The 288,358-nt window shown below is 43.9% G+C and overlaps 1 protein-coding gene and 1 non-coding gene across 6 annotated transcripts; both read left to right on the forward strand.

The window, feature by feature from the left end:
• The first annotated feature begins 20,741 nt into the window (after nucleotides 1–20,741).
• Nucleotides 20,742–229,030, forward strand: IMPDH1 (inosine monophosphate dehydrogenase 1). 5 transcript variants are annotated; one of them, XM_040413533.1, is made up of 16 exons: nucleotides 20,845–20,913; nucleotides 150,380–150,478; nucleotides 175,658–175,778; nucleotides 191,824–191,872; nucleotides 197,807–197,908; nucleotides 198,654–198,728; nucleotides 204,650–204,856; nucleotides 206,764–206,851; nucleotides 209,069–209,268; nucleotides 209,487–209,577; nucleotides 209,809–209,904; nucleotides 210,404–210,547; nucleotides 213,499–213,643; nucleotides 214,628–214,771; nucleotides 216,735–216,818; nucleotides 227,830–229,030. In XM_040413533.1, exons 3-16 carry the CDS (start codon nucleotides 175,702–175,704, stop codon nucleotides 227,849–227,851), a joined length of 1,524 nt encoding a protein of 507 aa, XP_040269467.1. In that variant the 5' UTR covers nucleotides 20,845–20,913; nucleotides 150,380–150,478; nucleotides 175,658–175,701; the 3' UTR covers nucleotides 227,852–229,030. The 5 variants fall into 5 exon arrangements, with proteins under 5 accessions (XP_040269463.1, XP_040269467.1, XP_040269466.1 ...); XM_040413532.1 differs by lacking the exon at nucleotides 20,845–20,913 and adding an exon at nucleotides 141,572–141,737; XM_040413529.1 differs by lacking the exon at nucleotides 175,658–175,778 and having other exon boundaries at nucleotides 20,742–20,913.
• Nucleotides 229,031–280,725: 51,695 nt separating this feature from the next.
• Nucleotides 280,726–280,797, forward strand: TRNAP-AGG. Its single transcript has one exon. It is a non-coding gene; the product is annotated as a tRNA-Pro (tRNA).
• Nucleotides 280,798–288,358: the final 7,561 nt, after the last annotated feature.

Below are 288,358 nucleotides of genomic sequence, written 5' to 3' on the forward strand. Positions count from 1 at the left end.
TCCACTCTGTCTTTTACCATTTTTGGTGCCATAATTGCCTCCATTAAATCCAGGGAATGCAGGTACCAACATTCATGCCAAGCCTATTCTATACCTCTCCTGGGGCCAGATGGCTTCCAATGAATGCAGGGAGAGCAGGCTACTTACACTAATTAAAATCACCCTATGGTGCAGACAGGCTGGTCAGGGGTGCAAGACTAATGGTACTTTCACACTAGCATTTTTCTTTTCCGTTATTGAGTTCCGTCACAGGGGCTCAATACCAGAAAAAAACTGATCAGTTTTATCCTAATGCTTTCTGAATGGAGAGCATTTCGTTCAGGATGCATCAGGATGCATCAGTTCAGTCCCTCTTACATTTTTTGGCCGGAAAAAATCCTGAACACTTGCCGGAATGCCGTTATCGGGCATTAATTTCCATTGAAATAATGCCGGAACCGTTACTAAGTGTCCTAGAAAACCGAATCCGATTTCCCAATCTGTGCATGCGCAGACCTTTAAAAATGAGAAAAAAATAAATACCAGATCCGTTTTTCTGGATGACAACCGGAAAGACGGATCTGGTATTGCAATGCCTTTGTCAGACGGATCCACATCCGGATCCGTCTCACAAATGCATCCGTTTGCGTCCGGATTGCCGGATCCTGCGGGCAGTTCCTGTGACGAAACTGCTTGCCGGAATCCTCTGCGGCAAGTGTGAAAGTACCCTAACAGGAGTCAGCCACACCTCCAGCCTAGTACAACTGCAGAAAAAAACACAATGCAACAGCACTCTGCAAACCAAACGCCATAGTTATAGAAAATATTCTGGCGCTATAGGATATGTCATCACTTTCTGATCAGTGAATGTCTGACTACAGGGATCCCCAGCGCTTTAGATCTATGTCCATTCAAAGTTTCCCCTGCACAGTGACACCCATGACCTCCAGATGTGCAGACACCTGCAGGACATTCAATCACTTTCTGATCAGTGGTGGTACGACTGATGGGTCCCCTGAGATTCCGGGATTGTAGAGGTCACAGTGCGGTTTTAGCTTTATGTCCCCTTCAAACTTTTTGCTGCCCATTGATGCTCCCGGCCGCACGCTGCACATAGAACTGCAGCACAAATCCAAGCAACTATCAGCATCAGGTTGTGTTCACAGAGTGCAGCTTCTCATGCATTTGTCTTTAGCCAAAACCAATAATAGGAGTTGTTTAATTCCTGTCTTCATGCAGTTCCTCTCTCTAGTTTCCACACCTAGCTTTCCAAAATGTCATATTATTTTCTGTTATAATAGAAACATCTGTCGTCACTTCAATAAAGATCACTATGAGTGATTTCACACAGCGGTAAGGCAGTTGGAATAAACCACTGTGTAACCCCACCCTTTATCAGATCCTTAGTTTACACATCCAAGATATTTCAGCCCAATATTGACACGCCCCAGTGATACACTGTATCATACTATCAGGATTCATAAAATATACTGTATATGAATTGACTTCTTTTAATATTAAGCAATTCAAATTTATTTTATTGATATATCAATTAAAAGTAAACATAGTTTTGTAATAAATATATATAAACAAGCAGGGATTTAACACAGTCATACATCACCCTGCTGTCAGCCCTATCACAGTAATATTAATCAATATGCCCCCAATTGATCAGTAAAAAATGGAATCAATGTCCTAATCAATGTGGTCGATCAGGGAATATAAGGTGTATATACAAATATATGCATGCCCTACATGAATCAAGGCAACACTACCAGGGCTCAGAACAAACAAGTCTAACAGTCGAGAGGTGCACAAAAAGGTAGGGCAACATACCAGAATGGCTGGGGCTGACACCAGGGCAATGGCGCTCCTCGACGCGCGTTTCGCGTGTAGTTCGCTTCCTTAGGAGGAGTTAAAAACCAGGGGAAAAGGGCAAGTTTAAAATCGTGCCGCTTACCAATCATATGTCTGGATGTAAATCATGTGGTGTATCACATGACTATGTGTCACTGGGGCGGCGCATGGCCAATCCGCGCCCTTCCGCCCTTCCCCTGAGGCCAGCGGCGGAGAGGGCGGTCACACAGCGATGATGCTGATCGCCATCGCCACCGCCAGACCTACACTAGAGAGAAAGGGCGGAAGTGGACGCACGGGCCGAGCGGTCATGCGCACAAGTGACACAGGTAAATCGCGGCTATGATCATGTCAGATTTAACCTATGCCATTTCGTTGAGTCTCTATGTATCCTATTTACACAATATACATGTCCAATGCCGAGGCTCAATATATGGTCGACAATTTTTTTATCAACATCAAATAAAAGTAGCATACCTATTTTTTATCAAAGTACAGTAAAAAAGTGCAAATACAATTGTGTCATGAATAAATAATACATGATAGATAATCAATAATTAATACAGTGACTGAGCATTGTTATTCATAATTCATAAATGGTGAATACAGTGATAATTTATATTAATAGTAAAATAACCGAATTAATCAGGATCAGTGATAAACATATATCCCTAAAAATGCCAATTACATATATAACCAATTCAATACATGATTAAAAAGTGTATGATATAATAACGGCCCAAATACAATTAAAGTGTATAATAATAAATGCTATCACATAAAAAGTATATATATTATTCATATGCTACTGGCAAATAAAAGTATGTTTAAGAAAAGCCCCAACATGTGGATCGAACAGCTGATCAAAAGGATAATATGTTGGACTTCTAATGACAAAAAATCATGGAAGATGTCAAAATTCTTGGTAAGTCGGCAAACTAGAAAATGAAGAAAAATATATTAGCATGCACGTATATACGACAATCACAACCCATAAGTAATAATAAATGCTAAAAAGGGCTATTACCCCAAACTACCCCTAAAATAATGCCACTGCTCAAAGAAAGGAGCCAAAACCAAAACTTTCATTTAATCCTTTGGGGGTCAGGGTCTTGAGTCTAAATATCCATCTAGTCTCAATCTGGGCCAAGATTTTACTATAATTGCCACCCCTGATCCCCAAATGTATTTTGTCAATGCCTCTGAACCGTAATCCACTTGGATTACATTGATGATGAATTTTGAAGTGTTTCGGGATGGTTTTTAAATCATTAAGGTCCAAGATGTCTTTGGCTTTCTCAATATCCCTCACATGTTCCCGTACCCTTTTACGGAACTCCCTTGTGGTCAGGCCGATGTAAATTTTATCACACGGACAAACTGCGTAATATATGAGTCCAGTCGACATACAGGAAATATATTCTCTAATATCATAGAGTCTGATTTTGTCAGAGTCTGTAAACTGGGTGGATCTATCAATGTTGGCGCATGCCTTGCATGCGCCACAAGGATAAGATCCTTTCACAACTGTTTGCCGGCCCGTTTTAGCCCCAGGTATGTAGTGGCTGCAAACTAATAAATCTTTCAGATTTTTAGAACGCCTTGCAGTTAATTGTGGTTTTTCTGGGATACATTTGCTTAATTTAAAATCAGTCTTGAGAATGCTCCAATGCCTATTTAGGATTTCATGTAGGTTTTTCCACTGATTATTATAATTTGTGATGAACCTGATGTCCTGGTTAGTAGAGGATGTAGGTTTTTCAATTTTATAAAAAGTATGGTGGCTCACTATCGCCTGTAACTATGGGTGGGTGCTGCTAAGCCTAATGACTCACCCAGTCAAAAAGTTTAATATTGTATACAGAGAGGCTGAGCACTCTCCCAATGGACCACACAAAGACTATTCAAAAATTATTAGATTTATTACACCAATATATAGATCTAAAAACAAAATCACAATGAAACAAATTCCACAATAAAATTACACATTAAGAATAATATTAAAATTGTTGTTCAGATAAAAAGCATAAAATTTTATGATTGCGGTGGTATACAAAAGGGTAACATATACAACTTGAATAAAAAGGATGTGTCCTAATTAGAAAAAACAAGAGGATCGATAATGGATTATTCGACACTATGAGAATAAATTTTCGACTATAAGAAGATATATATTCGAATAAATATGAAAATTTTCGGATGATTGTCCAAACTGAAATTTTCGATTATGTGAAGATAAATATTCGAATGAATAGGAAAAATTTTTTTCAAATGAATGTCCAGACTGAAATTCGATATGGACTTATAGTTATTCTATCGATAATAATCAGTCGATATTCCCTGTATGGCAAAACGAAATAACACTAATACCGTCTGACTATAGCACACGGTGGCGTCCCACGTGGCTGATAGAGTCAGAGTCGGCGGTACCTGTTTGTAGCAGTTCAGCAGGTGCAGTGTGAATATTGTAGCCCTCCGTGTAGAGATTCTTTGATAAAGAGATTGATTTCAGCTCTGTCACTTCAAGGGTTTAAATGGTTTGAATGTTCGCTATGTGCCATAAGTGGAAAGGAAGGGGCTAGGAAAAGACCCCGAAACGCGTCTGGTTTCAAAAGACCCGCACATCAGCTGATGGACGTCCTGATTCTAACGATTTGAATCGACCCCTTTTTACCCTGATGGACTCTTATGGCACATAGCGAACATTCAAACCATTTAAACCCTTGAAGTGACAGAGCTGAAATCAATCTCTTTATCAAAGAATCTCTACACGGAGGGCTACAATATTCACACTGCACCTGCTGAACTGCTACAAACAGGTACCGCCGACTCTGACTCTATCAGCCACGTGGGACGCCACCGTGTGCTATAGTCAGACGGTATTAGTGTTATTTCGTTTTGCCATACAGGGAATATCGACTGATTATTATCGATAGAATAACTATAAGTCTATATCGAATTTCAGTCTGGACATTCATTCGAAAATTTATTTTCCTATTCATTCGAATATTTATCTTCACATAATCGAAAATTTCAGTTTGGACAATCATCCGAAAATTTTCATATTTATTTGAATATATATCTTCTTATAGTCGAAAATTTATTCTCATAGTGTGGAATAATCCATTATCGATCCTCTTGTTTTTTCTAATTAGGACACATCCTTTTTATTCAAGTTGTATATGTTACCCTTTTGTATACCACCGCAATCATAAAATTTTATGCTTTTTATCTGAACAACAATTTTAATATTATTCTTAATGTGTAATTTTATTGTGGAATTTGTTTCATTGTGATTTTGTTTTTAGATCTATATATTGGTGTAATAAATCTAATAATTTTTGAATAGTCTTTGTGTGGTCCATTGGGAGAGTGCTCAGCCTCTCTGTATACAGTTTTTTAAATTTTATTCCCCTGATTTGGGCATAGCAGTTTTTCCCTTTTGCGTGTTTTCGCTATTTGGATACTCCTTTTTACCTGCCTGTTGCCATACCCTCTTTCCTTAAACCGATTTTTCAATTTTTCGGATTCCTCAAGGAAGTTCGTTTCATTAGAACATATTCTTTTTAGTCGCATAAACTGACCTTTTGGAATTCCGTCAATTGTTGACCTTGGATGCGCGGAACTGGCATGTAGAAGAGAGTTTACGATTCCATTTTTTACTGATCAATTGGGGGTATATTGATTAATATTACTGTGATAGGGCTGACAGCAGGGTGATGTATGACTGTGTTAAATCCCTGCTTGTTTATATATATTTATTACAAAACTATGTTTACTTTTAATTGATATATCAATAAAATTCATTTTAATTGCTTAATATCGGTGTGTTATGCACTCCTTATTTTGCTGTGTTATCTAATATACTGTGGGAGTGTAACCTTTTCATTGAGACCACAGGTGATTTCTTTTAATATTAGTGCCACCAGAGGTCGCAAGAAGGCTTGTACTAGGGCCATAGCCTGAGGCTGGATCTCCTGGGCTCCCGTAGAAGGCAGGTCCCGAAGCCGTGCAAGGCATTGGGCAGCCTCTGCACGGCATCGGGCTGCCTTCTCACCCGCCGCAAATCCTTTCTATGTCGCGGTCAGCGCTGATCGCGGCATAGAAGGGGCTAATCCGCCGGCATCGGCTTGTACAGCGATGTCAGCGGATACAGCAGGGGCCCGGCTACCAGGGACTGCCAGGCCCCTGCAGTAATCGGGCGCGCACCACTCCGGTGCCCGCCCAATCACCATGACGTAATAGTACGTCAAAATGCGGGAACGCACCTGCCACCATGACGTACTATTACATCATATGTCAATAAGGGGTTAAAGTGCAAAGAAACAATAGCTGGACAACTTTTCTTCCATTACCACCCCAAAATGTGCCACTAAGGCTACTTTCACACCTGCGTTAGGTGCGGATACGTCTGGTATCTGCACAGACGGATCCGCACCTATAATGCAAACGCTTGTATCCGTTCAGAACGGATCCGTTTGCATTACCAGTGAAAAAAATAAATATTCGTATTTTTTTTTTGTTCATGATAATGCAAACGGATCAGTTTTGACTTACGCTGAAAGTCAATGGGAGGCGGATACGTTTTCAATTGCACCATATTGTGTCACTGAAAACGGATCCGTCCCCATTGACTTACATTGTAAGTCAGGACGGATCCGTTTGGCTTAGTTTTGTCAGACGGACATCAAAACGCTGCGAGCTGCGTTTTGGTATCCGCCTCCAGAGCGGAATGGAGACTGAACGGAGGCAAACTGATGCATTCTGAACGGATCCTTATCCATTCAGAATGCATTGGGGCTAAACTGATCTGTTTTGGGCCGCTTGTGAGAGCCCTGAAACGGATCTCACAAGCAGACCCAGAAACGGCAGTGTGAAAGTAGCCTTAAATACAATTAGCCCTGCAAAAAACAAGCTCTCATACTGCTACATAGAGAGAAAAAAAAAAGGTTTGGCCCGCAAAAAAAAAAAATGCCGCTCGGCATCTTATTTCGTATTCTTTCTTGGCTGCAAATACTCCTCAAAGAAGTTAAGAGGAGTAATTTTACTTTTCGGGAAAAATGTAGCGTGACCTGTGAGGGCCTCTCAGATGAGAATATGTGTTGAAATGAACCATGAAAACAAAGTAGGAATCTGATTTTAAATCCAGTGACCAGTTTTAAAGCAGATGGGAGGGCTAGTGTATGATGCCAAATAAATTACTGATGAAAGAGCTCATAATCCAGTAATCATTTTTCTGCCACAGCTGTCATAAGAAGATATAACACAGTTTACATGTGAGAGTAGAATTTCTGTATGAAGACAACCTCTGTCCACATGGGCATAACTACCAGGGTAGCAGGTATAGCATCTGCCCTGGGGCCTATGTCTTCACTCACACATATGTGCGGTTAGTGCAGTATGTGGACAGTGGAAGAGTGGGTTACTTTTTGCATTATTTTTTGCTGTGACATCACTGATTTATATCTGTACATAATCTTGCATGTTATCACGCTATTGTGATATCACTGTACTGTGACATCATGGTGCACATGCGCCGATGTAACCTCACTGTGCATAGTATTGCGCTATTGTCGCGTCAATGTGTGCAGTATTCCTATGCATTAGGAAAACCAACATAATCATAAGCTTCTCATGTTCTGATCTTACTACTGACATGGGCTTGGTGGAGTGGGGCCCATTACATGTTTTGCTATGGGGCCCCATGGGTTATTGTTACTAGCCTCTATGTTTTTAAGGGAAAACGCCACATGGAGATTGTTTTTAGATAGTGCTAGTGTTACTATTGCATCACGTATGGTGAAAGAACAATCCTAAACTTGAAATTGGGAGACTATAAAATAAATTGTAAAAAAAAGAGAAAATCTGAAGAACACAGTTCTTATAACAACTGCAATCTAACATTATAGTGAACATTCACATACAGTATATAAGACTTTACATGACAACATGTATTCTTGTAGCAGAAATTTGGATTATTGTTTTTCTTGGACTATTATTGTAACATTTAAAGGGAATCTGTCACCAGTTTTCTGCTGCCCTCACTTATAAGGGTGGGTTCACGTCACGTTTTATGCCTCTGTTTGACGTATACATTACAAAAAAAAGGATACCAAAACGCAGCACACCACATTCTTGTATCCTGCACAGTCCTGTAAAAAAAAGAATATTTTTTTTTTACAATGGTACTCTATGGTGAACGGATGCCACTGTATGGCATCAGTCCAAGGCACCCGTTTAAAGTATACGTTTTTTTGTATACGTTAAACGGATGGGAAAAACGTGATGTGAACCCACCCTAAATCCTACCATCTCCAGCGCATGCCAATCAGTGCGGATACGACTATCCCCGCCCACCTGCCTCTGATTGACAGTTTTTTTCCATCTGAGTCAGAAGCAGGTGGCCGTGGAGAGCCAGGAGCTCATAAATATTCAAAAAACTAAAGTTTTTTTAACACATAATTGATCCAATACAATAACAAAAATGGCTGTAGCCCAGGAAGATCATAGCAGCAGCGCTGCACTGGAGCATGCGTTCAGGAAAGGAAGTTCTTTTTTAGTATTTTACCAGGGCCTGATCTAAAAGCTGCCACTCACTACGGGCTCATGCACACGACCGTACGTCGGCAAAAAACAAATCCGCAAAAAATACGGATGACGTATTTTGCAAAACAGAATAGCTGGCCCCTAATAGAACAGAACTATCCTTGTCCGTAATGCGGACAATAATAGGACATGTTCTATGTTTTTGCGGAACGGAAATACAGACATACGGAAATGGTTCCGCATACAGTCCGCAAAAAAAAATACAGACACGGAAAGAAAATACGTTCGTGTGCATGAGCCAGGGCAAAGATTAGCGGCTGCCTAAGTGCTAAAATGTAGAATGTAGCACACACCAAACTATACCGGCGGGAAGGGGTGACAGCACTGGTAGTGTGTCATATGAAGTGCGCCATGACGTGCTGCGGGCATGCACAGAATCATGCTGCTCACACACACTGGACTGTGCACCATAGTACAGATGCCCATTTTTTAGGGGGACAATGAATACAAAATGGTATTTGGGATATCCCCTAGTGGTATAGAAATGGACTCATGACTGGTCACTAAGCCTGGAGATCTGCCACCAGTGACAGCTGACCTCTTTGTCCTCACCTCAAGCTATTAGGCCTCTTTCACACAAGCGTGACAGATTAGGTCCGGATGCGTTCAGGGTGCGTTCAGTTAAACTCGCACTATTTTGCAAGCAAGTTCAGTCAGTTTTGTCTGCGATTGCATTGAGTTGTTCAGTTTTTTCTGCGCAGGTGCAATACATTTTTCACGTCACGCATTGCACCCTCGCGGAAAACTCGCCCGTGTGAAAGGGGCCTTATACTACCAAATCCCAGACCAGACCTTATTACACTTGCCAGTCTTCTCATTCTGTCTGCTTTACAAGCCGAAAGGCATATGTCCCCCACCCCCCAAAGAAAAAATATATTGCAGAAAATATAGATACAGGACAACTTTTAGAACAGATAATAGGCTTAGCTACAGTGTCTCAGCAGTAGGCTGTCCCTGGATATAACCTGTATCTATAAATGCATCAGCCCTTCCAAAAATAATTTTCCCCATCATAAACATTAAGATATATATGATAGTATACCTGTGAATAATACAGACATATACTTAACACCACTTTACAAAGACCAATTAATATCTCCATAACATGACCATTTATAACTACCACAAATACCAATACAACCAATAATGTCACTATACAGTATAAGGCCTAGTTCACACGAACGTTTTTTTTGAGAGTGTACGGGCCGTTTTTCTGTGTTCCGTATACGGTCCGTATACGGAACTATTCATTTCAATGGTTCCGCATTAAAAACGGAATGTGTTCCGTAAACATTCCGTTTCCGTATTTCCGTTCCGTTCAAAGATAGAACATGTCCTATATTTGGCCACAAATCACGTTCTGTGGCTCCATTCAAGTCAATGGGTCCGCAAAAAAAATGGAACACATATGGAAATGCATCCGTATGCCTTCCGTATCCATTCCGTTTTTGCTGAACCATCTATTGAAAATGTTATGCCCAGCCCAATTTTTTCGATGTAATTACTGTATACTGTACATGGCATACAGAAAAATGGAATGTAAAAACGGAAAGGAAACGGAAACACAACGGAACTCAAAAACAGAACAACGGATCCGTGAAAAACGGACCGCAAAAAACTATAAAAGCCATACGTTCGTGTGAACTAGGCCTAACACAATTAAATCAATGTAGTTCTTTTTCCCTCCATCTGACCCAAACCAACATGATGACTTCTCCAGGTCATGACTTGTCTCAGCAGAGTTTGCTGCTCAGAAGTCTTTTGCTCTTTGCTTTACCAGCACCTACACTACCTGCTACACAAACTTCCCCATCCTAATGCCTCTAATGTCCTACTACTGCAAAAATACTGACATATACAGTACAGACCAAAAGTTTGGACACACCTTCTCATTCAAAGAGTTTTCTTTATTTTCATGACTATGAAGGCATCAAAACTATGGATTAACACATGTGGAATTATATACATAACAAACAAGTGTGAAACAACTGAAAATATGTCATATTCTAGGTTCTTCAAAGTAGACACCTTTTGCTTTGATTACTGCTTTGCACACTCTTGGCATTCTCTTGATGAGCTTCAAGAAGTAGTCCCCTGAAATGGTCTTCCAACAGTCTTGAAAGAGTTCCCAGAGATGCTTAGCACTTGTTGGCCCTTTTGCCTTCACTCTGCGGTCCAGCTCACCCCAAACCATCTCGATTGGGTTCAGGTCCGGTGACTGTGGTGGAGGCCAGGTCATCTGGCGTAGCACCCCATCACTCTCCTTCATGGTCAAATAGCCCTTACTTTCAAAGTTTTCCCAATTTTTTGGCTGACTGACTGACCTTCATTTCTTAAAGTAATGATGGCCACTCGTTTTTCTTTACTTAGCTGCTTTTTTCTTGCCATAATACAAATTCTAACAGTCTATTCAGTAGGACTGTCAGCTGTGTATCCACCTGACTTCTCCTCAACGCAACTGATGGTCCCAACCCCATTTATAAGGCAAGAAATCCCACTTATTAAACCTGACAGGGCACACCTATGAAGTGAAAACCATTTCAGGGGACTACCTCTTGAAGCTCATCAAGAGAATGCCAAGAGTGTGCAAAGCAGTAATCAAAGCAAAAGGTGGCTACTTTGAAGAACCTAGAATATGACATATTTTCTGTTTTTTCACACTTGTTTGTTATGTATATAATTCCACATGTGTTAATTCATAGTTTTGATGCCTTCAGTGTGAATCTACAATTTTCATAGTCATGAAAATAAAGAAAACTCTTTGAATGAGAAGGTGTGTCCAAACTTTTGGTCTGTACTGTACCTAGTTTCCCCCAAAATAAAAGTGGCAAATAGATAGTACCCACACATTAATAGTGCCCTCCTTTGTGCAGCACACAGCAATAGCACCCACTTAGTGCACCCAAAGAGTAATATTGCCTACCTTTATCCCCAAACAGCCCCATTAGCACAGGCAGGAGATCCATAGGAACTAACATGCGACAGCTTCTGCTCATTCAGGAGAACAGAAGCTGCCAGACAATGCATCTGGTTCCTCTGATCCTTGCCGGGGGGAGCACGTTTGACCATGGCATCTGAAGGGTTAAAAGTCAGCCGATTGAAGACATTAGTCCCGGGTGCCTGCTGTTTAAAACAACAGGTCCCCAGCAGCTATGGTGGCAGTTTGCAAGCAGGCGCCATCTTTAAAGTCTCGGCCAATGCCGTACATATACAGCACTGTTTGGGAAGGGGTTAAAGGACATGTGACATCAAAAAATGACCTAATGTCATATTTAATGTTTCTGTATTTAAAAAAAACTATATTTAAAAAATAATCCTGAAATCTTGAAGTTTTCACTCTGACTGCTGAGCCTCATAATAGGAAATCGTATTCTGTAGGGATCACTTCTCAGTTATCATTTCATTATCGTCACAGACAAGATTACAATGAAAGGTAACACCTCTCTATAGATAACACAGAATCCACCATCCACCTCTGCACAAGTCACAAAGCATGCGTAGAAAACTCTCCCATAGAAGTCAATGAGACATCAGTCTACAGGGTCCTATGGTCCATGTGGCTGCTGCAAAATATCTCTGAATGGAGCTGAGGCAAGATGGCTGCCTCTATTATCATGTAGAGAGAACAGAATAAAAAATCTACAATCAGAAAATAAGAACAGATTAGATAAAAGAATATCAGTATCCGTTTTTAATTAGTAGAACAAATCTAAGTAAATATCCTATAAAATAAGCTGGTGATATAGATCATTGATTCTCAACAGCTGGGGTACACGCTGCAGGTTGAGGGGGTGCGCAGGACTGCTCTAACAGCCAGCAATGTTTCATTGCTGGTCGGTAGGACTTCTTGATAGTCAACTGTCTCCCTGCCTTGCCGTTTACTCCAGCACAGGTGGCATGATGACATCATCATCATTGTACTGCCTGAACTGGGATGCAAGCAGCTTAGGACGCAGGCCAGAAGAGGATGCGTTCTCCACCACATTGCTGACAGCGGCATGGAGGTTAGTTGGGTTAGTTAGCTGTTGGACCAACTAAGCAGGATACATTATTATAACTGGGGGAACACTATGGGGACATTGGTACTACTGGGAGCACTATAGGAGGGCATTGTTTTGCTGGCATACATTATAAGGGGGCAATAGTGCTACTGGGGTAAATTGGAGCATTTTTTCCAAGGGCACACATTATAAGGGGGCACTATAAGGAAGCATTTATTTCTACTGGCACACATTAGAGACTTTATTACTATTGAGGGCACTCTAGATAGGCATTATTACCTCTGAGGTATACTATGGGGGCTTTATTACTACTGGGGGCACTATGGTGGTGCCATTTTATGGGGTATTAGTACTACAGGAGGCACTATAAGGGGATATCTTTATTACTGGAGCACACTGTGGGGGCCTTAAGAGAGGCATTATGGTGGGCTTTATAACTACTGAAGGGCACTGTAGGGCACTATAGGTGACATTAGTACTACTAGGATTGCTATATGGGGGAATTATTACTACTTGGGGGAATTCTGGTGGGCTTTATTACTATTGGGGAACATTATTACTTCTGGGGCACAATGAGGGACATTATAACTATTGGGTGCACTGTAGGGGCACTATTACTACTACGGGCACTCTAGGAGAGAATTAGTATTTTTGGTGGGACTTTTGGGAGCACTGTTACTGTGGGAGGGGCCCTAACACAATTATTTTTGAGGGATATTATGTTTATAGCACTATTTGCTGGGCACAATTATTTTTGAAGGCACTGTGCGTCAATAATTATTGAAGGGGCACTATCTGCCTGGGACTAGTATTTTCAGGAGGACTGTTTCAGTTTCTACAGTATAGATTTGGGGAGTACAGCGGGCACAGTATTAGGGGTGGCAGGAATGGGGTGTATGATGGAAAAGAAGGTACCTAAGATTTTTGTGTGGCAAACTCTGCAGAGAAAAGACATGGCTGAATGAAGGTCTGCTCCAAATAGAGAAGATGTGGAAAGAGAACATCTATATCAGAGGAGACACCACTGGATGTAAGAGGTATGTAGTGCTGTGTTCTTCTGTATGTAGCACAAAAAGTAATTTACAAAGTAATAGGCATTGATTATGAGTCCTGATGTGGTGTCTGTCATTATGACAGGAAGATTAGTTCTGCATGCTATGCTGATCTTTCTATCAAATCTGAAGGAACTGCTTGGAACACAGCCTATGACAGAGGTGTGACAATGGCCCTATTTTGTTAACATGTATCACTGTTTGCTTCCTTGGGGGTACTTGGTTCAAACTTCTGCTCACCAGGGAGAACTTGGCGTGAAAAGTTTGAGAACCACTGATATAGATGATATAAGAGACAGATGAGATATTATCCATCTGTCAGTCAGTGTCCTGTGTGATACAAAGGTGGAGAACCCAAACCTCTGCCTGTAGAAGTGACTCCATAGTAAAGTCACCAATAACCCTTTCCTTCATTCATGTCCCTTTACATCACATTATTCAACTTGATACCCTTATGATTTTTTAAAATCCTTGTAATATACAGAGCCACTGCTGTAAAATCTAATTCTGTCTGCGGTTGCCATATAACATTTCATTTATATGTGAGCCATATAAAGACTGCTCTATAGCATATATACAGAGTTACATCTAGCCTCTTACAATTGTCACGGTTTAACTCTCTCATCCTTTCTAGTAAAGAGAGTTAATCACAACCCAGTCTGTCTGATTCGGTCCCCACCAAGGCCAGGATATCCTCAGGATAAATCTTCCATATGAGATTAGCAGGGGTCAGACTGTTTGAGAAGGCCGCAGTACTCCCATGAGGCCTGCAGCCTACTCACAGCTTAGGCCTCTTTCACACTTGCGTTGTTGGGATCCGGCATGCACTTCCGTTGCCGGAGGTGCCTGCCGGATCCGGAAAAACGCAAGTGTACTGAAAGCATTTGAAGACGGAACCGTCTTCCAAATGCGTTCAGCGTTACTATGGCACCCAGGACGCTATTAAAGTCCTGGTTGCCATAGTAGGAGCGGGAAGCGGGGGAGCGGTATACTTACAGTCCGTGCGGCTCCCGGGGCGCTCCAGAATGACGTCAGAGCGCCCCATGCGCATGGATGACGTGATCCATGTGATCACGTGATCCATGCGCTTGGGGCGCCCTGACGTCACTCTGGAGCGCCCGGGGAGCTGCACGGACGGTAAGTATACTGCTCCCCCGCTCCCCACTACACTTACCATGGCTGTCAGGACTTTAGCGTCCCGGCAGCCATGGTAACCACTCTGAAAAAGCTAAATGTCGGCTCCGGCAATGCGCCGAAACGACGTTTAGCTTAAGGCCGGATCCGGATCAATGCCTTCCAATGGGCATTAATTCCGGATCCGGCCTTGCGGCAAGTGTTCCAGATTTTTGGCCGGAGCAAAAAGCGCAGCATGCTGCGGTATTTTCTCCGGCCAACAAACGTTCCGTACCGGAACTGAAGACATCCTGATGCATCCTGAACGGATTACTCTCCATTCAGAATGCATTAGGATAATCCTGATCAGGATTCTTCCGGCATAGAGCCCCGACGACGGATCTCTATGCCGGAAGACAATAACGCAGGTGTGAAAGAGCCCTTACCAAGCACTTGCGCCGTACATTGTATAGTGGCTGTGCTTGGCATTGAGCCGCATCTAGGCCAGGTGACCAATGAATGGGACATCACACGGCCTAGGAAGAGGCCTAAGCACTCATGGAGAGCGGCGGCCTATTTGTACAGCTGATCGGCTGGAGTCAGACCCCAGCCAATCTCATATTAATGACCTATCTTGAGGATAGGGCATCAATATGTAAATCCTGGAGAAACCCTTTAATACTAGATGGAAATGGAAAATAACAAGGAAAATATAAGAATCAATCAATAATTTGTAGAATTAAAGAGTTTTTCATAGAAATGAAATCTACATCCTATCCACAGGACAGGTGATAAATGTGCAATCACTAGGGACCCCAATGATCACTAGAACATCATACCTTTACTCCTACTTAGGCCTCCTGCACATGACCGTATGGCTTTTTCAGTGTTTTGCGGTCCGTTTTTCACTGATCCGTTGTTCCGTTTTTTGTTTCTGTTGTGTTTCCATTTCTGTTCCGTTTTTCCGTATGGCATATACAGTATACAGTAATTACATAGATAAAATTGGGCTGGGCATAACATTTTCAATAGATGGTTCTGCAAAAAACGGAACGGAAACGGAAGACATATGGATGCATTTCCGTATGTGTTCCGTTTTTTTGCGGACCCATTGACTTGAATGGAGCCACGGAACGTGATTTGCGGGCAAATATAGGACATGTTCTATCTTTAAACGGAACGGAAAAACTGAAATACGGAAACGGAATGCATACGGAGTACATTCCTTTTTTTTGCGGAACCATTGAAATGAATGGTTCCGTATACGGACCGCAAAAAACGGCCAGTAAGGCTACATTCACACGTCCGTGGTGTGTTGCGGACCCGCAAATTGCGGGTCCGCAACACACCAGCCCGTCACCCCATAGAAATGCCTATTCTTGTCCGCAAGCTGCAGACAAGAATAGGACATGCTCTATCTTTTTGCGGAGCTGCGGACCCAAAATCGGGGCCGCGCTCCGCAATTGCGGCTGCAGACAGCACACTGAGTGCTGTCCGCATCCATTCCGTCCCCATAGAGAATGAATGGGTCCGCACCCATTCCTCAAAATTGCGGAAAGGATGCGGACCCATTTTGCAGACGTGTGAATGGAGCCTAAACGGGAAAAAAAAACGGTCGTGTGCAGGAGGCCTAACTGCACGACCACAGTCAAAGTTTATAGAACTGATGGAGACACTTGGCTTTAATAAAGCAACACAGCGCATAACTGACTGCCACTCCATTTAAACTCTACAACAACGTTGGTACTCTGTCCATTGGAGGACAGTGGAGGAGAAGTTTCTGAGACTTCATAATAATGCTCTGCAGGGGCTGAGTGGCTATAGACCCTACAGGGAATTTCTCTGGTGGGCTGATGCCCATAGGGCCACCCTAGCCCTCCTCACTGCCGATGGCTGGGTATATACTATTAGGGGAATAACAGAGGTCATTATTAGAGGAAGTCCAGATAGCATGCTGAAGGTAGGGCTGAGCTGGTGTTGTGGCCCACATGTCACCTCCCAAACACCCTGCTCAATATCCATATTAAAGACAATTGGAGAAGGAGGACCGAACGTGGCAGCTATTGATGGCCACCACAGATGGACAGTTTCTGGAGAGGTATTTTGTGGAACACTGGGGTATTTGGTTCTGTGGGATGGTATTCTGAGAACCACCTTCTATCAATTTGGACCCACCTACAACATTGGGGGCACTTTTTGTTTTTACCCAGGGCCACTTTAAGTTCCCAATCTGCTCAGTGTAGAGAAGTCTGACACTGTAGCAGCCATTTCTTCAAAATGCAGGACTAGAATGCACCAACGGCAGCAGGACTGCTCATAAGGAAGGCACTAGCTATGAATATGATCATTTTAAGTCTGCTCCTTGAATCCTTTTATTAGTTATGGACTCAGCAAGGGGCGTAACACTAACTGGGAGACCCCATGGTACAACTTAGCGTCTTATTACACCTGCAGATGAAGCAGGCGGTTGTCGGGAAAGTTCTTTCCCGGCAATCAACTGCTCATTAGCGGAGGAAACCACTGCTATTACATGCAAGGATCTCCTCCACAGTATGGGGAGGGGTAATCTCTAAGACCATCGCTTTTCCCCATACAGAATCACTGTTTACCGGCATCAGATCATGATTACAATGCACAATCTGCCACCGACAAACGAGGATTTGTAAACCTGCTAAAAGATTCCAATTACCCGAGGTACGAGCATTTGCTCGTTCATCAGGTAATTGGCGGCAGTATTATACGATATCATATATCGATTATATATGATCTTTACGATTATCTTTACATGTAATAGGGCCTTAAGAATGAGGCTCGTTCTAGCATGACCATCTTCAGCAGTGAGTTCAGAAAAGGAAAAGCTATGAATATTTTGGCCTCCCAAATGTACAAGTATTATACACACATTGATGTACCAATAGAGGCATAATGCACACAGCGATAGCACAGGAATAGTGCAAACACTAATCTCACAGCACAGGAATCATGCAAACACTGATGTGACAGTACAGGAAAAAGGCATACATTGATGTCACTGTACAATGATAATCCACGTCGTGGTATCACTGTACAGGGGTAATTCACACAGTGATGTCACTGTGGTGGGATAATCTACTCAGTGAACTCACAGCACAGGGATTATACAAAAGTAGTGATGTCACAATGCAATAAGAGTGAAGACAGTGATCTCACAGTACAGGAAAAATGTACACCCTGATATCATAACAATAATCTACACTTTGACATCACAACATGTTGTCACATGCGGGTATAATGCAGGCAGTGATGTCACAGCACAGGGAAGATGCATAAATCAATCTCGCAGAAATGGTATAATGCACACAGCAGGGTAACCGTGTGCCTCCATAGTAATGCATAGAATGGGACCTCTAATTGCATGTTAATTGTAAAGTTGGGCCCCCTTAGGCCTCTTTCATACGCCTTTATCTGTGATGACATGCGTGACAAGCTGGTCACTGGTTCATCCTTGAAGATGTCTGTGAAGAATCCATGTTTGGTCCATGAGTCCATTTCTTGCTCTCCGCGTGTTGTACGTGTTCCACAGACACTGCTTGGCATCCGTGTTGTGTCTGTGGTTTTCATGGACCCATAGACTATAATGTGCATGAGGGATGGTAATCAATGACAAAAATAGAGCATGCTTCCATAGACCAGCAGTCCTTAGAAAACCACTGATGTGCGAATCTATACATGACAAAGGTTGAAAACTGAGCATTTGTGAGTTTTGAACACCACTTGGAATACATTTGGTCACAAGTGCCGTTTCTGCGCCACCCGTGCTACTTTCTGCAAAGAGGGCTTGGTGAAGGTGGGGTTGGGTTTGCCACATCTGTCTTCATTTTCACCTGTTTACAGGGGCAAATGAAGACAGAAATCACAGCTGCCATAGATTTCACTATGGCGCACGGACAGCTGGAGGTGTGCCTGCACTTCGTCATAGAGCAGGAGCAGCACAGGAGATTTCAAAGACCGCCACCAATCTATGATAAATCTTCCCCTGTGTGCAGGCTCGGACTGGCCCACAGGGTACAGGTGAATCCCCGGTGGGCCCCTGAGCAAGGTGGGCCCCTAGTCTCCCACCCCCTGCACAAGTGGCACATAACACAGTAGACTTACTGCACTATATACAGTCAGGTCCATAAATATTGTGACATCGATGCAATTGTAACATTTTTGGCTCTATACACCACCACAATGGGTTTGAAATGAAACAAACAAGATGTGCTTTACTGCAGACTGTCAGCTTTAATTTGAGGGTAATTACATCCAAATCAGGTGAACGGTGTAGGAATGGGAGGCACATATGCAAACTGTTGTAATTCCTACACCGTTCACCTGATTTGTATGTAAATACCCTCAAATTAAAGCTGACAGTCTGCAGTAAAGCACATCTTGTTTGTTTCATTTCAAACCCATTGTGGTGGTGTATAGAGCCAAAAATTTTAGAATTGTGTCCATGTCCCAATATTTATGGACCTGACTGTACATACATTGTACAGCACCTCAACCAGCCTATGTTCATATAAAAACTTGATGGATTATTAAAGAAACTCCCCAGTTTATTATTATAGACATGATCAGAGCTGAGATGACTTCTAGATATAGAGGAAAGATAGCCAGTGTCCTCTTCTCCCCAGGAACTACCTTCTCAAAGTTACTGCAGGGCCCCCCATATTCAATCATCAGGTAATATTTGAATGTATCTTTAAGGTGGGCCCCCAAAATAAATTTTATCGGTGGGCTCTAGGCACCTCAGTGCGACACTGCCTGTGTATGATTTTTATGGTCTTTTACCCTCTAAGCCCCCTTTCACACGAGAAAGTATTCCGCGCGAGTGCAATGCGTGATGCGAACGCATTGCGCCCTCACGGAATTCGGACCCATTCATTTCAATGGGTCTGTGTACATGAGCGGTGGTTTTCACGCATCACTTGTGCGTGAATATCGCAGCATCTTCTATATTCTGCAATTTACATGCAACGCTAGCCCCATAGAAGTCAATGGGGCTGCGTGAAAATCGCATCGCATCCGCAAGCAGTTTTTTATCACGTGCGCGTAAAATGCATTAAATCGTATTGCACCCGAGCGATAAAAACTGAACAACTGAACGCGATCGCAAACAAAACTTAATGGACTTGCTTGCGAAATTGCGCAGTTTTTCGCTGAACGCATCCGCACCGAATTCGCTCATGCACATGGCTGTTGCCCATCCATGCATTGGGGACCGTAAGTTCCCAATGCACGACAAGATCCGTGCGGATTCCGCAGACGGATGCAGACCCATTCAACTTGAATGGGTCCCTGATCTGTCTGCGCCTCAAAGAAATAGAACATGTATTTTTTTTGCGGACAGAAACCCCACGGAAGCACTCCATAGTTCCATGCCTCCTGGACCTTCTGGATTGCAGACCCATGTATTGCGGACCCGCTGTATGAGGGCTGCAATACGGGCACGGTCGGGCAAGGTCCGTGTGCATGAGCCCTAAATCAGGGATCAGTCACCTCCATCTGTTGTGGAACTACAACTCCCAGAATCCTCCTTTCAATTGAATGGGGGGGTTTACAAGAACAGCTGCGCATGCTGGGAGTTGTAGTTTGACAGCAGTTGGAGTGCAGGAGGTTGCTGGTCCCTTACATCGCAGTATTATCTATCTGTACCAGGGGCAGTATCTATGGAGCAGAACCTGAAATCCTGAGACTTTGCCCAGTCACTGTCCTAGCCCCTGGGTTCCTGCAGACTTATCTGTCCTGGGAGGTCTGGGACCTGAGATAAAGGTGCCCTGAAGAAGGCAGAAGCCGGTGAGACACTAATAACAATGCGTCCTCTGGGTGGAGACATCTCCTGGAGACAGAAGCTGAGGGAGAAAGGGGGCAGGGATTCTGCAAGTCTGCAAATTCCCCGGCTATCAGCAGGTTAAACACTCCGATCCTCTTTGACTGCAGATAGTGCTCAGCTCAGCAACCGAGGGCACAAGCTGCCTGGTACTTAGCCCCTGCACAGCTTCCTGTGTGAGCCGCTGCCCCACAGCATGTCTCTGTGAGTACCTGGCAGAACTGCTGGCCATGGACGGCTACAGGTATGAGGGGGATGCCCAGCAAGGACTCTATGACTTCAGGCTCATTGTGGGGGATGTGAGAGAGCCCCCAATGCCCCCTTCTCAGACTTCACAAAGAAGACCTTTGCTAAATGGTTTCTCCCCTGTACCCAGTGGGCACCTTCATGGGCATGAGACAGCGGCTCAGCGGTACAGTGCCACTCGACTTCAGGCCGGGTATGAACCTGAAAGGTAAGGGCATCACCTCTTTCTGGTTGCAGTTATTCTTTCTCTGGACTTGATGCTTCAGAGTTTTCCTGCAGGAACTGGATTAGGTTCACTAGGACTGGCACTGAAGGGTTAAGTTGGCTCTGATAAAAGTTTTTCTTTTTTACTTTATACCTTTTTTATTCACACATCCAGATGCCCCATGTACAACTCTATCACAGTGATGGAAAGGAAGCACTGGGAGATTACTGTTAAATCTGGCTACATCGTTTCCATATGGAGACATCCCAATATTGCCCTGTGATCTAACGTGGTCACATTAGTGGAAATATCAAATTCATGTAGACAGCTCCTAGCGGCTCTCATCCTCCAAACTGCCGGCCACAAGGACAGGATTCAGCATACAGTTTTGGAAGCCAAAATCAGGAGTGGGTCAAAAAAAGGAGAGAAAGTATAAAGGCAGATAAAACCCTATTTTCTAATTTTTCTCCTGATTTTGGCAAAAACCTGACCCTGTGGCCGTACCCTAAAAAAAGGAGCAACCAGTGTAAGGGCTCATGCACACGACCGATATGTATTTTGCGGTTCGCAAAAAATACTGATGACATCCGTGTGAATTCCATATTTTGCGGAACGGAACAGCTGGCCCCTAATAGAACAGTCCTATCCTTGTGCGTAATACAGACAATAATAGGACATGTTCTATTTTTTTTGCGGAACGGAAATACGGGCATACAGAAACAGAATGCACATGGAGTAACTTCCGTTTTTTTTGCGGACCCATTGAAATGAATGTTTCAGCATACGGTCCACAAAAAAACAAAACGGACACGGAAAGAAAATACGTTCGCGTGCATGAGCCCTAAGGCTAAGTTCACACATTAGTCATTTGATCAGTTATTTCCAAGTGCAGATCTTTCCCTTATACTCCTGGTTTTGGCTCACCATCACTGATGGAAATAACTGATCAATAACTAGAGTGTGAACTGCGTCTTACTGGTGTATATATGGAGATTGGAAGCCAAAAGCTATACATTATGTCTCAGGCTTAGTACTGCTAAGAGGGCATCATACACTTATTAGTTCTTCAAATTGTTGATAGAATTTAAAAGGATACTGATTTACAATCTCTGCGTAAATAAAATCTAAGCAAATGGGTCAGAGGTCTACAACCTGTTGTCAAACTACCATAATGTGGTGAGATTTATCAATCATGCCAAGAATCGGCGCGGTTTTCTTCTGGCCGATTCTCTCTGCATGTTTGCCGGGTTGCAGCCAGATCTCTGCCGGTCCCCACTATAGTAAATGTGGTCGAAAAGACTTCCCGCAGCGCCTGGCAGGCTAGAACAGCCTGGCGGATCTGCGTAACGCAGATGTGAAGCAGGCTTTAGTTGCCCATAGCAGCTAATCAGATTGAGCCTTTTATCTTCCAAAGAAACTCTGAAAAATGAAAGATGGAATCTGATTGGTTGCTATGAGCATCTAAGCCAGCTTTCCTCTGCACCAGTTTTGATAAATCTTGCCCCTTGTGCCTTCAGGTTGGAAGTTGTAATTACAGAAGATCTGGCATGACACAAACTGATGACCACAGGCAAATGTTTAATAGCTACATTAGGCCATGCCTAAATTTTGCAACAAAGTACCGTACAACACAAGTGAATGTGGTCTTGACAACTCCTATTTAGTAACATTTAAAATAATCTGCAGTGGATTCGAGGCATGCTCTGGCTTTTCAGATCCCCTATTTGTTGTGCTGTTCTTGCTCCACAGAAATTACCCCGTGCAAGGCAATAGGTGAAATGCTCAGCCATGTCTCCATTGAAATCTGCATAAGGGTACTTTCACACTGATCAGTTTTATCCTAATGCATTCTGAATGGAGAGCATTCCATTCAGTATGCATCAGGATGCATCAGTTCAGTCCCTCTTACGTTTTTTTGGCCGCAGAAAATACCGCAGCATTCTGCATTTTTGCTCTTTGGCCAAAAATCCTGAACACTTGCAATAAAATGCATTAATGCCGGATCCGGCCCCAAGTGTTGCAGAAAAACGGATCCGGTTTTGCGGTCTGCGCATGCGCAGACCTTTAAAAGTGATATAAAAATAAATACCGGATCCGTTTTCCCGGTTGACAAGAAGACGGATCCGGTATTGCAATGCATTTGTGAGACGGATTTGCATCCGGATCCGTCTCACAAATGCATCCGTTTGCGTCCGGATTGCGACGGAACTGCCTGCCGGAATCCTCTGCCGCAAGTGTGAAAGTAGCCTAAAAATCCACATGTAACACATACACATTTTATTGCGGCTTTCCCACGTTCAGGACTTGGAATCTGCTAACATTCCTTATGCACTGCAAGTGAGCAGGGTGTTTTCTACCCACTCACATGCTCCACCCTGAGGTCTTCTTCTGCCCTGAGCATGGTCATTCTTCTGGCAGATTTGCCCCACATAGATTAGCCCCATTGAATGGAGCTACGGTAATCCTCCTGCAGATTTGCTGGTACGTCCGCAGCAGGAATCTGAGTCTGATCCTGGGATTTCTGCAATGGGTGCTCTAGGAAATACACTTTGGAATTGCCACAGACAAATCTGAGATGTATGAATTTACCCTGAGGCTAGTACCCTATAATATTTTATATGCTATGTGTGAAAACAGCTTAACAGCCATGAATTTGTACGCTGCCTTTCCAATATTCGATAAGGCCTACAAAATATATTGCTAGGATCAGATTGGTTGCTATGATCAACTTCTCCTCTTGCTCGCACATGTTTCGATATCGTTTCCCCAATATACTTTGCCTTTGAAAAGTATCATTATGAGTTGTATAACATCTGGCAAGAAACTGCTCGCACTTCATAGCATTATTCATTGGTATTTCCTGTATCAGCCCATGGTTACACTGTCCAAGAAAAAAACGTTATGTAGTATTTTGATGCCACCTTATAGCTGATCATGCATTTATGTTGTATTCAGGCACTTTAGAAGAAGTTCATGGTGAGCGTAGTAAATTCATGAGTTAGAAATAGTGGCTTATGGCACTACGTATTGTACAGTAGGGCAGTTTTACTAATCAAAAGCTAGAATTCTGGTCAAATTGAACAAGAATTCTAGCAGTCTTTTTCATGCACCACATGCATCTGTCATCATGATCAACCCCATTAAATCAGGATTACTGCAAGGTAGGGTTGATCTTGGTGCACTCAACGCTACCTCGCCTTCTTCAATCAGACGTTCCATTACAGAGAAAACCCAACTTGTATTAATATGCTAATGAGGAGTACAGATCATCAAGAGGCAGGCCTAGTACCTTGGAGCACTTCACCTCCTCCTCTTACCTAGTACCTTGGAGCACTTCACCTCCTCCTCTTACCTAGTACCTTGGAGCACTTCACCTCCTCCTCTTACCTAGTACCTTGGAGCACTTCACATCCTCCTCTTACCTAGTACCTTGGAGCACTTCACCTCCTCTTCCCCTCCACCACGCTCCCTCGCACAGTGATTAACAAGGACAGGGATTCTTAGGCTACTTTCGTAGATTTATTCCGGCCGCCTCTCGGCATGTTTGCTGTGCTGCCGCCCAGCGGCAGCACAGATTCGGCAGCCTGTTCACCCGCCAGAACAGCCAGCCGGAGAAGGCTGCCGCTAGTGTGAAAATAGCCTTACCGGTGAGATTACAATAAATTGTTATTGTAATCTTGCCAAGACATGTGCAAGATTTCAGGGCCAGGTATCTGAATAGTTAGAATGCCTGGCACTGTTAATCACTGTGGGAGGGGGCATGGTGAGGAGGAGTTGAAGGAGTGTTTAGTGCTGCTAGACCTGTCCCTCGGTGCTTTGAGCACCTCATTAGCATATTAATACAAGTTAGAATTCCTCTGCAATGGAACACCCGATTGCGGAAAGCAATGTAGCATTGAGCTCACCATGATCAACCCTACCAGACAGTATACATGGTTTAATAGGGTGATCATGGTGACAGATGCTCTATGTTTTATAAACTTCTTCTCTACTTTATCTATATGGATGAGTTCTAAGTGCAATAGCGCAATGGCCAATATGAATCAGCACAAACTTTTTAAAATAATGTTTTATATATATATATTCATTTAAAGGGGTTGTCTCGCCTCATCGTGTCCTCTTTATTATGTGTATAACTTTATGTCAAGTGATTTACTAATGTATATCTATTTACCATTATGCCTCTGTGATCCATTAGTTGACATTTTCAAACCTTTTAGACCCTGCTCGTTTCTAGGGGTTACGACCACCGCTGCAATGCAGTAGTAGTGGTCGCAGTAGCTTGCGTACTGTAAGTGAAGCAGCCAGCCTTTCTGGTGACCGGGAATCGCATTACAGCCCAGCCCCGGCCACCTCGTATCTATAATTGCCTAAGCTCCTATTCCCGGTAGCAGCTCGTTACTCCTAAAAAAGAGCTCCAGGGCACACGCAACGCCTTGGAGCTGTTCTATACAACTATTACAACAGAGAAAAAAAATTATCTGCTGAAGGTCTGCTATGCCGAGGCTGCTAATGATTCTAATACACTAGCAGCCTCGGGAGCACGCATGCCCTGCTTGCCTGTGCTGTCACTCAAAGGAAGTGGCCACACCCACCAACTAAGAAACGGTACTCACAGACCGGCAGGGAAGAGAGCAAAGCAGGAGTGAGACATCCCCTTTAATTGAATATACTGGTTAGGCTACTTTCACACTTGCGTCAGAGCATTCCGTCGCTGGAACTGCCTGCCGGATCCAGCAATCCAGACGCAAATGGATGCATTTGTCAGACGGATCCAGATGCGGATCAGTCTGACAAATGCATTAAAATACCGGATCCGTCTCTCCGGTGTCATCCGGAAAAAGCGGATCCGGTACTTATTTTTTTCACTGATTTAAAGGTCCCAATGCAGCAATTTTGCGGCACTAATACATTTAAATGGAAATTAATGCCGGATCCGGCATTCCGGCAAGTGTTCAGGGTTTTTGGGCGGAGAGAGAACTGCAGCATGCTGCGTTATTTTCTCCGGCCAACAAACGTAAGAGGGACTGAACTGATGCATCCTGATGCATCCTGAATGGATTGATCTCCATTCAGAATGCATTAGGATAAAAAAATATTTTTTTTCGGTATTGAGCCCCTGTGACGGAACTCAACACCGGAAAAGAAAAACGCTTGTGTGAAAGTACCCTTAATGCAATATTGTGTTTTTTATAGCAAGGACCCTGCTAATTTATACATATTGTATTACTGCTGCTAATATATTTTTACTTTGTATTATTTTTAATAAATAATTGATTCAATATACGGTAGTTTGGTGTCCGGTCACTGCAGGTGGGGGTATGCCTATTATATTATGATTATACCATTTTATATATCTGGAGGTTGGTTTGTCAGATAGTAGAACCCCTCTTCCTGATCTGAAAGAGGAGAACTGCTGAACCGCTTTTTTCTATACTTTTCCAGGATAACCCTTTTAATGGTGCTGTCCCGGATTTTGACATTGATGGTGATGGTCAGACATCTCGTACCCCTGTAGATCAGCTGTTACCTTGTGGCTCCGGCACCTGAAGTCTGTGTAGTTTTGGCATCAACTTCTGGTGCCGGAGTTACAAAGTGGCAGAGGTGCGTGGTGTCAAACTCGAGCCAATCTGATATTGACTGCCTATCTTTAGGATAGGCCATCAGAATCAAAATCCTGGACAGCTCCCCCATCAGCTGATCAAAGCGGTATGTACAGAAAAAGATTACTCTCTCATTAGTGCCACCTGTTGGAAGTGACTCCCTATTCATCTGCATCTCAATTAGAATATCATTGAAATGTATTTCAGTCATTTAATCAAAAAGTGAAACCAAGCCAAGAAATTCGATTTGTTACGAATTAATTTGTCACAAATCGCTATGAATCAGGTATATCCTGCCTTGGGGTATGGCCACATGGAGCAGATGCCTTTCATGTAATAATGAAAACCACACTGTATAGTCGGTCTTCATTGTTAATGGAGATGCGGCTGTTGCTGGCATGGGTTTGGCTGGTTAGGTGGGAGCACAATATGCATATTATTGCTGTTCTGTCCTGCAATCTACTGCAGGTGATTTGTCAGTAAACACTGGATATTAATCAGCTCTGGAAAACCCACTTCTTCAACCCCAGCGCTCTGCTGCCCTACAGGTGGGATCCCTTCTTCTGCCTTCTGCTTTTCCTCCTTTTCCACATCATCTAATATCGATAAGAATATGTCATCAGAAAATCCAGCTCCCCCTCTCTGCATCTTGCTGACTTTTCTAGGACATGGAGACTTTGAAGGATGATGTGGAAGAAGTAAGGCAGGCAAAAGATGTGTGTGGTCATCATTAAAGACCTGGCCCCCCTAAGGGGGTGCAGACTGGATGGTATTGGCACTTGAATAAATAAAGGCTTCCATCTTCTATTAATCATTTTCAGCAACACTGTCCCTAGTGCATGAACGCTTGCCAAATCTCTCCCTATGCTCAGCTCACAGGACAGTGGTGGAGAGCACGCGGGATGAGGGTTTTATCAGGCTTCGTTTAACACTAGTCATCAATATAAAAAAGCAGGGAACCCCTATAGGTAGATTGTCTATGCATTTTACTTTGTGGGTTTTTACCCCAGTTTATGTACTGCAGAATTGTTTTCAGTGCACATTTTACTTCTTTAATAAGGTGCTTTGTGTATTTTGAGACCTGTTGGTAGCAGACGATTATACTTATTCAGACCTTTAACCAGCAGGAAAGGAGTTTCATATTTAATGGGTTATGAGACCAGCAGGTGTCTTGGATCTGTTCCCCTGTGTTTCCTTTGGCTGACTGGTTTAATTCTATTACATGACTGCTGGTAAGAGTCATTGAGAGCAGCAGTGGGGATGTTGGCTGTTGAAAGAATGATGGCTACTTTGCACTGTTTTGGGCTAAGCCTTAATAAGAAAGTGAACATTATTAAGTGTTTCTGATAAATTCAACTAATATTTTCATTTACAGTACACCCAAAACTAAATTGCTGTTAATGATAAGTGAGACATATAAGGTTAAAAAATTTGCAAAATTGGACCATTTCATTGTTTCACTTCGTAATATCTACCATAAAAAAACTTTGACCCAGATTTACAAAAGTGCCTGCACCTACAGTGTCGCAATTTTGGCACTATTTGGGGCAACTAGGGATTCTCCAATTTTTTTGAAAAGGGTGCATGGCTGAGTGGGAAGGAGACATGGCTTAGTGGGAAAGGGCATTGACTAAGATGCGACACTTGCATAATTTTAGTATAAGACAAAAGTGTCTATCACTGCACCAGATTTGGTGACCCAATTCTGGCAACAAATTTTGTCTCAAAATAAGCCAACCAGTAGTAGATATAGAGTGAGTGAGAAGTGACTATTCCTGCACCACATTTATCATCCAGCCTGAGCCCCTGTGATAAATCCGGTGCAGGTCAAGACAGCCTGTCTAAGGTTACACTGTCTACAGGTTTAGTAAATCTGCCCCTTTGAACCTTTGTGAGTATACGGACTACATTGCCAGTCAGAAATTAAAGTTTACCGCAAGTCATAGAAAACTTCAAGTTGTAGAGACATTTCTGAAGTTCGCATCTGTGGGAGGCTGAGTATAGGGACCCCCATTTTTAGCTATAATGAAGGGGTTGTAGTAGGCTTTCTTGTATGGAAGGACTACGGAAACTGCCTGGATGAATATGAGTGCCTTGCAAGTACCTGCTCGTCTCTCCCAGTTCATAGAATAGAGGCCCAATGTACAGTTTCCGATTAGTGTTTCTTGGGCCCACCAGAGGAAATTATTCTCGGGGCTCAAGCCCTATATCATCAGTAAAGTCTAATAGGTTTTGAATCAAAAAGAACCAAGTGGCAGGAGATTATCTCCAAAGTCAGCTTCAAATGTTTTTTTTTTCTCCTGGACCTCTAGGACCCACTATTCCATCAGAGCCTGGGCCTACCTGAAGATCCTCTGGTACTCTGGTGGATGAATCCGAGCCTGCAGATGTAAATGGCATCTGTGGTCTGCTAAGACAAAAAATTAATTCCCTCCTGCTTCACCCAAATTGTTTTCCTAAATTCAGAGATTCAGATAGATATTTAATAGGAAATTGCTTACATTATTTCTAATATACTAGGTGAGTGAACCCAAAGATGGTCCTACACTTTTCTTGTTTCCATATTAATAAATGAACATAATGATGATCGATTCCAACTATTTGCACAATCGTTCCAGTTTATATATTGTCAAACTACTTTTTTTGCCAACTTTCTAATGAAACTAGCAAGTCTTGTAATGCTGTATTCTTGTATATACGTATTATAATTCTGTATGAGAGTTGGATGATATGAGCTGTGATCCTGAGAAAGAACAAATCTCCAGAGGAAAATTGTAATTTTGGACCCCAGAATGCACATAGCCCATTGTAAGCCTTCTCTATCACTGTACTTTTCTGCTTTTCCTAGAGAGCTCTGTGCTAATGCTAAACGCTAGTCTGGAAGGGGCATTCACTTACATGGACTATATGTTACTCCTTCCAGGGTGAAAGCAAATGACAGCTCACTCTTTATATATGAAAGACACTGTAGAGTGACTTAAATGATTATTTTTGTACTTGCAGTTTATAATTTAAAGCGGAGCAAAGGCTGGTTTTCAATGGTGGTTTTGGTCACAGAGGGCAGAAATGATAACTATTCATCCATCTATTTAAAGCCACAGCATAGTTATTACTGTATAGTTTGTATTTAAAAAGATCTATATCTAAAATTACATTGGTTTGAGGGCAGACTTGTGCTCAGTGTTCGGAAGCGGGGCAAAAATGTTGCACTCATTGCTTGTGCTCCTGGGCTTAACTAAGCATATGCTTTTCTTGCAGGACCAGTGCTCAGCATGTAGCAAATGACTTTGTACAATCATTTATGGTAGCATAATAGCAGGACCGAACAAATCCAGGGTGGACTGCAAAAAACAGAACCCTGCCTCCCTTCTGTGGTTTGCACAAGATAATGCTTGTCAGTCCACGTTCATTAAAACTGTCTTACAGTCCATTGCAACCAATAAGAGTTCATTTTGCAGCATCTCCTGTAATGTATAAGTAAGTCATTCTTCATTATCTGTTTTTCAGTGTACGATCATTAAACCCTTAAATGGAGTTGTCTCACTTCACCAAGTGGCATTTATCATGTAGAGAAATTTAATACAAGGCAGTTACTAATGTATTGTGATTGCCCATATTGCTTCCTTTGCCGGCAGGATACATTTTTCCATCCCATATAGACTGCTCGTTTTTCATGGTTACGACCACCCTGCAATCCAGCATTGGTGGTCGTGCTTGCACACTATAGGAAAAAGCACTTGCCTATGTTTGCTCCTTCAGTTCAGGCCACCAAATAGGCCGGCAACCTTTTCCTATAGTGTACAAGCACGGACACCATTGATGGATTGTAGGGTGGTCGTCACCATGGAAACAATGTGATGGAAAAATGAATCTTGCCAGCAAAGGAAGCAATATGGACAATCACAATACATTAGTAAGTGCCTTGTATTAACTTCCTCTACATGATAAATGCTATTTGTTGAAGTGAGACAACCCCTTTAATGATGATGGTGGTGCATGTCAGTGTTGGTAGTTAACTTGTAGCACCGAACATATATGTGTCATTGGGATGGTGCAGGCTCAGCAGATGAGCTTGCACCATCCACAGTGAGAGACAACTGTAATACAGTCAAGCTCCTGCTGCAATGATCGAAATTGGAGCTAACTCTGATCACAGCATTTACTGGGCATTTGAACATTGAGGCAGGTGTGGGGGAAAAATGCTGCAAAGGAAGAATGCTTTAAAAAAAATAGAAGTGTTATGGTGGGTTCATATCACGTTCATGCCTCCATTCTTATATCCTACAGAGTCTGGTAAAAAAAAAAGTATACTTTTTTTATAATGGTAAAAAAGTATGCTTTTTTTTTATAACGGACCTTTATGGTGATCGGATGCCACAGTATGGCATCAGTCTGAGCCATCTGTTTAACGTATACGTTTTTGTATACGTTAAACGGATGGGAAAAACACAATATGAACCCAGCCTTAATAGTTTCTTTTTATTAATTAAGAAATGATATAAAGAAAAGACAAATCTAAATCAAATCAATTTTTGGTGTGGCCACCCTTTTTGCCTTCAAAACAGCACCAGTTCTTCTAGGCATACTTGCGCAGTTTTTGAAGAAACTCGGCAGGAGGTTGTTCCAAACATCTTGGAGAACTAACCACAGATCTTCTGTGGATGTAGGCTTGCTAAAATCCTTCTGTCTCTTCATGTAATTCCAGACAGACTCAATTATGTAGAGATCAGGGCTCTGTGGGGGCCGTATCATCTCTTTCAGGACTCATGCTGAAGATAGGTTTTAATGACATTGGTTGTGTGATTGGGGTCGTTGTCCTGCTGCAGAATGAATTTGGATCCAATCAGAAAGCCCCCTGATGGAACTGCATGATGGATAAGTATCTGCCTGTATTTCTCAGCATTTGGGACACTATTACTCTTGACCAAATCTCCAACTTCTTTTGCTTAAAGGGCTTCTGTCACCCCACTAAACAGTTTTTTTTTTTTTTGGGTTACTTATAATCCCTATACTGCGATTTATCCATACATAATGTGATTAATCATTTTGGTTCAGTAGATTCTGCTAAAAACGTACTTTTATAATATGTAAATTACCTTGCTACCAGCAAGTAGGGCGGTTACTTGCTGGTAGCAGCCGCATCCTCCTCTCATAAAGACGCCCCCTCCTCATGTTGATTGACAGGGCCAGCGAACGGGATCTTTCTCTGCTGGCCCTGTTTGCATTCAAAATCTAGCGCCTGAGCCGTACCTGTCTTCAGTCGGCGCAGGCGCACTGAGAGGAGGACGCTCGCTCGGCCGCTCCATCCTCAATGCGCCTGCGCCGGGTGACGTCATCGGCGCAGGCGCATTGAGGATGGAGCGGCCGAGCGAGCGTCCGCCTCTCAGTGCGCCTGCGCCGATTGAATACCGTTACGGTGCAGGCGCGAGATCTTGATAGCAGACAGGGCCAGCCAGAGAAAGATCCCGTCTGCTGGCCCTGTCAATCAACATGCGGATGGGGGGGTCATTATGATAGGAGGATGCGGCTGCTACCAGCAAGTAACCGCCCTACTTGCTGGTAGCAAGGTAATTTACATATTACAAAAAAATGCGTTTTTTAGCAGAATCTACTGAACCAAAATGATTAATCACATTATGTATGGATAAATTTCAGTATAGGGATAAGTACACAAAAAAAAAAAAAACTGTTTAGTGGGGTGACAGAAGCCCTTTAAATGCAGCCCTAAACTTGCAAGGACCCTCTACCATGATTCAATTTTGCCTGAAGACACTATTTATGAAGACTTCTGGTACAGCCAGTTATCAAATTCATAGTTTCCAACTGTCCCAAATTGTCTGGGATAGTCCCCAGATTTCAGAGTCAGTCAAATTCAGGCTGTCCTGGGACAAAAATGGGGGGAGCTATAGTAAAACCCACCCACGTGTGAGTATTCCAATATGGGTCCGGGTGTTACCAGTGGTGGGACTTAGATCCCCCGATTTTACCAACTTAAACGTTGGTATGTAAGTAATCCAGAGCACCTGCTGCCATTTTGCTGCACCCCAGTTCCTATGTTTTCATGTATAGTTGAGTGGAAACAAGGCCAAGCAACTCAAAACTTTTGCACAGTGTTGTACATACAGTACGAGCAAGGTGGATGAGATTTTTTTTAAATCTCATTCACATGCTGCAGAGAAGACCAGCAAAAAAATTTTGCTGCAAGTTTTGACCGCGGCTTTCTATCCCTGCAATGCAAAGTTCGAAAGCAGGGGAAGAGCTGCTGAAATCCAGTCAGCTATACAGCTAAAACCATCCCGTTTCATATTTTCTTTTTTCAGGGGTAGTTTTTGGCATGGTGCACTGTACATTTTCTGCAGCGGACTCGTACCATGTGAATGTACCATAAAACAGATTATTAATTTTGTGTATCTCTTATCAAGACGAATCCCTTTCTGTATTCCATCACAGACCACTGTGGTATTGGGGCGCTCCAGTATCTTGTTATCTACTGCATTTGTATTTGTACCGTATCTTCTCTATAAGATTGATACCAATTATCCCCTGACAAACCCTATTCATCATAGGGGGAAACGCGTTGGGACTACTATAGTGTATTAGATGAGGAGTGTGTATACCTTGTCTTTGGGTAGATATTGACCCTTGGTTTAGGGACTTTACTCAATGCATCAGATTATGTATAGGGCTGTACAGGGATAGGTAAGCTGAAGCACGTGGACAGAGTACTCCTACCATCAAGGGGTATCTCTGGGCTGAGCAGTTGATTGAGGGGCAATTGTAGGGGCAGGCATAGGTATCTTTGACGTGCTGTTTCTTTTGTACCCCCTATTTATTTCAATAACTGACCTTCCCTGTGCAAATAGCTCTGGAATTGCCGTATTACAGCTATTTAGGTCCATTGGGGACCGGTTTTATATGATATTTATTAAAAGTTAAGTTTTATGGTTGCCCTCAGTGATATATATTCAGTTTTAGTGCATCTGCAGAACATTTCTTTCTGTTTTAAATGGAATGAGGGAGCTGCTCTGATGGCTCAGTGTGTAGCTCTTATATCAGAACTCAAGGGGTTGTCCCATTTTGCTGTTTCCACTACGAGATTGGGACCAAGCAGTGGCCCTCAGTGGCTGGGCTTATGAAAACAGCTGAGCAGGCCAACTCCCATTGTTGTGAATGGAACTATACAAACAACGTAGCAGAAGAAGCCGCGGATAGCTTACGTAACTCCTTGGAAACTGCGAGATAGGACAGCTCCTTCAAGCCTTATTCTCATCAGTTTGATAAGAATTTAGCTATAACGAGTGTTTTTGAGCTGTCAGGAGTTCAGACATAAGGCAATAGTCTGTGGATACACTGAAAGTAAAGACAGTACAGCAAAAACTGTTAAAAACTTTTTAATAATTTTTTTTTTTGCCTAAAATGGGTAAAAAGCCTTCAAAGGGTTGTACCATTATGACAACTTATGCACAAGATAAGGTATAAGTGATCAGCGAGGATCCAACCACCATCGGGTGCCTATGCCCCCCATTTGAGTGGAGTGGCAGACACATGCATTGCCGCAGCTCCTTTCATCTCTATGAGACTGCCGGAGATAGCCGAGTAAAAGCACTCAGCTATTCCCGCCAGCCCCGTAGTGCTGAATGACGCTGCAGCAAATATGCTCATTAACTTGAGTGGAAACTAGGTACTGCTTCTTTACCTGTGCTGACACTGCAGGGGAATCAAACAATTGTGGCCACGTTCCCCAATGGACTACAGCTGATCAGACAATTGGTGGGGATGCAGGAGTCGGACCTTAGGATGGGTAATCAATAAGTAAGTCCCGGAGAGTCCTTTTAAAATATTATTATTGTACATCCCACAACTGTACATGAATGAAAAAATTTATATAACAGCCCTTTATATATTTCTTTAGAGACTACATAGTTGTTTACATCTTGATGGAAACTAAATGACAAAGAGTGGAAACAGATTTATATAGTGAAACCTCTCACAAAGGCCACCTCTTTGAGAAGACATATCCCTTATGTAGTATATAGATTTAATTTAACAAATGGTCAGTTCCATCACGCACTTTGCATAGAAGCCATTTTACTTGTCAAGGCCACCTCTCTAGACTACCATTTTTAATCTAATTTTGGGTGGTCGTCTTAAGGAGGTTTCTCTGTATGTTGCTGATGTTATACTAAGGACAATTCATTATTTCTTGGTAGAGTCTGTTTCATCTCATCCTTATTCATAAAACAAGTTGACCTTTAAGATCACATACTTATACTGGTACATGTGAAACAGCTTATCAACATTTTACTACTTTTTGCCATTTAATCGATCATTTGTGCTGACTACTTATCAGTACTGCTCTCAGACGTCCTCACAGTCTTTCTTGATTCCAAGAAAATACAGCAACTATGCTTTTATTGCATACTTAAATCAAAGACACTAAAGCAGAGAATCACTTTTGCTGAATCCTCTACAGATGGACACTAGGGAACTGCATATTCCTTAATACATTTCTGATATTAATGGTTAAAGGGGTTGTCTAGGTTCAGAGTTGAACCCGGACATACCCATAATTTCACCCAGGCAGCCCCCCTGACATGAGGATCTCGCAGAGCAAGGGCTCTTTTATTTACTATAACACACTGCCAGGTGGAAGCCCCCGCCCAGCAGTGTGTTCGGTGACGTAACCGGCTCTGATGGGCGGGATTTAGCGCTGCCTTAGTCATTTTACAGGCTAGGGCAGCGCTGAAGCCCACCAATCAGTACTGGTGACATCATGAACTGCTCCTATGCTCTTGTCAGGGGGGCTGCCTGGGTGAAATTCTGGGTATGTCAGGGTTTAGCTCTGAACCTGGACAACCCCTTTAAGAATCACTAAAAGAGTAAGACAGCGGTGGGTCCCCATTGGTCCCCTGTGAACTGTCCGCAGTATACTGGACACCAGGTCAAGTATTCTGTGTACGGCACAGCCAGCAGGCGCAGACTGATTTGAGTTAATCGACTACTATATCATACAACATGGAATACATGCAAACTATACTATGTCATTTATTTACAATTAAAACTAGAACAACCAGTGGTGTTTCAGTGAACTAGATAGATGATATGGTAGAACATTGCACTTGTCATTACATGCTTGACAGTAGTCTTGATTTTGCCAGAACAGTATGCAAAAAGAGGGGGGTTTATGCAAGCCCACCCCTAAGTAGGCATATTTTGGGCTTTTCAGATGTTTTGAAGGCATTCCCAGGCAGGTCAAGGGGTGGGGCAACTTTCATTAATGAATAATTACTATCAGGTCCACCAGGCATAAGCTAATGAGCACTGAACAAAAGTCTGTCCCTTGCCCCAAGTGTGGTTTTATTCACTTGGATCGAAAATAAAGTTAAAAGGGTTTTCCGAGAGTTTATATGACCTATCCTCTGGATTCCGCGTGTCAGACCCTGCCGATCAGCTGTTTGAGAAGGTAGCCGTGTTTGCAGTAGCTCCGTGGCCTTCTCTTGACCACATATTCATCGGTCACGTGGCCTAGGCACATAGAAGTGAATGGGGCTGAGCTGCGATACTAAGCACAGCCGCTGTACAATGTACGGTGATGTGCTTGGTAAGCTGCAAGAAGGTAGTGGCGCTCACTGGAGTGCCTGTGCCTTCCCAAACAGCTGAATCGTGGGGGTCCCGGGTGTTGAACCTCCACAAATCAGATACTGGATAGGTCATCAGTTCTAAATTATTGGAAAACCCTTTTAAATTGTCTTTTTTCCCTGATGCCGGACACAGATTTTCTTTGTTGCTACACATTGACCAAAGCCAAAGTGATTGAGCTGGGTGTCTTTCTTATTACTTATCTCTGTAAGATAATTAGCACTACCAACTACTACCAAGATATGGCAACGCCTGATGAAGGAGCCTCTCTGCTCTGAAAGTTTGCAAACACAATTTTTATGGTTAGTCAGTATATGTATCACTGTTAGGGCTCATGCACATGACCGTATTTATTTTGCGGTCCGCAAAACACAGATCCGCAAAAAATACAGATGACGTCCATGTGCATTTTGTATTTTGCATTATGGCATCTAATAGAACAGTCCTATCTTGTCTATTATGCAGACAATAATAGGACTAGGGATCGACCGATATTGATTTTTTAGGGCCGATACCGATACCGATAATTTGTGAACTTTCAGGCCGATAGCCGATAATTTATACCGATATTCTGGGAATTTTCATTTTTGAGAAAAAAAAAAAATTCCTACACAAATCTGCTGAAAATTAATATGTTTATTGTTAATGTGTATTTTTTTTGTTTATTGTTAATGTGTATTTTTTTTTTATAAATCTTTTTCATTTATACTTAATATTTTTGTGTTTTTTTTTTTTACTAACTTTTAACCCCCTTAGGGACTAGAACCCTTGTCCTATTCCCCCTGATAGATCTCTATCAGGGTGAATAGGATCTCACACTGTCCCTGCTGCTCTGTGCATAGTGCACACAGCAGCATGGAGCTGAACATGGCAGCCAGGGCTTCAATAGCGTCCTGGCTGCCATGGCAACCGATCGGAGCCCCAGGCTTACACAGCTGGGGCTCCGATCGGAGGAGCAGGGGAGAGGGGATCCTGTGGCCACTGCCACCAATGATTAATACTAAATGGGTGGGGGGGGGCGCACTGCGCCACCAATGTTTTTACTATTGGCCGGGATGGGGGTGGGGGGCGCACTGCGCCACCAATGATTAATACTGGGGGGCTTGGGGGGGGGCGCACTGTGCCACCAATGAAGATAAGTCTATCGATCATTCATATACAGGAGGCGGGAGCTGGCTGCAGAATCACATAGCCGGCTCCCGACCTCTATCAGCGGTAGCTGCGATCCGCGGCACCTGAGGAGTTAACTACCGCGGACCGCAGCTATTGCTCATAGAGGCCGGGAGCCGGCTATGTGATTCTGCAGCTCCCGCCTCCTGTATATGAATGAATGAAAGGCTTATCTTCATTGGTGGCGCAGCGGCCACAGCCCCTCCCCTCCTCTTATGTTCTATCCCCTCATTGGCGGCAGCGGCAGCAGCAGCACAGGGGGAGGAGACACTGCTTCCTTCTCCCCTGTGCTGCGGAGGGAACACAGAACGCGCTGAGAGCAGCGCGTTCTGTGTTCCCCATACGTTATCGGTATATCGGCAAAATAGATGCCGATACCGATAACGTTCAAAATCCTCAATATCGGCCGATAATATCGGCCAAACCGATAATCGGTCGATCCCTAAATAGGACATGTTCTGTTTTTTTTGCAGACATACGGAAACTGAATGCATGCGGAGTAACTGCCGTTGTTTTTTTTTTTGCGGACCTATTGAAATGAATGGTTCCGCATACGGTGCGCAAAAAACCCCCAGAAGGGACATGGAAAGAAAATAAGTTCGTGTGCATGAGCCTTTATAATACTTTTTTTAATTTTTAAAGCAAAAGTATCTAACATCACAGAGCTAGATACAAAAATGGCAGTCAAATATACTTAAAGGTGCATTTAGTAACATAGTAACATAGTACATAAGGCCGAAAAAAGACATCTGTCCATCCAGTTCGGCCTGTTATCCTGCAAGTTGATCCAGAGGAAGGCAAAAAAAAACCTGTGAGGTAGAAGCCAATAAAAAATTCCTTCCTGACTCCAATCAGGCAATCAGAATAACTCCCTGGATCAACGACCCCTCTCTAGTAGCTATATCCTGTAATATTATTACACTCCAGAAATACATCCAGGCCCCTCTTGATTTACTCTGCGGTGACGAGCAGTTATAGGAAAGGAAACATTCCATACTGATAACTGCCTGCTCACTTTACACCCACTGATCACCTCCACTGCATGGGGACAAACAATGGCTACTGCTATAACTCGGCAGCACTAGGCAGCAGATCGCTGTTTACCCAGCACGACCATCTACTCAGAAATGATGATAGACGTGTCCACACCAAATATCATATCACCCGATCTGCGGCACCTTTATACAGGCCGACTTTCGGGAGGGAGCATTCGTACTAACGTTTGTTCCCAAAAATCGAGTGTAAATCAGCCATAAGGCTACCTCCACATCCGCAGCAGGCATTCTGGTATTCTGTTCTGACAGAGGAAACAGAATACCAAAATTGCTGTATCTGGCATAGCCGACATCGCAGGGCCCAATGGACCCCATTCACTATAATGGGGTAAGCCTGGTTTCCGGCATAAATACAGGCATTTTGCTGGAGAAAATTACTGCTGCATGCATGGAAACCCGGAGTACCCCATTATAGTGAATGGGACCAGCAGTATCCAGCAATGCCAGAACAGAATACCAGAATACCTGCAGCAGATTTGAATGTAGCCTAGTTAGTATTGCTATTCAATATCTTTATTTGCCATTGGCAAACCTTAATTCCTACCACTTACATGTGATGATGACCTAACTGGATGCACAGTCTGATGCTTGACTACTGGATTATAGTTTAGAATTTGTATACCACGGTCCTGCAAGTGTCATGGTATTGTTTGGTTATTGTTTGCATAGTTATTATGCAGCTTGTAGAGACATGCAAACTTAAAAAGCAGAGGCATGTCATGCCTTTTGGTGCAAAACTAGTGTATCACAACATATTGTTAACAATAGTAGTTTCACAGAAATAGCCATTGGTGAACATAATACACTGCTCAAAAAAATAAAGGGAACACTTAAATAACACAATGTAACTCCAAGTCAATCACACTTCTGTGAAATCAAACTGTCCACTTAGGAAGCAACACTGAGTGACAATCAATTTCACATGCTGTTGTGCAAATGGGATAGACAACAAGTGGAAATTATAGGCAATTAGCAAGACACCCCCAATAAAGGAGTGGTTCTGCAGGTGGTAACCACAGACCACTTCTCAGTTCCTATGCTTCCTGGCTGATGTTTTGGTCACTTTTGAATGCTGGCGGTGCTTTCACTCTAGTGGTAGCATGAGACGGAGTCTACAACCCACACAAGTGGCTCAGGTAGTGCAGCTTATCCAGGATGGCACATCAATGCGAGCTATGGTAAGAAGGTTTGCTGTGTCTGTCAGCGTAGTGTCCAGAGCATGGAGGCGCTACCAGGAGACAGGCCAGTACATCAGGAGACGTGGAGGAGGCCGTAGGAGGGCAACAACCCAGCAGCAGGACCGCTACCTCCGCCTTTGTGTAAGGAGGAACAGGAGGAGCACTGCCAGAGCCCTGCAAAATGACCTCCAGCAGGCCACAAATGTGCATGTGTCTGCTGAAACGGTCAAACAGACTCCATGAGGGTGATATGAGGGCCCGACGTCCACAGGTGGGGGTTGTGCTTACAGCCCAACACCTTGCAGGACGTTTGGCATTTGCCAGAGAACACCAAGATTGGCAAATTCGCCACTGGCGCCCTGTGCTCTTCACAGATGAAAGCAGGTTCACACTGAGCACATGTGACAGACGTGACAGAGTCTGGAAACGCCGTGGAGAACGTTCTGCTGCCTGCAACATCCTCCAGCATGACCGGTTTGGCATTGGGTCAGTAATGGTGTGGGATGGCATTTCTTTGGAGGGCCGCACAGCCCTCCATGTGCTCGCCAGAGGTAGCCTGACTGCCAATAGGTACCGAGATGAGATCCTCAGACCCCTTGTGAGACCATATGCTGGTGTGGTTGGCCCTGGGTTCCTCCTAATGCAAGACAATGCTAGACCTCATGTGGCTGGAGTGTGTCAGCAGTTCCTGCAAGACGAAGGCATTGATGCTATGGACTGGCCCGCCCGTTCCCCAGACCTGAATCCAATTGAGTACATCTGGGACATCATGTCTCGCTCTATCCACCAACGTCACGTTGCACCACAGACTGTCCAGGAGTTGGCAGATGCTTTAGTCCAGGTCTGGGAGGAGATCCCTCAGGAGACCGTCCGCCACCTCATCAGGAGCATGCACAGGCGTAGTAGGGAGGTCATACAGGCACGTGGAGGCCACACACACTACTGAGCCTCATTTTGACTTGTTTTAAGGACATTATATCAAAGTTGGATCAGCCTGTAGTGTGTTTTTCCACTTTAATTTTGAGTGTGACTCCAAATCCAGACCTCCATGGGTTGAAAAATTTGCTTTCCATTTTTTTTTTGTGTGTGATTTTGTTGTCAGCACATTCAACTATGTAAAGAACAAAGTATTTCAGAAGAATATTTAATTAATTCAGATCTAGGATGTGTTATTTTTTGTGTTCCCTTTATTTTTTTGAGCAGTGTACTTTAAAACGGTTGGCTACCTTTTGGTGGGTTTTTGGCAACCCTCCTCCTGGGCAGACCTGCAAAGGGAAGTACTTACCTGCTCCCTGCCCCTGTGTCCCAGACTCGGCTGCCTCACTTGGGTCCCACACTCTCATCATCCGCTTTGACATGACCAATTGACGTGACACAAGAGAAGCAAGTCACCACTGCAGCCAGCGATTGGCTACATAGGGGACTTGCTCCACTTGTATCATGTGAATTGGTCATGTGAAGCAAGGGGAGAAGGTAAGTATGTTTCAGTTTGCAGGCAAAGTCATACTTGAAGTCCTGTTGCTTATTTGTATATCTGATATTACATTTTTAATAGAAAGAAAATAAAATTCCTTAGGTAAGTGCCATAATAGCAGGCTATGGGACATCATGAAAAGGAATAGCATAAGGTACTCATTAATCCAATGAAATATGCACGTTCTTTCTTTTTTTAAATGATACATTTTAAAAGCATCACTAGCAGATGTAAAGGAATATAATATCCAGCGCTGGTCACAGTGTAGAATAGTTTAGGAAAGCTGTGCACCATGCAAATAACTGAAGTCTTAGTAGTCATCCCAACACATTAACATGCATATTTCATTTTCTAACCATGCAAAAGAGTGTCTTTGGGTGTGGGGAGAGGTGGAAATTCTGCGGAGGTGGTCATAGGAGAAAGTGTAAATCCATGCTACTCCAGTTACTGCTATTATTTTTATAGTATGCAGAGCCTAATAGCAAAATTTAGTATGGGATCCCCTGCAATACCCAATTTCCCAAAAGGTAACACAGAATGTAAGGTGCAACTCCCCAGATTTCTAATGAGTTTAAGATTTTTCTATTAAGTGAAAAACATTTTTGGCAAGCTTTTAAAAAAAATTTTTAATAAAAAAATAGCACCCCGCCTTACCGACTATCCAACTTCCATGTCAAAAAAAGTGGAACAGGTGCTTCATAAATGGCTCTCATTCTGAGCATCATGGTGCAGATTTACTAATCCTATAGATGGTGTAACCTTAGACAGGCGGTCTAGACCGGCACCAGGGGCTCAGGCCGTGTGATAAATGTGGTGCAGGGACAGACACTTTTCACTGACTCTATTGGTTGGCTTACATTGAGACTAAATTTAATGTCAGAATTGGGTCACAATTTTGGTACAAAACATTGCATCTTAGGTCACGTCCCTTCCCATGACGCCACTCTCCCTTTTCAGATTAAGTGCAGAAATGGTCTCTAAACCTAGATGCATCACATTATGCCTTTTTTTGGCAGAATGTATGACTAAATCAATGTACATTTACATTAATAAATGTAGATCCATATGTCTCAATGTATTTACACCAGACAACTTTCATAAATACAATGATAAGTCTCCTATTTACATCTCTAAGCCTTACTTCCCTTCACATAGTACCGTATTTTTTGCTTTATAAGACGCACTTTTTTCCCTCCAAAGTGGAGGGAAAAAGTCAGTGTATCTTATAAACGCAAGGTGACCCCAAATGTTCTGGCTGCGGCAGCTCAGGAGCTCTCACTAACGGCTCCTGGGCTGCCATGAAATTGTGGGTAGGCGGGAGTTAGCGCAGGCTGGCAGCAGAGCCTTCAGTGAAGCCTCCAGCCTGCGCATACATCGGGGCACTAAGCAGCACCTTGCGCGGGCTGGCGGGCCCGCGCTTACATTCATGACATTTAGTATCGTTGGGCGGGCTGGCGACTTCTCTGTATGCGCTGTACTGCCGCCAGCCCGCACGTCCTTCACTCTCCACAGCCGGAGAAGCAGGAGGATCCCCTTCTCCTCTGTGCTGCCTGGCCATCCAGCTGATTGGTGGTGAGCGCATCCTGCTCCCCCACCCCCCACCCCCACCAATCAGCTCCTTACATTTCTGTAAAATGTGTGCCTAATATGACTATAACCCCCCTCATCCATAGGAATCCACCCATGTACTGCAGTATATGTGTGGATTTATATGGATGTGGGGTGTTAGTCATATTTAAAATAAACACTGTTCTGTAATTGGCATGTGTCTATTAAATATGACTCTAACTCCTCTCATTCATAGGAATGCAGTATATGGGTGGATTCCTATGGATGAGGGGGCTTATAGTCATATTTAATATAGACACTTGCCAATTGCAGAACAGTGTTTATTTTAAATATGACTATAACCCCCCACATCCTTAAGAATACACCCATGTACTGCAATAAATAGATGCATTCTTAGAGATGAGGAGGGTTATAGTAATTTTTATATGAGCACAGGCCAATTACATTATAGTCTCTGGACAGTGCTGATATTAAATGTGATTATAACACTCCTCATCTTTAAGAATACACCAATGTACTGCAGTACATGGGTGTATTCTAAAGGATGAGGTAATCCAAAGATCTCCCAAATATTCTCATAACAGTGTGTCATCCGTAGATCCCCCATAAGGATCCATTGACATGTCCGTAGAATGGGTCCGGATCCGTTCCGCAACGTTGCGGAATGAATCCGGACCCATTCATTCTCTATGGGGCTGGAAGAGATGCAGACAGCACACAGTTGTCACCGCCAGACATCTGAGAAGCTCTGACAGACGTCCTTCAGAACCTCCTGCTTGAGGTTCTTTTGTTTTGCTTTCGTTTTGTCATCTTGTTTCCCTCTCTCAGCTGTCATCTAGTTGCACTGATTGCATCCCTTTAAATCCCCTCCCATACTGCATCACTTTGCGGTTTATACAACTTCCTGGAGTGTGTGCATGCTGGATGCTACAACTGATGCTTCTACAGATAAGTCTGTTCATTTATCTTTGTTTTCCTGTTTGCTTGATCCGAGGTGACCCTGACTCCCTCCGTATTAAGTGTAGGGAGCCGGTGGTCGTGTCCCCTCACTATTATAGGGTGTTCAGGTGTCATACAGTCGAGGAACGAGGGTATGCAAATTTCTACCATTGAGATTTTTGCATAGGCTGAGCAGTAAGGGAGAGAGCTAGCGTTGTTACAGGGCTTAACCGTTGGTTCCTTAGTTTTGGATCAAGTCAGTCGGATCTTCATTTGTGTCTTCTAGTTTTCTGTTACACCATCCGTGACAACAGTGTGCTGTCTGCATCCGTATTTCCGGAGCGCGGCCCCGATCTTCCGGTCCGCGGCTCCCGAAAAAAATAGAACATGTTCTATTCTTGCCCGCAATTGCGGACAAGAATAGGCAGTTCTATGGGGGTGTCAGCCGGGTGTATTGCAGGTCCGCAATACACTATGGACGTGTGAATGGACCCTAACAGTGTAAACTATTATTGTTATTTTATTAAATACTTTAGCACACCTTTTGGTTCAAAATATTTTTTCTATTTTCCTCCTCTAAAACCTAGATGCGTCTTATCATCAGGTGCGTCTTATAAAGCGAAAAATAAAACTGCCTGTAAACACAAATGTGAGGAGCTCAGTGTATAGGAATTCACACACTTAGCATTAAAACCAATGGAAGCTGTGAAAAAACGATATGCACTGGTGGTGGCTGCAGAAAAATGGGGTGGACTTCAGGAAGACAAGTTCGGTGCTCGATATCCCTTCCTGACTGTGCCCCACAGGTAGGTATACCACTGGTTTTGTGCTTCTGATTATTAATTTTTTTTGTTAAATAATTAAACCAACTCTTACACTAGTGTGAAGGAGTAGCACTAGAATCAAATCACTCATTCATATTTCTTTTTGAAAGGGGTTTTCTTATTAACTCCCACCTATCCAGAGGAAAGGTCATCAGTATAAAAGTCTCGGAAAACCCCTTTAATGCTGAAAAAAAAGATGTGATCATACTACAAATACTCACAAACCTTCATCTCCGATAATTGACCCAAATATAAAAATATTTATCCCGTATGATGAATGGTTTAACGGAAAAAAATAATCAAAATGGCTAATTTGCAGTTTTTTTGTTGATTAACCCCCCAATAAAATAAAATACTCATATACACTCCAAATTGTTATCAATAAAAACTACAGATTGCCCCGCAAAAATATCGTAAACACAGCCCTGTAGACATAACTATAAAAAAGTCATGAAGGTCAGAATATGGCAATGCAAAGAGAAAATAATAATTTTTCCAATGTTTTTATTTTTATAAGTAATAAAACGCACAAGAAACTATATAAAAAAAATATTGTATCACTGTAATTGTAGTGACCCAGAATGAAGGTAACACATCAATTTTATCGCACAGGGAACACCGTAAAAATGAAACCAACTAAACCTAAATTCCGTTATTTTTTTCAATGCCATCCAACTTTTTTTTCCAGCTACATTGTGTGCAATATTAAATAATGCTATTAGAAAGTGCAACTTATCCCACAAAAAACAAGCCCACATACGGCTGTGTGAAGAGAAAAATAAAAAAAAAGCAGTGAAGTCATGTCATTCACGTGACCACTGCAGCCAATCACTGGCCTCAGGTCTCTGTACAGCATTAAAATATATGGGCTCCAGTGAGGCGAAGTGAGTTATCACCGAAGTCTTGTGAGACTTCGGTGAATAACTACGCCCAATGATTTTTAAACTTTAAAACCATTTTAAAACATGGATCCGAAGTCAGCTTAGGTACCGACTTTGGATCCATGTTTTAAAATGGTTTTAAAGTTTAAAAATCGAATCCCGAAGTTATTGACCGAAGTCGCGTGAGACTTCAGGAATAATGTATTTCCCGCGTCAGAGCCCATACATTTGAGTGCTGTACGGAGATTGATCTCCATACAGCATTCAAATAATGTTTTGAACGAATCAACTTCAGATCTAGGATCCGAAGCACGACTCGCTCAACACTAATTATTACCATATGAGTTGAAGTAAAGAAGCAAGTCACGGCTTGAAAATGCGTTTTTTTTTTTATTTTATTACAGAAGTATTGTTGCTTCAGTTTTATTTTTGTGGCAATTTTTGCAAAAAGGGAAAAAAAGGAAGTATAGCAATATTGGTTGTCACTTTTGAATCATCGTCTCTCAAATACACGGCAAACTTTCATTATGTCAGCATGTTCAATTTAAAACAACGGGAGAAGTTCTTTAGAGCTTTGTGCTTTGTGATGGTGCAAGCTCAGGAGACGAGCCAGTACCATCAGCATCAGGTGTATATCCAGCTGCAATATCCAGAATAGGAGATCATTCCGAGACTGACCGTTTAACCCTTTGGAAGCCACAATTCGTGACCACAGAATCTAAGTGGTTTACCACAATATGTGACTCCTCTGTCACCTCCAGAGTGCCAAGGAGTCATATCTTGTCAGCCAGGGCCAGACTAAAGCCTCCAGGACTGCCATATTAGTACAGCTATTAGATTGTGCCAGATTCAGGGCCTACTAGGATCGACAGCCATAATACACTGCAATACATTAGCGTTCAGTCCACTACTGGGACATAAGAGAAAAAGGGAAAGAAATTGAATAAAATGTTTAAAGGGGTTGTCCGCTTTTTTGATATTGATGACCTATCCTCAGGATAGCTCATTAATATCAGATCATACGAGCGGTAATTACAGCTCACTTGAACAGGACAGAGCTGTCCCATTCATGTGAAGGGGATGGCATCATTTTAATCACACCTGCTTGAGCAGGTCAACAGTAAAGAGAAGGCAGTGCTCAAACAAGCAATGAATTATTTTTAAAAGAGCTGATCGGCAGGGACGTCGCCAGTCAGTCCCCTGCCGATCTGATATTGATGAACTATCCACATCATCAATATAAGAAAATGGACAACCCCTTAAGGACTCAGCCCTATTTCACCTTAAAGGGTTTCTATCACTTGGTATCACATATTTAGCTGTCAGACACTAGCGATCCGCTAGTGTCTGCTCTAACAAACCATCCTAATATGATAGGTTTTGGGGCAGCCGTTTCGCTAAAATAAGAACTTATATCTATATGCTAATGAGCCTCTAGGTGCTATGGGGGCGTCATTAGCACCTAGAGGCTCCGTCTACCTTCATAAACTGCCGACGCCCAGCGCGTCCCTCCAGCCCGCCCATCTCCTGCTGAATGCGATCCTCCCCGTGCGCGTCTCTGTTCGGCGCATGCGCAGTGAATGTCTGACCGCTTCCCTGCACAGACATCTCCACTGCGCCTGTTCCTCGGAGCACTATGATGTCATCGGCGCAGGCGCAGTGGAGATGTCTGAGCAGGGAAGCGGTCAGACATTCACTGCGCATGCGCCGAACAGAGACGCGCACGGGGATGATCGCATTCAGCAGGAGATGGGCGGGCTGGAGGGACGCGCTGGGCGGCGGCAGTTTATGAAGGTAGACGGAGCCTCTAGGTGCTAATGACGCCCCCATAGCACCTAGAGGCTCATTAGCATATAGATATAAGTTCTTATTTTAGCGAAACGGCTGCCCCAAAACCTATCAGATTAGGATGGTTTGTTAGAGCAGACACTAGCGGATCGCTAGTGTCTGACAGCTAAATATGTGATACCAAGTGATAGAAACCCTTTAAGGACTTGGCCATTTTTTGTAAATCTGACCAGTGTCATTTTAAGTGCTGAAAACTTTAAAACGCTTTGACTTATCCAGGCCATTCTGAGATAGTTTTTTCGTCACATATTGTACTTCATGACACTGGTAAAATGAAGTAAAAAAAATGCATTTTTATTTATAAAAAAATACCAAATTTACCATAAATTTGTAAAACATTGCAAATTTCCAAGTTTCAATTTCTCTACGTCTATAATACATAGTAATACCTCCAAAAATAGTTATTACTTTACATTCCCCATATGTCTACTTCATGTTTGGATCATTTTGGGAATGATATTTTATTTTTTGGGGATGTTACAAGGCTTAGAAGTTTAGAAGCAAATCTTGAAATTTTTCAGAAATTTTCAAAAACCCAATTTTTAGGGACCAGTTCAGGTCTGAAGTCACTTTGCAAGGCTTACATAATAGAAACCACCCAAAACCACCCCATTCTATAAACTACACCCCTCAAGGTATTCAAAACTGATTTTACAAACTTTGTTAACCCTTTAGGTGTTCCACAAGAATTAATGGAAAATAGAGATACAATTTCACTTTTTTGGCAGATTTTCCATTTTAATAATTTTTTTCCAGTTACAAAGCAAGGGTTAACAGCCAAACCAAACTCAATATTTATGGCCCTGATTCTGTCGTTTACAGAAACACCCCATATGTGGTCGTAAACCGCTGTACGGGCACACGGCAGGGCGCAGAAGGAAAGGAATGCCATACGGTTTTTGGAAGGCAGGTTTTGCTGGACTGGTTTTTTTGACACCATGTCCCATTTGAAGCCCCCCTGATGCACCCCTAGAGTAGAAACTCCATAAAAGTGACCCCATCTAAGAAACTGCACCCCTCAAGGTATTCAAAACAGATTTTACGAATGTCGTTAACCCTTTAGGTGTTCCACAAGAGTTATTGGCAAATGGAGATGAAATTTCAGAATTTAAATTTTTGGGCAAATTTTCCAATTTCACCAATTTTTCCCAGTAACAAAGCAAGGGTTAACAACCAAACAAAACTCAATATTTATGCCCCTGATTCTGTAGTTTACAGAAATACCCCATATGTGGTCGTAAACTGCTGTACGGGCACACGGCAGGGCGCAGAAGGAAAGGAATGCCATACGGTTTTTGGAAGGCAGATTTTGCTGGACTGTTTTTTTTGACACCATGTCCCATTTGAAGCCCCCCTGATGCACCCCTAGAGTAGAAACTCCAAAAAAGTGACCCCATTTTAGAAACTACGGGATAGGGTGGCAGTATTGTTGGTACTAGTTTAGGGTACATATGATTTTTGGTTGCTCTATATTACACTTTTTGTGAGGCAAGGTAACAAGAAATAGCTGTTTTGGCACCGTTTTTATTTTTTGTTATTTACAACATTCATCTGACAGGTTAGATCATGTGATATTTATATAGACCAGGTTGTCACGGATGCGGCGATACCTAATATGTATACTTTTTTTTTATTTATGTAAGTTTTACACAATGATTTCTTTTTTGAAACAAAAAAAATCATGTTTTAGTGTTTCCATAGTCTGAGAGCCATAATTTTTTCATTTTTTGGGCGATTACCTTGAGTAGGGTATGATTTTTGTGGGATGAGATGACGGTTTTATTGGCACTATTTTGGGGTGCGTGTGACCTTTTGATCGCTTGCTATTACACAAAAAATTGTTTATTTAGCACAGTTTTTATTTGAAATTTTTTTACGGTGTTCATCTGAGGGGTTAGGTCATGTGATATTTTTATAGAGGCGGTCGATACGGACGTGGCAATACCTAATATGTATACTTTTTTTTATTTATGTAAGTTTTACACAATAACAGCTTTTTTTAAACAAAAGAAATTATGTTTTAGTGTCTCCATATTCTGAGCCATAGTTTTTTTATTTTTTGGGCGATTGTCTCAGGTAGGGGCTTATTTTTTGCGGGATGAGGTGACGGTTAGATTGGTACTATTTTGGTGGGCAAACACCTTTTTGATCGCTTGCTGTTGTACTTTTTGTGATGTAAGGTGACAAAAAAATGGTTTATTTAGCACAGTTTTTATTTTTTATTTTTTACGGTGTTCATCTGAGGGGTTAGGTCATGTGATATGTTTATAGAGCCGGTCGATACGGACGCGGCGATACCTAATATGTATATTCCCCCCCCCCCCCCTATTTTCTACCAATTTTTTTTAACTTTATTTGGGGAAAATGAAGTTTTTGTTTATTTTTACTGGAAACTTTAAAAAAATAATTGGGAAAACTTTTTTTTTTCACTTTATTTTTTGTCCCACTTTGGGACTTGAACTTTTGGGGGTCTAATCCTTTACAATGCATTCCAATACTTCTGTATTGGAATGCATTGGCTGTATGAGTAATACTGTGAGTATTACTCATACAGCTTCCGGCCTGTGAGATCCAGGGGGCTGGATCTCACAGGCTCGTCACCGGAAGGCAGCGCGATGCCTTCCTTAGGCATCGCGCTGCCTTCCATGCCATCGGGTCCCCCCCACAGCCGCATGGGGACCCGATGGCACCTCCGATCGCCGCCGGAAAACGCAGGTAAAGCCGCAAACTGCAGGTCTGAACTGACCTGCGGTTTGCGGCGATCGCCGACACGGGGGGGTCACGGGACCCCCTCCGGCGTTGTGACAGGATGCCCGCTGAATGATTTCAGCGGACATCCTGTTCCTATTAACCCCCGCCGCGCCGCAATTTAGTTTTAAAGTTATGACGTACCGGTACGTCATGGGTCCTTAAGGACTCGGGAAACATGCCGTACCGGTACGTCATAAGTCCTTAAGGGGTTAAACATTTTATTGAATTTCTTTCCCTTTTTTTCTTATGTCCCAGTAGTGGACTGAACGCTTCTGTATTGCAGTGTATTATGGCTGTCGATCCTTGTAGGCCCTGAATCTGGCACAATCTAATAGCTGTACTAATATGGCAGTCCTGGAGGCCTTAGTCTGTTAAAAACAAATCAGTAAGCCACTCCAAAAAAAATTGCCTTTTCCCATTTGAAAATGCTTTATTATGTTTCTTTGTATACATAATAAAGCATTGCTGAGAAAAATGTTTTAATATATGCAAATGAGCCTTTAAGAGCAAGGGGGGAAGGGGGGGGGTTGCCATTACTCTTAGAGGCTCTGCCCTCTCTGCAACTGCCGCTCCCTCTCCACTGTGATTGACAGGACCAGATAGTATAAACCTGATCATGCCTGGCCCTGACTTCTCCTAAAGTCAATCAAAATGCAGAGGGCGCAGCTGTTGCAGAAAAAGCAGAGCCTCTAGGTGTAACATCAACACCCCCATTGCTCCTAGAGGCTCATTTGCATATATTAAAACTTTTTTTCTCAGCAACGGGGGCAAAAATTAAATCGGGACCGACACAGATGTCTTCACCTGCCAAGCGCACATATAACAGGTTAGCCAGTTTCACAGGTAGAAATCAATTTATAGATGCCCTTTAAGAAAGTGAAAAAAAAAATCCGGAATTGTTGTAAACTACCATTTTTTATAGCACAAATCTACATCAGATCATAGCTGCCTATGATCCTATGGGCCCCAAGGCGAACATGTTGCTCAGATGCATGCATGTTAGGTTATATAGATAGATAAATAGATAGATACAGGTTGGGAGTGACTGGGAGTCACAGGTATATGGAGATATGGAGCCATGCTGACTGCAGAGTATCCCACAGCTCCTGAAGTATGTGTGGGGGAGAATCCAGAGATAGATCGAACATGGCGATCAAGGTGGTCCCACAAATGCTGAATTGGGTTCAAGTTTGGGGAATTAGGGGGCCAGGATAATACTTGGAAGTCTTGGTCATGCTCTTCCAACCAATGTCAGACATTTCTAGCCGTATGTAGATTGTCGCATTATTTTGCTGGAACTTGCCATCATCCTTAGAGAAGACAATCAGCATGTATGGGTGTACGTGATCTGCAAGGATGGATTCATACCCAAATCGGTTGAAAGGCAGGCTGCGCACTCATGCTAAAAACTCATTATTCCTGGAGAACCCCTTTAAGGAGCTAAATTTAATGACTGAAGGTGTTTTCCTCCTTGATCCCTAGAGCAAAATCCTTCGGCAGATAATTCGTTAACAATTCGTTAGCGATCATCTTGCAGTTATACTGCTGGCAATTGCCAAATGAATGAGCAAACACTCGACCATCGGGCAATCCAAATCTTTTGACATATTGAAAAAAATGAACAGACAGGCAGCAGATCGTTATTAGACAAACCACTATTCAGCATGGGGACGAGCGATGGCATAGTAAGTCAACCAGTTTCATAGGTACAATTCTGCCGATAGATGCCCTTTAAGATAATGCATACTGCCATTTGTGGTTTTAATATACTCTACCACCACCACCATCACCCAAATGCATCTGATAGAGTAGTAGCATGCCTTAAATGGCAGCAACCAAAAACATGCATAAATAGAGGGATGACGTAAGCTGCGGCCAAACTCCTTGGGGAGGACAGAGGGGTCTGGAGGGGGACAGAGGGGTCTGGAGGGGGACATAGGGGTCTGGAGGGGGACATAGGGGTCTGGAGGGATTATAGAGGAGTCTGGAGGAGGACGGGGGGATTGGACAGAGGGGTCTGAAGGAGGACAGCGGGGAGGGGGACAAATGAGTCTGGAGGAGGACAGAGGGGCCTGGGGGAGGGGGGGACAGAGACTGTGTATAGAAGATGGCCCTATACAGCCACACATGGATTCTGGAATGAGGTCATATATTTAATAAACTGGACATGGAGGACTGGGATCTACAAGAAAGAATGAGGGAGGAGTGGAAGAAGGATCTTAAAAGAATGTGTTCATTTTGAAATATTCATAAGTAATCTCTGTAAATCCAACAACCACACAACAAAATTGACTTTTATATTTTTTTTTACAACCAGAATTGAGGCTAGAATTTTGTTTTGTGAATGTTTCATTAAAAAATACCTTGCAAGGTTGTAGCAAAAATGTCTGTTAAGTGCGTTTGTGGCAGATCTCTGAAACTTCGTGTGAACAAGGCCTAACACCAAAATCGGATGTGCAACATGCAGTGGACCAGGGCGACCAGTACAGTATATTAGCATTCACTCAGCGTGTGTTTGTATTCTACCATATTATATTTCATTTACCACATTATGAATATGCAAATCTGTCCTGACTACACAGCTTTTTGCTCAACAGCAGTATCCCATGTGTCATAACTGCATTAATAATAAATTTGTATGTAATTAATTGTAAGGAGACTCTTCTTGCTCTTTATGATTGCACTTTGTTTTTTAAGAAAGCTTCCTAACGGTGTTACATTTAATCCTGATTTTTTATATATATTTTTTTAATAAACCAGTAGCAATTTAAAAAGAGGTTATCTATTGTTTTAAAAAATTATAGTGTATCCTTCGGATAGTACATCAGTATTACATGAATGGGTGTCCGATTCTCTACACCCCTGCCGATCAGCTGTTTGAGGAGACCATAACACTTTTGTGAGCACTGAAGGGTCTTCATTGTTTATATTGGTCTGGACTGTAGAACGCAATATTAGTATTGGCTTGTAGAGCCTTGCGGTTCGCCTGCCGGTCGTTTCGCGGTGAACTTTGCCTGTTCGCGATTCGCCGAACATGCGAACATATAGAGATATTCGCGTCCGCCATATTCTTTTACATTGTGAAGAACTTTGACCCATGACACATCCATCAGGTGGTACAGGACAGCCAATTGAGACATTTCAGCACATGGACATACCCCCTACCTTATAAATAAACCTGATCTGGCCGCCATTTTACATTCAGTGTTTTGCCAGTGTAGGGAGAGGTTGCTGTGTGGAGTAGGGACAGGCTGTTAGGGACACCAAACGCTAGCTAATAGGGCCACAAAAGTCATTTTAAGGACTGGTATAGATGTGCTATCGATAGGTGTGATACACAGAGGGGTGCGATATACTTATAATATACTTTTATAATGAGTCAAAAACACATAGATCTATATAGTGATCACCTGGAAGTCAGGGGGCTAGGGGCTTACTAGGGCCATTTTTATATAGGGTAAGGTTCTGGACGGGGTCGCTCTTATCAGGGTGGGTGGTCTGTGGTTAGGCTATCAGGGCCAGAATAGCACCCCCCTGTAGGGCAATATCAGGAACAGTTCTTTGCCCACCCTGTCCTTCAATACCACATCATCATCTAGCCCAGGGATAGATGTTTTTTGCATTCCCTCTGGGATTCATGGATGTGCACTGGAACCCCCCGGATTGTGGTAGGACATATGGTTTCTGATTTGGTGCTGCCGAGCACCTGATTTAGTGCCACCGAGCACTTGTTATTGCCTACCACATCTATGCTTTTTGCTTAACTTTAATCATTTAATTTATTTTCATTTTGAGGGATATCTTTTCCATTCACACGTCCGCAATTTTGCGGAACGGGTGCAGACCCATTCATTTTCAATGGGGCCGGAATGTGCTGTCCGCATCCGCATTTGCGGATCCGCACTTCCACATCCGTGCTTCCGTTTCCGCAAAAAAAATAGAACATATCCTATTCTTGTCTGCAATTGCAGACAAGATTAGGCATTTTCTATTATAGTGCCGGCAATGTGCTGGATTTTCTTGAACCATATTGCAATACGTTTGCCGGCAATGTGCGGTTCGCAAATTGCGGAATGCACATTGCCGCTGTCCGTGTTTTGCGGATCCGCAAAACACTTACGGACGTGCGAATAGACCCTCATAGTAACATTATTAAAGGTTACGTTTTATCTTTATGTATATTCTAATGGATTGCCTTCCTTGTACAATGTTATAATATACTTTCTATGTTAGAAAGTATATTATCGTACATTTGTATTGTGCGGAACAGCTGCGGACAAGAATAGGACATGTTCTATTTTTTTGCAGAGCCGCGGACCGGAAGTTCAGGGCTGCGGACCGGAAATGCGGATGCGGACAGCACACACTGTGCGCATCAGCACAGTGTGTGCTGTCTGCATCTTTTCCGTCCCCATTGAAAATGAATGGGTCCACACCTGTTGCTCATAATTGCGGAACGGATCCGGACCCAAAGTGCGGACGTCTGAATGGACCCTAAGGCCCCTTTCACATGGGCGAATTTTTTGCGTGGGTTCAATGCGTGAGGTGAACGCATTGCATCAGCACTGAATCCGGACCCATTCATTTCTATGGGGCTGTGCACATGAGAGGTGATTTTCACCCATCACTTGTGCGTTGCGTGAAAATTGCAGCATGCTCTACATTGTGTGTTTTTTTTCACAACGCAGGCCGCATAGAAGTGAATAGGGCTGCGTGAAAATCGCAAGCATCCGCAAGCAAGTGCGGATGCGGTGCGATTTTCACGCACGATTGCTAGGTGACTATCGGGATGGGGACCCGATCTTTATTATTTTCCCTTATAACATGGTTATAAGGGAAAATAATAGCATTCTTCATACAGAATGCTAAGTAAATTAGGGATAGAGGGGTTAAAAAAATAAAATAAAAATTAAACTCACCTCATCCACTTGTTCACGCAGCCCGGCTTGTCTTCCTTCTTCTTCTTTGAGGACCTGGGAGAAAAGGACCTTTGGTGATGTCACTGCGCTAATCACACAGAAGGAGCAGGAGAAATAATAAGACGCACTGCCCCGTTCAGTAACATTTGTCCAAAATGTAAATATACCCCAACTCTTGCAGGTTTCGCAAACATACAAACGTTCGTGAACCTAGTGACAGAGGATTTGGAAAAAATAAAAAATAAAAAGAATGAAGCGGGGGAAAATCTCTCATTTGAAGAGAAGAGAGCTATTGGCGAAATTACGGAGAGAGAAGATCTTATAATAAAACCTTTTGATAAGGGAGGTAATGTAGTCTTGATGAACAGAGATGAATATATGGGGATGGTGATGAGACTGCTGGATGACAAAACCACCTATAAGAAACTAGAAACAAATCCAACAGATAAATATAATAAAGATTTAAAAAAAAATATTAATGGAAGCTAGAGAGAGAGAACTAATCACTAAAGAGGAATATAAGGTCCTATACAGATCACATCCGACAACAGCGACATTTTATGCCTTACCAAAAATTCATAAAAAACGAGAACCCATACCTGGAAGACCTATAGTTTCAGACAATAACCTATGTGAAGGCATCAGTACATACGTAGATGCCATTATTAGACCATTTGTACAGACTCTTCCATCCTACCTTAAAGACAATAGTGACACTGTCACAAGCTACAGGATATACATGTCAACGAGAATACCCTGATAGCCAGCCTAGATGTTGAGGCACTATACACCAGTATACACCATGAATTAGGCATCAAAGTGGTAGAATCCTATCTACACTGCGTGCAGAATTATTAGGCAAATGAGTATTTTGACCACATCATCCTCTTTATGCATGTTGTCTTACTCCAAGCTGTATAGGCTCGAAAGCCTACTACCAATTAAGCATATTAGGTGATGTGCATCTCTGTAATGAGAAGGGGTGTGGTCTAATGACATCAACACCCTATATTAGGTGTGCATAATTATTAGGCAACTTCCTTTCCTTTGGCAAAATGGGTCAAAAGAAGGACTTGACAGGCTCAGAAAAGTCAAAAATAGTGAGATATCTTGCAGAGGGATGCAGCACTCTTAAAATTGCAAAGCTTCTGAAGCGTGATCATCGAACAATCAAGCCCTTCATTCAAAATAGTCAACAGGGTCGCAAGAAGCGTGTGGAAAAACCAAGGCGCAAAATAACTGCCCATGAACTGAGAAAAGTCAAGCGTGCAGCTGCCAAGATGCCACTTGCCACCAGTTTGGCCATATTTCAGAGCTGCAACATCACTGGAGTGCCCAAAAGCACAAGGTGTGCAATACTCAGAGACATGGCCAAGGTAAGAAAGGCTGAAAGACGACCACCACTGAACAAGACACACAAGCTGAAACGTCAAGACTGGGCCAAGAGATATCTCAAGACTGATTTTTCTAAGGTTTTATGGACTGATGAAATGAGAGTGAGTCTTGATGAGCCAGATGGATGGGCCCGTGGCTGGATTGGTAAAGGGCAGAGAGCTCCAGTCCGACTCAGACGCCAGCAAGGTGGAGGTGGAGTACTGGTTTGGGCTGGTATCATCAAAGATGAGCTTGTGGGGCCTTTTCGGGTTGAGGATGGAGTCAAGCTCAACTCCCAGTCCTACTGCCAGTTTCTGGAAGACACCTTCTTCAAGCAGTGGTACAGGAAGAAGTCTGCATCCTTCAAGAAAAACATGATTTTCATGCAGGACAATGCTCCATCACACGCGTCCAAGTACTCCACAGCGTGGCTGGCAAGAAAGGGTATAAAAGAAGAAAATCTAATGACATGGCCTCCTTGTTCACCTGATCTGAACCCCATTGAGAACCTGTGGTCCATCATCAAATGTGAGATTTACAAGGAGGGAAAACAGTACACCTCTCTGAACAGTGTCTGGGAGGCTGTGGTTGCTGCTGCACGCAATGTTGATGGTGAACAGATCAAAACACTGACAGAATCCATGGATGGCAGGCTTTTGAGTGTCCTTGCAAAGAAAGGTGGCTATATTGGTCACTGATTTGTTTTTGTTTCTTTTTTGAATGTCAGAAATGTATATTTGTGAATGTTGAGATGTTATATTGGTTTCACTGGTAAAAATAAATAATTGAAATGGGTATATATTTGTTTTTTGTTAAGTTGCCTAATAATTATGCACAGTAATAGTCACCTGCACACACAGATATCCCCCTAAAATAGCTAAAACTAAAAACAAACTAAAAACTACTTCCAAAAATATTCAGCTTTGATATTAATGAGTTTTTTGGGTTCATTGAGAACATGGTTGTTGTTCAATAATAAAATTAATCCTCAAAAATACAACTTGCCTAATAATTCTGCACTCCCTGTATACACAAAGGGTACACAATTTCACGAACACAACAATTTTGTTATCACATTATTAAGATTTCTTCTCACACACAATTTTTTTTGTTTTTGATGGACGATTCTACTTACAAACAACTGGTACCGCTATGGGAACGGTTTGTGCACCAAGTTTCGCAAATTTATTTTTGGGGTGGTAGCAATATAATTTTGTCTTCACTGAGCACTATTCACGTTACACTGATCACATACTGTACTGGGGTAGGTATATAGACGATATTTTGATTTTTTGGGATAGCACAGCATCTGAGTTTGTTCAATTCACTAAGGACCTCAATAATAACAATATAGGCCTAACACTCACAGCAGAGGTTCAGAAAAAAAGTCTCAACTTTCTGGATCTAAAAATAAATCTTGAAAATGATGGCAAAGTCAATACCGAAATATATAGGAAACCAACGGCAACCAACAGCTTCCTCCATTGGGAAAGCTGTCACCCAAGGCCCCTCAAAAAAGGCATACCAGTAGCTCAGTATCTGAGAGCCAAGAGAAACAGTACAAATGAGTTGGCCTTTGAGGAGGAAAGCAAAATACTGTATCAAAGATTTCTGGCCAGAGGGTACCCCAGAAAGACACTGTATAAGGCCTATAATAGAGCAAAAAATACAGAGAGAGACAGTCTTTTTAGGAGGAAGGAACAAAAAAATTAGAAAACAATACGATGCATAGGTACCTTTGACTCTCAACATCAAAGAGTGTATGGTATTCTCAAAAGGTATTGGCATATTCTCAGATCGGATAAGGACCTCAGGGAGGTAATACCCAGCAATCCATCAATAACCTATAGAAGGGGAAAAAATTTAAAAGAGATTATGGTACATAGCCACTTCCAAAAGAAGAAGAGTACTAAAACCTGCCTATCAACACAGGGAACCTATCCCTAAGGAGGATGTGCTTTTTACAAATACATGTTACCAAAAAAAGAATTTGAAAACCCTTATGATGGGGAAACGTTCATCCTAAGAGACTACATTAACTGCAGAACCACTGGCGTAGTATATGCGATACAGTGTGAATGTCCCAAAATATATGTGGGGAAGACGATACAGGAACTGAGAAGGAGGATTTCCAAACATCTCAGTACCCTTAATACCAATGATGACACACCTCTGGTAAGACACATCAATAAATACCATAGAGGCAGTCCGTCAGGCCTCAAAATCTAGGGAATACAGAAGGTAAAAGTAGGCCCGAGACAGGGAGATATTGATAACAAGCTGCAACAGGAAGAGGCTAAATGGATATACCGCCTAAAATCTTTATCACCAATTGGAATAAATGAAGGGTTACAAACAGTTTCGATAGGCAGGAGACCATCTTATACGTAGAAAAAATATATATTACAATAAAAATAAATACATAGAGATAATAGCATACTTACCATAGGGACTGACTTGAGTTTCTTTTCCAGCCCAGGGGGCCTCCGGAGAACGGAGAGGCGAGTGACACCTTAGGGGATATCCCTGGAAAAATCCTATAGATAGATAACAACTAATAAGGATAATACATTAACATAAGGACTCACAGATAGCTGTAATAAATAAACAAAATATCAGTAGAGAAGTGGTACATGAGTAGAAAAGTGGTACATATGTAAGGTAAGTCATAAACCCCATTACAGCTGTAGGGAAATGTCATAAATACATTAGAATGGTAAACCATCTGCAATTGAAAACAATATTTTAGAGCTGATGAAAGTTCTAACTAAATACCTATTATAATCAGGATAAAGCAAATCTTGGAGCTCCTACATAGATGCAGTTCTTTGGAAAGAGATGCACTAGGCAGAATGGAGAAGAAGTGATAAGGAAAGTTCCTAACTAGAAATAGATGGGATCGATCCAGATATTCGACATAATAAATAATCTAACAGTAGATGCACTATTGAAAGGAAACTATTTCCAATAAGAAGTGCAAATTCGGACACTATACGATCTAGTAACAAGAAAACATCTGCAGGAAGGATCCAAAGATGATACGCATGCGTCAACAAATAGAATATAAAAAAGGCATCCCCTGCGCCGGTATAATAGAATTGGAAATATTGACGTGAGCTAGATATAGTAAGTTGGAGGTGCGAGCCTCTGCCTACCATATAACATCACCACTAAAGAAAATATTGAAGTTTACATGTATCTGCAGCTAAAAGATAGAAATCCGAAATAAGCGTCTAAGTCCGCGCGCATGCGCGAACATACTGGTACATCGCAGGATCTGAATCGGTAAGTAAAAGAAATACATCTATAAGTCCGCGCACATGCGGGAGGCTATTAAAGATTTCGCGATTTTTGACATAGATAATCCAGGCACATAAGAACCTTTCAGAAAGATGTAGGTGTATCAGTAAAGTATATGGGCATTACGATCCATCATCCCATTGGTAGCTATGAACATGTGACGGAACACGAACTTTTAAGAAATGGTCCCCGCCCCCAACACTCATACCTGCACGATCCCCTGAAGACTCTGGGTGTCCAGCGAAACATGTCAGGATGCAGGGTGTATGAGTGTGTATGTTCTTAATTCAGTGGTAGTCAGGGAGCTCCCTAACAGGAGTGAATATAAAGCTACTATAGGCAATAAGAGAAAATAGTTATTAGCAAATACAGGCTATAACGAATAGTGGTAAAAAAACACTAGCTGTGAAGTAACAGCATAATAACGTCCAATAAGACGAAGCTGCCCGCACCACTGGTAGTTTTAACTTGACTGTGTGTGTATATTGTCAATAAATGCAACATTTTTAAAAGCAAATAAATAAAAGTAAAGTTTTAGTCACTTTAAACAGCACATGATCCAAAGACGTATTTAGGTCCAGTTGGACCATCAGTTAGCTTGCTAAAATAGTAAACGTTGACATGTGCTGTGAGGTCATTTAAAATATATAATCACATGGTCCATCACCATGGTGATGGATCATGTGATGGACCATGTGATGAGTGCAGTGACGTCACCAAAGGTCCTTTTCTCCCAGGTCCTCAAAGAAGAAGAAAGAAGACAAGCAGGGCTGCGCGAACAAGTGGACGAGGTGAGTTTCATTTTTTTATAAATTTTTTACCCCTCCATCCCTAATTTACTTAGCATTCTGTATTAAGAATGCTATTATTTTTCCTTATAACGATGTTATAAGGGAAAATAATAAAATTTACACAACACCGATCCCAAACCCAAACCCAAACTTCTGCGTGTGCAAAACACATTAAAATGCTTTGCACTCGTGCAGAAAAATTGCCCACGATGCACCCACATTTTCCCACGATGCACCCGCATGCTATCCGGCCCTCACACGCGACGCCCGTGTGAAAGAGGCCTAAGACTGGCCCTACTGTAAGTGAAATAGAGAAATTGGATTGAGCGGTTTACTAAGGGCAGGGTTTACAAGCAGAGATGAGCGAATTTCCTGAAATGCATTCCAGGTCCAATTTTATTGCTTCGGTCATCAAATACTGTTTGTTTAGAATAAATTTTATTCGAATTGTCCTGAAAAACCATGTATGACAATCTGGGGTCTCCTAGGACTGTAAGCTAACGTAAGTGACATGTATTGCTATGGGTATATGTATGGTAACAAACAGCCTATATAAAAGCACACTGTCAGATTTGTTCTGCTTTTTCAAATTAAAAATAGTCCAAAAATTATCTGTTTTCCAAGGCAGATGCCTGGCATCATTTATACATGGTAGTATTGGTAGAAGCGATGGCTTTTTAACAAGTGGTCCAAAAATGATCTCTTTTTGAGCGCAGATGACTGCTAGTATTTATGCACACACTGTGCTATCAGAAGAAGAAATACCTTGCTTTAGCAAACCAAAAATGAATCCCTTTTTTAGAGAAGGAAAAGGCTTGGTATTATTTTAAAGAAAATATATGTCTTCACGGAAAGTGGAGAAGCAACAGCTTTTTACAAAAGCCATCAAAAAATTATCCAAGAAAGAAAAAAAGCAAGAAAAAAAGATAAAAAGATATACACTTAGTACTGGCCCACAGAATAAAGTTATGTTCTTAAAAATAAAAAAGGTATGGTTTTTGAAATATGGAGATGGAAAAAAAATGCAGCATCCTGAAGTCTAAAATAGAGCATGTCGTTTAAAGGGAACCTGTCACCGGGATTTTGTGTATAGAGCTGAGGACATGAGTTGCTAGATGGCTGCTAGCACATCCGCAATAGCCAGTCGCCATAGCTCTGTGTGCCTTTATTGTGTAAAAAACCCAATTTGATACATATGCAAATTAACCTGAGATGAGTCCTGTACGTGACAGGAGTCAGAGACAGGACTCATCTCAGGTTAATTTGCATATGTATCAAATCGTTTTTTTTTAAAAATAAAAGCACACAGAGCTATGGGGACTGGATATTGCGGATGTGCTAGCGAACATCTAGCAACCCATGTCCTCAGCTCTATGCACAAAATCTCGGTGACAGGTTCCCTTTAAGGGTTACAAGATACAGCACTTTTTGCACATTGAAACAAAACAGTAGAATGTTGAACAATTATAGAGCCAACTTTGTCAGAGACCACACTGTTACTTCACACAGTCTTAGGGCCCTTGCACACGACCGTATGCTCTCCGAGACATACGGTCCGTGAGAGGGCCATATGTCCCGGAGCGGCATTGATTGTGTGCAGGGGGGCGCACAGCATCATAGATTATTTCGGGCCGCCAACGTATCTTATGAGAGTAGGACAATAGCACTGCGGGCGGCCCGAAGTGCACAGCATCATTGTAATCAATGCTGCTCCGGGACATATGGCCCACTCACGGACCGTATGTCTTGGAGGGCATATGGTCGTGTGCAAGGGCCCTTACACCAATGCCTTCACACCTGCCAGGCATCAAGCATCAGTCAATCCCTATAAGACCTTGCTTCCAAAGTCTCTATCTCCTGGTCACCGTTCTCACAAGGGTCCTCTTCAGTTTATCATAGTCCCCTGCATCCATTAAGCAGACTTACCTCAGGACAACCAAGTGGTCATGCCAGGTTCTTTTTGTCAAGCCTTTTAGACAACTAGGCAGTAAATTTGCTGTGGCTTTTATCCTATGTACTACACTGGGATGATGGCTGAGGTAGAGACACAGTCCTGGACAAAACTGGACTGTGGATACTGGATGGCAGAGGTAGTAAAGACGCATGATCTCAGGAGTGCGGGTGATTGTGGCATGCAAATGCAGCTCTCACCTGCAATCACAATCAGGTAATAATTGCCTGGTCAGTCGGCCATGTAAAAGGGTCTTTGTCAACCAATAGTTGGTATAAAGTAAGACAAAAGTGTCTAGCCATGCACCCAGCCTGAGCCACTGTGATAAATGTGGTGCATGTCTAGACAGCCTGTTTGAAGGGGTTATCCAACCAATATAATGCCCCCCCAAAATGCCCGGGCCCCTCATACTGGTTATACTTACCCTGCTACCCGGCACCAACGTCGCTTCCGATCCCTGCACGGCCATTGCTGCATCTCCCCATCGCGCGGATCAAAACGGCGACAGGGGAAGGGCAGCCAATAGCAGGCCGCGACAGGGACCTGAGCTAGTGAGTACTACTACAGACGATTACGAATAGTTTAACAAAGATGGAGCCACTGCTGGAGCATTAAATAAATAGACTTTACATATAAAGACTGCTGTGAGCGGGGCCCGGTGAAATGGAGTACAGTGACTGCACCGGGCCCTGCCACGAGTGAAACAGGATTTGCCGGCATCCAACCCCTCCTCCCACCCCGCTTACTGTAACTGATACATCGCAGGCCGCGCTGTGCAGCATAGCGACCGGTGATGTATCAGTGTCAGCCATGTAAAAATTGCACCATTCGCTTTATAAGACGCACTGCAATTTTCCCCCCACTTTTTTTTTTTTGGGGGGGGGGGGGGTACGTCTTATACAGCGAAAATACGGTACATTTTTATAAGACCAAAAGTCTAAATTTGTGCATTTAAGGCTACTTGCACACAACTGTATCCTTTTTGTGTTTGCAAAACGTGGATCTGCAAAATACGAATATCTTCCTTGTGCAATCCACATTTCCTAAATTCCATTAATAGAAATTCTATTCTCATGTGCAAAATGAGACAGACGTACAGATGTGGACAGCACACGGATGACGTCAGTCTTTTCGCAGACCCATTGAACTGAACGCGTCCGTGAGCACTCCTCAATAAATGCGGATCAGATGGGGATCCAAAATATGGTAGATACACATATGTCTAAATTACCGTTTATATGATCACAAAATGGTGACATCTATGGAGATTAAGCAGTAATCCTGTCGACTGTTTTTTTTTTTGGTTCAACATCCGGATTTATAGTAGCCTGATGCCTGATAAACAGCTTAAGGGCTTGTTCACACGACCGTATGTCTTTTTCAGTGTTTTGCGGTCCGTTTTTAATGGATCTGTTTTTCCGTTTCAGTAGTGTTTCCGGTTCCATTACGTTTTTCCGTTCCGTTTTTCCGTATGGCATATACAGTATACAGTAATTACATAGAAAAAATTGGGCTGGGCATAAAATTTTCAATAGATCGTTCCGCAAAAACGGAACGGATACGGAAGACATACAGAGTATATTCCGTATGTGTTCCATTTTTTTTGCGGACCCATTGACTTGAATGAAAAAACCGGCCCGTATACGGAACGCAAAAAACGTTCGTGTGAACGAGCCCTTACCCTGATAAACCTGGACCACGTTTTGGTGAGAAATTTGTTGTTCAGTGTAGGTTTCAAGACAGAGCTTATAGTAGTTGTTCTGCAGTATGCGAAGAAATAACCAGATAACAAAAATGTAGATAGTTATTTTTAAAAGTTTTAGTATATTTATGAGCTGTTAGCGTATACAGTTTACATATCAGCTGCACTACGGATTTGTTAGCCTTTATTCTGATGTATACCGGTATTTGCTGTGTGTTTTGATCAATACATACAGATATCAGATGTAGCACCCACAGATTTCCATTAGCTGTCCAAATAAGTAGTCTCTGCAGCGCTGGTTCGGTTCTCCTGCCGCTGTTTGTTTACAGATAGTAGTGGTGACTAGAGATGAGCAAAGTTCTTAAAACTTTTATTCGGCTGTTTCGCCAAATTTCACAAAGAAATTCCCTTTGTGACTAATTACTTCTTCACGAAACACATTTCTTTGTGAGTAGCGGGCACAATGACGGGGAAGGGCGATCGTGCCGCCCCCCTGTCATTGAACCCCTCAGATGCCACGTTTATCGCTGATCATGGCATCTGAGATCACCATTGAGGGTTGTCAGGGGTTAATCCGTTAAAAAAAATATATAAAAATTCTCACCTTATCCATTTGCTCGCCATCTTGATTCCAGCAAGAAATGTCATGCGGTGCGTGATGACATCATCACGCTGGCTGGCGTGGTGACATCATAAGTCACCGCGCACGAGATTTGGCACAGGATCTTCAATCAAAATGGCCGCGGCAGACTCTTCAGGCAAAAATGGATTAGGTGAGTATAACATAATTTTTTTTTTTTACCACCATTTTATGGAAAATTTAATTGATACCATAAAGCACAAGGAAATTTGGTTTCACAGCAAATCAAATTTTCCCTGAAATTCGTATTGAAGACCACTTGTGAACTTCGATCCAACACTAGTGGTGACATCATGTGGTGACATCATGCAGCCAATCACTGTCCTCATCTGCAGAGCAAGGAGCACTTCGTTAGGCTGCACAAATTGCGGTCCCCAATGCACGGAACAGCCACACAACGGCTGTGTGCATGAGGCCATTGTATGAGGACGATGGATAGCTATTGCGATCCCTCATCATCACACAGATTCATGGTTTCTGACCAGCAGAACGTTGTTTAGATCCCACAATCTGCTGCCCAGAAGCTATGATCGGTGGTGCCTGCATGAACGACAGGCACCAGAGGCAGATACGATAACTTCAAATGGCAAAACTAGAAGCAACAAAAATAGAAGCAATTATATTACAAGCTATTGACACAACTCAGGTCTCTTCCTCAGGAATTATGCCCGTGGAAGAGACCCAAGTTGTCCCTTTCTGCTCAACGACTGCTGCGGCGCGAGCAAGTGGATGAGGTGAGGGGATTGGTTTTCTTTTAACCCCTAAATGGCCAAATTGTTAACATGTACTCGGCTGTTAGACGGGTGCACTCTTGTCTAAGCGGCCGTTAAAAGAACCTATAGACTTTCCCTATTTTAAAAATGGCCGTGTGAGAGCTGTTACTTAAAAAGCAGTCACATGCCCATTTTTCACTGTCATGTTCATATGAGGCCTTATTTTCTTTCTCTCATAGAGATAACAGTGTGATTTGTGCAAAATGTTTTGAATCGGAGAGGGTAGAGGGGATAGAGTTGGTGAGGACAGGACTGGGGAGAAATGACTTCAATAGCAGCTTCGGGGGCGTGTTGGAGTTAAAGGTTATGTACACCTTTGGAGGCAATTTTTTTATGATTGCATTGTACTCATTTTTAGCTAAAAATCTTTTTTCCAATTGGCCCAAAAATATTGAGTCATTCTTTCACAAAGAGTTAAAGGGGTTATCCGACTTAAATATATTTATTCTAATTACTGTTATTATATTCTATTAAACCATTCTTTAAATCACTTACATTAGCTATCTTTCTCCGTTTGGCCAGTTCACTTATGTGAATTCCTTATGTCATGTGACCCCCGATGTCATCAAGCCGGCTCTGGTGATGACGTTTCGTTTACAGGCTTCTCCCTGCTTGAGGGAGTGCCCAGGCTCTGTAAACGAGACGTCAGAGCCTCTGGTGCCCACCCCTCTCCAGCTCTTCTAACACTGCCTCGGCGATGGTATGCGATCGCTCATGCGCGGTACGTACCAGAGCCGAGGCGATCTCTTCTCCGGCAGCAGGGTATGTTTCTCCCTCTTGCACTCACTGGGCTAAGAGTTAGTGTGATCCCCTCTGCGTCTGGGGATTGTACTTACAGCCATGTTACCCTCCACAACTACACATTCTACAGTTACCACCCCCTGGGAAAAATAAATATATAATTGTCCATCATATTTATTGCTATAGCTATATATAATCCATATCTGCCACCAATATATATATTTATCTAAGCAATATCCATATTGAATATATATTAGAATAATATAGATATTGCTTAGATACAGATACTGCCTATGGTACTTTCACACTAGTGTAAGGGTATTTTCACACTAGCGGCAGGACGTATCCAACAGGCTGTTCACCCTGTAGGATCCGCCCTGCCGCTATTTGGCCGTGCCGATGGACTGCCGCTCGGTCCCTATTGACTATAATGGGGATGGGGGCGGAGCTTTGGCGCAGCACGGCAGTGCACGGTGAGAGGTCGCAGGACTAAGTCTACTTTCACACTTGCAGCAGAGTGATCCGGCCTTGCAAAACAACTGAAGGATGGATCATTCCTTCTGGTCTGCGCATGCGCAGACCATGAGAAGTGTGAAAAAGACTGCCAGAGGGATCCGTCCACCCGCATGACAAGCAGATAGACGGATCCGTTCTTCCAATGCATTGGTAGACGGATCAGTTCTTGCAATGCATTTGTAGATGGATCCGTTCTTGCACTGCATCGGTAGATGGATCCGTTCTTGCAATGCATTTGTAGACAATCCGCACCCGGATCCGTCTACAAAAGCTGTCAGTTGTCACACTGATCGGCGGATCCGGCAGGCAGCTCCGACGACGGAACTGCCTGCCGGATCCGGCATTGCAAAACAACTGAAGGACGCGCAGACCATGAAAAGTGTGAAAAAGACTGCCAGACAGATCCGTCCATCCGCATGACAAGCGGATAGACGGATCCGTTCTTGCAATGCATTGGTAGATGGATCCGTTCTTGCAATGCATTTGTAGACGCCGGGTCGGCACCCGGATCCATCTACAAATGCTGTCAGTTGTCACACTGATCGGCGGATCCGGCAGGCAGCTCCAGCTGCAATGTGACAGGAAGATCTTCTGCCAGTATGAGCTAGGAGATGATCGTGTGTGTTTTTTTTAATGCAAAGTGCAGAGCAGGGTGAGGGAAAGGTCAGGTTCTTCACGCCCAGAAATATTCATGAGGCAGAGCTCAGGCATTGTTGTTACACGCCCCCTCACCTTGTACTTCAGCATGTAAACACAGCAATGACAGAACCATGAAAAGGTGGACATATGGGTTTTAACTTGATGAAATCTAGCTTAACCAAATTATATGTATATCCTGATGGGTCTGCTCCTGGTCTGCTCCTGGTCTGACTGAAAAGACAGAAAATCCAAAGGGTACTACTAGAGCATCTCAGCTCTGTACAGAAGAAAAGGACGCCATAATATTAATAAAGACCAATTTAAAAAAAAATTTTTCGCTCATCATAAGTACAATGCAATAAAAGTTAGTATGAACGAGTGTGTTCCCAATAATTGGCTCAAAAATCATGCAGCCTAATTGGGCTTTTATTCCTAAGGATCCAGCAGGACTGAAGCCCTGAGGTAACATATAGTTTCTTGACAAGACCCCAAGCTTGATGCACCAACAAATCAAGTAGAGTGGACCCATATATCATCTATATTGCCAAAGAAGGCCTTGGGAATTTGGGAACAAACATTCTGGAGGGTATATAGCAGCTTGTGAAAAATTATGATCGTATTAGATTAATTCGACCCGCAACTGAAATTGACAGCAAGTACCACCCCCTATTCTTATCTTTTACCAACTGTATAAGATGAATTCAGAACCAGTGTGTGCAAATAAAATGCCAAGGTATCTAAAGCTAGAGGTGACTAGTGGCTAAAGAATCTGAGTTGCCCTCTAACTGGTAAAGTATGGACTTATCCCAGTTGATGTGTAAGCACAGGTATGATCTTAGCTTACAAATCAACCAGATAGCAGATTACAGAGAGGGACATGAGTCAAGCAAAAACAAAATCAAGTAATCTGCATAAAGGGCTAGCTTTGATTCAATGTTGTTATGCACATGACATTGCATACTATCAATTGTTCTAAGGCTGCCTGCATAGCCAGTGCATATAGAGCAGAGGAAAGGGGGCAACAGTGATGGGTGCCACCCTGAAGGGAAATTTAGAAGAGAGGTGCCCATTGACCACAGCATCTGGAGAGGCACAGAATAGTTGCACCCATTTGATGTACCTTGGGCCAAACCCAAATGTCCACAGACATGCCCACAAGAACCCCCACTCCAGACAATCAAAGGCCATAGCCACATCTTGTCACGGCGCAGTGTGATAAATACACTCCACACCGAACACGGAAGGGAAGGGAAAAGGTATTAGGCCTAGAACCTAGGGAAAGGGAAACGGTCAAAACTAGTGAGTCCCTATGCCGAGCCCTGACTGCTATCAGTATGAACAGACCTTGAAGGTAGAAATGTTCATACACAGGAATCTAAGCCCAATCTCACCCTAACAGGGCCCTGCAGATAGTGTCAGGACATGGATGGCCTATTCCTTCCCAGATGAAGGAATAGGAGACCCCCTCAAGCCTAATATCAGGAGGTAGGGGAAAACAACAAACAGCAAAGAAGATACACTTAACTTTCAGAAGTATGCAGACGAGCAGGAACTCAGAGAGAACCAACACAAAGACTTCCACAAACAAGGAGCTATCAACCGCATAGCATGATGGGTGAGGCCGGACTAAATAGAGGAGAAGGAATGACCACTTAAGCTACACCTGAGACAAGAGGTGTGGTCATCCCCAGCAACAACACAGAAAGGTGAAACAAAATGGGCTGTCAATCACGTGCAGCTAGTCTCCTCGATTTTCTAGTACCTGTCACCGGCGGGACCGTGACACATCTAGTGAGGCCAAGACCCTATCACCCAGATTATAAAGCTGAATAGAGTTATGGATAAGAACTCTGCAAATTAATGGAGGTTGACTTCTCGCCATAAAGCTGGACTGGTCAGCATGCACAATAGATAGGATCACCTAATTCAAATGGGTCGCTAGGACTTTGGTTAGTATCTTACAGTCATAGTTGAGCAATGACATACAATACTCAAAGCCTCGTAAAGAGACAGAGGAAGAACACTATGATTATAACTGGCATTATGCATGGATAGAAACTCAGATAGCAGGTCAGTTTTTCATAATATAATATAAACATCTGGAGGGAGTCCATCCGCACCAGTGGCTTCCCCAGCAGGGAGTGCCTCTATAGTGCTTTTAATTTAAAATCCTGCAGGTAAGTGGCAATATCATCAGCTCATTAAGTCAGCCTGGAGGAATATAGTGATGAGTAATATACCCAAAAGCACTGTGAAATAGACCAAACTTTTCCATCAGGGCCTTTAATAGTCAAAACAGTGGGAGAACTGGAGCCTTCCCAAGTGAGATATGACAAACGTTTTGCTGATTTGTTTACCAGTTAAAAAAAAAAACAGTTTTTGGAAGAACATGAGCAGTTTGGCCTTGGTGTATAGCAGTTGGACATATGAGAGATGGAGATACTTGCAGGCAGCTCTATAGGTTCAGTGGATTCTGATACAAAACGCCTCTCAGCTGTGACCAGTACCTCCTAGGATGCCTCCTTAATACAGTATCAAAAGTAAGTACACCCATCACATTTTTGTAAATATTTTATTATATCTTTTCATGGGACAACACTGAAGATATGACACTTTGATACAATGTAAAGTAGTCAGTGTACGGCTTGTATAACAGTGTAAATTTGGTGTGCCCTCAAAATAACTCAACACACAACCATTAATGTCTAAACCACTGGCACCAAAAGTGAGTACACCCCTAAGTGAAAATTACCAAATTGTGCCCAAACTATCAATATTTATTGTGGCCACCATTATTTTCCAGCACTGCCTTAACTCTCTTGGGCATGGAGTTCACTAGAGCTTCACAGGTTCCACTGGAATCCTCTTACACTCGTCCATGATGACATCACAGAGCTGGTGGATGTTAGAGACCTTGTGCTCCTCCTCCTTCTGTTTGAGGATGCCCCACAGATGCTTAATAGGGTTTAGGTCTGTAGACATGCATGGCCAGTCCAGCACTTTTACCCTCAGTTTCTTTAGCAAGGCAGTGGTCGTCTTGGAGTTGTGTTTGGGGTCGTTATCAGTTTCCGAAGGGAGGGGATCATGCTCTGCTTCAGTATGTCACAGTACATGTTGGTATTCATGGTTCCCTCAATGAACTGTAGCTCCCCACAACCGGTAGCACTCATGCAGCCCCAAACCATGACCCTCCCACCACCATGATTGACTGTAGGCAAGACACACTTGTCTTTGTACTCCTCACCTGGTTGCTGCCACACACACACTTGACACCATATGAACCAAATAAGTTTATCTTGGTCTGATCAGACCATGGAAATGGAAATAAGCTGAGGGTAGTGTTCGGATATACATCTGAGCAAGCACTTCATGTCTGAGCAGTGCAATAATAAACAGGGAGAAATAAGTGTTGTGAATCCATGAGAGGGATCTATGCATGGAAGAATAACATGAAAAGAATTTAGTATCCGGATTAAATTGAAGTCAGACATCAATCCATTCTACCTCATTCAACCTAGTCTTTAAGTGGTGGGGCCCCTAGACCTAGAGCTCACTGAAATTGTTGAATGAGATATTCTTGGGTCAGGGATGAGATTAAGATCACTTGTGCACAGCAACAGATGATCTGAAAAGTCAAGGGCAAATGATAAAGCCTGGTTAAGAAGTCCCAGATCAACTGGAGTGAGATTATAGACAATCAGTAAAAGAAGTTTACATGCCACAAAAAGGTACCTTCCCTAAGGATCTGATTTATTAGAATCAACAAAAAAGCATAGTGATTTGCAGACCAAAATTGAGACCCCTCGTGAATAAAAGGAGTGTCATGAGTGGTACACCCACCTTGCCTATCTACGCCTCAGAGCCAGGAGATGTTGGGACATGAGTCTCAGGAAGGCATAAAATGTCAGACCTAAGTCTGTACAAAAGAAAAAGATAATAAATTTCACTCCAGAGGATAATTTAAACCACATACACTCCACACCAAGCACTTGATGAAGCCAAAGTTTAAAAGAGTCCACAGCAATTCTTCCCCCGTCAACCCGCCCATCGCACCTCCGTTGGACCCCACCATGAATAGAATTAACAGTAGGGCACACTTAGAATAGCTAAAAGAGTTCAGAAAAGAACATAGTAACATAGTAACATAGTACATAAGGCCGAAAAAAGACATTTGTCCATCCAGTTCGGCCTGTTATCCTGCAAGTTGATCCAGAGGAAGGCAAAAAAACCCTGTGAGGTAAAAGCCATTTTTCCTCACTTTAGGGGAATAAAAAATTCCTTCCCGACTCCAATCAGGCAATCAGAATATCTCCCTGGATCAACGACCCCTCTCTAGTAGCTATAGCCTGTAATATTATTACGCTCTAGAAATACATCCAGGCCCCTCTTGAATTCCTTTATTGTACTCAACATCACCACCTCCTCAGGTAGAGAGTTCCATAGTCTCACTGCTCTTACCGTAAAGAATCCTTTTCTATGTTTGTGTACAAACCTTCTTTCCTCCAAACGCAGAGGATGTCCCCTCGTCACAGTCACAGTCCTGGTGATAAATAGATGATGGGATAGATCTCTGTACTGCCCCCTGATATATTTATACATAGTAATTAGATCTCCCCTCAGTCGTCTTTTTTCTAACGTGAATAACCCTAATTTTGATAATCTTTCAGGGTACTGTAGTTGCCCCATTCCAGTTATTACTTTAGTTGCCCTCCTCTGGACCCTCTCCAGCTCTGCTATGTCTGCCTTGTTCACTGGAGCCCAGAACTGTACACAGTACTCCATGTGTGGAAGAAGACCTTAAAAAGTGTTGTTATTGTGCAAAAGTAGTAAAATAAAAAAAAAGCTATATAAAAGTGGTATTGTACTAACTAGAGATGAGCGAATTTCATACTTTGAAATTCGTTTGGTGGTAAAAGCAGAATTGTGTTATGGATTCCGTTACCACGGTCCTCTCCTGCATAACAGAAACAGGACGGCTCCGTTATGCAGGCCATAGACTTCTATTATGACGGAATGAATAGAATTGCGTTATGGTCTGTGGTAACGGAATCCATGACGCAATTCTGTTTTTACCACCAAACGAAGCACAATCGAATTTCATAACATGAAATTTGCTCATCCCTATACCGCAAAGTAAAAATAATAAAAACAAAAAAATTTGAGGAACTGGTGTTTATTTTGTACCCCTCATGCAACTCATCCTGCTGTAATACAAGCCCTCATAGAGCTACTTTGATAGAAAAATTATTAAAAGTATAAAAGTTATAGCTATTGCAATGTGATGATGAAAGAATAAAAAAAATGCTAGGTACTAGAAATTGCAAAAAACAATCCTCCACATATTTGGTATTAGTGCCTTTTTAACTACCCGTACTACGCAATTATCCTGCGATTTATCTCGTACAGTGAATGGCATAGAAAAAAAATCTAAAATTGCTGCTTTTTGCTTATTTACCACAAAAAAAAAACTGAATAAAAAGTGATTAAAAAGTCTCATGTACCCCAAAATGATACCAATAAAAACTACAAGTTGTCACGCAAAAATCAAGCCCTTACACAGCTAAAAGTTATGGGTCTTGGGATGCGGACATGCAAAAGTAGTAAAAAATTCAAAAATATGTATCTGGTGTCGCTGTTATTGTACTGACCTAGAGAATATGCCCAACTGCTGTGTTATTTATGCTAAAAAAGGAACGCTGCAAAATTTATCATGTAAAAACTCAATGGCAGTATTGCTGTTTTTCCCATCTCTCTCCCAGAAAGAGTAATACAAGTTAACCAGTAAGTTGTGTGTACCCCAAAATGGCACCATTAAAAACTACAACTGGTCCCACAAAAAACAAGCCCTCAAACAGCTATATAGACAGAAAAAAAAAAAAAGTTATAGCTCTTGGAAGCAATGATGAAAAAAATCTCTTGGTCATTGAGGCCCAAAATAGGCTGGTTACTTAGGGGGTCTGCAGTGTTTATCGTGTTTTTTGTGCAGTTTTCATATGGTTTTTGATGCAGATTTTCTTGTGGATTTTCTATGTATGTAAACAACCCCATTGAAGTCTACAGGGAAAACCACACTATAGAAAGTGCGGAATTGCAAAAACAATTGACATGCTGTAGATTTTATGTGCATGAGGCCTTACACTGTGGTTTTCCCCCATGAAAAAACATGCGTAATCCGCGTTATGTGTAGCCACCCTTAGGAGTTAACGATCAATGTCCCAATAGTAAATAAAAATATTGGAATTTTGGAAGGATTGGTGGAGCAACTTGATAGCCATTGTATTAAATATATCTTCTGGAGGTAAGAGCCTCCTGATGTTTCGTTACATTGACTTCTATCCTCTCGATGTGCCTTTTAACTATGTGCATCTTGCAGTTAATACAACATTTTGATGAAATTATGGCTGTACTAGTTTCTAATTCTCCAATAGCAGATCCACTGAAAGAGTTAAATGAACTCCCTGGCTAAATCGGCTTGTGATAAAGACTCACACTGGCCAGTGACACAGATTACTTCACTGCTTACCTTGGGATAGAGATGGGACATGACATCTATTAATCCAAGCTGTTTTGTGCCCAGGCTAATTTTATGCAGTCCTCTATATAGCTTCTCTCAGAGGACAACCCGGTGAAATGGGACAAAAGGTTAGCACATTTAATACTATTAAGCCCCATTCACACGTCCGCAATTTTGTTCCTATCATATGCATTACATGGAACTAGCAAGAAAAACATGACCAAATGGCATAAATATGAACGTTCACTTTAATAAATAATAAATATGTAAATAAATAAATAAAATCCATAAATGCAAATAAAGACATAAATAAAATAACGTTCCCTCAAACAAATACACAAACTGGAAAACTGCTAAAGAAACAGATGAATATATAAATTCTAATAAATATTGTGCATCACAGTTTTGAGTTATTCCGGATAACCTCCTTAGGCTACTTTCACACTTGTGGCAGGACGGATCCGACAGGCTGTTCACTCTGTCATTATAGTCAATGGGGACGGAGCGGCGGCACGGCGAAATAGCGGAAGGACGGATCCGACAGGGTGAACAGCCTGTCGGATCCGTCCTGCCGCAAGTGTAATAGTAGCCTTACTGTGCTGCTGCTTAATAATGATGTGTAGGCCTCTTGCATGTGGTTGTATTGCAGTTGTGTGTTGTGGATGTGTAATATTGGTTTACAGATTGGTTTGGCCCCATATTGTGTCGGGTGCCTTAAATTTTAAACTCGGACATGTGGGGATTTTTTGTACTGTGTGAAGCATTGTCATAATGCACAAATATGGGGTGTCTGCTTACAGGGGTACTATTTTGCAGAACAGAAAGTGCCTATGAGTCCATGATTCTGACCTGTATTAACTTGGTGTATCATTGCACAGGGTCAGTGCATGAAGCAATGCCATGTGCATGGAGCCTAACAGCCTAGAAGAATAATTATTCCACTGATGTGGCTTGCTGCTCCTACCACCACTGTTTCACTGTTTACCAATTACTGTATTTAGGGTATACTCCTTGAGACACCGCGCCAATCATGTTATGGCACTGTGACATTGTGTCACCATGGACATGACATCACTACCTGGTGTCAGAAAAAAATGGGCCACAGTGATAGAAGTATTCTATTTCAAAATACAGGGTGACCCACGAAAACATAGTCCGCCTCCAGCTATAGTACGACAAGATGAATAAGTAAGTGGATTGTTTGTTTTTAATTACTCACAAGTCACAAAAGATGCTGAAAGTGGTCCCCGTTCACTATGCACCTTTGGGCACATCGGGTTATGTTGGCTGATACTGCTTTCTGCAGTGATGCTGCGGATAGTGTTTGTGATGTTTTCTTTGAGTTCATCCAGGGGATGTGGATTGTTAGCGGACACTTTCTGTTTGAAATTTCCGCAGAGATAAAAATCGCATGTGGACAAGTCTCAGGGCTCCAGATGGCGACCAAAATGGTCGCCAATGCGACTTAGAATTTACAAATGGCGACAAGACTTTTTAGTCTTGTCGCCATTTGCGACTAGACCCGCCACCGCAGCTCTGCAGTTGTTCTTCTCAATGTTCTTCTCAGCAGCGCAGTGGAAGGCTCTTCCTCCCCCCTGTGCCGCTGCCGCCAATAAGAAGAGAGACGGGAGGAGGAGGAGGGGGGGGGCGCACTGTGCCACCAATGAAGATAACTGACCTGTTAATACAAATACAGGAGGCGGGGGCCGGAATCAAATAGCCGGCACCCGACCTCTATGACAGGGAGCTGCGATCAGCGTCAGTTAACCCTTCAGGTGCGGTACCTAAGGGGTTAAATGCCGCTGATCGCAGCTCCCTGTCATAGAGGTCGGGTGCCGGCTATTTGATTCCGGCCCCCGCCTCCTGTATTTGTATTAACAGGTCAGTTATCTTCATTGGTGGCGCAGTGTGCCCCCCCCAACACCCCAGTATAATAAACATTGGTGGCGCAGTGGGAAGTGCCAATGAGGGTTAAAGAAATAAAAATAAATTAACTCACCTCCTCCAATTGATCGCGTAGCTGCCGGTCTCCTGTTCTTTCTTCAGGACCTGTGGTGACGTCACTGAGCTCATCACATGGTCCATTACTATGGTGAGGCATCATGTGATGTACCATGTGATGAGCACAGTGATGTCACCACAGGTCCTTCGACAGGTCCTGAAGAAAGTACAGGAGACCGGCTGCTACGCGATCAATTGGAGGAGGTGAGTTAATTTTTTTTATCCCTCATTGGCACTGCCCACTGCGCCACCAATGTTTATTATACTGGGGTGTTAAGGGGGGGGCGCACTGCGCCTCCAATATTTATTATACTGGAGTGTTGGGAGGGCGCGCACTGCGCCACCAATGTTTATTATACTGGGGTGTTGGGGGAGGGGCGCACTGCGCCACCAATGTTTATTATACTGGGGTGTTGGGTGGGGCGCACTGCGTCACCAATATTTATTATACTGGGGTGTATATAATGTTTATTATATTGACCTTCTCCTAAGCATTCTGTATTAAACCATAACCATGTTATAAGGGAAAATAATACAGTGAATAGACTTTCATCTTAGCAACCATGCGTGAAAATCGCACCGCATCCGCACTTGCTTGCGGATGCTTGCGATTTTCACGCAGCCCCATTAACTTCTATGGGGCCTGTGTTGCGTGAAAAACGCACAACATAGAGCATGCTGCGATTTTCACGCAACGCACAAGTGATGCGTGAAAATCACCACTCATGTGCACAGCCCCATAGAAGTGAATGGGTCCGGATTCAGTGCGGGTGCAATGCATTCACCTCACGCATTGCACCCGCGCAGAAATCTCGCCCATGTGAAAGGGGCCTAAGGGTGAATAGGACAAGGGTTCTAGCCCCTAAGGGGGCTAATAGTAAGTAAAAAAAAACACAAACACTAAGGCTACTTTCACACTTGCGGCAGTGTGATCCGGCGGGCAGTTCCGTCGTCGGAACTGCCTGCCGGATCCGCCGATCTGGATGTGACTGAAAGCATTTGTGAGACGCATCCGGATGCGGATCCGTCTCACAAATGCATTGCAAGAACTAATCTATCTAGTCTTGTATCTTTTTACACATTTTTACCGGTCTGCGCATGCGCAGACCGGACGGACGGATCCTGCATTCCGGAATTTCGAATGCCGGATCTGGCACTAATACATTCCTATGGGGAAAAATGACGGATCCGGCATTCAGGCAAGTCTTCTGTTTTTTTCGCGGGAGATAAAACCGTAGCATGCTGCGGTTTTATCTTTGTCCTGATCAGTCAAAATGACTGAACTGAAGACATCCTGATGCATCCTGAACGGATTACTCTCCATTCAGAATGCATGGGGTTATGCCTGATCAGTTCTTTTCTGGTATAGAGCCCCTAGGACGGAACTCTATGCCGGAAATGAAAAACGCTAATGTGAAAGTACCCTAAAATATTAAGTTTAAATCCCCCCTTTCCCAATTTTACATATAAAGTATATAAACAATAATTTAAATAAATAAATAAACATATTACATAGCGCTGCGTCCGAAAAGTCCAAACTATTAAAAAATATCTCCTATGCGGTGAGCATTCGCCATTTTTTAGTCACCTTGTCACCCCAAAAAATAGGATAGAACTGTTCTATTATGGGCCAAACGTTTCATAAAATCCGAAATGCACGCAGCTTTCTTTGGTGTTTTTTTTTTTGCGCGGTATTGAGTATCGCAATACTTTTTTATGGTGACGAAAGCGAATCAAAATTTTGGTATCGAAACAACCCTACACCGATCTGATTGGCGTAGCGTTGTCACGATACCAAAACTTTGATTCGGTTTCGATTTGGCGACTAAAAATTTCATTTGGCTCCTAAATTTTTCAGTTCAGGAGCCAATGGCTACTAGGAATTTTTTTTAGTCTGGAGCACTGAGTCTGGGGAATGTGGTGGCTATAACCCTTTGCTCACAGTTCATAACCCCGTGCCATTGAGTCCCGTGAGGTGCAGAATGTTGCCCCATTTTTTTGGAGAAAGCAGGACATTTTTTCTTCTGGTGTTAGTTGGATGTAAAACTGTTCAAAGATGTCCAGGTAAATTGCGGTATTCAGAGTTGATTTTAAGAAAATTGGGCCCACTATTTGTGTTCCTGACACTGCGCACCAAACGCCTAAGACAGATTTACTATTAGGCAGTTTGATTTGGAGATATTGGAGGTGATCTACTTTTTCGTGGGCTGCATTAGTGCTGCTGGCTGTAGAGAACCATGAATGTCAACATGTGCTGTGACATACTGAAGCAGAGAATGATCCCCTCCCTTCAGAAACTGGGCGGCAGGGCAGTATTCCAGCATGATGATAACCCCAAACACACCTCCAAGACGACCACTGCCTTTCTAAAGAAGGTGAGTGTAAAGGTGCTGGACTGGCCAAGCATGTCTCCAGACCTAAACCCTACTGAGCACCTGTGGGGCATCCTCAAATAGAAGGTGAAGTGCAAGGTCTCTAACATCCACCAGCAATATGATGTCATCATGGAGGAGTGTAAGAGAATTCCAGTGACAACCTGTGAAGCTCTAGTGAACTCCATGCCCAAGAGAATAAAGGCAGTGCTGGGAACTAATGGTGGCCAAACAAAATATTGGCACTTTGGGCATAATTTGGCCATTTTCACTTAGGGGTGTACTCACACTTTTGGTGCCAGTGGTTTAGACATTAATGGCTGTGTTGAATTATTTTGAGGGCACACCAAATTTACAAACTTAAGTGTTTTGCGGCCTGCAAATTGCGGATCCGCAAAACACGGATACCGGCCGTGTGCGTTCCGCATTCTGCGGACCGCACATGGCCAGCGCTATATAGAGCATGCCTATTCTTGTCCGCGGTTGCGGACTAGAATAGGACATGCTCTAGAATGCGGATCCATTTATACGATCATGTAAATGCACCCCAATACAAGCTGTACACTGACATTGTATCAAAGTGTTATATCTATAGTGTTGTCCCATGAAAAAATAGAATAAAATATTTACAAAAATGTGAGGGGTGTAATCACTTTTGTAAGATACTGTATGTAAATAGTTACAAGAATAGGTGCACTACTGTGGTGGATGCAAACAGTAACATCTGACTAAACCCTCACACTGATGTTAAAATAAAACTTTAGCCAATAGATCCATAATTAAGGACATTCCTGAGCCCGCGCACCACGCCAAGGTTTCTCAAGTGGCAAGGGACCCAACGCTAAACATACCTGTACTGTATGGGTAGTACCAGGAGCCAGTGGGCAAATTACAGCAGCAACAGACCACAAGCGCAGTATCTGCTCCCCCGAGTAAAAATGCACAACTGCATTTGGGGTTGAGAATTTCCTGCCTTTTGAGACCACGTATTTTTGTCATTTAAATCAGATACTGTATGTACCTATATCTTTAAAAAGTTACCCAAATTATGCTGTTATAGAGATTCCCAGCTGATCTTTATAAGACCTCAGCTCAAATCTGTGATGGAGATGTGCTGTCCACCACAGGAAATATACAGCTGCAGCACGTGGTTTTACAATGATGACAAATTTTTCCCCTTCCAGGATACTTATGTAGACAAACAACATGAAGAACATCATACCCAGAGCATGCTGCATGTTACAGCAATTTCCCCATAAACTACAATGGTAAACCATTGCAGTGTATGGTATATAGGCAGTCTAATGATCACATGTTCAAACTTTGCTTCAGAAGTTCAAACGTCGCTTCACTTCCCCAAAAGTTGTATATCGTCCTGCAAAAAAGAGCCCTCACACAGCTCTATAGACAGAACCATGAAAAAGTTATGGGTGTTGGAATATGGCGATGGCAAGAATTTTTTTTAACGTTTTTTAACTTTTTTTCAAATTATTAAAACATAAGAAAATTGTATTTTTTGGCATAGCTGTAATTGTACTGACCCACAAAATAAAGGTAAAATCATTTTTACCACACAGTGAATGTCGCAAATTCAAAACCTGTAAAAAAATGGCATGATTACGTTTTTTCCCCCCTCATTTCTACTTCACTATTTATTTTTTCCTGCTTCCCATCCCAATACATCATATGGAATATTAAAGGGAATTTGTCACCAGGTTTATGATGTCCTAACTAAGGGCAACAAACTACATGTAGTTACAGATCTCCTTAGCAAAATGCTGGGTCACTTTCTTTAATTGCCCCAGCCGTTTTTTGCCAAAATCTAGTATTGAACAGCTCCAGCACATACCAACCAGTCCCTATATTCATGATCTCATGGCTCCCCTCGCCCACCTGCTGCTAATTCATAAGGCGAAAACCTGTCAATCAGAGGCAGGTAGGAGGGGAGAGCCGTGAGCTTATGAATATGAGGACTTATTGGCATGTGCTGAAGCGGTTAGGATTTAAAAGTAATGACAGAAAACTGGGGACAGATTCCGTTTAAATGGTGTCATTAAAAAATACAACCAGTCCTGCAAAAAATAAGCCCTGATATGCCTATGTGAGCAAAATAAACGACATGACTCTTGGAAGGCAGGGAGTAAAAAACTAAAATGAAAAAATGGAAAATTGCTACATTGGAAAGGCTTCAAAAATAGTATTTATGAAGAAGCCCTTAACAATGTCTATGAATCTGGCCTTACTAAAAGACTAGGCAGATTTACTAATAAAAAAAAAATGGCGGCAGAATTCTTGGGCTCATGCCTTGTGCCACATTTATCAAGTGTTTTAGACACATTTTGCACATTCCTACCCGCATGTGCCACATTTATCAAGGAGACGACCAGGAAGCGGTGTTCACATGGAGTGCTGCCTCCTTGTCTAACAGCTGATTGGCGGTGTCTGACCCTCGCCGATCAGATGTTGATGACCTATCCTGATCAGTGATTGATTTCTTCTGTAATGGCAGATGTATGACATTCCAACATCTGGGGATGTTACACTGAATCCTGATCTTATATGTCACATATGCTATGGCTACCCTGGATATGTAGTTTGCTTTTGTGGCCACATGTGCTATTTCAGACTTTTATGCTTTTATTTGGTTTTCAAGTTAATCCAAAGGCCAGAGTTGTACAGTATATGTATATGTATTGTAGTGTAAAAGAATCCTTCATGAATCCATTAAAAACTGAAGAGTTAAAGGGGCTTTCTGGCTTAAATAAAAACTCGGGCAACAACTCTAAATGCAAAAACAAAATATGAAATTAGTCAGCACCCTACTGTAATATGAACTGAATGCACAGGTGCATGTCACCATGGCTGAAACTACAAAAGTAAAAGCAAACAAAATGCAACAGCACTGTGCACACATAGAATATATGAACTAATGCTATATTCACTATATATAATTAATATGAGGTACTTAGCAAATATATTTTTGCTGAAAATAATATGTGCCCATCCACCACAGTAAGATGTTCTCCTTCTGTATGCAAACCTACTCTTATAGGATACCTCTCTCTGTGCCAACAGCCCCTGTAAATCATCTGAAATAACAAAAGAAGCAATACTTACCAGTTTTGTCCCCTTCGCTTCCAGTTTTGCACCATTGACATCATCTTCCTGGTTGCAGCCCTGACAATCCATGCACACAGGTCACCATGCAGTCAGTTAGTGGCCTCAGCAGTCGCTGCTGAGGCCATTGATTGGTTGCAGCAGTTGTGTGTGCACATACTACACTGCTCAAAAAAATAAAGGGAACACTTAAACAACACAATGTAACTCCAAGTCAATCACACTTCTGTGAAATCAAACTGTCCACTCAGGAAGCAACACTGAGTGACAATCAATTTCACATGCTGTTGTGCAAATGGGATAGACAACAGGTGGAAATTATAGGCAATTAGCAAGACACCCCCAATAAAGTAGTGGTTCTGCAGGTGGTGACCACAGGCCACTTCTCAGTTCCTATGCTTCCTGGCTGATGTTTTGGTCACTTTTGAATGCTGGCGGTGCTTTCACTCTAGTGATAGCATGAGACGGAGTCTACAACCCACACAAGTGGCTCAGGTAGTGCAGCTTATCCAGGATGGCACATCAATGCGAGCTGTGGCAATAAGGTTTGCTGTGTCTGTCAGCGTAGTGTCCAGAGCATGGAGGCGCTACCAGGAGACAGGCCAGTACATCAGGAGACGTGGAGGAGGCCGTAGGAGGGCAACAACCCAGCAGCAGGACCGCTACCTCCGCCTTTGTGCAAGGAGGAACAGGAGGAGCACTGCCAGAGCCCTGCAAAATGACCTCCAGCAGGCCACAAATGTGCATGTGTCTGCTGAAACGGTCAGAAACAGACTCGATGAGGGTGATATGAGGGCCCGACGTCCACAGGTGGGGGTTGTGCTTACAGCCCAACACCGTGCAGGACGTTTGGCATTTGCCAGAGAACACCAAGATTGGAAAATTCGCCACTGGCGCCCTGTGCTCTTCACAGATGAAAGCAGGTTCACACTGAGCACATGTGACAGACGTGACAGAGTCTGGAGACGCCGTGGAGAACGTTCTGCTGCCTGCAACATCCTCCAGCATGACCGGTTTGGCATTGGGTCAGTAATGGTGTGGGGTGGCATTTCTTTGGAGGGCCGCATAGCCCTCCATGTGCTAGCCAGAGGTAGCCTGACTGCCATTAGGTACCGAGATGAGATCCTCAGACCCCTTGTGAGACCATATGCTGGTGCGGTTGGCCCTGGGTTCCTCCTAATGCAAGACAATGCTAGACCTCATGTGGCTGGAGTGTGTCAGCAGTTCCTGCAAGACGAAGGCATTGATGCTATGGACTGGCCCGCCCGTTCCCCAGACCTGAATCCAATTGAGCACATCTGGGACATCATGTCTCGCTCTATCCACCAACGTCACGTTGCACCACAGACTGTCCAGGAGTTGGCAGATGCTTTAGTCCAGGTCTGGGAGGAGATCCCTCAGGAGACCGTCCGCCACCTCATCAGGAGCATGCACAGGCGTTGTAGGGAGGTCATACAGGCACGTGGAGGCCACACACACTACATCAAAGTTGGATCAGCCTGTAGTGTGTTTTTCCACTTTAATTTTGAGTGTGACTCCAAATCCAGACCTCCATGGGTTGAAAAATTTGATTTCCATTTTTTTATTTTTGTGTGATTTTGTTGTCAGCACATTCAACTATGTAAAGAACAGAGTATTTCAGAAGAATATTTAATTAACTCAGATCTAGGATGTGTTATTTTTGTGTTCCCTTTATTTTTTTGAGTAGTGTATAAAAGCACCACTGCAGCCAGGAAAAGAAACAGTGGCGGGGAGGATTGGAGCACAATTCTGGAAGCAGCAGGGCAAAAGTGGTATTGTTTCTTTTGTTATTAGTTTTTACTTATGCCAGCGTGTTCATAACCATGATACATCACAAAATGTATCAGTGTAAATGTAGTTCATTTAATTAGCAATAATAACATAACATACGGTCTCAGCATTTCTCCTTACATATGACCCTTCTGATATGACTTGAGAAACGTCATCATCATCATCATGTTGAGAAATGATTCTTGACACCATCAATGTTCTCTCTTTCTTTTCATTTTTTGCTGAGACAATGGAAATTATGTACAAATATCTCGCCTAAGATTAAAAAATACAATTTTTACCCACTTTTGCGTGTGCACTGAATGTCTAGCTTACTCAAATTGGGTTGGAGAACCCTTTTCTAGTTGCACCGCACCTTACTTATGGTGTGCTTTTCCAATATATCTCCAATACTGTATTTAACCTTCTCCCAACTTGGTCTTTAAAGATGGCACCTGCTTTGGAGTGGAGCAGGCACCATAGCCACTGAGTTTCACACAGCAGACAACTGGGGCTAATGACTGCAATCGGCAATAACACCTATCACAGACATTTAACCCCTCAGATGCCATGGTGAATTGTGATCTCAGTGCATCTGTTGTAATAGGCTGGAGCCTGTATGAGGCTACCAGGCCAATCACAGCTATATATTTAAATGTAGGCCTACAGGTGGCAGCACTGCATTGGAATATACTGCTATTAATTCACAGTAGTGTATGTAAAAAGCAATCTAATGATCGCACTTCCTGTCCCCTCATGTCGCCCTGCAAAAAATTAGCCCTCACATAGCTCCAAAGATGGAAATATATAAATGTTATGGGGTCAGAATATGGCAAAGAAAAAAATATTTTTTTCCAAAGTTGAATTTTTTTTTTTTGTATTAAAGAGGACCTGTCACCGAAAAATGTATTGCAATCTGACAGCACCATGTTATAGAGCAGGAGGAGCTGAGCAGATTTATATTTTTATGGGAAAAGATTCAGTAAAACCTGTAATTTATACATCTATTTCTTCAGCTAAGAAGCGTTCTTACATTTAGAACTGGCGCTGGATGCGCCGAAGGTATGAAGAGGCCGGCGCCTCTTCATAACTTCTGCAGAACCACTGCCAGCTTAGGGCTTTATTAAGACCAGCGTCTAAAATGCCGGGTTTAGTAAATGTGCCCCTTTTTTATTTTATTTCACACCATGGAATTTTTTTTCCAGCTTCCCGCTACATCAGGGGTGCACAACCTATTTTGGTCTGAGGGCCGCATTGTCGCATTGTTCTGTCTCCTGGGGCCACAAAAAAAAATTGAGCTGCTTAAACTGTAAAAGTTTACTGCATGAAAACTATAACTTGTTTTGCATCATTAATATTTAGTATACATTGATGCATTCATATAGCAATACCACACAGGAGCAGATGGAGCAGTTGATTATGAACGGTTCCTTCCCAATAACTGCCTGCTCATCAGTTGAGGTGAAAAGCTTCATTTACATTGCTACTACCATCTCTCATCCTCATACAGATTCATTGTTTCTGGACAGCAGAGCTTTGTTCACAGATTTAATGTGCTGCATGACAGATCAATTCACCCAATCGGCAGCACACTTACATAGGCCGATTATCAGGAACAAGCATTCATAGTAACATTCGTACCTGATAACCTACAATCAGGCTGTGTAAACCCGCCATTGGATTGCCAATTAATTCATACTACAATTTTCATGCACCACTGCATGTTTTGAATGGCACAGAGGCCTACTAAAAAGCCATGAAAAATATGAGAAAATTCCTCATAACAGGATTGGGAGTACAAATATATGCTGTGTTATGCAGTTTATTTATGTATCCTGCTCACAATAAACAGAACAAGGTTTACATACCAGTAACAGTTAAATAACATATACTGCACAGTACAGTACTAATTAAATGTTAATTAGAGATTAGTAAAATAAACTTTAGAACTGCAAATATAAAAGCAACTGGGTGTTGATTTCACCAAATTTTAGTTTGTGAAAGAGGAGTTAGTGTGATTTCTGGGGTTGCATATTTTTCGCAAGTTTTTGGATGTTAGGTCTCAGTTCAGTTGTGGCTAGTTGCAGAATTGACTGAAGATTCTCATTAGTAAGTCTACTCCTAAATTTTGATTTGCTAATGTTCATAATAGAAAATGCCTGCTCGCAAGAGTATGTTGACCCAAACAGGCAGGCATAAATAGCTGCTCTTTCACACAATTTGGGATATTCATCTCCTGGCACACATTTATAGAAGTTAAGTAAATCCCCTTCCTTAAACTTGTTTCGTAGACTGTCACATGACTGAAGATCAATGAGTTCCAGTTGGAATTCTGGGGGTGCTTCATCAGGAATAACTGAAAATGGGTCTGCAAACATTTCAAAACCCTTTTTCTCATTTTTAAAATCAGTGAAGCGGTGCTCAAATATGGACTGGAGATGTGCAAGTTTTGCGACATACTCAGACATGTTTGCGCCACTGACACATTTTTGTCTGCATGCTGGGAAATGCACAAGATTGCCATTTTCAAGGTGAGATTGGAACAATTTTAGTTTGGATTGAAATGCAAAGATATAGTTACAAAGATTACTAACAAACTGATTTTTCCCTTGTAGTTTTGCATTCAGTGCATTCAGATGTTGTGTGATGTCTACCAAGAAAGCAAGGTCACACAGCCACTTGTCATCTTGTAGTTCTTCAACTATTTTATCCTTCCGAACAAGAAATAATTTTATTTCTTCCAACAATTCAAAAAAACGTTGCAAGGTTTTCCCCCGGCTCATCCACCTTACTTCTGTATAAAAAACTAGGTCCTGATATTCAGCATCAATCTCTTCTAGAAAAGATTTAAACTGCCGATGGTTAAGTCCTCGCGATTTTATGAAGTTGACAACACTGACAACAACTTTCATTACATTTTCAAATCCAAGCTCTTTTCCACACAGGGATTGTTGGTGGATGATGCAATGAAACTGAATCAGATGGTGCTTGTGCTCTCCGAGGTGTTGCCTTAACAAAGAAACCATACCACTTTTGGAGCCTATCATGGCTGGAGCTCCATCAGTAACAATTCCAACTAGCTTACTTAAATCTAGATCCATCTTGGCACATAATTCCAATATACCGCTTAACAAATCACTTCCCTTTGTTTGCCCTTGAAATGAGATCATTCCAAGTAATCCCTCAAAAATATGAAAATCTGTGGTGATCCCCCGAATAAAAACCAGTAGTTGAGCAGTGGAACTGATATCTGTTGACTCATCTGCTGCCAGAGAAAAGAAAATAATTTTTTTTGCCTTTTCTTCTGTCTGTCCTGAAACATCTGCAGCCATATCAGCAATCCTGCGTTGAACAGTCATACGACTGAGGCTAATAGATTCAAATTTTTTAACAGACTCTGGGCATAGTTTCTGTGAAGAAACAACGAGGCACTTTTTTACAAAGTCACCATCTGTGAATGGTCTGGAAGACTTTGCTTTAAATTCTGATATTTCATAACTAACTTCCATAGCCATTTCACTTTCTTTAGATATCTTGGTGAACATAGTCTGCTGTACAGTTAAGCTGCGCTGTAAAGATAAGATCTTCTGTTTGCGCAATTCTCCCTTAAATTGCTCAAAATTGGAATGTTTGGTTTCGTAGTGCCGCTTAACATTGAATTCCTTCGGCACTGCAACTACACTTTTGCAAATTAAGCAAACTAGCTTTCCTCTTTCTTCAATAAAGAAGAACTTTTCTGTCCAGGTCTCATTAAATTTCCTGTTCTCATCTGTAATTTTTCTTTTCTTTGCACTGCCTGCAGCATCCATTTTAGGTATGTGCAGCAAAGACCCTTAGCTGTCTCAGACCTGTGAAAAACATATCACATATAGGTTGAGGAACAGGAAAATTTATAATGTAACTGTCATTTTTTATTTTTTTTTGTAATGTATCAGGGCAGTTATATTGACCATTTTTATAATATACTTTAATTACTGAAATTGTCTATTAGAAAATTAGCTCTAAAGTGGCCCTTTCTCAGCCTTAGCAGCGCTCCTCTGTCTTCTGTTTATATAACTGTGGAGACGCGCTCAACACTGACTGTGTTATGTAAGCAGAAGACAGAGGAGCGCTGCTAAGGCTGAGAAAGGGCCACTTTAGAGCTAATTTTCTAATAGAAATGTACAATTTAAATTATATTACAAAAATGGTCAGTATCACTGCCCCGATACATTACAAAAATAAAATGACAGTTACATTTTAAACTTTCAAATAAGGTTTAACTGTGCACTAATTAATGACATGATAACCTTAAACTAGGAAATCTGTCACCTAGTTTGAGCATATTAAACTGTTAACATAGCAATGTTCAATAAACTACCTTCATTCCAGCAAGGGTCTTTTCTTTTATTCAAGTTGTCATTTTGATTTTTCAGATATGCTAATTAACCTTCAAGGTGCCCAGAGGGGCTATTTTCCTCTCCTCTAGTGCCCAGTAAGGCCCCCCTGCAGTGCCCAGCCCACCTTTATTTCAAGCCCTGCACACCTCCTCATAAATAAATGTACTCCCACATCTGAGCCGAACGGCGCTGCCCCCTCCACAACGTCATGTAATTTATTCACCCCACGATCCTTGCGTCCTCCTTCCATGCCCATGAAATCTCGCGCAGCCGCAGAGGCAACAGCGCTCTGATTAGGTCACTGGGCTCTGCGCATGCCCAGTGACACTATTGAGGCTGTTGCCCTCAAGGACAGGTCCAGGCAGTCGGCGATACTGCAGCTGCGCGAGATTTCATGGGCATGGAAGGAGGATGCAAGGATCGTGGGGTGAATAAATTACATGACGTAGCGGAGGGGGCGGCACTGTTCGGCTCAGATGTGGAAGTACATTTATTTATAAGGAGGCATGCTGGGCTTGAAATAAAGGCGGGGTGGGCACTGCAGGGGGCGTTACTGTGCACTAGAGGAGAGAAATAACGCCCCTCTGGGCACCTTGAAGGTTAATTAGCATATCTGGAAAATAGCTTTTTTATCAAAATGACAACATGAATAAAAGAAAGAAGACCCTTGCTGGAATGAAGGTAGTTTATTGAACATTGCTATGTTAATAGTTTAATATGCCACTAGGTGGCTTTAATAGCCTACTTTCGCACATCTCAATACCGGAGGAAAACACTTCAGTTTTGTCCCCATTCATTGTTAATGGGGACAAAACTGAATTGAAGGGATTTGAGTGCACCAGAATGCATTCCGTTCTGTTTCATTGCGTTCAGCAAGCAGCATTTTTGAGTGCGTCTTGAGATGCAAAGCAAGACGGAAGTAAGTCAATAAGGATGGATCTGTTTTCTCAGAGACAATAGAAAATTGATCCGTCCCCCATTTACTTTCAATGAAGTTCATGACGGATCCGTCTTGGCTATTTTAAAGATAATACAACTGGATCCGTTCATAACAGATGCAGATGGTTGTATTATCATGACAAGTGTTTTTACTGATCCATGACGGATCCAGCAAAAATGCTTGTGTGAAAGTAACCTTAGGCCTCCTGCACACGACCGTATTTTTTTGCGGTCCGCAAAAACGGGTCCCGTTTTTCCGTGATCCGTGACCGTTTTTTCGTCCGTGGGTCTTCCTTGATTTTTGGAGGATCCACGGACATGAAAAAAAAGTCGTTTTGGTGTCCGACTGGCCGTGCGGAGCCAAACGGATCCGTCCTGAATTACAATGCAAGTCAATGGGGACGGATCCGTTTGACGTTGATACAATATGGTGCAATTGCAAACGGATCCGTCCCCCATTGACTTTCAATGTAAAGTCAGGAGTTAATATACCATAGGATCGGAGTTTTCTCCAATCTGATGGTATATTTTAACTTGAAGCGTCCCCATTACCATGGGAACGCCTCTATGTTAGAATATACCGTCGGATTTGAGTTACATCGTGAAACTCAAATCCGACAGTATATTCTAACACAGAGGCGTTCCCATGGTGATGGGGACGCTTCAGGTTAGAATATACTAAAAGAACTGTGTACATGACTGCCCCCTGCTGCCTGGCAGGTGCTGCCAGGCAGCAGGGGGCAGCCCCCCCCCTGTAGTTAACACATTGGTGGCCAGTGCGGCCTCCCCCCCCCCTCGCTCCCTTGTAGTTAACTCATTGGTGGCCAGTGCCCCCCCCCTAGTTAACACATTGGTGGCCAGTGCGGCCGCCCCCCCCCCCCTCCCTCCCCTGTAGTTAACTCGTTGGTGGCCAGTGGGCCCTCTCCCCTCCCTCCCCCTCCTAATTAAAATCTCCCCCCCTATCATTGGTGGCAGCGGAGAGTACCGATCGGAGTCCCAGTTTAATCGCTGGGGCTCCGATCGGTAACCATGGCAACCAGGACGCTACTGCTGTCCCGGTTGCCATGGTTACTTAGCAATTTGTAGAACCATTATACTTACCTGCGAGCTGCGATCTCTGCGTCCGGCCGGGAGCTCCTCCTACTGGTAAGTGACAGGTCATGTCACTTACCAGTAGGAGGAGCTCCCGGCCGGACGCAGAGATCGCAGCTCGCAGGTAAGTATAATGGTTCTACAAATTGCTAAGTAACCATGGCAACCGGGACAGCAGTAGCGTCCTGGTTGCCATGGTTACCGATCGGAGCCCCAGCGATTAAACTGGGACTCCGATCGGTACTCTCCGCTGCCACCAATGATAGGGGGGGAGATTTTAATTAGGAGGGGGAGGGAGGGGAGAGGGCCCACTGGCCACCAAGGGGTTAACTACAGGGGAGGGAGGAGGGCCCACTGGCCACCAACGAGTTAACTACAAGGGAGGGAGGGGGGGGGGGCGGCCGCACTGGCCACCAATGTGTTAACTACAGGGGGGGGGGTTGCCCCCTGCTGCCTGGCAGCACCTGCCAGGCAGCAGGGGGCAGTCATGTACACAGTTCTTTTAGTATATTCTAACCTGAAGCGTCCCCATTACCATGGGGACGCCTCTGTGTTAGAATATACTGTCGGTTCTGAGTTTTCACAAAGTGAAAACTCAGCTATGAAAAAGCTTTTATGCAGACGGATCTTCGGATCCGTCTGTATAAAAAGTAACCTACGGACACGGATCACGGACACGGATGCCAATCTTGTGTGCATCCGTGTTCTTTCACGGACCCATTGACTTGAATGGGTCCGTGAGCCGTTGGCCGTGAAAAAAATAGGACAGGTCATATTTTTTTCACGGCCAGGAAACACGGATCACGGATGCGGCTGCAAAACGGTGCATTTTCCGATTTTTCCACGGACCCATTGAAAGTCAATGGGTCCGCAAAAAAAAACGGAAAACGGCACAACGGCCATGGGTGCACACAACGGTCGTGTGCAGGAGGCCTTACTCGGATCAGTACAATCTTGGCGATACCAAATTTATAGCATATTTTCTGCTTTATCAGATGCACTTTTTTCACCCAACTTGTCAGTGAAAATGTATGTGCATCTTATAAAGCGAATACTAGTGAGTGCTTCATTATAGAAGAGCTCACTAGTATGCAGGAGTCGAGGGGAGCAGTCAGTGAAGCGCTGTACTCCCCCTCCTACTTGGTCTTTTCTGGGCTGCGCTGCTGTGTCCTGACTGCGTACATCGCCAGAAAGTAGTGTGCGCGCTATGACCTGAGGCTGCATGCGGCATGAGCCCAGAGAAGATCAGGGAGTGTGACTGCAGGAGAAATCACTGGACCTGGAGAGTAGCAGCGGAGAGATCGCTGGACCTGGAGAGTAGCAGCGGAGAGATCGCTGGACCTGGAGAGTAGCAGCGGAGAGATCGCTGGACCTGGAGAGTAGCAGCGGAGAGATCGCTGGACCTGGAGAGTAGCAGCGGAGAGATCGCTGGACCTGGAGAGTAGCAGCGGAGAGATCGCTGGACCTGGAGAGTAGCAGCGGAGAGATCGCTGGACCTGGAGAGTAGCAGCGGAGAGATCGCTGGCCCTGGAGAGTAGCAGCGGAGGAGGAGAGGTAAGTGAATTTATTTATTTTATTTCTGATGGGCCTCTGATATGGGGGTTCTGATCGGAGGTCTGATCTGGTATGGGGGTCTGAGCTGAGGTCTGACATGGGGGGTCTTTGATATACGGGTCTGATCTGCAGTCTAATTAAAAATATATTTTATTTGATTTTTTTCCCCTCTTCTAAAACCTGTAAAATCTTATAGTGGCAGTACTTGGTATTGCAGCTCAGCCTTTATTGATACGCTACTAATCCATGCGACTGATGTACAGTGATGTCACATTACCTAGGAAGAGGCTGTGGCGCTTAAAAGGGGTATTCCCATTACATACAATGCCATTGTCTGATAGGTGTGGGTCCCACTATTGGGACCCGCACCTACAACGAGAACGGAGCGGGGAGAGCTATGGCTAGAGGACCCCAGATTTCCCGGGTCCATCCACCACCAAGTGCTGCTCTCCGCTGCTCCCATAGAAGTGAATGGGAACGTACCGTGCACGCGCGGCCCCTGTTCCTATTCATTTCTATGGGGCAGACGGAAATAGCCGAGCCAGTGCTCGGCTATTTTTGGTGGCCCCATAGAAATGAATGGAGGGCGGCTGCAGATGCGCAGTGCTCCCTCCGTTCATTTACCCGCTCCGGTCTCATTGTAGATGCAGGTTTTAGAGGTGGGACCCTCACCCATCAGACAATGGGGCATATCCTAGCAATATGCCCCCATTGTCTGAGATGGCAAAACCCCTTTAAATGCCTTTTCTAACAGCTGATAGGCGGGGGTCTGTGGTGTCGCACCCCTACAGATCTAATACTGATGACCCATCCTGAGGATAATTCATTAATATCTTTTCCTGGATAGCCCCTTTAAGTACCAGCCCATTTTCATTTTTGAATTTTTTCTCGCCACTTTACAATAGCCATAACTTAAATTTCCATTCATATGTACAATGTACATATATATTCATGACTTGTCTATGGACAATAATTGGAATTTGGACTGTATTATGGAAGAAGTCAAGTGTCTCTGCTGGTCAGAGGTGCCAGACAGCTGAGGGGTCCATTCAAAATTTTTTTATTATGCAAGTGCTAAGAGAGACTGTTATTAGTACAGATTTTTTTTTCATTAATGATCCAGTGATCTATCAAAAAATCTTACGTTGTTAAAAAACACAACCCCACGTGACTTCCGCGGGTGTGCGCCTCTGCGCAAGTGCAGTACCAGGGCATGGGTAAGCTAAAATTACAGTGAGCATTGACTCATGGATGCGCCCACGGACACCGCACATGCGCTCTCAGGGGTAAGGAGATCTGACGGTCTTTTGTCTTGTTAATTCTCCTTACCCTCACACTGCGCACGCGCGGATTGTAAAATCTCCTTACCCTCACTGCACATAGAGACCGACCTGATCCTGATCGAAGCCAGCCGGTAATGAATCTGAAGCGCGCTGTGTAGTGAGGGTAAGGAGATTTTACAAGAAAAAAGACTGTCAGATCTCCTTACCCCTGAGAGCGCATGCGCGGTGTCCGTGGGCGCATCCATGAGTCAATGCTCACTGTAATTTTAGCTTACCCATGCCCTGGTACTGCATTTGCGCGGAGGCGCACACCCCTGGAAGTCACGTGGGGTAAGGTTTTTTAATGACTTGGGGTATTCCCATCATGGACAATGGGGGCATATCGCTAGCAGCATATGCCCCCATTGTCTTATAGGTGCTGGTCCCACCGCTGGAACCCGCACCTATATAGAGAATGGAGCCCCAAAAGTGAAGGCGGGCACACTGCGCATGCGCAGCCTCCCTCCATTCATTTCTATGGGGCCACCGAAAATAACCGAGTGCTGGCTCAGCTATTTCCGTCGGCCTCATAAAAATGAATGGGAGCATGGGCCGCGCATGCGCGGTACTCTCCCATTCACTTCTATGGGAGAGGCGGGGAGAAGCGCTTGGTGGTGGACGGACCCCGGGAAATCTGGGGTCCTCCAGACACAGCGCTCCCCGCTCCATTCTCAATATAGGTGCTGGTCCCAGTGGTGGGACCCGCACCTATAAGACAATGGGGGCATATCCTAGCGATATGCCCCCATTGTCCATGATAGGAATACCCCTTTAAGTTTTTTTTAATAGAATCCCTGGTTGTATGTAAAGATTGTGGCTGGGGCGGTGTCTTACTGTGTGGACGGGCTGGCAGTGGCACAGGTCCAGAATGGCTGTGGTATTAATGTTTTGGGTGGCACTGGTGAGGTGTGCGGGCAGAACAAATCAATAACTTCTTCCAGCCTGGAGGATGCGCGCCTGCTGCCTGCCAGCAATACACTGGGCCAATCAGCAGCAGGTATTTGCACACTGCTAATGCTGATTGGCCCAGTATGTGATGCGGTGCAGGCACACGAGGGAGCGCCCAGTCAGTGAGACGTCAGGGGGAGGCGGGGGACCTGTGTGTTGGCTCTGGGAGGCGGTGAGTAGTGAGCGCAGCTTCAGGGGGCGGGGCATTCCGAGCGCTCCGGGCTGGAGCCGAATCAAGTGAAAGCAGCTGCAGGGGGCGGGGCCTTCAGAGCCGGCTTTATTTTTCACAGGGACGCGCTGATCGCAGAGGCAGACGATCAGCTGTGTCTCTGTGCAGGAGTACGGGGGCCGCAAAAACTGGCTGTGCGGGCCGCATGCGGCCCGCGGGCCGCGGGTTGTGCACCCCTGCGCTACATCATATGCAATATTAAATGATGACATTAAAAAGTGTGACTTGTTCCACAAAAAAACAAGCCCTGATATGGCTATGCGAATTGAAAAATAAAAAAGTTATGGCTCTGAGAAGGAAGGAAGTAAAAAAAACAAAAATACAAAAATGGAAAATCGCTGCATTAGGAAAGGGTTAATCACTTTCTTTTACGTTCCTGCAAGAATGTGAACGTGGTTACGCAGTGGGCTATTTAACAAATACGGTATGCCAAGATCCCCAGTAAAGTCTTGTGGATGATGACATTCGGTAACAGCAGGCAGCACTGAGTGGAGCAGCAAGCAGAAGAGCCTGCAGCACTGACTGTTGTACATGTGCTGTGCTGACAGTTACCAGCCTCCTCAAGGGACATAGCAGCAATTAGGACTGTTGTCTTTGCAGCTTGTTAAAGCTGTGATGACTCTATAGGTTTCTCTGCATGTTTATAAACATAAGCCAATAATCGTGATAATGTGTGGCAGCTCCCTGCAGTTCTCCGATTCATAAACTCCACTGCACAAAGTAGCCAAAGACATGTAAATGATATTCATTCTGTCCTGCCAGATATAAGGTCATTCACGTAACAAAACCTGTATAGAAATGTACTAACACAGCATGCCTAATGGGTGCCATTGAAATCATTTCATCGTGTATTTTACAGCGTAGAAACATAGAAGATTGACAGCAGAAAAGACCATCTTATAGTATTACTTATCTTAGGATAGATATAGTTATCCTAGGCATGTTTAACTCCTTCCCAACCAGAGGCATACATGTACGGCGCTGGGCGGGACTATAAAGATGGTGCCTGCTGTTTTAATAATGTCCATCGCGTACATTTAACCCCTCAGATGCTGTGGCAAAAGTGACCACAGCATCTAGGAGCACAAAAACCCAGAAGCGCGCACTTCCGGTTGTGCTCCGGCTCCCCTTAGCAAGGATCGGGGGAGCCGGATGGTGTGTGCGTCAGCCTCTGTACTCCTGAATGATAAAAGGCTTCCGGACATTAGTTCCTATGGAGCCCCTGCCTGCAACATAGTATAAGGTCTCCTGCACACGGCCGTTTTTTTTCCCCGTTTACTGGCCGTTTTTTGCGTTCCGTATACGTTCCATTTTCCGAACCATTCATTTCAATGGTTTCGCAAAAAAACGGAATGTACTCCGTATGCATTCCGTTTCCGTATTTCCGTTTTTCCGTTCCGTTTTAACATAGAACATGTCCTATTATTGCCCGCAAATCACATTCCGTGGCTCCATTCAAGTCAATGGGTCAGCAAAAAAAAGGTACACATACGGAAATGCATCCGTATGTCTTCCGTTTCCGTTCTTTGCTGAACCATCTATTGAAAATGTTATGCCCAGCCCAATTTTATCTATGTAATTACTATATACTGTATATGCCATACGGAAAAACGGAACGGAAAAACGGAACAGAAACAGAAACACAAAGGAAACAAAAAACGGAACAGCGGATCCATGAAAAACGGACCGCAAAACACTGAAAAAGCCATACGGTCGTGTGCAATAGGCCTAATCCTAATAGACTCCAATGCTAATGCATTGGGGTCTATGAGAGAAGCAATCTGATCATTGCTTGTTATAGTTCCCTATGGGAACTATAAAAAAAAAAGTGTAAAAAAACTAATAAATGATTTTAAAAATATATAAAAAAAATAAAAAATATAAAAATTCAAATCACCCCCCTTTCCTCGAACTATAAAAAAAAAGTGTAAAAAAAAACTAATAAATGTTTTTAAAAAGATATATAACCCTTTCCTTAAAAATAAAAATACATAAAACGATAAAAAATAAACATAATGGGAATCACGGCCTGCGGAAACGACCGTACTAATAAAATATATATCCCATACGGTAAATGGCGTAACGAAAAAAAAAGCTAAAATAGCCTATTTGCCCTTTTTTTTTTTTTGGTCGCTTCACCTTCCACAGATTTTTTTATAAAAGTGATCAAACTTAACTGCAAAATAAAGTCATAAGAATAGACGCTTCAGAATTGGTATTACATGGGGAATGCAAGTAGTTACTAAAACAGGCATGTCAAGAGTGGTGACAGGTCCTCTTTAACCCCTTGGCGACCTCTACTGTACATGTTCGGCGGAAGTCGGCAGTTTAAAGAAGACACCCACTTGCACATGCAGCGGGCACCATTGCCGCCAGGTTTCTTGCTTTTTCAAACAGTAAAGCCGTTAAAAAAAGCATTTTTTTCCGATTCCCCCCCCCTATTTAGAATTTTTTTCCAGCTCCCCACTATAATATGCAATATTAAACGGTGCCATTAGAACAAAACAACGTGTCCCACAAAAAAAAAGACCTCATAAGGCTATGTGAATGGAAAAATAAAAAAAGTTATGGCTCTGAGAAGGCAGGGAGTGAAAAATTTAAACGCAGAAACGGAAAATCGCAGGGTTAAAGTAACATATAGATGCAGCGCTTTTAACCTGCAGGGAATTGTTACTAACATGCACATTTATCACATAGATAAAGTTTATACAAGGCACTTACTAATGTATTGTGATTGTCCATATTGTCTCTTTTACTGGCTTAATTAATATTTCCATCACATTATACACTACCACCTGCACACGTTGCGGAATACGCACTTTTTTTTTACGAGCTGATTCCTGTGTGGTAAAACCGCAGTGTAGTACAGTACCAACAAAGTGTATGAGATTACACAAAACTCATGTATACTTTGTGGATTGTTTCCAATGCGGAAATTGACCTGCATTGCGGATTTCCAAATCTGCAGCATGTTATGTTATGTGCTCCATGTGAGCGCAGCCTTCCCCTCAATGTTTACCTGCTCGCCGTCGACAGCGCAGCGGTCAGCAGGTGTAATTACAAGCTGTCCCTTTCACTTCTTTGGGATGGCTTGTTCTTATACGCTTGTATAGGAACCAGCCGTCCCATCGAAGTGAATGAGACAGCTTGTAATTACACCTGCTGACCGCTGCGCTGTCGACGGCGAGCAGGTAAACATTGAGGGGAAGGCTTTATGTGCTACAAACATGTTCAATCTAGCTTGTGAATCTCTTGATTATTTTTGTAAATTAAGTAGTTAACAGAATGGATTTTGATCCCATAACTCAGGGGTTATGGGATCAAAATCCATTCTTCACTTCCCTACTTTTCATGCTTATATTACCCATTGTGTATATTTTTCACTTTTTTTATTTATTTAGTGGCTAATTGATTAATTCTCCTGTTATATCTAGTTCTTGACTCCCATACTGTCAGTGCTCAGCTGCTGCCCTCTACTGGTTTCCTACATCTTTCAAGTTTACTGCACCTATGATACAAAATGTGAATTCCTATTACTATTGACACCACAGGGAGCAATTTTCAACCTTATTTCAACTGTGGAAATATTTTTTGCATGCAATTTTTACTGGCCTGTTTCGTGGGTATAAATAGTAGATTCTGCAAAATTATACATATCATTCCAGAGGTAAAAGCTGATAACGAAAAAAAAGCCTTCATGTCTAAAAGGTGTTTCATTGATATCTGGAAGGAATATTGATTGCAGTTATTTTTAGTTTGATTGTGAAAGTCAGTTAGAAACCCTATACAAAGGGATGTCGAGAGGCAAAACTGATTCTTTCTCTAAGATTGCAGAGTCTTATACACTGAAAAGTGGAACTTTGCTTTTATAAGCAATGATGACACTAAACAGTATCGGGCCCACCACAAGAGATGATTCTGAGGGCCCACCCTCTGAGTATATAGGACCTTAAAGGGGTTGTCTCATCGGAGACAATGGGGGCATATCGCTAGCGGTGGGACCCTCACCTATATTTTGGAAAGGAGCCCCGCAAGGTGGTGGCTGGAGGACTCCGGTCTCGCCACCACCAAGCGCGCTCCTCATAGAAGTGAATGGGAGCGCACCGTGCATGACCTGCCACCGCTCCCACTCACTTCTATGGCCTGATGGAAATAGCTTGCCTATTTTCAGCGGCACTATAGAAAATCAATGGAGGGCGGCTGTGTATGCGCAGTGCGCGCTACAACACTTTCGGGGCTCTGTTCTTGATATAGGTGCGGGTCCCAGCAGTGAGACCCGTACCTATCAGACAATGGGGGCATATCCTAGCAATCCTGTCTGTGATGAGACAACCCCTTTAAGGGCCTTCTTTTATTAGGGGTCTAGTACAGTCAGAGCTTGGGCTTACATGAGGATGCTGTCTAAACAGCCACTGCTGCTGGCAAACAATGATTGTGTATGGGGATGGGTGATGACATTAGCAATGGAGATCGCTGCATGTAATAGCAGCTGTCTCCTCCATTGATGAGATGAGTTGGTGTGTGCGCGCAACACACCGGCCCAGTTACTAACAGAATAATCTATCCTCACTGCTGAGAAGCCAAGCAGTAAACATACTTAACCCTGTGTGTTCCACTGTAGTGTTTTAAACATTACCAATATTTTCTATGAGTATGTTAATAAATGACTTAATAGGGCAATCTTTAGTCTGTTATGACTATATGAAAATAAAGCTATTGAAGGGGTTGTCCTGGTTCAGAGCTGAACCCGGACATACCCTTATTTTCACCCAGGCAGCCCCCCTGAGGCTAGCATCGGAGCATCTCATGCTCCGATGCGCTCCCTTGCCCTGCGCTACATCGCGCAGGGCAAGGGCTCTTTTGTTTATCATAACAAACTGCCAGGCGGAAACTTCCGCCCGGCAATGTGTTCGGTGACGTCACCGGCTCTGATGGGCGGGCTTTAGCGCTGCCCTAGCTGGTTTACTGGCTAGGGCAGCGCTAAATCCCGCCTATCAGTGCCGGTGATGTCACCGGGCCTCCTGGCAGCCCCATGGAGAGCCCCAGTACGTCACCGGATCTCCAAAAAATGCGCGATTTAGCGCAGGGCAAAGGAGAGCATCGGAGCATGAACTGCTCCGATGCTCCTGTAAGGGGGGCTGCCCGTGTGAAAGTGGAGGTATGTCCGGGTTCAGCTCTGAACCCGGACAACCCCTTTAACTAATATGCCCATGACCTACTAAGTGGGTCATTAAGCAAGTATCCATTTAGGGGCACATTCACACATAGAAAAATGCATGTTGTAGCTCTTGCCATTTTTTTTCAGATGTTTTGACATCACACTATGAAGAAAATGCTAGTGTTAAGGTACATTCTGTGCAAAAAATGGCAGAATAAAATGCCACAAAAAAAAAACTGAAATACAGTAGCTATCAACTAATCACCTATAAGGCCCCTTTCACATGAGCGAGTTTTAAGCGCAGGTGCAATGCGTGATGCGAACGCATAGCACCCGCACTGAATCCTGACCCATTCATTTCAATGGGTCTGTGTACATGAGCGTTTTTTCCATGCATCAGTTCTGCGTTGCGTGAAAAACGCAGCATGTTCTATATTTTGTGTTTTTCACGCAGCCCTGGCCCCATAGAAGTGAATGGGGCTTCAGTGAAAAACGCATTGCATCCAGAAGTAAGTGCGGATGCGATGCGTTTTTCACTGATGGTTGCTAAGAGACGTTGTTTGTAAACCTTCAGTTTTTTATCACGCGCATGAAAAACTCATCAAAACGCATTGCACCCGCTAGGAAAAAACTGACTGAACGCTCGTGTGTAAGGGCTGTTTCACACGAGCGGATGCCGTGCGTGGCATCCGCTCCGTGAAAGAGTGCCAAGACCCGATGCGGACAGCAGAGGCACGGAGCATTAACATGACTGATAATGCTCCGTGCCTCTCTGTGATCTCTTTACTACGAAATCACAGTGACAACTTTACAACTTTATCTCACTGTGATTTCGTAGTAAAGAGATCACAGAGAGGCACGGAGCATTATCAGTTAGGCTCTATTCACACGTCCGTGATGTTTTGCGGACCCGCAAATTGCGGGTCCGCAACACACCAGCCCGTCACCCCCATTGAAATGCCTATTCTTGTCCGCAAGCTGCGGACAAGAATAGGACATGCTCTATCTTTTTGCGGAGCTGCGTACCCAAAATCGGGGGCGCGCTCCGCAATTGCGGCTGCAGACAGCACACTGTGTGCTGTCCGCATCCATTCCGTCCCCATAGAGAATGAATGGGTCCGCACACTTTCCGCAAAATTGCGGAAAGGATGCGGACCCATTTTGCGGACGTGTGAATGGAGCCTTATGTTACTGCTCCGTGCCTCTGCAGTCTGCATCGGGTCTTGGCTGTCATTTACGGAGCGGATGTCACGCACGGCATCCGCTCGTGTGAAACAGCCCTTAGAGTTCACACGGGCGAGTATTGAGCTTATGCGTTGCGTGAAAATCGCAGCATGCTCTATACAGGGAGTGCAGAATTATTAGGCAAGTTGTATTTTTGAGGATTAATTTTATTATTGAACAACAACCATGTTCTCAATGAACCCAAAAAACTCCTTAATATCAAAGCTGAATATTTTTGGAAGTAGTTTTTAGTTTGTTTTTAGTTTTAGCTATTTTAGGGGGATATCTGTGTGTGCAGGTGACTATTACTGTGCATAATTATTAGGCAACTTAACAAAAAACAAATATATACCCATTTCAATTATTTATTTTTACCAGTTAAACCAATATAACATCTCAACATTCACAAATATACATTTCTGACATTCAAAAACAAAACAAAAACAAATCAGTGAACAATATAGCCACCTTTCTTTGCAAGGACACTCAAAAGCCTGCCATCCATGGATTCTGTCAGTGTTTTGATCTGTTCACCATCAACATTGCGTGCAGCAGCAACCACAGCCTCCCAGACACTGTTCAGAGAGGTGTACTGTTTTCCCTCCTTGTAAATCTCACATTTGATGATGGACCACAGGTTCTCAATGGGGTTCAGATCAGGTGAACAAGGAGGCCATGTCATTAGATTTTCTTCTTTTATACCCTTTCTTGCCAGCCACGCTGTGGAGTACTTGGACGCGTGTGATGGAGCATTGTCCTGCATGAAAATCATGTTTTTCTTGAAGGATGCAGACTTCTTCCTGTACCACTGCTTGAAGAAGGTGTCTTCCAGAAACTGGCAGTAGGACTGGGAGTTGAGCTTGACTCCATCCTCAACCCGAAAAGGCCCCACAAGCTCATCTTTGATGATACCAGCCCAAACCAGTACTCCACCTCCACCTTGCTGGCGTCTGAGTCGGACTGGAGCTCTCTGCCCTTTACCAATCCAGCCACGGGCCCATCCATCTGGCCCATCAAGACTCACTCTCATTTCATCAGTCCATAAAACCTTAGAAAAATCAGTCTTGAGATATTTCTTGGCCCAGTCTTGACGTTTCAGCTTGTGTGTCTTGTTCAGTGGTGGTCGTCTTTCAGCCTTTCTTACCTTGGCCATGTCTCTGAGTATTGCACACCTTGTGCTTTTGGGCACTCCAGTGATGTTGCAGCTCTGAAATATGGCCAAACTGGTGGCAAGTGGCATCTTGGCAGCTGCAGGCTTGACTTTTCTCAGTTCATGGGCAGTTATTTTGCGCCTTGGTTTTTCCACACGCTTCTTGCGACCCTGTTGACTATTTTGAATGAAACGCTTGATTGTTCGATGATCACGCTTCAGAAGCTTTGCAATTTTAAGAGTGATGCATCCCTCTGCAAGATATCTCACTATTTTTGACTTTTCTGAGCCTGTCAAGTCCTTCTTTTGACCCATTTTGCCAAAGGAAATTATGCACACCTAATATAGGGTGTTGATGTCATTAGACCACACCCCTTCTCATTACAGAGATGCACATCACCTAATATGCTTAATTGGTAGTAGGCTTTCGAGCCTATACAGCTTGGAGTAAGACAACATGCATAAAGAGCATGATGTGGTCAAAATACTCATTTGCCTAATAATTCTGCACGCAGTGTATTGTGCGTTTTCCACGCAACGCACTTATGCGTTGCGTGAAAATCGCAGCATGCTCTATATTGTGCGTTTTCCACGCAACGCAGGTCCCATAGAAGTGAATGGGGCTGCGTGAAAATCGCAAGCATCCGCAAGCAAGTGCGGATGCGGTGCGATTTTCACGCACGGTTGCTAGGAGACGATCGGGATGGAGACCCGATCATTATTATTTTCCCTTATAACATGGTTATAAGGGAAAATAATAGCATTCTGAATACAGAATGCATAGTAAAATAGCGCTGGAGGGGTTAGAAAAAAAATATATATAATTTAACTCACCTTAATCCACTTGCTCGCGCAGCCCGGCATCTCTCCTTAGCTGTGTGCAGGAAAAGGACCTGTGGTGACATCACTCCGGTCATCACATGATCCATCACCATGGTGAAGGATCATGTGACGGACCATGTGATGACCGGAGTGACGTCACCACAGGTCCTTTTCCTGCACACAGCTAAGATGAGGACAGAAGAGAAGCCGGGCTGCGCGATCAAGTGGGTTAAGGTGAGTTAAATTATTATTATTATTTTTTTAACTCCTCCAGCGCTATTGTACTATGCATTCTGTATTCAGAATGCTATTATTTTCCCTTATAACCATGTTATAAGGGAAAATAATACAATCTACAGAACACCTATCCCAAGCCCGAACTTCTGTGAAGAAGTTCGGGTTTGGGTACCAAACATGCCGATTTTTCTCACGCGCGTGCAAAACGCATTACAATGTTTTGCACTCGCGCGGAAAAATCGCGCATGTTCCCGCAACGCACCCGCACATTTTCCCGCAACGCCCGTGTGAACTCAGCCTAAGACTGCCCACTTGGCTACTGAGCCTAGAAAGAGCAGAGATTTAAATAAATGAAATATAAGTTAGGCCTCCTGCATACGACCGTTCCCCCCCCCCCCCCCCCCCCCCCCGTTTACTGGCTGTTTTTTGCGTTCCACCAGGAGAGAGATAGTGTGTGGACTCTCATTGCAGTCCTTGGTGATCTTTTGGCGCCAGGGGTGGTGTGGAGTGGGCCCGGCATGCATGCTGGTAAATGCTTTCCGTGGATATAATGGAGGCCATTTTGGCACCAAAAATGACAGAAATTCAGGCGGATCCAGCATGCATGTGGAACCTGCACTTTCTGAATTATATGGTAGCCGTCATTAGGGATCGACCGATATTGATTTTTTAGGGCCGATACCGATAATTTGTGAACTTTCAGGCCGATAGCCGATAATTTATACTGATATTCTGGGAATTTTCATTTTTGAGCAAAAAAAAATTTCCTACACAAATCTGCTGAAAATTAATATGTTTATTGTTAACGTGTATTTTTTATTTATTTTTTAAATCTTTTTCATTTATACTTAATATTTTTGTGTTTTTTTTTGTTTTGTTTTACTAACTTTTAGCCCCCTTGTCCTATTCACCCTGATAGATCTCTATCAGGGTGAATAGGATCTCACACTGTCCCTGCTGCTCTGTGCTTTGTGCACACAGCAGCATGGAGCTGAACATGGCAGCCAGGGCTTCAATAGCGTCCTGGCTGCCATGGTAACCGATCGGAGCCCCAGGCTTACACTGCTGGGGCTCCGATCGGAGGAGCAGGGGAGAGGGGATCCTGTGGCCACTGCCACCAATGATTAATACTGGATGGGGGTGCGCACTGCGCCACCAATGTTTTTGCTATTGGGATGGGGGTGGGGGGCGCACTGCGCCACCAATGATTAATACTGGGGGGCTTGGGGGGGGGGCGCACTGCGCCACCAATGTTTTTACTATTGGGATGGGGGTGGGGGGCGCACTGCGCCACCAATGATTAATACTGGGGGGCTTGGGGGGGGGGCGCACTGCGCCACCAATGAAGATAAGTCTCTCATTCATATACAGGAGGCGGGAGCTGGCTGCAGAATCACATAGCCGGCTCCCGACCTCTATGAGCGTTAGCTGCGATCCGCGGCACCTAAGGGGTTAACTACCGCGGACCGCAGCTACCGTTCATAGAGGTCGGGAGCCGGCTATGTGATTCTGCAGCCAGCTCCCGCCTCCTGTATATGAATTAATGAAAGACTCATCTTCATTGGTGGAGCGGTGGCCACAGCCCCTCCCCTCCTCTTGTCTTCTCTCCTGTCATTGGCGGCAGCGGCAGCAGCAGCACAGGGGGAGGGAGACACTGCTTCCTTCTCCCCTGTGCTGCGGAGGGAACACAGAGAGCGCTGAGCAGCGCGTTCTGTGTTCCTAATACGTTATCGGTATATCGGCAAAATAGATGCCGATACCGATAACGTTTAAAATCCTGAATATCGGCCGATAATATCGGTAAAACCGATAATCGGTCGATCCCTAGCCGTCATGGCACATAACAGGTAAAATTATTTGGTTTGCAGTGAGCTGTTGCATTGCATGTTTTGTTTAACAGTCTTGTTCTCAGCCATAGCAACGTGCCCCTGCGCTTTGGGATGTGCTGACTGACCCCCTTATTCATTTCAATGGTTCCGCTAAAAAAAACGGAATGTACTCCGTATGCATTCCGTTTCCGTATTTCCGTTCCGTTTAGGCTACATTCACACATCCGTGGTGTGTTGCGGACCCGCAAATTGAAGGTCCGCAACACACCAGCCCGTCACCCCCATAGAAATGCCTATTCTTGTCCGCAAGCTGCGGACAAGAATAGGACATGCTCTATCTTTTTGCGGAGCTGCGGACCCAAAATCGGGGCCGCGCTCCGCAATTGCGGCTGCAGACAACACAGTCCGCATCCATTCCGTCCCCATAGAGAATGAATGGGTCCGCACCCGTTCCGCAAAATTGCGGAATGGATGCGGACACATTTTGCGGACGTGTGAATGGAGCCTAAAAGGTAGAACATGTCCTATTGCCCGCAAATCACGTTCCGTGGCTCCATTCAAGTCAATGGGTCCGCAAAAAAAACGGAACACATGCGGAAATGCATCCGTATGTCTTCCGTTTCCGTTCTTTGCTGAACCATCTATTGAAAATGTTATGCCCAACCCAATTTTATCTATGTAATTACTGTATACTGTATATGCCATACGGAAAAACGGACCAGAAACGGAAGCACAACGGAAACAAAAAACGGAACAACGGATCCGTGAAAAACTGAAAAAGCCATACGGTCGTGTGCAATAGGCCTTATATTGAATCTTTTCCCATAAAACTATATATCAATCTGCTCAGCTCCTCCTGCTCTATAACATGCTGCCTGCAGATTGCACTGCTTTATTATGTTAGCAGGTTCACTTTAAGGGTCTTTATATAGAAAGGATAATTGCCCCAATGACTGTTCATCAGATCACTGGCCGCTGTGAATATGTGCATTGACTGAGCGATAATTAGCTCATTTGTCATTGATTACATCTTTTATGCTGACAGAATAACCTTTTGTCGGCAGAACATCCAAGATAAGTGATCGAACAAACAATCACAGTAGGGAAAAAAATTATTAATGTAAAATGTAAATTACAATCTTGCTTTTATGGGGGAATGCCTCCCTCATATGGCATCCATATGGAACATGCACGTACAAAATACAACAAAAATAAAAATCCCATATGGATGTGTATGAAATTGAAGACATGGTGAAATACAATATAACCCCATAGAAGTCTATATATGCCCTGTTATAGACACATACAATTTGGAAGTTGAACTGAGCTTAGATACAGATACGTGTATGATTCCTAAGAGAGGGGATAAAATAAATCTGATATAGCCTGTAAGTCATAAAGGTTTCTAATTTTAATATTCTACAGCTAAAATGTACATGAATGATTTAATAGTTTCCCTCTTTATAGCTAAAGTTAAATTCAGAACACTTCTATTTTCCCCCTCTACAAACAGCTGATTGACAGGGGGCCCAGGTGTCGGACCCCCGCTGATCTGTTATTGATGACCTATCCTGAGGTTAGGGCATCAATATATATGGACTGCACAACCCATTTAAAGCAATGGATTTTGGTCACATTTCTAACAATAAAGTGGAGCTAAACTTTTGCGGGCAACCAGCAGCAGTAGAAATTTGGAAATTAGCGTTTAGGAGTCCGGAGTAAATGAATAACAGCGCAAGTATGTTACATGAATGTTGTCAGACTACTGTACTGTGTTTCACTTTTAGGGTGGGTTCACACTAGCGTTAGGGACTCCGTTATGGCTTTCCATTATAAAATGGTTATAACGGAAAATAACGGAATCCATAAGACGGAAGGACGGATCCGTTCTTCTGCCCATAGACTTGTATTATGACGGAATGCAAAACTGAAGCCTTTAAAAGACATTCCATTTGCTCTCCGTCCTAATATAAGTCTATGGGAATCAAAACAGATCCCCCTGGGTCCCCTTATGCAAGAAGGAAAACAAAGTCCTGTCGACAGGACTTTGTTTTCCGTCTTGCATAACGGGACCCAGACGGATCCGTTATGCTTTCCCATAGACTTCTATTAGGACGGAAAGCAAACGGAATGTCTTTTAAAGACTTCTGTTTTGCATTCTGTCTGGGAATTCCGTTATTTTCCGTTATAACCATGTTATAGCGGAAAGCTATAACGGAATCCCTAACGCTAGTGTGAACCCACCCTAACATGTTATCTTGCATGCATATGAAAAAAAAGGGGTTTTCTGAGCGTTTACTATTGATGACCTATTCTTAGGGTACATCATCAATATTAGATAGCAGGGGTCTGACACCTGACACCCTTGCCAATCAGCTGTTTGATATGCTCACACACTCAGGTGAGCACCCCGGCCTCCTCACAGCGTACCAAGCACAGCACCATCTGTTGTACAGTGGTTGTGCTGGGTATTGCAGCCCAGACCAATTCACTTGAATAAGACTGAGCTGCTCCTAAACAGTGATGGCCAGTTCGCAGTGTTCGCCAGCGAACATATGTGGGCTGCTATCTTGACTCACAAGTCCGGCGATGCACAGGTAAGCCCTGTGCTTATCTGTGCATCGCCGGACTTGTGAGTCAAGATGGCAGCCTGCATGTGTTCGCTGGCGAACACTGCGAACTGGCCATCACTGCTCCTAAAAATGACATCACAGGCCTAGGGTCTTTTCAAGCAGCTGATCGGCAGGGAAGCTGGGAGTCGGACCTCCAGCAATCAAATATTGGTGGCTTGATGAGAATAAGTCATTAATATGAAACACCCATAAAACCATTTGAACGGCTGGTGGTTAAAAAATGTAAATGCATTCACCCCTAAAGGGTCTCTCCAGACCAATCTGACATCAATCATAAAGAGACAGAAATTCAAATTCAAAAACTTTACAAAGTCCAAATAATATAGTGATTGGATCTCTTTAATTAGAACAGGACTTGTGCACGATTCTCCATGCGTTGTAGTAATGTAACGTATCATGGACCCACAAATGTAAGTTTACAGGGTCATCTGTATACTATAAATCCTTAATACGACAGAAAATAACAAAATAGCTGCATGTTACTGAGCTGTGCAGATGAAGACATACATGTGTATACCACCCAGTGTGCACTAGCATCTTTCCACCCCCCATTGTCACATAATTGGAGGGACCCTTTAACTAGCCATGAATGCAGGACCCAACAGTCCTCTTCCAGTTTGTACTAATCTCACCAGTCTCTGCCTGCTGCTTCAGTCACAGATTGTGCGGTTCCTCCAGTATTTTTCTCATGTACAAGCTATTTAAGCTCCTCAATTGTACATGTATAGCAATAGAAATTACAGTACAAACTAAACATGCTTTATACATATGCGCTTTTTATCTTTGTACCATTCTAATGTGGTTTAGTAGCTTCCCTTGTGATTTCCTGTTTTAACGCCACAAGAAAAATAATGCAGCATCAAAGAAAGACAATGGAGGGCATTTTGGAAAAGTGGATGGAAAATGGGCATAGATAACTATGTTAAGTAGGTGCACACCAGACTTAACAATTGCAACTTTTTAAAAAGTCGTAAACAAGTCTGCATTCATACTCCAGTAGGGTAATGTCGTACAAAAACTGGAGTAACATCTCCAGACAAAAGTGTTTGATGCGTTGTTTGATAAATTCTACTGACGACAACATCTCCCTCACTCAAAAACATACTAAGGCCTATTGCACACGACCGTATGGCTTTTTCAGTGTTTTGCGGTCCGTTTTTCACGGATCCGTTGTTCCGTTTTTTGTTTCCGTTGTGTTTTCGTTTCTGTTCCGTTTTTTCGTATGGCATATACAGTATACAGTAATTACATAGATACAATTGGGCTGGGCATAACATTTTCAATAGATGGTTCAGCAAAAAACGGAACGGAAACGGAAGACATACGAATGCATTTCCGTATGTGTTCAGTTTTTTTTGCGGACCCATTGACTTGAATGGAGCCACGGACCGTGATTTGCGGGCAATAATAGGACATGTTCTATGTTAAAACGGAATGGAAAAACGGAAATACGGAAACGGAATGCATACGGAGTACATTCCGTTTTTTTTGCGGAACCATTGAAATGAATGGTTCCGTATACGGAACGCAAAAAACGGCCAGTAAACGGGGGGAAAAAACGGCCGTGTGCAGGAGGCCTAAGGGTACCTGCATACTGTAGTTTAGGGCTCATGCACACGACTATGTATTTTGCGGTCCACAAAACACAGATCCACGAAAAAAAACGGATGACATTCAGGTGACGTCCGTTTGTTTGCAGATCCATTGTAATAATGTCTGTCCTTGTCCGCCAAACTAAAAAGAATTGGACATGTTCTATTTTTTGGGCGGAACGGACATGTGGATATAGGGACATGGAAAGCACACAGTCATTTCCGTTTTTTCAAGCCCCATTGACGTGAATGGTTCTGTATACATATGGAAAAAAAACATATTTGTGTGCATGAACCCTTTGCGGATTATCCATGCAGATTTTCATACAGATTTCTTGCCATTTCCAAACAAAAACATGCTTGTATTTGTGGATTTTGCCACCAATTTGCCCCAGATCTCACCCTTTGGGCTCATGCACACGACCGTTGTTGTTTTGCGGCCTGTTTTTCACAGATCCGTTGTTCCGTATCTGAGTTTTTTTTTTCTCTGATTTAGGTTCTCTTCCGTTCCGTTATTCCACAAAACATATCCGTATGGTTTCTATATGTGATCAGTTTTTTTGCGGATCGGTAACGGAAACAATAACTTATTAATCACCAAACACATGAGCAATATGGGCTGGGCGTAGCATTTCTACAGTATGGATCCGCAATATACGGATGAAATACGGATGACATACAGATGTGTTATGTGTGCGTTCCGTATTTACTTGAATGGGGCCTTGGACCGTGATTTGCGGACAATAGGACATGCACTACTTTTTGGCGGTACGAAAATACAGAAACAGAATGCACACGGAGTACCTTCCGTTATTTTTGCGGACCCATTGAAGTGAATAGTTCCGCATACGGTCCGCAAAATAAAAATGGAACAGAAGTGGAAAGAAAATACGTTCGTGTGCATGAGCCCTTTGTATTGTACTGAAAATCCTTATAAATATTGACATGCTGTGCATTTTAAAATCCACACTGCGGGTCCATGTCTGTGAGAAGAATTTCTGCTTAAAGGGGTTATCCCATCATAATGATCACTGTTAAATCTGTTAATGATTTGACAGTGATCATTTTTGTAAATATACTTTATTAACAAATTCCCACCGATTAGGAGAAAATTCATCCCCACTTACCTTATTGTTGTGACTCGGTCTCCCCTGGTTACGACCACCGCTCTTCCGCAAAATCCCGATGGTCGCGCTTGCCCAGAAGACTTCTTCTTTTCTCCCGGCCGGGCCACTCGCTGTCCTGAACGCGCACGCTGCCGCGCATGCGCGACGGTGACTTCTTCCCGGCCAGAATAGTACAGAGCTGCGAACACGCACGCCGGCTCTGTACTATACTGGCCAGAAATAAGTCACATTGCGCATGCGCGGCAGCGTGCGCGTTCAGTCCAGCGCGCGGCCCAGCCGGGAGAAGACTTCAATCAAGATGAAGCCCGCCCCCAGCCAGAATCCAGGAAGTGAACGCGCGGTGGCAGCAGGTAAGTATAAAAACGCAAAGTGGGATAACCCCTTTAACTGGCACTGTATTACGCTGCAGAATTTCCACATGAAAATGTGGGGGCTGAAAATATGTGTGTAATAAGCACTGTGTGCATGTGTCCTAAAAAGAGGACCAAACATTAAATTGTTTCTGGGGTTTGTTGACTGGTATCCGGTTCTAAAGAGAGATGCAGAATTATACGTAGTCCACTCAGTCACAATCACTAACCACTGATGCACTGAGGGTTTTTGTAACATTCTAGCTTTACTTAATATTATCACTTTATTAGATGTAGGAAATTTAAAGGGGTTGTGCTATAAACCACTATTAAACTACTAACTTTCATTAATTACCCTAGCTCTCATTCCTCTTTGGATTGCTTTTTTGTTCAAAGTTACCACATTTGCAGTTTTCTCTTATCCCCCATGCTTGAATCCTACTTCTGGTTTGTCATGTGTCTTCTGTCCCATCATGGTTTAGGGCAGTGAGTTGTGTCCTGACATCTTTAGATCATGTGACACTAACCACACCCCTTGTTCTTACCAATGACGCTTCCTACGTCCTACATTACAAGGCTCCACTGCAGGACGTAACTTCCAGCAACTGAATATCAAAACGGGTTTTCCACAGGGGCAGTGGTTGGCTAATAATGTTAGAATAAGGCAGTTGTGATAAATGGTGGTATTTGGGGAAGTGATATAACAGCGATATCTGTTGGGCGGGATACTGTAATGACCAACGTCACGCACAGGGAGGATAAAAGGGAAAGCCCTGCCCAAGGGAGAGGGTAAGGTGGTGACCCCTGACTCACCTTGCGGCTGGCACCTGACTGCCCTGACGTCCCTAGACGGGTTCCTCACCCGTGCCTAAACCCTGGCTTTCCCTAAAATGAGCCCAAGATAGTGAACGGGCCGGTGGGATCGCTAGTCCGCACCACTATTACTAAGAGGGAAACACCAGGGAGAGGACAGACAATACAGACAAACACATACACCCAGGTGGGCGATCACAATAGACCACAAAGGTCCAACAGGGATCTGGAGGGTAGCGTTCTGGACCAACAACCAGAGAACGCAGCAACACAGCTCCAGAAGGTCAGAATAGATGTCCAGGCAGGAAGCTCTATCTCTGGCAACCAGAGAAGTGTGAGAGAGGAATATAAGGAGGTCTGGGAGTGCTGGACAAGGAACAGCTGAGGAGAAGGAGCTACAGATCCCTGAGTGAGCCAAAAGGGTTTGCAAAGCAAACCCAGAAAGCTACCATAAGGAAAACAGCCCTATCTTAAATAGAGCGTGCAGCCAACCGCTGCGACTTCCTGACCCCGGGTATAACGGAGTCAGGCGTGGTTCTCGATACCCTCGTGACAGATACATTTATATTAGTGGGACAATCCCTTTAATTATAATTTTAAGGTCTATAGTCCCGGTGATATTGTGACCGGCATGTGATCACTACTGTGTTATTATATTTTCCATATTCTTTCCTGCACTCTGAAAAGGAACATCATCCTGTGATGTATGACAGCTCTTGCACAGTACTAATTTTGTTTATGGCACTCTTTACCCATAGAAATCCCTGCAGTGTTTAAACAATTAGCATTTCAAAGAGCATATTAAATATCAGATTTTAACTGTGATAAATCAGCATAATTTCATTTTTCAGTTTGTGCTACATGTTAAATTAGCCACCCAACACTTTGAAGCCCATAGCAGAAAAGACCCCACTAAATGAGGTCTCTTTGGGTTTCAGGGTTTTTTTGCGGTAAGAATAGCACTGCAGATTACGTTATGCTTGCCATCAAAAATAGAAAGGTATTTCCAGAGTGCAAACCCTAAAGAACATAAGATGCTCCTCTTATAGCATCAGTTTGCTAACGGCCATGTGCTTAGAAGCCTCAGTACTTTCCATTATAGAGACAATGGCCTCCTGCCTATAGGACTGAGGAATCATAGTGTCCGTGATGACATCTGTGACAAGATGGTCAGTGTTTGATCTGTGAAGATGTCTGTGAAGGGTCCGTGTGTCAAGCCTAGTCCACATGTCAGTGTTTGGTCAGTTATTTCCGTCAGTGATTGTGAGCCAAAACAAATTGCGGGTCAAAAACACAGAACAGGAGCAGATCTTTCCATTATCCCTTATCTCTGTGTAGGTTCCATACCTGGTTTTGGCAAAAGGCACATTTAGATTGGCCAACTGTCAGGGAGATTATCGGAAGCTAATGTTTCAACAAACACTCATTCCAGATAATCTGCCCATGTAAAGGGGCCGCAGATCATCTAATGAGCAAGCAAAACACTTGTACATTAGGTGAAAAGATCTTTGGTGTGGACACCTCAATCATCGTTTCTGGGCAGCAGATTATGATGTGTAAGCTTTACAAATGGTTTCTTGTTGTTGTTGTTGTAAACAGCGATCTGTGGCCCAGAAGCAATACATTTCTATGAGGATGAGCGGTGGAAGTAGCGAGTGCTCGTCCTCATATAGTAGAGGTGATCGCTGCATGCAAATACAGAAAGTCACCGCCACTGACGAACAGGCCATTGTTTTGAAGGCTTCCTTCCCAATAATTGTCTGAGTATTGCCGCAGTGTTAATGTGAACTAGGCTTCATCTATATTCCACATGCACTGCTAGGCTGAAGGAAGGGATTTCTAGAGAATCTTCTACCAATGTTCAGTGAAAACCACTGACAGAACATGGATGCCATCTTTTTACAGACCAATAGACTTCAGTATGTGCTCTCTGCCAAGGGAAGGAGCGAACCCCACCAGTACCGTACGAAAAATCCCAGCAGTAGTGTCTTCAAAAATGTATATAATTTATTCTTTGGTGAATTCATGTGTCTCAAAAAACCAGGTACAGTATGCCGAAACGCCGACACTGCTGCTGGGATTTTTTGTAAGGTTTGAAACATGACTGCTACTTATCACTTAAATTTGTTTTTCACTCATATCCTTAAAATAGATCGTTTTTGGCATTCAAGTGAATGAGAGCAGACATGCAGTATGCCAGCACAGTCACTACACAGTAGATGTACCCTTTGTGGGGGTGCCGAGTATCAAACCTTCACCAATCTAAGGGTCCATTCACACGTCCGCAATTCTGTTCCGCATTTTGCGGAACGGAATTGCGGACCTATTCATTTCTATGGGGCCGCACGATGTGCGGCCCGGATCCGGAAATGCGGACCCGCACTTCTGGGTCCGCATTTTCGTTCCCGAAAAAAATAGAACATGCCCTCTTCTTGTCCGCAATTGCGGACAAAAATAGGCATATTCTGTTAGTGCCGGTGATGTGTAGTCCGCAAAATGTCGAACGCACATTGCTGGTGTCCGTGTTTTGCGGATCCGTGGATCCGCAAAACACAGTACGGACGTGTGAATGGACCCTAATATTGATGACCTATGCTGATAATAGGTCATCAGTAGGGCTGCAGTAAACGATTATTTCAGTAATCGAGTATTCTATCGATTATTTTTTACGATTAATCGAGTAATCTTATAAGAAAAAATGAATTAATATACTGTTTTCCTTTATAAAAACTCATCAGACCCCCTGCCATCAGTCCCCAACACCCTTCGTTCCCCCCTGTGTGATCAGCCCAAGTGCATCAGTTCCCCCAGTGCCATCAGGTCCACTATCCCCCAGTGCCATCAGCTCCCCCCCACCCCAGTGCCATCAGCTCATGACTCATCAGTATCTACAGGTTCAAAAAACCATTGGAGGAGTTAGCCACTTTAGGCATAATTTTGTTTACAAAGAATGTCCTAAACTCCCAGGACATGCACAAGCGTAGATGAAAGTTGGGTACACAGATGACCAAGTACTCATATCTGCTCTTGTGCAGGGCCTGAACATCCTAGATCAGAGGTCAGCAACCTCTGGCACTCCAGCTGTTGCGAAACTTCAACTCCAGCTCCGTTCACTTCTATGGGAGTTCTGAGAACAGGCAAGCAAGTATGCATGCTGAGAGTTGTCGTTTCACCACACCTGGAGTGCCGAAGGTTGCTGATCCATGTCCTAGATACTAGTGCAATGCACAGTATGTTAAATGGAGGGTGCTGATAGAGGTATCTAGTCACGTGCCGTTCCATCTGCAGCATTTCATGAATTGGGAGCTTAGTGTGGTCGGCCTGCTGGTTGCTAACCAGGGTGTGTGAACAAACAGCACAGAACATATAATATATAGTATATACTAATAAGTTGCCTATATTATTGTTTCAAAAAGATTTTTGTCTTCATTTGCGCCAGAAAAGTTGCAAAAATGAAGATAAACTTGTTGCGGCTGCTGGCCACTCACGCTCCTCGCTCTCACCATGTCCCTTTCGGAAAAGTGTTGAGGGTGTTGTAAAATGCCACTTTTAACCTTTCTTGCTTTGGTTTGTTTGGTGTCTGTGCTCTGTTTGCTTGACCTAGTCATAGATTGTATGCGCTCTGCTAGAGTCTTTATGGAGCTTATCTGTCAGTGTGTACTGGCTTCAGTCCATATTTCTGTAGCTGCTGTGTCTAAAGTGTGTCCTCTATTGCTTGCTTCCGCCAAGGTGTCTTCACCACTGCCATCCAGTATCCGCTAGATACAGTATGTCTGGGTTACTGAAGTCCATTCTTGAAGTGAAGTCTGTCTGTCCAAGTTCCTGAAGTCTGTATGTTTGGCTCTTGTTCCTTATCTGCATGGGTTCCTGATCTGTCTGCCAGTGCTCTGTGTTTTTGTCATGCCTGTAATCCGTGTTTGCCTAGGATTCGCCTATATTCTGCCCGGTTCTGAACTGTGCCATGTCGGTGTCTCTGGTGTTTTCACCAGTGTTTCTGAACTCTGTAGGTCAGCTGCCAAGTACACTGGGACCATCCCAGAAGGTAGCAGTCCACATCCCTGTACAGGGGTTAATTGGTGAATACCTGGAGGCACTAGAATGACTGTTACTTGTCACTGTTGTTTCACAACCATTGTCCGTATGCACATTCAACATCAGATCCAATCCCATAGTTTTCTATGGGATAGTTCTCATACACCTGGTGCATCAGTTGTGATGCCGGATGTGATATTTCCATTTAGTACCAATTTCTTGCTACTTCTACTTCTAAAAGCCATATTTACAATAAATAAAAGAAATATTGTGAAAGTTGATTGTCCATGCATATAAATAGTTATATGTTCTGGAATTGTAACACATAAACATTTTAAAGTGAGTATTTGATAAAAAAATGTTAAAAGCAGGAATTAAATGATAAGGGCCAGCCTTGTGACCATTTGGTGAAAAATCATGTGGTCTCACGATGAAATCTTTCCAGCACAACTAATATAACTCACAAGTCTGGTCACTCGTCTCTGTACAAGTTTCATCAGGCCATCATTTGGGTCATAAGACTCCAGAATAATGCAATTACTGCCAACAAGTCTGGCTTTGTTTTAGGCCTCACAAGGGTGATGGATTAGGTCCGGATGCGTTCAGTGAGACTCGCACCATTTTGCAAGCAAGTTCAGTCAGTTGTGTCGGCAATTGCGTTCAGTTTTTTCTGTGCGGGTGCAATGCGTTTTTTCACTGAAGCCCAATTCACTTCTATGGGGCCAGAGCTGCGTGAAAAACGCAGAATATAGAACATGCTGCGTTTTTCATGCAACGCAGAACTGATGCTCATGTACACAGACCCATTGAAATGAATGGGTCATCTTTCAGTGCGGGTGCTATGCTTTCATTTAACACATCGCACCCGTGTGGAAAACTCGCTCGAGTGAAAGGGGCCTAACTCTTTATTTTAAATTCTGAAAGGGGATAATGATGATTATTGACGTCTGGGTGTCTCTTAGGGCTGTTTCACACGAGCGAGTCCATTGCGGGAATCACGCTCCGTGGGTGAGTGGGATCCTCCGCTCTGGACATGCAGGAGCGCACGGCATTGTCATGATTTATAATGCTGTGTGTCTCTGCATGACCTTTGTTCCACAGAATCCTAGTGACATAAAGCGGTCAGTATGATTCTGTAGAAATAAGGCCATGCAGAGACACATAGCATTATAAATCATGATAATGCTGTGCGCTCCTGCAAGTCCAGAGTGGAGGATCACCCTCGCACACGGAGCGTGATTCCCGCAATGGACTCGCTCGTGTGAAACAGCCGTTAGGCCCAGTTCACACGAACGTGTGTGATCCGTGGCCGTATTGCACGGCCACAGTTCCGTTTGCATTCCGCATCATGGATGCGGACCCATTCGCTTCAATGGGTCTGCAAATCCGGAATTGCGGAATGGCCGGACGGAACGGGACCCCTCGGAAGCACTACGGAGTGCTTCCGTGGGGTTGCGTCCCATACTTCTGTTCCGCAAAAAGATAGAACATGTCCTATCTTTTTGCGGAAGGGGCGGATCGCGGACCCATTAAAGTGAATGGGTCCGCGATCCGATGCGGCTGACCTACGGCCGGCGATGGTGCATTGCGGCCCGCAATACGGGCACGGGTCACACACGTTCGTGTGAACTCGGTCTTAAAGTAAGTCCAGTTGCCTTGATTTATTCTTTACAGATAGCCCTTAAAGGGATTGTCGCACTTTAGCACATGGCATTTATCATGTAGAGGAAGTTAATACAAAGCACTTACTAATGTATTGTGATTGTCCATATTGCCTCCTTTGCTGGCAAGATTCATTTTTCCATCACATTATACACTGCTCATATCCGGGGGTTAAGGCTGTCATTGCAGTGCAGATATAAGGGTGCTGGGACAGGAGCTGAGGCTCATGCTTGCCTATGTGCGCTCCCACGGTCCTGGACACCAGAAAAGCCGGCACTTTTTTCCTATAGTGTGCAAACACGACCACCGCTGCTGGATTGCAGGGTGGTCGCAACCATGGAAACGAGCAGAGTATAATGTGATGGAAAAATGAATCCAGTCAGCAAAGGAGGCAATATGGACAATCACAATACATTAGTAAGGGCCTTGTAGTAACTTTCTCTACATGATAAATGCCATTTGCTAAAGTGAAACAACTCCTTTAATTTTTGTCACGGTTTATTTTGGGCTTCAAATTGATAATTTCCCACTGTGGATGAAATAATGTAAGAAGTAATATTATTCTGTCAAATGTACAAACATTTCGTTTCCCACACAGAACAAATCTGCCGCTCGGTATTACGGAGGAGAGACCTTGCATGCATTTCAAGGGCAGCTGAACCTTCTTGGTCTGAATGATGTCTAAATAAATATGTTAGCCCTACAGCTTGAGATAAAGTACAAGGGCAGGCAATAGAATAGACAAGATAATGGAGGACTGATCATAAACACTGCATTATGGATGTTATGAGACTTCATACGATTCACTTCAACCATAGCAACAGATGTGTCTCTCAGCCACAACAACTGAATGGGACTCAATCATCCACGGAAAAATAAAAGGCAAAACAAGCTCCCTCATCTGTTCATATTTCCCTCATCTGTTCATATTTCCCTCATCTGTTCATCGAAAGATGTTTGAATATGGATGGCATGTTTATGGGATCTGCCTCTGCTTTTATCCATTGTGGTGGAGGCTGTCCTCTGACACTGCATCTTTTCCTGTACAAAACATCCATTTTTCATACATGGAATCAAATATAAAAATAAAAATATAACACGCAGTAATGATTAATATTTCTCATCACATTGAGCTTTCCATTCCGTCAGAACAGAACAGAATAATAAAGAAAAAAAGGAATCATGTATTTAAAGAATCCGTTATGCAAATTTGGCATCTAATTTAGCCATTTACGTCCGAGATCCGTTATTTTAGATACTGCATACAGGACTTTTTTTTTTTCACGTCTTAAATAATGGATCACAGACGAAAATGGCTAAATGTTCATAAATGAGCATAACAGATGCTTAAAACACAGGATCCGTTCTTTATTTTTCTGTTCTGACGGATCAGAAGAATGGTAAAATAAACGGTGATGTGAACCCGGCCTAACTGGTGTGATTGGGGACTATCTTTCTTCTTTGAAAATTTCATTTTTTTCTTACTTTGAAGCTCTAAGTACTATGGTTACATAACAACTACTCCCAATATAATCTGTGATCTTTCCATAATATCTTAAACACTGATTTTGACTGTAACAACTAACAAAACCCTGAATGGGCGCATCCAGTTACGGTACCAGGCTGAGAGGATTTTACTGGCTTTTAAGGACCATCCATATAAAAGGCAGCTGCTTGTAAGAGATGCCTTCTGGCATTTTTTTAATGCACTGAATTTGCTCATTGTATACCTTTCTAAGTGCACCAGTCTCTAAGGCCTCCTGCACACGACCGTTCCCCCCCCCCCCCCCCCCCGTTTACTGGCCGTTTTTTGTGTTCCGTATACGGAACCATTCATTTCAATGGTTCCGCCCAAAAATGCATTCCGTTTCTTTATTTCCATTTTTCCGTTCCGTTTAAAGATAGAACATGTCCTATTATTGCCCGCAAATAACGTTCAGTGGCTCCATTCAAGTCAATGGGTCCGCAAAAAAACGCAACACATACGGAAATGCATCCGTATGTCTTCCGTTTCCGTTCCTTGCAGAACCATCTATTGAAAATGTTATGCCCAGCCCAATTTTATCTATGTAATTACTGTATACTGTATATGCCATACGGAAAAACGGAACGGAAAAACAGAAACAGAAACACAACGGAAACAAAAAAGCGAACAACGGATCCGTTAAAAACGGACCGCAAAACACTGAAAAAGCCATACGGTCGTGTGCAGGAGGCCTAAGGAAGGTTCACTTATGTTTCAATTTATGGAGGACAGAGCTGTCTTCCCTGTATCTGATCTTGCCTTTATGTGCGTTGATAGGTTAAAAGGGAAGACGCATTTTGTAGACCAGGGGTGGGGAACCTTTTTGCTGCCGAGGGCCATTTGGATATTTGTAACATCGTTTGGGGGCCATACAAAATTCTCAACTTAAAAATGTGACTGCTATATTTGGTCAAACATATAAGTGACTTAGAGGTAAGTTATAGAAATTGCGCTTCAATTAAAAAAATCTAGAGCGCTGTATTTTTGCAGCACAAAATGGCGCCTGCACTATATATATTATAAATAGTACAGGCGCCATTTTGACCACATATAGCAGTCTAATATTTAAGTTGAGAATGTTACATATTTAGTTCTCTTTTTGGCATTAATGGCAGCCAAGCTCATCCCAGAGGGGTTCAGAAGAGGGATTCACCCAGCTTTCACTCCCTGCCTCTTTCTTCTCAACTTTCCCTACCTTTGTCCCTTTCTCAGCCTCAGATCTGCCCCCCCACCTCCATCAGCCTCAAATCAAGCTCCTATCAGACCCCCCAGCGTACATCCGCTTCAGATCAGACCTTCATCATACCCTCCCCTCGCCAGTGCAGCACTGTTCTCACCTTCTTGTGCCTCCTGCATGCTTATGACCGCTTCTATAATTATAGAAGAGGTCATTAGAATTTTCTTGCAGGGGGCCGGGGGCAACATGAAATTGTCTGGCCCACCGGCCGGAGGTTCCCAACCCCTGTTGTAGACAGAACATCAGTAGAAATACATTATATAGTTGATCAGTCTGAACTCAGATGTCCGGTCTCAACATGGTCCTACGACATGATTTCCATTCATATGTAAACTTTGCTGCTATTGCAAACAATCTGGATTTCCCACAGCAGAAAACCTGCAGCATTTGCGCCACATGTTGACATGCTATACCCTATGCATTCCTACGAGTCTCAAAGTGTGTATGAAGGCAGCTTTAGGCCCCTTTCACACGGGTGAGTATTCAGCGCGGATGCGATGCATGAGTTGAACGCATTGCACCCGCACTGAATCCTGACCCATTCATTTCTATGGGGCTGTGCACACGAGCAGTGATTTTCACGCATCACTTGTGCGTTGCGTGAAAATCGCAGCATGCTTCTCTTTTTGCGTTTTTCACGTAACGCAGGCCCCATAGAAATGAATAGGGTTGCGTGAAAATCGCAAGCATCCGATGGAGACCCGATCATTATTAAACATGGTTATAAGGGAAAATAATAGCATTCTGAATACAGAATGCATAGTACAATAGCGCTGGAGGGGTTAAAAAATAAAATAAAAAAATTTAACTCACCCTTATCCACTTGATCGCGCAGCCCGGCTTCTCTTCTGTCTTCTTTGCTGTGTGCAGGAAAAGGACCTGTGGTGACATCACTCCGGTCATCACATGATCCATCACCATGGTAAAAGATCATGTGACGGACCATGTGATGACCGGAGTGACGTCACCACAGGTGTGTGCGATTCAAGTGGACTAAGGTGAGTTAAATTATTTTTATTTATTTTTTTAACCCCTCCTGCGCTATTGTACTATGCATTCTGTATTCAGAATGCTATTATTTTCTATTATAATACAATCTACAGAACACCGATCCCAAGCCCGAACTTCTGTGAAGAAGTTCGGGTTTGGGTACCAAACATGCCGATTTTTCTCACGCGCGTGCAAAACGCATTACAATGTTTTGCACTCGCGCTGAAAAATCGCGCATGTTCCCGCAACGCACCCGCACCTTTTCCCGCAACGCCCGTGTGAACTCGGCCTTAGTGTGTAACTTTAGTGTAGTGTAAGCCATACTGATCCCAAGAATCCGATGGTGCTACTAAATGCCAGTAGTAGATCAGTCACGCCTTTTTGTGCCATGATGGGACAGATTTACTAAGGGCTTATTCACATGATCATGAAACTTTTATCACAAAGTTAACCTCTCCATACACATTAGTGTATTGTCAGGAGAAACCGCCAAGAACATGTTTGGGGAGCCCCTGAACGATGAAGTAGGGGGAGAGAAGGATCGGAACAATTGGATGTGTGTGCCCAGCTTAGCATAAGTTTACTCCATCTTTAGGGTTTATTCACATGACCATGATCAGCCCGGGAAACATGGCCCGTGTGTGTTCTGCATTAGCTTCCCTGACCCAAAAAGACTGTATTATAGTCTGTAGATGCAGTCAGTTTATATCTGATCGCGGGTCTACTGTACAATGGTCAGATCGTCATGTGAGTACAGTAATATAGTACTGAGACACAATGGGGGAGATTTATCAAAACTGGTGGAAAGGAAAAGTGGCTCAGTTGCCTATAGCAACCAATCAGATTCCTCCTTTCATTTTTCGCAGCTCTTTTGGAAAATGAAAGGTGGAATCTGATTGGTTGCTATGGTGCCACTTCTACTTTACACCAGTTTTATAAATCTTCCCCAGTGCCTCTTAAAACCATGCCTTTTCCCGCTAAAGCTACATCCCTTTTACAGTAAGCCATGCCTCTTTGGTGAGCTAGGACAGGGGATTTTTATTTTTAAACTAGATGCGTCAAATTTTGGAGAAATTTATAGTCAGGTCTGGGTTCATTCACATTAGTAAATGTGAGCAAATGTCTTTAATTGATAAAGGCTTATGCACACAAATGTATTTTTCTTTAGTTTCCGTTACGTTTTTTTACAGGTCCATATGCGGAACCATTCACTTCAATGGGTCCACAAAAAATGGAAATGACCCTGTGTACATTCCATTTCCGTATGTCCGCATATCCTTTCCATAAAAAAGTAGAACATGTCCTATTCTTGTCCGTTTTGCGAAAAGGCATTGTTACAATGGATCCGCAAAAAAAATAATGGATGCAATGCGGAAGTCACACAGATGTCATCTGTTTTTTTTTTTTTGCGGATCTGTGTTTTGCGGACCACATAATACATACGGTCGTGTGCATGAGCCCAAAGTCTGATTTTCCTGCCAAAAAGAATTTTTTTTTCAGTGCAATTATGGCAGAAAACTGTTCAATTGTGTGAGACTGACAAGCTTTAAAGGGGATGTCACGTGAAAAATATTGTTCATAGTTAAAGTTTTTTTTTGAGTTGATTAAAATAGTCACCCGTTTCTTCAACTACGTGCCTGAATTTGGCACCTCATTGCTGTAGCCAATCACTGTACTCAGTTGTAAACTGCTGAAGACAGCGATTGGCTGCAGCGGTCACGTGATGTATCCAGGCATATTACCACTGCTGTTGAAAACAGTGTCTGCAGTACCGGAGGAGTACCACAGAGACAAAGGTGAATGTACAGTATAATGCTTTTTTTTTTTTTTTAAAACATTGTAAGGGTTGTCCAAGATTTAATAATAAACATTTTTTGTATCTACACAAAAAACTTCAGGAATTTCAGGAAAAAAAATATATCTGCCATCATCTGTTTCTAATGAACAGTCTTTCTGTGTCCGCCTCAGTAAATGTACCTAGGTGGATGAACATGCTCAGTCTCCCTCTTTCACGTACGGGGAGGAATCCCTGGTGTGGTGGCTGCTTCAGAAGCTGCAGCGTCTTCTATGCAATAGAAGAAATGCTGATAAAACATTTAGAAGGTGAGACCACACAAAGGCTGTTCAATAGAAACAGCAGGTGGCGCTATTCTTACATCGTTATTGCAATATTTCTCAGCATTTTTTAATAGGGGTAAAAAAAATGTTTATAATTATGGGCTGGATTTTACTATTCACAATAGATGATTCGTGTGAGGTATGGATGTAAATGCAATTATCTGGAAGTGGCATAAATAAAATATTGGACAAACCTAAAATAACAAATTATATTATACTGACCACTTTCTTCAGCGTTGTTCTCTACAGAGCTGATCCAGACCTCCTGCCGCTGCTTGTTTATAAATAGTAGCGGTGATGTGCGATATATGGAGTGTGACTGCTGCAGCCAGTCACTGTCCTCAGTGGTCTACTTACCGCTCAGGACAGTAATTGGCTAAAGCAGTGACCTGCCATACATCTGCATGTCACCAAAACCTTGACAAGCAGGTGCACAGCATGTGACCGCTGCAGCTAATCACTATCCACTGATGACAGTGAATGGCAGCAGCCGTCAGTATACAGGAGAACGGCACCAGCAGTGCAGAGAACGGCACAAGAGAAAGCGGCGAGTATGACATTGTTCGTTATTTTAGGCAATTAGAGGGCTTGCCCAAGATTTTTAATTATGTATATTGGACAACCCTTTTAACCCATCAGAATTTTTTATGTGGTGTGAGGAAACCTGAGCACTTGGAAGAAACTCTGCAAAGTTCATATGGGGACATTGACCTATGACAAACCTACATACAGCGCTGTGGAATATTTTAGGGCTAGAAAAATGAATAAAAATAAAAGCTGCTGCAGCTTTTTCACCAAACAAATATTGGGTATGTCAGTTTATTTTACAAATGACCCATATTCTATCCATACTGCTTACTGTGCATTTTCTACTATAAGGCCTCATGCACACGACAGTATTTTTTCACGGTCTGCAAAACGGGGTTCCGTTGTTCCGTGATCCGTTTTTGTTTCCGTGTGTCTTCCTTGATTTTTGGAGGATCACCAGACATGAAGGAAAGTGAAAAAAAATCTAAGTCAAGTTTGCCTTGCTAATGATAGGAAAAAAACGGACGCGGACGCGCGGACACGGATGACAATCTTGTGTGCCTCCGTGTTTTTTCACGGACCCATTGACTTGAATGAGACTGTTAAACAAAACATGCAATGCAACAGCTCACTGCAAACCAAATAAAGTACAAAATTGCATCATAATTGCAAATGCTATACTAATAAGTTAGAGATGCTTGGCAAATCGTTTTGTACAAAATTATTTGAGCCCATCTGCCGCACATCAGGCGGATCCAGCATGCATGTGGAACCTGCACTTTCTGAATTATATGGTAGCCATCATGGCACATAACAGGTAAAATTTAGTGTTAGGAACCCGTCTAACTAGAGATCGCCTTGACGTGCGGCAGACGGGCTCAAATAATTTTGTACAAAACGATTTGCCAAGCATCTCTAACTTATTAGTTCAGCATTTGCAATTATGATGCAATTTTGTACTTCATTTGGTTTGCAGTGAGCTGTTGCATTGTATGTTTTGTTTAACAGTCTTGTTCTCAGCCATAGCAACGTGCCCCTGCGCATTGGGATGTGCTGACTGACCCCCCTTTTCTTTGCAGCTTGTGCTGGAGGTGTGGCTGCCTCCTTAGTCGTGCACTCCTGACCAGCTCGTCTGCCCCATTGGCTGATTTTAATTAGTGTTAGTATATAGCTTGGCCTGCTCCCCCTCACTCACTGAAGCCACCTGGCACCAGGAGAGAGATAGTGTGTGGACTCTCATTGCAGTCCTTGGTAACCTCTTGGCGCCAGGGGTGGTGTGGAGTGGGCCCGGCATACATGCTGGTAACTGCTTTCCGTGGATATAATGGAGGCCATTTTGGCACCAAAAATGACAGAAATTCAGGCGGATCCAGCATGCATGTGGAACCTGCACTTTCTGAATTATATGATAGCCGTCATGGCACATAACAGGTAAAATTTAGTGTTAGGTACCCGTCTAACTAGAGATCGCCTTGACGTGCGGCAGACGGGCTCAAATAATTTTGTACAAAACGATTTGCCAAGCATCTCTAACTTATTAGTATAGCATTTGCAATTATGATGCAATTTTGTACTTTATTTGGTTTGCAGTGAGCTGTTGCATTGCATGTTTTGTTTAACAGTCTTGTTCTCAGCCATAGCAACGTACCCCTGCGCTTTGGGATGTGCTGACTGACCCCCTTTTTCATTGACTTGAATGGGTCCGCGAACCGTTGTCTGTGAAAAAAATAGGACAGGTCATATTTTTTTGACAGACTGGAAACACGGATCACGGGCGCGGATAACAAACGGTGCATTATCCGAGTTTTCAACGGACCCATTGAAAGTCAATGGGTCCGCAGAAAATCCACGGAAAACGGAACAACGGACGCGGAACACAACAACGGTCGTGTGCATGAGGCCTAAGGATGCGAAGGAACATGAGGCAACACAGACACGTTTTCATTGAGTTTTACTCCTGAATAAACTGATAAAAATGGCTTCTATCTTCTTTCCTAATAGAATGTAAGAGCTCATGAGGTTTAGTGTGCAGGATGTGAGCTGTTGTGGATGATCACCGTTATGTAACGGATGGAGGCAGCAGTCAACGCAAGCGATCTGGTCACTGATAATTACATTGTGAGGGAAATCACTAGAGAGAGCCTTCGTGTGTATGTCCTTGTTGATACATGCCGCAAAGCCTGTTCATGTCTAATCCGCCACGTCATGTAATCTGATTGAAGTGTAGAAGCTACATGACAAGGTACAGACCAGACACTATACTTCTGAAGGATAACACTGAATGAACAGTGTCCTTTCTGGGACTATGTTCACACCATGGATCCATGCTCACAGAGGGCATTTGTACAGCGTTTCACTGGTCCAGTATTGCATTTCCTTTTTTTGACCCCAGCATCCCTGATCTGTGTATATATTGATTTCAATAGAAAAACATGCAAATGTAAAATGCAAGTTCATAAGAAATATTTATTTTTAGTATTTTTAATATTTATATGTGTTACTACTGTCAGTGCACATAAGAAACAATATTAGTGACAATTTTAGAGGTAGCTTATAGGAAAACCCAATAATCAGTTCTATACTGAATAATATTATACTTAGGCTTCTTTCACATCTGCGTTTTTGCTGGATCCGTCATGGATCAGCAAAAACACTTCAGTCATAATACAGCAGTCTGCATCCGTTCTGAACGGATCCGGTTGTATTATCTGTAACATAGCCAAAACGGATCCCTTATGAACACCATTGTAAGCCAATGGGGGACGGATCTGTTTTCGTTTGTGTCAGAGAAAACTGATCCGTCACCATTGACTTACATTGTTAGTCATGATGGATCCGTCTTGCTCCGCATCCCAGGACGCACTCAAAAACGCTACTTGCAGCTCTTGTGTGTCATGGGGACGCAACCAAACGGAACGCATTCGGGTGCACTCCATTCCCTTCAATTCCGTTTTGTCTCTATTGACAATGAATGGGGACAAAACGGAAGCGTTTTCTCCCGCTATTGAAATCCTATGACGGATCTCAATAGCGAAAAGGGAAAGCGCAGAGGTGAAAGTAGCCTTAGGCCCCATGCACACAGATGGCGTCCGTGTGCGTTCCGCAATTTTGCGGAACGGCACGGACAGCCTTTAATATAACTGCGCGGACAAGAATATGACATATTATATTTTTTTGCGGACCACGGAACAGAGCAACGGATGCAGACAGCACACGGAGTGCTGTCCACATCTTTTGCGGCCCCATTGAAGTGAATGGGTCCGCATCCGAGCCGCCAAAACTGTGGCTCGGATGCGGACCAAAACAACGGCCGTGTGCATGAGGCCTTAGTTATATCTTCAGTTGGGGAGCCTCTATTTACAGACGCTGCTGAAATAGAGGTGTAAGTCTTTAGGGCAGGGTCATACGAAGCAAACAAAGTGGTTACTACACTGAACAAATATATAAACGCAACACTTTCGGTTTTGCTCCCATTTTGTATGAGCTGAACTCAAAACATTTTCTATATACAGTCGTGGCCTAAAGTTTTGAGAATTACATAAATATTGGAAATTGGAAAAGTTGCTGCTTAAGTTTTTATAATAGCAATTTGCATATACTCCAGAATGTTATGAAGAGTGATCAGATGAATTGCATAGTCCTTCTTTGCCATGAAAATCAACTTAATCCCAAAAAAAACTTTCCACCGCATTTCATTGCTGTCATTAAAGGATCTGCTGAGATCATTTCAGTAATCGTCTTGTTAACTCAGGTGAGAATGTTGACGAGCACAAGGCTGGAAATCATTATGTCAGGCTGATTGGGTTAAAATGGCAGACTTGACATGTTAAAAAGAGGGTGATGCTTGAAATCATTGTTCTTCCATTGTTAACCATGGTGACCTGCAAAGAAACGCGTGCAGCCATCATTGCGTTGCATAAAAATGGCTTCACAGGCAAGGATATTGTGGCTACTAAGATTGCACCTCAATCAACAATTTATAGGATCATCAAGAACTTCAAGGAAAGAGGTTCAATTCTTGTTAAGAAGGCTTCAGGGCGTCCAAGAAAGTCCAGCAAGCGCCAGGATCGTCTCCTAAAGAGGATTCAGCTGCGGGATCGGAGTGCTACCAGTGCAGAGCTTGCTCAGGAATGGCAGCAGGCAGGTGTGAGCGCATATGCACGCACAGTGAGGCGAAGACTTTTGGAAGATGGCCTGGTGTCAAGAAGGCCAGCATGACATCTATTGAAAATGTCATGCCCAGCCCAATTTTTTCTATGTAATTACTGTATACTGTATATGCCATACGGAAAAACGGAACGGAAAAACGGAACGGAAACACAACGGAAACAAAAAAACTGAAAAACGGATCGCAAAACACTGAAATAGCCATACGGTAAGAGGCCTTAATGTGAAAACTGCACATGGATGTCCACATTGTGTTTGCCCACGATTATGCTGTTGTGGTGGTTTGTACGTTGGACTGTATACTTAGGTTAGTTAAAAATGGCAAAATAGTCCGTTTTTAACATAGGGGCTGTGTGGCTATCGGTCCGTGAAAATTGACAAAATAGAACATGTTCTATTTTTTTATGTCCATTATTCACTGGTCGTAAAAAAAACTGCTGTGTGAATAACCCCATAGGCTACCGTTGTTCTTAAAATGGAAGTGTGACGGCTGCTAAATAAGAATGTCTGTCACGTGTCCATTTTTCACTCATGTGAATGCAGCCTTAGAGTACATTCACACAGGATTATTTTAAATGGATTTTACATCAGAATTCTGTAACGGTCATGTCCACACACACACAGGGGGAAGGGTAGTGACCACTGCGCTCCACCCTCACCCCTGGCCCTGCCTACTTGCCTCACGAGTCCTGATGACAGGGGACAACTGGACGGCAGTCCCTAACTTAGGATATGTGCAGGGAAGACAGACAAGACAAAATACGGAACATGAACGGACCGGGTCAGAACCAAGAGAGCTACGCAGTACAACGGATTAAGCAAAGAATGGTCAGGAGAAGCCGGGGTCAAATACCAGGAGAGTAGCAAAGTACAAGAGGAGTCCTAAGAGAGTAGTCAGGTGGGAGCCGAGGTCACAATACCAGGATGGATGCGCAGTACAGGAGGAGCAGGCAAAGGATCGTCAGGGAACAGGATCAGGTAAGTATTCAGTAGTCCAACAAATAGCAAGGAACCTAGAAATTAACAGGCAACCTGTGACCAGCAGGCTGCTTGTATTTATAGTGGGGAGTGAGGGTCATGTGACGTGGCCAGCGTCACATGACCGACAGACCAACCAGTCGAGCACCGAGTGATCAGCTCGGTGCTCAAGGCAGACTAGGAGCAGGGAGCCACCCAGCCAGCAAAGCCGCACTGGGAATGAGGTCAAGCACAGATCCTCATTCCCAAAGCTAAGCAACAGGTCTGCGGGAAATGATGGACCAAGTGCACCTTCGGAACCCCGTGACAAATTCCTTGTAGGTGCATAGTGTATTAAAGTATCACCAAAAGTGGATTCAATTCCACAAAATCTCATCCACTGCAGTGTAAAAAAACGGGCGAGATTTTTTCACACGGGCGAGATTTCCGCGCGGGTGCAATGCGTGAGGTGAACGCATTGCACCCGCACTGAATCCGGGCCCATTCATTTCTATGGGGCTGTGCACATTAGCGGTGATTTTCACGTATCACTTGTGCGTTGCGTGAAAATCGCAGCATGTTCTATGTTGTGCGTTTTTCACGCAACGCAGGCCCCATAGAAGTGAATGGGACTGCGTGAAAATCGCAAGCACCCGCAAGCAAGTGCGGATGCGGTGCGATTTTCACGCACGGTTGCTAGGAGACGATCGTGATGGGGACCCGATCTTTATTATTTTCCCTTATAACATGGTTATAAGGGAAAATAAAAGCATTCTTAATACAGAATGCTTAGTACAATAGGGCTGGAGGGGTTAAAAAAATAATAATAATAATTTAACTCACCTTAATCCACTTGTTCGCGCAGCCCGAGTTCTCTTCTGTCTTCATCTTTGCTGTGCAAAGGGAAAGGACCTGTGGTGATGTAACTACGCTCATCACATGGTCCGTCACATGATCCATCACCATGGTGATGTATCATGTGATTGACCATGTGATGAGCGCAGTGACGTCATTAAAGGTCCTATTCCTCAAAGAAGAAGACAGAAGAGAAGCCGGCTGCGCGAGCAAGTGGATTAAGGTGAGTTAAATGTTGTTGTTTTTTTTAACCCCTCCATCGCTAATTTACTTAGCATTCTGTATTAAAAATGCTATTATTTTCCCTTATAACCATGTTATAAGGGAAAATAATACAATCTACACAGCATCTAACCCAAACTTGTGTGAAGAAGTTCGGGTTTGGGTACCAAACATGCCGATTTTTCTCACGTGCATGCAAAACGCATTACAATGTTTTGCACTCGCGCGGAAAAATCGCACATTTTCCCGTGACGCACCCGCATCTTATCCGGGTCAAAAACATGACGCCCATGTGAAAGAGGCCATACTCTTGCGGTTTTTAAATCACGTCAGGTTATGCAGATTTCACTGCAAAATCTGTGACTTGTGGAAGTACCCTTAGGATCCTTTTAGACATACAGAGTGCTGCACCTTCATACTCGTTAAAAACGCTGTTTTAATGTCGGTTGGCGCTGTCTCCGAGTCAGGCTTGAAGTCAAGGGGGCAGCGGCCTCTTTGCTTCAAGTAAAGCTAAGCCCGCCTCTTACCCCTCCTCTACAATTAGATGGACATGCTGCCGTGATCACGCTCTTCTAGCGCATGCGCGGTACGCTGCCTGTTACAGCGTGACGGCCGGGCGCGCGCGCGATCGAACTGTCTGGTGCATCCGCAGTCAGCAAAATGCAGGCGGGTGAGTGAGGAATGCGCTGTAACAGGCAGCGTACCGCGCATGCGCTAGAAGAGCGCGATCCCGGCTTCACGGCAGCATGTCCATCTAATTGTAGAGAGGAGAGGTAAGGGACGGGCTTAGCTTTATTTGAAGGTAAAAAAGCAAAATGAAAAGTCAGTCCTGTGTCCCAACACCGACAAATTACTTGCGCTGCTGCTGGTCCCGGAGTAGTGTGGTAGGTCATACACACTGGTGAATACAATATGAAGGGTTTTGGAACCGCGCTGCTCTGGACCAAGTCTCCCGATAAACGTGGATGGCAGAGGATGAGCCCCTTTCTCCCAACACCCAAAGGATCCAATCTTCAAAAGATCTCCTCCTCTAAGGGTTTAAATGGGATAGGCAGAATAGTGAAGCACCCTTTGCAATTTTTTCTTAAAAGGTTTTATTATACTCACAAGAGTTGGTAGACAAAAAGCATATAATACAAGATATCAGAACGTCAGGTTCCTGCCCGACCCGGGTTTCGCTGTCTCGCTTCCTCAGGGGCATCTGCTGTGCATGCTTGCACTCCGGCCCTTAAATAGCCCAGCTGCTCTTAATCAGTTAACCAGTAAGGTTCCGGAACATGCAGCAGTTACTAAAACAGTTGTACATCTCACATACTTAATTTGTCATTGTTGTTCCTTTATGCTTTCACAAACACATTAGATATAAAAATAAGGAAGGTTCCTTCCTCCTTTATGAGAGTCATAAATTCATACATAAAACATATAAAACATTAATAAAATAAAAATAGGGGATCAGTTCCCTCTATTATAAATTAAACAAACCACATTTCTATCCTTATGTTGCCGCACCATTGCATATTAAATTGCAGCCTAATTCGCATTATAACATCATATAACCAAAATCTACATTACCGTTCCTAGTATCCACCCACTCCTAGTGCATAATGTCAGTATCCCCCGCCCATTCTTACTAGCGTCATCCAGGTATCCCTTGCCCCACCTCCCTCCTCTGTCATAATATCATGTGGCAGCACCGCCCAATAGAACGGTCCGAATATCATGACGTCACTCACAGGTCCTTGAGAAACCAAATAAAGGAGGACAGATGCCGACATGGGTACAGACAGGCTACTGGAGCATGTATTGAATGTATAACTGTCCCCTAAACTGCCTATTCCTGAATCTTATATCCACCAATCTCCACCTAATTCCTCCTATAGCGCAATACGGGTATCCTCGACCCCGCCTCCCTCCCCCGGCGTGCGTCTATTGGGGCATCATCGCTCCACCCCCACGACGTCACCCACAGGTCCTTAGGAGGCGCGGTGGTGGAGAGCCAGATCACGCCACTAGGCGCAAGTTACAGTATACAAGGTTTCAAATCAAATTCAATATTGAGCCCTCCTGGTTGTAGGGTCCCTAATTGATAGATCCACTCCACCTCTTTCTTATTAATCTGTGCCAAAGCATCCCCTCCTCGCCAGTGATGCTTAACACTTTCTACTCCCACAAATGTTAAACCTCGCGGATTTTTTTCATGCTTTAATTTAAAATGTGCTGATACACTGTGGGTCATCAGGCCTTTTTTTATATTACGTAGATGTTCCTGTATTCTGACTTTCAGTTTCCTGACCGTCCTGCCCACGTACTGGAGCCCACAAGGGCACTCCAGCACGTATACCATACCCTCTTTTTCACAGGAGCAATCACCTCTTATACGGAAATCAGCCCCATTCTTTTTTGATGTTATAAAATTGGTGTATCTCTGCCGTTCTTTCGAATTCCGGTTCTTACATCCTGCGCAAAATCCGCACCAGGTGAATTTTCCTCCATTTTTCTGGGTCTTAATATTTATTGGGGGGATGGCACTATGCACAAGTTTTGTTCTAATGCTTGCTGCTTTTTTAAATATAAAGGAGGGATTCTTTGGTATCGTTTTTCCTAGTATCGGGTCATTCTTTAGAATAGCCCAATTCTTTTTTACCATTTTCTTAATGTTGTCGGACATGGAGCAAAATTTGGTTACAAAGGAGAATCTATAGTCCCTATCCACCTTTTTGTTAATCTCTATAGTTAGTTCCTTTCCTCCCACTTTTTCTAACTCCACACTCTGTATACACTCATCCAGAACAGCCTCATTATAACCTCTCTCCAAAAACCTATCTTTTAGTACCCCGCATTGTGTCCTATAGTCGCTCATCACTGTACAGTTACGGGCCATCCTCTTAAACTGACCTTTCGGTATGTTCTTGAGCCATGGGCCGTAATGGCAGCTCTTGGTATCAATGTAGGAGTTCACATCTGTTTCCTTAAAATAGGACTTGGTCATGTAACGGCCATCTTCTATCCGTATGCACAGGTCTAGAAAGTTAACACTCTCATTACTGATATCCCCCACAAATCGTAGGTTCCAGTCATTATTGTTCAGTTGGTCAATGAACAACTCGAGTCCCTCTCTTCCTCCTTCCCACACTAGGAGACAGTCATCGATGTACCTCCTCCAGAAGGTCAGTTTGCCTCCTGCGGTGTCCGCTCCTAGTGTGGGAAGGATGGCACTCTCCTCCCATGCACCCATAAAAATATTTGCAAAACTGGGGGCGAATTTCGCCCCCATCGCAGTACCAATGCACTGTACGTAATATGAGTCCCTGAACCAAAAATAGTTATGATCGAGGCAATAACTGAGGCATCCTAAAATAAAATCTCTCTGTGGATCCCCTATTCTTTCATCATTCCTAATCCTACTTTCTACCGCCTCCATCCCTAATTTTTTTGGGATGACAGTGTACAGGGATGCCACGTCAATTGTGGCCATCCATGTATTCTCAGTTGGGGGACTAAGGCCTTCAATAAGATCTAACACGGATCCAGTGTCCTTTAAATGCGAGGGGTTTTGCAACACGTATCCTTGCAGATAAAAGTCAATGTATTCCGTGACCCTGCACGTCAACGAGTTAAGCCCCGAAACAATTGGCCTCCCCGGAGGATCTGTTGGATTTTTATGTACTTTGGGCAGATGGTAAATCACCGGTACTAGCGGGAATGGGATGGAAAGGTATTCATATTCTTTTTTATTCAATATCCCTTTTTTAAAACCCTCTGATAGAATGTTATCCAGAGTCAATTTATACTCCTGGGTGGGGTTACTTTTCAATTTTTTGTATGTTGTTGTATCTGATACTAATCTTGCCATTTCGGCTTCATATTTTTCTTTGTTCATTACAACAACCTTTGTTCATTACAACATTCTATCAGAGGGTTTTAAAAAAGGGATATTGAATAAAAAAGAATATGAATACCTTTCCATCCCATTCCCGCTAGTAACGGTGATTTACCATCTGCCCAAAGTACATAAAAATCCAACAGATCCTCCGGGGAGGCCAATTGTTTCGGGGCTTAACTCGTTGACGTGCAGGGTCACGGAATACATTGACTTTTATCTGCAAGGATACGTGTTGCAAAACCCCTCGCATTTAAAGGACACTGGATCCGTGTTAGATCTTATTGAAGGCCTTAGTCCCCCAACTGAGAATACATGGATGGCCACAATTGACGTGGCATCCCTGTACACTGTCATCCCAAAAAAATTAGGGATGGAGGCGGTAGAAAGTAGGATTAGGAATGATGAAAGAATAGGGGATCCACAGAGAGATTTTATTTTAGGATGCCTCAGTTATTGCCTCGATCATAACTATTTTTGGTTCAGGGACTCATATTACGTACAGTGCATTGGTACTGCGATGGGGGCGAAATTCGCCCCCAGTTTTGCAAATATTTTTATGGGTGCATGGGAGGAGAGTGCCATCCTTCCCACACTAGGAGCGGACACCGCAGGAGGCAAACTGACCTTCTGGAGGAGGTACATCGATGACTGTCTCCTAGTGTGGGAAGGAGGAAGAGAGGGACTCGAGTTGTTCATTGACCAACTGAACAATAATGACTGGAACCTACGATTTGTGGGGGATATCAGTAATGAGAGTGTTAACTTTCTAGACCTGTGCATACGGATAGAAGATGGCCGTTACATGACCAAGTCCTATTTTAAGGAAACAGATGTGAACTCCTACATTGATACCAAGAGCTGCCATTACGGCCCATGGCTCAAGAACATACCGAAAGGTCAGTTTAAGAGGATGGCCCGTAACTGTACAGTGATGAGCGACTATAGGACACAATGCGGGGTACTAAAAGATAGGTTTTTGGAGAGAGGTTATAATGAGGCTGTTCTGGATGAGTGTATACAGAGTGTGGAGTTAGAAAAAGTGGGAGGAAAGGAACTAACTATAGAGATTAACAAAAAGGTGGATAGGGACTATAGATTCTCCTTTGTAACCAAATTTTGCTCCATGTCCGACAACATTAAGAAAATGGTAAAAAAGAATTGGGCTATTCTAAAGAATGACCCGATACTAGGAAAAACGATACCAAAGAATCCCTCCTTTATATTTAAAAAAGCAGCAAGCATTAGAACAAAACTTGTGCATAGTGCCATCCCCCCAATAAATATTAAGACCCAGAAAAATGGAGGAAAATTCACCTGGTGCGGATTTTGCGCAGGATGTAAGAACCGGAATTCGAAAGAACGGCAGAGATACACCAATTTTATAACATCAAAAAAGAATGGGGCTGATTTCCGTATAAGAGGTGATTGCTCCTGTGAAAAAGAGGGTATGGTATACGTGCTGGAGTGCCCTTGTGGGCTCCAGTACGTGGGCAGGACGGTCAGGAAACTGAAAGTCAGAATACAGGAACATCTACGTAATATAAAAAAAGGCCTGATGACCCACAGTGTATCAGCACATTTTAAATTAAAGCATGAAAAAAATCCGCGAGGTTTAACATTTGTGGGAGTAGAAAGTGTTAAGCATCACTGGCGAGGAGGGGATGCTTTGGCACAGATTAATAAGAAAGAGGTGGAGTGGATCTATCAATTAGGGACCCTACAACCAGGAGGGCTCAATATTGAATTTGATTTGAAACCTTGTATACTGTAACTTGCGCCTAGTGGCGTGATCTGGCTCTCCACCACCGCGCCTCCTAAGGACCTGTGGGTGACGTCGTGGGGGTGGAGCGATGATGCCCCAATAGACGCACGCCGGGGGAGGGAGGCGGGGTCGAGGATACCCGTATTGCGCTATAGGAGGAATTAGGTGGAGATTGGTGGATATAAGATTCAGGAATAGGCAGTTTAGGGGACAGTTATACATTCAATACATGCTCCAGTAGCCTGTCTGTACCCATGTCGGCATCTGTCCTCCTTTATTTGGTTTCTCAAGGACCTGTGAGTGACGTCATGATATTCGGACCGTTCTATTGGGCGGTGCTGCCACATGATATTATGACAGAGGAGGGAGGTGGGGCAAGGGATACCTGGATGACGCTAGTAAGAATGGGCGGGGGATACTGACATTATGCACTAGGAGTGGGTGGATACTAGGAACGGTAATGTAGATTTTGGTTATATGATGTTATAATGCGAATTAGGCTGCAATTTAATATGCAATGGTGCGGCAACATAAGGATAGAAATGTGGTTTGTTTAATTTATAATAGGGGGAACTGATCCCCTATTTTTATTTTATTAATGTTTTATATGTTTTATGTATGAATTTATGACTCTCATAAAGGAGGAAGGAACCTTCCTTATTTTTATATCTAATGTGTTTGTGAAAGCATAAAGGAACAACAATGACAAATTAAGTATGTGAGATGTACAACTGTTTTAGTAACTGCTGCATGTTCCGGAACCTTACTGGTTAACTGATTAAGAGCAGCTGGGCTATTTAAGGGCCGGAGTGCAAGCATGCACAGCAGATGCCCCTGAGGAAGCGAGACAGCGAAACCCGGGTCGGGCAGGAACCTGACGTTCTGATATCTTGTATTATATGCTTTTTGTCTACCAACTCTTGTGAGTATAATAAAACCTTTTAAGAAAAAAATGCAAAGGGTGCTTCACTATTCTGCCTATCCCATTTAAACCCTTAGAGGAGGAGATCTTTTGAAGATTGGATCCTTTGGGTGTTGGGAGAAAGGGGCTCATCCTCTGCCATCCACGTTTATCGGGAGACTTGGTCCAGAGCAGCGCGGTTCCAAAACCCTTCATATTAGCTTTATTTGAAGCAAGGAGGCCGCTGCCCCCTTGACTTCAAGCCTGACTCGGAGATAGCGCCAACCGACATTAAAACAGCGTTTTTAACAAGTATGAAGAAACACAAAAAGGAAAGAAAAACATGATTAGCAACACACTGGGGGATACTGTAAGGTACTGTGGTCGGTTTAATATGCGTTTTGCAGGTGACAGGTTCCCTTTAAGGGCTCATATACACAAATATATTTTTTGTCCATTCCATTATTTTTTTTTTGCAGAACCATTAATTTCAATGGGGCTGCAAAAAAATGGAAATAACTCCATGTGCATTCCATGTCCGTTCCACAAAAAAATAGAACTATTCTTGTGCGTTTTGCAGACAAGGACAGGCATTGCTACAATGGATCCGCAAAAAAACAAACAGATGCAACATGGATGTCATCCGTTTTTTTTTTGCGGATCAGTGTTTTGCAGACCACAAAATACATACGGTCGTGTTGAGCCCTAGAGGGAACTTCTCAGCTGCACTATGCTGTCCTCACTGAGGGCAGCATAGTGTAGTGACTGATTTTAGCGGTCTGTCACTGCTGTCTTGGCATTCATTACTTTTATAGCACTGATCTGCTAAAGCCCACAGTGCACTCCACCGCTGCTAGAGAGAGGAGTCGGATGCTGCTCCCTGCCCCCGCCCTCTCCACAAAATGACTGACATGTTTCTTTTCAGTTAGGGCTCATGCACACGGCTGTTGCCATTTTTGCAGTCTGCAATTTGCGAATCCACAAAACACGGATACTGGTCGTGTGCAAAATGCGGAACGGAACCTCCTGCTCTTTGTAGAACTATGCTATCCTTGTCTGCAAAACAGAAAAGAATAGGAGAAGTTCTATTTTTTGTGGCTGCCACGTGTTTTGAGGCCTCACTGAAGTGAATAGGTCCGCATCCAAACTGCAAAAATTGCGGATTGGATGCTGTAACGGATCTCCTAGCACCCCGACCGGGTACCTCCGTTGATGGATGCTCCTAGTGCTTTCCGAGGACTCCAAGCACTCCACTTGACACCGTACGCACTGCAGACCCCACGAACCGCCGAAGCTTGGTTGAGGTCTCACTGTCTCCTACCCACCCTGGACCTACGACAAGGCTCCAGGCTCCAGTGGGTGAACCTCTCCTAAAACCAGAGAGCAGGAACAGCTCTTAAAAGAGCTAGTAGTTATAGCCAGGGGAGTATAGCAAATCTCCCAGCGTATAGCAATCCCCGATCAGTTACCCAAACATCAGCCTCAACATGATAAAGGGTAAAACAGGAACACTTTATTGAGGGCTACCCGCCCGTATTTATGCAGGTCCCCATCTGGTGGACACGCCCCTAGGGGACCAGAATGAAGACTGTGACACATGACATATATGCAGCACCGCAGGATACACAGACACAATACATCCCCACAATGCATCATGGTTTCCTCCTCTCTGCCCTGGAGACACCCGAGGAGTAATCCAATTCTCTCTCAAGACAAAGGGAAATCGCCAATACACATGTGGGGACAACAGGACAGAAATCACCACCCAAACACACAATGTCACACCCCCACAGCAAACACAGACATTTAACATATTCCCAGATAGCTCAAGTCTGGGTGCATATCATTAGGTGAATGGCACTCAGAATACACAAATACAATAAAATTAGCTATCTGGGTACCCTCACATAACAAAATACAATTGCAAAGACAGATTTAAGCTGTGCGGCCGGTCTGTCTGCTCCTTTAAAATTAGTATGGGCCATAATCCTGAGGCAAGAGGCTGGTAGCCAGGCCCCTCCGAAACCCAGTGGCGAGGTTGGTTTCACCACACATCTCCCCCTCCCAGGGAAGACTAACCAGATACCTGACCTCATGCCGGTCGGTATCTGAGTTAGTCTGGCAGTCCACCCACAACCCAATACTGGACCTGTTGAATTTTGGGGCCTGGCTCTGTTCTGTATGTCCCCAGCTGTTGAGGGGGCATCTGCTACTCCTTGCTTCCTTGTTGCTCTCTAGCTTGGAGCTGTAGGTACTTGGTGGGCAGAGGCCGACTGCGCTCTGCCCCGATGCCAGCTCTTCCGCTGGGGTAGCCTGTGGGAAGTCCGGCTCTGGAGAAGAGGATAGGGAGGGCAGAGGCCGACTGCGCTCTGCCCAGATGCCAGCGGTTCCGCTGGGGTAGCCTGTGGAAAGTCAGCCTCTGGAGAAGAGGATATGGGAGGGCAGAGGCCAACTGCGCTCTGCCCAGATGCCAGCTCTTCCGCTGGGGTATCCTTTGGGATGTCCGGCTCTGGAGAAGAGGATAGGGGAGGGCAGAGGCTGACTGCGCTCTGCCCAGATGCCAGCTCTTCTGCTGGGGTAGCCTGTGGGGAGTCAGGCTCTGGATAAGAGGATAGAGGAGGGCAGAGGCTGACTGCGCTCTGCCCATATGCCAGCTCTTCTGCTGGGGTAGCCTGTGGGGAGTCAGGCTCTGGATAAGAGGATAGAGGAGGGCAGAGGCCAACTGCGCTCTGCCCAGATGCCAGCTCTTCCGCTGGGGTAGCCTGTGGGATGTCCGGCTCTGGAGAAGAGGATAGGGGAGGGCAGAGGCTGACTGCGCTCTGCCCAGATGCCAGCTCTTCTGCTGGGGTAGCCTGTGGGGAGTCAGGCTCTGGATAAGAGGATAGGGGAGGGCAGAGGCCAACTGCGCTCTGCCCAGATGCCAGATCTTCCGCTGGGGTAGCCTGTGGGGAGTCAGGCTCTGGAGAAGAGGATAGGGGAGGGCAGAGGCTGACTGCGATCTGCCCAGATGCCAGCTCTTCTGCTGGGATGTGGTCAGGGAATCCTATCCCCAGGACCTTGTTGCAGATCGGCTGTGGAGAGGAGAAATCGCTTACCTCCTCCTCCTGGCATTCCTGCAGGGTTGGTGGGGGATCTGAACCGGCCGTCCAGCATCTCTGTAGGGCCGGTGGAGAGACCTCTGTTCCATCTCCACCTGCCATCGGGAGGTCTTCCCAGAACCAGTCGATGAAGTTCCCTACTTTGGGAGTTGGTAGGGAGGCAGGGGGTATCGCCGGCAAGTCTTCCCAGTTGCAGGAGGGCAGATCTGGCTCTGCTTGTCGAGTAGGTTGGGGATGAATGGAGCTGAGCAGGTGTTGGTAGGTCTGCTCCAGCTCTTACTCCCTTGTTACCAGGTGGGTCATGTCTTTGCTCACCTCCCTTCCGTCAGCATAAACATGCATGCCCATCCGGTAGTCGTAGATATTCCAAAACTTAGACTCCTCCGTGCTGCCAAGATCAATGTCCGCCTCCAAGGCATCCCATAGTAACCCCGGTCCATCAAACTCCTCACCCTCAGGTCTGTCGTGCTCAGCCATCCAGGGGGAATGTTGAATGACATGCCACCTTAGGGCCTGGTAAGCGTCCTCTAGCCAAAGCTCCTTACATACCAGGTTCTGGAGCTCTGTTACCCAGTCATCCAGGGGCTGCTCTCCCAAGAGACCCATCCGCATCGCCACACGCTTCTGTAGCCGCTGCTCATAACTGAGGAGACTCTCACCTCGCCGCCGCTGGGCATTTTCCAGGGCATCATACCAGACTTCATTTCTGTCTGCATCCCTGTAGTCTGCGGCTGCCTCCTCCTCCTCGTCATAGAACGCTGTCCGAAGACTAGACGATTCCATCCTGCTGTAGCCAGGGGCGCTGTACGGATACTAGCGTTGCCCTCAATTTAGTAAATCCACGAACGGTGTCTCTGAGCTGCTTCTCCTCACACTAGGACGCCATCCCATTGCCTGCCACCAAATGTAACGGATCTCCTAGCATCCCGACCGGGTACCTCCGTTGATAGTTGCTCCTAGTGCTTTCCGAGGACTCGAAGCACTACACTTGACACCGTACGCACTGCAGACCCCACGAACCGCCGAAGCTTGGTTGAGGTCTCACCGTCTCCTACCCACCCTGGACCTACGACAAGGCTCCAGTGGGTGAACCTCTCCTAAAACCAGAGAGCAGGAACAGCTCTGAAAAGAGCTAGTAGTTATAGCCAGGGGAGTATAGCAAATCTCCCAGCGTATAGCAATCCCCAGCGTCGATCAGTTACCCAAACATCAGCCTCAACATGATAAAGGGTAAAACAGGAACACTTTATTGAGGGCTACCCGCCCGTATTTATGCAGGTCCCCATCTGGTGGACACGCCCCTAGGGGACCAGAAGGAAGACTGTGACACAGGACAGATACGTAGCACTCAGGATACACAGACACAATACATCCCCACAATGCATCATGGTTTCCTCCTCTCTGCCCTGGAGACACCCGAGGAGTAATCCAATTATCTCTCAAGACAAAGGGAAATCGCCAATACACATGTGGGGACAACAGGACAGAAATCACCACCCAAACACACAATGTCACACCCCCACAGCAAACACAGACATTTAACATATTCCCAGATAGCTCAAATCTGAGTGCATATCATTAGGTGAATGGCACTCAGAATACACAAATACAATAAAATTAGCTATCTGGGTACCCTCACATAACAAAATACAATTGCAAAGACAGATTTAAGCTGTGCGGCCGGTCTGTCTGCTCCTTTAAAGTTAGTATGGGCCATAACCTTGAGGCAAGAGGCTGGTAGCCAGGCCCCTCCGAAACCCAGTGGCGAGGTTGGTTTCGCCACAGATGCTGACAAAAACCACTGCAAAATCTGCAGAGATGAGGAATAGCTGAAAGAATTCATCATGGTGGTCTGGTCTGAATGGAGAATATGAGGAAAAAGAATGTCTACATTAGAGGAGACATTATTGCATTTATGTGATACTGTATTGTACTGTATTTGTCCATCCAGATTTGTCTTTAGCATTGGGACCAGGGGATTTGGATCGAAAATTTAACACATATGCATTGGCCCACGGGCCCCGAATCTTTTGAGACCCTAGCAACGCCCCTGATGGAACATAAAAATGATTGTGTTTCCTGTGTTTTATGTTTCCCATAGACATTCAGCTAACATTTGGAGCTGGTGTTTTTGCACCAAAAATTGTGACCAAAAAACAGAAAAATGCTGAAAAAATTTAAATCTTTATGGACTTCCAAAATTTGTAATTGCTTGAAATTTACCTGATATAAACTAGTCCTACTTTCAGCACCCTGGTTATCATGTGACGTCTGCCTGCTTACGCTGAGGTGTTGCTTGAAACAGCGTGATAGCAGCAGCCGGGGGCAAAGGTGGTACATGGCTGGGTCTGTATTCCTGCTGATGGCACATATGTAGCTTCCATGTCTCCTGGAAAACCTGCATTTTCTCCAGTGCCCATGCAACACCGACCACCTGTATTTTATGCAGATCCGCGTTTTACGGAACACAAAATACATACGGTTGTGTGAATGCACCCTTGTCATAAACAGACCCTCCTGCGGGTATACTGTGAGTAACCGTACTATGACAAAAAGGGTGCGCGGGGGCATCCAACCCCTGGTGGTAACACACCAAAAAAAATTGTGTTGTGGTTAAATGTCCAATATGGTGGTCCACAGGTATTCCTAGGACATGGGACAGATGAAAAGTTTACAAGGCGTGTCCTAAGGTGACCCTAGTGTGCCCTATCTGGTGGCCGCTATGTCCCTAAATCCTGTCCAGTCACACTGATAAGCATGACCCTGTCCAGAATCTGACCCTGTCTAAGGTCGGGGCGCCTAGGTTAGGGTCAGGTTCCAGACAGGGTCTCCCTTAGGACATACTCGGGTCACATTAGGACATGACTGAGCCATAGTACCATGATCTACCGTGACTTTTGTGAGGTTTGATACATGAGGGTCATTTTATGACATTCTTTCATGGGTATTGCTTCTCCCCCCTGAGGAGGGGGGTACCTGTGCTCCGGCAGTGGGGCTGCACGCACAGCACCAGCGCTTCCTCCAGCCCTCACATCTGCCCACCTGTCGCTGCTGTTTGCTCCCGCTTACCACGGGGCTCTGCTTTCCCCCCTCCCGCGCGCGCATGCGTCATTGCTCTGGTCCAGAGGCTGACTGAGGTGACGGATTTTTTGGCTGGCGAATAGACTCCTGTTCTGCATTACCTCCCCGAGGAGGAGGCAGTGAGGAAAGCCTCGCAGTACTCGGGTTTGAAGATAGGCGGGCGGGGCGAAATGAGCAAAGGGGGAGGAGCCTGGTGGCGGCGGTCCCCTCCCTCTGGCAGACAGCTTATGAGCCTGCACCTTCTGGTCTCCGGCCGTTCTTCCTGAGGATTGTGCAGCGGCTCGTTGTGAGGAGGTGGCGGGCGGCTTGCAGTGAGCGTCGTCCTGGCCTGGGGACAGTGTGTGTATACTTGCAGGTTATCGTGCGGCTGTATTTACCTGTGTGTGGGGGAGGGGCGGCCTGGTTCGGTACCGCTGTCGTGTACGTGAGGGGAAGCTGCCAGTCACGTCTGCATCTGGGGCGGCGTGCCCGGGGAGAGGAGCACATGAACCGTGCCTGCTGCTGCCGCCCTGTAATGTGCTCACAAACAGGAACTGGAATGTGTGCTCGGCCATCTGCCCGTGTGAATGGCCTCCACCTACAGCGCTTACCTCCAGGTTTCTCCAGTCCTCAGCAGAACACAGGCTGCTGTTTGTGGGAGCCTGTATTCTAAATGATGGGTATTGTTGTGTATACGGCGCTTCCCATATTCACTTGGACATCATGCACGCTTATTATTTATGGCACTTCATGGCCATGTATGTGGATTTTCAGGAGGTTTTTGCTCTGGACTTAATTCAAATCTCCCCTGAAAATCCGTGCAAACAGCTGATGTATTTATTTATTTTTTCTGCAACGTGTAGATGAGAGCTTCTAAATCGCATCTGCTTCCCTGTGGGGTATTAGACCGCAGAATATCTGCACACTATGCATGTACCCTTAGGGTGCGACTACACAACAGGGCAGCCATAGAAAGGAATGGGGTCGCAGGGTGACTTGCACGTGTGCCACAACTTTAGAATTGCAAGAATTTTGGTTTTCATTCATTTCTGTGGCGTGCGTGACACTTGTTATGTACCGGATCACTGTGTAGCCATAACCGTATGCTTCCTTATGACCAAGCCATGGCTGCTGTATGTGCACCCATATGGTACTGTGCAGATGGCACATGGATGTAGGGAGATGGCTATAGCCATGCTTTTACAGAAGGTTGTCTACAGCACACATCTCCGGTCTTGGTCTGGCCCTACTTTCCCCTGCTCAATATATCTACTTAGCTGGTACTGTATTATGCTGTGGATGTAGCTTATGTAAAATGCATTATTTGCATGTGGTGTAGAGTGGATGACGTGTTCCCTTTAAAGGGGTTTTCCCCAGATTGGTTCAACACCTGGGACCGATCAGGATCTGATCGGTGGGGGTCCAACACCTGGGACCCCTGCTGATCAGCTGTTAGAGAAGCCAGTGGTGCTCAACAGTAGCTGCAGCAGCTTAGCCTAGGGCCAGGCCATGGGTAGGCGATAGGGATGAGCGAATCGACTTCGGATGAAACATGTGCTCCGTACAGTATTAGAATGTATTGGCTCCAATGAGCCGATGTTATTGCTTCGTAATTTGTACTGTAGAAAACCATTCCCCGAACAAATGGTACCTTGGAACCGAACCTGAGTTTGGGAAGTGGTGTGTGTTGTTTTTTTTTTTTTTTGTTTTTTTTTTACAGTACAAATTAATTTATGAAGTTATTACCCAAAGTCTCGCGAAGCAATAACTTCGGCTCATCGGAGCCAATGCATTCTAATACCGTACAGTATTAGAACAAAGTTTTATGCGAATTGACTTCGGATGTTTCATCCGAAGTCGATTCGCTCATCCCTAGTAGGCACCCTCTAGCACACCAGCTGTTGTGAAACTACAACTCCCAGCATGCATACTTACTCTGCTTTTCTCCAAGCTCCCATAGAAATGAATGGAGCATTCTGAGAATTGTAGTTTGTAGAAATAATCAGTTGACTCTCTGGAAGAAGGTGGTGGTGCCCGTATCCTGGGTTGCAGGCCCATTCATTCAAGTAGAAGTGGATCTGCACTCCCTTTTTGATGCTAACAAATCTTCACTTTATTGCAATAAACAGAATACAGGCAAATGTGACGCTTGTCGGGTAAACAGCCTTTTTCAAACAAGGTTCCTTATCCTAAACTCGTCACCTTTTGTCTGTATTCGCTTTATTGCAATAAAGCGAAGATTTATTGGCATCAAAAAGTGAGTGCTGATCCAACTGTACGTGAGAATTGTAGTTTAACAGCAGCTCGAGTGCCGAAGGTTCCTGATCCCTGGCCTAGGCCATGTGACATCACGTTTAGGGATGAGCGAATTTCAAATTTTGAAGTCTGTTGTAGTATTTACTGAATTGCGTTTTGGATTCCGTTACCACGGACCATAACGCAATTCTATGATGGAATGCATAACGGAACGCCTCTAAAGGTCATTCCGTTATGCATTCTGTCATAGAATTGCGTTATGGTCCGTGGTAACGGAATCCATAACGCAATTTAGTAAATACCACAACACGAACCCGCACATGAACTTCAAAATATGAAAGTCACTCATCCCTAATCATGTTTATCGGTCACATGGTACATGGCCTAGATCAGGCATGCTCAACCTGAGGCCCTCCAGCTGTTGCAAAACTTCCAACTCCCAGCATGCCTGAACAGCCTACAGCTATCGGCCTTCAGCAGGGCATGGTGTGAGTTGTAGTTTTACAACACCTGGAGGGCCGCAGGTTGAGCATCCCTGGCCTAGATCATTGGTGTTGAACCTATGGCACAGGTGCTAGAGGCGGCACTCTGAGCCTTCTCTGTGGGCACCTGCACCCTGGAGAAAATCTATTGTGTGCCAATATGCCTTAGGCCCCATTCACACGTCCGCAATTCTGTTCGGCATTTTGCAGAATGGAATTGCAGACCCATTGATTTCTATGGGGCCGCACGATGTGCAGCCCGGATCCGGAAATGCGGACCCGCACTTCCGGGTCCGCATTTCCGTTCCCGAAAAAAAAACATGTCCTATTCTTGTCCGCAATTGTGGACAAGAATAGGTGTATTCTATTAGTGCGGGCAATGTGCGGTCCCTAAAATGTGGAACGCACATTGCCGCTGTCCGTGTTTTGCGGATCTGCAAAACTCTTACGGACGTGTGAATGGACCCTTAGACTTCCTGCCATTCATCAGCGCAGGGTGCACTGAATGTTGGCAGAATATTATAGCTAAATGATGAAGTACATGGAAGATATACTATACTGGACTGTAGTATTCAGTAGGGATCTGATAGATCTCTATCAGGGTGAATAGGACCTCACACTGTCCCTGCTGCTCTGTGCTTTGTGCACACAGCAGCAATGGAGCTGACTATGGCAGCCAGGGCTTCAATAGCGTTCTGGCTGCCATGGTAACAGATCGGAGCCCCAGCATTACTCGTCGGTGCCTTCTCAATCGGCTGGGGTCCCAGTTGTCCGACCCCACTATCAGATACTTAAGACCTATGCTCCGGGTATTTCATTAGTATTAAAGTCTCAGTAAAACCTTTTAAGGGTGTCAGGAATAAGTAACTTTTTACAAGTGCCCACAGTCAGACTCCGCTATGGAAAGAATCATCCCTGCTCCCCACCGCTGTGGTGCTACTTGCTGGCTTCCGGTCTGTGGCTAGTTTAATTCGTTCCTGTCACAGGTGTGATCACATGCTACGCTGCAGCCAATAACTGTCTGTTATGAGCATGTCACCACTGAAGCCAGTTACTAGCTGCAGTGGAGCACATCATGGTGGAGAGCAAGTAAAGCAGCTGCAGACAGGAATATTTACATGTGAGGGCCGGCACACAGGAGCAGAGCGCTGGGGCGCAGGTATGAATCTTTCCATAGTGGCGGCAGACTGCAGGCACCTGTGTAAGGTGTGTATTTTTTATTTATCTATCCCAGACAACTCCTTTAGTCCTCATGCACGTGGCTGTTCCGTGCATTAGGGACCGCAATTTGCGGTCCCCAATACATGGGCAGGTGGCCGGGACGGATCTGTCCGCACCGCAAAAAAATTATGTTCTATTTTTTAATTTTTTTTTTGAGGCGTGGAGAGAAACCCCATGGAAGCACTCGGTAGTGGTTCCGTGACTCTGTTCCGCAGCTCCGGATTGTGGACCCATTCAAGCGAATGGGCCCGCATCCATGATGCGAGGAGCACACGGCCGGTGCCCGCATATTGCAGACCCACTGTTTGCGGGCTGTAATACGGCTGTGTGCATGAGGCCTTAAGGTGAGCACTGAGTATAGCAGCTCCACTTTTTACATGTTTCTTGTAGTCCCGTTTAGACTTTAACTTGATTCTCTGCATATCCAGGACCATACATAAATGCTGTAGCTTTTCTAACTTTTTCTTAGGGCAAATCCATAGATTTCTTAAATTATTAAGTGTGTGTGAAGTTTTTTCCAGTTATTAAATGCTTAGTGCATTGCATGTTTATATACAGGAATTTAGAAAATGCCAGGAATTTCAGAAATTGTATTCCATTGAATTAGAGTTGTTGCGATACCAAATTTTTGATTCGGTTTCGATACCATGAAAAAGTATTGCGATACTCGATACCATTCGATACCACGCGAAAAAAATAAACAAAAAAACCCACGTGCATTCCTCATTTTTAAAAATGGCGAATCGCGCAGTTTTTATTTTATTTTTTCTGTTCCGGCATTCACCACCTAGATTTTTTTTTTTATATTTTAATAGTTTGGACTTTTCTGACGTGGCGATGTAATATGTTTATTTATATATTTTATATGTGAAATTGGGGGTGATTTATACTTCATATTTTAGTGGGTTTTTTTTTTTCCACTTTTTATTTAATAACTATTTCCCCCCTTAGGGGCTAGAACCTGGGATCTTTCATCCCTTTTCCTATTCACCCTGATAGATCTCTATCAGGGTGAATAGGACTCCACACTGTCCCTGCTGCTCTGTGCTTTGTGCACACAGCATCAGGGATGTTACCATGGCAACCAGGGCTTCTGTAGCGTCCTGGCTGCCATGGTAACCGATCGGAGCCCCAGGCTTACACAGCTGGGGCTCCGATCAGAAGCTGCCACTGCACCACCAATGAGGGGGAGTGGAGAGGTCCCTGTGGCCACTGCCACCAATGATTTTAATACTGGAGGGTTGAGAGGGGCCGGCGCACTGTGCCACCAATGATTTTAATGGGATGGGGGGATTGAGGGGGGGGGGGGCACACTGCACCACCATTGATTTTACCCCTTTATACAGGAGGCGGGTACTAGCAGATCAGCGGCAGTTAACTGCCGCTGATCGCAGCTCCCTGTCAGGGGCAGGGTGCCGGCAATGCGATTCTGCTGCCGGCACCCGCCTCCTGTATGTGTTAAAGACTGACTACTGTATATGAGTCCAGACTTTCACTATTAGGCCACACAGAGCGGCGCCCAGCGATGTCTCAGCACTCACCATTTAGTCCTGGGCGCCGCTCCGTTCGCCCGCAGTGCCCCATTACTGTCTCCACTCCTGCTCCACATGCTGCTGATTACTATCGGAGCGATGGGAGGAGACATCAGCTTCACTAGTGGGCGTTCCTTCTCCCTGGCTGTAGCGCTGTCCAATCGCAGCACAGGGAAAAGGAACGCCCACTAGTGAAGCTGATGTCTCCTCCCATCGTTCCGATAGTAATCCTATCATTGGTGGCGCAGTGCGCCCGCCCCTCCTCCGCCCCTCTCTTCTCATTGCCGCCCCTCCTCCACCCCCTCTCTTCTCATTGCCGCCCCTCCTCCGCCCCTCTCTTCTCATTGCCGCCCCTCTCTTCTCATTGGTGGCAGCGGCAGCAGCACAGGGGGAGGGAGGACAGCTTCCTTCTCCCCGTGCTGCTGAGAGAGAACATGAGCGCGCCGATAGCAGCGCGCTCATGTTCAGAGATACTAGACTGCGCAGAAGCGCAGCCCAGTATCGAAAAAACGGAAATCCCGGTATCGTATCGATACCGGGACAAAAGTATCGATTGGGTATCGAAATTTCGATACCCGCAACAACCCTACATTGAATATGGTTTATGTTCCCTCTATGTAGCCTGATTACTGATGTGATGGTAAGAAAAAGCCTGATGTTACCATTTTAGTGTACTTTCACACTTGTGTTTTTCTTTTCCGGTATTGAGTTCCGTCCCAGGAGCTCAGTACCGGAAATAAACGGGTGTCTTATCCTAATGCATTCTGAAAGGAGAGCAATCCGTTCAGGATGCATCAGTTCAGTCCCTCTTACGTTTTTTTTTGGCCGAAGAAAATATCGCAGCATGCAGCAAATCCTGAACACAAATTTCCATTGAAATGGATTCGTGCCGGATCCGGCATTAAATGTTCTGGCAAAACGGATCCGATTTTTCTGGTCTGCATGTGCAGACCTTTAAAAATGCAAAAAAATAAATAAAAAAAAACCTTTTTTTTCGTCCTATAAGACGCAGTTTTTAAGGAGGAAAATAAAAAATATTTTAAACCAAAAGGTGTGCTTTTGGTGAGTTTTGAATGAACGGTGGTCTGTGGATGGCATTGTTATGGGGGCATCTATGCTATGTGTCATCTACAGATTACCCCCCATAACAATGTCCCTGTGTAGTGAATGACTCCCAAAACAGGGGCTGGGGGCTGGCAACTGGTGCTGTAATGGCAGCAGGGCCCGGTGCAGTCACTGTATTCTATTACACCGGGCCCCGCTTACTGCAGTAATCATATCGAACGTGTAAGCAATGTTAAAGGGGGAGGGGGGAGTGCGTCTTATAGGGCGAAACATACTTATACGGAGAGACAGATCCGGTATTTCAATGCATTTGTCAGACTGATCCGCACCCGGATCCGTCTAACAAATGCCATCCGTTTGCGTCCGGATTGCCGGATCTGGCAGGCAGTAACGGCGACGGAACTGCCTGCCGGAATCCTCTGCCACAAGTGTGAAGGTACCCTTATACAGTAAATTTGCTATTACTAAGTTATTAGCCATTTATGAAGGAGTCTGAGCTTTGGCCCTGTTAGCTAACATTTGAACATTTTCTCCTCCCCAAAACTGCAACTAAACACAGAAGTGCATATAACGAAGCCCCAGATCCCTCCCTTTCTTTGTAGACTGACACTGTACTGCATTTGCCATCCTGTCACTTCCAGTGCTTTCATCAATCAGACTTAACAGCTACTGTGTGTCTCATGTCCAAACATGCCTCAACCTGCACAGACAAGCTCAGCTCTCTAACACTGACAGAACATACTGGGGTAGATAACTTATTGATTGAACTCCCATCATATGTCAGTACAGTTCATTACAGATGATGTCGGGCAGGGGCACACCTCATTATAATGCCATGAGGTTCTGTTTATAAGGCCGGGAGATGAAGCTCTCATACAGAGTGTTTCCTAAAGTGAACATGCTTGTCTGATACTAGCCTAGGGGTGACATGTGACTAAGGCCTCATGCACACGACCGTTGTCTGGGTCCGCATCCGAGCCGCAGTTTTGGCGGCTCGGATGCGGAACCATTCACTTCAGTGGGGCCGCAAAAGATGCGGACAGCACTCCGTGTGCTGCCTGCATCCGTGGATCAATTCTGCGGCCCCGCAAAAAAAAATATAACCTGTCCTATTCTTATCTGCGCTTTGCGGACAAGAATAGGCATTTATATTGCCGGGCGCCCGTTCCGAAGAAACTGAATGGTTGTGTGCATGAGGCCTTAGTTGCAGTTTTGCCTTCATGGGTTTTTGTGCTGCAAATCTGCAGTGTTGGGCCTCTTTCACACTACCGTATGGCTATTTCAAAGTTTTGCGGTCCGTTTCTCACGGATCCGTTCCGTTTTTTTTGTTTCCGTTGTGTTTAGGTTCTGTTTTTCCGTATGGCATATACAGTTATTACATAGAACAAATTGGGCTTGGCATAACATTTTTAAATAGATGGTTCCGCAAAAAACGGAACGGATACGGATGCATTTCCGTATGCATTTTTTTTTTTTTTGCGGACCCATTGACTTTAATGGAGCCATGGAACGTGATTTGCGGCCAAATATAGGACATGTTCTATCTCTGCACGGAACGGAGATACAGAATACATACGGAGTACATTCCGTTTTTTTTTTTTTTTGCGGACCCATTGAAATGAATGGTTCCGTATATGGACCGCAAAAAACGGCCCGCAGAACGGAAAAAAAAAACGGTAGTGTGAAAGAGGCCTTACACAGGATCAGCTTGAATGAGTTACACACTATGGGAAAAATCCGCCTTTGAAACTGACCTGTGGTGCAGATTTTAAATCTGCAATGTGTCAATTCAAAGGGCTCATGCACATGGCTGTTGGTCAGCTGTTCCTTTCATTGGGGACTGTAATTTGTGGTCCCCAATGCACGGGCAACATCCATCTGTTTCCGCAGACGGATCCAGACCTATTCAACTTAAATGTGTCCATGATCTGTCTGCACCGCAAAAATTTTATTTTGGTTGTTTTTTTTTTTTTGTGGCAGATTTCCTGCAGAAATGACTTTCTGCTGCACGGGATTTGCTTAATTTTGGTCACGTATGGACTTAGTCTTAAAGGGGTATTTCAGCTTTATGCAACTTTTTTTTCATTTGACTAGTACAGTGCTAGGCCTAAACATAGACGTCCACTCTTCTGCTCCCTGACACTTGAATCCAGCAAAAACACAATTCAGGTGCTAGGCCTGTACACAATCACACGTGACCTTGTCCACATCTGTTCCGGCCTGGAACCAGAAGCATTGCTGCGAGAAGCCTCTGTGCTGGAACGGAGCGGTGGGGAGCAGGTGACTGGTTTTCCTTGTTAGGTGCAGTGTATTCCTGACCAAGTATAAAAAGTTGCCTAAAGCTGGGATACCCTTTTAAAGCTGATATTATCTGTCTTTTAGAAAGGTATTCCGTAATCTGTACGAATTTTCTAATCTTTGCTTCTTTTTTTTTTTTTTTTTCCAGCATGGCGGATTACTTGATCAGCGGTGGTACTGGATATGTTCCAGAAGATGGTCTTACTGCTCAACAGCTTTTTGCTAATTCTGATGGACTAACATACAAGTAAGCATCACATTATTACACCTAGAGAACTTCCCATTCCCTTATCTTAATGCAGTTACTGGTTATCGCTAGTGTCCTTAAAGGGATATTCTGCTTGTAACAAGCTAAAGGATAACTATTAGATTGGTGGGAGTACCCTGTACTCCGCATGTCCACCTAAAATTAATGCAGCGGCAGGTCAGAAGAAGACATCTGTCCATCCAGTTTGGCCTGCATTCCTTTTTTTTTTATCCAGCTTTATAAACTGTTACTGTTCATCTCTATGGGACTGCCACAAGTGGCAAAGGACAGGTTCTCTGCTATTTCCAGCAATCCAATAGAGATGAATTAAACAGTGTGCATTCTTCACCTTCCGCTTCGTTCTTTTTGGAGGGGCACCTTTAATACTGGGGAATTCCCATTATAGTCCTGACGACTGTTGGTAAATACTTGTATTTCCCATGTAAAATTATGGGGCATCATTTCTTATATTGTTATGCTGTACCTGTAGTATTCATATTAGAAGCTCCTCTGAACCGAATGGAGCATGCGGTTGCCTGTAGGGGGCAAACTTTAAGAAATGTGACCTTTTTCATATTTTAGTGTTTCATTTTTAACCCTCTCAGCGCTGGAGGATTTTCACATTTTGCACTTCTGATTTTTAATTTAAATTTTTTCCTTCTATTCCCAAAGATGTATGAGCGCTTGTTTTTTTCAGACCAGTTGTACTTTTAAATGGCACTATTTATTATTGCATTCAATGTAGTGGAAAGCTAGATAAAAATTCCAAATGGGGTGGAATTGGGGGCAATAAACACAATTCTGCCAGTTATATGGGTTTTGTTTTTATGGAGTTCCCCATGTGGAAAAACATGACCTGTTACCTTCAATCTCTGGGTCAGTATTACAACTATACCACATTTATATATACCCTGGCTGTTGCACTCTGCGCTGCGATTGCACAGCGCTACAGTTAGGGAGGGGGAGACTGGCGTCTCCTCCCTGTTCCGATGCTCAGTATTAGCATACTGAGCGGGAGAAATCCGGCAGGGCGTAGGAGGCATATTTTAAAAAATCAAGCGGGGTGGCAGCATCAGCCGCAAGTACAGGTGTATATCTACCTTAATAAAATCGCATGAAAGGTCCTCTTTAAGAGTTTTGGCACATGGCGATGCCTATGATTATTTTTTTGTTCTAATTATAGTGAAAGGGGAATGATTTGAATTTTTTAAATAATTATATATATTTGTACTTTTAAAGGTAACCTGTCATATTGAACATGGTGTCTGAGGTGAAGGCATCATGTTATAGAGCAGGGGGAGCTGAGTAGATTAATGTACAGCTTACTGGAAAAATATTCAGTAAAACTCATAATTTATTCATTTATATCTGTGCTTGCTCAGGGCTTTGAAGTCAAGGAGGTGGTCCCATCAGTGATTGGCAGCTATCTGTCTATGTACAATCACTGATGGGACCATCTCCTTGACTTCAAGTTGTCCCCCCCCCCCTTAAAACTATACATTAATCTGCTCAGCTCTTCCTGCCTGCTCTATAACATAATGCCTGCAGATTATTTTGATGGTGACAGGTTCTCTTTAATATCATCCTAGGTGACTATAAGAAGCAGTTATTAGATTGCTTCCCCTTTGCATTGCAGTTAATTGACTTTGCAATTTATTGCAGACTTGCAAGGTTTCTGGGTTATCTGCTCTCAGATGCCATGTTAACATTCGACCCTGGCATCTAAGGCCTGCCAGCTGTTAAAAAAAAACTAAAACTTCCATCATGCCTGAACAGCCTACAGCTATCAGGGCATACTGGAAGTTGTGGTTTTGCAACAGCTGGAGGGCCGCAGGTTGGGCATCCCTGGATTATACAATAGACTGCAATGGTCCATTAGGTCACTGGGAATATCTCATTATGGTAGATGACTGGTCAGATAGCATGGTTGCAATTGACATACAGGGAGTGCAGAATTATTAGGCAAGTTGTATTTTTGAGGATTAATTTTATTATTGAACAACAACCATGTTCTCAATGAACCCAAAAAACTCATTAATATCAAAGCTGAATATTTTTGGAAGTAGTTTTTAGTTTGTTTTTAGTTTTAGCTATTTTAGGGGGATATCTGTGTGTGCAGGTGACTATTACTGTGCATAATTATTAGGCAACTTAACAAAAAACAAATATATACCCATTTCAATTATTTATTTTTACCAGTGAAACCAAGATAACATCTCAACATTCACAAATATACATTTCTGACATTCAAAAACAAAACAAAAACAAATCAGTGACCAATATAGCCACCTTTCTTTGCAAGGACACTCAAAAGCCTGCCATCCATGGATTCTGTCAGTTAGGGGTGGGCGATATAGACGATATAGGCGATATGCGATATAAATTTGTGCCACGATATGGATTTTGAGTATATCGCCGGACCGCGATATGATCCTGAGCCAGCACAGTGGAGAAGGAGAGAGTCCCTCCCCACTGTGCGCGGCTGCCGCTGACCACCAATGAGAACAGAGGAGGAGGGGAGGGACTGACAGTAAATCATTGAGTTTTCACGATCTCAGTGAGTGCGTGAAAACTCAAATCCGATGGTATATTCTAACCCCCAGGCGTTCCCATGGTGACAGGGACGCTTGCCTGGGGGTTAGAACATACAGGGCCACGCCGCTGACAGTAGAACATTTAAAAACTAATCAGTAACTTTATTAATTGGTGATCTCTTTACTGTATACCTTACTAGGTCTTAGCTCCGGTAACTAGTGATGTCCGGTTCATGAACGAATCGTTCATTTGAATCGATTCAGTTCAGTGAACCGGAGGAGTCGATTCACTTGAATGATCCGATCTGTTTGAATCGGCTCATCACAGCACACAGACACTGCAGACAGAGACGCTCAGCTCACCTCACCTCACGCTGGCAGCAGGAGCCTGAGGGAGGGACTCGGGAGGAGTCAGTAATATGATCTTAGAGTGGAAGAGCTGCTTCTGCCAGCCCCACCCCTCCCCGCCCACCAACCAATCACCGACCAGAGCTGAGGGGGCAAGCACAGCACACTAGCAGCTCTGACTCGAGTCCTCGGAGTAGTACAGGGTCAGGGAGTCTAAAGGAATCGAATGAGTCACAAGAATCTAAAGATCCGACTCAGTCAGTGACTCATTCGATTCATTGAGTTAGGGCTCTTTCACACCTGCGTTATTGTCTTCCGGCATAGAGTTCCGTCGTCGGGGCTCTATGCCGGAAGAATCCTGATCAGGATTATCCTAATGCATTCTGAATGGAGAGTAATCCGTTCAGGATGCATCAGGATGTCTTCAGTTCCGGTACGGAACGTTTGTTGGCCGGAGAAAATACCGCAGCATGCTGCGCTTTTTGCTCCGGCCAAAAATCCGGAACACTTGCCGCAAGGCCGGATCCGGAATTAATGCCCATTGGAAGGCATTGATCCGGATCCGGCCTTAAGCTAAACGTCGTTTCGGCGCATTGCCGGAGCCGACATTTAGCTTTTTCAGAGTGGTTACCATGGCTGCCGGGACGCTAAAGTCCTGACAGCCATGGTAAAGTGTAGTGGGGAGCGGGGGAGCAGTGTACTTACCGTCCGTGCGGCTCCCCGGGCGCTCCAGAGTGACGTCAGAGCGCCCCAAGCGCATGGATCACGTGATCGCATGGATCACGTCATTCTGGAGCGCCCCGGGAGCCGCACGGACTGTAAGTATACCGCTCCCCCGCTCCCCGCTCCTACTATGGCAACCAGGACTTTAATAGCGTCCTGGGTGCCATAGTAACACTGAAAGCATTTGGAAGACGGTTCCGTCTTCAAATGCTTTCAGTACACTTGCGTTTTTCCGGATCCGGAGTGTAATTCCGGCAAGTGGAGTACACGCCGGATCCGGACAACGCAAGTGTGAAAGAGGCCTTAGAAGAGCCGAGAGTCAGACTGTAGAGCAGGTTACATTACACTGAGGCTGTCGGCTCTTGTTGCAGCAGTGATAAGATTAAGGGACAGGAGCAGAGAGATAAGAGAAGGGACAGATGACACAGAGTTTAGATTACAGGATGAATTAAATTAACCCTTTAGAATCAAATTGGCTTCTCAGGAGATATACATGTTAAAGGCATATATAGGCAGTACTACTGAATGAGATGCCTTTAACATGTATATCTCCTGAGAAGCCAATTTGATTTGTGGGATCTGTGGATGGCACCGTTTAGGGGAGGGGGGGGGGGATCTGTGGATGGCACCGTTTAGGGGAGGGGGGGGATCTGTGGATGGCACTGTTTAGGGGAGGGGGGGGGGGTGTCTGTGGATGGCACTGTTTAGGGGAGGGGGGGGATCTGTGGATGGCACCGTTTAGGGGAGGGGGGGGATCTGTGGATGGCACCGTTTAGGGGAGGGGGGGGGATCTGTGGATGGCACCGTTTAGGGGAGGGGGGGATCTGTGGATGGCACCGTTTAGGGGAGGGGGGGATCTGTGGATGGCACCGTTTAGGGGAGGGGGGGATCTGTGGATGGCACCGTTTAGGGGAGGGGGGGATCTGTGGATGGCACCGTTTAGGGGAGGGGGGGATCTGTGGATGGCACCGTTTAGGGGAGGGGGGGGGGGGATCTGTGGATGGCACCGTTTAGGGGAGGGGGGGGGGGATCTGTGGATGGCACAGTTTAGGGGAGGGGGGGGGGGGGATCTGTGGATGGCACAGTTTAGGGGAGGGGGGGGATCTGTGGATGGCACCGTTTAGGGGAGGGGGGGGATCTGTGGATGGCACCGTTTAGGGGAGGGAGGGGGATCAGCTCCCTGCTGCTGTGTGCACAAAGCACAGGGCAGCAGGGAGAGTGTAAAGTCCTATTCACCCTAATAGAGCTCTATTAGGGTGAATATGACAAGGGTTCTACGTTCTAGCCCTTAAGGAGACTAATAGTTATTAAATAAAAAGTAAAAAAAAGTTTAAACACGCCCCCCCAAATATAGAAAACAATATATCGCAATATATATCGCACATGCTTAAAATTATATCGCAATATAGATTTTAGGCCATATCGCCCACCCCTACTGTCAGTGTTTTGATCTGTTCACCATCAACATTGCGTGCAGCAGCAACCACAGCCTCCCAGACACTGTTCAGAGAGGTGTACTGTTTTTCCTCCTTGTAAATCTCACATTTGATGATGGACCACAGGTTCTCAATGGGGTTCAGATCAGGTGAACAAGGAGGCCATGTCATTAGATTTTCTTCTTTTATACCCTTTCTTGCCAGCCACGCTGTGGAGTACTTGGACGCTTGTGATGGAGCATTGTCCTGCATGAAAATCATGTTTTTCTTGAAGGATGCAGACTTCTTCCTGTACCACTGCTTGAAGAAGGTGTCTTCCAGAAACTGGCAGTAGGACTGGGAGTTGAGCTTGACTCCATCCTCAACCCGAAAAGGCCCCACAAGCTCATCTTTGATGATACCAGCCCAAACCAGTACTCCACCTCCACCTTGCTGGCGTCTGAGTCGGACTGGAGCTCTCTGCCCTTTACCAATCCAGCCACGGGCCCATCCATCTGGCCCATCAAGACTCACTCTCCTTTCATCAGTCCATAAAACCTTAGAAAAATCAGTCTTGAGATATTTCTTGGCATAGTCTTGAGGTTTCAGCTCGTGTGTCTTGTTCAGTGGTGGTCGTCTTTCAGCCTTTCTTACCTTGGCCATGTCTCTGAGTATTGCACACCTTGTGCTTTTGGGCACTCCAGTGATGTTGCAGCTCTGAAATATGGCCAAACTGGTGGCATCTTGGCAGCTGCACGCTTGACTTTTCTCAGTTCATGGGCAGTTATTTTGCGCCTTGGTTTTTCCACACGCTTCTTGCGACCCTGTTGACTATTTTGAATGAAACGCTTGATTGTTCGATGATCACGCTTCAGAAGCTTTGCAATTTTAAGAGTGCTGCATCCCTCTGCAAGATATCTCACTATTTTTGACTTTTCTGAGCCTGTCAAGTCCTTCTTTTGACCCATTTTGCCAAAGGAAAGGAAGTTGCCTAATAATTATGCACACCTAATATAGGGTGTTGATGTCATTAGACCACACCCCTTCTCATTACAGAGATGCACATCACCTAATATGCTTAATTGGTAGTAGGCTTTCGAGCCTATACAGCTTGGAGTAAGACAACATGCATAAAGAGGATGATGTGGTCAAAATACTCATTTGCCTAATAATTCTGCACGCAGTGTACAGCATATAAGGGGGTTAAAAGTACATCTTTGGAGTTATCTCCAGTCATGGACTTTGCTGGGGGTGTGCTGTGTAAAATAGCAGGCACCCACCAGCTATGGTGCCCGCTAAACCCCTGAGTTTTATTAAGCATGGGTGTTGAATCCATGTAATTACATTTTATTTTTCTATTTCTAAGATGTTTTGTTTAAAGTGGGAATATCCCTTTAATTGGGGTTGGACAGGTCCAATTTAAAGGGGTTGTCCAACTTGTTTCAAAAGTGGCCCTAAATGTGTTTTTTATTAAACATATATTTTTCATTTATTCATTGCTGTTAGCGGCGCTACTTCTCCATTCTGGGTTTTCAAGCTGCAGCATTGGTGTAGCTTATACTTCTTGTGACGGCTGCAGACATTCACTGGCCACTGCTGTATATGGCATCAGACTGCCGAGGCCAGTAGTTGGCTGCAGTGATTATGTGCTGTATAGAGCTGCAGTGTGTAAACTCCAGAGTGCCAGCTCTGGAAACAGAGGAACAAAGATACATTCTATTATTACATTAACACATTTTAGGGGCTTTTGGAGTAAGTCAGACAGCCCCTTTTATGGTTACTCAGAGGAGCTCCAGCCCCTAAAAATATATTATGAAATTTAAGCTTTAGTGAGTTGTGAATCTAAAAATGAAATTTGTTTATAATTTGACCAGCTGGTTTAAATCTGTATAATCTCTCTACATTCACTGCATCAAAGAGAAGGTTATACTTGTAAGGCTACTTTCACACTAGCGTTCGGGGCTCCGCTTGTGAGTTCCGTTTGAAGGCTCTCACAAGCGGCCCCGAACGGATCCGTCCAGCCCTAATGCATTCTGAATGGATGCGGATCCGCTCAGAATGCATCAGTCTGGCTCCGTTTGTCCTCCGCTCAGCAGGCGGACACCTGAACGCAGCTTGCAGCGTTCAGGTGTCCGCCTGGCCGTGCGGAGGCAAACGGATCCGTCCAGACTTACAATGTAAGTCAATGGGGACGGATCCGTTTGAAGTTGACACAGTATGGCTCAATTTTCAAACGGATCCGTCTCCCATTGACTTTCAATGTAAAGTCAAAACGGATCCGTTTGCATTATCATGAACAAAAAAAAACAAAAACTTTATTTTATTTTTTTTGTTCATGGTAATGCAAACGGATCCGTTCTAAACGGATCTAAACGTTTGCATTATAGGTGCGGATCCGTCTGGGCACATACCAGACGGATCCGACCTAAACGCAGGTGTGAAAGTAGCCTAAGGCTACTTTCACACTTGCGGCAGAGTGATCCGGCAAGCAGTTCCATCGCCGGAACTGCCTGCCGGATCCGGCAAAACGCATGCAAACTGATTGCATTTTAACCACCTCAGCCCCTATGGCTTAAACACCCTGAAAGACCAGGCCACTTTTTACACTTCTGACCTACACTACTTTCACCGTTTATTGCTCGGTCATGCAACTTACCACCCAAATGAATTTTACCTCCTTTTCTTCTCACTAAGTGAGCTTTCCTTTGGTGGTATTTCATTGCTGCTGACATCTTTACTTTTTTTGTTATTAATCGAAATTTAACGATTTTTTGCAAAAAAATGACATTTTTCAGTTGTAAAATTTTGCAAAAAAAACGACATCCATATATAAATTTTGCTCTAAATTTATTGTTCTACATGTCTTTGATAAAAAAAAAATGTTTGGGTAAAAAAAAAATGGTTTAGGTAAAAGTCATAGCGTTTACAAACTATGGTACAAAAATGTGAATTTCAGTTTTTGAAGCAGCTCTGACTTTCTGAGCACCTGTCATGTTTCCTGAGGTTCTACAATGGCCAGACAGTACAAACACCCCACAAATGACCCCATTTCGGAAAGTAGACACCCTAAGGTATTCGCTGATGGGCATAGTGAGTTCATAGAACTTTTTTATTTTTTGTCACAAGTTAGCGGAAAATGATTTTTATTTTTTTTTTCTTACAAAGTCTCATTCCACTAACTTGTGACAAAAAATAAAAAGTTCTATGAACTCACTATGCCCATCAGTGAATACCTTGGGGTGTCTTCTTTCCAAAATGGGGTCACTTGTGGGGTAGTTATACTGCCCTGGCATTCTAGGGGCCCAAATGTGTGGTAAGGAGTTTGAAATCAAATTCTGTAAAAAATGGCCAGTGGAATTTGGGCCCCTTTGCCCACCTAGGCTGCAAAAAAGTGTCACACATGTGGTATCTCCGTACTCAGGAGAAGTAGGGCAATGTGTTTTGGGGTGTCATTTTACATATACCCATGCTGGGTGAGAGAAATATCTTGGCAAAAGACAACTTTTCCCTTTGTATATTAAAAAAAAAAAAAAAAAAAAGTTGGCATTTGACCAAGATATTTATCTCACCCAGCATGGGTATATGTAAAATGACACCCCAAAACACATTCCCCAACTTCTCCTGAATACGGAGATACCACATGTGTGACACTTTTTTGCAGCCTAGGTGGGCAAAGGTGCCCAAATTCCTTTTTAGGAGGGCATTTTTAGACATTTGGATACCAGACTTCTTCTCACGCTTTGGGGCCCCTAAAATGCCAGGGCAGTATAAATACCCCACATGTGACCCCATTTTGGAAAGAAGACACCCCAAGGTATTCAATGAGGGGCATGGCGAGTTCATAGAAAAAAAAATTTTTGGCACAAGTTAGCGGAAATTGATTTTTTTTTTTTTTTTTTTTTTTTTCTCACAGTCTCCCTTTCCGCTAACTTGGGACAAAAATTTCAATCTTTCATGGACTCAATATGCCCCTCAGCGAATACCTTGGGGTGTCTTCTTTCCAAAATGGTGTTATTTGTGGGGTGTTTGTACTGCCCTGGCATTTGAGGGTCTCCGCAATCATTACCTGTAAGCCCAGCATTAGGAGTTTCTGCTATTCTCCTTATATTGAGCATAAGGGTAATGAGTTTTTTTTTTTTCCGTTCAGCCTCTGGGCTGAAAGAAAAAAATGAACGGCACAGATTTCTTCATTCGCATCGATCAATGTGGATGAAAAAATCTCTGCCAAAAAAAGAAAAAGGAGGGGAAAGGCGTCTGCCAGGACATAGGAGCTCCGCCCAACATCCATACCCACTTAGCTCGTATGCCCTGACAAACCAGATTTCTCCATTCACATCAATCGATGTGGATGAATAAATCATTGCCAGGATTTTTTTTTTATATATACAAAGTGTTTGCCAAAGTATATGAACACCGCCACCTCCTCAGCTCATATGCCTCGGCAAACGTATCTTTTACTGCAGAGGAGAAATCTCGTCTTGCAGCGCCGCATACACCGACTTGCGTGTAATCTGACAGCAGCGCAATGCTTCTGTCAGAATGCACATCAGTGCTGCAGCTAGTCGATCGGTTGGTCCACCTGGAAGGTAAAAAAAAAAAGAAAACCAGGCCGCAACGCAATAAATTTATTAACTTTTGAACAGAACATATAAACTTTTTTAACTGAACATTAACCTTTTATACTTACCGGTAATTTATTTTTTTTTTTATTTTTTATTTTTTTTTACCTTTTATAGAACAAACCTCTCCTTCCCCATGGGACAATGTGCAAAGCGCAAATCGCCCAAAGATGTGGCGAAGTACGTTATGCACTTTATCCCAGGTGAAAGGAGAGGTTTGCAGCAGCTGTGAGTAAAAGGGCCCTAATAGCCCTGTGTGCCTGTCCTGTGAGATGCAATCCCTATGCTAGGTGTACCTGTGTGTGGTACTTCTGGAAACACTCTCCTAAGCATAGGGCAGGGTGGTCAGGACAGAAATAGCGGGTGTCACGCCTTATTCCACTCCTGCTACAGACACGACATTTTTTTCGGGGTGGCGGTTGGGTTGAGGTACCAGCAACGACACTGGGGAAATGTCGCACTTGTAGATGGCTAACTACACTGGTGGATGGGGCCACGGAACCTCCTGGATAAAGGAGGTTCGCGATGATCTCTTCCTGGAATTTGAGGAAGGATCGTGTTCTCCCAGCCTTACTGTAGAGAACAAAACTATTATACAGCGCCAATTGAATTAAATATACAGACACCTTCTTATACCAGCGTCTGGTGCGTCGGGAAACTAAACAGGGAGCCAACATCTGGTCATTGAAGTCCACCCCTCCCATGAGCAAATTATAGTCGTGGACTGAGAGGGGCTTTTCAATGACACGGGTTGCCCTTTCAATTTGGATTGTCGTGTCTGCGTGAATGGAGGAGAGCATGTAAACGTCACGCTTGTCTCTCTATTTCACCGCGAGCAGTTCTTCGTTACACAAGGCAGCCCTCTCCCCCCTTGCAAGACGGGTGGTAACGAGCCGTTGGGGGAAGCCCACGCGACTAGTTCGCGCGGTGCCACAGGCGCAAATCCGTTCTAGAAACAAATGCCTAAAGAGGGCCACACTTGTGTAAAAATTGTCCACATAAAGATGGTACCCCTTGCCGAATAAGGGTGACACCAAGTCCCAGACTGTCTTCCCACTGCTCCCCAGGTAGTCAGGGCAACCGACCGGCTCCAGGGTCTGATCTTTTCCCTCCATAGATCCGAAATTTGTGGGTATAGCCTGTGGCCCTTTCACAGAGCTTATACAATTTGACCCCATACCGGGCACGCTTGCTTGGGATGTATTGTTTGAAGCCAAGGCGCCCGGTAAAATGTATTAGGGACTCGTCTACGCAGATGTTTTGCTCGGGTATACAAATCTGCAAATTTCTGGTTGAAATGGTCTATGAGGGGCCGAATTTTGTGGAGCCGGTCAAAAGCTGGGTGGCCTCTGGGACGGGAGGTGGTGTTGTCGCTAAAATGCAGGAAACGCAGGATGGTCTCAAATCGTGTCCTGGACATAGCAGCAGAGAACATGGGCATGTGATGAATTGGGTTCGTGGACCAATATGACCGCAATTCATGCTTTTTAGTTAGACCCATGTTGAGGAGAAGGCCCAGAAAAATTTTAAGTTCGGAAACTTGGACTGGTTTCCACCGGAAAGGCTGGGCATAATAGCTTCCCGGGTTTGCGGTTATAAATTGTGTGGCATACCGATTTGTTTCTGCCACGACTAAGTCCAAGAGCTCCGCAGTCAAGAACAGCTCAAAAAATCCCAGGGCCGTACTGATCTGAGCCGTCTCAACCCGAACTCCAGACTGGGCAGTGAAAGGGGGAACTAATGGTGCGGCTGAAGTTGGTGACTGCCAATCAGGGTTTGCCAGCACCTCAGGGATTCTAGGGGCTCTACGGGCCTGTCTGTGCGGTGGCTGCGACGGGGTAACTACTGCACGTGCCAACGTACCAGCTTCAACTGCCCTTCTGGTGCTCGCTACTTCACCATGTTGTACGGCAGTGCTGGTACTAGGTCCAGGAAGGGCTGCGCTGCTGGTGTATGCCTCACCACGTGATCCGGCAGCGACAGCCCCACTCTGCTGCTCTTGAAACGGATCCTGCACAACCTGTGGTCTAGCGACACGGGGCCGGGTACGCCTGGTGCTATCAGGGACCTCCACCTCCTCGTCCGAACTTTGAGTCAGAGAGCCACTGCTTTCTACAGGTTCATATTCTGACCCGCTAGATTCGTCAGATGAGGGTTCCCATTCCTCATCCGACTGGGTCAGAATCCTGTAGGCCTCTTCAGAAGAATACCCCCTGTTTGACATTTTGGACTACTAAATTTAGGGGTATTCCCTGAGACTACCCAAGAAAAAAAGCAAGCCTGTCTTACAAAGGGGAAGCTAGTGAAGTACCGGAGGCCGCTGCGGTTGATAAAAAATATCAAAACAGATTTTTTTTTTTTTTATCCCCGCAGAGCGTGTAAAGTGAATGTGCAGTGATCAAAAAAAATGAATTTTTTGTCACTGCGGTGGGGCGGGCGTGGGTGAACGCACGTGTGGGCGACTGATCGGGCAAACACTGTGTTTTGGGTGGAGGGCGAACTAAGGTGACACTAATACAATTATAGATCTGACCGTGATCAGTTTTGATCACTTACAGATACTATAAAAGTACAAATGCTGATTAGCGATACGCTAATCAGCGAATCAGTGACTGCGGTGCGGTGGGCTGGGCGCTAACTGATCCCTAAACTACCTAACCAAGGGGCCTAAACTAATCCTAAAACCTAACAGCCAATACTAGTGAAAAAGAAAAGGTGACAGTTTACACTGATCACTTTTTGTCTTTCACTAAGTGATTGACAGGGGGCGATCAAGGGGTTAATTTGGATGATGGGGGTGATGGATGGTGATCAGGGGCTAAGGGTAGTGTTTGGTGTGTACTCACAGTGATGTCTGCTCCTCTGCTGGATCCAACCGACGAAAAGGACCAGCAGAGAAGCCATATAACAGATCATATTTACTAATATGATCTGTTATATGGCTTGTGATTCGATTTTTTTTTTTTTTTTTTTTTTTAAAAATCAGCAACCTGCCAGCGACGATCATTGGCTGGCAGGTTGCTGATGCAATACTCCTTTAACTTTTGCCGGCCCGCGATGCGCATGCGCGGGCCGGCTGTGACCGAAATCTCGCGTCTTGCGAGAGGACGCGCCGGCGCGTCCAGGCGGAATGAAACAACCACCTCCAGGATGCGGCATTCAGGCAAGTCTTATTTGTTTTTATTTTTTGGCAGGAGATAAAACCATAGCATGCTGCGGTTTTATCTTTTGCCTGATCAGTCAAAATGACTGAACTGAAGACATACTGATACATCCTGAACGGATTAGGGCTCTTTCACACCTGCGTTATTGTCTTCCGGCATAGAGTTCCGTCGTCGGGGCTCTATGCCGGAAGAATCCTGATCAGGATTATCCTAATGCATTCTGAATGGAGAGTAATCCGTTCAGGATGCATCAGGATGTCTTCAGTTCCGGTACGGAACGTTTGTTGGCCGGAGAAAATACCGCAGCATGCTGCGCTTTTTGCTCCGGCCAAAAATCCGGAACACTTGCCGCAAGGCCGGATCCGGAATTAATGCCCATTGGAAGGCATTGATCCGGATCCGGCCTTAAGCTAAACGTCGTTTCGGCGCATTGCCGGAGCCGACATTTAGCTTTTTCAGAGTGGTTACCATGGCTGCCGGGACGCTAAAGTCCTGACAGCCATGGTAAGTGTAGCGGGGAGCGGGGGAGCAGTGTACTTACCGTCCGTGCGGCTCCCCGGGCGCTCCAGAGTGACGTCAGGGCGCCCCAAGCGCATGGATCACGTGATCGCATGGATCACGTGATCGCATGGATCACGTCATCCATGCGCATGGGGCGCTCTGACGTCATTCTGGAGCGCCCGGGGAGCCGCACGGACTGTAAGTATACTGCTCCCCCGCTCCCCGCTCCTACTATGGCAACCAGGACTTTAATAGCGTCCTGGGTGCCATAGTAACACTGAAAGCATTTGGAAGACGGTTCCGTCTTCAAATGCTTTCAGTACACTTGCGTTTTTCCGGATCCGGAGTGTAATTCCGGCAAGTGGAGTACACCCCGGATCCGGACAACGCAAGTGTGAAAGAGGCCTTACTCTCCATTCAGAATGCATGGGGATATACCTGATCAGTTCTCTTCGGATATAGAGCCCCTAGGACGGAACTCAATGTCGGAAAAGGAAAACCGAAGTGTTCAAGGTACCCTAAATTGTATTGCTGCAGAATACACATTCAGCTTATGTAGCCTACAAAACATTTAGTGGAGTTGTAGTAGATTGTGCTGCCTGCCACGATGCAGTGGTATCTATCACGGCACTGCATTTGTGCACAGTCCTGCTAAAGTCTTAAATGCAGGGGCTACCTCTTGGAATAGTCCCAGTGTAGTTGGCAGCTCACCCATAGAGGTCAGATACTAGTACAAAACTCTAGAAACACCAACAAGGCAGAGATTCAGAACCAGGCAGAATACAGGAGAGTCCAAGACAGAAACGGGTTTGAGACTATGTGGAGCACTGGCAGACAGAATGATCAGGAACCCAGACAGACTAAAAGAAGCAGACATACGGACTTCAGGAATAAGTACAACATGGCTGGTACTGGGCGGCAGTGATTAAGATGTTTAGGCATAAGGAAGCACAAGATGTTCACACTGTTGCTAAAGAACATGATTCAGAAACAACGGGTACTGAAATACAGATACAAGCTGGCACACACACAGATTAAGCTCCATACAGACTCTAGCAGAGCACATTCAGATCCAGACAAGGTCAAGCAAACTGTGCATAGAAAAAACACTGGCTAAGGCCTCTTGCACAAGAACGTTGTGCATTGGGGACTGCAATTTGCCGGGATGGATCGAGACCCATTTAACTTGAATGGGTCCATGATCTGTCCGCACCGCAAAACAAAGAACAAGTTCAAATTTTTTTTGCGGTGTGGAGGGACGGACAGAAACTCCATGGAAGTGCTTCTATAGAGTTCCGATCCGTCCTGTTCCGCATCTCCGTGATTGTGGACCCATTCAAGTGAATGGGTCCGCATCCATGATGCGGAGTGTACACGGGCCGGTGCCTGTGTATTGCGGACCCGCCGTATGCTGGCCGCAATACGGCCATAGGCACACAACGTTTGTGTGCAAGAGGCCTAAAGGTGTACAGAACTGGAATGACCCAGGCAGACTTGAGACTAGGCAGGTGAAGCACCAAGACCTGACACAGAATGTAAGAATGTCCCAGCAAATCATGTTGCACAACCAGGGCAGGTCACAGAACTCAGGAAACCTATACCAGACTGGCACAGAAATCCGGAAATATATAACAGACTTAAAGGGGTTGTCTGGGATTGGGGACATTGGTCTAATAGCACTAGACTGACACAAATATTACGAACATGCATGTACTATCTTTGGCACATATTTCTGAAGCCCCGTTTTCATCAAGGAAAGTCTTGTCCAGAAGTGACTTTTCTTGTACTCGGTGATGTACCGGGTCCCTTGCAGGCGAGCAAAGCCTCCTCTTCCGCTGCTCAGGGAGCACGGAGACTTCACTGGCAGCCCAAGTTATTATGCAGAGTGGCTGGAGGGGCGGTATCTTGGCTGGCCGACATTGCGCTAAGGCTGCCCCTCCGGTCCGGTGACTTCAAACACTGAGCACATGACATTTAGGAGAGACTGAGCTAGGAGGAGTTTATGGGCGTACATATGGGTGAAGAATGTGTGAGGCAGGAGGATGAATATTAAGCTAGACTACAAAATTAAGAAACCTTAAACAGTTCATTTTGTGATGACACCTTCCCTTAGGCCCCTTTCACACGGGCGAGTATTCCGCGAGGATGCGATGCGTGAGTTGAACGCATTGCACCCGCACTGAATCCTGACCCAATCATTTCTATGGGGCTGTTCACATGAGCGGTGATTTTCACGCATCACTTGTGCGTTGCGTGAAAATCGCAGCATGTTCTATATTCTGCGTTTTTCACGCAACGCAGGCCCCATAGAAGTGAATAGAAGTGAACGCACGGTTGCTAGGAGACTATCGGCATGGAGACCGGATCATTATTATTTTCCCTTATAACATGGTTATAAGGGAAAATAATAGCATTCTGAATACAGAATGCATAGTAAAATAGGGCTGGAGGTGTTAAAAAAATAATAATAATAATTAAACTCTCCTTAATGCACTTGTTCGCGCAGCCGGCATCTCTTCTGTCTTCATCTGTGAGCAATAGGACCTTTTGATGACGTCACTGCGTTCATCACATGATCTATCACCATGGTGATAGATCATGTGATGAACGCAGTGACGTCATCAATCACCATGGTGATTTGATCATGTGATGAGCGTAGTGATGTCATCAAAGGTCCTATTGCACACAGCTAAGATGAAGACAGAAGAGATGCCGGGTTGCGCGAGCAAGTGGATTAAGGTGAGTTTAATTATTTTTTTTTAACCCCTCCAGCGCTATTTTACTATGCATTCTGTATTCAGAATGCTATTATTTTCCCTTATAACCATGTTATAAGGGAAAATAATACAATCTATAGAACACTGATCCCAAGCGGGTTTGGGTACCAAACATGCGCGATTTTTCTCACGCAAGTGCAAAACGCATTACAATGGTTTGCACTCGCGCGGAAAAATCGCGCATGTTCCCGCAACGCCCGTGTGAAACCAGCCTTATACTTCTTCTTTTTTTTTTTTTTTTTTTAAGACTAATTTTATTTATTTTTAATAAACCTAGTCCTCTCTCAACCACAGCAGCACAGTACAAGAGCTGTGTGGCAGATCAAATGTTAGAGGTATTCTGGTTTTAATGATGACATTTATTTGTGTAGAACAGGCCTGCCCGACTTGCCCCCCTCCAACTGTTGCAAAACTAACTCCCAGCATGCCTGACAGTCTACAGCTATTAGGGCATGCTGGTAGTTGTAGCTTTGCAACAATTGGAGTGCTGCAGGTTGAGCATCCCTGGTGTAGAGTAGGATGTTGAACAAAATATTCTCGTATACATCTATTTAAAAAGTTTCTTGCACCTTTTTATTTTATCAATTCGCAGCCTCCCCTAAAGAAAAAAAAAATATGGTACGGCACTAAACCTTTTTTTTTTTTTGATATAGCATCACCTAGAGACAGGCAACCATCACGTAGAGGCAAATGTCATTTAAACACACTAATGTAGTTACTAGTTAATAACCACGAAAAAATAATTATTCTACTACGAGTCCTATTTAGTAGTTATCACATGGATGTCGTGTAACACTGCTGCTTACTGTGAATATAATGTGAAGGGGGGGGTCACATGACTGGGGCTATGGATACATTACATAGGACGGATACATGGGCTATACCATTCTACTGCATTTAGGGATTATTAACTGCCTGAAGAAAGGTGTGTGTACAGAGTTTTAACGTATATTTAGAAAATTGTATGGTTTCCCATTATAAATGAATAAAGCTGGAATACCCCTTTAACTTGGTTTGAGCAGTACTGAGGGTGTATGCCACCAGTATCAGTCTTGGGAAGTTATGTCTGGACCAGGAAGGAGATTCCGTTTTTTTTTTTTTTTTTTTTTAACACTTATCAGGCTCAACCATTTTCTGTTGGAGTGGAATACCCTTTTAACTAATGGTAGCCCAGGCATTTTTTTACAGCTTGGTGGAAAACGGTAACTGTGCTGTTCCTTTCATATTGAATTTCTGCACTGTATTATTTCTTGTTTTTACCTATGTTGTTTAAATCTATTGTTCTCTGCTGCCATCTGCTGGCCGGAATTTGTATGCTGCACGCTTCGTTCGTTGTCTATAAAGTTTTCTCTGGGCGTGGTTTTAGCAGCCTTGGGCCTGGTCACTTCCTGTAGCCTTTTTCAGTGCTGCATCCTTTGTGACTGGAGACACACACCTCGGCTTGTGAAGGCATCAGTTTTTGACCAGCAGTTGCCTCAGCAGTTAGCCTCAGAAAAGACATCCACATGACAGCATCTACTGCATTCCTGTATTGCATCACTGTATGTCACTGCTCTGGATCAAATAAACCCACGTTTGATTGCATCCTCATGTCTACGTCTGGATCCATCTAACCTGAGCATCTGCCGGTCCGGTCTGCTCCACTGCTTGGATACGAAGGTAGGACAGTCACAAAGCCATTATCAGTTACACCTTCAATCGCCTTCATGTGGGGACAGAACAGTCAAAAACTGCCTTAAAGCCTTGTACCCCAGTCAATATCCGTCTGAATGTCCAATGCCCGGCTGCAGGTTCCCTCAGAGCCCAGTGCCACACTCAGGAACCTCCCCTGCAACAGGCCCACTCCCAGCAAATCTGCCCGGCAACAGTGCACGTCCCATAAGCCCAAGGGGAAGCACGGCGTGTCCGCAGTAGATATACTCTCGCCTGTAAGTCCTCCACTACTCGCCAAGCCACTTTCTACATCCTATATTAACCCTTGCTCGCATGATATAAGAACTGTTCACGCACGCGGGGCCTCCCTCAAACCAAAACCCCGCTATTCACTTAAAACACCTTGGGAAACTCATCGGGGTGCCTCATCCGAGCCGCACTGCAATTTTCAGCCCCCAATTCAAAAGTTCATTTTCTTAAAGAGACAGCGCACCTTAAATCAAAATGTCCGAAAAGGACCTTGTACAGTTCCCCAGTGATGAAACAAAGCAAATGCAACCTGATACTGATCATTATGAAGAGCTGGAGGTAGAACCCACACTTCCAGCAGACCAAGTCACGCGACCAAGGCGCTCTCTCAAACCAACTATAAAGATCACAGAAAATTATCACACCAGGAAAGACAAGCTATGTGACAACCTGGAAGAGCTATGGGAAAGAGTTTCCTCCCTCATATCAGGACTTAAGTCCTCCTCAGGCGACACCACCAGTTTACAAGTTGCCGTCGGGCGGCTGAACGCAGCCCATGAAAGGTACAAGAAACTGTCCACAAGGTATATAACCTTTCTAAAAGACTCTAATATTGAAGAAGCCCCGTCAGAATTGTGCAAGGCAGAATCAATAGACAGACAAAGAGACGCCATGGTGCTGGATGCTAAAGATAAAGTGGAACTCCGCATCTCTCATTTGCAAGAAACTAGATCACACAGATCACATTCGTCTAAACATTCCTCACGGTCCTACAGATCATCATGCTCTAGAAGCTCCAACCTGAGCGACAGATTACTAGAGGCCCGCATAAATGCAGAACTATCCAAAGTGAGGCGTTCCTTCACCGAAAAAGAAGTCCTCGCGAGAACAGAAGCACAGACGGCGGCGGCCAAGATGGCAGAAGCTGAGGCAGAAGCCAAGAGGGCAGAAGCGGAGGCAGAAGCCAAGAGGGCAGAAGCAGAGGCTCTAATAAAGATCCTTGAATCAGAGAGGGAAGAGGAAATCGCATTAGCAAGAGTAAGACTACTTGAGCAAGCATTGAGCCAAGGCCCTGATTCAGTCTGCTTACCACCAGAGGAGATAGACGATCCAGCTGATCGCACCAGCGACTACGTACTGAAACAGTTATCTGCACCACCCCCAGTGTGCAGTACTGTCCAAGCCAACAACACTGAAACCTCCAAGTCAGCTCTACCTGCAGTGCCAGTGACACCCACAGCACCTGAGCAATCCAATAACAGTCGCCCAGACGCACCCTCTCAAGGACAGTTATTACAGCAAGATGGCTACCAGGTGTTTCCTGGCCTACCTCCACAGCTCAAGCAGCAGTCATCAGAATCTACAGAGGCTAGACCACAGCTCAACCCTGCAGCAACATCATTCTACCCGGAAGCATCTCACCCTTTCACGCCACGCAGCCTATACGCCCCAGGGGCATCACAAGTTGTCATGGCAACAAGCAGTGAGAAATCAGATATGTCTGAGTTTGCCAGGTTTATGGTGAGCAGAGAGCTAATTAACACCAGTCTCTCAAAATTTGATGACCGTGCGGAGAGCTACAGAGCCTGGAAGGCAACCTTCAAAGCTGCCATCACCAACCTCAACCTAACCGCAGAGCAGGAGCTCGACCTCTTGATCAAATGGCTGGGCCCAGGCTCCACAAATCGCATCAAGAGCCTTAGAACTGTCTATGTGGGACAAGCAGAAGCAGGTCTCGCTGCAGCCTGGCAGAGACTCGAACGCACCTTTGGCAGCGCAGAAGCAATAGAGAAGGCACTATTCAGGAGACTGCAGAACGTCCCCAAGATCAGTCTCAAGGATGTCCATAAGCTTCAGGATTTAAGTGATTTGCTCATGGAACTGGAGCTTGCCAAAAGAGACCCTCGTCTGTCCGGGCTGTGCTACCTGGATACAGCCCATGGGGTGAACCCAATTGTCGTGAAGTTACCATACAGCCTGCAAGAGAAGTGGGCGGCATCAGTCTCAAGGTACAAAAGAGTGCATGACGTCACTTTTCCCCCATTTATTCATTTCTGCAGATTCATCGATGAACAGTCCCAGATGAGGAATGACCCCAGCCTCGACTTCCTGGAGTTCAATACTACAGCCTCAGTGACACCATCATCAAGGTATGAAAGTATTGTGCATAAACACAGAGACTTTAAGAGCAGCGTGAATGTTAGAAAGACTAACCTACCATCATCTGCAGTACCCACTGGTAGACAGTACACTACCTCATCAGGAGACAAGGCCTTCAATCGTGAATGTCCCATTCATAAAAAACCACACTCACTGAACAAATGCAGAGGATTTAGATCCAAAACAATACAGGAGCGCAGGAAAGTCCTGACCGAGCTTGGGGTATGTTTCAAGTGCTGCGCTTCATTGGAGCACATGGCTAAGGACTGCAAATCCATTATCAAGTGTGAGGAGTGTCATAGTGATAGACATGCCTCAGCTATGCACCCAACTCCACTCACAAGGGATTCACCTGCTGCCGTCACCACCAGTCCTGCTCCAAGTCATGGCGGGGAGCCCCAGAACCACGCTAACACAGCCACTGCTGTTTCCTGCTCATGCTTGGACGTATGTGGGGAGGGCCAGAGTGAGAAATGTTGTGCCCGCATATGCCTAATCAAGGTCTACCCGGAGGGGCTACCAGAAAAGGCAGTAAAAATGTATGCCATCATTGACGACCAAAGCAACCGCTCCCTAGCAGGACCTAAATTCTTTGAAGCCTTTGGAATAAAGGGACCGTCAGAACCCTACATCTTAAACACCTGCTCGGGTCGCATAGAGACTAGCGGCAGGAGGGCACAAGGATTCATCTCTTGTTCCGTCAGTGGAAATACAGAAATACCTCTACCGACGCTGATCGAATGCGATCAAATACCCAACCATAGGGATGAAATTCCTACCCCGGAAGCTGCATTTCACCATCCACACCTAAGGCACCTAGCCAACGTTATCCCACCTATGGACAACAACGCCGAGATTCTACTCCTGCTTGGCAGAGACAATCTAAGGGTACACAAGGTGCGTCAACAGTGTAATGGTCCCGACTATGCACCATATGCCCAGAGACTGGACTTGGGATGGGTAGTCATAGGAAATGTATGCTTGGATCAACCAAAAATCTGCTCATTCAAAACGTATGTGCGTGGAGATGGACGCACAACTTGCATTAAGCCTTGCCCTCATCACTATGAGGTGAAAGAGAAGCCTCCAGACCTCATACAACCACCTGACGACATTCCTCCCTACTTTGCTGACAACTTGGGAAGATTAGTCTTTCACACAAGCAAGGACGATGATAAAGTAGCTTTGTCAGTAGAGGACAGAGAATTTATCAAGATAATGGACAATGAGTTCCTTAAAGACGAAACCAATCACTGGGTTTCTCCATTACCCTTCCGAGCTACCAGGGTGAGACTCCCGAACAATAGGGAACAAGCTCTGTCTAGATTTAACTCTCTTCAGCGTACCATGAACAGTAAGCCTGAGATGAGAGAACACATCGTTGCCTTTATCGACAAAATATTCCGCAACAACCATGCAGAACCAGCTCCATCCTTAGGGAAGAACGACGAGTGCTGGTACTTGCCTTCATTTGGAGTGTATCACCCACGGAAACCTAATCAAATTAGGGTTGTTTTCGACTCAAGTGCCAAACATCAAGGTGTATCTCTTAATGATGTCCTTCTCACAGGTCCTAATCTGACGAATAACCTAGTTGGAGTGCTGATGAGGTTCAGAAAAGAGCTCGTTGCCATCACCGCCGACATTGAACAGATGTTCCACTGTTTCGTAGTCAGGGAGGACCACCGGAATTTCCTCAGGTTTCTGTGGTACAAGAATAACGACACCAACGCAGAGATGGCAGAATATCGTATGAGGGTACACGTATTTGGAAACAGCCCTTCACCTGCCATGGCAACTTACGGCCTTCGGCGCACTGCATTAGAGGGAGAATTCGAGTACGGTAAAGACGCCAGAGACTTTGTAGAAAAGGACTTCTACGTAGACGATGGACTCAAATCACTACCCACTGAAGAAGCGGCTATCGATCTGCTCAAAAGGACTCAAAGTATGTTGTACCAAGCTAAACTTAGACTACACAAAATTGCTTCAAACAGCCTGGCCGTTATGAGGGCCTTCGAATCAGGCGATCATGCACCAGGATTCAAGGACATTAACTTGGGACTGGACAGTCCACCTGTGCAGAGGAGCTTGGGCCTCAGATGGGATCTCTCGGCTGACTCCTTCGGTTTTCAGATAAGTTGTGCAGACAAGCCATTCACAAAACGAGGCGTCCTATCAGTGGTAAACAGCCTATTTGATCCGCTGGGATTTGTAGCGCCCATCACCATACAAGGTAAATCTCTACTGAGACAGTTTTCTGAAACAGTCAAGGATTGGGATACCCCACTTCCCTCCGAGAAAGAGCAAAAATGGGAAGCCTGGAAGCGATCCTTGTGTGCCTTGGATGAGATCCACATCCCGAGATGCTATATTAAAACTTCACTTTCCTCTAGCATAAAGAAAGAACTCCACGTGTTCTCGGACGCCTCCATAGAGGCCATCGCAGCGGTTGCCTATCTGAAAGTCACAGAACCCAACAACCAAAATCACGTTGGAATAGTCTTTGGTCCAGAGTTTCTGCTTGGAGAGGCAGACGAATGTGTACAGGAAGTTTTCAGTATCCAGGATCCGGATAATGATCCAGAAATCCACACTAAAGTTAGTGCATTAGTCACTGGAACAAAGCAAACCGCCAGCTTCAGTTGTCAGCGCTTTGAACGTTTCTCCAGTTGGATGAGACCCATCGAGAACGTCCCTGACGGGTGAACAGGACTGTATCAAGCTTCGCAGATCTTCTCCATTCCAAGTTGGAAAACAGGACTAATCTTTTTTGCATTCTAACATGTTTTTCTTTTTACAGGTTGTTTATATTTTATGGACATTCGTCATAGTGAAATCCCCAAAGTGAATTTCAGACGGGGAGTGTGCTGTTCCTTTCATATTGAATTTCTGCACTGTATTATTTCTTGTTTTTACCTATGTTGTTTAAATCTATTGTTCTCTGCTGCCATCTGCTGGCCGGAATTTGTATGCTGCACGCTTCGTTCGTTGTCTATAAAGTTTTCTCTGGGCGTGGTTTTAGCAGCCTTGGGCCTGGTCACTTCCTGTAGCCTTTTTCAGTGCTGCATCCTTTGTGACTGGAGACACACACCTCGGCTTGTGAAGGCATCAGTTTTTGACCAGCAGTTGCCTCAGCAGTTAGCCTCAGAAAAGACATCCACATGACAGCATCTACTGCATTCCTGTATTGCATCACTGTATGTCACTGCTCTGGATCAAATAAACCCACGTTTGATTGCATCCTCATGTCTACGTCTGGATCCATCTAACCTGAGCATCTGCCGGTCCGGTCTGCTCCACTGCTTGGATACGAAGGTAGGACAGTCACAAAGCCATTATCAGTTACACCTTCAATCGCCTTCATGTGGGGACAGAACAGTAACTGCATTTTTTAATTTGGGAAGAAATGGTGTCCAAGACTCTTCCTTTTACGGGGTTTAGATTGGAATTGTGCTTTAGTTTTTGCAGACTATTAAAAGGGTTATCTGGGTTTGCAAAAAATTAGCAACGTGCATGGAATGTGATAAAATAAAATAAAAAATTACTTTTCAACCTCCCCTGCAGTTCGGTGGTCCACCCCAGTCTTTGGCTGCAGCTGTCATGTGGATGAACAAGCAATCACTAGCCTCTATTGTCTGATGCCATTCATGCAAGTAAAGCCGCCGAGGCCAGTGAAAGGCTGCACTTATCACATGCCTGTATGTCACGACTAGGGCCGGCTTTAGGCGCCCTGTGCGAGAAAGCTTTACAGCGCCCCTCAGTGACCATGCCCCCTCAGTAACCACACCCCTCAGTGACCACACCCTTTCAGTGGTCACACATTTCTCCCTGTCCCCTCCAGATGGGCAGCATCAGCACATCCCTGTCCCCCCCCACCCCTGCGTCACCATGGCATTGGCACATTTCTCCCTGTCCCCTCCAGATGGGCAGCATTAGCACATCTCTGTCCCACCCCCGCGTCACCCTGGCATTGGCACATTTCTCCCTGTCCCCTCCAGATGTGCCAATGCCATGGTGACGCGGGGGTGGGGACAGATGTGCTGATGCTGCCCATCTGGAAGGGAACAGGGAGAAATGTGCCAATGCCATGGTGACGGCGGGGGTGGGGGGGGGGACAGAGTCTGAGATGTGCTGATGCTGCCCATCTGGAGGAGAAATGTGCCAATGCCATGGTGGGGGGGGACGGGACAGATGTGCTGATGCTGCCCATCTGGAGGGGACAGGGAGAAATCTGCCAATGCCATGGTGACTGAGGGGGGTGGGGGGGGGCAACAGAGACTCTGTCCCCCCCCCCCAGTCACCATGGCATTGGCACACTTCTCCCTGTCCCCTCCACTTGGGCAGCATCAGCACATCTCTGTCCCCCCCCCCCCCCCCCATCCCCCATGGCACTGTTGGCGCATTCACATAAATCATAATCATTTCTCCAAATAAAAAATACCTATATGTTCTCTAGCTGTAGTGCTGCCGGCTTCCGCGTGGGCCTTGCTGTGTCTGCTGGCTGGGCGCGCTCCGTCTTCTCTCTGGGGGCGGAGCTCAGTGGCTACGCTCCAGCAGCCACTGGTCTGCTCTCTTAAAGAGACAGCAGGCAGGCCAGCCAGGCAGCAGAGCAGAGCTCAGAGCGGCCTCGAGCCCCGCCCCCTCCTCACTCCTTCAGTCCGGATCGGAGCGCAGTGTCACACTGAGTGTGACTAAGTCCGCTGCCCGCCCGCAGGCCCTGCAGAATAAAGATTTGCGTCACGGCGGGCTGTCGGCCGCCCGGCGCCTCAGTTGCTATGGCGCCCTGTGCGGCCGCACAGCCCGCACACCCCAAAGGCCGGCCCTGGTCACGACATTGCTGCTGGTGATAAAGCAAAGACCACTGGAGTGATGGGATCAAGCAGAGGAGTGTTTTTTTTATTTTTATTTTTTATTACATTCTCTGCATAATTCCAGGCAACCCATTTAAAGTTTAAAAATAAAGCTCTTTACAGGTTATTGGTCAAAGAGGAAGGAAAGTCTGTAACAGTGATCCTTCTCCTCCCATATTCCAGATCAAAATAAATAAGTGTAAGTCTGTCACGGTTGGCTGCATGTTATGCCGATAATGGAGCGGGACAGTAGCACCAGCAGTGAGGTTACACCACCAGTTTGGTTACAAAAGAATTCAGAATGGCAAGTGTTTCCTTTTTATTCTCATATAATCACTGTATGACAAACACCTTGTTTATTGCCACAGTTTTTTTATTTTATTTTTTTAATGTATGTATGTATGTATGTGCTCGCTCCTTCTCTTTTTTTGTTTTTACCTTTTATTAGTAGGCGTTAAAGTCAGGTCAGTTTTCAGTAAACTAAAAAAAAAAAATATTAACAGAGGTTAACCAAAGTATATGTAAGATGACTACATGGCACTTACTAATATAGCCTTTATTGATCTGTGCCATTTGTAGTTTTTCATAGGCCTTGTCCCATTGTTGGACAAATTTTATGTGCTGTCCGCATAGAGGTCCTGTCCATAAAATGGCCGCTAATGGAGGGTCATGTGAGCAAACACATGACTCTGCCTCCTTCATTCAGGCACACTGCACCTGTATTTTTATTGAGGAGACTGAGTGATTTGCCTGGTCACATGACCCTCCGCCAGCAGCCATTTTATGGACAGGACCTCCGTGTGGACGGCATAAACAAATTGGCAAACACATGAAATACAGAAAATGATGCAGATTATGAACAGAGACTATATTAAGTGCCATGTAGGCATCTTACATACACATCGGTAACCAGAAAGTGGCTAACCCCATGTCTAATTTAGTCTTCACCATCTGAAGAGGTTCAATTCCTCTGTTCTAGGCTTCATGTACACAAGTGTCCATATTTCAGTCTGAAAACAGACCCACAAATATGGATACCTTCTGTGCATATTCCACGTTTTCTCACCGCCATCAATAGAAAATGAACAAGAGTAGGCCATGCTGATGTGTAGGGTAAAAATTGGTTTTGGGTGATACAGCTACCTTAAGGCTACATTCACACTGCATTTGCTGTGTTTCTGTTCATTGTATACACTAGTAAAGCTTTCGTCTCTTTAAAGGGGTTCTGCAGTTTGTTTAAACTGATCTATCCTCTGGATAGATCATCAGCATCTGACCGGCGGGGGTCTGACAGCCAGGACCCCCGCTGATCATCTGTTTGAGAAGGCTGGCCTGGGCATGGTTAAACTCCGTTCACTTGAATGGAGCTTAGCCCCGCCCAGGCCAGTTGATACTAGTCGTGACGTCATTGGGCCAGCAGTAAACAGTGAGAAGGCCGCGGTGCTCCTGGAACGCTGCTGCCTTCTCAAACAGCTTACCGGTGGGGGTCCCGGGTGTCGGACCACTGCCGATCAGTGCCCCCCCCCCCCCAAAATCTGGTCCACAGTTAGCTGTAGAAAATGGCCTATGAAAGTCACAACAGGAAAGAAAAACAAGAGCTCTGTCCATTAAGATCTGCCTCTGCATTTTTATAGCTTGCTGTGTCCCGTCTTCCTGTTATGGCAGCTGCAAGATGTTTTTCCTGTTGCACCCTAGGGTCACAGGACCCACCTTTAGGTGGCATATCTTGGTATGTCAATTTATCATAATACCCCTTTTAAAATGTCGTAGGGGATGCATGCGCCCATTTTGTAGCTTGTTTTGTCCTCTTACTGTTATGGCAGCTGCAAGATTTTTTTTTTCCTGTTGCACAATAGGGTCACAGCACCTATGTTCTCCCTGTAGGTGGGGAACCTCTTAGAGGTATGTCATAGATGGTAATCGTCAGGATACCTCTTTAAAATGTCGTTGGGGATGCATGCACCTATTTTGTAGTTTTCAAATTTGAAACCTATATTAATGCCAGCTGATCTGCCAATACATATGTAAGAATGGATTGATAAAAATTTGCATTTTTTTTTTTGTCGAAACAACTATAAAATTGCAGGAAAGACAAATACAGGATATGATCATTATACTGTAGACTTGACTGGTAACTTGGGCTGACACTAGTACTAGGAAAACAGCCCTGACTTTGTGACTGCTGTTACAATCTGAGCTGTGCTGGTTTTAATTGGACCCAGCAGTTTAACTATGCAGCCAGCACTGTCACTTGATTGTTAGAACTTGTAGAGGGAGTTGTGTTGTTGCTTCCCTTATTGTATAGAAATGAGGGGAAAAAAGTTTAACCCGTAGAGTGTCTGTGCCATACATGTACATTGCTTTGGACAGTGACTTCAATCCCAGCTCCGTACTTGTGTGGCTTGCTGATCGGGCATGCGCTGCTCTTGCTCAGGCAGGGGCCCAGCTATTATGACAGCTGGGCCCCTGCTGTATCTCATAACAACTGAAAATGCAGATGCCGATGGATTAGCCCCTTAGATGCTGCTGTCAATGCTGACCGCCATGTTTAAGGGGTTAGCAGAGGGAGAGAACCCCTTTGATCCCATTAGCACCCCGCACTGCGATGACTGGGTCCTGATGGCTTACCCCAAAGCCTTACACAGGCCACAGAGCCTGCCAGCTACAGAAATGTGAGGCCCAGCCCCCATCCTGTGTCTCATAGGTGAACGGTCAGTGTAATACACTATGTATAGTACTACATTGGAAAAAGGATCAGACTACTAAAAGTTGAAGTTTGAGTTAGTAAGGCTACTTTCACACTAGCATTTTGGCTTTCCGTTTGTGAGATCAATTCAGGGATCTCACAAGCGGTCCAAAACGGATCAGTTTTGCCCTAATGCATTCTGAATGGAAAAGGATCCGCTCAGAATGCATCAGTTTGTCTGCATTCTGCTTTGGAGGCTGACTCAAACGCTGCTTGCAGCGTTTTGTTGTCCGCCTGACGAAACTGAGCCAAACGGATCCGTTCTGACACACAATGTAAGTTAATGGGGACGGATCAGTTTCTGTGAAACAATAGAAAACGGATCCTTCCTCCATTGACTTTCAATGGTGGTCAAGACGTATCCGTCTTGGCTATGTTAAAGATGATGCAAGCAGATCCGTTCTGAACGGATGCAGACTGTTGTATTATCTGAACAGATCCGTCTTTGCAGATCCATGATGGATCCACACCAAACGTGAGTGAAAGTAGCCTAACAAATAAGCAAATAAATAAATAAAATGCTCTATAAAAATTAACTAAAGTCTGTTAGTGCTGCGGGTGCCATAGCTGCGTGTGGCCGCCTGCTTTTTCTAGCGGACACCCGCAGCTAATGTCCGCAACCGGCAGTAGTTTTTGTTTTTTTTATTTTTATTTTCCTGCTTCTCACTACATCATATGTAATATTAAATGGTGGCGTTGGAAAGTACAACTTGTCCTGCAAAAAAACAAGCCCTCATATGGCTATGAGAACAGAAAAAAAAATAAAAAATGGTTATGGCTCTGGGAAGGCAGGGAGCGCAAAACGAAAATGCAAAAAAAACAACTCCTGGCCTTAAAGGGTTCATCAAATCGTTTAAAATTGTTAAATTTAAGTATCGTAACGACTGTAAAAAAACAAAAAAAATAAATAAAAATAACATGATCTACCCCATCAAGGGAACACAGTAAAAAACAAAAAAAAAAATTATTTTTGTCACTTCATCTAACAAAATGTGTAAGGTCCCTTGCAGGCGAGCAAGTATTCCGCGCGGGTGCAATGCGTGATGCGACCCATTCATTTCAGTGGGGCTGTTTACATGTGCGTTGATTTTCACGCATCACTGTGCGTTGCGTGAAAATCACGTGTTCTATATTCTGCGATTTTTATTTTACTTTATTTTTTATTTATTTAATTTATTTTTTTCACGCAACGCTGGCCCCATAGAAGTGAAATCGTGTTTTTAACGGATGGTTAAGAGATGTTTGTATACATTCAGTTTTGTTTATCATGTGGGTGCAAAATGTATCAAAACACATTGCACCCATGCTCATCTGTAAGGGGCCTAACATCGAGTGATCAAAAAGTACTATGGAAGGGGGATTTAACATCATCCTTGGCACTAGAAAAGTGGCTTTAAAGGGAACCTGTCGTCAACGTTATGCTGCCTATACTAACGGCAGCATAAAGTAGAGACAGGTGAGTTGATTTCCGCAGTCTGTCATTTATAAGTAAAGAGTAAGTGGTTGCCGAGAACCAACATCACGATAATCATTGCAGACTGGGCCTGGAAAGAGTCACGGCCACCTAAGGCCCTTTTCACACTGCGAGATTTCCGCGCGGGTGCAATGCATTGCACCCGCACTGAATCCGGACCCATTCATTTCTATGGGGCTGTGCACATGAGCAGTGATTTAGGTGAAGACCGGGATGGAGACCCGATCATTATTATTTTCCCTTATAACATGGTTAGAAGGGAAAATAATGGCATTCTGAATACAGAATGCATAGTACAGAAGAGCTGGAGGGGTCAAAAAATAATTTAACTCCCCTTAATACACTTGTTCGCGCATCCGGCATCTCTTCTGTCTTCTTTTGTGAGGAATAGGACCTTTTGACGTCACTACATTCATCACATAGTCCGTCACCATGGTAAAAGATCATGTGATGAGCGCAGTGACGTCATCAAAGGTCCTATTCCTCACAAAAGAAGACAGATGCCGGCTGCGCGAACAAGTGTATTAAGGAGAGTTAAATTATTTTTAACCCCTCCAGCCCTATTGTACTATGCATTCTGTATTCAGAATGTATTTTCCCTTATAACAATCTACACAACCCTGAACCCAAACCTGAACTTCTGTGAAGAAGTTTGGGTCTGGGTACCACATTCAGTTTTTATCGCACGGGTACAATGCGTTTTGCACGGGCGTGATGAACGGAACGCAATCGCAGTCAAAACTGACTGCAATTGCGTACCTACTCACGCGGGTTTGCCGCAATGCACTGGGACACATCCGGACACGCTCATCTGCAAGGGGCCTTAGTCCTGGTTATTCATGAATTCCTGCTCTCCAGCCCACCTGCTGATGACTGAGTCTTCTACCTAGTTTTCTCCCTTTCTCTCTAGGAGAGAACTGCCAATCAGCAGATGGGTGAGATTAGGAATAACCAGGACTCTTCTCAGGTAGATTTTACTCTTCTCAAGCCCTGGGCTGCAATGATTATGATGCTGGTTCTCAGCAACCACTTACTATTAGCTCATGAGTGACACAACACTGAAATCAGCATTTCTGTCACTATTTTATTCTGCCCTCAGTGAGGTCAGCATAAAGTTGATGACCGGTTCCCTTTAAAAAGTCTCAAGCTGTATTTCACTTTTTAAAAGTGATATTTTTTTTTTTTTTTTTTTTTTTTTTAAAAAGAACATCCCCTAGAAAAAAAAAGGCAAAAAAATAGACCTTTGGTATTGCCGAGTCCGTAATGACAAGCTTTATAAAAATATCATATGATCTACCCAGGCAGGTGAATGCTGCAAAAATAAATAAATTTAGCAAAGAATAAATTCAACTATACCAGAACAGATGTTTTTTTTTTTTTTTTGGTCACTTCATTTACCAAAAATCATAATATGAAGCGGTCAAAAAGTTGCATGTACCCCATAATGGTACCAATAAAAGAATCGCCTCACCCCACAAAAAATGAGCCCTCACACAAAATCTCCAGAAAAAATATGAACAAAATGGCAACGCAAAAAATGTGAAAAATAAATGTATGGCTGTACTGGTACCCCAGAGGCTGTTCAAAACCAACATGCTTTTTTATAATAGTATCAATCTGTGCTCCAGGTCTTTCCCTCTGATCCCTGCAGTGTACCCAAACAGCAGATTACATACACGTTTATGGCATTTAAGTTCCCAGTAGAACCTGCCTAACAATCTAGAGTGTGGTGTCTCAAATGGCACAAGCTGGGCACAGTGTATTTGGCACTTTGGAGACTTGTATCCGTGGAAAATTTTCATTTTTCAGTCCCACAGGCTTATCAATTTCTGCAACGCACCTGTGGTGTCAAAATGCTCACTCCATCCCTTAACCACTTCCTGGCCGCCCTTTGACTATAAACCTCCTTGGGCAGTCGGTTTATCTCTGAATGGACGTTCTGGAACGTCCATTCAGAGATCACAGCTGCACGCTAGTTGTGCAGCTGCCGAGCGGGGGACCCACTGTCAGTGACAGCAGGGCAACACAGAGAGAAGGCAGGGACCGCTCCTGGGTGTCCCTGCATTCTACATCGCTGTATGCACAGTGCTCAACGAGTGCGGTGTGTACAGATCAGGAAGTGATATGCCGCTTCCTGTCCTGGCCCGGCGGTCATGTGGCCGCCGGGGTCGGGAGAGTGCAGGAGCTGTCGCGTCTTCCACAGATCTCGATCAGCCCTGCACTGAGGCTGTACAGCATAGTGTATTGCTGTACAGCCTCTCTGGGGGGTGTATTTCCACTGTAACTGGGGCTACTATGTCAGTTAAATGTACCTCAGAGGTCTTGTATGACCTTATGGGAAACACAGTGTAAAATAAAAATGTGTAAAAAAAAAAAAAAAAAAAAAAATTAATTAAAGTTTGGGAAAAAATTTAAGTTTCACATAAAAATAAATAATTTGGAAGTTTAACCTTGATTTTCCTTTAGTTCTTGTGAAATCGCTAAAGGGTTAACCAAGTTTGTATAATCGGTTCTTTGAATAGTTTGAGGTATGTAGTTTCTAAAATCATTTATGGGTGGTATCTGTTGCGTAAGCCCCACATAGTAACTTAATGACTGAATTAGACCTTTAAAAAAAATAGTTGAACATTTTCTAGAAGACTTTAAACATTGCAGCTAAAATGCTATGCCTTCTAATGTAGACATATGGGTAATGTTAGGTAATTATATTGCGGTATTACTGTCCATTATAATGAGGAAACAGTTAGATAAGTAGAAGACTTCTAAAGTTAATTCCACGTCAAGTGACACATGTAATTTTATTTTTATTTATTTTTTGTCTGCCTGGTACTAAAGGGTTAAACATTTTCTAATTTCTCTGGCTGTTTGACACTGGAGCTGTGAGGTCCAAAAGACATAATGGGTTAACTGCCTGGGCGGTGCCTGACAGAACATGGCACCTGACAGTTAAATGGGTTAACTGTGGCTCTGTGCACATTTACGTTCTCAGTGGGTTAGCAAGAATGCACTGTGGCGAGACCAGCACTAAAACCTACCATGGTGTGCACAGCACGATTGCCTGCTGACTTGTATCCTGCTTCTTACTAAATTAAATAATGCATGGGCAGTTTACAATTTATTATCTAGAAATGTAGGGGCAGATTTAGTAATTAACTAGAAGATGGTTGAGCAGTCGTCTGGTGAACGTTCAGACATGGCTGTGCACATTAGATAGAAGATGGTTGAGCAGTCGTCTGGTGAACGTTCAGACATGGCCGTGCACATTAGATAGAAGATGGTTGAGCAGTCGTCTGGTGAACGTTCAGACATGGCCGTGCACATTAGATAGAAGATGGTTGAGCAGTCGTCTGGTGAACGTTCAGACATGGCCGTGCACATTAGATAGAAGATGGTTGAGCAGTCGTCTGGTGAACGTTCAGACATGGCCGTGCACATTACATAGAAGATGGTTGAGCAGTCGTCTGGTGAACGTTCAGACATGGCCGTGCACACAACTATTTTTGCTCCGTGCCTGATCTGCATTTTGTGTGGATTGCACATGGAGCTATTCATTCCTGTGGGTTTGCAAAAAACCTGGATGTCGTCCGTGTGCTGTCCACATCCATGTGGCTGGGCTGCAAATTATAGAACCTATCCTATTGTGTTTTTTTTTTTTTTTTTTGGGGGGGGTTTTGTGGGTCCTGCAAAAACTGTAGTGTGTACACAGACCACACCTGTATTTTGAAGATCTGCCATTTCCAGGCAGCATTCAGTAAAAGCGGGTGACAAATGATCTTTTCTTGAATGCAAGATCTTTCGTCCAACTATCAGACAAAAATAATGATCACAGCCATCTTAAAGGGTTTCTACCACCAGAAATGCTGTTATGTAGCTGACTGACATTAGCGATGCGCCAATGTCAGCACTACATAAGTGTTTGTTTTTTACCTTTCTCCCTGCAGCTGTCTTGGTAAAAAAAAAAGCACTTTTATAATATGCTAATGAGCCTCTAGGTGCTATGTGGGCGTAGAATCAGCACCTAGAGGATCCGTATACTCACCCTTTATCCCGCCCAGGTCCCCTGTTCTCCCCGCCCCTCTTGATTGATGGCACGGTCCGCCGCATCGCTGGCGAAATCCCGCGTCTGCGCCGTTCACTTCTGTATTAGGCGCGGTGAGTGAATGATGCGCTCCTGGTACGCATTTACTGCCTGCGCCGAATACAGAAGTGAACGGCGTGGGATTTCGGCAGCGATGCGGCGGACCGTGCCATCAATCAAGAGGGGCGGGGAGAACAGGGGACCTGGGCGGGATAAAGGGTGAGTAGACGGATCCTCTAGGTGCTGATTCTACGCCCACATAGCACCTAGAGGCTCATTAGCATATTATAAAAGTGCTTTTTTTTAACCAAAACAGCTGCAGCGAGAAAGGTAAAAAACAAACACTGTTATGTAGTGCTGACATTAGCGCATCGCTAATGTCAGTCAGCTACATAACAGTATTTCTGGTGGTAGAAACCCTTTAACTGACGATAATGGTCTGTCATCTGTCTTTTAGACTGTATGACCATCTTAAGATTTAGACACTGTAAACTTGACTAGACAAGTCTGTAGTAATGTTACAAAACCCCCATACTTGCCAAATACCTCTTCCAGTACGCCTACCTTCCTGCTGCACAATTCGTGTGCCCAATCCATATGTGACTGTTCATACATGTGCCATATCCTGTTGAGGCCAGTGATTGGCTACAGCAAAGACCCAACTGGGGCAGAGGAGCACTGGAAGTGTCGTGTGGGTTTTATGTAATGTTATTACCTGTTTCTGTCTCTGCATTTGGCAACTTTTTCAGTAACTTTGACAACCCCTTTAAAGAATGTTACCTCTGCTAACATGCCCGTTTTAGTAACTTCTTGCTTTCCCCATGTAATAAGAGTTCTGGAGCACAGTTTCCCATGACTCCATTATTCCTCTAATTTCTTTCGAGAAGTTGATGAATCATTTGCCAGCAGTTTGCAGTGTAGGTCCAGATGGGTGTTACCACTTGGAGGTGTGTACCTGCAGTCTGACTGGCAGCACTGATTGGATAGTGTCAGACTGCAGGTACCCTTCCCCAACTGGTTACACCTAATTGGGGATCGGCAACCTTTTTTGAAACTACAACTCCCACATACAGGTGTTCTTGTAAGGGTGCGGACCCATTTATTTTCAATAGGGCCGGAATGTGCTATCCGCATTCGTGGATCCGCACTTCCGTTCCGCCAAAAAAATAGAACATGTCCTCTTCTTGTCTGTAATTGCGGGCAAGAAAAAGCATTTTCTATGAGTGCCGGCGATGCGCGGTCCGCAAAATGCGGAGCGCACATTGCTGGTGTCCGTGTTTTGCGCATCTGCAAAACACATACGGACGTGTGAATGGACCCTAAACCCCACTGGAGTGAAACAAGCATTCTGGGAGTTGTAGTTCCAGAACAGCTGGCATTCCAGTGATCTTTTATCTGGACCTAGCTGTCAACATCATTCAGGAATGGCACAACATGGTCTTAAAAATAGATGCTCCAGAATTATTATTTTTTTTACATGCAGAATGCAAGTAGTCAATATGCATGGCAGGAGGTGTCAGCTCCTCCTAGTAGAATGTGTTATTGGGTATGGTTGTATTCTGACATCTGTACAGTAAAGCCTGCTTGCATTACTGTTAATAAATCCTGGTAACGTCTAACTATTTCTCATTTTCTTCATCTGTATTCCATGTACAAAACTTTTCTGCGGATGTTCTATGTAGTTCACATGTAGCATGTCGATAATGTGTTGATCATTTTCATAGGGTTGATAGTCCAGTTGTAATGTAAACCTTAGCAAAAATTCACCTCTAGCTTACAGAAACGGTTTCCCCTTTTCCTGCTTTCTCTGGTACGAGGCAACCATTCAGCATCGTCGCAGTAGTCCGTCAGGACACTTGCTCCCTCTACTGGATTCTCTAGAAATGACTGAAATTGCATTACTCCTATCGGCTTCCTCTTAGATTTTTTTTTATTTATTTATATTTTGGGGATTTGTTAAAGTAGAACCTAGCAAATGGGAGAGCCTTTACAAATTTCAATAGCAGTGCAATGTAAGAAACATTAGGACTTAGGCCTCTTTCACACTTGCGTTGTCCGGATCCGGCGTGTACTCCACTTGCCGGAATTACACGCCGGATCCGGAAAAACGCAAGTGTACTGAAAGCATTTGAAGACGGAACCGTCTTCCAAATGCGTTCAGTGTTACTATGGCACCCAGGACGCTATTAAAGTCCTGGTTGCCATAGTAGGAGCGGGGAGCGGTATACTTACAGTCCGTGCGGCTCCCGGGGCGCTCCAGAATGACGTCAGAGCGCCCCATGCGCATGGATGACGTGATCCATGTGATCACATGATCCATGCGCTTGGGGCGCCCTGACGTCACTCTGGAGCGCCCGGGGAGCCGCACGGACGGTAAGTACACTGCTCCCCGCTACACTTTACCATGGCTGCCAGGACTTTAGCGTCCCGGCAGCCATGGTAACCACTCTGAAAAAGCTAAATGTCGGCTCCGGCAATGCGCCGAAACAACGTTTAGCTTAAGGCCGGATCCGGATCAATGCCTTTCAATGGGCATTAATTCCGGATCTGGCCTTGCGGCAAGTGTTCCGGATTTTTGGCCGGAGCAAAAAGCGCAGCATGCTGCGGTATTTTCTCCGGCCAAAAAACGTTCCGTTCCGGAACTGAAGACATCCTGATGCATCCTGAACGGATTTCTCTCCATTCAGAATGCATTAGGATAATCCTGATCAGGATTCTTCCGGCATAGAGCCCCGACGACGGAACTCTATGCCGGAAGACAAGAACGCAAGTGTGAAAGAGCCCTTAGGCTACTTTCACACTTGCGTTGTTCTTTACCGGCATAGAGTTCCGTCACAGGGGCTCTATACCGGAAAAGAACTGATCAGGTATGTCCCCATGCATTCTGAATGGAGAGTAATCCGTTCAGTTTGCATCAGGATGTCTTCAGTTCAGTCGTTTTGACTGATCAGGCAAAAGAGAAAACCGTAGCATGCTACGGTTTTATCTCCGGCTAAAAAAACTGAAGACTTGCCTGAATGCCGGATCAGGCATTTTTTCCCATAGGAATGTATTAGTGCCGGATCCGGCATTCAGAATACCGGAATGCCGGATCCGTCCTTCCGGTATGCGCATGCGCAGACTGAAAAAAAGGTGAAAAAATAAATGCCGGATCCGTTTTTGCCGGATGACACCGGAAAGACGGATCCGGCATTTCAATGCATTTTTTCGACTGATCAGGCATTTTTAAGACTGATCAGGATCCTGATCAGTCTTACTAATGCCATCAGTTAGCATACCTTTTGCCTGATCCAGCAGGCAGTTCCGGCGACGGAACTGCTTGCCGGATCTCTCTGCCGCAAGTGTGAAAGTAGCCTTAGGTGTTTTACTTCAAGAAATACAAGGAAGGGGAGAAGATCTCTGTACTGTGTGATATTAGAGCAGGGTTAAAGGATCTTTCCTAACTGGGTATATGCCCCGAGCACCTCTTCCTCTGTGGTTTAAAGCTGGCTCCACACTTTCAGACCCCAGACCTTTTTTCCATGCTATGGAAGTCGCAAGGCTGGATCACATGAAATGTAAAAAAAAAAATATATAGCAAATAACCAACCCTCGGCTCATTCGCTTTGTACAGACAAGGCTATACACTGTGTAAGGTCATAAGAATGTGCTACGTTACTTCCAGGCTCAGGCCTCATGCACACTACCGTTGTTTTGGTCTGCATCTGAGCCGCAGTTTTTGCGGCTTGGATGCGGACCCATTCACTTCAATGGGGCCTCTGTGTGCTGTCCGCATCAGTTGCTCCGTTCCGTGGTCCGCAAAAATAAATATAACCTATCCGTTTTGCGGACAAGAATAGGCAGTTATATTAATAGCTGTTCCGCAAATTGCGGAACGCACACAGAAGCCATCTGTTTTGCGGACAGCAAAACGCACAATAGTCGGGTGCATGTAGCCTTATGTTGGCCCAACCGGAAGTTCCCCCCCATAGCATAGTGGCTGTGATCAGTATGATGGTTAGCAAAAATATCAAAATCTTCATCATTTTATCAGTTATTGTATGGGGGAAACTGTAAAGAGGCATTATGTAAGTGTTAATATGAATAGCCAGTGAATTTTCCTCCTGTGGATAGAATCCTCTTGTAGCTGATTGCATGTGCATTAGGTAAGTCAGTACTTCAAGAGATTAGTCAGCAGGCAGGGATTGGCAGTCTGCTGCTTTAGCCCATCTGCTTCCTTCCACATCGATGCTGATTGTGTATCCTCTGTATAATTATCCTTGGTGTTGCACGTTCGGTGCTCTTCTGTGGCAGTGCCAGTCGCATGTATTTAGCTAGGTATATACCTTCATCCGTCACCCCACGCCTTTTTTTTTTTTTTTTTTTAAATGTACAGTGTAGGCTTTGCTAAAGCGTGTGGTGCTCAGTGAGGACATCAGAAGTAAAGACGTGCAATTAGTTAATGGAACTTCTTACCGCTGCTACGTTAACATGGTATTACCGGTTTGGAATCGGATTTGAGGCATTATTTGTGTTGAACCTACTGTTTACCAGCAAAGTTCTTCTCAATTATGCTAAATGATTAGTGGCTAGACATTATATTGCAGGCCTTACAGATGTTGCCAAACCAGTGCAACGTAAGCCTCATTCACACGTCCATGCTCAGATCCCTGAGCAGGCTGTCCATGTTGCATCCTTGTTTCACTGACACTGAACAGCTGAAAAATAATTTTTAAAGAATCTCTTCATAATGATCCGTGAAACGCGGATGCAACATGGATGGCATCTGTGGTTTTCACGGACCCATAGACTATAATGGGCGTGATGGATCCGGGCAAAATAGAGCATGCATCCGTGCTAAAAAAAACTGACCCACAGACGTGTTTAAACACTGATGTGTGAATAAGGCTTTAATTGTGGTAGTCAGCCCTATTGAGGGTGACCCAATTGGAAGGCTTTTTTTTTTCTTTTTTTTTTTTTGTCTAGAACTCCTGGTTTTAGGCAGTTAATGTTTTTTGTCAAGTTCCTCGTGTGTGTCCCCCTTGCATTATCAGTGGTGGAAACTAATCTTGCAAGGAACTCCTGTGCAGCCTGAAAATATATATTTATGCCACATCCTCCACGATAAGATCAGCTCTCTGCATGGTTCTGAGTAGACAACCACTTAAAGGAGAACAAGTTTGAGGTATTTGGCATAATTGTATAATGGGCCAGGTAAAGCTGGTCATACTTATAATGTGTAGAGTGAATCTAAATCGCACATCCTCATTCCTATGCTTCTGATATGACCATAGTTTACAAATATCAGCATTTCTTTTGATAAAACATGGCTATACAGCACTGTTATCAATCATTTGCTGTGCACTATAAAGAGGCAATTAGTATACAGTTTGATCAAAGAGCATAGGCCCACTTACCCTGACAAGGTTGCCTCTTGTTTAAGTGGAAACCTACTCTAACCAATGGCGCGGCGACCACTGCGCCTCCACACCGCTCCAGCAGGCAATGGGACCCAGCAGCCGCACAGCGGCCCCACTGTACATTGAGGCCAAGCTGGTCATACACATGAGATGTCGCCTTCATCTCTCTGGATCCTCCAATACATTATGTAGCATATTGCGAGAGGGCAGAAAGCTGCTGCCAGACTCCTCTGGCAACCGTTAATCTCTCTACTATCAAAAGGATCGGGCAATTTAATCCAATATACCTGATCCTTATCGCACCCAAAATCGGCCATCATACACAATAGATGGTTGGCTGAATCTGCCAAAATCTGTGGATTTGGACTGTAAGCTGGCCATACACATTAGATATTTAAAGGGATGCTTCATCTTAGACATTGGTAGCATGTTGCTAGGGTATGCCACCAGTGTCCGATAGGTGTGGGTCCCCTCTCTTGGACCCGCACCTATCTCCAGAACAGGTCCCCTGAAGTGAGCAGAGAGCACACCTCGCATGCAACCGCCCTCCATTTTGTTTCTGAGGGACTCCTGAAAATAGCTGAACCCATTTTGGAGGTAGGTGCAGGTCTCAGAGGTGGGACCTGCTCCTATCTGATTTTGTTGGCATAACCTAGTGATATGCTACCAGTGTGTCCATCTTTAGGGCTGGCTTTACATGCCCTTTCCCTGCGATATGTGTAAAGCTCTATTTATACAGGCCATATAAGTGGGCAGTGATTAGGAGCAAACATTCATGTGAACATGTTCCCGATCTTTGGTGGTTTGTTTTGCCACATTTATGCTGTGGTCATCAGGCCTGTATGTGGATCAACAATCACTTGTTTTACTAGTTTGTCAGTTGAACAGCGGCATGTTAGGGGCCTAATACCAGGAACACAGGCCCCTTTCACACGAGCGAGTTTTCCTCGCGGATGCGATGCGGGAGGTGAACGCATTGCACCCGCACTGAATACTGACCCATTCATTTCTATGGGGCTGTGCACACGAGCGGTGATTTTCACGCATCACTTTTGCGTTGCGTGAAAATCGCAGCATGCTCCTCTTTGTGCGTTTTTCACGTAACGCAGGCCCCATAGAAATGAATGGGGTTGCGTGAAAATCGCAAGCATCCGCAAGCAAGTGCGGATGCGGTGCGATTTTCACGCACGGTTGCTAGGAGACGATCGGGATGGAGACCCGAACCTTATTATTTTCCCTTTATAACATGGTTATAAGGGAAAATAATAGCATTCTGAATACAGAATGCTAAGTAAAACAGGGCTGGAGGGGGTTAAAAAAAACAATAAATCATTTAACTCACCTTAATCCACTTGCTCGCGATGCCGGGCATCTCCGTCTGACTCTTTTACTGTATAGGACCTGTGGAGAGCATTAACTATAGTTTAAGGACCTGGGATGACGTCACTCTGGTCATCACATGGTACGTCACATGATCTTTTACCATGGTGAATCACCATGGTAAAAGATCATGTGACGTACCATGTGATGACCAGAGTGACATCATCCCAGGTCCTTAAACTATAGTTAATGCTCTCCACAGGTCCTATACAGTAAAAGAGTCAGACGGAGATGCCCGGCATCGCGAGCAAGTGGATTAAGGTGAGTTAAATGATTTATTGTTTTTTTTAACCCCCTCCAGCCCTGTTTTACTATGCATTCTGTATTCAGAATGCTATTATTTTCCCTTATAACCATGTTATAAGGGAAAATAATACTATTTACAGAACACCGATCCCAAGCCCGAACTTCTGTGAGGAAGTTCGGGTTTGGGTACCAAACACGCGCGATTTTTCTCACGCGAGTGCAAAACGCATTACAATGTTTTGCACTCGCGCGGAAAAATCGCGAGTGTTCCCGCAACGCACCCGCACATTTTTCCGCAACGCCCGTGTGAAAGAGGCCTTAGTTTGTCAGAATAAGGCCTCATGCACACGACAGTTGTTGTGTTCCGTTCCGCAAAATGGGGTTCCGTTGTTCCGTGATCCGTTTCCGTGTGTCTTCCTTTTATTTTTGGAGGATCACCAGACATGAAGGAAAGTAAAAAAAAAAATCTAAGACAGGTTTGCCATGCAAATGATAGGAAAAAAACATACGCGGACATGTGGATGACAATCTTGTGTGCCTCCGTGTTTTTTTTAGCGGTCCCATTGACTTGAATGGGTCTGCGAACCGTTTTCCGCGAAAATAATAGGACAGGTTATATTTTTTTGACTGACTGGAATCACGGATGCGGATGACAAACGGTGCATTAGCCGAGTTTTCAACGGACCCATTGAAAGTCAATGGGTCTGCAGAAAATCACGTAAAACGGCACAACGGACACGGAATAAAACAACGGTCGTGTGCATGAGGCCTAAAAGGACTATGTAATGAAGGCTTGTGTTTCATGTATCCCACAAGCTCTGAACCACTTCAGCTGGAACTGTGTAGAATTTTTACTTTAGGTAAAGGAATCCTGACACTTTCTATGGTAAGTTTTAGTCCATGATGTTTGGTTTGGAGACTGTTTCGCTCTTATCTGCAGGCGTAGCCTATGTAAATGCTGCCAGTCTTGTGCACTGTACATGAATTGCAGGTGTGGTGCTTACATGTTGCTTTATTCTTTTTCAGTGACTTTTTGATTCTTCCTGGATTTATTGATTTTACTGCAGATGAAGTGGTAAGTGATCTTAGAATTATATGGTTAAATGTATACCACGTTGCACGTTCACCCAGAAACATCTAGGGCTGCGTGGTGGCCGAATTAGGTTATGTCAGTCATAGTGGAACTGTTCCCTTTCAGTAGCGGGTGCTGCAGCGGTAGTGCTCCAAATTTTGTAAGTAATGTTCGAAGTAAAAATTCAGAATAGATATTAGAGATGTTACAGCCCGAGCCGTAACTGGGAATGAAGGCTGCACTGACCAGATGCTTCATCCAGCCGCCAGGTTGGTTCACCCTCCTTTCCCACATACAGCTTGAAAAAGGCCCTGTTTGACCGGAATGTGTAATTTCTTGATTTCATTCTGACATTATTTGCAAAATCTGGAGTGCCACGGTTTTTGCAAGTTATACAGTCAAGCTAACAAGAAGAAAATCGCATCAAATTACTGTGCAGTGTCAAGCTCTTCGTTTTAATGCGGTTACGACCATTTTGTGTTAGACAGGAGGGAGCCGAAGGATTATGCTGGACATGGGTTAGTTGTTGCCGATAACCATGGGGATATGTGTCTGACAGAGCTGTAGACAAAACAGTAGGATATTTTTAATCAAGTTCATTTGTAAAGTAGCTTTTTTTTTTTTTTTTGAGGAACATGTTAAGGTCACATTGTTCTGGTATCAAACACCACTAACTTCCAGGATGAAATGAAAGTGTTGTTCACGTAAGCCCATCTGGCCATGCACAGAAGTTTCTGAAAGTCTCACATAATCTAAGCTTTGATCCAGCTGAATGGACATTTGCTTAGAATGTTGTCCGATCTGAGCAGTGCCAGAAAGGGAGCAGGTTTTACCAAAACAAATGGTCTACAGAATAGCTAAGCCCAAGAGCAGGTATCAAAAGTGTGAGCTTATTTAGTCTTTAACTTTTCAGTTGTAACGCATTTTATGCATTCTTATAGAAGTTAAGAAATTGACATTCATTGACAAGTTGTCCAATTTTGACTTATGTGTATGTATGTGTTTTTTTTTATATATTAAAAAAAAGTCTGTCCCCAAAATAACGTTATACACCACTTACATGGCTCTCTGGCACACCTATCCACGATTCAAATGGTACCTTTGTAATTTTCTTCTGACTTTCACCAGCAGGAAAAATGATGTTTAATCCATATGTAAATGAGGGCTCACAAGTGCCCAGGGGTGGCGTTCGGTGTGCTCTGCCTTGTTACATAACTCCTGCCCAGCCTCTTCCTTGGCCCGCCCTGCAAGTCCCTTGCTTCATCCACAGGACTGGCCGATATCTCGCGCGCAGTTCACAGCTGGCCTGGGCATGCGCACTGTGATGCCCATTGTGGGCATGGCCTCACTACATGTAGTGCACATGCGCCAACAAACGCAGTGAAATCAGTGACATGGGGGCGGACCTGAACAGGAGGACTGGAGGCCAGCGCATGCACACTACATGTAGTGATGCCAAGCCCACAATGGGCATCACAGTATGCATGCCCAGACCAGCGGTGCACTTGCGAGCCCTCATTTACATATGGATTAAACGTCGTTTTTCCTGCTGGTGAAAGTCAGAAGAAAATTGCAAAGGTACCATTTGAATCGTGGATAGGTGTGCCATGTAAGTGGTGTATAACGTCATATTTTGGTGACTGACTCTTTAATTCCTGTGGAAATCGCGTTGCTTTGCTGCATTCTACTGCCATCTTGTGGTAATCTATAAGTCTGCAACTGAAATGAGGGTGTTGATAAAGCCTATAATGTTACTTGGGTCTGGTCAAATTTACCCAAAAAGTATTTATTATTTTCAATGTAAAGGGATAAGTGAGTTAAAGCTTCTCACAAATAAACTTCTGCCTTTGCTGGGGACAATATGAAGATCCATTCCGTCCTCCCCCACTCTGGTCTGCTTATATTGACTTCTAGCTGCCCCGTTGTTCTGCTCCTGCATCCATCGGTTCTCCTCAAGCTTAAAGCTCACGAACATATTTTCTTTCCACTTCCATGCAGTGTTTTTTTTTTTTCCTCCCCTGACTGTATGCAGAACCATTCACTTCAATGGGGCTGTAGAAAATACTAAAGTTACTGTGTGCATTCAGTTTGTCCACATGGCCGTTCTGCAAAAAAGTAGTGCATGTCCTATTATTGTCTGCAAATCACGGTCTGAGACCCCACTCAAGTCAATGGGTCTGCAAAAATTACGGAATGCACACAGAACACATCTGTATGTCGCCTGTATTTTGCGGATCCATACTGTAGAAATGCTATGCCCAGCCCATATTGCTCATGTGTTTGGTGATTTAATAAGTTACTGTTTTCGGTATACAATCTGCAAAAAACTGATCAAATACGGAAACCATACAGATAGATTTTGTGCAATAACGGAAGAGAAAAAAACACAGAAATATAGTGGCAATACTGGAGGAGCGGCTCAACCCCTAACACTGTAGCGTGTTTTACATTGGGGGAGCAGCCCCACCGCATGTGGACCGCAGCAAATACGGAAGAGGACTTAAATCAGAGGGAAAAAAAAAACTCTGATACGGATCGTGGAAAACGGACCGCAAAACAACTAAGTGCATGAGCCCTTAGGAGCATTTCCAAAAACAGGCAGTCTTCCAGTGCTATATTGCTCCAGACTTCCTTTCCCATACAGTTTATTCTCACAGCACACAGACCTAGAACTCAGAAAAAACATTATCATGACAGGTCACAGAATACAGTTTATGGGGGAGAGGGAGAGTTGGAGTGGAAAAATCCAAAACGCAAGAACCCATTGATTACAGCCGGTCGGGGCAAGGACTATGTAAACTGATGCAGAGTCAGTCCAGTGAGGGATGCTGACTAAGGCTACTTTCACACTCGCGTTTGGTGCGGATCCGTCATGGATCTGCTCAGACTGATCTGTTCAGAGAATACAACCGTCTGCCTCAGTTCAGAACAGATCGGTTTGTATTATCTTTAACATAGACAAGACGGATCTGTCTTGAACACCATTGGAAGTCAATGGAGGACGGATCCGTTTTCTATTGTCATAGAAAACGGATCCATCCCCACTGACTTACATTGTGTGTCAGAAGTTCAGAACGGATCCGTTTGGCTCAGTTTAGTCAGACTGACACCAAAACGCTGTGTCCGCTTCCAAAGCGGAATGGAGACAGAACGGAGGCAAACTGATGCATTCTGAGCGGATCCTTTTCCATTCAGAATGCATTAGGGCAAATCTGATCCGCTTTGGACCGCTTGTGAGAGCCCTGAACGGGTCGCACAAATGGAAAGCCAAAACGCTAGTGTGAAAGTAGCCCAATAAACAAGCTAAAACCAAAACCTGCAGACTCATTTAGAGTAATAAATGCACTTAAAGCTCTGAGCCCTGGATGGGGAAGGGGTCTGTGCATTGAGCTCTGGAGCCAGCCAGTGAAAAACACACCTATTTCCTTCATTCTGTCTACTGCAGTCCTCAGGGCCCACCTGCCGGTCATGTTTTCAGGATTTCCTTAGTATTGAGCAGGTGATACAATTAGTGTCCCTGCATCAGGACTTACCACAGGTTTTCATTCTGTGGGATATTCTCAAATCCTGACTGGTAGGTGGGTCCTGAGGACTGGAGTTGAGAAACCCTGGTACGCTTCTAAGGACAGGCTTCATCTAGTAAGGGCTCATTCAGATGACTGCATATTTGTGTCCATGTTGCGGAACTAATGCGGACCCATTTATTTCAATGGGGACTCAAAAGATGCGGACAGCAGTGTGCTGTCTGGATCCATACTTCCATTCCATGGCCCCGCAAAAAAGTTTCCATCATAGGGCTAGATGTTCGGCAAAATGTGGAACAGACACGACCAGATCTGCATTTTGTGGACTGCAAAAACGGATATGGTTGTCTGAGCCCTAACAGTGAGTGGACAGCAAAATTGCTAGAAGGCAGACCCCTAGTGGCAGAGATTTCCTGTGTGTGTGTACATATATATATGTGTTTTTACGTCACCCACGGCCGCTTTTCTAGAGTTCTGTTTAGGCACACACACTGCCAGAGTGCACGTAATTTGACTAGGCCTGCACTGAGTCATAAATTAGGCGCATTCTCCACCAGTGCAGGGGAGTATCAAGACCAGTGCAGGAAGCAACTGGTCTTGATAAATCTCCCCCATTGTTTGTGTAAAAGGGCACCTAATGCACATAGGTGTCTTTTACATACACATGATGACACACTTAAAGTATGTATACAGCAAAATGTGAATAGAGTTGCAGTATATAGGTATACAGTGAGTAGGGAGCTCGGCCTGTCCATAGAGCTGCAGTATATAGGTATACAGTGAGTAGGGAGCTCGGCCTGTCCATAGAGCTGCAGTATATAGGTATACAGTGAGTAGGGAGCCTGGCCTGTCCATAGAGCTGCAGTATATAGGTATACAGTGAGTAGGGAGCTCGGCCTGTCCATAGAGCTGCAGTACAGGATGATGTAGTTTACCTATATTGAGTAAGAGAAGTTCCTAGTGGGAGCACTGGGATAGTGGTGCCACTCTGGCCTAAAGTCACCTGCTGCACCTGAGGGGTTAATTGTGCGTATCATAGCCCCCTGTAAGAGATCATGTGCTGCCAGGCAGGAGGGGGCACACCCCCCTCCCTCCCCAATTTTAAATTCATTGGTGGCCAGTGCGGCCGGCCCCCCCTCCCTCCCCTGTAGTACTGTAGATTCATTGGTGGCCAGTGGGCTCCCTCCCCCTCCTGATTAAAATCTCCCCTCCTATCATTGGTGGCAGTAACCATGGCAACCAGGACTGCAGTAGAAATCCTGGTTGCCATGGTTACCGATCGGAGCCCCAGCGATTAAACTGGGACTCCGATCGGAACTCTCCGCTGCCACCAATGATAGAGGGGGAGATTTTAATTAGGAGGGGGAGGGAGGGGGGGCCCACTGGCCACCAATCAATCTACAGTACTACAGGGGGGGGAGGGGGGGCCGGCCGCACTGACCACCAATGTGTTAAATACAGGAGGGAGGCGTCTGCCAGGCAGCAGGGGGCAGTCATGTACACAGTTCGTAGTATATTCTAACCTGAAGCGTCCCCATCACCATGGGAACGCCTCTGTGTTAGAATATACTGTCTGATCTGAGTTTCACGATCTAACCCAAATCGATGGTATATTCTAACAGAGGCGTTCCCATGGTGATGGGGACGCTTCAAGTTAAAATATACCATCGGATTGGAGAAAACTCAGATCCGATGGTATAAAAGGGACTCCTGATTTTACATTGAAAGTCAATGGGGGACAGATCAGTTTGCAATTGCACCATATTGTGTCAACGTCAAACGGATCCGTCCCCATTGACTTGCATTGTAATTCAGGACGGATCCGTTTGGCTCTGCACGGCCAGGCGGACACCAAAACGACTTTTTTCATGTCCATGGATCCTCCAAAAATCAAGGAAGACCCACGGACGAAAAAACGGTCACGGACCTACGGACCCCGTTTTTGCGGAACTTAAAAAAAAAATGGTCGTGTGCATGAGGCCTTACTCTTGTGTGTGTATAATTTACTGGTGATATAAATAGTAGCACTTAGCGCACACAGTGTCAGATGATCACTTGTTAGCATTGATCTGCCCGATGCTGGGGCAGTGCAGAGGGGACATCAGTCTCCATTGTAGTTAGAGGTAAGCAGCACGGTGGCTCAGTGGTTAGCACTGGTGCCTTGTAGCACTGTGGTGCTAGGTTCCATTCCAACCAAGGGTAACATCTACATGGAGTTTGTATGTTCTCCCTGTGTTTGTGTGGGTTTCCTCCCACACTCAAGACATACTGATAGGGTGTGTATCCCCCAGGAGTAATGTATACCCATGTGCCCCCCCCCCCCCCCCCCCCCAAAGTGTGTAAAAAATATTAAAAAATGTATATTTCTTATTTAGATATAAGTAGGTGATGATAACAAATGCTCTGTTTGCAGGACCTTACTTCTGCATTGACGCGTAAGATAACGTTGAAGACTCCTTTGATTTCCTCTCCTATGGACACAGTAACTGAATCTGATATGGCCATTGCCATGTCGGTGAGTAAGACACACAGAACTACCTGCTGTGTAACCAATTGTAATGTTTGTTTAACCAGTTCAAGGCCAGGGCCTTTCTGACCTGGTGGATGTGTGGAGTTTAGTTTTTCTTTCCCTCTCCCTCCCTCTCCTGGGACCCGAGCAGGAAGCGGTGACATTGCTGCTTGGGCTACTTTCACACTAGCGTTTTTTGCTGGATCAGGCAGAGTTCTGCAAAAATGCTTCAGTTACTGATAATACAACCATCTGCATTGTGAACGGATCCGGTTGTATTATCTTTAACATGGCCAAGACAAATCTGTCATGAACTCCTTTGAAAGTCAGTGGGGGATGGATCTGTTTTCTATTATGTCAGAGAAAATGGATCCGTCCCCATTGACTTGCATTGTGGGTCATGACTGATCCGTTTTGCTCCACATCCCAAGACGGAAAGAAAACTGCAGCATGTTCAGTTACATTTTGTCCCCATTGACAATGAATGGGGACAAAACGGAAGCGTTTTTCCAGCATTAAGCCCCTATGATGGATATTAATACCGGAAAATATTAACGCTAGTGTGAAAGTTGCCTTACTGTGTAGACTTCATATATGTCCCCCTTTGTTTCCTTGCATACATATAACTATTAATCAATGTGCTAGTTTCTATAATTTGTCATTTCAAGTTTCCTGCGATTTTACTGCATATACAGGAAGAATTGATGTGTAGTTGTCTGAATATTCTACTTTGTGGTTTCCTTTATAACAGCTAATGGGAGGGATCGGGATTATTCACCACAACTGCACACCAGAGTTTCAAGCCAATGAAGTCCGTAAAGTCAAGGTAAAGTGAAGAAAAATAACTTTTAAACCTTTTCCATATTTCCATTCAGTGAAGCCATGCAGAGATCGGTCATTCAAAGTCTGTGGGACTAATTAAGACGGCATAGTTTGTGTACTGCATAGAAATTGGTGCAGGTGTACTGGCATGTCGTATGTCTGTTTTGTGGCATGTTCACACAACCTTTTCTGGCACCATTTTTCCATGCAGTTTCCCCGCCAAAAACGCATCTAAAGTCTCCCATTTATTTGAATAGGAGGCGGAGCATTTTTTTCCACAATAAAAAAACGAAAACTGCATGCTCTATTTTGGAGTGGATTCTCCCATTGAAAAGAATGGGAAGCTGGGAAAAAAGCGCCAAAACCAGACAATCGGCAGTTTTTCCAAATCCGTTGTGTGAATGTACTCTTCGTAAAAAGGGTTTTCAAAGACTTTAATACTGATGACCTATCTTCTCAGTCAGCTGATTGGCAGGTGTCGGACCCTCACTGATCAGAAACTGATGACCTATCCAGAGGATTAAAGTCCTTTAAATATATATTAACCACTTCTCGGCCCTCCGTTGACTATGCGTTTTGGGTGGTCTGGTTTATCTCAGGACATTCTAGAACGTCCATTCAGAGATGGCAGCTGCACGCTAATCGTGCAGCTTCCGAGTGGGGGCCGCTGGTGGGGCAACCCAGAGAGAAGGCAGGGACCATTCCTTGGTGTCCCTGCCTTCTACAGTCGTGGCCAAAAGTTTTGAGAATGACACAAATATTAGTTTTCACAAAGTTTGCTGCTAAACTGCTTTTAGATCTTTTTGTTTCAGTTGTTTCTGTGATGTAGTGAAATATAATTACACACACTTCATACATTTCAAAGGCTTTTATCGACAATTACCTGACATTTAAGCAAAGAGTCAGTATTTGCAGTGTTGGCCCTTCTTTTTCAGGACCTCTGCAATTCGACTGGGCATGCTCTCAATCAACTTCTGGGCCAATTCCTGACTGATAGCAACCCATTCTTTCATAATCACTTCTTGGAGTTTGTCAGAATTAGTGGGTTTTTGTTTGTCCACCCGCCTCTTGAGGATTGACCACAAGTTCTCAATGGGATTAAGATCTGGGGAGTTTCCAGGCCATGGACCCAAAAAGTCAACGTTTTGGTCCCCGAGCCACTTAGTTATCACTTTTGCCTTATGGCACGGTGCTCCATCGTGCTGGAAAATGCATTGTTCTTCACCAAACTGTTGTTGGATTGTTGAAAGAAGTTGCTGTTGGAGGGAGTTTTGGTACACTTCTTTATTCATGGCTGTGTTTTTGGGCAAAATTGTGAGTGAGCCCACTCCCTTGGATGAGAAGCAACCCCACACATGAATGGTCTCAGGATGCTTTACTGTTGGCATGACACAGGACTGATGGTAGCGCTCACCTTTTCTTCTCCGGACAAGCCTTTTTCCAGATGCCCCAAGCAATCGGAAAGAGGCTTCATCGGAGAATATGACTTTGCCTTAGTCCTCAGCAGTCCATTCACCATACTTTCTGCAGAAGATCAATCTGTCCCTGATGTTTTTTTGGAGAGAAGTGGCTTCTTTGCTGCCCTTCTTGACACTAGGCCATCTTCCAAAAGTCTTCGCCTCTCTGTGCGTGCAGATGCGCTCACACCTGTCTGCTGCCATTCCTGAGCAAGCTCTGCACTGGTGGCACTCTGATCCCGCAGCTGAATCCTCTTTAGGAGGCGATCCTGACGCTTGCTGGACTTTCTTGGACGCCCTGAAGCCTTCTTAACAAGAATTGAACCTCTTTCCTTAAAGTTCTTGATGATCCTATCATTTATTGATTGAGGTGCAATCTTAGTAGCCACAAGATCCTTGCCTGTGAAGCCATTTTTATGCAACGCAATGATGGCTGCACGCGTTTCTTTGCAGGTCACTATGGTTTACAATGGAAGAACAATGATTTCAAGCATCACCCTCCTTTTAACATGTCAAGTCTGCCATTTTAACCCAATCAGCCTGACATAATGATCTCCAGCCTTGTGCTCGTCAACATTCTCACCTGAGTTAACAAGATGATTACTGAAATGATCTCAGCAGGTTCTTTAATGACAGCAATGAAATGCAGTGGAAAGGACTATGCAATTCATCTGATCACTCTTCATAACATTCTGGAGTATATGCAAATTGCTATTATAAAAACTTAAACAGCAACTTTTCCAATTTCCAATATTTATGTAATTCTCAACTTTTGGCCACGACTGTAGATCACTGTATACACAGTGGTGTGTATACAGATCAGGAAGCTCTATGCCGCTTCCTGTCCCGGCCTGGTGGTCATGTGACAGCCGGGACAGTGCTGGAGCTGTCGAGTCTTCCACAGACCTCGACCTGTACAGGGCTTTATAATGCTGTACAGCCTATCTGGGGGTGTATTTCCCCTGTAATTGGGGCTACTATGTCAGCCCCAGTTATAGGAGAAATCAATAGTTAAAAAAAAAAATGAAGTTAAATGTCCCGCAGAGGTCTTGAATGACCTTATGGGAGACACAAAGTGTAAAATAAGTGTTTCGCATTTTTTTTATAAAGTCTCTCCCAAATCCGTTATTTAAAAAATTTTAAAAATAGAAGAAAAAAAATGAAATGCTATAAAATATCAAATTATCTAGCCCATCATGTGAATGGTAAAAATGACACCAAACAGCTTTTTTTTGTGACTTCCCCAAAAATTTGAGAGCCAAATGTACCCCAGAATAGTGCCAATAAAAACTACAGCTTGTCTCGCACAAAATAGGCCTTCATGCAGCTCATTCAACAAAAAATAAGTTATCGCTCTTATAAACTGACAGAAAATTCCATGTTAAAAAATCAAGACGCTGCTCCTTTCCTTCTGAGCCCCCTGGGGGGGGGGGAGAGAGAGAGACAGACAGACATTCTCCTGTTATCTTTTGTAAAAAAAAAAAGTTTGGGCCTAAAGCACAATTTTGTGTAAAAAATAAATAAATTCACACCAAGTATTAAAAATTCTATGAAACAGCTGTTCAGTGAAGTGCTCGCTACACCCTTTAGAAATTCCTTGGGTGGTGTAGTTTACAAAATGTGGTCACTTTTTGGGGTTTTTTACTGTGGGGGTACCTCAGGGTCTCTTGACATGCAACATGGTGCCCCAAGACCATTCCAGCAAAATCTGCCCTCCAAAAACCTTATGGTGCTCCTTTCCTTCTGTGTGCCTGTCGTGTGCCCATACAGTGGTTTACGACCACATATGGGGTGTTTCTGCAAACTGCAGAATCAAGGTAATAAATATTGAGGTTTGTTTTGTTAACCATTTATGTGTTCCAGGAAAAAATTTATTAAAATGGAAAAGCTGCAAAAAGTGACCTTTTTGAAATTTCACCTCCATTTTGCTTTAAAGGGGTTATCTGAGTTATGGGGGAAAAACCTTATAAAACTCATCAGGACATACATATACATTAGTTAAGCTTGATTTTCTTAAGAGAAAACCCATACTTAGGCCGAGTTTACACGATCATGTGTGATTATATAATATAAGGCACCATAACCTATATAGATATAACTCCTTTTAACTTCTGTCGAATACCTAAAGGGTTAACAACATTTCTAAAACCAGTTTTGAATAGCTTGATGGATGTCGTTTCTAAAATGGGGTCATTTATCGGTTGGTTCTATTATGTAAGCCCCACAAAGTGACTTCAGAACTGAACTGGTCCTTTAAAAAAAAAAAAACTACTTTTGGAAATTTTCGTAAATTTTGCTTCTAAACCTTCTAACATCCTAAAAAAATTTAATTGCATTACTAAAATGATGCCAACATAAAGTAGACATATGGGAAATGTTAATTAATATTTTGAGGCATCACTATCTGTCTTAAAAGCAGAGATTCAAATTTAGAAAAACCAATGACTTTTGCCAAATTTTCGTAAATTTTATTTATTTTTTAATAAAGGTAAAACTTGTATTAAATAAAATTTACCATTAACATGAAGTACAATGTGTCACGAGAAAACATTCTCTGAATGGCTTGGATAAGTAAGTGTTCCAAAGTTACCACATAAAGCGACACGTGTCTGATTTGCAAGATTAGGCCTGTTCAGGAAGGGGGTAAATGGCCCGGTCTGGAAGTGGTTAATGCATCTTTTGGTCTGTGCACCAGCTGATCTAGATTCGAACAATACTTTATGCCAGTTTCTGCTGTGAATTACATTAAATCTGCTGGGCTTCGTCATATTTGAAACATGTCAAAGTGCAAAAATTTTCTAATACGTTGTGCGCCATAATTGGTGACTTTTTGCACCACAAGTGTCATTTTATAAAGCTCTCCCCCATTGAGTGTGCTTATTTTGTGGGTAGGTGAAAATGTTATTCTTGGGAAAACAACTTTAAATGTGAAATAATGTGTGTTGCATAATTTGAATAATGAGTAAGAAATAGAAGTAGAAGACTGTACTATGTTTAGTGTAGAAGAATCTTGTGACCTCCTGATCACTGTCTTTACAGCATTGGAGGAGCATAAGGAGTGGGAGAACCCCACCCTGTTTCATCATCTATTATACATTGAGCTAGTCATTCTGACTGGTCTGCCCAAGGGGAGAAATTTGCCACTTGCTTTGCCCCCTTGTCATCTCACAGCCTATCCTTGCAGTCCAAATAGGCGGCAAGTTCCACTCATACCTTTGGTGATTATGGCCAAACCTTACCCACTAAAGGCTCCAGTGACGTGGCAGTGGTTGATCTCGACCTAACTATCCACTCAGCACATTAGGGACAGGGTTGTATTTTTGGGGGGTGGTTACGGTAAGTAGTGGTGCCCTTTGACAACATTACAGGTGTGGTAGCTGGGCCGTTCACTGTCAGTCTGATCTATACATATAATATACTGATAATACATATACTAATGTTCTGATTTCTTTTCTGGAGGAGATGTGTCAAGGTTCTTTAAGAGGGTCCTAGTTGGGCAGCTTTTTTCAGGGCAGACACTACTTTATAGGATGGCATTAGAGAAACGCGTACCGTATCCCTACACCTGTTCAGTTGTTTGAAAGAAGCACCTGGTTATTCTAGTTTTAGGAGGAACTATGTACTCTGGGCCCACTTTGTACAGCCTTTCATTCATCCTCTTCCATATTGTACAGAGCGCTACATGGTGCTTGGGGTTTACACGAGAACAATTACATTTTGTATGCGATTCTTTTAATCACTTTAGTGTAATATAAAACATAACTTTTATTAATCTGTAAATAGTATTTACCGTAATAACAAAACAGTGGAGGACAAGCAAGGGATTGACCTTAATGACCAAAACCTCCCAGTTCTGTAATGGTCAGGAATCTCAGCAGAATTTTTCTTCTACCACCAAACCTCAGTGAGGGAAGACATGGATGGGGCTGCTATTTTAGAAGGGCAGTAATAACTTTTTTCTGACACAATTAATATTGTGTATTTGACAGTGATCTGCTAGTCTTGTACTCCTGTTGGATCCTGTTACTTTGGCTTATGTCTCCTCTCCTGAGTAGTCTGTGTTAGTAACCACTTCCATGTAGTAGTTCTGGAGCATCTATTCGTATGACTCTGTAGTACCTTTCCTTTATTCCTTGTAGGTTTGAGTTGCATTTTGAAATGAAGGCCATTCTGGGTGTTTCCATTTGGGGGTCCCCCTCTACAGAGTCTTCCCCTGGCGGCACTGAATGGGGGCCCCAACTGGTAACAACCATTCTGAACTTTAATGTAGACTGCTGGAGGTTCATTCATAACTTCTAGAAGGAATAATAAAGGAATGACACACAGCTTAGTCATAGAAATAGATGTTCCAGAGTTATTACATGGGGTTGCATGTAGTTGCTAAAACGGACATGTCAGGAGGGGGTTACCTGTTCTCCGTAACATGTTTCGTGTTGATGTCATCTTCTCCGTTTCCTTCCTTTTTCAGAAATTTGAGCAAGGATTTATTACTGACCCTGTCGTCATGAGTCCCAACCACACTGTGGGAGATGTGTTTGAAGCTAAAACTAGACATGGATTTTCAGGAATCCCAGTGACCGAAACTGGAAAAATGGGCAGCAAACTAGTGGGGATTGTGACTTCAAGAGACATAGATTTTCTGACAGAAAAGGACTACACTACCTACTTAAGGGAGGTAATGTCAGCTGCTCCACACATTAATACAACTTTTTTATATATATATAAACAATTTACACCTACAATCGCCCCCACCATCAGTGGATGAATTCTTGTTGAACAGAGGGCCATTCTTGCACCCATTATTGATCCTATTGTTTTGTTTTTGGCCTGTAGAAAGATTTGGGTTCATCTTGGGCTACTCATGGATAGTTTTGGTAACAGTTTTTTTTTTTTCTTCAGTTGCTCAAATATGCTGAGATGTGCCATGCAAAGCTTGATGTGTTTTGACTTGCTAGAAATGTGAAGATATTGTCCATTAACATTTATCTTTATTACATTTCATTTAAAGATTTACAATTTAGGCTACCTTCACACTAGCGTTTTGGCTTTCCGTTAGTGAGATCTATCATGGGATCTCACAAGCGGTCCAAAACAGATCAGATTTGCCCTAATACATTCTGAATGTAAAGGGATCTGCTCAGAATGCATCAGTTTGCCTCCATTCAGTCACCATTCCGCTCTGGAGGCGGACACCATAACACTGCCTGCAGCATTTTGCTGTCCGCCTGACTAAGCGGAGCCAGACTGATTCGTTCTGACACACAATGTAAGTCAATGGGGACGGATCCGTTTTCTATGACCCGTCCTCCATTGACTTTTAATGGTGTTCAAGACTGATCTGTCATGGCTATGGAAGACATAATACAAACTGATCCGTTCATGATGGATGCATGCGGTTGTATTGTAATGGAAGCGTTTTTGCAGCTCCATGACGGATCCCCAAAAACTGCCAGTGTGAAAGTAGCCTTACCTTTTATTTTATTTTTTTTCTGCTTTATTTTTATTAAAGGGGTTGTCAGACCCCAAAACACTTAGCATAGGCCTGAAAAGTGTTTACCAGAAAGGGGGGAAAATACCTTTTTTTATTTAAAGAAAACCTTTCACTAGAATAAAACATCTAAACTAACTATACAGACATGTAGAGCGGTGCCCAGGGATCCCACTGCACTTACTGTTATCCCCGAGCGCCGCTCCGTTCTCCCGGTATAGCCTCCGGTATCTTCATAGTTAGGCTCCACCCAGGGGAACCTGCCGGGGTCTCCTTCTCCCATGCTGTAGCGCTGGCCAATCGCAGCGCTCAGCTCAAAGCCTGAGAGAAAAAAAACCCTCTCAGGCTATGAGCTGAGCGCTGTGATTGGCCAGCGCTACAGCATAGGAGAAAGACGCAGTCAGGTTCCCCTGGGTGGAGCCTAACATATGAAGATACCGGAGGCTATACCGGGAGAACTGAGCGCCGCTCGGGGATAACAGTAAGTGCAGGGGGATCCCTGGGCACCGCTCTACATGTCTGTATAGTTAGTTTAGATGTTTTATTCTAGTTAAAGGTCCTCTTTAATGTTCTTGCAATCTAGCACAGAGCCTAATCCACACTTTCTGGTCATTGTGTGGTCACATGTACTGTTTTAGCCATTCAGTGGCCTCAATGGTCCAGTGTCCCCACAATGTAAATGACTGCTGAACCTTTGCCACTTGTGGATGCTTCATCTCTGAAACCAATGAGTAGCTGCCGCAGTGTACCTAACCACTGATGGGATGCCGTACTTCCAGTCATCGGGGCATTGGAAGCACTGGATCGGAGCAACGTTGAAGAATAACTGAGCGTATCCCACCCCATTCTATTAACCTCTTCTTGGCCCTTGCTACAATCTTTGTTCAGACAACCCCTTTTAATAAAGAAAAAAGGAAAACGCAAATCTTTAAATGAATAAATTACATTTCTTTTTGTAAAACTCCCAGATCTACCCCCTGATTGCTGCCAGTCCTCAGCACTATTTTTATTTTTTATTTTTTGTCTTAACGTATACTTGTTATATTACCTTTTTCAATTGATGTCTAATCATTATCATGCTAATGTTTTCATAGGTGATGACCAAACGTGACGAACTGGTTGTCGCTCCAGCTGGTGTCACCCTGAAAGAAGCAAATGAAATCTTGCAGCGCAGTAAAAAAGGTATGCCAGTGTTAATGAAGCCAATCACTGAATGCCCAAGGGTGCAAGGTCTTTAAGATTCTCGTGTGACTATAGTTGAGTGAATTTGCCCTTATTCTCTGTAGAAAAAATATATATAAAAAATTATATTATGTAGCCATATTTGCTGCATGCAATTTCAATAGCGGCAGAAGTAGTAATTAATAGTCTAGTCTTTCAGCCACTATAAAACTTTCTCCATAAAGGAAAGTTCCTATTGGTAAAATGCTGACCAGGGGAATTTTACATGATTCACCTCTTTCTATTGACAACTTAACTTGTCTAGAAACAATATGGCTGTGACCCGCGTTTGTCATTGCGTGGGTAATCGCATGACTATATCTCTAAGGGTACTATTGCAGGCATTTCCTTACGCAATACCATACTCAAGTTTGGTTGTGGGCAATACAGGCCAAATTTTTTGCATGTGGTTTTGACACAAATGCTGACCATAGAGGTGGAAATTGGGGGGGGGGGAGAAGCAGCAATCCTGACCCCTTTAATTTAAACTTACTTTTTTTTTATTTATTTTTTTAAAGCCATAAGAAGACTTTTACTTTTTCTATACTTTAGGATATATTTAGGTAACATACTGTTATTAGACCTCAGATTATATAACCATCAAACCCAACAATACCAGTGCTCGGTTAGCAAGCCCCATTGAAAGTCACTACATGAGCCTAAAATGTGAACCACAGCTGGCTGTGGTTCTAGGGAGAATGGTGGTGTGGCATTTCTTTAAAACCTTTTTATATAGTGTTTGCATTAATTTAATAAGAATGGTGCTGGGCCCAGCAGCCATTCGTATATGCTAAAGGGTGATGGACATGAGGCCTTCAAAACAAAATGACCTTTTTTTACTGTATAATATTTCAATTACATGCTCTTAAAGGTGTTCTCCAGGAATAATAAAAAAATGGTCTCCAAGCAAGCTGTCCTAGAATGTGACTAGGACGGGTTTCTCCACTTTCAGAGCTGGTGAAGGGGCAGGGCCTCACTACACTGTATTCTGGCGCCTGTCGTCACTTTACATTGTTCAGCTTTGCTGTCGGGCTGCTCAGCCTGAAGGCATATTTCATGCATGATGGCTCCCATTGCAACCCATAGTTATTACATTTATTGTGGGGATAAGTTGCCTTGTAATATATTTAAAAAAAATAATAGTATAAGTTCTATGTATGAAGCTAGTAAAAAAATAAATAAAAATTTAAATAAAATTGCAGACCACAACAAAACAATGGGAAAACTTCAGTGTGTCAATGGTAATTGCATACATTGAATTGAAGCTGCAGTATATTTATCAAGTGCAGTAGTGGGGCTGGCTATGGTGTTGCCAGCACTGTTTTTAGTTGGGACCATCAAATGTTTCACCAACCAAAGATATATATTTTATTTGCAGTATTTGTTTTAGTCTTTACTAGTTGAGCTGAGGGTATAATTGGATTTAAAACTTTTAAAAATACCAAAGTATTGTGGTATTGTCTCACATGAATCTTTTGGAATTGCTCATTGACCAAAGGTAAGCAGGATCCTGGAGCAGATGCCAACATCCTCAACATCAATGCCCCCAGGCTCCTCCTTGAGAATAAGGAGGGGCATATGCCAGCAAAGTCTACAGAAATCGATTGTGGTGGTAAGGAATTGCTTATCCAACACTGAAGTTGATTTCAGGAACTTATTTCCCCATCATGGGTTTTTGAAATATTCTATAATGTTGTAGCATCATAAGCAAGTTTTGGAGACATCTATACAGTCTCAGGGAGTATTGCTTGCCATTTGTGTGACTAGGTATATTTAGACAAAAAGGTAAGTATTGGTGTTCCCCTTCCTGTATGTAAAACTTAACAAATCGGCTGTTACTCACAAACTATTACCCGACGAGATGCCATTAGCATCACGTTGAATAGGGAAAACAAAGTATTGTACAACTGGTAACTGCAGATGTGAATGCTAAAAAAATAATAATAATTTAGCATGTAAACCATAGAAAACAGATATGTTATTATGAACTGATTTTATTAGTAATGTCATGCTTTTCATGGTGTCCTCCATGTTGACATGCTAATGGAACTTTCTTGCTTTGCTTCACTAAGTCTAACATGCTTTTCAGTATGCGGCTATGTGGTTTTTTTTGTTTTTTGTTTTGTTTTTTAACCTTTGTGGCTTTCAAAAGTAACACGTTTTTGCCTTTTACAACAGGAAAACTGCCAATAGTGAATGACAGCGATGAGCTTGTCGCTATAATAGCCAGGACTGATCTGAAGAAGAACCGAGATTACCCTCTTGCATCGAAGGACTGCAGAAAGCAGCTGCTGTGCGGTGCTGCTGTTGGGACCAGAGAAGATGACAAATATCGTCTTGATCTTCTCATGCAGGCTGGAGTTGATGTTGTTGTCCTGGTATGTATACAGAATGGTGTTTGTAGTGTATGGTATTTGTTTCTAGCAACAAGTGAAATGTAGGTTATTGTATATATTGCTGTGTAGGTATGTAGCATCCAGGTTAATGACACTACATTATTTTATTATTTTTCCATCAGTTTTTAAATATATCCATGTGATATCATAATCCAATATGGATTTACTTTTAAGGGCTTTCTTTTTCCTTCCACTCATAGGATTCATCACAGGGTAATTCCGTGTATCAGATAAATATGATTCATTATATCAAACAAAAATATCCTGATCTACAAGTGGTTGGTGGAAATGGTAGGTGTTTAAACTGCGTTACGTGTGTTTATTTTTTTTATGCACCCATTGTGCAGTTTGTTAGCTAGGACTTGAATTGCCTTTCCTGCAATTGGATGTTCTCCTTGCTTGGGCAGAACACATGGCAAGGCTATGAAACAATGAGGTTACTGATTACAATTGTGGAATTGCACTTAAAAAATACTTGCCCTCTGCCAACATCAGTTCACATTTTGAATCTTTGTTTGACAGTGGTGACTGCAGCACAAGCAAAGAATCTCATAGATGCCGGTGTTGATGCTCTGCGCGTAGGTATGGGGTGTGGATCCATCTGTATTACCCAGGAAGGTAAGTGGAAGGCTGTTCTAGCTTAATCCTACTATTGCAATAATAGACATTAATCTATATTTACACACTACTCAACATTGAAATTGCAACACTAAGAAGGAAAAGTGAAAAGTCATGGAATTTTGTTGACACTCCAACAAACAGGTGGCATTGTACAATTATCCCACATTACTTATTTTTTGTTTCATGTGGCTAGAAAAACTTTGCTTTCAATCTTGCATCTATGCCTCTTCTACATGCCACCAATTGGAGCTAGGTGCTTGAAAAATCACCTGCAGATCTTATTGACACCTGCTACTTCCTCAATTTGCGTAACCTTACACCTTCTCGTGTTGTGATTTCAATGTTCAGTGTATAAATGTATTTTTACATTAAAAAAAGTCTTCTTTTGAAACCAGTTGGTATGATCATACATGTGACTTGGCGGCAGTGGTTTTGGAGACTTTGAAGTGTCCTGTGTTTTTATAAAATTGGGCAAATTCAATATTCTCACTTTCAGTTATGGCCTGTGGAAGACCCCAGGGAACCGCAGTTTACAAAGTTGCAGAGTACGCCCGCAGATTTGGCGTTCCAGTTATGGCAGATGGTGGAATTCAGACAGTGGGACATGTTGTGAAAGCTTTGGCTCTTGGTGCTTCTACAGGTAACTATAACAGAATAATTGATCCTCCTAAAAGTATGTGCACCTCTGAAGAGCCAGAGAGATGCCTAACTTATTTAGAATAAATTCTACATGTTATTTTAACTTATTTTTAATAAATTATACATCTTGCCCCAGCATACAGGGGATTAATACTGGTGTACGGGAATGTCATTCCTGATAAATGTCCTCCTTAGGGCTCGTTCACACGAACATTTTTTGCTTTGCCGTTTTTTGCGTTCCGTATACGGAACCATTCATTTCAATGGTTCCGCAAAAAAAGGAATGTAGTCCGTATGCATTCAGTTTACGTATTTCCGCAAATCGCGTTCCGTTGCTCCATTCAAGTCAATGGGTCCGCAAAAAAAAACATACGGAATGTACTCTGTATGTGTTCTGTATCTGTTCTGTTTTTGCTGAACCATCTATTGAAAATGTTATACCCAGCCCAATTTTTTCTATGTAATTACTGTATATGCCATACGGAAGAACTGGAAACACTACTGGGGGGAAAAAAATGGCCCGCAAAACAGACATGCGCTTGTGTGAACGAGCCCTTAGGCTACTTTCACATTAGCGTTTTTTGTGGATCCGTCATGGATCTGCAAAAATGCTTCCATTACAATAATACAACCGCATGCATCCGTCATGAACTGATCCAGTTGTATTGTGTCTTATATAGCCATGACCAATCCGTCATGAACACTATTGAAAGTCAATGATCTGTTTTCTATTGTCAGAGAAAACTGATCTGTCCTCATTTATTTACCAGGATGGATTCGTAATGCTCCGCACCACATCGTGGACAGAGAAACGCTGCTTGCAGCGTTATTCTGTCCGTGATGGGAACGCAACCGAACGGAATGCATTTTGGTGCATTTCGTTTAGTTTTGTCCCCATTGACCATGAATCGGGACAAAACTGAAGCGTTTTCTTCCACTATTGAGATTCTATGACTGATCTCAATAGCGGAATTAAAAGCTCTAATGTGAAAGTAGCCGAAGACTACCTACACATGTTGCAGATTACATGCGGTTTTTCCACACAGATTCTTGTGCCGAAAAACTGCAGCGTAATACAGTACCAGCAGCGTGTATCCAATTAGACAAAACATTTACACGGTCTATTGGTTCTGTACAGAAATTGTCCTGCCGTTTGGATTTAGAAATCCACAGTATGTCTATTACATTTTCAAATTTTGGTGTGAATTTCACCCTTTATAATGCAAGAGTCAGAGCTCTAGCAAAACCACAAGTAACACATGTAATAAAAAGCTTTGCTGGCCATACATGGTGTAGATTATTTCTCTTTTTTTTTTTTTGCCCAGTTTTATCTATTCAAAAAAAAAAGCTGAGGCAGTATTAATCATGTTTTGATGGAAAACAGTTTCAAATCATTTGTATGCGTGATTGTCACAAAGACAGTTAATCTTTCTTTCCCTTCGTGTAATAATACATCATGGCAAGGGGGTCGTTCCTGCAAACTCTCTCATTAACACCATGATGCTAGTAACAGCTGCCATCCCACTATTATGGCCAGAATTAAAGGGGCGATGCAATAGTAGAAATCCGCGCCCCCCCCCCCCCCCCCCCTCCCCAATGCCCAGGCCCCTCCTATAGACTATACTTACGCAGTGCCTGGCACCTGTGTCCCTCGGATCGCTGGACACCCACTGTCACGTGGATCAAAACATCGGTGACCAGCCTTCCTAGTGTAAGCCGTGATGCTAGAGAGGCTGGTCACTGTTGCGGCCTGCTATTCGCTGCTCTCCCCCCCTCCATTGACTGATGTTTTGAACCATGCCGCGGGCGTCCAGGGATTCAGGGAATGGTTAAGTATCGTCTATAGGAGGGAGGTATTTCTTCTATTGGATAAACTCTATAAAGCCTACGTAGTTCCCATCTGTTGGATGCCAGGTAGTAGCTGCGCCTCGTATTGAAGGTCATTCCTATTCAATTGAATGGAACTGAGCTGCAGATCTTCTTGTGACCAATAAACATAACATTACAAACTGAGGTCCCTTCCCACAGCTAATCGGAGGCACTGCCTGACATTTGCCCACCACCAGTATGTTATTTATGACGTAACTTATCTATAAAAAGGCAACCTATTGTCCTACAGCATTGATTCACAGGCAAAATGGCTCCCATTCTGGAGTTAGGGCTCTTTCACACCTGCGTTCTTTTCTTCCGGCATAGAGTTCCGTCGTCGGGGCTCTATGCCGGAAGAATCCTGATCAGTTTTATCCTAATGCATTCTGAATGGAGTGAAATCCGTTCAGGATGTCTTCAGTTCCGGAACGGAACGTTTTTTGGCCGGAGAAAATACCGCAGCATGCTGCGCTTTTTGCTCCGGCCAAAATTCCTGAAGACTTGCTGCAAGGCCGGATCTGGAATTAATGCCCATTGAAAGGCATTGATCCGGATCCGGCCTTAAGCTAAACGTCGTTTCGGCGCATTGCCGAATCTGACGTTTAGCTTTTTCTGAATAGTTACCATGGCTGCCGGGACGCTAAAGTCCTGGCAGCCATGGTAAAGGGGAGCAGCATACTTACCGTCCGTGCGGTAGTGACGTCAGGGCGCCCCAAGCGCATGGATCACGTGATCGCATGGCACGTCATCCATGCGCATGGGGGGCTCTAACGTCATTCTGGAGCGCCCCGGGAGCCGCGCAGACTGTAAGTATACTGCTCCCCCGCTCCCCACTACTACTATGGCAGCCAGGACTTTAATAGCGTCCTGACTGCCATAGTAACACTGAAAGCATTTTGAAGACTGATCCGTCTTCAAATGCCTTCAGTACACTTGTGTTTTTCCGGATCCGGCGTGTAATTCCGGCAAGTGGAGTACACGCCGGATCCGGACAACGCAAGTGTGAAAGAGGCCTTAAAGGGACTTTAACCCGCAGTTTTGGTATTTTAATTTTGCATAATTTTCACTCTGTTCTCTATTCAGTGATGATGGGCTCCTTGTTGGCTGCAACCACAGAAGCGCCTGGTGAATATTTCTTTTCTGACGGTGTGAGACTAAAGAAATATAGAGGAATGGGGTCACTGGATGCCATGGAGAAAAATACTAGTAGCCAGAAAAGATATTTCAGGTCTGCTTAAGTTTTGTTTCCTGCTCTATCAGCCGCTCCTATTACGGTTTTCCCTTTTCCTCAAACGTAAAGATTTGCTTTCCTATACTTGTTCTTTATACCTCAGGTTGTGCTAGATCAGCAGTTGGATAGAATTTTAATCTAACCACAAAGACAAATCAAGCATTAGGGTGGCACAAATCATGTTGCATTACGGTTATCGGTAACTGTCATTAAGAGGGACTGTTTAAAGAGGACCTTTCACCAGTCCTAACATTGTGAACTAAGTATCATGACATATACAGCGGCGCCCAGGGATCTCACTGCACTTACTATTATCCCTGGGCGCCGCTCCGTTCTCCCGTTATGTCCTCCGGTATGTTCGGGGACTTGGTTATAGTAGGCGGAGTCTGCCCTTGTTCTGCTGGGCATCTCCTTCTCCTAGGCTGTAGCGCTGGCCAATCGCAGCGCAGAGCTCACAGCCTGGGGAAAAAAAACTCCCAGGCTGTGAGCTCTGCGCTGCGATTGGCCAGCGCTACAGCCTAGGAGAAGGAGATGCCTAGCAGACTCCGCCTACTATAACCAAGCCCCCGAACATACCGGAGGACATAACGGGAGAATGGAGCGGCGCCCAGGGATAATAGTAAGTGCAGTGAGATCCCTGGGCGCCGCTGTATATGTCATGATACTTAGTTCACAATGTCAGGATCGGTGAAAGGTCCTCTTTAAAGGAGGTTTCTAGGACTTTAATGTTGACTAGTATTGATAACCTATCATAGGTCATCAGTATTAGTTTGAGGCTCTGGCACCCACACCAATTAGAATTAACACTGTATATAGAGCCAGTTCAGGACCGCTCAATACACTGTGTAGTTGCTGTGCCAGATAACTGCAGCTGAGCTCCCCGTCACTAGGTCATAAATATCCACATTTCAGAAGTCTAAATTGAATACCTTCCTATGTAATTTCTACTGTAACTGTGCGTTTTTATTTATTTTATCACAGTGAAGGGGACAAAGTGAAAGTGGCTCAAGGTGTGTCTGGTTCTATTCAGGACAAAGGGTCCATCCATAAATTTGCACCGTACTTAATCGCAGGCATTCAACATGGCTGTCAAGACATAGGGGCCAAAAGTCTTTCCATTTTACGGTAAGCAGTTAATTTACTACTCTACCTGTGTAGAGTTTTTTTTTTTTTTCAATCAAGAAGTTCTCTCTGTAATAAATGGACTGTCTGTAAGGGTGCATTCACACGACCTTATATATTTTGTCTGCCCAAAAAAAAGGTCAAGTCCGTGTGACAGCCATGGTTTTTGTCGTGTGTTTGTTCTTTTTGTTTTTTCTTTGTTTTTTGGCACCCATTGTCACAATGCCTAGTCTTGTAAATAAGGGTACTTTCACGCTAGCGTTATTCTTTTCCGGTATTGAAATCTGGTAAAGGGTCTCAATACCGGGGGGGAGAAACGCATCAGTTTTGTCCTAATGCATTCTGAATGCAAGGCAATCCGTTCAGTATGCATGGATCTCTTCTGTTCCGTCCCTTGTATGGTATTTGACCAGACAGAATACCGCAGCTTGCTGCAGCTTTTTTTTTTTATACCGTACTTGCCGGATCCGGCATTAATTTCCATTGAGATGTATTAATGCCGGATCCGTTACTAAGTGTTTCAGAAATTGCTGCATCACTGGTTTTCCGGTCTGCACGTGCACTGTGATATAGGAGGAGCTGGTTTCGCTTTTGATCTTTGAAAAAATGTAAATACCGGATCCGTTATTCCGGATGAGACTTGATTCGTCTAACTGATCCGGAAAAAAAAAAGATATCTGTTTTCCGGATCCTGAACAATGCTAGTGTGTAAGTACCCTTAAACAGACAAGAATAGGACATGCAGATGCTGACAGCCCACTTGAAAGGAACGGGTCCGCATCAAATCCACAATAAAAGCAGCTCGGATGGGGGCCAAAAATGGTTAATGTGAATGGTGCTTAAGGCACACAAGTGCTGGTTACTTTAGAGTGAGAGACCCTTAATTGGGGATCCACCTCAAGTAAGTGAATTTTTTATTTTTATTATTTTTTCTTGCGCAAGAGAAACTTAAGGTGCATCTGTCAGCAGATTTGTACCTATGAAACTGGCTGACCTGTTACGTTTGCACTTGGCAGCTGAAGGCATCTTTGTTGGCACCATGTTCATATGTGCCCACATTGCTGAGGAAAAAAATGCTTTACAATGGGCAAGTCAGCCACTAGGAGCAACGGAGGCGTTGCCCTTACTTCTAGAGGCTCTGCCGTCTGCAACTGCTGCACCCTCTCCACTTTGACTGGTCCAGGCAGTGAAAACTTATCTACGCCTGGCCCTGTCAAAATGGAGAGGGCACCGCAGTTGCAAGGAAGAGCATCTAGGTGTAATGGCAATGCCCCCATTGCTCCTAGAGGCTCATTTGCATATAGTATAACATCATTTTTCTCAGCAATGCGGGCACATATGAACATGGGACCAACACAGATGCCTTCAGCTGCCAAGTGCACATGTAACAGGTCAGCCAGCTTCATAGGTAAAATCTGCTCACAGATGTCCTTTAAGAGGAAAACATGAAGAAAATCATACCTAGCACTAGCTGCAATTTGAAGAGAAAATTTCACCCTTTGTAATGCAGGTTTTGGGTTTGGTGTTCAGGCCTTCGGTGACTGAGGCTTATTTCTGGATAGTAAATGATCCCCTATGTTAGGCGTATTTCTGGCCCAGATTGTGACTTTTCCCCATTCACGCCAGGTCTAAAAAAGTGGGCAGGGACCGGCCGGGAGGCCAATCTTATTTACCATTTTCCTTGCCTTGTTTAGGCGTAGAAAATGGTCTAAATGTAAGACTGCAAGGAAGTGGCAGTGGATCCGCTGAAGTTGTGTAGAGACCAATGTCCTGCGGATATCCCACCAGCTACAAGGGATATTAAGACCGGCTGGATATTAAAACGCCGGTCTTAATAAATGACCCCCTAAGTCTTTAGATTCTAAAAGTAATGGTGAAGATCAGCTTGACACAAGTTTGTGATGCTATTACCAAAAATTGTCAGGATAGAATTTGAGAAGTAATGCATGGTTTGATACTTGTGCAGGTCCATGATGTATTCAGGAGAACTGAAACTGGAAAAGAGAACAATGTCAGCCCAAGTCGAGGGTGGTGTCCATGGTCTCCATTCGTAAGTAGTTTTTCTATGTTAAATTTTTCTGGTGATGTTACATCTTTATGCTATTTAGATTTTATCGAATAAGTATTAGTTTATAATCATTAAAAATGTATATGGATGGTAAATATATTCCCTGAAAAGAAGTTGTCCATGCCACACGCTCAATAATAAATTTTTACCGGGCCTGGGAGAAAATGTTTATATGGACTTTAGGAATCGTGCACATGACCATGATCGACTGGGAAACACAGTCCATGTGTCAGCCGTGGCTCCCCTTACCCTAACCGTACCATAGTAATTTATTAAACAGCAAGTCCGGTCTCTCTTTGATCGCATGGCTATTTCAGTGTATGAGGGCTTATAATGCTCTCTTCATAACTTAAAAGGGTTTTCTGAGAATTTACACTGATGACCTATCCTCTGGCCCTGACCTTCTCTCCCTGCTCACCAAGCACAGCGCCGTCCATTTGAAAATGTCTGTGCTTGGTATTGCAGTGCAGCTCCATTCACTTAAATGGGACAGAGTGTCTAGGCCATGTGACTGAATATGATGTCACATAGCCTAGAGGGTATGATGAGTGAATGCCACAGCGCGAGTGCCAGTGCCTTCTCAAACAGCTGATTTGCCAGGGTCCTAGGTGTCAGACCCCCCACCAATCAGATACTGATGACCTATCCAGAGGATAGTTCAACGGGAGTGAAGTCTCAAAACTCCTTTAAGTAGTTATGGTTTTGCTTCATTTAAGGGCTCGTTCACACAAACGTTTTGGCGTTCCGTATACGGAACCATTCATTTCAATGGCTCCGCAAAAAAAGGAATGTACTCTGTATGCATTCAGTTTCTGTTTTTCTGTTCCGTTCAAAGATAGAACATGTCCCATTATTGCCCACAAATCACATTCTGTGGCTCCATTCAAGTCAATGGGTCCGCAAAAAGAAACGCAACACATACGGAAATGCATCCGTATGTCTTCCGTATCCGTTCAGTTTTTGCGGAACCATCTATTGAAAATGTTATGCCCAGACCAATTTTTTTTTTCTATGTAATTACTGTATATGCCATACGGAAAAACTAAATGGTACTGGAAACACTACTGAAACAAAAAAGATCTGTTAAAAACGTCCCGCAAAACACGGAAAAAGCCATACAGTCGTGTGAACAAGCCCTAAGGCATGTTATGGAAATTTGATCTTTTTTGCATTATATACCTGTTTTATAGGGAGTGTAACGCACTTTCTTGCATTCATATATGGTTTTCAGGCATCAGATCCTTGATGGTGGTTATATGTGATCTAATAGTAGGGTGTTTCTTTAGAAACCGGTTTATAGTGGTCTAATGTTCATGGACAAGATTTATATTTTAAAACTTAACCATACCAGTAGAACAATTCCAATTAGGCCCCTTTCACATGGGCGAGTTTTCCGCGTGGGTGCAATGCGTGAGGTGAACGCATTGCACCCGCACTGAATCCGGACCCATTAATTTCTATGGGGCTGTGCACATGAGCGGTGGTTTTCACGCATCACTTGCGTAAAAATCGCAGCATGCTCTATATTGTGCGTTTTTCACACAACGCAGGCCCCATAGAAGTGAATGGGGCTGCGTGAAAATCGCAAGCAAGTGCGGATGCGGTGCGATTTTCACGCATGGTTGCTAGGATGAAAGTCTATTCACTGTATTTTCCCTTATAACATGGTTATAAGGGAAAATAATAGCATTCTTTAATACAGGTCAATTGAGGGTTCAAAAAATAAATAATTAACTCACCACCTCCAATTGATCGCTGGTCTCCTGTTCTTTCTTTAGGACCTGTGGTGACATCACTGCTCCTCACATGATCATCACCATGCTGATGGACCATGTGATGAGCTCAGTGACGTCACCACAGGTTCTTTGACAGGTCCTGAAGAAGGGACAGGAGATGCAGCTACGCGGTCAATTGGAGGAGGGGAGTTAATTTTTTATTTTTTAACCCTCAATTGACCTTAATACAGAATGCTAAAGAATGCTATTTTCCCTTATAACCATGTTATAAGGGAAAAATATAAAATTTACAGAATACTGAACCCAAACTTCTGTGAAGTTCGGGTCTGGGTACCAAACATGCCGATTTTTAAAACGCTTTGCACTCGCGGGGAAAAAATTGCGCATGTTCCCGCAACGCCCGTGTGAACCCAGCCTTAAAGGGTTTTTCCTGAGATTGATATTGATTGCCTAGCCTCAGGATAGGCCGTACATATCAGATTGGGGTCGTCTGACTCCCAGCAACCCCGTTGATCAACTGTTAGAGGAGACTGCAGCGTTCTGGTGAGCGCCACAGCCTTTTCCTAGGCCAGTGATGTCATGTTAGGTAGGTACAGCTCGATGCCAAGTGAATCTAGTAACTGGGGCTGAGCTGCATTGACAAGCACAGCTGCTATTCAATGGAAGGCGCTGTGCTTGGTAAACTGCTCAAACAGATGATCAGTGAGGGTCCCGAGTATTAGACCCCTGCCAATTTTGATATTGATGACCTATCTGGAGAATAGGTCCTCATAATATCAGAAAACCCCTTTAACTTTCTGGGAGCAACAGAAGATCTGGCTCCAGGATGTAGTCATACTTTAAGCAGACGTACTATCTGCCTTGACTTTCACATCAATATGCAGAGCTGTACGTGCACATTTTTATTGGATGGTACGTATATGTTTGCTAGACTGTTAGAAACCATAGAATCTTGAAAATGGGTTAAAAAAAAACATCCCGTCTGACCCTTGTTTCCTTGGCAGCAAACAAGACTGTTGGCCTGCAGGCCACATAGGCATAAGCTTGTCAAGTAGACCTTGTTAAAATGGGTCTAATCAGTTAGTCGCCATTTTTGGTTTATGGGTGCTTGAAAGGGTCACTGAGTTTTGGTAAACTTTTCATATGTCATAAAAACATATCAAAAGCTTTGATCGGTGGGGGTCTGAGAATGGAGACCACCACTGATCACTAGAATGAAGAGAAGAGCATGCATATGGTAGGGCATGCAAGTAGTATCTTGCCAACCTATTCTTCCAGTACTAATATATCTGAAGATTTATGCATTAATATAATGCATAATTTGCTCTGTACTACTACACACTGAGATTTTTTTAAATTCGCTTCCTAAATGATAACATGGATTTTAAGTCTTACTATCCTTAAGTTACAAAATATATTCCTATCTGATATATTTGCTCCTATATTTTTGGTTGCCTAATTTTAAGTTATTGGTGATGGGCTCAGTTAAAACCACTTCAGTGACCAGATGGCTTTTAATCTTCTTTTTTCTTTCTTTGCACATGCATCCATTCTAGATATACATTTCTGCCATGTAAGTAGTGGAGCATTTAACTTGCTTATATTCTGCAACTTCATATAACCTTTTAACAAGCACACAAGGGATTGCGATCATTTAACTATTTGTTTTCTTGGATAAAAACATACCATAAACTAGTTTTTGTTTTATTATCTTCTGAAAAAATACTCGCGTTATACATGTAGTTTCTACAGACCGCTCGAGTAGGTCCATTGCAAACATATGGGAATTCCGGAGTTAGCTGAGTGCTGTACTCTCTCTGGTACTCCCATAGAAATGAATAGAGCGGCCGTGCATATGTGTGCCGTTCCGGTCATTTCAGGGGAGCTGCTGTGGGCAGCAGGTGGTATGGGGCCCTCGTTCTCATGATTGGTGGGGTCTCAGCAATACTAACCCCACCGATCTGATAGTTATCCCCTATCCTGTGAATAGGAGATAACTTAACTTAAAGGGGTTGTCAGTTATTTTGTTTCTAACTAGGCAAATGTGAAGGCTTTACCATGCACTTACTGCATCTGTGGTGGCTGCTTTTTCGGATTTCAGAGGGTCACATGACCTGTCATGTCAGCTTCTTAACCTGCTCTGATGATGATTTGTGCACTGAGAGCAGATGTGTCTGTACACGAGACGTCTCTGTGCTGGCCACGCCCCCTGCACTGCCTTCTGCTCTCTTTCTGGATTCTTTAGGAAAAACTTTAACCCGTTCAGCAGCAGACTCGGGGTTGAAGGCTTTACTGAGTAGCTGCAGGCAGTGAGGAGACAAATGCTGGGCACAGGCGCTGACAGGAGTTCTGCAGAGCATTGCACCAGAACAGGTAGGGGGAAGATCCTGTGTGTATCAGCAGTGTCATTGTACAGCTGGGACATGTAGTCCTACACATACAACATGCTGCAGTGTCTCCCAGCAGGCAGACATGTCACTCAGGGCAGCACTTGTATTCACTCCTTTTGCAGAGCAGGGGGAGGGGCACAGATTGTTATTGCAGGTAAAGGGCCAGAAGAGAACCAGGGAAATGAGGAAATATATATTTTTTGCCTAAAACATGCTTATTTTAGTTATATATTGCTGCCCATCAGATTTACAGTGCTTTGTTTTTTTCTGAACTCTGACAACCCCTTTAAACCAACCAGAATACCCCTTTAATAGAAATATGGTAGTGAGTAAGGATTGGTTTGCTCAGGTGGGGGAAGGTCTTTATTTAAGCTAATCCACGTTCTATAAATTTTCATCTGCTTACCACATATGTAAAAACGTTTCTTAAAAGGGGTTTTCCATTTATGTGTAAATAAAGGCGAAATAACTATATAAATACAAAGTTATAAAAAAAAATGAAATATGCTTTTGTATTACAATTGCTCACTGTTTTGAAGATCTTTGTTTGTTGTCTGAAAATGGCAACAGCTGTCTACATTCAGAGGCAGCAAACATGAGCTTAAAGGGATTCTGTCACCAGGTTTCACCTCTGTCAGCTAAACATATGCTGATGTTCAGGGCCTCATCAGGATTCCTAATGTGGGCTTCTAAATGTGATCCGTAGCCTATTTTGCTAAAAAACAGGTTTTACTAACCTGTCACTCAAAGAAATAAGGTGCCCAAGGGGATGTCAAGGGATGCAAGGTGCCGGCCGCACCCACCGCTGTTCGTGCCCAGCGCTGCCTTTCCAGACTTCTGCACCGCCTCCTAATCCTCTGTGCTGCCTCTCGCTCTCCCTCCCCCCTCCTGCTGTAAGATATCGCGCGTGCGCACAGGGCTCTGAGAGGCTGGCGCCAGAGTGCAGGTCATACCTGGGTTGAGCGAAGTGCCGGCGCATGCGCACTTCGCTTTAAGAAGCCAAATCGAGAAGTCCGCACGGGCGCATCAGGCAGAGCCCTGTGCGCAAGCGCGAGATCTTACAGCAGGAGGAGGGAAGAAGGGAGAGCGAGAGGCGGCACAGAGGATTAGGAGGCGGTGCAGAAGTCTGGAAATGTGGCGCTGGACACGAACGGCGGTGGGTGCGGCCGGCACCTTGCATCCCTTGACATCCCCTTGGGCACCTTATTTCTTTGAGTGACAGGTTAGTAAAACCTGTTTTTTTAGCAAAATAAGGCTACGGATCACATTTAGAATCCCACATTAGGAATCCTGATGAGGCCCTGAACATCAGCATATGTTTAGCTGACAGGGGTGAAACCTGGTGACAGAATCCCTTTTAACTAAATCAACAGCAAGTGACAAATTCTACAGAGCACCGTTCTGCACTCCAGGCTGTTCGGCTCACAGAGCACTGCTTAGACAACATGCATCGGCACACACTTCAGTTTAGAGTAGGACTAGATCTGTAGTATGTTCAACCTGTGAGTTTAAACAAGAGTTTTCATTCAGTAGCTGCAAATTTAAAGGAGAAAAAATTACATGTGGTCTGGCATGCTGTAAAAGTAATACTACGAAAAAAATGACCTGGTCACTGTCCCTGCCACGGTTAAAGCCATTGATTGGCTGGCAGCAGAGGCATGCATGTAGATGGCATGCAACACTTCGGTTCCAGCTGTGATTGGAAGTGGCGGTGACGGGAGCTGCAGTGTGGGAATTGGGACTCCATGGCCAGTTTTTTATTCAAATTTTTGCACCATTCCAGGTCACCAGTATTTCTCTCGTGTAATACAAATGCATTTAATTATACAGATATGTAAAGCCTTTATATTGCTATTTAGAGATGAGAGTATTTATATTTTTCACTTTTATTTATTTTTATGTGCTAGGGCATTGCAGACTAATGGAATTGTGCATCGGTTAACTCCTTTGTGCGATTAGCCTTCTATACACAGCAGAAGGCAGGGTTTTAAACATTGAACCCCCTCAGGAGTTGAGCAGGCACCACAGCTGGCTGGCGATTGCTGTTGTACAGCAGATACCTGCAGGTAGTGTCCGTGATCAGCGAGAACTCCGATCAGAGACTTGACACCTAAAATGATATGGTAATTTGCAACCACAGCATCTGAGGTCATTAACATGGAGCTGGTTGCTACCGGTAACTGCTCCAGAGTGAAAAGATTGTGGGAGCCTTAGGGTGCTGTGGCAGCCATAAGCCTTGTAAAGGTTTCCAGGCCTGCCATAGCAAGGTTCTGGTTGAGCCCTGCCTGTGGCAGTACTAAATAGAAATGGGGATTTTACCTTAGATGACAATGATAAAAGTGATCCAGTAACCGGATGTTTAACGCTAGAAATAAAATTTATAAAAAGAAAACTGTTTTTAAAAACATAAGTAAACTGACTTCAAATGACTTCATTTTACAAATAAAAAAATGAGAACATCATTGGTATTGCTGCATGCAAAAATGCCTGAACTATTAAAATTATAAAAGTATTTATCATGTTCACCTCTTTCCCAATTATGCAAATTGGATTTGTCATAAAGATGTTTTTTTTTTGTTTTGTTTTTTCAATTAAACTAATGGATGGTATTGTATCTCGGGGCTCTTTGGATCACTGAAATCAATCTCAAACATAGTAATTAGTTTGCCGGGTGACCCAATTAAAGGAAAATTACTTGGTAAGGACATTCCACATTATTAAGCAGCCCACGGTTTTTAGGCAATATGGTAAACATAAAGGGTGCTGGCACACAGTACAGTGCAGTTCTGCCATGCGTTCAGGATGCTGAAATTACTTTAGTCATTCCCACTATGCAGAACACCAGGGTTTAATGAGGCTGCTAAACTGGCTAAATGGAAAACCATCCTGAATGCATGGCAGAACTGCACTGGAAGGCATCAAATAGTGCAATGCCTTGCCCTTGCCTAGGTATGAAAACATTAGATATTTCACAAAAACTTGAGCGTGATCATTGTACGATGAAGAGATTTGTGGCTGATTCAGAGCACAGACTGCTTTGTGCAGATAAAGGCATAATGAGGAAGGTTTCTGCCAGACAAGTTCTTCTGATTGAGAGCAGCTCTTAAAATGCCATTACAAAGCAGCAAACGGGTATTTGAAGCTGCTGTTGCAAACTTTTACGGTGTAGAATCCACCAGAGGCTTGCAGTTGTGTATAAACCTACTATTTGGCCACCCATAACCAGTGCTTACAAGCAGAAACTGTTGCAGTGGGCCCAGACATACATGAAGACTAATTGACAGTCTTGTTTACCGATGAGTACCGTGCAACCCTGGATGGAGCAGTGGATGGCCACTGTGTCCCAACAAGGCTGTAGTGTTAACTAGGAGGTGGCTGATTAATATTTTGGGCCAGAATCATGGGGAGAGAGCTGGTAGTTCTCTTTTAGGGTTTCTGAAGGTGTAAAAATGACCTCAGCAAAGTATATAGCGTTTGACCGCTTTCTTCCATGGTACAAAAAGAACCATGCCTTCCATAGCAAATTCATCTTCATACATGGCTATGCACCATCTCATGCTGCAAAGATTACCTGAGTCATTGGCTGCTATGGGCATAAAACGAAAGAAACCTGTGGCATGGCCACCATCCTTCCTGACCGCAACCCTTTTGAGAACCCTTGGGCCCCTTGCAGACGAGCGTTTGTCACGCTGTAAGTCCAGCGCAGCTCCCGGCTTGACCTCCCAGTACCACTTGGAGCCGAACCAGAGTTCGGTAAATTTTTTTAACAGTATAAATCAATTTCTGAAGTTAAGCTCCATACAGTATTGAATCGACTTTGGATGTTTCATCTGAAGCAGATTCGCTCATCCCTAGTTATTTCACACACAAATCCTTGACCTGTTTAGCAGGTTCAGTAACTGTACTTTATTCCTTTTTAAAGTACTTTTTTTATTTTTTCAAAAGCATAACTTTACTCTTAGGGCTCTTTCACACTTGCGTTGTCCGGATCCGGCGTGTACTCCACTTGCCGGAATTACACGCCGGATCCGGAAAAACGCAAGTGTACTGAAAGCATTTGAAGACGGATCCGTCCTAAGATAGAGAGATATATATATATATATATATATATATTCCACACCAGATGTCCATAAAACACCCATTGTTCCTCAGACAGACATGTTTAGAGAAACCAGTACAGATAAATTTGTGTCTCTAAACAATAAGTATAATGTTCTCTATATATTCACTTTCAACACATTGAACTTGCCATGAACCCATCTTGGTTTTTTTCAGGTTCATGCTGATCACATGCTGTTAAAGGCAATGATCATCCATATTGAATATAGTATCAGATACATTGTACACTTATGAAAATGCACAACATATAGAGCAACCAAAAATCATTTGTACCCTAAACTAGTACCAACAATACTGCCGCCCTATCCCGTAGTTTCTAAAATGGGGTAACTTTTTTGAAATTTCTACTCTAGGAGTGCATCAGGGGGGCTTCAAATGGGACATGGTGTAAAAAAAAAATCTGCCTTCCAAAAACCGTATGGCATTCCTTTCCTTCTGCGCCCTGCCGCGTGCCCGTACAGTAGTTTACGACCACATATGGGGTGTTTCTGTAAACTGCAGAATCAGAGCCATAAATATTGAGTTTCGCTTGGCTGCTTTGTAACTGAAAAAAAAATATTTAAATGGCAAATCTGCCAAAAAAAGTGAAATTCTGAAATTGTATCTATTTTCCATAAATTCTTGTGGAACACCTAAAGGGTTAACAGTTTGTAAAATCTGTTTTGAATACCTTAAGGGGTGTAGTTTATAGAATGGGGTCATTTTTGGGTGGTTTCTATTATGTAAGCCTCGCAAAGTGACTTCAGACCTGAACTGGTCCCTAAAAATTGGGTTTTTGAACATTTCAGAAAAATTTCAAGATTTGCTTCTAAACTTCTAAGCCTTGTAACATCCCCAAAAAATTAAATATCATTCCCAAAATGATCCAAACATGAAGTAGATATATGGGGAATGTAAAGTAATAACTATTTTTGGAGGTATTACTATGTATTATAGAAGTTGAGAAATTGAAACTTGGAAATTTTGCAATTTTTTTACAATTTTTTTATAAATTTGGCTTTTTTTTATAAATAAATTTTTTTTTTTTAACTTCATTTTACCAGTGTCATGAAGTACAATATGTGACGAAAAAACAATCTCAGAATGGCCTGGATAAGTCAAAGCGTTTTAAAGTTATCACCACTTAAAGTGACACTGGTCAGATTTGCAAAACTCAGCCCTATTTCACCTTAAGGACCAGGCCATTTTTTGCAAATCTGACCAGTGTCACTTTAAGTGCTGATAACTTTAAAACGCTTTGACTTATCCAGGCCATTCTGAGATTTTTTTTCGTCACATATTTTACTTCATGACACTGGTAAAATGAAGTAAAAAAAATGCCAAATTTATAAAAAATTGCAAATTTCCAAGTTTCAATTTCTCTACTTCTATAATACATAGTAATACCTCCAAAAATAGTTATTACTTTACTTTCCCCATATGTCTACTTCATGTTTAGATCATTTTGGGAATGATATTTAATTTTTGGGGGATGTTACAAGGCTTAGAAGTTTAGAAGCAAATCTTGAAATTTTTCAGAAATGTTCAAAAACCCAATTTTTAGGGACCAGTTCAGGTCTGAAGTCACTTTGCGAGGCTTACATAATAGAAACCACCCAAAAATTACCCCATTCTATAAACTACACGGGACCCCCCACGCATTTAGCCGAGGTGCCTGCTCAATGATTTGAGCAGGCAGGCACCTTGTTCCGATCACTGGGCGGCGGTGATCGGAACAACACATGACGTACCGGTACATCGTGTCCCTAAGGGGTTAAGGTTAAATAAGGCTGTGTCCCAAAGGGGCTGTGCTAAGTTTTTAAGTTGGATACGGGATAACTGACTGCTGGGACCACTGATCAAAAGAATGGGGGTTCCGGTCATGTATGTGCACTGCCACTCCATTCTCTACGGGGCACCGAAGGTAACAAAGTACACCTCTCAGCTATCTCTGTGAATAAATGAAGTGGAGGTTTGCATGCACGGCCTGCTGCTCCATCAGAATAGGGAACCCCCAGCAATCAGCTGGTTATCCCCTATCCACAGGATAGGGGGTAACTCAAACATGCCACACAACCTGTTTAATTATTGCAGACCACACTTCTCTCCTTTTATTGTATATTGTAACAGGGTGTGTCTGACAGATGCAGTGAAAGTCAATTAACCAGTACAGTAAACATACATACACACCCACTGACAAATGGTAGCCATATAGAGGCCAAAAGGAATTTTTTTATTTTTTTTTGGGTGGGGGGGGGCTCTGCCATGTGAATGAGGTCCCATGAATAGATTTATAATAACTTGGTGTCATCTACAGATACATTATATTTATCATTGTACAACTTTTTAAATATTTACAAAAATATTCATATATTAAATATTTGCAACAGATTAAAAATTAGAACTTTGGAATGTCTGTGTCCCCCATATAAAGTCAGTTAACCCCCACCCCTCCCGGGTTCTCTTTACTTGGCAGATATGTAATGAGGTATATCATAAAGCCATGAGTATATTGGGAATGTGTATGTTAGACAATGTGCTAGTGATATATGGTAAAAGATATACCAATAGGGGTAAAGAACTTGCTAAATACAGCAAATTGAAAGGTATAGGGAAAAAAGTCTACAAGCACCATGAGAATTGTATGCATGTTGTTATTCTCAACATTGCCCTGTTTACATATTGCTTTAATGTGTTAAATGTACTTTAACAAATCTGCTTCTCTACTGTGTTTTTAATCTCTCCCCCCCCCCCCTTCTCTCTCTACAGTTACGAGAAGCGGCTATACTGAAACTGGGAGACGTAGCCATCGGCAGTCTATTCCAAATATCCCAACTCTGGTCCCAGCTGAACCTACGTGATGTGTTGAGTCCCTCCTCTGTTTTCCCCAAGCACTTCGCCTTTTCCCTTCTCCCTATAATGCAGGAAATGCAACTCGGCAATGTTTACCTACTCACTGCGTGGCATGGTATTTGCACTAAGGACATCGTTCTGTGGGTGCGCCGGAGAGACTAATTAAAGAATGGAACACCAAACTACTGCCATGCTGTCGTACTAGCTGTTTCTTCTCCTAGATTAGCAATGCTAATAGTCTTGTTACATTCGCAGCACCTGCTCATTCTTTTCTTTATATAAAGCCCCTTTGTAAAGGCCGTGAACTATACAGTGCTATGGAAGGTTGCAATAAAGGAGCACACAATCTACTTTTCGGACACTCCTAATAATGTGAAGTATTGGAAGTGATACAGTACAATAATGCTGACAATCTGCTGTATCTCCGTTTATTTGCATCCCATGTTCTGACTTCAGAATAAAAGTAATCTATCAGTTTGCAATATAGTACAGCAGAGATAGAAGAGCGTACCATAGTATGCACCAGTGGTTGTGAAATATTTATTAAAGGGTTATTCCAACCGTATCCATTAGCCATGCCATAAATGTCTGAAAGCTGCAGGTCCCACCTCAGGGACCTGCATGTATCTCCAAAATGAGTTACTCCCGTCCTTCCTGTTGAGGCAGAGACTAAATGCCTCACTAGGTAGTTCAGGGTATTGCCCCATTCGGCAGAGAGGTGTAGGACATTTATGGCATATTTATTGTGTCCAAGGTGGGAATACCCCTTTGAGCACCCATGATTGATTTTATGTTTGTTTAGCCATTCATTATTGTGGAGTTGTGCAGCAGGGACTGTACACGCATCAGCTGTAAGTTTCATGTTCTACTTCCTTGGTCACTTTGCTAATTACTGGAAGCTGTTTTAAATGAATGTTACAGGTTAGAGATGAACTATTCTAAGGAAGACCTTTTAAGAAAGAATTTTCATACCTATTTTGTATTTTTGTTTTTTGTTGCAATTCCTTACATCTAGTGAATTGTGAGCAATATATCTATTATATATTTATTACCATGTCTTTAAGCTGATGAACATCAAGCAATAAATCTGAGCTTCGCCTGCCAGTGTGTTCTGTAATCTCTGAATGATCTGTCTGTCACCAGGAAATGCACTGTTAAAGGTCTTCTAGGGCTAGCTCAGTTGAATTTAATGTAGCCTTTCACTTAGCCTTTCTCTTAATCCATATGCAAATGAACAGTTAAGTGCACAGTGGGTGGGCCCAAGCCACTATCTGCACCCTTGCTCCTTATGTTTCCCCTGCAAGCTCCTCCCTCTTTCTTGACTGACACGGCCAGGTTCCTGCATAGGCATCTCTTCTGACCCTGTACATCAAGGAGAAGATGGATCTGGCAGAGGAGTAGACAGGGCTGTATTTACACCTCGTGCTCTGCTACCTCCATACTGTTGATTGGGGGGGGTGGGAAACTCTATAGAAATACCAAACTGACAATCATACAGTGGTCAGCTGCCACAATGTCTCAGATCAATGAGGGTCTAACTCCCTGTGACCGCTTTATGGTTTACACTGCTCTAGGGTTGTTGCGGGTATCGAAATTTCGATACCCAATCGATACTTTTGTCACCGGGATTAAAAAAAATTCGATACTGGGCTGCGCTTCTGCGCAGTCTAGTATCTCTGAACATGAGCGCACTGCTGTCGGCGCGCTCATGTTCTCTCAGCAGCACAGGGGAGAAGGAAGCAGTCTCTCTCTCCCCCTGTGCTGCTGCCGCTGCCACCAATGAGAAGAGAGGGGCGGGCGCACTGCGCCACCAATGATGGGACTTTTCCTACATAGAGCGGCGCCCAGAGCTCTCCCAGCACTTACTATTGGTCCTGGGTGCCGCTCCGTTCGCCCGCTGTGCCCCATTACTGTCTCATCTCCTGCTCCACATGCCAATTACTATCGGACTAATAAGTGCTGGGACATCGCTGGGCGCCGCTCTGTGTAGCCTAATACTTAAAGTCTGGACCCAGGAAAAGTAGACTTTAACACATAATACAGGAGGCGGGTGCCGGTAGCAGAATCGCATTGCCGGCACCCTGCCCCCGACAGGGAGCTGCGATCAGCGGCAGTTAACCCCTCAGGTGCGGCACCTGAGGGGTTAACTGCCGCTGATCTGCCAGTACCCGCCTCCTGTATTAAGGGGTAATTATCATTGGTGGTGCAGTGTGCCCCCCATCCCATTAAAATTATTGGAGGCACAGTGCGCTGGCCCCTCTCAACCCCCCCAGTATTAAAATCATTGGTGGCAGTGGCCACAGGGTCCCCTCCCCCTCGTTGGTGGTGCAGTGGCAGCTTCTGATCGGAGCCCCAGCTGTGTGATCCTGGGGCTCCGATCGGTTACCATGGCAGCCAGGACGCTACTGAAGCCCTGGCTGCCATGGTAACATCCCTGATGCTGTGTGCACAGAGCAGCAGGGACAGTGTGAAGTCCTATTCACCCTGATAGAGCTCTATCAGGGTGAATAGGACAAGGGATGAAAAAAATCCCAGGTTCTAACCCCTAAGGGGGGGAAATAGTTATTAAATAAAAAGTGTAAAAAAAAAATTAAAAAAAAACACCAAAATATGAAGTATAAATCACCCCCTTTTCCCAATTTCACATATAAAATGTATAAATAATAAACTCATTACATATCGCCACGTCAGAAAAGTCCAAACTATTAAAATATTTTAAAAAATCTATGCGGTGAACGCCGGAACAGAAAAAAATAATAAACTGCGCGATTCGCCGTTTTTTTAAATGCGGAATGCACGTTGCTTTTTTGGTTTATTTTTTTCACGAGGTATCGAATGGTATCGAGTATCGCAATACTTTTTTCATGGTATCGAAATCTAATAAAAAAAATTGGTATTGCAACAACTCTACACTGCTCCATACTGTACAAGGTAATTGTGGAAGAAATGGATGACTATAAAGATGCCCACCATAACAGGTGCTGCAGGGTTTGATGTCAATCTTCCCCAGTAACCAGAATGTGCAGTATTACATAGCATTTCACTTATTACTGTGTAAAGCCTCATTCACAACCAGTAGTGAGGCCTCAACAGACGTAAGGTATAAGGGAAAGATCTGCTTCTGTTCTGCGTCTAGAGACGCACCTGGTTTTGGCTTAAAATCACTGACTGAACACTGTGTGAATGAGGCATAACTAGGAAGCTCTTCAGAAATGTCAGACTTCACAATAAAACTTTTGTATAATATTTATAACCACACACAAGTCCATATCCTTAGGCCTCACGTACACAAGCATATTCTGGTACTGTGCAGCTCTGAACCACGTGGTACAGAGCTGTAATATGCCACCTATTTCAGTTTGACCATACTATACAGAACCTCCATATGCATATGTCAGTAATTCTGGGTCCCAAATCATATATGTAAGTGTGAATGTTGTAATCGTGTGGGTCAGTATGTCCATGTCACAGTAAATCCGTTTGTACCATGCAGTATGTTAGTAAAGCCTCATTCACATGTCAGTGTTTTGGTCAGTGATTGTGAGCAAAAAACAGGAGTGAAGCCTCCAGAGACAAAGTATATAAGGGATAGACCTGCAGATGTTCTGTGTCTAGAGTCGCACCTGGTTTTGGCTCACAATCACTAATGGAAATCACGGACGTGTGCATAGGACTGTGTTCACGTTTTAGAGCAGGAGGAGCTGAGCAGGTCAATGTAGATTTGTGGGAATATATTCATTTAACTTTTAAATTCATTCATTTATATTCCTGCTGATTCTGGGCTTTTAAGTCCATGAGGCGGTCCTATCAGTGATTGACAGCTATCTGTGTATACACAGTCCTAAAAGGCTGTCAATCACTGTTAGTGTTTTTTGTTTTTTTTTCTCATTTTTTTTCTTTTCCATAAAACTATATATCTTGCTGCTTAGCTCCTCCAGCTCTATGCAATGATGTCTGCAGATTACTTCGTATTTTCATGGTGCCAGGATAGCTTTAGCAGGACATCCCTTCCTGACATCTGCCTTACATGTATGGCGGATTTTGGGTTTTTAAAGATGGTGCCGTGAGCGCCATAGCCACTGGGTGCCTAAAGTCTCGTACAGGAGACACCTGCGGCTAATGTCTGCGATTGGTGGTAATGACAACTGTGTACATCTAACCCCCTCAGATGCTGTGGTCAAATATAACTATGGCGTCTGAAATGGCTAAAACCCAGAAGCGTGTGCTTTCAGGTAAGGTGTGCTTTCTGGTGGATATCGGGAAAGGTGTTCATTCATCGTAATGAGTCTGTACTAGGCTTTCAGGCTCATTACTTGTATATTACAGTTCAGACAAGCAGGTGGCAGCACTGAACTGTAACAGTGATTTTCTATATAGAATAATGGAGCAAATGACATTGTTCTATACAAAGTTGCAAGTTGTCTAATTGGGGACCTAACAACAATACAGTAAAAAAAAGTTTTGAAATAAAAATTTCAAATGTGGCCCCCCCCGCCTTACCCGAAGTCAAAATAAACAAAAAGATTAGCATCATGGGCAACACCACATGTGAAAACGCCCATACTATTAAAAAAAAAAAAAAAAAAACTGGCTTAAAAGGAAATAAAAAAAAAATAAAAAAAGCCTTTAATACTTCGCAAAAAAATAAGAATAAAATGGTAGTCCAGCAAAAAATGAGCCCTCACACATCTCGTTAACTTTTTTTAAAAATAGTTAAGTTATGGGTGTCAGAATAGCGATAGAAAATATTTTTTAAATTTTAGTTGTTTTTTTTTTTTGTATTTAAAATGCAAGAAAAAAACTATACATATGTGGCATTGCCGTAATTGTAATGACCTGGAGAATTAAGAGCACTATTCAGTTTTACTGCATTGTGAATGCCATAAAAACAAAACCTGTAAAACTATGGCGGAATTGCGCTTTTTATTTTTCAAATTTCCCCCTATTTGGAATATTTTCCTGCTTCCCACTACATTGTATGAAATATTAAATTGTGGCATTAGAACGTACAACTTGTCCTGCAAAAAAAACAGCCCTCATATGGCTACGTAAAAGAGCAAAAAAAAAAGTTGTCAGAAAAGGGTTAATCATGGCACATGATGCGGTGAGCCACAATACGGGCCACGGCCAGCAATGGCTGTGTGCATGAGGCCTAAGGCTAAGTTGACACAGCAAAATCCATGGCAGAAAAATCTGTAGCCGATTATTAGCTGAAAACAGGTTGTTTTTGGTGGCAGATTTCTACTTTGGCTGTGGATTTAGAGTATTACAAGCTTTTTAGTTTGGTTGAAGATTTGGAAGAGTAATTACAATAAATTTTGCCAGCAGTTTTCTTATCCAGCCCTTGGTTGGGATATAATTCAAAGCATTTTTGGTGGCAGAAAGGCAGATGGTGGATTTTGAGAACGCAGGAAAAAGACTAACAATCCACTTCTAAGAAGTAACATGCCACTTCAGAAGCAAATCTCAATTTTGCGAAGGAAAAAAAACACCAATTGCACATGATTTTTTCAGTTGAAGTCGATGCAAAGCTATTAGTGCTTTGGCGGATTTTGCAGCGTAAACCGTGATGGGGTATGTTCACACAAAAAAATGTAAAAATTTTGGCATATCTAAGCTGTGATGAAGATTGTTCCTTTCAGGACAACCAAGCAGTGACAGTTGGGAATTATAATCTAAAACCATCTAAAAATTCATGGTTTTCTTTTAACAAATCTTTATTGTCGTTGAGCCATATTGATCGACAGATACTTGTCAGTTACAATAATTGTAGAACATGAACCGTTATACATGTGCAATATTGATTACACTTCATTTAGGTGTTGGCTCAACAGTTTTTATTGTTTACACCCCCCCCCCCCCCCCCCCCCTTTCTCCAAATTCCCCAAAAAGCTAAACACAAAGCTGAACATAACCTCTCTGGGAATATTGTGACACTTTACAAGCACCCTTCTCCAGTACCTCCCAAATTTGCGGAGTAATAATACAGCTCCTAACTCCCTACAGCAGATTCTCCCCTCTCTAGCTTTAACTTTCCTAGCTGGCCCTTAAGGTCCTCTTGTAGATACCACACCGACAACCGGAAGGGTTCCATTATGGGTTTATACTCTGATTCCTGTATGTATTTTAGGATAATTTTTTCCATGTCCTGTATAATTTTTCCCCTAAAGTTTCGTTTTTAGTAACAGCGGCCAACTATTCTAGATGAAAGGTATGTCTCAATTGTCTCAGCAATAACTCAATAGTTGGAACATCTGGTTCTATCCATTTTGATAATAAACACTGTTTAGCTCCCAGAACCACTTTGTGACCTAACGTAGTGAGGCCCGTCTCTTTCCCATTCCCATCTCCTGCGGTTCCTTCGACATAATCTGCATGCAATATAACTATCGATGGTGACCGCTTTTTCTGGTAATTGCTGGTCCCTTTCAAGATTTGATCTACCCCTAAAATCCCCTAATCTTGGACAACTCCACAGACCATGAAGGTCAGTTTTTGGACAGGCAGTTATTCTATCAGGCTTAGTCGCTGTTACAGGCAGATCAAATCCATATAGCGAATGGTGGAAGATTTTGAAATTAGTTTCCCTCATGCTCTAGTTCAATACAGCTCTATTCAATGCGGTGATGCCTGCTCGAACAACAGGCTGAATATCCTGGACATTCAATTGGGTGCCCCATCTCTTGATAAGCCCTCTGGAAGTGGAGTCATCCCATGCGTTCCTTAGAGTGTTATATAAGAGCGAGATAGAAGATCTACTCCTATTAACAAGAAGGGCATCAAACTTGTTTAGCCGTAACTCATTGGTGATATCTTTTACTGCTATAATTCCTAACAGACGTAAGGTATAAGGGAAAGATCTGCTTCTGTTCTGCGTCTAGAGACGCACCTGGTTTTGGCTTAAAATCACTGACTGAACTATCTTGTATCCCCGAACGTCAGGAAAATTCTCCACACTGAACACAGGAGGGAAGGGGAACAGTAACTGGGCCTGGAAACTAGGGAAGAGACAACCTTAATGTGGGCCCTAACTGTCTATCAATCTGAATAGACCCTGAAGGTAGGAATATTCATATGCAGGATACCTAGGCCTTTATATCCCTATTTGGCCCTGGAAAAGGTTAGGACCAGAGATGACCCATTCCTCCCCAGATGGATGAATGGAAGTCCCTGTCTCAGGCCCAGATACAAACAACAAAGAATATAACAAACACAAACAAACGCCACACTTAACTTCTGTAGAGACGGACGAGCAGGAACACCAGAGAAGACTTCACACGAGCCAAACCCAAATGAAGCTATCTACCTCATAGTCAGAAGGGTGGGGTCAGACTATAAAGGGTAGAAGTGATGACCACTGAGTAACAGCGGAGAAAAGGGAAGTGGTCATTAATCCTATCAACACTGAATAAAGAGAAATCAAGAAGGCAGTTAGATTCCTCCACGCTCAGCCAGTCTCTCTGATCTCCTGACACCAGTCACCTGAGGGACCGTGACAGTACCCCCCCTTCTACGGGTGACTTCCGGGCACCCAGGACTGACCTTGTCAGAATGGGCTCTGTGAAAGGCCTTCACCAGACGATTCGCATTAACATCGGCCGCTGGAACCCACATCCTCTCCTCTGGTCCGTAACCCTTCCAGTGGACGAGATACTGGAGGGATCTTCGGAGAACTCGGGAGTATACAATCCTGCTGATTTGAAATTCTAAATTACCGTCCACCATGACAGGAGCGGGAGGCAAGAAGGATGGCTCAACAAGTTCGACACATTTCTTAAACGACTTATGAAATACGTTATGAATTTTCAAAGCCTGAGGAAGTTCAAGACGGAAGGCTATAGGGTTAAAAATGGCAGTGATCTTATATGGACCAATAAATCTTAGGCCAAACTTCCAAGAAGGTACGTTAAACTTAATGTTTCTTGTGGACAGCCACACAAACTCATCCACTCGGGTCCGGACCATTTATAAGTTTCCGGTCAGCCACACACTTATACCTGTTGGCCATCTTTTTCAGGTTATTTTGAATTTTCCGCAAAATTGAAGACAAAGAAGAGGAAAATTGTTCCTTTTCAGGAATACCAGAAGTTTGAGAACCAGAAAATGTGCCACAATGCGGATGGAATCCATATGCCCCAAAAAACGGCGACTTATCAGTGGACTCCTGTCTACGGTTATTAATGGCAAACTCCGCTAACGACAAGAATGAAGACCACTCCTCCTGGGTCTCCGAAACAAAACATCTCAAGTAGGTCTCCAGATTCTGATTGGTGCGCTCCGTTGGACACTTCATTCAGGGCCTCCATCACAGATTCCATTAAAAAGACTAGACAAAAAAGTTCTGCGTGCAGGGATTCTGAATGGACTCCATTGTAGTCAATGGAGTCTGTTCAGATCAGTTACACTGGCATGCAAAAGTATGGGCACCCTTGGTCAAAATTACTGTTACTGTGAACAGTTAAGCAAGTTGAAGATTAAACGATCTCCAAGCAGTGGCGGATTCAGAGCCTGGTCTTGGGAGGGGCACAGTCTGTCAGACTGTCACTGGCGCCGCAGTTGTCCGCAACCCGTGAGGTGAGGTCACGTCCCTGTCCCAACTCCCGCGCGGTTCTCCTCTGTTCAGGACTTCCAGTTCCCTGGCCTGTCACTTGGTGGGCGGGCCTAATTAGAACGGTACCAGCTTGATTCTGGCTGGCTGGCAGTAAGATGCACCGGGGGGACAGGGCGGGCCACCAATGTTGCCACCGCGCCAGTGTATGTGAAGGGGCCCTGAAAAACTTATTAAAGAGGACCTTTCATGAGTCCAAACATGAAAAGTCCATACAGTGCGGGAGAAGGAAACGGAGCCACAGCGGGCAAACAGAGCGGCGCCCACTCTCTCACTATATTCTCGGGGGGTGTGGGGCAATTGACCCGTTCCCCCCCCCCCCCCCCCCCCCCCCGGATCCGCCAGTGTCTCCGAGGCTGAAAATTGAAGATGAAACAAACTTTTCAACATTTTAAGCAATATCACTGTATTATTTTGGTTTTGTAAAAAAAAGGAAAGGATTATGGTTTGTTCACAATCATTTTTAGGAAAGGCCACGTGATGCTAATTTTAAAGCTTTATAAATACCCAGACTCTAATCTTGTCCCAAAAACAGCAGCCATGGGTTCCTCTAAGCACCTGTCTAATATGCTGAAAATGAAATGGTTGAGACCCACAAAGCAGAAGAAGGCTATAAGAATATAGCAAAACGTTTTCGGGTTGCCGTTTCCTCATTTTGAAAAGTAATTAAGAAATGGCAGTTAACAGAAACAGTGGAGGTCAAGAGAACTTCTGAAAGACCAAGAAAAATTTCAGAGACCGCTCCTCATAGGATTGGTAGAAAAGCAAATGAGAGCCCCCTCTTGTTCGGAAAAGACCTTCAGGAAGATTTAGAAGACTGGAGGTGTGGTGCATTGTTCTACTGTTCAGCGGCACCTGCACAAATATGGCCTTCATGGAAGAGTCATCAGAAGAAAACCTTTCCTGTGCCCTCACCACAAAATTCAGCATCAGAAGTCTGCAAAAAACATGTAAACAAGCTTGATGCATTTTGGAAACAAGTCCTGTGGACCCATGACTCTGAAATTTTTCTTAGTCTTCCAGACCTTCTCTTGACCGCCACTGTTCTTGTTAACTGACATTTCTTAATTATATTTCAAAATGAGGAAACTGCAACCTGACCTCAAAACGTGCAAGCTGAAGGTTTTACCATGCCCCTCACAGTCCCTTGATCTGAACATCATTAAAAATCTGTGGATAGACCTCAAAAGAGCAGTGCATACAAAGAACTGGAAGACTTTTGCAAGGAAGAATGGATGAAAATCCATCAATTAAAAGACTCTTGGCTGGCTACAAAAGCGTTTACAAGCTGTGATACCTGCCAAAGAGGGTGCTACTGTGTACTAACCATTGCAGCATGCCCAAAGTTTTGCATCGGGCCCTTTTCCTTTTTTGTCATTTTGAAAATGTAAAAGATGAAAATAAAAAACATAGTTTTTGCTTTAAAAACAAAGGAGTGTGTCATCTTTAACTATATCTATGTCTTTTGGCGAACATTTCATCTTCAACTTTCTTAGCTGTTCACAGTAATTTTGACCAGGGGTGCCCAAACTTTCGCATGTCACTTTATGTGCTCTAGCCGTCACTTTCGTTGTTGCTGCTGTTCTGCTTCTCAAACAGAACAAAACAATAGAAACATAGTGGTGGTGTGAACTCCGTCTACCTCTGTTATGCCATTACTCTTTTATTCCTGCTAGTAGTTTATGGTACAGGAACAACTGGGTGTTACCATTTGTGCCCCTGCAAAGTCTGACACTGTCCAATCACTTCTGCCAACGTCATAAATATCTAACAGGAATAATAGCGGAATAGTTTAACATGGAGACATAAGAATAAGTGCTCCAGAATTATTTTTTAGGGGAATTCAAATATTTACTAAAATGATATGTCAAGGTGACCGGTCTCCTTTAAACTGGGATTGTATCATTTATATGACTGTTTAATATTTAGTACAGCATATAGTGAAGCAAATGCCATCACACATGACAAACTCGTTAGGGAATACATGCAAAGCTGTAGAAAGTGTAAAATATGACAAAATGTTAACGTGATTGCATAATATCATTAAATATCTGAACTGTATTTGCATGTTATAAGATCATATCAAAAGCACTGCTACAATGCTGTTTCCTTTCTTTTAAAATATCCTAAAATGTTTTATTTTGTTTTTTTTTTCTTCTGTAGCAATGATATCTTCACAATTCCCATCTACTGTAGATGTAACCAGCTTTTATGGGTGAGATGATAGAGAAGAAGTCATCTGCAACCAGAAAAAAAGGACCATGTTTTAGTTTAAAGGGAATCCGTCACTAGCAATTTACCCAAATTTTTTTTTCATGAATCCATGTTTAACAGAACTTGGAGGCGTTATTAGTTTTCAAATTTAGCCGGGCACGGCATTTCAGAGGGGCGTTCCTGGGCACCATGGAGAAAGAAGAACGCCCCTCTGGGCTCCTTACAGGGTCATTTACATATCATAAGAATCGATTTTTTTAAGAAATGACAAGACGGACAATCAAAAGAACAAGACAGATGGAAAAAAGGTACTCTGTTAAACATGGATTCATGAAAAAAAAAAATTGGTAAATTGCTAGTGACAGATTCCCTTTAAAAATAAAATCCAACAGTGCAGTGTGTTTTTTAAACCGGTTGTTTGTTACCACCGGCTACCCAACCTATCAGAGAAATCTGAGCACTTTCAATTCGAGTCAAATTTAATCTGCTGACTGATTCGTTAGATTCAGACACAAATCAAATTTCAAGAAATTTGCTCATCTTTAGGGCTCTTTCACACGAGCGGATCCCGTGCGTGGAATCCGCTGCGTTAAAGACAGCCAAGCCCTGTTCCGGACAGCAGAGACACTGAGCATTAACATGATTAATGATGATGCTCCGTGCCTCTCTGTGACCTTTTTACTACAAAATCACGGTGAGAACTTTATCTTGTAGTAAAAACTTGATTTTGTAGTAAAAAGATCAGAGGCATGGAGCATTATTAATCATGTTAATGCTCCGTGTCTCTGCTGTCCGGAACGGGGCTTGGCTCTCTTTCACGCAGCAGATTACCCGCACGGCATCTGCTCGTGTGATAGAGCCCTTAGTTGTAGCTATGTTGTTTTGGTAGGAAATAATGCTCCAGCAAGGAAATATTGAAAGTTGATTATTTTCCAAAGATCGTTAAGTGTTTAGATACAATGCAAAGAATTCACATAAAACTCTGCCTGTTATATGTCTGATGTCCTTCTTTGCAGTTCAATCCACAACAAAGCTGAGACAAAATAGACATGCCTTCAAATCTTCAGTGCTAATATCTGCTACATGTGAAGGGGCTTTTTGAAAACCCCTTCACATGGATTGTAGTAAACTTTGAAGATTTTCAGTGAGGCAACAAATTCTGCACATCCAAACATGGTCTTATTTTAGAACCGCATGGAGACAACTTGGCAGAATTGCTCAGACTATGATAATGATTAACAAAATGTTTTGGGCACGTATGCACACCGTGACCCTTCCTTCCTGGTATTGATAGATATTTTTGGGATATTTACTAATGTTTACATGACTTTTACTTGCCATATAAAGCCATGTAGTTCTTTCTAGTTCTAAAAAGGTCTATTAAAGAGATGTAAAAGTTTTACCTCAATCATGCTCACTTCTGTATTATGAGCTCTGCCAGGTAGATTTATATTAAATTCATATATTTCTCCCTCCCACAAAAAGGTGACGAGATGACGTAGGGCGGATGTTATGCAAGCGGGTGTGGACCCACTGCGCCACTTACTGGGTATACTCCAGAGGGGCGTAACTATGGTGGGGATAGGCTTGGGACGTAGGGTAGCTGCCAGGTGCCACTCCAGAGTAGTCCCCAAGTCAGTGGCAGCTGACCAGGGGGTCAGAGTGCTCGGTGCAAGCACCAAGGGGATGTACGAGGCCTGGAGGTACAGGTCAGGACAGGCGGCAATCAAGCAAAGTCAGCAAACAAGATCCGAGGTCAGGGGCATGCGGCAAACAGGCAAAGTCCATAAACGAAGTCTGAGGTCAGAGGCAGGCGGCAGAAAGCAAAGTCCAGGAGTAAAATAGCAGGATTCGGTACACAGGAAGGCAGACAAGATAAACACCTTTGCACAGGGACTAGACAGGCTAGACACTGAGGTTGCTCAGGCAACTTCCTGTAGTAGGAAGTGCCTTTAAATACCTGCTGCAATCCAGCCATAGGCTGCTGAGACGGAGGGCATGTGTGTGTTGCCTCTTAGGTGAAGAGAGACACACCCATGCAAGCTTCAACACTAATGCAAATCTCCAGCAGGAAGGAAACTCTGGCATGGAACATATGTAGCAGAGTTAAGTTAGTTGCTGTCCGTGTTTGTCAGCTGGGTGGCAGGAGGGAAAAGAGGGAGCCCGGTGCCCGTGCCTGCTCATAGCCCAGCGGCCTGTGCCAGCGCCGCTGCCCCTAACAGTACCCCCTCCCCCCTTTACACCCCCTCTCCTCAGGCCTGGTCCTAGACAAGAATTTTTTCAGCAGAAGAGGAGCATTGATGTTCTCCCTGGGTTCCCAAGATCTCTCCTCAGGGCCAAACCCCCTTCCAGTCCACCAGAAACAGGGTTTTCCCTCTACTCTTTTTCATCCCCAGAATGGCCTTTACTTCATAGACGTTCTCATCACTGACCACAACAGGAGCAGAGACCGGTTTCTTTAAAAAAAAGTATTCAGGATGACGGGCTTCAGCAGGGAGACATGGAAGGAATTTGGTACCCGGAGGGAGGCTGGTAGCTTTAGTTTGTAGGAAACATCATTGATTTATTCAAGAATTTCAAATGGACCGATGAAGCGAGGACCCAATTTGTAGGAGGGTATTTTGAGCCGGATGTATTTGGAAGCGAGCCAGACTTTATCACCAGGACGGAATTTTGGAGAATTTCTAAGTTTTTTTTATCCGCGGACTCTTTCATGCGCACAGAAGCCTCTTTCAGAGCTCCCCTAGTCTCCTCCTAGATTTTAGAGAACTCTCTTGAGGTAGCGTCTGCAGCAGAGATACCGGAAGAAGGAGACAACGGGAGTGGGATATTTGGTTGTTGGCCATAAACAACAAAAAATGGAGATTTCTTGGAAGACTCGCTGACATGATTGTTGTATGAGAACTCAGCCCAAGGCAATAGTTCGACCCAGTTGTCGTGATGACTGTTAGTGAAGTGGCGCAAGAAGTTTGTCAGAATTTGGTTAACACGCTCCACCTGACCGTTGGACTGAGGATGATATGCTGATGAGAAGTCCAGAGATACATTTAATAGCTTGCAGAGAGCTCTCCAGAATTTAGACGTGAACTGTACACCTCTATCAGACACAATACGGAGTGGAAAGCCATGGAGACGAAAAATGATTTTGATAAATTTCTTGGCCAGTTGGGGAGCAGAAGGAAGACCAGGCAGAGGGACGAAATGTGCCATTTTTGAGAAGCGGTAAACCACTACCCAAATTACAGAACAACCGAAGGACGTGGGTAGAACTGTGATAAAGTCCATGGCTATTTGTTGCCAGGGAACCTCAGGAACTGGAAGGGGAAGCAGAAGGCCGGCTGGATGCTGTTTGGAAGTTTTATTTTGCGCGCAGGATGGACAAGCAGCTACAAATTCTAGGATGTCTTGTCGCATGGTTGGCCACCAGTACCGCACTGCAATAAACCTGAAGGTCTTCCTCTGACCAGCATGACCCGCCACTTTAGATGAATGACCCCATAGTAAGATTCGCTTTCTGAGAGATTCTGCAACAAAAGTTTTTCCAGGAGGAATTTTGTATAGCTTGACTGGACAGGCTGACATTTTAGTGGGATCAATGATGAATTGGGGCTCCTCCTCCTGGTCAGTGGAATCAAAGGATCTTGAAAGAGCATCTGCTTTCATGTTCTTATCTACAGCATGAAAGTAAAGAACAAAATCAAAACGAGCAAAGAAGAGGGACCATCGAGCTTGGCGTGGATTAAGTCTCTGTGCAGACTGTAGGGCGGATGTTATGCAAGCGGGTGTGGACCCACTGCGCCACTTACTGGGTATACTCCAGAGGGGCGTAACTATGGTGGGGTAGTGTAGGTCAGTATAGATCACTACCAGATGACTAGCTCCCTCCAGAAGGTATCGCCATTCCTCCAATGCCATTTTGATGGCCAATAACTCTCTGTCCCCTATCGAGTAGTTGCGCTCAGGAGCGGTGAAGGCCCTGGAGAAGAAGCCACATGATGTCATCTTACCTGAGGGAGATTTTTGTGAAAACACCGCCCCAGCTCCAATAGACGATGCATCCACCTCCAAGAAAAATTGCTTACTGGCATCAGGACGATGGAGTACTGGAGCCGCAGAGAAGGCCTGTTTCAAGGCTTGGAAGGCTGATTCAGCCCCAGCAGTCCAATTTTTGGGATTCGCCCCTTTACGCCTCAAGGCTGAGATGGGGGCTGTCAAAGAAGAGAAGTGTGGCACGAACTGGCGGTAGTAGTTGGCGAACCCCAGAAAGCGTTGAATAGCCTTTAAACCAGAAGGACAGGGCCACTTCAAAATCGCAAACAGCTTTTCAGGATCTATCTGTAGGCCAGTATCAGATATTATGTACCCCAAAAATGGAAGCGAGGTTTGCTCGAAGAGACATTTTTCAAACTTGGCATACAGACGATTTTTTCTTAGCCTTTGAAGGCCTAGGCGAACCTGACTCTGGTGAGTAGCCAAATCTGGAGAAAAGACAAGGATATCATCAAGATAAACCACAACACAAGAGTATAACAAGTCTCTGAAAATATCATTAACGAATTCTTGGAACACTGCAGAAGCATTGCTTAGTCCAAAGGGCATCACCAGATATTTATAGTGACCATCACTGGTGTTGAAGGCAGTCTTCCACTCGTCCCCTTGACGAATTCGGATCAAGTTGTAGGCCCCACGAAGATCTAATTTGGAGAAGATCTTAGCTCCTCTGTGGCGGTCAAACAACTCTGGAATAAGGGGAAGGGGGTATTTGTTCTTGATAGTGATTTTATTTAGGCCCCTATAATCGATGCATGGGCAGAGAGAACCATCTTTTTTCTTTTCAAAGAAGAAGCCAGCGCCAGCCGGAGAAGATGATTTCCGGATAAATCCTCTGTCAAGATTTTCTTTGATGTACTCAGACATGGCTTGTGTCTCAGCTAGTGACAGAGGATAAATGCGACCACAGGGAGGTGAAAAACCAGGAATGAGATCAATTGGACAATCATAAGGCCTGTGTGGAGGTAACGTCTCAGCCTCCTTCTTATCAAAGACGTCGGCATAGGCATGGTATGCTGCAGGCAGATTTTCAAGATTTGGTGGTACCCAGGGTAACCGAGCAGGCCAAACAGGAGAAAGACACTTTCCAAGGCAGTACTGTCCCCAACGAAGCACTTCTCCAGACTTCTAATCAAGAACAGGTTCATGGGTACGGAGCCATGGAAGCCCCAAAAGGAGAGGGTGAGAAGGACTTCGAAGAACCAGGAACGAAATCTCTTCTGTATGAAGAGTTCCCATCTGTGGTCTTACAGGTTCAGTACAAAATTGTACGAACTCAGATAGAGCCCTTCCATCGATGGATGACACCATCAATGGTCTCTGCAGGCGTCGGACTGGAATACGATATTGATCCACTATGGCTTGCTCATGGAAGTTTCCTGCTAATCCAGAATCCAGAAGAGCCGTCTTCGTGAACCGATTATCTCCAAACACAAGTTTGCCGGCAGAGTCAGGGGTGGAGAGGAATTATCTTCACCTAGAGCCACCTCTCCAACGGACCCTAGGCTCGGGAGTTTCCCGGCTTCAGGGGACAAGCACGGAGCACATGATCACAACCACCACAATAGAAACAAAGTCCTTTGGCACGGCGGTGATCATGTTCCTGTTCAGACAGCCTAACTCGGTCGACCTGCATGGGCTCAGGAACTGCAGACAACATGGAAGGCAGAGGGTTAGGAGCTTTCTGAAGAGGAGATGCCAGATGACAAGGCTTTCCCTCACGTGCCTCTTCTCTGGCACGTTCCTGGAACCGGAAGTCAATTCGAGCAGCCAGGGAGATGAGGTCACCCAGAGTGGAAGGAACATCCCGTCCCGCCAGCTCATCTTTAATTCTCCCACAGAGGCCTTCCCAAAAAATGGCCACCAGTGCCTCATTATTCCAGCTGAGTTCAGAGGCTAGCGTATGGAACTAGACTGCATACTGGCCCACTGATTGGTTACCTTGACGTAACCGCAGTAGGGAGGATGTGACAGAAGTGGTGCGTCCGGGCTCATCGAACACCTTGCAGAAGGTCTCTAGGAAGACCCAAAGATCCATTATGACTGGGTCGCTCCTTTCTTGAAGGGGATTGATCCAGGCCAGTGCCACCCCTGTGAGGTGTGACATAATAAAAGCCACTTTGGCTCAGTCCGAGGCAAATTGGTGAGGCATAAGTTAAAAATGAAGGGTGCATTGATTTATGAACCCCCAGCACTGCTTAGGGTCACCGTTGAAACGTGGAGAAGCAGAGAGACGAGGTCCAGATCTGGGTACGTAGGAGGAGGACGGAGCAGGAGCCGAATTAACCTGGGCAGAGAAGCTTGATGACTCAAGTTTAGCAGATGTCAGGTCATTTAGACGCATATTCACATTGCGTAGGTAGGACAATATTTGATCCTGATGCTCACACTGCTGGGCCAACTCCTGGTGTAACTCAATGTTACTGGGCAGATTCGGATCAGCGGGGTCCATGGCCTGAGCAAACTGTTATGCAAGCGGGTGTGGACCCACTGCACAACTTACTGGGTATACTCCGGAGGAGCGTAACTAAGCAGCTACCTGGTATTCACTAGAGCCCCTGATGGTGGGGATAGGCTTGGGCCGTAGGGTAGCTGCCAGGTGCCACTCCAGAGTAGTCCCCAAGTCAGTGGCAGCTGACCAGGGGGTCAGAGTGCTCGGTGCAAGCACCAAGGGGATGTACGAGGCCTGGAGGTACAGGTCAGGACAGGCGGCAATCAAGCAAAGTCAGCAAACAAGATCCGAGGTCAGGGGCAGGCCTGTTTGCCACAGGCAAAGTCCATAAACGAAGTCCGAGGTCAGAGGCAGGCGGCAGAAAGCAAAGTCCAGGAGTACAATAGCAGGATTCGGTACACAGGAAGGCAGACAAGATAAACACCTTTGCACAGGGGCTAGACACTGAGGTTGCTCAGGCAACTTCCTGTAGTAGGAAGTGCCTTTAAATACCTGCTGCAATCCAGCCATAGGCTGCTGAGACAGAGGGCGTGTGTGTGTTGCCTCTTAGGTGAAGAGAGACACACCCATGCAAGCTTCAACACTAATGCAAGTCTCCAGCAGGAAGGAAACTCTGGCATGGAACATATGTAGCAGAGTTAAGTTAGTTGCTGCCTGTGTTTGTCAGCTGGGCGGCAGGAGGGAAAAGAGGGAGCCCGGCGCCCGTGCCTGCTGATAGGGGCAGCGGCACCGTGTCTCGCCCCCCCTCCCCTCCTGCCGCGCTGTGATGAACTTCTGTGTCCACGTGCAACGGAGCCGCTCCAGACGCTGGATCCCTGGCCGTGCCGACTGCGCTTAGTATAGGTGTCCCTGTGCTAGTGTTTCCCGGACCTGGAAGCTCTTCGGCTTTATGGTTCTCTTGTCTCCTCCACTCCATCACCGGATGTTGATGTTTGCTTCCGCCTATAGCAGTATTGCCTCCAGCTGCCTGGACACCCGGATCCACGAACTTACCATCTCCTGCCTCCATTATATCCCTACGGGGATGGGAATGTTTGACAGTTTGCTTTTTTTTTTTTTTTTACATATATTTCCTGCCTCCTGTTTATAATATGAAGATACCTCCAGTTCTTATGAATAAGCCAAGACATTATAAATTAGTTTTTTTGGACCCCTAGGAAGTCTATCAGATATGTATAATGAGTCCTTATGGTTCGCCTTCCCAGCTATATCTTTGATGCCGTTTTATAGATACGTTGGACTGACTTGAATGAACTGTTGTTGAACTTTCTTAATTTATATGTAAAAACACTGGGACACTTTTTTTGTTTCTTTTTTTATATATTTGAAATTGAAAAAGAGGGGGGGAAGGAAGCCCCTAAGCAAAACAGACGTTCAGCAGAATATTCTTCTCAAAAAAACAGGGCAAAAAACACTGGAATCTGTAAAAATAGACCAGTTTCTAAAGTCCCCAAATGTAATCACAAGAGCAGGACAAAAAAAGCGATGATTGATCCAAATAGTAAAAAAAATGCTGGACTTAAAGAGGGTGAAGTAATGTGGGAGGATTCACAGAATGAGGAGGGAGGAATGGAATGACTCATCCATTGGAGAGTCTTCCCCATTAAAGGAAATTGTGGCTGCGGCTAAAAAAAAAATGGAGACCTAATACAGATAAGACTGATGTGGTTCTGATAAGGGACGATGTCACCAAGATCAACAGAGTCACAACAATAGAAAAAACTGTGGGGGTCTTGGAAAATGAGGTTAAAACATCTAAATCTCAAACGACTTAAAAAGCAGGTGGTGGATCTGGAGGATAGGTCTAGGTACAGGCATGCTCAACCTGTGGCCCTCCAGCTGTTGCAAAACTACAACTCCCAAAATGCCTGAACAGCCTACAGCTATTAGCCTACAGCAGAGCATTGTGGGAGTTGTAGTTTTACAACAGCTGGAGGGCCACAGGTTGAGCATGCCTGGTCTAGGAGATGTAATTTCAGAGTTCTGGGCCTACCCGGGGGAACATTTCTCTCCTCTGTTTCTGGTGGAAAGGGCACACCAGGTTCCTGGGGGTAAATCTATCCCTGGAAGACAGCCAAGAATGCTATTGGTGAAGATATTGACATCACAGGACAGAGATATAGTGTTGAGAAGAGCAAGGGAGTGTCCTCCTATTATATATAATGGAAATAAAATAAAATCTGGATTTCTCAAAATAGATCCAGGAGAAGAGACACAGTTTTACGGCGGCGAAGAAGCGTTTACAGGAAAAGGACATTAGATATTCATTTGTTTATCCATCTAAACTGCGAATAATATTTAAGGGCAAAACATTTTTTTTATACTGTGGACTCCGCTATAGACTGGCTGGACCGGAATAACATTTAAGCAGTTTTCTTTTTTCATGATCTTTTTTTCCTTTTTCTGTTTTTCTTTTTTTACTTTAGATGTCGGTGCGGCGAGGGGGAGGGGTGGTCTTAGGTGAGAGATCTGTGCAGTGATGTGGCAGATCAAGAAGTGTTGGGGGGAGGGGTGTGGGATGACTTGAGATGTGGCTCCTAAGACGGTGGGGTTTGGGGTGGGATTTTGGAAACATATATATATATTTTTTTTTTAAAAACACTTTTATTTCGGGAAACATTAATATGCATTATACAGAGGCAATATTGACACTCAATATACAAGGATATCATTTCAACCATGTTTACAGTAAGGTGTCATATCAGACATAATACAAGCGAATTTCCCTTTTTCAAATTTTCTGCCCCCCCTCCCACAAACCATTTATTACCCCAACTTATTGCCAAACCGTCAGTCAAGAAAAGAAATCTCCATAAAGGATGTCTTACACCAAAAACATCACAATGTTTAGTTTCACCACCTCTAATCAGAAAGTATTCAACCTTAACCTGGTCTAAATACCTACAAGCGCATTACTCCCCCAACTTACCTAATGTCCCCTTTATCTGTTCTTCCAGGTACCATTTAGTATAACGGAAAGGTTTCATTACTTCTTGAATTTCAATAGGGGTCAGAATATGACTAATGTATTTCCTCCACTTTCCAAAGAAAAGTTTCGCAGATTTTTCTTTATTGTTTTCTGCTTCCAACTTCGGGCTCTTTCACACCTGCGTTATTGTCTTCCGGCATAGAGTTCCGTCGTCGGGACTCTATGCCGGAAGAATACTGATCAGGATTATCCTAATGCATTCTGAATGGAGAGTAATCCGTTCAGGATGCATCAGGATGTCTTCAGTTCCGGTACGGAACGTTTTTTGGCCGGAGAAAATACCGCAGCATGCTGCGCTTTTTGCTCCGGCCAAAAATCCTGAAGACTTGCCGCAAGGCCGGATCCGGGATCAATGCCCATTGAAAGGCATTGATCCGGATCCGGCCTTAAGCTAAACGTCGTTTCGGCGCATTGCCGCATCCGACATTTAGCTTTTTCTGAATAGTTACCATGGCTACCGGGACGCTAAAGTCCTGACAGCCATGGTAAGTGTAGCGGGGAGCAGGGGAGCAGCATACTTACCGTCCGTGTGGCTCCCCGGGCGCTCCAGAGTGACGTCAGGGCGCCCCAAGCGCATGGATCACGTGATCACATGGATCACGTCATCCATGCGCATGGGGCGCTCTGACGTCATTCTGGAGCGCCCCGGGAGCCGCACGGACTGTAAGTATACCGCTCCCCCGCTCCCCGCTCCTACTATGGCAACCAGGACTTTAATAGCGTCCTGGGTGCCATAGTAACACTGAAAGCATTTGGAAGACGGTTCCGTCTTCAAATGCTTTCAGTACACTTGCGTTGTTACGGATCCGGCAGGCACCTCCGGCAACGGAAGTGCATGCCGGATCCCAACAACGCAAGTGTGAAAGAGGCCTTCTCCATGTAAAAAATACGACTCATAATTCCTATAGCTTCGTCAAGTGTGGGGATAGAAGGAAATATCCAATGTCTCAGTATTGTTTTTTTTTACAACCAATAAAAATAAGTGGATACCCTTAACAAACGTGGAATGAGTTATTTCTCCTCTAGAATCCCAAGGAATGTAATGAAATACACAGTGTAGAGGATTTAGTTGTACCTCAACCTCCCAGACCTGCTTAATGAGTTCTAATGCTCCCTTCCATAGAGGGATTAGAGAGGGGCACTCCAGCAGCCCGTGTAATAGATTAGCTTTTTGTAATTTGCATTTTGGGCACCACCTAAGATAATGTGCTGGGGCATCCCTGTATGATAAATCAAATGCATATGTTGCTTTGTGCAAAATCCTAAAGTGCATCTCCCTCCACATCTCGTTACCGTTCGACTGCCTCACACGCTCCATTCCCTCTCTTAGCTTTGGAGCTATTGTCACATCATCAAGTTCACTTTCCCATTTCTGGAATACTTTTGCTTCTAAAGGAATCGAGTGAGTATTCTGGATTTTGCGATACAGGTCTGACAGAGAACAGTTTTGACTTCGCTGCTTCAGGAAGACAATGCCTTTCTCTTTCCACAATGTAAACATTACTGACCGTCTCCCTGCTGAAAAAGCAGGAAGAGTCCATAATGGCATATATGGCGAGAGATACATAGGTAACCTGTATAATTTACGTACCCCTTTCCACGTTGCTAGGGTATCTTTTAGTAGTGTATATTTTTTCAGCTTGAGAGGAATATCTCGAAGTTTAGTGTGTAGTATAGCCCCCAAATCCCATGGAGCAGATAATTCCTTCTCCAACGGGGTATTGGAGAAATTTGAGGTATCCTTCAGCCAGTCTTTAATATGTCTCCAGAGGGATGCCAAATTATAGTTCCTAATATTGGGCATTTGTAAGCCACCCTCCCATTTCAGCAGGCATAATTTCGCATAAGCAATCCTTGGCCTCCTACCACGCCAAAGAAAGCGCGAGAAGGCTTTTTGGATCCTAGCAATGTCTACATGCTTTAAGAGTAGGGGAATGGTCTGCATAGGATATAATAACCTGGCAAAGCTAACCATCTTCAATAGATGAGCTCTCCCAAATAGTGACAATGGCAAATTCAGCCACTTTTCTAGTTCTTCCACTATTTTTTTAATCAATGGCTCGTAGTTTAATTTATATAACTATAATGGACTCCTACCTACTTTAATACCCTGGTATGTCAGATATTGAGGGACCACCTCCACATCCTGAAGCTCAATTGGCGCATTACGATCTCTGGTATAACCTTTTAAAAATAACAATTGGCTCTTATTTACATTAACTCGATAACCTGTCATATCCCCAAAGTACTGCAAGGAGTTTAGAACAATTCTTAATTCTGTCTCCGGGGATTTAAGAAAGAGTAGTATGTCATCCGCAAAACAGGTGAGTTTAACTTCTCTAGTCCCTACTTTAATCCCCTGAAATAAGTCTGATTGTATCAGGAATCTAACTAGGGGTTCAAGGGCCAAATTAAAAAGGGGCGGAGATAAAGGGCATCCCTGTCTTGTACCTCTGTGGAGGCGGAAAGGCGTCGACAAAAAACCAGGCAAATGGATCTGTGCCATTGGACTAGTGTATAAGGTATTAAGAAACGTCCGGAAAGGCCCTACAAAACCAAAAGCCTCCAAGGATTTTCCCAACCAATTCCAATTCACATTGTCGAAAGCCTTTTCCGCATCCACAGACAGCAGAGCAGGGCAACCAACTGGGTCTTGATTATGGAACAAATAATCCTGTATTGTTAGAACCGTTCTAATGTTTGTGACCGCTGCCCTTCCCTTAACAAACCCTACCTGATGGGGGCCTATCAAAGTTGGCATGAGTTCGGCTAACCTATTCGTCATTAGCTTTGTCATAATTTAAATCCTGGTTTATCAATGAGATTGGGCGATACGAGCCCATCTGAGCAATGCCCGGCTTGGGGATAAGTTTAATGTGCGCTAGTTTTCCTGTAGACATAATGTCACCTCCTTGTAGACAGGAGTTGAATAAGTCCTGAAGGACCGGGGAGACTTCTGCAATAAGAGCTTTAAAAAACTCAGCTGGGAACCCATCTGGACCCGGTGCCTTCCCATTACTAAGAGATTTAATGGTAAATTGGACCTCTTCAATTGAGATTGGTTTATTAAGGCTATTCAAATTTATCTTCCGTGAGTTTGGGGAGAGAGACTTTAGCTAATAGTTCTTCAGCTTTCGCTTGGTTGTAATCATCTTTGGAGTAAAGCACCTCAAAATATTTCCGGAAGCACTCCACAATATCCTTCGGATTCGTGTGCTTCTTTCCTGCATCATCTAAAATAGATCTAATGGCAGGACTATAGCGTTGTGTGTTAATCAAATTGGCCAAAATTTTACCCGCTTTATTGCCATATTTAAACAACTTAGCTGAATGATAGTCCATATGCAGTTTAATTTGCTGTTCTAGCTTATGATCATAGTTGTGCTTTGCTGTTACCCATCTAACCCTGTTAATATCCGTAGGGCTCATTAGATAGGAAGTGTATGCAGTACGGACCTCATCTGTGGCTTGTTGGAGTTTAAGCCATACCTTCTTCTTCCTAGCTGTTGCATAAGATATAATATTCCCACGTATTACTGCTTTTGCTGTATCCCAAAGTAGAGAATAATTGTCCCTATGACTAGAATTATTATCTAAAAACTCCCACCACCAGCCTTTTAATTTATCTAGAAAATCTTCATCTGTCATGAGGTAGCTAGGTAAACGCCATACCCTATCAGTGCCTCTGGGAGTGGCTTCAGCAATAGTAATGCACACCGGGGCGTGGTCAGACACCACCATGTCAGTGATCTCCGCTATTAGAACCTTTTTTGAAAGCTGTGATGAGGTCAGGGCATAGTCAATCCTAGACCACGACCGGTGTACATGAGAAAAGTGTGTGAACTCCCTTTCCACTGGATTCAGAAACCTCCATATATCTACCATGTTTGTGTATTTAATAAAAGATTCCAGGGAATATCCCCCCCCCTCTAGTAGGCTGCGCGGGCTGATGAGTGGGCTGAGTTTGCTTTCGATCTTCCACTGGATTATGTACCGCGTTAAGGTCTCCCATGACTAATATCTGATTCCCAGCCTCTTGAGAAATCCTGCTCTCCAGATTTCTAAAAAAAAGAGGCCTGACCAGCATTAGGGCCATATACATTGAATATGTCCATAGGACCTGCAGCAGTGGATATTTTGAGATGTATAATCCTACCCTCTGCATCACATTCAGTCAATACCATATCATGGCTTAGTCGTTTGTGAATTAGAACAATTACCCCTGCTTTCCTATTTCTCGATGGTGAACCCAGGACACTACCTACCCAGAGACGTTTCATACGCCAAAAGTCAACCTCCTCCAGGTGTGTCTCCTGAAGCAATGCAATATCTGCATTCAATTTCCTGAGGTGTTTAAGAACCATTAATTTTTTTTGCGGGGCTCTGAGGCCTTTTACATTCCAGGATACTATTTTCATAAAATGAGTAGTAACATGGATATGTAGAGAGCGGCACCCGGAGGAGGCCTCCCCCAGACATGAACATCAAATGCAGCTTGTGTAAAACATCCATGGAGCATGACCGTATAAATGGCAAAAAACATTTCCCCCAACCTAATAACAATAACATATTGCTTTACATATAAAGGCTTCAACAATCCGCCAAAGGACACTTTAGACTTCTTTTTTTTCGCACTGAACTGGCGAGTACATACGGACTCTGTCTCGCCAGATTCCCACCAACATATACTCATCTTACTAATCTCTCCATTACCCATGAGCATTCAGCACATGTTTCTCTCCACTTCTGCTCATCTACCCTTCCCCATCCTGTTAAAGAACTATCACTGAACTTCCCCACAGTGTCACTATAGGGTTAAACATTATACTACCATCCATAAGATTGGCATCAGATAAGTTCCATGAACGCATCTTCCAATTTTTTGCCATTTTACGCTGCAGAGATCAGTCCCAGTCCTGATTAGTTACTCGACTGGCAACTTCTCCGGACCCACGTGGGTAAGTATCACAAGGCCTGGGATCCAAATGGCCGCTTGAACGGCCTCCTCTGGGTGAAGAACGTCCTCTAGACGATGAGCCTGATCTCGGACTTTCAGAAGAGTCGCCACATTCTAAGGCCTCTGTCGCTTCCCTAGGTGATAAAAACGTGTCTGTCTCTTCATTCTGCTTGAAAACACGCAGGACAGCCGGATAAACTAGTGCAAAGCGGATTTTCTTCTGCACTAGCTGTGTACAAATCTGAGAAAAGGCTCTCCTTCTTTTAGCAACCTCCATCGAATAGTCGCCAAACAATAAAAGCTTGCTTTCCCTTACCCTGAGGGGTTGATTCAGGCGTCGGTATTTCAGCAAAATAGCTTCCTTATCTGCATAGTTAAGAAACTTGGCTATAACTGGTCTCGGTCTGGAAGCTTGGCCCTCAAGGCGCGGTTCTCTGGGGGGGCCTATTCTATGAGCTCTTTCAACCGTGAGTGGCATTTCAAAACCCATCGCCCTAGGAAGTTTTGAGGAGCAGAATCGCGCCAATTGATGTGCTGGAATGTCCTCAGGGAGACCTATTATACGAATATTGCTCCTCCTAGAACGATTCTCCAGGTCCTCTACTTTGTCTTGCAGAGCCTGGGTAATGCGTACTATTTCTCTAACTTGTGTCTGGGTTCTACTCAATTCATCTTCCAGGACTCCTGTTCTTTGCTCCAGTTCCCGTATATGGGATGAATTCTGCGCAATGTCTTGCTGCAGTTGCTTCATTGTCCCCGCAATAGTAGATTCTAGCGTGGCCTTAATATCAGGAGCCAGTATCTGTGCGACCGCCATCGCTATTTCTTTACTGGGGAGCTCTAATTCCTGAAGCTGCAGCATCTGCTGCGAGTGTGGAGGTGTTTCTCCCCCAGAATTGTCTGCCTCAGATAGCAAGGGGGGCTGTGAGGAGGAGCGGGTATTTCTCCGCTTACCCTCCGCCATCTTGTCCAGTCGCGGCTGTGCTGAGTGCCGCTTCGGTATTGGAGAGTTCGTCTGCGGGGGGCCGGTACGTATTAGGTATTTGTCCATGTGTCTCCCAACTCACATTTGGAGACACCGATCCTGCTTCTGATCCCGGTACACCCCCGATATGTGGCAGGGTATGCGGAGCTCCTCCACCTCGCGTCCTCACATGTGCGCGCCGGAACCGGAAGTCGGAAACATATATTAAGGTAATCTGCGGGCTGATCTAGATGGTAACTAGAATCTTTATCTGGAATGTGTGAGGCCTTGGGGATAAGATCAAAAGACAGGCGGTTTTTGACCAGGTCCAGAGACATCTACCAGCAAGTGTCTGTCTGATTGAGACACATGCCACCGAGGAGACGGCTCTGCGGTGCGGTAGGAGATGAGCTGTGCTCTACCTTTACTAGCTACTCCAGAGGTGTTACAGTTTTGATCCACAGGGGGATTGATTTTGTCTGCGAAGCATCCTCTATCGATGATCAAGGGAGATTTGTCTTTCTCTATGGGAAATTGTCTGGAAGATTGTGTATTTTGGCCTTTGTTTACATTCCGCCTCCCCTGTCTTTATATGTACTCAATCGTTTATTAACCTTTGTGGATCAGTGACCTGAATGTCCCTCTCTGGTAATTGGGGATTAAATCAATAAAATATCTGTGGGCCCAAGGGTCCGCTTTGACACGCTTTTGTTTAGAAGCAGGCTATGTGGATGTATGGGAATGGGCTGGTATACTCCTGTATAAGTAAAGCTGGAAATTCCATGTCTAGGATAGACCTGGCCTTGATAAATAAAAACTATCTTAGATTTATTAAATTAATGAAATATGAGGCCAGGTCATTATCAGACCATGTACACCTATGTCTTGAATTATCCATGGGGGTAATGCTTATAAAGTAAGACCTGTATTTAGGTTGAACCCCCATTGGATTTCCATAATGGATGAAGATACCCATGATCGGGTTAGATAAGAGATGGAGTACTTTTGGGATAGCAATGAGAACACTGCTAGACCCCAACTGGTATGGGACACATTTAAGGCCTTTATAAGGGGAATTTTTATTAGCAATATTTTCAATTTAAAAAAGGCATATGGCAAGAAGGACAGAGAGCTAAAAGAAGTAGCGTTAGCTGCCATGAATGAGTTCTCTAGGAATAAAATTCCAGGATATAGGGAAAGTATGCAGAAGGCAAGCCAGGTATATGCTGACTTCCTCTTCGAAAAGGCCTAGCAGAGACTTTTTCTTAAGGGACAAAAATATTTTTCGGAAGCGGGGAGAACAGGGAAACTTTTAGCAAGGGTGATATCTAATCAAGAGCAGAAAAAAAGAGATAGTTAATATTCGGTTATCCGAGGGTATAATTATTCGACAACAAGAGCGTATAAAAGGAATGTTTTTGAAGCATTTTTCTGATCTATATAACTCAGATAAGGTTATATTAGATGAAGAGATGGATTCATATTTAGATTCTATCTCTTTTCCAGTTCTTACTGATACTTAGAGAGAATTTCTGTATTTGGATCCATCTCTAGAGGAGTTAAAGACTGCACTGAAGGCATGCTCGAGAAATTCTTCCCCCGGGTCAGATGGACTCCCATATGAATTCTATCGGCAATATGGGAATATCCTCCCTCACTTGCTGAAGGTGTTTTTGGGATAATTTGAGGAGGGTAGCCATCCAGAATCAATGACTGAGGCTGTAATAACATTAATATTGAAAAAGGGAAATGACCATTTAGATATGGGGTCTTATAGGCCTATTACCTTACTTAATACAGATATGAAGCTTCTCTCAAGAATTCTGGCTACAAGGCTATCTAAGGTTATTACATCAACCATACATCCTGACCAAAATGGGTTTAATACTAATGACAGTACTTATTATAATCTACATCACTTGTTTGCTAATCTACAGTCCCCGGGGGGGGGGGGGGGGGTGTCCCTGCTCCATTCTGTCTTTAAACGCCTCCAAGGCGTTTGACAGGGTGTAGTGGGGATTCCTCTGGAAGGTGCTGGGAAGAATGGGATTTGGCACTAGATTTATAAATCTGGTTAAGCTTTTGTATAAGTGCCCTACTGCAAGACTGAATGTTAATGGGAGCTTGACGGAGAGCTTCTCTTTGAGTAGAGGCACCCATCAGGGATGTCTACTCTCCCCATTGTTATTCGATATTTATATTGAGTCCCTTGCTGCCCCTTGCTGCCAGAGTTAGTTACCACCAGGGGATTGAAGGGTCTGGAATATTAGGAGTAGAGGACCGAATTTCTTTAACTTCCTGAACTTATTCATATAGTTAATGCCTTTGGTGTAGTCTCAGCATTCAATGTTAATTGGTCAAAGACGACATGTGTGCCTGTGGATAGACCTGATTATTCTATTGAGGGACCCTTGAGTTTACTGAGGATCTCTGATTTATTTGAGTATTTGCGCATGATTATATCCCCTATCCCCTAAAGTTAAAGATTTTCTACATTTAAACCTGATCCCATTGATAAGTTGAGGTCAAAAGGGACTATATGGCTTCGACTTCCTCTATCTAGAGCCGACAGAATATCCCTTGTTAAGATAGTGATACTACCCCAAATCCTCTATATTCTTAGGAATTACCCAGTGTGGATTGAGGATAAGTTTTTTAACCCCTTAAGGACCGGGCTCATTTTCACCTTAAGGACCAGGCCATTTTTTGCAAATCTGACCAGTGTCACTTTAAGTGCTCATAACTTTAAAACGCTTTGACTTATCCAGGCCGTTCTGAGATAGTTTTTTCGTCACATATTGTACTTCATGACACTGGTAAAATGAAGTCAAAAAAAATATTTTTTTTGCACAAAAAAATACCTAATTTACCAAAAATTTGGAAAAATTTGCAAATTTCAAAGTTTCAGTTTCTCTACTTCTGTAATACATAGTAATACCCCAAAAAATTGTGATGACTTTACATTCCCGATATGTCTACTTCATGTTTGAATTGTTTTGGGAATGATATTTTATTTTTTGGGGATGTTACAAGGCTTAGAAGTTTAGAAGCAAATCTTGAAATTTTTCAGAAATTTACAAAAACTCAATTTTTAGGGACCACTACAGCTCTGAAGTCACTTTGCGAGGCTTACATAATAGAAACCACCCAAAAATGACCCCATCTAAGAAACTAAACCCCTCAAGGTATTCAAAACTGATTTTGCATACATTGTTAACCCTTTAGGTGTTGCACAAGAGTTATTGGCAAATGGGGAGGAAATTTGAGAATTTCATTTTTTTGTCTAATTTTTCATTTTAACCCATTTTTTCCACTAACAAAGCAAGGGTTAACAGCCAAACAAGACTGTATCTTTATTGCCATGACTCTGCCGTTTACAGAAACACCCAATATGTGGCCGTAAACTACTGTACGGCCACACAGCGGGGCGTAGAGTGAAAGGTGCGCCGTATGGTTTTTGGAAGGCTGATTTTTATGGACTGGTTTTTTGACACCATGTTCCATTTGAAGCCCCCTGATGCACCCCTAGAGGAGAAACTCCCTAAAAGTGACCCCATCTAAGAAACTACACCCCTCAAGGTATTCAAAACTGATTTTACATATGTCGTTAACCCTTTAGGTGTTGCACAAGAGTTATTGGCAAATGGGGATGAAATTTGAGAATTTCATTTTTTTGCCTAATTTTCAATTTTAACCCATTTTTTCCACTAACCAAGCAAGGGTTAACAGCCAAACAAGACTGTATCTTTATTGCCCTGACTCTGCTGTTTACAGAAACACCCCATATGTGGCCGTAAACTACTGTACGGCCACACAGTAGGGCGTAGAGTGAAAGGTGCGCGGTTTGGTTTTTGGAAGGCAGGTTTTGCTGGACTGGTTTTTTGACACCATGTCCCATTTGAAGCGCCCTGATGCACCCCTAGAGTAGAAATTCCATAAAAGTGACCCCATCTAAGAAACTACACCCCTCAAGCTATTCAAAACTGATTTTACAAACGTTGTTAACCCTTTAGGTATTGCACAAGATTTAATGGAAAATAGAGACACAATTTCAAAATTTCACATTTTTGGCAGATTTTCCATTTTAATATTTTTTTTCCAGTTACAAAGCAAGGGTTAACAGCCAAACAAAACTCATTATTTATGGCCCTTATTCTGTAGTTTACAGAAACACCACATATGTGGTCGTAAACCGCTGTACGGGCACACGGCAGGGCGCAGAAGAAAAGGAATGCCATACAGTTTTTGGAAGGCAGATTTTGCTAGACTGGTTTTTTGACACCATGTCCCATTTGAAGCCCCCTGATGCACCCCTAGAGTAGAAACGCCAAAAAAGTGACTCCATTTTAGAAACTACGGGATAGGGTGGCAGTTTTGCTGGTACTAGTTTAGGGTACATATGATTTTTGGTTGCTCTATATTACACTTTTTGTGCAGCAAGGTAACAAGAAATAGCTTTTTTGGCACTTTTTTTTTTTTGTTATTTACAACATTCACCTGACAGGTTTTATCATGTGGTAATTTTATAGAGCAGGTTGTCACGGACGCGGCGATACCTAATATGTATACTATTTTTTTTATTTATGTAAGTTTTATACACTAAAAAATGTTTTAGTGTCTCCATAGTCTAAGAGCCATAGTTTTTTCAGTTTTTGGGCGATTATCTTGAGTAGGGTCTCATTTTTTGCGAGATGAGATGACGGTTTGATTGGCACTATTTTGGGGTGCATATGACTTTTTGATCGCTCGCTATTACACTTTTTGTGACATAAGATGGCAAAAAATGGCTTTTTTTACACCGTTTTTGTTTTTATTTTTTTACGGTGGTCACCTGAGGGGTTAGGTCATGTGATATTTTTATAGAGCCGGTCGATACGGACGCGGCGATACCTAATATGTATACTTTTTTTTTTATTTATGTAAGTTTTACACAATGATTTCATTTTTGAAACAAAAAAAATCATGTTTTAGTGTTTCCATAGTCTAAGAGCCATAGTTTTTTCAGTTTTTGGGCGATTATCTTGAGTAGGGTCTCATTTTTTGCGGGATGAGATGACGGTTTGATTGGTACTATTTTGGCGTACATGCAACTTTTTTGATCACTTTTATTACCTTTTTTGGGAAGTAAGGTGGGCAAAATTTCAATTTTCTCATAGTTTTTATTTTTTTATTTTTATGGCGTTCACCGTGCGGGGAAAGTAACATGACCGTTTTATAGATCAGGTCGTTACGGACGCGGCGATACCTAATATGTGTAGTGTATTTATTTTTTATTTTTTTTATTCAGTGATAAATGTTTTGTTTTTTTATCTTAACTTTTTTCACATTTTTTTACATTTTTGTGACCCAGACCCACTTGGTTCTTGAAGATCCAGTGGGTCTGATGTCTGTATAATACAGTTCAGTACAAAATATATTGTTCTGTACTGTATTTTACTTACACTGAACAGATCTATGCTTTTAGCACAGATCTGTTCAGCACATGGACAGCAGGACGCCTGAGCAGGCGTCCTGTTGCCATGGGAACCTTCCCCGTCTGCTCAGAACTTCGCAGACGGGGAAGGGTGAGCACAGGGCTGAGGGGGGCTCTCTGGGGGCTCTCTCCCTCTCCATCGGGGGGCTGCAAAGGCACAGCAGCCCCCCGATGGAGAGGGAGGGAGCTCCCTGACCGATGACAGTTAACTTTTTCCATACAGCGGTCCGTACGGACCGCGGTATGGAAAGGGTTAAACGGCTGACATCTACACAGATGTCAGCCATTTATACCAGGGTGCTAGCAATGTGCTGGCACCCTGGTATAACCACTAGAAGCCAACGATCATTCATGGGGAGGCGGGCGGGGGATCGCGATCCCGCCTACCGCACCGCCCGCCTCCCGCAACGCCCCCAGGGCCCGCGGGGATCAGAAACTGCAAAAAGCGCAGCAAACCGCAGGTCTGAATTGACCTGCGGTTTGCTGCGATCGCCGTTTCGGGGGGGTCAAATGACCCCCCCCTGCATTGTTACGGCATGCCGGCTGAATGATTTCAGCCGAAATCCCGTTCCGATTAACCCCTGGGGCGCCGGAATACAGATTTTAAGTCAGGACGTACCGGTACGTCCTGGGTCCTTAAGGACTCGGGAAATAGGGCGTACCGGTACGTCCTGGGTCCTTAAGGGGTTAAGTTAATTGAGAGAATTATTAATTATCTACTTTGGGGAAGAAAACATGTGAGGCTTAAATTGGAATATCTCTATAATTAAACAGGTAGGGTTGAAACTTCCCTATTTTAAGGGTTATTTTAAAGCGTCACAGTTATGGCTTTATAATCATTGGGAGGAAAGTCCACTCTGTAGAAACTTACTGAGTAGATCTGCATATGATAATCTGTTTACACTATTAGAGTCTGGGACATTAGCCAGGGTCCAACAGGAATATATGGAATCTAGAAAATTATTTAGTAAGACGTAGAGCACTATTAGAGGTTGGTTGGGAATTATGGGATCCTTCCAATGTACACCTCTTTGGCATAATTATTATCTACAGGAGCTAGATGGTTTAGCTAAAGATAAGTACTGGCAGAAGAATAATATTCTGTATGCTGCACAAGTGGTAAATAATGGAGATATAATTTCTTTTTTGGAGTTGACACAAAGAGAACATACAAACAATTTATCTTGGTTTAGATACTTACAGTTACGTTCGGCACTTTCTAGTGTGAAGGGGAGATTTTTGTAATATATAGACACTGAACTTTATAAATTGCTTCTCGGGGCACTATTTAATAGAATATGTCCCCCCCCCGACAAAAGGTTTGGGAATCTATTTTAACCTGTTACGGGCACAGGGCATACCTGTACGCTCTAATGTCCCAGGGCGTGGCGGGCGGTGATCGGAACAGAGTGCCTGCTGAAATCATTCAGCAGGCACTCTGTGATAATGCCGAGGGGGGTCCTGTGACACCCCGGTATCAGCGATCGCTGCAAACCGCAGGTCGATTCCGACCTGCGGTTTGCAGCGCTTTTGGAGGTTTCTGATCCCCACGGTCCGTGACCGCGGGGATCAGAAACTTCAAAATGACCTAACTTTTGATATGGTCGGGGCGTGGCCTGGCCGTCTAAGAGAATGGCGGCGTGAAGGCTGAGCTCCGCCACTTGAGACTGCAGAAGGAGACTCATACGCAGGGCTCGAGTCGAGGGGGAACGGGTGGGAACGGCGTTCCTGCACTTTTTTCACAGCAGGAACGCCGTTCCCGTTACAGGGCCGGCGCTTCCATAAGGCAGACCAAGCGGCTGTCTTAGGGCGCACCCTGCACAGAGAAAGGGGTGGGCGGAAAAACTAACCTTTTTTTTTTTTAATCACTTACTTGCCAGCAGCGCTGCCGGGTGCCCTCCCCTCCCCTCCCCAGCCAGTGTTCACTCTAAGCCACAGAAAGGAGCAGGAGGCTGCTGATTGGCCAGTATCAACTAGCTGCCCTGCCATTGGTCCATCCTTTCACACCCCCTTCTCTCTGGAGCTAAACACAGCAGGAGGTTGTGAAGCCTGCGTTCTCACAGTGGATCATGTGACCAGTGACGTCACAGACCTCCTTCTAACAGATCCATTCTAGCATCTACCCAGCATGTATGGCAGGACTCTGCTGAGAAAAGACCATATGCCCATGTGAGGTGACCACAGAAGGGCCCTGGCATCTGTCTGCTGCTGGAAGCTCAATGTGGAGCTTTATGAATGTAAAAACTAATACCCAAGAGTGCTTGTCTGCTTCTGACCCTAATCTTAACACATAACGTTAATTTGATTGCACTCTAACACCTAAAGGGATTTTTTTTAAAGCCTGCTGTTTCTTTAGATGACCTTCTGTTGATAGTAGTGTTAATAGAGTCTCAAAGGTCTGTACAAAATAGGGTAACTTCTTTTATAGACCCTTGAGACTCTATTAACACTACTATAAACATAAGGTCACCTAGAGAAAGAGCAAGTTTTTTAAATTCTTTTTTTCCTATAGGTGTTATAACATAACTTATTTGATTGCTTGAACACCTAAAGGAAAACAAATTAAAAACCTGCTGTTTCTCAAGATTACCTTTTGTCGATAGCAGTGGTAATAGAGTCTGAAAGGTTTATAGAAGCAGTTACACTATTTTTACAGACCTTTGAGGCTCTAATAACACTACTATTAACATAAGGTCATCTAGAGACACAGCAGGTTTTTAAAATGATTTTTCCTTTAGGTGTTACAGCAATCAAATGAAAGTTATGTTATAACACCTAAAGGAAAAACATAATTAAAAAAACATGCTGTTTCTCTAAATGACCTGATGTTGATAGTAGTGTTAATAGAGTCTCAAAGGTTTGTAAAAATAGTGTACCTGCTTCTATAGACCTTTGAGACTATTATCACTACTTTTAGCATAAGATCATCTGGAGAAACATCAGGTTTTTTTAATTATTATTTTTTCTTTAGGTGTTAGAGCAATCAAATGGAGGGGGAGAAATGTGACATGGGTGAGGATGGGGTTACATGATGGGCCGGAGACAATGTCTGTAGTCTGTGCCATGGACGGGGAGAAATATGACATGGAGGGCTGATGGCTGACATGGGGGTCTGATCTGAAGCATTGGGGCTGTGCCTGCGAGCTGAGGTCTAATTAACATTGGGGGTCTGATGGCTGGTCTGACCTGAGGTGGAATGAAAAATATTGTTTCCTATTTTCCTCCTCTAAAACCTAGGTGCGTCTTATGGGCCGGTGCATCTTATAGGGCGAAAAATACGGTGCTTGCTCCTCCTCCCAACCTCCCCTGCCCTTTGCGTACGCCGCGCGCCGTGACGTCACGCGGAGGCATTTGGGTGCGTTCCCACACTTTTTTTCCCCAGGACTTGACCCCTGCTCATACGCCACTGGAACCCCGCTCATGGGGAAGAAAGCACCCCACAAACCCGCAGCTGCCAGTCAGAAGCCTGTCCGGGTGCATTCCACGCTCGACACATACCTCCGCAAGCGCCAGACATCATCACATAGGAACAGTGGCCTGCTCCTGTGTGCGGCCTCCGGTGAGTGCTCCCGCGCTCTCTCCCAGCCCGCAGACGCCACCCTCCCACGCCACCAGGGTCCAGTCTCCGTCGCCCGCAGCCACTGTATTTGTCCCCAGACACTCAGGGGACTTGCCAGGGGGTCACTGCGCTGGGCTAAAGGCGGGGTCGCCTCCCTCAGAAGCCCTAGGCCTAAACATGCTGCTTAAAATGGCGCCCAAGACAGACGACCACACCAGCTCACAAGCGTGGGGACTGGATTGAACGCCCCTCAGAGGTTGCTGATTGAGCTCAACTTCGCTCTGGCGCTGAGCCTGAAGGGGCTTCATGGGACCATCTGTCTGATTCTATGGATGAAGGAGAGGAGGGCTCCCTCCATTCCACACAATCCTCCAAATTGCTTCAGCAAACCCTGCAGCATTTGCCCACTAAAGAAGACTTCAAATTGTTGATCACTGAGGTTAGGAATGCTTGCAAATCTGAAATTTCCTCCCTCAGGAGGGACATCCAGCAGCTGGCGGGTCGCGTGGACTCCATAGAGACTGAACATGATGACACATGCAGGAGTGTCGCTCACCTTTAATCTATTATAGCCTCCTAGACACAATTTATCAGGGATAATACCCGCCACCTGGAAGACCTGGATAACCGAGGCCGTAGAAACAATATTTGTATCCGCGGACTCCCTGAATCCGACAATGAGGAGAATCTGCGGGTGACCCTGATGGAACTTTTCAACTCAATACTAGGGGCACCATTAACGCAGCCTATTAAACTGGATAGAGCGCACAGAGCCCTACGCCCTAAATCCTCTACCGCTCCACCTCGCGATGTGATCTGTTGCGTGAATGACTTTGAATTGAAAGAGAATATAATGGCTAAAGCTCGAGTGCACCGGTCAATTGAGTTCCATGGTACGGCTGTCCAACTATATCAAGATCTCTCCTAGTGGACTCTCCAGAAAAGACGGGCGCTACAACCATTGCTGACCCTCCTACGGAAGCGAAGAATTCCGTATAGATGGGGCTTCCCGTTTGCCCTCTTAGCCACAAAAGATGGCAGAACTTTCACTCTTCGTCAGCATGCAGATCTCCTGGCATTCTGCTCAGCCTTAGATGTGGATCCACCCTCCATAGCGGATTGGGAGCTCCCGGACCCAAAGCCTGTTCCAGATCCGGTTTGGCAGACGCCTAGACAAAAGAAGCGGCGTCCTCCTTTTCAAGACGACCTGCACAACTTGGAACCTGTCGTCGCTCCCCCATGAGTACAGAGTTCTATTGCATTAAGTACTGCACGTCTCCTGTTCACTTTTTTGCCTTTTGGCGGTGTTCTTTTTTCACTTCAGGACCATTTTTGACTTCCCGGGACGCTTACTGGTCTTGATAATGCTGTCCTTGTACTTTTTGGTACTCTGGTGTCCTCTTTTTCTGCCGTTTTTGAGGACGTCCAGTAACTCCCCTATAGTAGGGATGAGTATCAGTACCCTCCCTCTTTCCCCAATATTTTTTGGGATCGAGAGACAGTGTGGCGATAATAATACCTTTGCTTACTATGTGTTACTGATCTCTCTCTGGGTAGTTTTGCCCAATGATATTACAATTGTGTGGTTATTGATGTTTTTTGTGTCTCCCCCTTCTTCCCCTTTGTGTTTTCCTCCTGTGTCTCTTATTCCTAGGTGGTCTGGCTGCGGTTCATCTGTGCTACAGTCTCACGGGGGTCCGAATCTTCTGTGGTCTCCTCGCAATGGGATGTGGGGTTTGAGCTTAGCAAGTATTTTCTTCTTCATGTTTTATGATGGTTAAGTGTATTTCATTAAATGTTAAGGGCCTCAATTCCAATGCCAAGAGACGCCTAGCTCTGAACAAATGCAAATCCCACAAAGCAGATGTAGTATTTCTCCAAGAGACCCATTTTGATCAACAGGGCTCCTTTAAGTTTGCACAGAGGTCTTTTCCCCGAGTGTACTCTGCTACGTCGGGGAAAAAGACGGCGGGGGTGGCCATTCTTCTGTCTACTCATTGCCCGATACAGGTTGAATCCTATATTGCTGACAGGGAGGGCAGGTTCTGTAACCTATATTCCACTCTCTTAAATAGTCTACCTATCCGTCAGGAGCTTAGGGATACTCTCATGGAATACTTTATGCTTAATCAATCCTCCGTCTCCTCTGTCGCTACACTGTGGGAGGCTCATAAGGCGGTTTTCAGAGGCCAATGTATAGCGTTGGGATCCCGATTGAAGAAAGATCGTATTGCGCAACAGATCTCCCTTACTGCTCAGCTTAAAAGTCTTGAAGATCAGCTGGGCTCCCGTCGCTCCCGTAATTTGTTACGCCGTATTGTAATCTTAAGGGCCAGATTACGAGAATTACAATGTCAAAAAGTTGAGAAACTATTGTATTCTAGGCAAAGATTTTATGTGTGTGATAATAAACCCCATACTCTTCTAGCTAATCAATTGCATGATTCAAACCTGACGGGTAGCCCAACTGTTATGAGACGAGCAGATAACACATTACTATACAAGCCTGAGGCGATCTCAAAACTTTTTCAGGAGTTTTATGCACATCTTTATTCTATCCCCCAGCAGCTCCCTCCCGATCAGTCGCAACGCGCGCGCCTTTTTGAAACTTTTCTGTCTAAATGCAACCTTCCTAAATTGCCGGAGGATGAACGCCCCCATCACGGGGAAGGAATTACAAGAAGTGTTTAAACAGCTCCCCAACAAGAAATCGCATGGCCCAGATGGGTTACCCTATGTGTATTATAAAAATTTCTCAGACATTTTGATACCCCATATGTTGCCTCTATATAACTCATTTTTACAGGGCTCCCCGATACCCACCTTGTTATAGCATTCTTACATCACACTGATCTCTAAACCTGGAAAGGATTCCCTGGATTGTGCCAACTATAGGCCCATCGCCCTCATTAACTCGGACCTAAAAATTTTTACGAAAACCTTAGCTGATTGACTCTCGGTGTGGCTTCCCCATCTGATTCACAAGGACCAGGTGGGGTTTGTCAGGGAACGGCAGGGTGGAGACAATACTAGGTGTACTATCGATCTCATAGAGATGGTTAATAGACGCAATGAGGCAACGTTATTGCTTAGTCTCGACGCTGAAAAAACGTTTGACCATTTGAACTGGTCATTTATGTTCTCCGCCTTGCAGACCTTTGGTATTACGGGCCCCTTCCTAACGGCCTTACGAATGCTTTACTCACAGCCAACAGCGGAGGTAAAATTGCCCCATGCTCTTTCCTCAACCTTCCCTATATGTAATGGCAAAAGCCAGGGGTGCCCGCTATCCCCCTTAATATTTGTCCTCTGTATTGAACCCCTTGCTGCGGCCATTCGAGCACACCCGGATATACACGGAGTCATGGTCAATAAGGTCGAGTTCAAGCTGTCCTTGTTTGCGGATGATATTCTGCTCACATTGACGGATTTGCATATAACGCTTCCAAACCTTTTCCAGTTGCTGGGAGTGTACGGGAGGTTGTCGGGACACTACATTACGATATTTAGGAATAAACCTAACTCCGACTTATTCCTCCTTGTATGCACTCAACTTTCCGGACACGTTCCGGAACTTAAAGGCTCTTATGAGTAAATGGATGCCTCTTCCCATTTCCTTGTTGGGTCGTGTAGCTACAGTCCTTGTTTCAGACGCTATTGGTCCCGGTACCGAGTCGGGAGCTGCGTGCCCTACAATCTAGTATGCTGAGATTCATATAGAATGGGAAGAGGCACCGGATAGCTTGTGCGACTCTTACAGCGCCTAAGTCGCTGGGGGGTCTGGCAGCCCCTGATATAACAAAGTATTATTGGGCAACCCATTTGCGGAGAATACCAGCGTGGTCTAGTCTATATGCTTACTCTAGATGGTCGGAAGTGGAGACATTGTGGATAGCTCCTGTACACCCTAACTCCCTCATATGTTCCCCATTGTCGACTGCGTTGCTGCCTGACTTGCTAGGGCCTATGTCTCTAACTCTTCGCATATGGCTAAGATGCAATCAACAACTCTCATTGGCTTCTGAAAGGTCCTCCATGAATTCTTTTTTATTTAACCCTTTGTTTCTGACGGGTATGCAAACCCCTTTCCTCAAGCATTGGTTTCCTAACAAGCTATTCCATTTTGCAGATGTTATAGACTATAAGACTCTCCAAATGATGCCATTTGAGAGATTACAATCACCCCGCCAGCTTCCTGACTCTGTCAGATATCAACATTTGCAATTACAGCACTTGTTCGTTTCCATATTTAAATCTACGACTGTATCCACTCCCACATCCTTTGAAAAACTATGTAAGCTGTCAAGCTCAACTAAGGGCCTCATATCTGAAATATACCTCCTCCTATCATCCTCGTCCATTAAGCACTCCTATATGTCTAAATGGAAAGCGATTCTTAATTGACCCATCTCGACTGCGGAATGGAAACTAGTGTGGGACAGGACAGTGAAGTCATCCTCTTGCATCTCTCATAGAGAAAACTCCTATAAGGTATTGATGTTTTGGTACCATACCCCACAGTTATTGAAGCATTTATGCCCTTCTCTCTCCGATAGATTTTGGAGATGTACCACAGGTGAGGTGTCTCATATACATTGCCCTTTAATTGGGCCCTTCTGGGAGATGGTGCATGAGGTTCTCTTCCAGGTCTTCCATATTCAGTTCCCATTAAACACCTTTTTCTATCTACTGAATATGCCGCCAATGCCGTTGAAAAGACACATTTTGCTTTTATCCCTACATATTTTGACTGCAGCCAGACGCCTTATTGCCAGATTTTGGAAAGATCTGTCCCGCCCACCCGAATTGACCTCATTGCAAATGTTATGGAGGTCAGGAAAATTGAATACTTATCCGCTAGCTTATCTAACCAGGTTGAGAGATTTAACAAGATCCGGCAATCATGGGACGAATACATTGACCAGTGCCTGTGCTGATATAGGTGACCTACCCCTAACCCCTTTTCCTTATGTCTTGTGTCCTTTGTCCATACCTCCCGTCTTAGTTGTTTGTTCTGTGTCTTATAATTCTTTTACTTTTCATTAATTTGGAAACTTCGGTGGCTGATTATATAAAACTGGATATTATTGTCTTGTTATACAGTATTATACAGTATTCTGTGGACCCAGTGGGTTGCTACCCACATGCTTTATTACCTCTGTATTTCACACCTAGCTACGCCTGTATTTTGATTGATTGTAACACCACACTGCACAGGCTTGTACTTATTGTTGTTTATTTGCAATGTCTTAAGTAAAAATAAAAAATGACCTAACTTTTTATTTTTAACCCCCCTTCCTGCAGCCCACATTCTTATGCGCTTGATGATCCGCCCACCCTTTCTCTCAGGATGGCCAAGCGGTTAGCAGAGTGTCAGCACATTGCTGACACTCTGCTTGAAACGGCTGACATCAGTGTTCACAGATGTCAGCCGTTTAACCCCTTCCATGCCGCAGTCTGTAGGGACCGCTGTATGGAAGGGGTTAATAGGGAGGGAGCTCCCTCCCTCTCCCATCGGGGGCTGCTGTGCCGTTTCAGCCCCCGATTCTTGACGGGATCACAGAGGGAGGGGGGCCCCCTCCCCATCACTCACTGCTCTGTTGTGGTAAAAAAAGTGAACTATTGGAATTTTATCTATTTTCCATTAATTCTTGTGGAACACCTAAAGGGTTAACAAAGTTTTGAATACCTTGAGGGGTGTAGTTTGTAAAATGGGGTCATTTTTGGGTGGCTTCTATTATGTTAGCCTCACAAAGTGACTTCAGACCTGAACTGGTCCTGAAAAAGTGGGTTTTAGAATTTTTCTTTTATTCTAAACATAGACATATGGGGAATGTAAATTAATAACTATTTTTGGAGGTATTACTATGTATTAAAGAAGTAGAGAAATTGAAATTTAAAAATTAGCTAATTTTTCCAAATTTTTGGTAATTTTGGAATTTTTTTATAAATATATATATATTTTTTTTAACTCCATTTTACCAGTGTCATGAAGTACAATATGTGACGAAAAAAAACGACCTTCGAATGGCCTGGATAAGTAAAAGCGTTTTAAAGTTATTCACACATAAAGTGACACTGGTCAGATTTGCAAAAAATGGCCTGGTCCTTAAGGTGAAAATGAGCCCGGTCATTAAGGGGTTAAAGATTTAACCAGATGATTGGGGGAAATAATGACCAATTTAAGGTTAAGCTGTCACATAATTTTAATCATGTTTAGGTTAAATTTAATATTTTACACAGATTATATGTGTTGAGAGGTACGACTAATTGCCCATGGTGTGATTCACTTGGGGCTGATTTTTTACACATGTTTTGGTTTTGTACACAACTAACAGAATATTGGGAGGCAATAGCCAAAACTATTACTCAAAAACTGAAAATAGTTATTCCATATACTGTACGTTAGCTGTGATAAGTATAGAAGACTCCTTCTGATTAAAATACTCTTTTTGGCAAGACTTCTAATCACGTGTGGTTCTCATCAAATTTTCCTAGTGTACATACATGGTTGAACCTTGTCAATAAGATTAAGAAATATGAAAGAGTCTTATATAAGCAAAGAAATACTGAGGAGAAATGGAATAAGGAATTAGAAAAACCTAAATTTTCCTGCCCTCACCCCACTGTTTTCTCTACTCCGCCTTGATTGACGGACGGGATAGGAGACACATTGCAAGGATTAGGGAGGGAGGGGGGAAGCATTGGGGTAAAAATGAGAATTTTTTTTAAAGTTTAAGACTAAATTGTTTAGAAAATGAATATGTATGGTATGTGTTTTTTGTGGCTTAAATTATTTTTTTTTAAATCCTATATTTCAATGCTTTAACCCCTTAGGGACCAGGCTCATTTTCACCTTAAGGACCAGGCCATTTTTTGCAAATCTGACCAGTGTCATTTTATTACTCAACTGGATCAATATAGCTAGTGCGTACACGGGTGTACTTCCTCCAAATATTTCTAAACACAATAAATAAAGTACCAATATACCCACAAATATATCAAAATGTATTATATTCTCATTAAAAAACATATATACATACAATGATGTGGAAACAAAGTGCCAACAAGCGATTGCTCACATTTATCCTATGACACCACAGTATAATGTCATGCATGGACTACCATCTGAAGTACGTCATGAACATAAGCATATATCTATATCCTCTCAGACTATCCATGCAGCCATATGTGGTACATATCATGTTGTCATATACGATCATAAAGAGCACAGGAGTCACTTAATACAATGCATCATATCCTATATGAATCTGGATTAATTAGTCAACACAGACCGGTATCATTCTAATCAGTATACTCATACATCCAAACACGTATCCTAGGAATAAAACTGCACGATCCTATCCTCTCTTACCTAGCCACTCTGGTGTATGTGAAGACTCACGATCGCTAGCTGGCGTGCCCCCTCTCATTTTATGTGGTGATAACTTTAAAATGCTTTGACTTATCCAGGCCATTATGAGACTGTTTTTTCGTCACATATTGTACTTCATGACACTGGTAAAATGGAGTCCAAAAAATTCATTTTTATTTATAAAAAAATACAAAAAATTTCTCTACAGTTTCAATTTCTCTACTTTTATAATACATAGTAATACCTCCAAAAATAGTTATTACTTTACATTCCCCATATGTCTACTTCATGTTTGGATCATTTTGGGAATGATATTTTATTTTTTGGGGATGTTACAAGGCTTAGAAGTTTAGAAGCAAATCTAGAAATTTTTCAGAAATTTTCAAAAACCCACTTTTTAAGGACCAGTTCAGGTCTGAAGTCACTTTGTGAGGCTTACAAAACTGATTTTACAAACTTGGTTAACCCTTTAGATGTTCAACAAGAATTAATGGAAATTAGAGATACAATTTAAAAATTTCACTTCTTTGGCAGATTTTCCATTTTAATATTTTTTTTTCCAGTTACAAAGCAAGGGTTAACAGCCAAACAAAACTCAATATTTATGGCCCTAAATCTGTAGTTTACAGAAACACCTCATATGTGGTCGTAAACTGCTGTACGGGCTCACGGCAGGGCGCAGAAGGAAAGGAATGCCATACAGTTTTTGGAAGGCAGATTTTGCTGGACTGTTTTTTTCACACCATGTCCCATTTGAAGCCCCCTGATGCACTCCTAGAGTAGAAACTCCAAAAAAGTGACTCCATTTTAGAAACTACAGCCCTCAAGGTATTCAAAACTGATTTTACAAACTTTGTTAAACCTTTAGGTGTTCCACAAGAATTAATGGAAAATAGAGATACAATTTAAAAATTGCACTTTTTTGGCAGATTTTCCATTTTAATATTTTTTTTCCAGTTACAAAGCAAGGGTTAACAGCCAAACAAAACTCAATATTTATGGCCCTGATAGAGTAGAAACTCCAAAAAAGTGATCCCATTTTAGAAACTACGGGATAGGGTGGCAGTTTTGTTGTTACTAGTTTAGGGTACATATGATTTTTGGTTGCTCTATATTACACTTTTTGTGAGGCACGGTAACAAGAAATAGCTGTTTTGGCACCGTTTTTTTTTTTTTGTTATTTACAACATTCATCTGACAGGTTAGATCATGTGGTATTTTTATAGACCAGGTTGTCACAGACGCGGCGATACCTAATATGTATACAATTTTTTTATTTATGTAAGTTTTACACAATGATTTCATTTTTTAAACAAAAAAATCATGTTTTAGTGTCTCCATAGTCTGAGAGCCATAGTTTTTTAAGCGATTATCTTGGGTAGGGTATGATTTTTGCGGGATGAGATGACGGTTTGATTGGCACTATTATGGGGTGCGTATGACTTTTTGATTGCTTGCTATTACACTTTTTGTGATGTAAGGTGACAAAAACTGGCATTTTTTACACCGTTTAAAATTTTTTTTTTTTTACGGTAGTTACCTGAGGGGTTAGGTCATGTGATATTTTTATAGAGCATGTTATTACGGACACAGCGATACCTAATATGTATACTTTTTTATGTAAGTTTTACACAATGATTTCATTTTTGAAACAAAAAAAAATCATGTTTAAGTGTTTTCATAGTCTGAGAGCCATAGATTTTTCAGTTTTTGGGTGATTATCTTGGGTAGGGTATGATTTTTGCAGGATGAAATTATGGTTTGATTGGCACTATTTAGGTGTAACGGTCACGTACACACACACACAGGGGGGAGGGAAGTGACCACTGCGCTCCACCCTCACCCCTGGCCCTGCCTACTTGCCTCGCGAGTCCTAATGACAGGGGACAACTGGACGGCAATCCCTAGCTTTGAATAAGTGCAGGGATGACAGACAGACAAACAACAGAACGTGAATGGACCGAGTCAATACCAGGAAATCTACAAAGTACAAATGGAGCAAGCAGAGAATAGTCAGGAGAAGCCGGGTTCATAAATACCAGGAGAGTCGTGAAGTACCAAAGGAGTCAGCAGAGGATCGTCAAGGGTTCAGCAGGGGGTCAGTACGCCAGGAAAGACAAAATTGCAGGTGGAACCTAAATAACAGGAAATCTGTGGCCAGCCGATTGCCTGTTTAAATAGGGAGCTAGAGGGGTCATCTGACGTGGCCAGCGTCACATGACTTCACACAGACTACACAGCCGAGCACCGAGTGATCAGCTCGGTGCTCAGCCCTAAAACCATTAGCATGAATGCAGATAGATGCACGCATAGTATTATCAGGAGCGCGGGCGACGCTGGACGCACTGATGATGCGCGCGTGCTCTGGACGTGCCCGCCTCCTAGACGGCGCCGTGACAGTACCCCCCCTTTTACGCGGGGTCACCGGACCCAAGGACTCAGATGACGGCTTCTCGGGATGATCCTCATGAAATTTCTTAACCAGTCTAGGGGCATGAACCTCCCTAGCTGGTACCCAAGACCTCTCCTCAGGTCCATAGCCCTTCCAGTGCACCAGATACTGCAAGGAATTACGCACTCTCCTGACATCCACAATTTTAGATACCACATACTCCACAGAATCCCTAACCAGAACAGGCAGAGGCGCAGCTTGTGACGGTACAATAGGTTTGATGTATTTTTTTTAGTAGGGACTTGTGAAATACGTTGTGAATGTGGAACCTAAATGATACAGGATTAATCACCTCTACGATTTTGTACGGCCCTACAAAGCGAGGAGCAAACTTTCTTGAAGCAACTTTGAGTGAAAGATTTTTAGAGGACAACCAGACCTTATCACCCACCTGAAAGTTCACCCCCGTGGAACGTCTCCTATTGGCCTTGACTCTTTGAGTATCTTGAGCCTTTTCCAGGTTCGATTGAACCCGAGCCCATACTGTGCACAGTTCAGAGGAGAGCCTATCCGCCTCAGGGTTAGAGGAGGAGACGGATGACCCAGAAAGAAAATGAGGATGAAAGCCATAGTTACAAAAAAAAGGAGAGACCCCCAGCAGAGGAATTAACACGGTTATTCAGAGCAAACTCGGCTAATGGAAGGTACTTCACCCACAACTGTTGATCATCTGCAACATATGCCCTGAGAAATTGTTCCACCGACTGATTGAGGCGCTCAGTATGTCCATTACTTTCAGGGTGATAAGCAGATGAAAAGGACAGAGAAATCCGGCATCTCAGACAGAAGGCCCTCCAAAACTTGGACACAAACTGCACACCCCTGTCAGATACGATATTTTCTGGAATGCCATGTAAACGTACAATTTGTTCCACAAAAAAAGTTGCTAGGGTCTTTGCACTCGGGAGTTTAGGCAGGGGAATAAAGTGAGCCATCTTGCTGAATCTAGCGACCACTACCCAAACCACAGTTTTACCCTCTGCAGGTGGCAGATCAGTGATAAAATCCATCGAGATATGAGACCAGGGTCTACTGGGAATGGGTAAGGGTCGTAGGTCCCCAGCCGGGCGAGTCCTAGGGGTCTTAGACCTCGCACAAACCTTGCAGGCCAACACATAAGACTTGACGTCTCTAGTTAAAGTAGGCCACCAGAATGATCTGGAAACCAGCTCTTTAGTGCCCTCAATGCCCAGATGTCCACAAAAAACAGAGTCATGACACTCACCCAGCAGTTGGAGACGAAACTGTACGGGAACAAACAACTTATCTGTAGGAGTGGATGGCGGAGCTAGGTGTTGTTCAGCCTTGATGAGAGTCGTGATGTCCTGAGACAAGGCTGCTACAAAGACCTTAGCTGGTAAAATGGTTTCAGGTGGAGTCTCTGTAGGCTGGTACGCACAGAAACTCAGAGAGAGTGCGTCGGCCTTCACGTTTCTACTTCCAGGTCTGAAAGTTATGGAAAAATTAAAGCGAGTAAAAAACAATGCCCATCTAGCCCGACGGGTATTTAACCTTTTAGCCGACTCAAGAAACATTAGGTTCTTATGATCGGTAACAACAGTAACACAATGTTTTGCCCCCTCAAGAAAATGTCTCACTTCTTCAAATGCCCACTTAATGGCCAGTAACTCCCCATTTCCTATGTCATAATTTCTCTCAGAGGGGGAAAACTTTCTGGAAAAAAAAGCACAAGGTCTCAGGTTAGTGAGGGTAGCAGGACCTTGCGAGAGGACTGCTCCTGCCCCGTCCTCAGAAGCATCCACCTCCACGATAAAAGGTTTTTCCTGATCTGGCTGGGTTAGAACGGGAGCGCTACTGAAAGCATCCTTTAGGGTTTCAAATGAATCTAAGGCCTCAGTAGACCAATTTTCCAGATCCGCCCCTTTTTTAGGGAGGTCGGTCAGTGGTCTAGCGATTACCGAGAAATTCTTTATGAACTTACGGTAGTAGTTAGCGAATCCAAGGAAACGTTGTAAGGCCTTTAAGGATGATGGTCTTACCCATCCCTTAATCGCTAAAACCTTGCTAGGATCCATCTTTATGGCATGGGGAGTCAGAACATGTCCGAGAAATATAATCTCCTGCACCCCAAAAACACATTTTTCCTGTTTAGCAGATAATTGGTTCTCTCTCAACACCTCCAACACCTGTCTAACATGAAACACATGACTCTTAAAATCAGGGGAAAATATCAAAATGTCGTTGAGATATACAATGACAAATTTTCCCAAGAACTCCCTAAGAATATCGTATATAGGGTCTAAGACCACCATCCTTCTTCTTAACAAAGAAAAACCCCGCCCCCATGGGAGAAACCGAGGGTCTAATGTGCCCCTTAATGAGACTCTCCTTAATGTAATCTCCCATGGCCTCACGTTCAGGTTTGGAAAGATTGTAAATACGCCCCTTAGGAAACCTTGCCCCCTTCTCCAGGACTATGGTGCAATCATAAGGTCTATGGGGAGGAAGAGCCTCTGTGGACGATGACGAGAACACATCAGCATACTCCTTTATGACTGCAGGTAATACCTCAGTCTCCACAGAGAACCCAACCCGTATTCTAGCTAAACACGAGCCGCACTCAGATCCCCAACTCACCAGTTCCCCTCTGGTCCAATCAATCGTAGGATTGTGTAATTGGAGCCACGGCATCCCCAATACCACCTCGTCTGGTAAGTTCTCTAGGACTAACAGGGAACATTTCTCTAAGTGGCACACTCCCACAGCTAAGGAAATCTCTGAGTTACATGACCTCACAGTACCCCCCACCAGGGGAGTGGAGTCGATGGCCATGATATGGATGGGCGTGGGTAAAACAAAAATGGGAATACCCTGTCTAGTAGCCTACCCCTGGTCAATAAAGCTGGCTGCTGAGCCTGAATCTATAAAGGCCTGACCCGACCACTTATTAGAACCCAGAGAAATTGTTATAGGAACTAAAAGCTTACTCTTAGTAATAACAGGGAGTACCTGGTCCCTTGGTGGTCTTGTCTTGGAAGCCTTATCAGAAAGGATCCTCTTTGGACACTGATTGATCCAATGGTCAGGATCTCCACAGTAGAAACAGATCCCACGTCTGCGGCGCTGATCCCCTCTGGTCATCCCAATTTGCATAGGTTCTTCAGAGGAGACCTCCACACCACTCCTGGTGCAACCCTCAGACTGGACCAGTACCTGAAAAGAGAACTGTCGTTCCTGTCGTCTTTCTCTCACACGTCGGTTGAGTTAGACTGCTAGGGTCATAGTCTCCTCAAGAGTCTCAGGGAGCTGATAACTCACTAGTAGGTCTTTTAGATTATCGGATAGGCCTGACCTGAATTGACACTTAAGAGCTGGCTCATTCCACCCTAAGGGAACACACCACCTTCTAAATTGGGTGCAATACTCCTCCACAGAGAGGTTGCCTTGAACCAATGCTTTCAGCGCAGTTTCGGCTACCAGGGCCCTGTCTGGTTCATCATACAGGGTACCCAGAGCCTGAAAAAAAACCTCTACCGTGGTTAAACTAGCATCAGGGGGTAAAGAAACGGCCCACTCCTGGGGAACCCCCTGTAAGCGGGATATAACAATTCCCACCCGTTGGCTTTCCGACCCGGAAGACAAGGGGCGTAAACTAAAATACAATTTACAGCTCTCCTTAAAGGAGTGAAACTTCCTCCGAACTCCAGAGAAGGGCTCTGGAAGCTTTATCGGTGGCTCCATATGAGGGCTCAAGTTCGGACAAGAGGCCTGAGGAGCAGCGGCGTATTGTCCTATTTCTAGGGAAAGAATCTTCTCCCCTAGCTCCTGCACCATCTGCGTCAAGTTTGACACATGCTCAGTCAGGGTCACTAGAGGATTCATGGTACAGTGGTTTCAGTAGGCCTGTTATTCTGTAACGGTCACGTACACACACACACAGGGGGGAGGGAAGTGACCACTGCGCTCCACCCTCACCCCTGGCCCTGCCTACTTGCCTCGCGAGTCCTAATGACAGGGGACAACTGGACGGCAATCCCTAGCTTGGAATAAGTGCAGGGATGACAGACAGACAAACAACAGAATGTGAACGGACCGAGTCAATACCAGGAAATCTACAAAATACAAATGGAGCAAGCAGAGAATAGTCAGGAGAAGCCCGGGTCATAAATACCAGGAGAGTCGTGAAGTACCAAAGGAGTCAGCAATGGATCGTCAAGAGTTCAGCAGGGGGTCAGTACGCCAGGAAAGACAAAATCGCAGGTGGAACCTAAATAACAGGCAATCTGTGGCCATCAGATTGCCTGTTTAAATAGGGAGCTAGAGGGGTCATGTGACGTGGCCAGTGTCACATGACTTCACACAGACTACACAGCCGAGCACCGAGTGATCAGCTCGGTGCTCAGCCCTAAAACCATTAGCATGAATGCAGATAGATGCACGCATAGTATTATCAGGAGCGCGGGTGATGCTGGATGCACTGATGATGCGCGCGCGGTCTGGACGTGCCCGCCTCCTAGACGGCGCCGTGACATTAGGGTTGCGTACGACTTTTTGATCGCTTGCTATTACACTTTTTATGATGTAAGGTGACAAAAAATAGCTTTTTCTACTCAGTTATATTTTTTTACAGTATTCACCTGAGGGGTTAGGTCATGTGATATTATTATAGAGCATGTTGTTACGGACGCGGCGATACATAATATGTATACTTTTTTATTTATTTATGTAAGTTTTACACAATAATACAATTTTTGATACAAAATAAAAAATCATGTTTTAGTGTCTCCAGAGTCTGAGAGCCATAGTTTTTTCAGTTTTTAGGCGGATTATCTTAGGTAGGGTCTAATTTTTTGAGGGATGAGATGACGGTTTGATTGCCACTATTTTGGGGTGCATATGACTTTTTGATCGCTTGCTATTACACTTTTTGTGATGCAAGGTGACAAAAAATGGCTTTTTTTAAACCGTTTTTATTTTTATTTTTTACGGTGTTCACCTGAGGGGTTAGGTCACTTGATATTTTTATAGAGCAGGTTATTACAGATGCGGCGATGCCTAATATGTATACTTTTTTTTACTTTACTTAAGTTTTACACAATAACAGCTTTTTTAAAACAAAAAAAATTATGTTTTAGTGTCTCCATATTCTAAACCATAGTTTTTTTATTTTTTGGGTTAATTTTTTGTGGGATGAGGTGACGGTTAGATTGGTACTATTGGGGTTAGGTCATGTGATATGTTTATAGAGCCGGTCGATACGGATGCGGTGATACCTAATATGTCGACTTTTTTTCTCTTATTTTTTACCAATTTTGGGGGGAAAACTTTTTTTTTTTCTTTTTTTTTTGTCCCACTTTTGGGGTCTGATCCCCTTTACAATGCATTCCAATACTTCTGTATTGCAATGCATTGGCTGTATGAGTAATACAGTGTGTATTACTCATACAGCTTCTGGCCTCCTCATCACCGGAAGGCATCGCGCTGCCTTCCATGCCATCGGGTCCCCCTTACAGCCGCACGGGGACCCGATGGCTTCTCCGATCACCGCCGCAACCTCCAGTAAAAGCCACAAACCGCAGGTCTGAATTGACACAGGACCCCCCCCCCCCCCCCCGCGCATTGACCCAAGGTGCCTGCTCAATGATTTGAGCAGGCACCTTGTTCCGATCACTGCCCGCCACGCCCCTACCTGAGACAATCGGCAAAAAATAAAAAAATATATGGCTCAGAATATGGACACAAAAAAACATCATTTTTTTTGTTTTAAAAAAGCTGTTATTGTGTAAAACTTACATAAATAAATAAAAAGTACACATATTAGGTATCGCCGCGTCCATATCGACCGGCTCTATAAAAATATCACATGACCTAACCCCTCAGATTAACACCATAAAAAATTAAATATTAAAACTGTGCTAAATAAACAGTGTAATAGCAAGCGATCAGAAAGTCATATGCACCCCAAAATAGTGCCAATCAAACCATCATCTCATCCCACAAAAAATGAGACCCTACCTAAGATAATCGCCCAAAAACCGAAAAAACTATGGCTCTCAGAATATGGAGACACTAAAACATAATTTTTTTTTTGTTTCAAAAATGATATTATTGTGTAAAACTTATATAAATAAATAAAAAGTATACATATTAGGTATAGCCGCATCTGTAATAATTTGCTCTATAAAAATATCACATGACCTAACCCCTCAGGTGAATACCGTAAAAAAAAAAAAAAAAAAACGGTGTCAAAAAGCCATTTTTTGTCACCTTACATCACAAAAAGTGTAATAGCAAGCGATCAAAAAGTCACACGCACCCCAAAATAGTGCCAATAAAACCGTCATCTCATCCCGCTAAAATCATACCCTACCCAAGATAATCGCCCAAAAACTGAAAAAACTATGGCTCTCAGACTATGGAAACACTAAAACATAATTTTTTTTGTTTAGAAAATGAAATAATTGTGTAAAACTTACATAAATAAAAATAAAGTATACATAAAAATACCACATGATCTAACCTGTCAGATGAATGTTGTAAATAACAAAAAATAAAAACGGTGCCAAAACAGCTATTTCTTGTTACCTTGCCTCACAAAAAGTGTAATATAGAGCAACCAAAAATCATATATACCCTAAAATAGTACCAACAAAACTGCCACCCTATCCCGTAGTTTCTAAAATGGGGAAACTTTTTTGGAGTTTCTACTCTAGGGGTGCATCAGGGGGGCTTCAAATGGGACATGGTATCAAAAAACCAGTCCAGCAAAATCTGCCTTCCAAAATCCACAGACCCCCCCCCCCCCACCATCATAATGCCATCCACAGATCCCCCCCACCATCATAATGCCATCCACAGATCCACCTTACCATCATAATGCCATCCACAGATCCCCCCACTATCATAATGCCATCCACAGACCCCCCCATCATAATGCCATCCACAGCTCCCCCCATAACAGTGCCATCCACAGATCCCCCACATAACAGTGCCATCCACAAATTCCCCACCCCATAACAGTGCATCATACACAGATCCCCCATAAAAGTGTCATGCACAGACCGCCATTAATTCAAACCAACCATTTTTCTTATTTTCCTCCTCAAAAACCTAGGTGCGTCTTATAGGGCGAAAAATACGGGTACAATATGTGACGAAAAAACAGAATGGCCGAGATAAGTCAAAGCGTTTTAAAGTTATCACCACATGAAGTGACACTGGTCAGATTTGCAAAAAATGGCCTGGTCCTTAAGGTGAAATATGGCTGTGTCCTTAAGGAGTTAAATATTGTTTGAACTAATAGAATGGAGGTATGCCTGTGCAAAGGCAGTTCACTTGCTTCCAGGAAATGATTTATTGGACCCAAGAAAGCAAATCAGTTTATCTTTTCAAAGCAATGACTGCACATAGTCTCATGGAGCAATCTACTTTTAACAGGCTTTTCTATATAAAAAATAAATAAATAAAAAACTTGATTAGGCAGGACTGACTCCCAGCACATGATAAGTAAATACTGCAACAGGAAAAACACAGCACGCTGAAATGTTGTAAAGCTTCAGCATCGAGTGCAGCCGTGCTGAATATAGTCCATGTCCTCGCTGGAGTTGTACCCACATTGGTTACAGTGCACCGATTATTTACCATCTCCATTCACTGCAGTCTCTGCCTAAGGAATTTCAAGAATTTGCCTGAAATGTGCTACACTGTAGTTCTGGCAACCAGATGCTTAAATTTTAGCAAAAACATGCAAAAGTATGTGGCTCGTTGGTCTAGGGGTATGATTCTCGCTTAGGGTGCGAGAGGTCCCGGGTTCAAATCCCGGACGAGCCCTGTTTTTGTGTACTGTGGAAAAAAAATTTTTTTCATCTTCTAGTTTTGTGTACAAAAGGTAATTTATGCAGTATATAATGTACCTTTTCTTATCACCGAACACGTGCCACAGTGGACTGACAAATTAGTCATAAATATGTAACTACGATCTTTGCTGCGTTCATGCCTTGGTAACTTATACAGAGAAGCACAATACCTCCATATAGCTACCACAATGTAAAACTTAGAAACATAGATTGATGGCAGAAATAAGACCAAATGATCTATCTAGTCTGCCCTTATAATATTTTATTTTTATCTTAGGATAGCTAGAACATTTCTAAACAAATGGCATAGGGACGAGCGCCATAAGCTGCCGTTCCCTGCCATCTGTGCAAGAGGTGCCGCTGTCTGATTCGCCTGTCAGAGGACCTGGAGTGGCCTCAAAAAGAATTCAAAGAGGCTGTACTTTGTTTTTCATTTGTATTTTTTTTTATAAAGGTGTTATGATAACCTAAAACAACTATATATGTTTATGGGGATATGAAATATGCAGCGGTTATACTGTATATGTATTTGAAAGGAACTAAAAAAAAATATTTTTCTGATTTACAGTACATCATGCTTACACACTTATCTATAGCAATATATTGTACCTTTGCACAAGATTTTACAGTGGACAGACTTGGGGACCCTCATCTGATCCTAGGCTCAGGGGTGGACATATAGCTTGTGCATTTTCTGTTTATCCCACAAAAAAAATATCAAATATCATCTATTGACTGTATAAGTAACAAATGTATGATTGCTGTTCCCCCCCCCCCCCCCCCCCTCTTCGCAATCCCCAACTCACGTGCAACCCCCACTCCTGTGGCTAGTCAAGATTGAGCTCTCCGACAAGGCCCAGTAGCTTCTCCATCTGTTTCCTACAGTGTCACTGTATGTAATGTCATTGTATAATACTGTTGAGGGGGCCCTGAAATTAAAATCTTTTAGTCTTAATCCTGAGGGGGCCCCTTGTGGGTCTGGGCCCCAAAGCAGCCACTTCCCCTATATCTACGCGCCTGCACATCATCTATTCCTTTCTGGAGTTCCACACAGGCACCAGGAGACCATTAGTACTTACATGCCCTGTTCTGAAGATATGTGCCACTACTCTGTCACATGGAAAGTACATACAAATGTCTGTGACCAAATCATTGGGGGCCACACAGAATGGCATCGCAGGCAATAGGGAGGCCAGACCTCCAGCACAGTGTCACGGATGATGTTGCAGATAGCTGGAAGTTATGGATAAACATCCGACTGGCTTGATCCCAAACTAAGGAGCATAAAGGTGACCCCTATAAAACCCTAAGAGCTCCCCCTGACTGCTAAGCACATACAAGGGTCTCAGAGGTAGACGATTGCATGCCCTCGTACCTAGACTGTGTGACACCTGAAAACCCTATAATAGTGAGGGGACACAACCACCGGCTCCCTGCACTTAATACGGAGGGAGTCAGGGTCACTTAGAATCAAGCCAGCAAGGAAACACAATACATGAAAGGACTTATCTGAACAAGCAGCCACAGAAGTCTCCAGCAGTGAACACTTCAATCCAGGAAGTAGTATAAACCGCAAAGTGAGGCAGTATGGGAGGGAATATAAAGGAAAGAGGATTAGTTTAAATAGGTGACACCTGGGAGAAGGAAATGAGATGACAAAGTGAAACCAAAACAAAGAACATCAGGCAAGAGGTAGAAAAGGACGTCTGTCAGACCTTCTCACAGAAGTGGCGGTGACACACAGGGCCTGGACGAACATTGTAATGTAATACTTTTCAGTGGCTCCACACTCAGATAGCACCATTGTGCTGTCTGAGCGTGAGCTGCCGGCACAAACTCATCATCCCCAGTCAGTCACTCTGACATGTCACTCTGTGGGTGACTGAGGGTGGGAGAAGCACTGCGGGCCCTGCACAACTCACTTTCGGGTCTTCCAGTTCTTTTTTTTTTGCTTTTGCTGGCAAGTTGGGGGGAAGGGGTGCTGTATTGTGTGTAATCTTAAAGCACTTCTACACAGGCTGAATGAGCAGGCAATTACTAGAAACAAACTTCCCAATAATTGCCTGGTTATAGGAGGGGAGAGCTGCATTTACATGCAGCAATAATCTCCTCTGTAAGCTATGGAGAGTGCTCGGGCCCATACAGATTTATTCTTTCTGGGCAGCAGATCCTTTTTTACACAGGACGATCTGCTGCCCAGATATTATGATTTTGGTGTCCACATCAATAATGCTTTCACCTGATGAACAAACATTTGCTTGTTCACCAGGTGATCAGTGGCAACTTTATACAGAACAATTATCAGGAAGAAGCTTTCCTGATAATTGCCCTGATGTTTGGCCCAATTCCTCTACAGAAGGGCCTTTACCATTAAAATGGCAGTACACTATCAAAACTAACTGCAACCACCTGGCCACCTTCCGAGATTTATCTGTAAGAACTGTATCTCTTCCATTTTAGTAAATAATTACCGTACATATTGCTAGGACCAAGCTCTTACATGATACACACAAATACATTTAACCCCTTAAGGAACCAGTAATTTTTCGTTTTGTTTTCTACTTTCTGCCTTCCTGGAGTCCTAATTTTTTTATTATTTAGTTCACTTAGCCATATTAGAGCTTGTTTTTTGCAGGACAAATTGTACTTTCTAGTGAGGTGGGTTTAAAAAAACTAAAACAAAACACAATTCCACCATGGTTTTGTGGCCTCAGTTTTTAGGTGTTCCCTATGTGGTAAAACTGACCTGTTAACTTAATTTTTGGGGTTAGTACCATTACAGCTATATATAGTTGTCACCGCCAGCTCTCTGAGAAGGTCTAGCAGACGTTCTTCTGTACCTCTTGCATGATGTTCTTTGTTTTGGTTTCACTTTGTCATCTCCTTTCTTTCTCCCAGCTGTCACCTATTTACACTAATTGCCTCCCTTTTATATTCCCTCCCATACTGCCTCACTTTGCGGTTTATACTACTTCCTGGATTGGAGTGTTCACTGCTGGAGACTTCTGTTACTGCTTGTTCAGATAAGCCCTTTCATGTATTGTGTTTCCTTGCTGGCTTGATTCTAGGTGACCCTGACTCCCTCTGTATTAAGTGCAGGGAGCCGGTGGTCGTGTCCCCTCACTATTATAGGGTTTTCAGGTGTCACACAGTCTAGGTACGAGGGCATGCAATCGTCTACCTCTGGGACCCTTGTATGTGCTTAGCAGTCAGTGTGAGCTCTTAGGGTTTTATAGGGGTCACCTTTATGCTCCTTAGTTTGGGATCAAGCCAGTCGGATGTTTATCCATAACTTCCAGGTATCTGCAACATCATCCGTGACATTATAAACCACGATTACCGTCTTAAGTATGGATCCGGTTTCAGCCTTGATTGATCGCATGCAAGGTCTTTCACTGGAGGTAGCAGATGTCCGTAAAACTGTGTCTCAGTTTCAGGTGACCGGTTCTGCTTGCGTTAATGGAGTTTGTTCTGAGCCTAAGATCTCGCTTCCGGATACATTCTCCGGGGGTAGTGAGAATTTTGTTCGCTTTCGAGAGGCTTGCAAACTCCATTTTCGCCTACTTCCCCATTCCTCTGGTGATGAGGAGCAGAGGGTGGGGATCATCATCTCGCTGCTCAGGGATAACACTGTCTTTGGCCTTTTCGCTGCCGGTGGGGGCACGGCCCCTCCGATCGGTGGATGAATTTTTTGTAGCCCTGGGGCAGATATATGATGACCCGGATCATATTGCTCTGGCTGAATCTAAACTGCGTCTTTTATGCCAGGGTAAACAGTCCGCAGAGATATATTGTTCTGAATTTCGGAGATGGGCAGCTGATACTGGTTGGAACGATGCTGCACTCCGAAGTCAATTTTGCCATGGTCTTTCAGAGGGATTGAAAGATGCATTTGCTTTTCATGAAAAACCTGCCTCGTTGGAGTCTGCCATGTCTCTAGCTGTTCGTATTGACAGGCGTATTAGAGAGAGAGGGGAGACCACTCCTTCCTGTCATATTCAGTCCAAGGACAGTGGGGCGGTCTCATTCAGTGCGCAAGGGCCTCAGTCTCTCTCAATCCCCTCTGAGCAGGAGGCCATGCAGCTGGGTTTGCTTGCCTCTGATAGTAGAGGATTCAGCTCTCAGAGGAGGGTTTGTTTCTGTTGTGGGGGTATAAATCATTTGGCTTATGTTTGCCCCTCTCAGAGATTCAGGGAGTTTACTGAGGGTAATAAAGAAACAAAAAGAAAGAAACCCTCTAAAAACTTTCCATTTGCTACTATTGGCAAGGTTGATGCGGAAATTTAAGGTTTGCCGTTTGCTTGTAGTTCCACTTTCTCAAAAATCGTTAAAGGGCATAGTTCACAATATCCGTTTGACTGTGGGTGATGCTCATGTTGAAGATATGTCATGTTTGTCCTAAGCGGATTACCTACTCCTCTAGTGTTGGGGCTACCCTGGCTCACTAAACATAACCCCACCATTGATTGGCAAGCAAGGCAAATAAATGGTTGGAGTGACTTTTGCAGAGAGAATTGCCTCACGGCGTCTCTTTCAGAGGTTTCTACCAAGACTGTACCATCTTTTCTCTCTGAATTTTCAGATGTGTTTTCCGAGAGTAGTGTCCAGGAGCTGCTCCCTCACCGGGAGTACGATTGCCCTATTAATCTCATCCCAGGCGCCAAGCTGCCAAAATCACGTTTATACAATCTCTCACAACCTGAAAGAGTCGCTATGAGTACTTATATCTCTGAGAGCCTGAGAAAGGGACATATCCGACCCTCGAAGTCACCTGTTGCCGCTGTTTTCCTTTTTTTTTTTAAGAAAAAAGATGGTTCTTTAAGACCTTGTCTGGATTTCAGGAAGCTGAACTGTATCACAATTCGTGACCCATATCCGCTTCCTCTGATCCCGGACCTGTTTAACCAGATTGTTGGGGCTAAAGTTTTTTCTAAGTTGGATTTAAGAGGGGCATGCAACCTAGTCAGGGTCAGGGAAGGGGACGAATGGAAGACGGCCTTCAATACCCCTGAGGGTCATTTCGAGAATTTGGTTTTGCCCTTTGGTTTGATGAATGCTCCGGCCGTCTTCCAACATTTTGTGAGCAGCATTTTTTGTAATTTTTTTTTTAATCAAATCTTTATTTATTGAGATTTCTTCATATGACAATACAAATGAAAGCATCAAGAACAATAACTGCTCCATAACGAACATATCTGGTTTCATAAGAATAATAATAATACAATGGTACATGCAAGGATTTGAACATCACAGCAAGACAATAAAGTGAATAAATTAGCACATATATAGAAGGCACTGGAAAGTCGCCTGACATCCAAAGTACAATGCATACTGTGATACATCCTATGTGAACCACTTTATCTACCTGTTCTCGTATATCTTTCCCATCTAACTCCTCTGGCTAGCCTTTCCCAACTGAACCACAACCCCTCCTATCTCTATTAGGCTCAGAATATAGGCATTGTATTCTTCTTACGAGTCCGACACAGGGGTGGAAGTATACCATTCTTTCCATTTACTCCAAGTCATCAGGAACCTGTCATGAGATAAGGATTCCCAGCTTGTCATTTCCTCTAACTGGCATATCTCCTAAACCTTGTACATCCACTCCCGCAATCTCGGCACTTCCTTAGACAACCAATATTTTGGTATTAGTAGTTTAGCGGCTGCTATAAGTTGTGCCACCAAAGAGTGTGCTGCCAATTTATAATTGCCGTCCGGCAGATTGAGTATCGCTACTGAGGGGGTGATAGGAAAATTGATCTTACATATAATTTGCACCTTCTCCGACACCGTGTCCCAGAACCTCTTAATTATTGGGCAGGCCCACCAAATGTGGAACATGGTCCCTCTGGCTTCCCCACATCTCCAACAATCAGCAGAATAGGGGGGTGAAATGGTATGCAACTTATCAGGGGTTTTATACCATCTAGTGACTATTTTAAAAGCATTCTCTTGTATTTTTATACAGCGTGAGTAGCCGTGCGAGTGGGTAAGTATTCTCTCTAAGGTATCATCGCTAATCGTGAGGTCCATCTCAGAAGCCCATTGATCAATGAACCTAGGCCTAGCGCTAGAACCTATCTCCAGAACTTTATTATAAATCCTGGAAATTGCCCCCTTCCTGCTGACTGTTGGAGACCATATCCCATCATACCAAGTAGGGGCGTAATTACTGGGGGTAGTGCTCAAATATTGCCGACATATGTTGCCAAATTGCGAGTATTGTGACAAGGTCCAGGGTACTCGCCGGAAGGTGTCCCTCAGAGATGACAAGTCTGGGATCTTACGATTTACCAACAGATCTCCTATTGCCACGTCCCCTAAAACAGCCCACATTCCCATATCGTCTCTGAAATCCGCTTTAATCAAGTAGGGTAGAAATTTGATGGGCGTCAAGGGGGAGATGTAACGAGTGGGATGCAAAAATTCTGATAATTTGTGCCAAGAATCAACCACACCTTTAAGCGTATTAGGAACACTATGGCCCCTGTGATGATTTTGACCAACGGCCCACAAAATAGCTAGTCCTCTGGGTCCTAACAGCTTCCTCGCTATTTGACAGCCCAGTTTATCATACCTTTGAGATTTATGATCTCAGAATGTAGCCTCATTTGGTCTATAATAACTATTCCCATCCGGTAGTCCAAACCCACCCTTATGTTTGGGAAGTATTAATCGCTTATATGCAATCCTGGGTTTTGCCTGATTCCACACAAACGAGGAAAAAGTTCTTCTCATCTGACCCAAAAATTGACGGGGTAATGCTATTGGTAAAGTCTGCATTAAATATAATAATTTCGGCAAGCTATAAGTTTTGATAACATTTTTCCTCCCTAACCATGTCAAAAAGGGTATTTTAAGTTCTTTTAGTTGCAGCTTAATATTCTCTAGTAGTTTGGGGTAATTTTGGGAGAAGAGTTGATCCGGGTGTTTCGTTATTTGAACTCCAAGGTAATCTATACTCTCCGTTTTCCATTGGAAGGGATAATGTGCTTTAAGATGAGCTATAGTCGACTGCGGAGTGTTAACCCCTAATGCGACGCATTTAGCTAAGTTTATTTTAAAATTAGACATAGTCCCGAAATTATCTAATTGCCTTAGTAGCGTGGGGAATGCAGCTCTAGGATTTGACAACAATAGGAGCATGTCGTCGGCGAACGCCGCAACCTTATGCGTCTGGAGGCCTACCCTAAGTCCCTGTATCTCATTGTCCTGTCTAATCGCTTGGAGAAAGGTTTCCAAACAGAGGATGAACAGAGTTGGTGATAATGGGCAGCCTTGCCGTGTCCCATTCCTGATATCAAAATGGGCAGAAAGATTGCCATTTATGCGGATTTTTGCCGTGGGGGAGGAGTACAGGGATAGCACAGCGGTCACAAATTGGGGAGGAAAACCGAACTTGTGAAGAGAGGCCTCCATAAACTGCCAGTCCACTCTATCAAACGCTTTTTCAGCGTCAGTACTCAACAAAGTGATACTATATCCATGTGACAAAGCATATTGTTGTGCCATTATAACCCGAAAGGTGCTAT

The sequence above is a fragment of the Bufo bufo genome, chromosome 1 (genome assembly GCF_905171765.1).
Source record: "Bufo bufo chromosome 1, aBufBuf1.1, whole genome shotgun sequence".
In the NCBI taxonomy this organism is placed as follows: Eukaryota; Metazoa; Chordata; class Amphibia; order Anura; family Bufonidae; genus Bufo; species Bufo bufo.

Coding starts and splice junctions, on each gene's coding strand:
- IMPDH1 (XM_040413529.1), top strand. CDS start 20,774: ATGCCCCCTTCTCAGACTTCACAAAGAAGACCTTTGCTAAATGGTTTC. Junction 150,479..191,823: donor TCTGATGGACTAACATACAA/GTAAGCATCACA, acceptor ATTCTTTTTCAG/TGACTTTTTGATTCTTCCTG. Junction 209,578..209,808: donor ACAAGTGGTTGGTGGAAATG/GTAGGTGTTTAA, acceptor TTTGTTTGACAG/TGGTGACTGCAGCACAAGCA.